Consider the following 262824-nt stretch of genomic DNA (forward strand, 5'->3'; position numbering starts at 1 on the left):
CCTTTTTAGGTGCCATAAATAATAAACATTTTCAGTCTGGGCATATTACCGCATTTGGAACCCTTTCCAAATCTGAGATAGATGTTGTTTTTAAGATTAATAATTATAGTGGACAAAATATGGTATTTTGTTATGTAGTTCCTTCTAAAATAGTTTAGCTGCAAAGCTCCCAAATTATGCACTTTGTGATAAAAGCATGGTAGTTTCCACATCTGAAGTACATGGTCAAAGTTTATTTTAAGATGTGAAGGCATTTTGGATTTGACCCTACAACCAAAATGTGCCATTTTTACCCAAAAAGTGGGTTTTTTGTAGAATAACTCTGTAACGCTAGGTCATAAATAGCACAAACTATACATTTTTGAAATCCTTGTGATCAGACAAATTATTTGGTGTATCAGTCGACACGATTGGGGCATTTTCACATATGGACCCATGTGTTACATTTCATGACCTAGAGGTCATTCGGGGTCAAATCTGAAATGCATCCACATCTTAAAGTAAACTTGAGACCATGTTCTTCATGTGTGGACACTCTCATCCTTTTATCAGAAGTGCACAATGATTCAGCTTAGCAGCTGTACTAAGGTGAATTTCATTCAACAATTCAGGTTACAAATTTTTAATGCTATGTAATCTACATTACCAGTCGTTCTCCACGGACCCGAGGGAGGGTCTAGCATTGATATGCACTGGTCACGTGTCCAGAAAATTTTCCCGTGAAAATTTACCTATTAATCTTGACTGTCAGAAGATAACAACATTACTATCAAGTGAAGGTAGCAATATTTGCTTCTTCTGAGATAGCACCACTTACTATCTACTGAAGATGGCACTCTTTGCTAGCTACTGGATATAGTACATTTACTAGATACTGAAGATAGTAAATGTACTATAAGATAGCACCTTTTATATCCTTCATTCATAGATTCTTGTTCATTGATTGGTTAAAAGTGCCCCTCAGAAAAATAGTACTATTGATCTCACCTCGGGCCCATAGTTTTAACCAGAATCTCTCATGGCAGTATATATTTGTATATTAGTATACTGAAGACTGCACCATTTACTATTTACTAAAGATGTCTCTATTTAGTATCTACGGAAGATAGTGTTATTTACTAAAGATAGCACATTTACTATCTACTGAAGATAACCACATTTATTATCCACTGAAAATAGCAACATTGCTATCCACTGAAGATTGCAACATTTACTGTCTACTGAGATAGCACCATTTAATATCCGCTGAATATGGCACTATTTACTAACTACTGAAGATAGCATCATTTGCTACCTTGAAGACAGCGTCACATACTGAAGATAATGCCATTTATTATCTGCAGAACATTTGTTATCTACCAAAGATAGCACCATTTATTATCTATTGAAGATAGCTAGCAATATCTACTAAGATGGTACCATTTACAATTTATTGAAGATGGCATCATTTACTATCTACTGAAGATGGCACCATTTACTATCTACTAAAGATGGCACCATTTACTATCTACTGAAGATGGCACCATTTACTATCTACTGAAGAAGGCACCATTTACTATTTACTGAAGACAGCACCATTTACTATCTACTGAAGATAGTGCCATTTACTATATAATGAAGATGTCACTTTTAACTATCTACTGAAGATGGCACCATTTACTATCTACTGAAGATTGGACCATTTACTATCTACTGAAGATGGCACCATTTACTATCTAATGAAGATAGCACAATTTACTACCTTTTGAAGATGGCACCATTTACTATCTACTGAAGACCACTATTTACTATTTTCTGAAGATAGCACCATTTACTATTTTCTGAAGATAGCACCATTTACTATCTATTGAAGATGGCACCATTTACTACCTATTGAAGATGGCACCATTTACTATCTACTGAAGATGGCACCATTTACTATCTACTGAAGATGGCACCATTCACTATTTACTGAAGAAGGCACTATTTACTGAAGACAGCAGATAGTTCCATTTACTATATAATGAAGATGTCACTTAACAATCTACTGAAGATGGTACCATTTACTATCTAATGAAGATAGCACAATTTACTACCTTTTGAAGATGACACCATTTACTATCTAATGAAGATAGCACAATTACTATCTACTGAAGATGGCACCATTTACTATCTGTTGCAGATGGCACCATTTACTATCTACTGAAGGTAGCACCATCTACCGTCTACTGAAGATGGCACCATTTACTATCTACTGAAGATAGTGCCATTTACTATATAATGAAGATGTCACTTAACAATCTACTGAAAATGGCACCATTTACTATCTACTGAAGATAGCACCATTTACTATCTAATGAAGATAGCACAATTTACTACCTTTTGAAGATGGCACCATTTACTATCTACTGAAGACAACTATTTACTATTTTCTGAAGATAGCACCATTTACTATATATTGAAGATGGCACCATTTACTATCTATTGAAGATGGCACCATTTACTATCTACTGAAGATGGCACCATTTACTATCTGTTGCAGATGGCACCATTTACTATCTACTGAAGGTAGCACCATCTACCGTCTACTGAAGATGGCACCATTTACTATCTACTGAAGATAGTGCCATTTACTATATAATGAAGATGTCACTTAACAATCTACTGAAAATGGCACCATTTACTATCTACTGAAGATAGCACCATTTACTATCTAATGAAGATAGCACAATTTACTACCTTTTGAAGATGGCACCATTTACTATCTACTGAAGAAAACTATTTACTATTTTCTGAAGATAGCACCATTTACTATATATTGAAGATGGCACCATTTACTATCTATTGAAGATGGCACCATTAACTATCTACTGAAGATGGCACCATTTACTATCTGTTGCAGATGGCACCATTTACTATCTACTGAATGTAGCACCATCTACCGTCTACTGAAGATGGCACCATTTACTATCTACTGAAGATGGCATCATTTACTATCTACTGAAAATGGCACCATTTACTATCTTCTGAAGATGGCACCATTTACTATATAATGAAGATGCCACCATCTACTGTCTACTGAAGATAGCACAATTTACTACCTATTGTAGATAGCACCATTTACTATCTGCTGAAGTTGACACCATTTACTATCTACTGAAGATGGCACAATTTATTATATACTTCATTAATATATTCTTGTTCATTGATTGGTTAAAAGTGGATCACATGACCAAAAATAGTTCTACCATCAGTACTCTTATCCGTAAATAGTACCTCTAAGCCGTAAATAGTATTTTCAATGTCCCGGATGAGCCGTAGATAGTACCCTCCTAGCCGTAAATAGTACTTTTGACCGTGCCTTCACGCGCACGCGAAACTGCCATAGCGTCATTTCGCGCTGCTGTAATTGGTTAGCCCGATTTTCGGGCTATTCGATTTTTTGAAGGGTAGGTTGTGCTTAAATTGGTCGTGCTGTTCACTCAGGATAGAAGCGGGAGAGTCAAAACGTCAAATAATTTTCTTTTAACAAATCAATGAACAAAGAACATATTAATGAAGTATATAAAACAAATATATACTGCCTTTATTCGAAGTTCTGGTTAAAACTATGGTCCCTCGTTGAGATCAATTAATACTATTTTCCTTCGGGGCTGCGCCCCTCAGGAAAATAGTAGGCCTACTATTGATCTCACCTCGGGCCCATAGTTTTGACCAGAACCTCTCATGGCAGTATATATTTGTATACTATCTACTGAAGATGACAACATTTACTATCGATTGAAGATAGCACCATTTACTGTCTACTGAAGATGGCACCATTTAATATCTACTGAAGATTGCACCATTTACTATCTACTGAAGTTGACACCATTTATTATATACTTCATTTATATATTCTTGTTCATTGATTGGTTAAAAGTGGATCACATGACCAAAAATAGTTCTACCATCAGTACTCCTATCCGTAAATAGTACCGCTAAGCCGTAAATAGTATTTTCAATGTCCCGGATGAGCCGTAAATAGTACTTCCAAGCCGTAAATAGTACTTTTGACCATGCCTTCCGCGTGCGCGCATTCGATGCGACGGAACAATTCACGCACGCGAAACTGCCATAGCGTGATTTCTCGCTGCTGTAATTGGTTAGCCCGATTTTGGACTATTCGAATTTTTTTGAAGGGCAAAATATAGGTTGTGTTTAAATTGGTCGTGCTGTTCACTCAGGATAGAAGCTGGAGAGTCAAAACGTCAAATAATTTTCTTTTAACCAATCAATGAACAAAGAACATATTAATGAAGTATATAAAACAAATATATACTGCCTTTATTCAAAGTTCTGGTTAAAACTATGGTCCCTCGTTGAGATCAATTAATACTATTTTCCTTCAGGGCTGCGCCCCTCAGGAAAATAGTACTATTGATCTCACCTCGGGCCCATAGTTTTAACCAGAACCTCTCATGGCAGTATATTTGTATACTATCTACTGAAGATGGCACAATTTACTATCTACTGAAGATGACATTTACTATCTACTGAAGATGGCACCATTTACTTCTACTGAAGATAGCACCATTTACTGTCTACTGAAAATAGCACAATTTACTATCTATTGTAGACCATTTACTATATTCTATAGACATCACCATTTACTATCTACTGAAGATAACACCATTTACTATCTACTGAAGATGGCACCATTTACTGTCTACTGAAGATGGCACCATTTACTGTCTACTGAAGATGGCACCATTTACTATCTACTGAAGATGGCACCATTTACTATCTACTGAAGTTGACACCATTTAATATCTACTGAAGATGGCACCATTTACTATCTACTGAAGATGGCACCATTTATATACTATATAATGAAGAGGCCACCATTTACTGTCTACTGAAGATAGCACAATTTACTACCTATTGTAGATAGCACCATTTACTATCTTCCGAAGACATCACCATTTACTATCTACTGAAGATAACACCATTTACTATCGATTGAAGATAGCACCATTTACTGTCTACTGAAGATGGCACAATTTACTATCTACTGAAGATGGCACCATTTACTATCTACTGAAGTTGACACCATTTACTATCTACTGAAGATGGCACAATTTACTATCTACTGAAGATGACACCATTTACTGTCTACTGAAGACAATATTTACTATTTTCTGAAGATAGCACCATTTACTATATATTGAAGATGGCACCATTTACTATCTATTGAAGATGGCACCATTTACTATCTACTGAAGATGGCACCATTTACTATCTGTTGCAGATGGCACCATTTACTATCTACTGAATGTAGCACCATCTACCGTCTACTGAAGATGGCACCATTTACCATCTACTGAAGATGGCATCATTTACTATCTACTGAAAATGGCACCATTTACTATCTTCTGAAGATGGCACCATTTACTATATAATGAAGATGCCACCATCTACTGTCTACTGAAGATAGCACAATTTACTACCTATTGTAGATAGCACCATTTACTATCTGCTGAAGTTGACACCATTTACTATCTACTGAAGATGGCACAATTTACTATCTACTGAAGATGACAACATTTACTATCGATTGAAGATAGCACCATTTACTGTCTACTGAAGATGGCACCATTTAATATCTACTGAAGATTGCACCATTTACTATCTACTGAAGTTGACACCATTTACTATCTACTGAAGATAGCACCATTTACTGTCTACTGAAAATAGCACAATTTACTATCTATTGTAGACCATTTACTATATTCTATAGACATCACCATTTACTATCTACTGAAGATAACACCATTTACTATCTACTGAAGATGGCACCATTTACTGTCTACTGAAGATGGCACCATTTACTATCTACTGAAGATGGCACCATTTACTATCTACTGAAGTTGACACCATTTACTATCTACTGAAGATGGCACCATTTACTATCTACTGAAGATGGCACCATTTATATACTATATAATGAAGAGGCCACCATTTACTGTCTACTGAAGATAGCACAATTTACTACCTATTGTAGATAGCACCATTTACTATCTTCCGAAGACATCACCATTTACTATCTACTGAAGATAACACCATTTACTATCGATTGAAGATAGCACCATTTACTGTCTACTGAAGATGGCACAATTTACTATCTACTGAAGATGGCACCATTTACTATCTACTGAAGTTGACACCATTTACTATCTACTGAAGATGGCACAATTTACTATCTACTGAAGATGACACCATTTACTGTCTACTGAAGACAACTATTTACTATTTTCTGAAGATAGCACCATTTACTATATATTGAAGATGGCACCATTTACTATCTATTGAAGATGGCACCATTTACTATCTACTGAAGATGGCACCATTTACTATCTGTTGCAGATGGCACCATTTACTATCTACTGAATGTAGCACCATCTACCGTCTACTGAAGATGGCACCATTTACTATCTACTGAAGATGGCATCATTTACTATCTACTGAAAATGGCACCATTTACTATCTTCTGAAGATGGCACCATTTACTATATAATGAAGATGCCACCATCTACTGTCTACTGAAGATAGCACAATTTACTACCTATTGTAGATAGCACCATTTACTATCTGCTGAAGTTGACACCATTTACTATCTACTGAAGATGGCACAATTTACTATCTACTGAAGATGACAACATTTACTATCGATTGAAGATAGCACCATTTACTGTCTACTGAAGATGGCACCATTTAATATCTACTGAAGATTGCACCATTTACTATCTACTGAAGTTGACACCATTTACTATCTACTGAAGATGGCACAATTTACTATCTACTGAAGATGACATTTACTATCTACTGAAGATGGCACCATTTACTTCTACTGAAGATAGCACCATTTACTGTCTACTGAAAATAGCACAATTTACTATCTATTGTAGACCATTTACTATATTCTATAGACATCACCATTTACTATCTACTGAAGATAACACCATTTACTATCGATTGAAGATAGCACCATTTACTGTCTACTGAAGATGGCACCATTTACTGTCTACTGAAGATGGCATCATTTACTATCTACTGAAGATGGCACCATTTATATACTATATAATGAAGAGGCCACCATTTACTATCTACTGAAGATAGCACCATTTACTTTCAATTGAAGATAGCACCATTTACTGTCTACTGAAGATGGCACCATTTACTATCTACTGAAGATGGCACCATTTACTATCTACTGAAGATGGCACCATTTACTATCTACTGAAGTTGACACCATTTACTATCTACTGAAGATGGCACCATTTACTATCTACTGAAGATGGCACCATTTATATACTATTTAATGAAGAGGCCACCATTTACTGTCTACTGAAGATAGCACAATTTACTACCTATTGTAGATAGCACCATTTACTATCTTCCGAAGACATCACCATTTACTATCTACTGAAGATAACACCATTTACTATCGATTGAAGATAGCACCATTTACTGTCTACTGAAGATGGCACAATTTATTATCTACTGAAGTTGACACCATTTACTATCTACTGAAGATGGCACAATTTACTATCTACTGAAGATGACACCATTTACTGTCGATTGCCGATAGCACCATTTACTGTCCACTGAAGATGGCACCATTTACTATGGCCCAAATTTGTCACTTTTGGATTTTTCTGTTCAATCCGTTAAAACTTTGGGAAATAAAGTAGCATCGTACCAAATAATATATCAAAAATACGCAGAACAAAATTATCCATGATCTGGTGATTACTTTATAAATGTTTATATGGTACTTTAAGATATTGCTTTTGTTTTAAAGTGTTTTGCTACTTTTTGTGCACAGTATATTTGCTACCTACTGAAGATAGCACTATTTGCTATCTACTGAGAATAGCACTATTTGCTACCTACTGAAGATATCACCATTAGCTTATCTACTGAAAATATCACCATTTGCTATCTACTGAAGACAACACCATGTGTTGAGTGTCCGTGATAATATACCGGATAATGCTGAACATCAAGCGCACTGACCATGTTAATAATGAAAGGGTCTATACCATCACCAACACTGTGCCTCTTATCAACTCTGTCAGATCACGACAACTACGATTCCTGGGACATATCCTGAGGATGCAGGAAGATGAACCATGCAGAAGATATGCTCTCTACACCCCATTACATGGTCAAAGAAGACCTGGAAGGCAAAGAACATCCTACTTGTCTTATGTGCAAAAACTGTTGGGGGATTCGACAACTTTCTACTGCCAGATGCAACTTTGGCTTCAGATCGTAGTACATGGAGAAACTTTGTAGTCGTCTGCTTCGCAGCCGAATGAAATGAAATGAATGAATGAAATGATAATATAAATCTTATTATAAATAGGAAATGTTGTGCGAGAGCAGGTTAGATTGTTTTTCTTTGTTTATTATTGTTCTAACGGGTAGTACAAAATAATATTCCGAGGGTGTTAAATTGACACCTCTGGGCAATTTGAGATATCCAAGGTTTTCGATTTTTTGTGAAAATTCTACCCCCAGATGTGTCTTTCTTTCGCTCTGTCTTCGATGGATACTAAATGTTTCAATCATGCTGCTATATTTGTACCTCCATAGAACAATAATCAGTGAAGAAAAACATTATTTTTAAATGGCAAAACAATCTAACCTGATAAAACAATACCTTGCGGCCGGACTATATTAAAATATTCAGGTTTTTTTTCAATTATATTCATATTGCAATCGTTAAATTTCTCTGCTCATACTTGATAAAATAAAATCTTACGATACGATAACAAAACGATAAATGTTTATTTTCAACCAATTGAGTACCATTTTACAACAGAATCAATGAAGACAATTTTTTATACTTTAATATTTTAAAAGTAGCCATGAAAATATAAGCTTAGGATTGCAATGCTTGCACGTGCAATCAGATATTACCACAATAAAATTTTATGATTGATAACAAAATGGTTAACTTTCTATTAGGTAATTATATAGACTAGACAAAATTTCAAAAATTATAAAAGAGGGAGTTGTAGCCTACTCTGGTAGTTCGTCATACACCTCCTGTTCTGACCACCACTAAGTACCAAACCGCATCATCAGCCAGAATGGAAAGGCTCGTCGTTATCGCCTTGATTCTTCTACCGTTGTTCCTGTCCGGAGCCGTTTATGGTTCGTTATTCTCACAACTTATATTTGAACTCATTTTAACTAATCTAACTAAATCTAGTTTAAACGGGTTTTTTAAAAGTAATTTTGTTAACCTGCTTTTTAAGTTGTCTTCATTCTCGGAATCCACTTTTGTAATCTACAAAGGAAGTTGATGAATGTGTTTTGTGTATGTAGTTGGTGTGTGTGAAGGAGCAAGGTCGGATTTATCTTTTGCAGGACCCTTGACCGGCTAAAATTAAGGGCCACGTGGCTATCCAGATTCACGTATTTATACACCCACCCCATCCCCTGTAATCAATATTTCTGACTACAAACCAATATTTCAATCAATATTTCCACTTTAATCCCCCTCCCCGTTTTTACCCCCCCAAATGGGCCCCTGTATCTTGGCCCATCTGGACTTCGATATAATAGATATTTAATATTGCTGGTCGTATGTTTGATTAGAGGTGTTTTCTTTTGAATTAAAGCCTTAATGTACGATTTCCGTCAAAATTTGATTTTGTTATTCTTTATTCAAAATGTTGAAATAATATTAGTAATAACTGGCGAGAAGGGTTGCTGTCCATTTTAGTTTGAAATAACAAGGCAAAGTGAAAGAAACCCCGCTGGTTATTTTGGCCATTTTACACGCAGTTCTATGGGAGGACATATTATCATAATTTTTAAATTATGATAATATGTCGAACTTTGCTCTGTTGCCCTACAAAGACAACAAATTTGGCCGATTCCATTTAGGTGCAAAGTGGGACATGTGCAAACATTACAAATATGCAAAAAAAATCAGGTTTGAAAAAATTAGCCATTTTCATATTATAAGATTGTACATTGTGGCTTTTTATTATGGCTTTAAATTATTAAAATAATTTAAAGCACGTGCATCATAGAGCTAAAAATTCTAAGTCACGAAACGCTAATTTCATGCCGAAGATTCACTTTTTAATCGCTTCCGTCATGGACCTATCTTGTTTTGATTTTAAACTTATTTACAAAATCTGAAAGGTATGTAGCAATGTTTGCTTTTGAAGATAGCGCCATCATATATAGGCCTACCTATCTTCTGCAGTTAACACCAGTTACTATCTACTAAAGATAGCACCATTTAATATCTAGACTGAATTGACAATAGCCTCATTTAATAGGCATATCTCTTAAAAATAATACCATTTTTTATTTTTTTTAAAGTAAAAGTTTCATGTTTTCAGTAGATATTAAAATATCTACTGAAAACATGAAACTTTTACTTTCTATCAACAACTGATATCTCTACTGAAGATAGCACCATTTGCTATCTACTGATGATAGCGCCATTTGCTATCTAATGAAGATATCACCATTTACTATCTACTGAAGATAGCAACATTTGCTATCTCTATACTGAATAAAGCACCATCAACTATCTACAGAAGATAGCGCCATTTGCTCCCTACTGAAAATGGCTCCATTTCCTAACTACCGTACTGAGGATATCAACATATACTCAACATTTACTATCTATACTGAAGATAGCAACATATCTATGTTAAAGATAGCAACATTAGTCTTGGCACTTCGTGTAAAATACAAGAACCGCGAAATCTGGGTTTTCATAAAAAGCTATCAAATGCATGTTGATTAATTTCCATCAGGTGTGTTCCGTTTAAATTTTTAGCCGAAATGAAGTAAGATGAAAATATAGCTATTCCGTTCCAGCGCCTAATAATATGTAAACGTTTTGACATAGGATTTGCATGACCGCTCGCATAATTTGTCCCGACCATAAAGGTTTAGAAAAAACACCAAAATTTGTCATGATTGCAAATGATCCTGATGACCAGTGGGATGCATGTCAAGATTGTTTTGTTATCTTGTGGCAAGGTGAGAGTATTGATAAATATTATTCTTACATGCATACGCAGTGTTTCGTATACATGCATTCATAAGGACGCGCAGTTATGATTTAATGATTTTATTACAGGGGAACTTCAACCTTGTGAAAGGAAGACATGTCCAGAGATAAACTGTCCAGAACCTGTCAAGGTTAAAGGTCAATGTTGTGATATTTGCCCTGATGGTAAGATGAAAACCCTTTATATTAAAAACTATTTAATTTCGTCTTTTTTTTCAACCTTTCAGATTTTGCATTAAGTGTAGTAAAATTTTATTTGCAAATCATGTTGCTGCACAACATTTTAAGAAACAACAGTCCTCGTATTCGTATTGGTATATAGTGCAAACATTTTAGCCATAACATGTCCACAATTTAAAGCGATGCAGACTGTCTTTGTTGCTTGTAATATTGAAGTAGAATTTTCAAAAATTATTCAATATTATAATATTATCGTGCCATTTAACAGTGTTTTGAGAATGTAAAAAAAATGTTAAAATAATTATTAAAAAAATGGTCGATGGAGTATAGGCCTATATAAGTAATAGGCCTTGATGTACGATACGTTGTCGGCTCCTTAAAAATACGAAAGATTCACTTTTTAATCGCTTTCGTCATATCTTGCTTTGATTTTAAACGTGTGTTCATAATCTGAAAGGTATAGCAATGTGTTTGCTTTTGAAGATAGCACCATTAACTAACTACTGAAATCTAGCACGAGTTACTAAATACTGACAATAAAATTTACTATTCACTGAATGATAGCAACATTTGCTATCTACTGAAGATAACACCAGTTATTACTTACTGAAGATAGAAACATGTAGTATCTCTACTGAATTGACGATAGCACCATTTACTTTCTACTGAAAATAACACAATTTAATATCTACTGAAGATATCAAAATTAACTATCCACTGAAGATATTTGCTAGGGGGGGGGTCCAGGGCCAGACTTAATGGCCATGGCGAGGTGTTGGGGCAGCGCTCCTCCCAGAAGCTCTGGAAAAGCTATTCAAAACCTGGCTATAATAAAATTGCCAACTTTATAAGTAGATGGCTGGAATGTTTTGTCCCTTTTAAGATCAAGTTATATTTTAGATTTTAGCAACTTTCTCCTGAACTGCTTCTCCCAACTCAAAATTTTTTCCCACTAGTTCCAGCTTTAGGGAGGCTACTTTATGCCTCCCCCACTTTCTTACAACATTTGTTATATAAAGCTATGGTTCTGCTTGTTTATGATGTATTTTCGATCCGTCCTTTGCCTTACAGATTCAGGGCTGCGAAAAAGACTTGCTGGAGCGCCTGGGTTTCCTGCGCCCCGTACATTTTAAGGGGTAAGAATCATTATGGTACTTCCATCTGCATTGCAGTGTTCTATTGGTTACAGGTCGATAGTCGGAAGGGTAATTAGTCCGAAAACCAATAACTTCATTATAAACCCTATGATTACCTAACCCTAATCTAAACACCAGAACGGGAACAGCCCATTAGTCCGAAGGGTCATTAGTCCAAAAAGGATTAAAGTTAGGGTTAAGGGCATTTTAGCTTAGGAGTAAGGACAAGGTTAGGGTTAAGGTCTGAGTTTGAGTTGTAAGTTTTGTAACATCACTCCATTCAACTAAAATTCTACCAGATGTCCCCAAAGGATTTCACTAAAAATTTGTAAACAATTTCACACCCTTAAAGGGTCGTGGTGCGATTTTTGTCATTAAAACAACGCTTCTATACCTTTTGGATACAATTAAATACCTCTTTGATGTCATTTTATCTATTGCTAAAAAATAATTTTCAAGGTGCAGAATTCAACAGGTTTTTTCCCATGATTTTACTAAATTTTTTCTTTGAAATTTGCACATCTGAAAACGTGTTTTGATTTTTAGTAAATACCTGATAGGATTGTGCATACATGTATGTCTAGCATTCCACTGGTCTCTTTTGACTTTATCATGCACCCTAACTCAGACCTTAACCCTAACCTTGTCCTTACTCCTAAGCTAAAATGCCCTTAACCCTAACTTTAATCCTTTTTGGACTAATGGCCCTTCGGACTACTGGGCTGTTCCCGTTCTGGTGTTTCTTACAATTTTAACTCTTTGATGAAATAATTTGACATGTTCTTTGATCATTTCCTATTCTTCCTCATTTCTCATTTTCGTCACGTTATTGAGAACACGTGAAAGTTAAAACACACGAAATAAAAACGACCAGTCATTAAATGTTATTTGATATGAAATCATGATGTGATCACTATTACGATTTGAAACAGGGACACTGAGCAAAAGTAAAACGGGGAGCCCTTTAGAGAGAGTGAGTTGAAGAAGGGGACAAATGTAGCCGCACCCTCCTGTTAAACACATTTACATTGAGTATCTCATCAAAGCGCTGAAATATTATACTGCTATCATCACCATCGTCATCATCATAGGCCTATTATATTATGTATGTGCTATATGCACGGGGTAAGATCCCGGGGGGCACTCAACTTTGGAGGTGACGCGTATGTAGGGCTGTTAAGACCCCTTTTTCAGCATCGCTGTCACCCAAAGACCCCATATTTTTTACGAACACATGCTCTGTCACCCGAAGACCCCTATTTTTCCATTTGATCTGTCACCCAAAGACCCTTACAAGTTCAATTTGAACAGCATCTTTCATTTATCACTGATTTTGTTACTTATTTTGAAAAAACAACGAAATTTGAAGCCATTTAGAACTAGAAATTTGATTTTCGAGGTTTCTGTGTCGCTGTTTCGGTTCTCACCCAAAGATTCCATTTAAAAAAAGGTCATGTTCTCACCCAATGACCCCATGTTTTATACAGTTTGCTCTCACCGAATGCCAAAAATCATGCTCTCACCCAATCACCCCATATTTTTTACATTTTGCTCTCACCGAAAGCCCCTTAGTGCGAAGTGCCAGCCCTACACCTATATCCATTTCAAATTGAAGTGCCCCCCCCCCCGGGGTAAGGTTACCCTGGGTAACCTTACCCTGGGTAGACATCGGATGGGTATTTCCATTCGTGCATATAAATATTCATATCCTTATTGTTATTTAACGATATTATTATTGTTTTTTAGGTGATACGGTCTTTGAGAGATTCTAGACTGATTGATTGTGACAGGCCGGACATAACATGAGCATCATTATAGTTTCTGACCCTGTAGTTAACAGGCTTACTAAATCAAGTCTTGTATTTTTTTAAAGGTAGTACACTAGCCAAAGCATCAAAGGATGGACGAGATTTTACAAATTTACATATACATTTTTTAATTCATGTCCTCAACAATAATTATAAATCACTGGTTTATGTTCACCAGATAATCAGAAAAATGAAGTAAAATTCAATTTCTGGGGAAATAAATCCAGGGAAGGGGCACTTAAGTTTCAGAGTGTTTATACATGTGACCAGAAAAACACGAAAAATATATTGTAAAACTGCGCTAAATTCCTGTTTAGGGGTGTGTTTTTTTTCTCTCAATAGGGCAAATCCTGTTTAGGGTATATTTTGAAAATCTCTGGTCACACGTGTGTACAGGGTGTATCAAAATGATTGGTACCCATCAATAATTGATGTTTATTGAAAAGTCTGGCTCTTCCAAATGCAACATTGGATACTTTTGAAATGTTCAGAATGTATAGTTTATGACTTGCTATACAATATACAAATAATTTGAATCTTATGTTGAATTTTGATGTGTCAGACTCATCCATTATGAATGAAAATTGATGGGTACCAATCATTTTGATACAGCTTGTATATTGTGAAACTTGAGTGGCCCCCAGGAAATAAACCTTGTTTGCTCGTTTTAAGTACATTTGCTTCCTTTAATGAGCACCTAGTTTAAAAAATAAACAGTTAGAACTAAGAAAGAAGGAACATTGTATTTTTGTATATGTACTATTATTTCATTGTGTTCCTTAACCTCATCCCTCATGTATACAACCTTTGACTGACTTGGAAGTCACTACACCTGATTCCAGTAAAATACAGAATTCACCAGATGAAATATAGCTCAATCTTGAATCTTGAGATTGACCGAACTGGGAATAAAATTAAAAATTCCATATTGAATCAACTTTTTGAAGAAAAGAAAAAGGGGCAAAAACCCTTATTTCACATGTTATCTGACCATCTATCACTAAATTCATAGACTTGGTAGTTGGTACAAGTCTACACATTCAAAATCATGTTTATAGGCTAAAATATCACTCTTTTGTTTTATTTTAATAATTGGTTATAAAGGAGAATAAGAAGCACCTTAATCTTGGTGTTGATATCTTAAAATGCATGATGCCATAAAACACATGTTTCTGCCATTTTATATGGATTTGAATTGCAACATTTCTTAACAGTTAGGTCAATCTAAAGGATTTGGATTGAGCTATGTTTTATCTGGCAAAAAAAATAGTTCTGTAATATTCTGGAATCGGGAGTAGCACTTGTCATAAATAAAAAATCTATTTGTCAGGTTTATCACATCACATAGCGATGGATATGAACAATTGGATAAAATCCATAGTGATGGATGATGAGAGTTCACAACAAATTTTCTATTACATTATGTGAGATGTACAATTTTACAACATTTTATTATTTTGGAAAAAACATTCTACTTTTAAAAGACACATGAATTGCTGAACATTAATGGCAACTCTGGTGAGTTTATAATCTATGCCCCCTTGGTACAATTCACCTACTCAATGTTTTCTGGATCTGTATGTCCATTTCTTGATCAATTTGCGATTGCCCTCAGTCACTATGTAATACGCCACAACATTCACACCAGTTGCTATGTGATACATCCAATGATTTGAGGCACAGTATTATGCATCTTATGCATTGTCTTCATGATTCACTGTGCTTTGTACAAAGCACTTCAAAACATGTCACTAAATACATACCGTATTTGGGCAAATAAACGCCCCCCGGGGCGTTACATTTTCCCAAGGGGGGGGGGGCGTTTATTCAAGGTCAATTTTAGAACGATAATTCCCGTTAAAATCATTAGGTAAACTAAAAACACACGCTAAAATGACGAACTATGAACTAGAAACACTGACTTCTGGCTCACTTCCGGGTTTCCAATCCAGATTTTCGCCAATTATTGACACTATTATCGACCATGTGCACAACTTGGTAAGCTTACTGTACACAAGATAGCATGGAAATATCAGCATTTTTGAAACATCTTGGTTGAAAAAAGTGGTGGGGGGCGTTTATTTGAGGGGGGCGACTATTTGACGAAATACAGTATATATTTCCCTGCAACTTAATAGTGATACCCCACTCATGTATTTCAGCATACATGCATTGAAGCCAGTCCTGTCATTTTATCAAAGTGTCAGTCTTGCAGTGGTACATACACATAGAAACATATCACTTTTTGTGTCATTCCTGAGATGGTCCACCTACAAAATTGCAGGTGGTTTGACCATGGTGGTTTTGAGAGCTCAATTCCCCTGGGTATTCACCGGCCTGTCCAGAATCTTTTCCTTGCGGGGGGCTCAGAGGGGCTTTCAGATTTATGCAGGGGGCTTAATGGATAAAATTGCCAAAAAACGGCTGATTTTACATGATTTTTAACAAAGTGCGGGGGCCTCAGCACCCAAAGCCCCCCTGGACACGCCACTGGTATTCTACCTAATCATACCGCTGATTTTTGGCTTTTTGGATAGATCAAAAACCAATAAATCCATAACTCCCATGGTAGCTTGCCATCCACCACACTCCCCAGTCCCCAACAACACTATATTCATTACACTAGTACTGGTGTATCATTTCATTTGATCATAAATGGTAGTCTTCTTGTGGCATATAATATGTCTCATTGTTCAAAGGATTCTTTTTGAGAATTGGTCCATAATAGTCCAGCACATAATCTGATCCATCCGCTGGTCCAACAACCTATAAATGAAAAAATAAAGGCAAGTGAATTATTATCAAGATACTGATCTACTAAAGTAAATTTTTTATTACTTCCGTGGTCCGAGTACGCGCTGGTGAATTGTGATCGTGTAGAAGTGACTAGGTCGCCTACTACACGCCGCGCCGACGTCCAATGGGTCAACCGGCTTGTTGTCAAGTCCGTTGATCAGCCAATCGGCGTGATTGTTTATTTCTTCTGTGTGTACGTTCGTCTACGCTTGGCGCACAGCTCGGACCACGGAAGTAATAAAGAATTAACTTTAGAACGGATAAGGAAAACAACATAATTACACTATGAACCTGATAGCAAAGGGAAATGTTTGTGTCTAAACCAGGGCTTATGGAATATTCTGGAATGCGACCTCAATCATTTGCAAAAGCATGTCAAAATTGTGTTGCTTTTCTCACAATGTTTTGCATCCATGTGATGCTGCATATCACGATGCTCTCCTTCTTGATAAACTTTTAATACAACAAAACATACCTAATGATATTTTATAAACTTATTAGTTTCACTTTACTAGTTGCATAAATTTGGCATGCAAACCGGGAAACCCCAGTGGTAAAACTTCAGGTTGGAACCAGGAAAAAAGCTTATTTTGGCATTTGCAAGGGCAGCCAGGTAATTCTGCTAAGGCCTGCTAAGGCACCAAGGCAATCACATGCCAAAGAATACACATTTTGAAGGGCACCAAGGGAAAGGCATGGGGCAACCAAGGCAATTGCCTTCAATTGGGCTTGGGAAAAATCAGGATGCCATTACTATCCATGGGTTCTGTCAGGGTGCCGGCAGTCGACCTGCAGTTAGTTAAGTTTTGATGCCATACCTTATTATGTTTATATCTACTTTCAGACAAATGTTAATTAATTATTTAAGATATCCTGACTGGAAAGTCTCCTGACTGCAAGTTTTGGGTAATTATAGTAATTTTAGAAATTGCTAATTCCACCTGGGGTCACATCAAATTTGTTGAGAACCCCTGATGTGAACCAAGCATCTGCACTTACTTGTGTGGCTATAAGAATGACGTCCAAAAACTGACCCACAAATAACAGTCCCATGGTACAGAATTTGAGTAGTCCAAGTGCAGGGTAGCCTAGATACATTCTGTCTAAGCCAAACATACCCAGGAAGATAGAGAGTAAGAGTGACGTGGTATAGGAATATCCATTACTGTCAAAGGGAAAACAAATACAGTACTTATATATTTGATAATAATAACATGTAATGAGACGAAGCAAAATTAAGGGGGCTGTCAATTTTAAATTTACTGGTAGAACAATGCAAGAGATCTACTGGTAGAACAATGCAAGATATCTACTGGTAGAACAATGCAAGAAATCTATGGGTAGAATAATGCAAGAGATCTACGGGCAGAACAATGCAAGAGATCTATGGGTAGAACAATGCAAGAGATCTACGGGTATAAGAGATCTACTAATAATAAAACAATGCAAGAGATATACTGGTAGAACAATGCTAGAGATCTACTGGTAGAACAATGCAAGAGATCTACTGGTAAAACAATGCAAGAGATCTACTGGTAGAACAATGCAAGAGATCTACTGGTAGAACAATGCAGGAGGTTTACTGGTAAAACAATGCAAGAGATCTACTGGTAGAACAATGCAAAAGATCTACTGGTAGAATAATGCAACAGATCTACTGGTAATAAAAAAGGTGGCTCTCAATTTTAAATTTACTGGTAGAACAATGCAAGAGATGTACTGGTAGAACAATGCAAGAGATCTATGGGTAGAACAATGCAAGAGATCTAATGGTAATAAAACAATGCAAGAGATCTACTGGTAGAACAATGCTAGAGATCTACTGGTAGAACAATGCAAGAGATCTACTGGTAGAACAATGCAGGAGGTTTACTGGTAAAACAATGCAAGAGATCTACTGGTAGAACAATGCAAAAGATCTACTGGTAGAATAATGCAAGAGATCTACTGGTAATAAAACAATGCAAGAGATATACTGGTAGAACAATGCAAGAGATATACTGGTAGAACAAAGCAAGAGATCTACTGGTAAAACAATGCAAGAGATCTACTGGTAGAACAATGCAAAAGATCTACTGGTAGAATAATGCAACAGATCTACTGGTAATAAAAAAGGTGGCTCTCAATTTTAAATTTACTGGTAGAACAATGCAAGAGATGTACTGGTAGAACAATGCAAGAGATCTATGGGTAGAACAATGCAAGAGATCTAACCGTAATAAAACAATGCAAGAGATCTACTGGTAGAACAATGCTAGAGATCTACTGGTAGAACAATGCAAGAGATCTACTGGTAGAACAATGCAAGAGATCTACTGGTAGAACAATGCAGGAGGTTTACTGGTAAAACAATGCAAGAGATCTACTGGTAGAACAATGCAAAAGATCTACTGGTAGAATAATGCAAGAGTCTAGAGATCTACTGGTAATAAAACAATGCAAGAGATATACTGGTAGAACAATGCTAGAGATCTACTGGTAGAACAATGCAAGAGATCTACTGGTAAAACAATGCAAGAGATCTACTGGTAAAACAATGCAAGAGATCTACTGGTAGAACAATGCAAAAGATCTACTGGTAGAATAATGCAACAGATCTACTGGTAATAAAAAAGGTGGCTCTCAATTTTAAATTTACTGGTAGAACAATGCAAGAGATGTACTGGTAGAACAATGCAAGAGATCTATGGGTAGAACAATGCAAGAGATCTAACGGTAATAAAACAATGCAAGAGATCTACTGGTAGAACAATGCTAGAGATCTACTGGTAGAACAATGCAAGAGATCTACTGGTAGAACAATGCAAGAGATCTACTGGTAGAACAATGCAGGAGGTTTACTGGTAAAACAATGCAAGAGATCTACTGGTAGAACAATGCAAAAGATCTACTGGTAGAATAATGCAAGAGATCTACTGGTAATAAAACAATGCAAGAGATCTACTGGTAGAACAATGCAAGAGATATACTGGTAGAACAATGCAAGAGATCTACTGGTAGAACAATGCAAGAGATCTACTGGTAGAACAATGCAAGAGATCTACTGGTAGAACAACGCAAGAGATCTACTGGTAGAACAATGCAAGAGATCTACTGGTAGAATAATGCAAGAGATCTACTGGTATAACAATGCAAGAGATCTACTAATAATAAAACAATGCAAGAGATATACTGGTAGAACAATGCAAGAGATCTACTGGTAGAACAATGCAAGAGATCTACTGGTAGAACAATGCAAGAGATCTACTGGTAGAACAATGCAAGAGATCTACTGGTAGAACAATGCAAGAGATCTACTGGTAGAACAATGCAAGAGATCTACTGGTAGAACAATGCAAGAGATCTACTGGTAGAACAATGCAAGAGATCTACTGGTAGAATAATGCAAGAGATCTACTGGTATAACAATGCAAGAGATCTACTAATAATAAAACAATGCAAGAGATATACTGGTAGAACAATGCAAGAGATATACTGGTAGAACAATGCAAGAGATCTACTAATAATAAAACAATGCAAGAGATATACTGGTAGAACAATGCTAGAGATCTACTGGTAGAACAATGCAAGAGATCTACGGGTAAAACAATGCAAGAGATCTACTGGTAAAACAATGCAAGAGATCTACTGGTAGAACAATGCAAAAGATCTACTGGTAGAATAATGCAACAGATCTACTGGTAATAAAAAAGGTGGCTCTCAATTTTAAATTTACTGGTAGAACAATGCAAGAGATGTACTGGTAGAACAATGCAAGAGATCTATGGGTAGAACAATGCAAGAGATCTAACGGTAATAAAACAATGCAAGAGATCTACTGGTAGAACAATGCTAGAGATCTACTGGTAGAACAATGCAAGAGATCTACTGGTAGAACAATGCAAGAGATCTACTGGTAGAACAATGCAGGAGGTTTACTGGTAAAACAATGCAAGAGATCTACTGGTAGAACAATGCAAAAGATCTACTGGTAGAATAATGCAAGAGATCTACTGGTAATAAAACAATGCAAGAGATCTACTGGTAGAACAATGCAAGAGATCTACTGGTAGAACAATGCAAGAGATCTACTGGTAGAACAACGCAAGAGATCTACTGGTAGAACAATGCAAGAGATCTACTGGTAGAATAATGCAAGAGATCTACTGGTATAACAATGCAAGAGATCTACTAATAATAAAACAATGCAAGAGATATACTGGTAGAACAATGCAAGAGATATACTGGTAGAACAATGCAAAAGATCTACTAATAATAAAACAATGCAAGAGATATACTGGTAGAACAATGCAAGAGATATACTGGTAGAACAATGCAAGAGATCTACTGGTAGAACAATGCAAGAGATCTACTGGTAGAACAATGCAAGAGATCTACTGGTAGAACAATGCAAGAGATCTACTGGTAGAACAATGCAAGAGATCTACTGGTAGAACAATGCAAGAGATCTACTGGTAGAACAATGCAAGAGATCTACTGGTAGAATAATGCAAGAGATCTACTGGTATAACAATGCAAGAGATCTACTACTAATAAAACAATGCAAGAGATATACTGGTAGAACAATGCAAGAGATATACTGGTAGAACAATGCAAGAGATCTACTAATAATAAAACAATGCAAGAGATATACTGGTAGAACAATGCAAGAGATATACTGGTAGAACAATTCAAGAGATCTACTGGTAGAACAATGCAAGAGATCTACTGGTAGAATAATGCAAGAGATCTACTGGTATAACAATGCAAGAGATCTACTAATAATAAAACAATGCAAGAGATATACTGGTAGAACAATGCAAGAGATATACTGGTAGAACAATGCAAGAGATCTACTGGTAGAACAATGCAAGAGATCTACTGGTAGAACAATGCAAGAGATCTACTGGTAGAACAATGCATTGGACAGAAGACAACTGCAGGATAATATGGAAAAGAAACTAGGAAATTGAGAGAGCTAAAAATATCAAAAGTGACATTTGCATATTAAACCTTAGCATTCTTAATTTGCAGTTCAATCTCTACCAGTTCTCATTTGATTTGAAGTCGAACTTATTCTATTTTTGCAATGAAAACCCAATTCCACATTGGAACTTAGTACCAGTTTGAAACTGACAACACATAGGCCTATACATGCAGAAAATAAATTTCAACTATTTACAAATTTGTAGATAAGCATTTAGACAGTGATAATGTATAAGTAACTTACGTGTATCTACAAGGCACAGTTCTTCTGAGACCTTTTGCAACTGTGGTCCCATTGTATTCTATACCATCACATTTTACTCCTGGAGCTGGTCTACAAGGAACTGCAAAGGGAATCAAATATAGATCTAGCAAATATGTACACTTAATACCAGTTGCTTAAAACAGAGGAATCTATTCGCTAACCATAAATCTGGAATAAGTCAGTAAAGGGCTATTAAATTAATATATTATATAATTAGAGAAATCAAGCTGAAATTTAGTTTTAGTAAATATGGATAAAAACCCAACACAATCTCATTTAAAAAAAACTTGTTAAAGTTATCAAAATATAAGGCTAACTTATTTCAGTTACTTAAATTGAAATTCATTTCAATGACTATACCACCCTTTTCTTTGGCAAATTAGTTCTGTGAATCTGGATTATAACTTACCTGACACAGTCCTATCTTTCTTGACACAACCTACAGCTGCCTGTGTTACAGGATCTATCTCTGGATCATCACATTTATATCTAGGTACATAGGCTAAGGAGGTGTATTTGATCTCTTTGTTAGTTTTAAGTAACTATCCCTGAAATTTACCTTCCAAGGGCACTCATTTCCAAAGCCAGTGAGCAAAGGGATGAAGAATGTTTTGAAATGAAGGACACCAAGGCCAAGTCCCGGGAGGGGGAGGGGGCACTTGTATTTCAAGGTGGACACCATACTCATTTAAAAAAACAAGTAAAAAGGGTTGTTTTTCAGTATTGGGCAAGTACAGCGCTGTACCTGTTTAGGGTGTCAAAAATGCCAAAAATCAGGAAAAAGGGCATACTTTTCCAAGCAAAATACTTGCTTAGGGTACCAAAGTTTAATGGCAAAATAAAAAAGGGTGAAATAGGCTATGTTTGGCTTCTATCAGAACATAATCGTAGGGTAAAACATTAAGAAACATCATACTACTTATATTAAACAAGAACCTGAACATGAATTTTTACTTTCTTTGTGTTAAAAAAATGGCAAAATACTTGTTTAGGGTATGTTTTGCACGCGCTGAGTAATACTTGCTTAGGGTGCGTCTCGAGAGTCCATACATGAGCATGATGTCCATCACGTAATGTAAGTGGCCCCACCGGGAGCCAAGTCTAAGTGCAACAGAAGCCATGGCCTTAGTGGCCACAATTTGGTATCATTTTATGCACTATTTGTTAGTTTAATCAATCAGTCCGGGCAGACACATGCTTGCGTCTCGATTGGATCAGGCTCAAGCAAAATGCCCTACATGTAGTCAAGCTGAAAAGCTTGATATGTAACTAGATGTCCGAATGTATAACTTCATGCATGCTGACATTAGATTCAAATACCAAACAGCTTCAATTGAATTCAGCACAAATTTATCTTGGTCTTTTGACTGTAACCTACAATGTTGTTGTGGAAGCATCCTAAATTTAAGATACAGATATTTGTGCAACTTGGTGTGATAAAATTATTATACTTCATTTTCTGGGTTGATAGGAAAAAAAATATCTGTTCACAGAGCAGCTACATGTACATATAACCCACATAAATGTTGAAAAAAACACACCCAAAAACCAGTGCATCTGTCCAGATTTAAACTGACAACCTCTGTATTACTAGCAAGACGCTCTACCCAAATGCATGAATGAGCCACAGAGGCATGCTGGAGAAAAGTAACTAAATAAATTCAAACTACATTTAAAAGATTTATGATTCCATATTATATTGGAATGTTGGGAAAAGGTACTGGACCATTGCTCAAAATAGGAACAAATTACTTCAGTATTACCTTTCGCTCCACACCATGCAGAACTACAAATGTACATTGTATACTCCATAATGCCAAGTAAATGAGCCCTGGCCTCATTTTCAAATGAATGTGGAATCAGGGGCGAAGGCAAGAGCCTTGGGGCCCATGGACAAGAAACAGTGCGGGCCCAGGACAGGATTTACCATTGGGCCAGAGGGGCCCCCAAAATTGCCATGTGCATGTTCCTTTTAGCCCGACAACACCATGTTTTAGACCAAAAACCCCCTTCACATAGCAAAATTCACCTTCATTGGGGGCTAAAATTGTCTGAAATTTATTTCGCCCGCAAATGTCCTAGTAAGATTGGAACAAAATATCTCCCTCTAATTTGCAATGCTTCTGCCACCACTGTCGATCTTATAGTAGACCCCCTATTTGTAAACCAAACTTGGCCTCTTGAGTGCACATGCCTTCCTCACGATGAGTTTGGGCCTCCAAATTTAGGCCTGGCCAAGGTCAATTCGGCACTGCCTTTTAGCATCTCCTTTAACCAGCGCTTATTTCATTTTTTCTTTTGCTTGGGGACCCTGAACCCTCGGGCCCATGGACTTTGTCCACTCTGTCCCACCGCTTAGTACGCCCCTGTGTGGAATATATTATAATTCATACATTGTATAATAGAAATTATACAACTAGACTTGTTAAAAGGATACTGTCCTTCTTGAAGATCATCACAACTGACATCATCTGATGACAATGAACCGTTGACTGTGAGACAAAGTATCAGCAGGAGGATGAGTATGACGCAGTCTCCAAGACTTGTTTTTCTTATCTGCCAAATCTCCATTATGAATATGCTTACATATTTATTCAGCTTATCAACATGGCTGTTCTTGCATCAAGCAGGTAGGTGACAAATTGTATTGTTCTCTTGATGATAAAGAAACAAAATCAATACAATAGTTAATAGCAGTAGGTTATTTGTTGATCGACAAGTCTATCCTTAATCCAGGCCACTGATAACAGACATTAGATAAAGTAGATAACAGACATTAGATAACAGACATTTAGATAAAGTAGATAAAGTAGATAACATACATTAGTAGATAACAGACATTAGATAACAGACATTAGATAAAGTAGATAACAGCTAGATAACAGACATTAGATAACAGACATTTAGATAAAGTAGATAACATACATTAGTAGATAACAGACATTAGATAACAGACATTAGATAAAGTAGATAACCTCTACTTTATTAACTGATAACAGACAATGAGGATAGAGCTTAGAGCTATCTCAAATTGCATCAGATTCGAATCATAAAGCATGGCGCCATGTAAAGTAATGAAAATTCGGAAGTAAACAATGCCGATCATGACAGGTATAGCCAGGTCCGCGACACTCCGGCACTTGTTGGAAGACATATGGTACAGCAGACAGTAAATGTACAATGTGATTCTCTCATTTATAATTAGGATTACGTCATTGTCAGAATGCCAGAGCTTGTTTCATTTGTTCATTAGAATGATTGACAGCGGTGGGTGGACTTATACTCTTTGCTTTGTGAGCGGTACAAAAATGTGATTCTCCTCATAAATTATAGGTCAAGGTAGGTCAATTCGGACGTCTCTTCCACAGATCTCTATGTAGGACTCTATGGTATCTTCTCATTACACGATCGTAGTAAGACTTGGCCGGCGACGACGCTTGCGAATTGCATGTCTTCAACTGCTGTATAGCATGGTATAGGCAGTTTGTAAAGAGTGTCCTATCTCTATATTAAAGGATCTCTGGTATAGCGCCCAAAAAAGTTGCTCAATTGTTGGCCTACAGCCTACTACAGATCAATCTACTGTGTCTAGGATTGATTATCATGCAGTAAAGTGTTCATGTAAAAAGCTAAGCATAGGGAAAAATGCGCTATTTCTGAGAGTAAAATGCACACGCCAGTTTTTGAAAATGCTTAAAAATGCGCAATTTACCAAAATGCATTATTTTTCTCCCCAAAAAGTTCAAATACATGCAATACCGTATTTAAACAAAATTACTGTTTTTCTTCAAATTTTAACGATGGCCTATTTTCTATACTATTTAAACATGGATTGCGTTGCAGATCATTTCTTTGATTTTAGTGAAAACTTCAGGTTTTGGAAAATGAGTAGGCCTACTTAACATTGTACTTGAAAATGGTTATTTTGGGCAAATCTTAAAATTCATTTTCTCTGTCCTTATAAAAAGCCCATATGACAATATATACTGAGAAATCTGAGGTACTGGTACATAGGGGCTATCATTTTCTTTGGTACATGTAGGTGTGGGAGTCCGCCATATAAAAGTTGGCATCAATAAAATTTCGGCCAACAACAATTTATGACCCCCCCCCTCCCAACCACCACCGATACACCTTCAGGCTAAAATTTCAACTTTTAGGCCAAGTAACAAAAATAACATGTATATCGTCCGGACTTTTTCAAAAATTGGTGAGGGAGGTCCTTATTATTTGTTATTGTGTTATTTTTTTTACCATTCATTTCTGTGTAAAATTGTAATTGCAAAGTGTTTGTCAACACATCATCAAATCGGGGAGGCCCCCTGATATTTTTGTTATTTCCCCAAAGCCCTACCCCTAGCTTAAAGAAAGTGTTTGCAATGTGTTTATAAATGATAACCAGAACTTCTGAACATGTCTTTTCATCACAACAATTTTAGAAATAAAGTAAGGGAGCAAATAGGAAAAATAACAAAAATATTTGAAAATCTCCAAAAATCTCCAAAAATCGGTGAGGGCGGGGACGATATACATGTTATTTTTGTTACTTGGCTTTATTGAAAATGAAATCATGCAGTCTTTTTGAATAGATTAAAATAAAATACTTTATCTGTGGTCATCTTGTTTTATGACCCCCTGTTTTTCTTTCCCCCATATAATTGGGACCCCCTTCCAAAGAAAATGATAGCCCTTAAAGAAGAAGACATGATTGATCCCTAATTTCTCTTTTGAAAATGATAAAAAATTCACAATTTTGTTTTTTTATCATCGGGATGAACATATAGGTATCCTAGGTGAATTCAAATTTGCCATCAAATTGCATCATTTTATATATCAAATTAAAGCCCTTGAGTAAACTAAGCCAAAACTGAAAACCTTTTTTTTCATAGCACTTTCCGTAGCAAAGTTACATCTTGTCAAAGATTGACTTTCATCAAAAAGATTCAGCTAGCAAAATTCCCCAAAACGGCATTTGGGGTGTTTCTAGATCTTAGTCTCATGGCGATGGCAGCTTTTTTTAATGGAACTGCTATCAAAATCCTCTAAAATTCCATGTGCGACTTGATTATCACCATAAAAAATCATATATTTGGGTCAAGTGAAGTATAGAAAACATATTTATGTAGGTTTCCTTCACCCACCTATTCTCGAAAAAAATTCAAATTTCTATGTAAATATGCATTGTGTTGGGGCCCCGGTCTCGGCGAATTCGCTGACTAGTAAATGTGTTAACTAAGGTTTGCCTAGGTTACCTAGAACATACCACATTTAATAATTGACCACAGACCCAGCCAAAGACCATGTCATGATACTGATCATGCTGAGTGACAGAAAATCCATAGACATTTACACTCACAAATACCAGAGAAGTCAAGTGAGATAGAAACAGTCAAACACAGCACTTGACAGTGTCCTGTCTGTCTGACACAGTCCCGGGGACACAGTCCAGCACTTGACTAAAAAATTAGTCTTAGACTCAGTGCAGTCTGGTTCTTTATTAAAATCTTTCTTATTCATTCCACAGATCGTATGAGCTTACCATGACTTTTTACTATAATAGTGAAACTTGGAAGATCTTTCCTGAGTGAAGATAAACATTCATTTCCTGCAATCCAACATTCCTTGTTTGATCAGTATCTCTGTTCTGTTTTGGTTGATTTAGTGACGTTTGACCATAGATGAACCCATAGATGAACTCCTGGATGGGGCAGCTTTAATTAGCATGAGGCCGCATTGATATGTAAATAGCGTATTGTTATTTAAATTTGCGCCCAGACGTATTGAGGGCGACAGTCATGTTATCCAGACGGAGAATGGCTGCATATGCCGGGCATGTCAATTTGCTGAGTGAAGGCTGATAATCACCTTTCTGTATAGGTAATAAGCTAGTATATTTCGTGTACCAGTTGGTTATAAAAAAAAAATTAGTATCATATTAAATATATTAAATGTATAAACTTTGAAATTTACATGAATTTGAAGAGCAGAGCTTCGAAATGTAGCTAAGTCAGGTGATGTGAAATTCTGCTGCGTGACCTCCTCTGCGTGGTAGAATTATATTCATAAAACATTGCATTTAACAGATATCATGGGTAGCCAACCACGATTTATCAGCATTTAAAATATATGTTAATTAACAAAGATAAATAATAAAGAGTACAAATGGCAATTAACTAGTAAAAGCTAGTAAACAAGCCTGAAATCTTAAAATGTTGCCACGTGATTTCCCGAACACATGATATGTCCACATGTGACCACTATTCAGATTTACCGTAAATATTTGGAGTATGCTTGCACATCATGCACATACACTGTGCATTTCTTTACTTCCGTAAAAAATCAATAATTCATGCTGGGAGCCAAGTAACATTGTCTGCTCAGAGCAGATTGGTATTTTATTTTACTTGAGAGCATATAGAAATACATAAAGACGAATAAGGCGCCATGATGGAAGGTCAGGTCGGGTATCAAAGGTTATTATAACTTAAATACTACTTGTATTTCCCACCTTGCCTCTGTCACATATTTCCTTCATATTATTGACAGCAAGTCCTAATTTGACTTTGCTATTGCAAAATGTCATTTCATATCAAATTAGTAGACTTTCTTTGAAAAAACATATCACTGGTGCCTGATGGGAATACCCGTCCGCCATTTCATTAAACTGGATCGTTTTCGCCTGTTTTGTGCCCAGATGTATTGGGGGCGCGCTATACTCTCATTGAACAGGCAAAGTTCGCAAAACTAACAACGTTGTTATTTGCCAAACTCAATTAACATGATCCAAGGGTCGAACATGAATTATTCATAACGAGCTATAACGGATCGATAACTGGCCTCACTTTCTAGCTAGTAAACCAGCTGAATTTTTCATAGATTTTGCGTTGCTAATAGAACAACCGTGAATTTAGTGTCACCCCCTTGGTTTGACCCTTGGTCCCTTAACAGCTTTTAATATAAAAACCAATCCACTTTATAAAAGTTAGAGCATTTCATAATGTACAAAATACCAGCGTTTATGTACCATTTACGCTAGAATAAACTCTTATCTTTCAAGTGATATATAATTACATCATATTTTTTGGCTTATTTCGTGTAATTTAGCATTTGTAGAGAGTGCGAATTAATTTTTGCTTTTAATGCGGTGATCCGGTAATTTAGACAGCGTTTTGAGTGAATGACGACGTTGTCTTGCACTTTTGCTGTGGAAAAGAATAGGCATAGAAATATTTATTTGTGCCATAAGGACGCAGTTTAGCATCGGTTACACCCAGCGGTCAATCAATTATCGTAGTAAAGTGAACAGTCAGTGCCTTTGGAATGTCGAAGTTTAACTGGAAGAATTCATCGCCAGAATGTGTTGAACAATTAAAATAACACATTTGATACCAACTTGTAAGCTTTCTGCACTATACGATGCAGGTGAGTTGTATATTGTTGGTCAAATATATGAAAAATTAATTAATGACAAGTTGATCATTTTGATTGATGTTGATCTGTTTATAATTTATTTATTGTATGTAGAACTCTGGCCATAGTATCCGTTTTTTACTTCTACTAGGGCCAGAGGCACTTACATTGAAAAATTTGTTGGAGATGCTTGAACGATCCAGTACAAAAAACGACAGCATTTCAATGCTGATCGAACCAATACAAATGTGTGTGTGAGGTCACTAATTAAGGAGTATTTCGTGATCCTAGCATCCTCTATTTATGTCATTTTTCATTAGATATCCACGAAAAAAAACTATTCCCAAAATTTCAGTTGATTCCGATTTTGCGTTCGCGAGTTTTTTATGCATGATTATGTGTATTACACTGCTCCATAGACAATGCGTTGTAATTTCGTTCTGGTGCACCAGAACGAAATTCAAATTTCACGATATCTTTGCTAAACGAATTAATCTGCAAGAAATATTTTGTACATAAACATTATGTAGCCAGAGGTTTCCAGTGATTACAATATAAAAAAGTGGGGGGATGAGGCTGTGGATCACGAAATGCCCTTTTAACATGATAAAACCCACTTGAGAACACACAATCGCTGGTCATTTCTAAAGATGCATTTATACTCAATCGCTTTTGCAGAAACCTGAATCGCACGCATGATCAGTGCACTAAATCGCCGTCGTATTTGCCTGCTGAGCATGCGCATGATTCGCTGTTTTTCAAAAGCGACACGTAGGCCTATATTGACACCCTGTCGGTCAACGTTCTCTAAAATTGTACACATAACTTGTGTAGTTAGCGACAATGATTCAGTCTGATGATGAGTAACCCATGGGTATAAACACAGCTTTACACAATGACTAATTTACATAGGCACAAAAGACCGTGTTCATGTAGGCCCTACCGTTACTCAGCCAAACATGGCAGAGTAGGTCCCGGATCTTCGTACATGTTCCTATCTCCTCAACGTTATACCTTTCCAACAAGGAAAGAGATACGAAAGGCGAACGTCTAGTGGATATAGTAAATACATACTGTAAGTTAGCATGCGGGGGGCACTCAACACAAATGACCATACGGGTATGCTCCCCGGAAAGACCCCTTTTGGGTTTCGCAGCTCGAAAAGACCGCTATATTTGACCAAAATAAAGCTCGAAAAAGACCCTTGATTTTGATAATTTCGGCACTAAAAGACCCAAAAATTGCTTATTCCTCATATTTCTTGTTTTTTCAAGCGATTTTCAACCAAAAAGCCAAGAAATACCCTTGATTTGGACTTTTCGCAGCTCCAAAAGACCCCATTTTACTTGTTCACAGCCCGGTTCGCAGCTCCGAAAGACCCCCTTTTACCGGTACACCGTCAGCTCCCAAAGATCCACCACCTCAAAATTCGGGGAGCATACCCACCAAAAATTTTGATGTGCCCCGGTTAGCATGATCATTTAAATAGGTAAAATGAAGTGAACGCGTATTACTTGTTGGGAGAGAAATTAGACAAAATAATGCACGCGCGCTGATGTTGATGCGTCTAATGTAGTCCGAATAATCAGACCCAGAACAAAATATTATTTCTGACATGATCATGTTCTGGGTCTGACTCTGAACTGTTTCCATATGAAATCTTGATGGCAAATTGGACAATAGAAGCACATGGTTCTACGTGACAGTTTTTTTTTCCCTATTCATGTTACATGTATGTGAATCACGCTATTGTGGACCATCCTTCTGATACTTGAGTGTTTGGACAAGCGGAACAGTCTTTTGCCTACCTCTCTGTTTGTAAACAAACCAGGAGGTCGAAATCGTCCTCCTCGCCGAATACGAAAGTCAGCGTAATAGTACGGCACTACGTCTAATGCACTCCCCCCTTCGGGGCTCAACATCAGCGCAAGTGCAATATTTTGTCTAATTTCTCGAGCAACAAGAAATACAAGTTCATTAACTGGAATGAGCATTTTGAGCGTTTCGACAGTATTTTTTGCGGGACATGAGAGCACATCAGACATATCGAATTGCATTCTGAATTGAAGAATGTCTTTCTGATATCAAATAATTTTCATTTTTTTAAATTCACGATACGGTAGGCCTATTACAAATTTGATGACAAATTATTAGAATTGATATTTTTCACATTTTTTCATATAACAGTCATCGAAGTAAATTTTATAAATCTAATGACATATGCTTTTTCTTAAAGTGTATGTAGCTGGGCTGGGAGGAAAAGCCGACAATCAATTGAAAATTTTGATCTTTCATATTGAAGATATGGATTTTTTTCCCAAAAAGACCTAATTTTTTTTTGTGTTTTAAAAAAAAATACATATCTTCAATACGAAAGGTCAAAATTTTCAATTGATCGTCGGCTTTTCATCCCACCTACATACACCATAAGTATAAATCATCAGATTTATAAAATTTACTTCGAGAACCGTTAAGGTAGCTGTGTACTCTCAGGTGAGATGGCCGAGTGGTTAAGGCGTTGCGCTGCCGGCCGGGAGATTACGATCGACGAGGGTTCGAGCCTTGGGCTTGCCTTAGGTGAAAATTCTCTTCCCTCCCAAAAAGTTCCTATATGGTCAGAAATCCTTCAATTCAGTTCAGAAATTTAATTTCAGAATTTAATTGAAGAATTTCTTCTCGCTCCCATACACTGCTTATCACGTGCAGATATAGGTAGTGTAGGCCTATGTGCTTCGTCCGTGATTCGTCCGGAAGTCACGTAAAGCCGTTGGTCCCGTGTACAGGAAGAGTCAAACCCTGTGCACGTTAAGTGTCAGAGCTATTCGAAAAGAGAAGGGGGACCATCCCCGGTTCTGATATCTGCAATCAATCCTAGGTTCCAGGATCGTGCATAGGTAAACTGTGCACGTAAAGTCTGTGCGTTGATACTCAACCATTTGAGGTAAGCACGTATAAGGAAGGAAGGAAGATACGCATGTAGTAAAAGTGCCATAACTTTGTAATTATTCACGCAAGACATGTAAAGTATACATTTTTATAAAGGCAAGACATCAAGAATCTCAATACATGTATAACTACAGTTTTGGTGTAAAAACAACAATTATGAAGAAAATCACAAAAAAGTGAATTTTTGGCAATTTTTGTTCGGTACATCATAACAAAAAAACACTCTTTCCAAAAATGTTTGTTTTGCTTTTTTCTTAATCTTGAGGCACCATTCCAAAAACGTTTTTTTTTAGTTTTTTGATATTGGCCTTATGTTTGGAGATATTGACCATATAAGGCATCAAAATGAACCAAGCATGCAGATAAGTGTCGCGTATGCGTAGCGTATCTGTGCGTGATTATTTTGTAAATTGCGTGATACACAACGCGATGCGTTGTTGCGCGCGTGTACCCTGCTGGTTCAACAAAGATTTTCTTTCCTTTTAAATTTCAAACACAAGTGGAATAGTGAAATAAAATATTGCAGTTGGAGTTTATAAATCTGGATTTTCATTCCTTGTATTTATAAAAAACATAACAAAGTACAAACATATAAAAAAAAACTCAATTTCGCGAAAGAAACAATCAGAGTACACAGCTGCATTAAATATCAAAAATATCAATTTTTAATCATTTGCCATAAAATGTGTATTACATTGCAAATTTCAAAAAATCAAAATTATTTGATATCAGAAGGACATTCTTTGTATTCAGAATGCAATTCGATATATGTCTGATGTGCTCTAATGTCCCACAATAAATACTGTCCAAACGTTCATACCCCACCCCTTAACCTATTTCATACACAAGAAGAATATAAAACATGTGGTTTTTGCTGTCTTTTATAACAAAATTATCACAAAAAATGTTGGAAAATAGAACTAAATATTATGCATCAACCCGCCGAAAAATGAATCAAGCCGACGCGCGCGAAAGCACTGCGCGTACTATGCGGAGTGCAATTAGACACAATCAATGCATGGTTTGGATTTTTCTAACGCTTGCTCTGATTGGTTCTCGCTATCTAAGAGTGTATGAAGGCCCAATAATTAAAGACAAAGATAAAAAGAACTTATCGCGTCTGACGTCATTTGTCAATCAAACTCGAGCACGGTTTGTTTACAAATGTCGTGATGATGACTTGCTGAACCCGGCAGTATAACCCGTCGCCTAACTAAGTTATTGTTAATTTTGCACTTTGTCTTTGAAACATGCAAACCATCTCAAAAAGTTAGGTCTTTATAGTAGGAAACTTTCTTTGACGAAGGCACCATGTCAACAATGCCTAGAAAAGCTGCTTTTTGCCTTGAAAAGTAGGTAATTTTTCGCCATTTGCTGCTGTTCCTTTTCTCCGATCAGCACCAGATAGATCGGTCTTCCTTTTTACGCGCTTAACCAATCAAGGATCGATTGACAGTGACATCAGACGCGATAAATTCTTTTTATCTCGGTCTTTAATTATAGTTGTTCCTTCCTCACCATAGTGCCAAGAACAGGGTTGAATTCAGTCATTGTTTTGCATATAGCTGTTTGTGCGATGCAAAACACATGTTTCTATAGCAGTTTCCAAATTTTGCATCGCAATTATTTTATAAATAATGGAAAATAATGAAATATTTGATCGGCATTTGTTTCTGACCGGAGTCGGGTAACGGGAAACTGGGAATCAACTTTCATTAGCCTAATAGCATAGCATCAAATATGCCTGCATAGGGAAGGATCATATCAATATTTTTGTATTGTCCACTTGATGAGGTGATTAGTGCAATGTCACATTATACAATAGGAACAATAGCCGAATGGTTATCCAGGAAGTTGGAACTCTTTCAATCAGTGGAATAACTATAGGCCTACAGGGGTTCAAATTCGCAATCAATTGCAGTCAATCCTGTTACATCATTACTTCGCTAGCGAGGTCACATCTATTATTATGGGATGTTCGAGTAATATAAACATTATTGAAAGTACATGTATACATGGGCCATGGATTCCCGTTCATGATCGTACAATAAATTGACAGCTAAAATGAAGAAAACTTTGCCTTTTTAATTAAATCATATATTTCCGTTGCAAAAAGGTAAAATATAACACAAGATGCGATCTGAGACTTGGAAGCTTACAAGAACCAATATTGGTTGTAATCCAGCGAGAACCTTCAGGAGAACCGGTTCTCGGGTTCTCCTCGACTTTGAAACCCTGTTATATTGCCAAACCCAGCGATTTGGTCGCCCAATTGGGCGACTTTTGACTTCCGTCCTGTGACAAACAAAGTGCTCCCGCGATTTCGCAACATTTGGGCTATTTTGAAAATCTCACTCACGAAATCCATTGGGCGATTTTTTTACCTTTGGACGAATTTGTAAAAATCTGTGTGTCTGAAAATCCCTGGTACAAATCAAAAATTGCGCATTTTTCAGTCCCGGTAATGGATACTTCTTCCGCATTGCATTGCTGTTTAGCCATTGAATGCCATGAAAAACATGCATTTGCGTCACTTAGGCATCATGTCTCCTCCGCTGCTAGTTTTGTTTCTGCTCAATCTACGTCCTCACAAAAACTTTGTGTTGATAGCGAGTGGCATACATTAAAGCTTGTGGCTGAAAAGACAGAATTTTAGTATTGATCCACCAGTCTTTCAACCAGTGACGGTGCTACGGGGGGAGGGGCACTTGCCCTCTCCAAATATTTTTCTTGCCCCCCAGTTTTGAGGCAAAACCCCCAAAATTACATACATTTCCACTTTTTTGCAACAATTTTGCGCAAAATTTGTTGAATTTGCCCCCCTGAAATTCAATTCTTCCCCCCCCAACGCCCCCCTGAAAAAATCCCTGGTGCCACCACTGCCTTCAACTGCTATGTTATTCTGCCATATAAAAATAGTATTGAGATCAGAGCTGGGCCAGGTGGGACTCAGGCTAGATCATAAGGTGATAACAATTTTAATTGGCATCTTGGTTTATATCAAAACATTGCAGGTAAACTTGCATGTGGAGCTAAAAGAAAAGTAGGCAAGTTATATGGGTATAAGTGTACCGAGTGCTGAATTGGGGATGCAATTGGTCCTACATGAATATTAGAGGAAGAAAACAAGTAAGAAGTCCTAAAGAAAGCAATCCAGTCAATGCTTGCAGAATTAAAGAGAATTTATAATGTCACTCATGGTGTACATACACTACCATTTAAAATTGTTAAGTTCAATGAAGTGGAAAACTAAACATTTTATGTTATGATAATGATCTGTTTCTTTTCTTGTTAGATCTGATGATATTAATACCCAGTGGTTTTGAAGGAGCAGTAGTTGTATTCTCCTAAGTTGTACCAAGACCAAGCAAAGATGACAGCAGTAACAGGTAAGTACATAAGGAAATTAATTCATTTGTAATTCACTTAAAGTGCTCATGCCTCAGTCCCATACTTGGCAGTGGGGTTTGACCCCCACCCTTTTTATTTTACCCCACCCATTTTATTGAGGCACCCTTTATATTGAAAATTCCTGACCCCCATGCTTTTTGCTGAGGCACCCCTTATACAGTGAGTCCAAATTCTTTATGTAAACACAGCCAAAATAAAAAGTCTCCACTAGTTCCAACCCCATTTAATCAGAGTCTGTTGAGTTTATGGCAAAATAATCCATATAATAATTTTCTATACACTTTCCTTCGAAGATTGATACCAACTTTGATATCAAAAGTTTAATCATCGTGACCATAAGGACCGTTGTTTGGAAATTCGTGCCATTTTAAAAATGACATAGGGAATTGTATCACGTAGCGACACTAGCGTGAGTGCCAAGAATTACGTCGCCTGAATAGGCCGGCAGGTTAAAGGTTTACCCATGCATGTCAAAATGCAAATCAAATACCCGCTCTTTTAATTGTGTGCAGGCAAGTGTACAATGATTCCTGTACGGGTTGCTTCAGGCCACATAATAAGCTGATACCATGCATTGATTTTTGCATGGTCAATTCGTAATTTGTCATTTTTAAAATTGCACGAATTTCCAAACAACGGCTCCCATGCTCACGATGATTAAACTTTTGATATCAAATTTGGTATCAACCTTCGAAGGAAAGTGTATAGAAAATTATTATATAAATTATTTTGCCATAAACTCATCAGACTCTGATTAAATGGGGATGGAACTAGTGGAGACTTTTTATTTTGGCTGTGTTTATTAAATGTACACTCAATTATTTTGATAAAGTTTCTATGTTTTTTTGACATTAATTTTATTTTCACTCAGATTCAAAACATGCAGTGCAGGTGCTGCACAACCTGCAAGCACAGGTGGCCCAAACAGGGGACCATGAACTTGAAGAAGAGATGGCTGCAATCATCACCATGCTGGATAGTCCTGTCTTCCAACAACTCCTCAAGCTGCAGATCTCCATCAGACAACTAAAAGAACACATTGAAAGCTGCCCACCTGGCAAGCCTATAGATGAATTTGACTTCTCTCCAGATGGTGATCTTGTATTCTATGAACCTGATGAGCCAGAGGGTGAACAAAAGGAGGCATCCCCATTGCCTAGCCCAACAAGCCATCCATTTGCTTTTGAAAACAAAACCTTCACGCAGGATGAAGATGCCATGGAAATGAAGGAGCCAGAAATTTCCGCAAAGATGGTTCAAGCTGAGGAATCTGCTCCTCCACCGCCTGTTTCCGTGCAAGATGATGTGGAGGGTGGTGTTGACGATTTTGAGCAAGCGTTGAGAGAGTTGGCTTTAGGTCGAGAAGTCCATTCCATAAAGCTGATCAAACCTGAAGGAGGTGGACTTGGTTTTAGTGTGGTGGGATTGAAGAGTGAAAACCATGGTGAGCTGGGGATTTTTGTGCAGCAGATTCAACCTGGTGGAACAGCTGACAGGTAAGGCTAAAAGAGAGCTCAGGGGCTGGATTTGGTTAAATAATGTTTGGTCCTAGAACTGACTGACAGTTGATTTAATACTGTCACGGGTAACAATGACTTGTGGTATCAGCATTATTTTGCCAAAGCCAAAAATAAATGTCATGTATAGTCTGTATTGAGTGAGTATCATCATGCCAATAATGGGAGGTACATGTTACAATTTTGTGAGGCTAGATTGAATCACTGGAGTGTATCTAATAAAGGGCTGCTAAGAATACACAATTTTGGAGGCCAAAAACGCTGCCCGATTTTCCAAAAGCATAAAAATCTGTGATTTCCATAAAAGCGGAAAATCTAAAAAAAATATAAATTTTTTTTTTTTTTTTTTTTTTTTTTTTTTGATTTTTAATTTTTTTTTCACGGATTTGGAGAGTGCCTGGACCTAACATCAAGTGCTACCATCATTAAAAAAAATTGAAAATTTCATTAGGCGCAGCTTCAAACTATAGCGGACCCTCAAAGGGCTGGTGTACGCACGCACACGCTTAAAAACGCTGTACAGTTGTGAGCGCGAAACAGTTGCCTCAACGTATTGACGTCACTGCCACATGAGGGTGAAAAATATTATACATGTACATTTTGTATGTAAATTAGTTTTAAAATAATAAATTGCCGACTTATCTGTCAATTATTATGACTCTTTACAGAGATGGACGTCTTCAAGAGAGTGATCAGATCTTGGCCATCGACAGAGATCTCTTATCCACAACCGTGTCTCATCAACAAGCTATTATGTTATTACAGAAGGTCAAAGGTCAGGTGGAATTGACTATAGCTAGAGGAGGGTTCACAGTACCAACTTCTCCAACTTCACCAAATGCTTCAGGTGCTCCACAACCTCAGGTAAATTTTTATTTTATTTTAAAGCAGATTCAATTATCAACTAATTTGACATGCCGATATAAGGTCACATATGGCTATAGGCCCAATCACTTCTGTTTTCCCATGAGCATCCTATAGTGTAACCCCATATTTTAACCAGTTGCTATATACATTATGTGATAAGCAATCTATTGCAGTTCTAATGTCAAATGGCATTGCATCTCAAGCTCTACAGTAGAGTACAATTTGGAGACACAAATGAAGGAAGTTAAAGGAGACACAAATTAGGGAAGTTATTATGAGGCCTGCTAAGATGTCTGGAGCCTGCTAGGGTGTAGCTGAGGTAAAACCTGGTTTAATTTGTAATGGCTCAATGATTAGCAGTTTTGGAAGTCACATATTAACATGTCTATCAATGCACTAGACAATGACTTTTGAGCAAGGAAAAGATGGCTTCAAAACTCAACCCCCAATCAAACTCCGGACGGCTGGTTTTGATTGAAGCCATCTCTTAATGAAATGTTATATATTGAATTTAATAAGTAGATGGATGATGATAATATATTATATTACAACAAAGTCACCATTTGCTTATGGTCCAATCAAAGCAAATTTCAGAGAATGACAAAAGTGGTTACAAGGTCTGTAAAATCAGGTGAGGAAACACAAGTGCCACATTATCACAGTTGAAATGTAAATTTACTCTGCTATCAATATCACCATTTGATTTTTTCCTTTATTTTAGACGATTCTTGTTTCAATAAAGCATCTTTTCCAGCCAGAGGGCACCGAATTGGTAATTTATTCACATCCTGGCTAACACTGAGAAGCAGAATTATTACTTTGACTGGCTAATTGTAATCCCTTATAATACTTAATCTGCTGTTAAAAAATATAGTTAAGATATATTGACTTGGAGGGGTCAGTTATTGTAATGACTAACCATTGACTATGTATGTGTAGGTATTGTGCTGTGTAGTTACATATGTACTAGGGTGCATCAAACGCCCCTCATGTCAATGTTATTTTTTGCTTGAGTGATTAAAGTGTGCCACTTATCAAGTTAAATAAGTGCTCCAAATTTAAATTCAAATGGAGGTCGGAAATGGGTCCTCCATGAGCTCAAAGTTTGAGCGTTATTTGTATGTATAACGGTAGAACTACAAATGAGGCAGCTATTTAGTTTTACGCACTTTTTGACATGTGAAATAAAGGCTGCCATATTGATTCTGCATTAAACAGTGTGTTTGTAACTAAAGTGTGTCACCTTATACTTAACAAATCATAACAATCATGCTAGGATGATGTCACAGGTTAGACATGCCTTAAAATGAATAGCTGCCCCATGTACCCCATGTATTTAAATACATAATAAATCATACATTTCTCTTATTTGCGTTAATTCACCTGTTACTATCAGAAAGTGGGCAATATAATAATCATGTTGTCATAATCTTTCAAGTCATAACTGTCACTTTCCTTTTAGAAGTTCTTAGTATAGATAAAGTTCAGTTGCAGCTATACAGTTGACGCTTTCGTAGATTGGGTTTGTTTTTTCTATCTTGTTCAACCACCTGCAAAACATTCTGATAATGTTTCTCACTGTGGGCTGTAGCCAAGAAATCTGCACTAAGTTTCACACGCGTTCTGCTGCGTCATTAACCACATTGATGGCTTTGACATTGCTTAGGGAAGACAGATATGCTGGGGACTCTGGCCATGTGTCTACAGCATCTGTTAAGAACTCGTTGTTAATCTGCAAGATGTTCATAGTAAACCACGAATCTCTGCCTGCAAAATCAGCTAAAGCTGTTGTCTGTGTGATGTTCTCATCAGAGAACTTTGGCTGGCCAAAGCCTGAACCTTACCGATTAGTTGGTGTGACCATCACTTCATCAGGTTTAACTGCGAGAAGCCTACTAGCAAGAGCTTGCTTCTCCTGCGGTGGCACCTTATCACTGAAGCTTTGTTCTCCTCCTTCAAACTGTCTGCTTTAACTTCAGCACTCGCCGCTTCGCTCACGTGCTTCTCTCAGCTTTTTATTGAAATCATCCTGAATCTTTCTGGACTGCACGTCCAATTTCTCACTCAACGTTTTCGTAAACCGATTCACACGTCTCTCAAGATCCGCTCTGCTTTCTCGCAACATATCACATTCCTCAGAGGCATCTTTCAGTTGAGCTAGGCTTCTGTTTAGCGCTTCAGTAGCGCCGACACTCTGGCTCACTCGTATAAGTTCCAATTCTTTCTTCAGAATGTTTCTCTCGGAAGTAGCCTTATCTAATTGGCTCTGCAAATCTTCGTTCTTCTGGCAACTATTTTCGAACTTAGTGCAGATTTCTTGGCTACAGCCCACAGTGAGAAACATCAGAATGTTTTGCAGGTGGTTGAACAAGATAGAAAAAACAAACCCAATCTACGAAAGCATCAACTATATAGCTACAACTGAACTTTATCTATACTAATAACTTCTAAAAGGAAAGTGACAGTTATGACTTGAAAGATTATGACAACATGATTATTATATTGCCCACTTTCTGATAGTAACCGGTGAATTAACGCAAATAAGAGAAATGTATGATTTATTATGAATTTAAATACATGGGGCAGCTATTCATTTTAAGGCATGTCTAACCTGTGACATCATCCTAGCATGATTGTTATGATTTGTTAAGTATAAGGTGACACATTTCAGTTACAAACACACTGTTTAATGCAGAATCAATATGGCAGCCTTTATTTTACATGTCAAAAAGTGCGTAAAACTAAATAGCTGCCTCATTTGTAGTTCTACCATTATACATACAAATAACGTTCAAACTTTGAGCTCATGGAGGACCCATTTCCGACCTCCATTTGAATTTAAATTTGGAGCACTTATTTAACTTGATAAGTGGCACACTTTAATCACTCAAGCAAAAAATAACATTGACATGAGGGGCGTTTGATGCACCCTAATATGTACCTGGTGTATACACCATTATGTTGCATAGAATTAAGTATAGATGCTAATGGTAAATCTCAGAAGTTCAGAAAGGTGCTGAAAGATAATATATAGTGGGATTTTTTGCATTAAAAAGGCTTAATCAGTTGGTGCTAGATAGAATAGGGCCTAAAATGTCTTTTTTTTTTCAGTTTGTGTAAACACCACCCCTGCTTAGAATAGCTAGAAGTTATATGTATAGACGGATTACTAGGTTGGAAATTTATATGCACTAGGTCCATTTCACAAAAGTTTTAACCCATGGTGTCATAAGTAGCCAAGTATTTACTTGAACTTCTTCCTAGTTATAAGTTTACAATGGTTTCCCGTTATAATTCCCCATAACTTATTGTATTGATCACAAGTCCTCAGTGTCAAATTACATTTTGTAAACCTATTGTATTTTGAGTTTACTGTCATAACTGATTACAAATCTTCAATGTTTTCCCTCTTGTGAAATTGTTGTTATACTTTGTAATGATTTCTTAACTTCCAAAGCTTCAAAACTTGTGAAATGGACCCTTGTTAGAATTTTGGTATTTGTTGCCAAGTAATAATATGTATTTGTTTTTATAGTTATTTATTGGAATACATGTATTCTATGATGTCAACATAACAATTGATATTCATGGAGCTTAAAATGTTCAAGTAAAAAGTAGATTGAACAATTTGGTGGTGTTCAACGATGTTTATTGACATAAAAATATATACTAACGTTTCGTACAAAAGTACTTTATCAAAGTGAGAAAATAGAGAAAGTATGTGAGGGTGGTGTAGACCTTGAGAAGATGTGCAACCCAGGGTAGGGATTATGACCAGATAAATGCTAACATGCATGAGTCGATCAGTTTGTACAATGTATATCATGTACTAACTTTAAAATCATTTCTGACTCATGTGGTCAACAGATTGTGTTGGGCATATACAATTATATATGTTTTTATTTGTGTCCCTTAACCCTTTGTTGTTATCAAGTAATTCACAAGGAGAGCACACTCAATCAAACTTGTACAGATAAAGTGCAAACATTGAGTGCATACATGTACTATTATGGCTCCAATGTGAACACTCAATCAAACTTGTACAGATAAAGTGCAAACATTGAATGCACACTATTATGGCTCCAATGTGAAGTTTAAGTTAACTGATTTCCATGCAGTTACATTGTTGGGTTATTCTTCCTTTATATGTAGATTCAAACACAGTGCATGAGACATGGTATTATAGAACATAACAAAATGGGTGGCAATGTTCTTTTTGGACGCACTCTCTTAGCAACAAAAATAACAGATCATTCTAAGGCTGTTAATTTCCGTTTAATGGGCTAAATGTTTAAGCGTAAAAATAAACAAAAACATTGGAGGGCGAAACAAGTCAACAATGATTGATAATAAAGGCTGCCGCTGGACCCGTTTAAATCAATTTGAAATTATTTTTAAAAAGTGGACACAAATTTTGAAAAGTACACACTGTATTTTTACTGGACTGTCTGTATTTTAATAGTTGTAAAGTTTTAGTGAATGGAAACATTCTGATTCAACGTCAATTGAATTCACCACAGGTTATTTATGACCATCACCATTAATTAAAATTTTCAAACTATTAAAATATGGACAGTTTGGTGTATTTTTCAAATTTAGTGTCCACTTTTTTTAATAATTCAAAATTGTTTTAAAAGTGTTCCAGTCTTTGGTCATCAAATTGTTGACTTGTTTTGGACCTACAATAGGTTTTTTTATATTATTTTTTGTTACGTTACACGTTTAGCCATTTTTCTAAACGTTTGAACGGTTCCAAGATGTTTAAACATTTAATATTGACAGCTTTAGCTCATTCATAATAATTCTATTTCATTTTATCAATGTTTTAATGTAATTCTTCAATTCTTTCTCTGTAGGAGTATGATCCAGATGATGATGAAATGTACATAGAGACTATAGATCTATTCAACGATGGCTCAGGACTGGGGTTTGGCATTGTTGGTGTCAAAGATATTGGCATTGTAGTTAAAACCATACTAGAGGGTGGCACTGCTGATAAGGTGAGATTTGTTTTTTGATAGAGAGGTTTAGAGAGAGAGAAATTGAGAGGGGGAAATTTAGAGAAAGGGCACTCTATATTAAATGTTGTATGAAAGTTTAACATTTTGCAATTAATAAACAGTAAGGATCGGCTTCCTAATCCTAAGCTACCAGGCTTAAGCCTTATTAGTCCTATATACCAATGCTCACAATTTCACACCATACATCACCTAGAAAGATAAATTAATAAAATGGATCCACATTAGTAGGTGCTAGCCTTCTGGTTTAGGAAGCCTGACCACTAGCCATGGTTCAAGAAATCAGATCTAAGGGCCCAACAGGTACGCTGTCAGAATTTTAAAAAAATTGTCAAGTTTTTGTCAGATGTTGCTTTGACTACATATATGTATCAGGATTGATGAATCTGACAGAGCATATTAAAAAACATTACTGCTTGTTGGTGAAGTAGTAATGTCATTATTTTAGATTATAGCCATTTATTTTCATTTGACAATGGTTAATTACAAAGATAGTAGCAATTTCCCATTGTTTCAAATTGCAAGACATTAATTTTAAAATGAATTTAATAATTTAACAGGATGGAAGATTACAAAGTGGTGATCGCATCTTGAAAATAGGTGACACCAACCTGGAAGGGATGACCAGTGACCAGGTAGCTGTTGTTCTTCGTCAATCTGGTAACCGTGTGAGACTGACCATTGCCCGAGGACCATTAGCTTTTGCCCCAGCTGCAGCTAGTAGGACACCCATTCCTGAGGTGGCATTGAGACCTGAGTCTGTGCAGGAGTTACAGGCTAGTCAGGTGCCACCAGGGTTGGTAGATCTGGACTCTTCGGTAAGTTTCTTATATCTTGTTTTTGGTTTTGTGCCGGGTGTTTTGTTGTTATTGTTTATTTTTACTTTATTATTTACTTTATTACTGTTATTTCTTCATCATTTTACTATTTATACATTGATTGATTTACTTTTTCAAGCTTGATTTCCCAGTTTGGGTTGCAAATAATTGCAAAGTGCATTATGTATTAGATGAAAATATCTAAAGAACTGTCAATCTATATTCTGCTTTCAATTTAAAATTTTCAAATGTTTCAACATAAATATCTTTTGCAGGCATGGGGAGGAGAAGATTCAGAAATATTTGATGTTGAGCTAACTAAAGGTACTCAAGGAATAGGGATTACCATAGCTGGTTATGTCACAGACCAAGGTGGAGGTAAGTTATGTACATTAATGTGGTGTTTGTCTGGTTTTTTCATCCTAAATTGTTTGTTAATCAGTTTAAAATACAAGAGGTGCATATTACATAGCTAGTCATGTCCATAGACCTAGTTGGAAGTAGTTTATAAAGTATGGTACTGTCTGTCAGAATTTCTGTGTATCTTTCTGTACATTCGAAGGTTGCGTTCCAATTTCTAGTGCTATAAGGTGAGTGGGGCATATTCTGTACTATAATCTGTTGCAAGGTTCCTTTTAAGCATTAACCATCCCGTATACGCGCAACATCAAGTTTTGGTTTTACAAGGCTATTTCCCCTTTGTGACGTCAGCCCGACCAAGAGAACAGGAAGTTGTGGAAAATAATATGCGCTGTAGGGTTAACAGTACGCTCTATTAGGAAAAGGAATTCTGAAAAAAAATTATCTGTACATAATGCAGCTGAAATTTCCATGATGCTACCATGTGTATATTGGTTCAAAAGCATACCTGTATTTCCTTGTATTCTGTTCTAATAGCCACTCACTCAGGGATATTTGTCAAGAGCATCGCCGATGGTAGTGCCGCTGATCTCCATGGCAACGTCAGAGTCAACGATCAAATCATTGAGGTTGATGGCCAAAGTCTACAAGGTTTCAGCAATGTGGAAGCAGTAGAAGTCCTACGTAAAACTCAAGCAGTTGTACATCTCAAGCTGGCAAGACACAAAGGTGGTGAGCCGGACCAAGAAGAAGCTCTTGTGCCTGAAGTTGAAGAGATGGAAGAAGCAGAACTACCCCCGGTAGCACCCGCTGATTACCCTCCACCTGGGGTTCAGCTTACGCTAGGAGAACCACTTGGTGAAACCGATGATTACGGTAAGTCTACAAAATAGTAGTAAAAGATCTTATTCCACTGTTCACATCCTATTTTTGAATGTGATTGTATTTTTTGAAAGTGAAACTTGATGTCTTGATTTTTGGTAGAAAAAAGTAGGACCACTTCACTTGTATTTAAGAGTAATGGTGATGTTTGAGGAATTTTACACATTTTCTTGTATACAGAAGGAGACTTAACACAAGATGAAGAAACAGTCATATGCACTGCCTGGCAAAGCATTATGGGATATGATGTGGAAATTGTGGTAAGTTCAACTTCTGTTTATTCTACTCAACAGGGTTATAACTAGGATATTTTTAGTGCTGGGTGGTATTTGATGAAAATCTTGCATATTTGGCACTTTGTTGACAAAATTGACCAAATTCTTGACTAATTCAAGAAATTTGTGCAATTTTGGTCTTGTGAGTGGTGGGCTCCAGTGCTAAAATTGCAGTTGAGTGTTGGGCTCCAAAACTGAGTGGTGGACTCTGCCACCCACCACCGCCCACTGAAGCTACATCCCTGCTACTCATCAAGTTTTATGTATATACTTACATCCAGAAATTAAGCTGTATGTAATATCAATAGTTTTGGTTCTTTAGTTCATGATAGATAAAATCACATTCAAGTTGTGTAAGATGTTGTTATTTTATACTAGAATTTTTTTAAATAATAAATAGTTAGACTGTCATTGATCTTTTGATGTCTCCCTAATGCCCTTATCATTTGACTTGACTTTTGTCCAATAGGTAGCTCAACTTGCCAAGTTCCGTGAAGGTGGTGGTCTTGGAATCAGTCTTGAAGGCACTGTTGACATCGATGAGAATGGTCAGGAAGTTCGTCCGCATCACTATATCAGATCTATTTTACCTGATGGACCTGTGGGTCAAAATGGAAAGCTACACAGTGGGGATGAGTTATTAGAGGTAATTTATAGAGTTGGGCGACTAAGTCGCCAATAGTCGTTAGTCGTGACTATTACTGGTAGTCGCGACTACGAAAATTGAAAACCAAAAGTCGACAAACGTAACTATGAAAAATGTGATAACTATCGCAAAAATCAGTGATTAGTTGTTTGGTTATCAAAAACTTCCTTCACCCAATGGAATTTGGGGAGCTGCACAGATAATTGGTGGATGTTACAATCTAAATGCGGATAGGTGTGCGCCATTCGGCAGCAACTGGCCTAGTTGATGCGATCTGATTGTGATGATTCACCATTGCAGCGAAATTACAGCACTTTGAGTCCTCTAAGATGTGGAGAAAGGCGCTTTATAAATCCAAAATTTATTATTTATAATTTATTATTTAATTACGAACCCCGTAATTCTAGTTATTTAAATGTTACAAAATCATGTTAAAAGCACCAGATATCCGCACCAAAACCAACCAAATACTTACATATAAACTATGAAAATGTGATAAAGACGTTAGTCATTGTCTTACCAATAGTAACACTATACAAACAAGTAATCATAAAGTCCATAAATCATCATTAAATTGTGGCCCATCACATCGAAACAGACCACTTCGCGGCTAGCTTCATTGGCAGATAACAGTGAAAGAAGATGAAAGAAATATAAAAAGAATTCTGAGCTTGTTTTGCCTCATAAAACATTTTGACTGTATCTGATTTCAACAAGTAAGGTGTCATTTTCAAGCTAAAAAGCAGCAGTTTATCCTAGTGTTAAAATCTCCATTTTCATTTCTGCCGCAAGGTGGTCTGTTTCGATGTGATGGGACACAATTGGTCTTGTTGACTTTTTATTGTAAATTTGCACCAAACTTTCACCCTATTTTTAGGTCCAATTCTGACCACAGATAGTCGCGACTATAGTCGTAGTCGTGACTATTTGCTGCAGACTGGGAAAAAAGTGATAGTTGCCCAATTCTAGTAATTTACATTGACAACAAAGTGTATAACTATTTTGATGTGCGTACACGAGCGTAAACACAGAAGTGATTAACAATTAACGCTGATTGGCTGATCAAAGGTCATGCCAACATTACGGTTAACCCATTAGGCATTGGTGCATGGAAGGGTTTGCCTCTTCTACACAATCAATTCAATCATTACCATTGCATACCTGGACCACAGAAATAAATTTACTTCAGTGAACAAAATAGTGTTACATTTCAATGAGCTACCTTGTTAATTTGCAATTTTATGAAGGCCAAATTCAAAATGTGAAAATTGAGCCAACGAAAAGTTGTCAATATTCTATATAGTTAAATGCAGTTGCCAGCCAGCAAATAATCTCCCAATCCAATCCAATTGAATGTCTTCAGCAATCAGCATGTTGTACATTTTAAAGATAAAATGTGTGGTTTTTTAAATTTTGGCCCTCATTGAAATCACTGTTACTTCATGACGTACACCAGTTACATACTTTCTTAGTCGTCAATTCAGTCAAATTGAAAGTGTTCATTGATAAAAACACATGTAATAATATAATTTGTACTTTGACCATGTCAGGTTAATGGCACCCGTCTCCTTGGTCTCAACCATGTTGAAGTCGTCAAGACACTCAAAGAACTGCCCATGCATGTTAGAGTAGTGTGTGCCAGACATCCTCATCCAGTGTTTCCAGAACAGGTGGAAGGAGGAGACGACACTCATGAAGTGAGCCAGGATTCAGTGTTTGATGTATCCCAGGACCAAGTTGCTCAGGTAGCTGTTGAAGGAGGTATAACTGCAAGTGTGCAGGGTCAGTTGGAGAGTTCTCCTCCTCAGGTATGTTGTGAACTTGTTTTTTTTTTTTTTTTTTAACACCTTGCAAAGAGTAATTTAAACCTCCAAATGGACAAATGACCACAAGAAAGTGGTGTGTAGGTTTTATGTTATCATGTTGATGTATTAATTTGGTTGCTTTCCCTGCAAAGAACTTTAAACTTCTGCATGACCAATGAGTAACAAAGATTGACATTGAGTGTTAGTTATTGCTTTGAAAGTGTATTATATGCATCAAAGACAGAGTACTAATATTATGTTTACTAAAAACAGACTCATCAAATTTTTCACTCCCACAACAATGTGTTGTGTAGGGCTAAATGTTATCATTATGATGCATTAATTGGTTGCTCTCATCATAGTATGGATGGAGGAAATCATTCGTTAATAATACCACCTGAATGTAATCTGTCAATGAACATTAAACCTTGTATTGTGAATTACGTGAGATAGAAGATGTAATGTAGTTTGTATCAAGTTATATGCATATTTATAAATACCTCATTTACATATTTTGTTCATCGTAACACAGACTTTTACACCAGGTGCCAACATATCTGTGACAAAGGAATCGTTAGCAGGATTAGCCATGTGGAGTGACCAACCTCTTGTTATAGAACTCTTGAAAGGTGAACGTGGACTTGGTTTCAGCATACTAGATTATCAGGTAGTCTCTTCATTTGCATTGAGAGTATTTGTTGAAAATTCATAACCTCATTAATAAATGCGATGCGTGAGATCCAATCATATTTTATTATTTATGAAAACGTGAATGCAAATCGAGGTCATTAATATCTCACAATTGACCGCAAAATGTGTAATTGTTCCAATGTCGCACACAATTGACCTCCGCGTGCGCCGTATTGTGCGTCCAACAAACTGCACACGCACTGGCTGCTGTATTAGGATTGCACGCTACCATATTTGCACAGATTCTGATACGCACTTTTGTTATTGGGCGTCTTGTTTTAGCCTGATCGATTTTGGGAAAGGGAAGATGTAAAAATTGTTTATTTTTACAAACTTTTGAGCAAAATTTTGTGTTATTTTGTAAAGTTAAAAGATCAAAGTGACGGTTATAAATGAGGTTAATAACTTTACATCGGTAATATGTCGGGCATTGTGAAAAATCTAAACATTTTGCTTTGGACCTCGGAATATCCCTTGGGGCTACGCCCCTCGCAAAATGTTTAGATTTTTCATAATGCCCTCCAAATAACCGATGCGCAGTTATTAACCTCTAAGTAATGCAGCTCAGTATCATGATTAATGATTATCAGTCAAACTTATTTCAAGCACTTGGATCTTATGATAAATATTGTTAAACTGAAAAGCTTTATGCAACAAAAGAGCACAAGGTTATCAGATACTTTGAATGACATGTTGTATAGTAGCTACTAGGAACTATGTGTTTGGAATGTTTTCATTCTTTAACATCTTGGTTCAATCTTTCAAATTCCAAAACCTGACTTCCTCCTCCATCATCATCATCCTTCTCCAAGCACAGCAATCTTTGGCAAGTAGATTATCATTCTATTCTGCTTTAATCATGCCTTCATCATACCCTAAGACACATTGGATGTAGGTTATTTAATGAGGTGCACGGAGGAGTTGGTATACAGAGATTTCCTCCAATGTCTTAATGCACAGTTATAACTTGTTTGAATCTATTTTCCCAGGATCCACTTAAAGCCCCCATTTCAGACTGTCTATAAAATTGTGTAATTTTTTTTCATGCATATTCATAGAATATTCAAACTGAATTTATTATCTACTTATTTTGATGCCAGTTTACGAAACAGACTAAATATTTTGCACTTATTGCCTTTCTCCTTTCTCTAGGATCCTCTTAACCCAACGCAAACAGTAATCGTGATTCGTAGCCTTGTACCAGGCGGAGTCGCTGAACAAGATGGCCGTCTGATACCTGGTGACAGACTCATGTCTGTCAATGATATCAATCTGGAGGATTGTTCTCTTGATATGGCGGTAGGAGCTTTGAAAGGAGCAGCAATAGGAATGGTTAGGATAGGTGTGGCTAAGCCATTACCATCTGAGCGCAGTGAAAATGACGAGGTGAGTGGCACTTGAGTCATTGGCCTGCAATGTGTAAAACAAACAATCCTAGCAATGTGTGGCCAAGAAAAGTTACTATCTTTATAGTAGATCAAAATTATAATAACAAATCGCCAATTATCAAAAAGAACACCGTATCTTGACTTAATTTGAATAGACTTAAATGTCCTTGACCTGATCTACCACCTCATCCCACATTTTTTTTCATCATAACTGTGATTTTGGTATCAGAAGAAAGCTCATATTTTTCTCATTTTAATATCACAGTGAAATTTAACAATCAAGATATTTTTTGTTTAAATGGTTTGAATAAAATAATAATAATGTAGTGGTTTCTGGTATACATGTTATGTATACATGTTTTTGCTTCTTATATCAGAATTTCTCATACTCAAAATTTGGAAATATATTATTTGAATGGTAGGCCTCAATCTAAGATAAAAACAGAGCATGAAAATGAAAACTACTGTAAGAACCAATTTGAAATAACTGATTACTTTTGGATCTTACAGGAAGAACCTGTACCACACATTGAAACCACCACTGACATTGATGGCTCTGCAGCAACTCCCAATGTATCACTTGCTGGTGTGACCCCTAACATATCTCTTGAAGTAGAAAGACTGAGCACTCCACCTATAGCTGTTGAAGGTATGTTATTACTTGTATTGGGTTTTTAAATTGAATTGTACTCTAGTGTCTGGGCAGTGAGGCACTTACTTTTACACACAAAGTGTGTCATTTGATTTTTTGATCAAATTAAATTTTATGGTATGATGGCAAAAAAAATTGCTCAAATTATTTTCAATGTCATTGTTTTTAGAAAACAAGTATATTAGGGTAAGTAAATTAATTGAAATGGGTTTTCAGCACACTGTTACCCTTTTAAATGGACTAAAATATTAAATGGAAACATGAAACTTGATTTCCTTCTTGTTAAGTGATTCATTTTGATTGATAGCATTTTATTTTGGTATTCATGTGTTATACACAATGTAACTTCTTGACTTCAATTTGATATTGCAGGATTAATTGGTGCTTCAGTTGTGGCAACAGTTGAGGCAAGTCCTTCCGTATCTGTGGAGGCACAGGCTAAGGCACCAGATTTAGTGACATCAGCAGCCAGACACGAAGTAAGTTTATATTCATAAGATGCTAGGTACATGCAAATTGGGTCTAATCACATTTTAGAAATATTCTCTCATTTTTTGGGGTTATAATTATTGTGAATATTGAAAAAGAATACATGTTGTGGCTACCCAGCTGCAATCAAATAAGCTTGAAGTCTCTTGTTTCTGGCTGGCAAGAACATATTTATACTTTGTTGTTTTGTCTACCATCTTCTGGAGTTGACATTTATTTATTTAACTTTCTCAATTGCAAAAGATTATTCTTCATCATGTTTGAACCGTCGATATATTGATACTACTATCCAATAATATCAATATTGCCGATATCACTTCCTGAAGAAAATCTATATATCCAAGTTGCCGATAATGAAAAAAAAAGTATCAAACAATCAGGAAAAAGGAACTGAAATTGAGTAATTGCCCTAGGTCATGTGATGATATTGTATCACAGGGATTCCAAGGACTAGGAGGAAGGCTTTCCATGCCAGCAACGAATAAAAAACTAAGGGATGATCTAATAACAGATGCATGGTTATCATGTATGGCTGAATGTAGAAAATGCTAGTAAAATTGGGAGAAAGATATATTTATCAATTTTTATTGATATTGAGTGGCCAATATATCGATTTTAAAATCCTGACATGGATGATCCTTTGTGCAGGCGGACCCAATAGGAATCTTGTAGCGTACATGTACTTCAATGAAAAAGGTGTATTAACACACATAACTTCATATCTATGATACAATATCAAATACCAAAAATAGAACTAAGATGTGATTATTATTCCTTTTTTTTAATCCATATTCCCACAGGTTTCAGCCAGTTCCACACCACCCCAGCCCAAACGGAAACCACCCACAATCCCACCCAAACCTGTGCTTACTCCCAAGAACTCTGGAAGCGGTGCATCTCTGGGCTCACCGGAGCAACCATCTAGTCCTAGTAGCAGCATTGGGTCAACAGACAGAGGGTCAAGGTCAAGTTTTGGTCGCAAAGGAATGATTTTGCCGGAAGTTTTGGAGCAAACTCTTGTTTTGAAGAAGAGCAATGCAGGTTTAGGTAAGCTTAGTGCATCATAAAATGAGCAAAAACAGATCAAATATGCAAACATTTTCACAGGCCATTAAATAATATTGTGTAGTCCCTCAGTCCTAAAGGCCATTTCATAGGCCAGTTGGCCCTACATTGAAATTCTAAGGTCTGGTATCAAATTTCATGCTTCAGAATTCAAATTTGTTGATACATCAATGGTGAAAAACCTCTGATCAACAGTGGGAAGTATCAGACTAGATGACTCAACGGATAGTATTTGCTGATGTGCATCTCAAAATGTCTTGGGCCTTCTGGTCCAACAGGATGTAGTCTCACATTGATTATCACAGGATTTGGCCATAGGGTTTCAGGTAATAGGAAACACTGTGGTGTATAGGTTGGTTTAATGATTCTTATCGATTCTGTCATTTCCACAAAACAGTGCACAGGCTGCCCTTGGCAGTGTAGAGAACACAGAATAAAAGTATCAACATAAATACTTAATTTCCATGTATTGCATTTAAGCTAGAAATCACAGGATGGATCAGTCTGTAAATTACAGCTGGTTAAGGCACCACATCCAATTTGGTCCTATAGAACTATCGGTGCCCGGTTAGGTACCGATGACTACATCGCTCCCTGAATATATAATAAATTGTATCAAGCATAATAAATAACACTTGCATAGTCTTATTGTTTTTTATTTAAATAAAAAACAAATGCACTGTACAAATGTTCAGGGTACGATAAAAAGTGCCATCTGTACCTCTTCGAGCACCGATAACGCTATAGGACCAAAAAAGATGTTGTACCTAAGCTCTCCTTTTGGCATTTTAGTACACATTGTGTTTGTTTGCTTATTGCGACAGGATTAACCGTCCATGCCGAGAGGGGTAATGGTGTAATTGTGAAAAGTATCATCAGAGGTGGTGTAGTACAACTAGATGGCCGTCTGGCTGTAGGCGATTACATCACCGCTGTCAACAACTCAACCATCCGTAACCATAGCAACCAGGAGGCTCGCTCATTAATTAGAAGGTGTTCATTGGACAGGACAGATATAAGGTTAGTGCTCTTGTGTTAGTTGGCTTTGTGAATAGAGATAGACCTAAAATATGTTACGGTCCTCAATTTGTTTGATTTCAGTGCTATGTTTATTGTTATTTTGTTCTTTATTTTGATAGATGTTGTACCATATTATCTACATATACTGTACCCATTCTCTGTCCACGATATGTGTCTTATGACAAATTCCTCCATCTCTGATACTGTTCAGTGTTTATAATTGTCAGTATTCCATTGTTTTTTATTCAATTTATGTTGCGTGTAGAGATATTACATCGGGATTATTACTGTAGTTGTTAGCCAGCAAAAACATACAAAATTTGACTTAAAACTATGTTTACTTTTTTAATTATGTCAACAAATTCTTTCCCTGTCCCATGCTCTATATTTAACTATGATATTCAGATGTCTCAATTTCCTGCTGTGTAACTTCAAAGAGGGGTAATATATAGGAAAGAGCAATGATTGTTATCATTTTTAATTAGACATAAGTGGAAGACATAGACATTGGGGAAGTTTTGGACCGTGGCAGGGGGGGTTGCAAAAAAATTGCTTTAGGGAGGCTAATTAATCCCTAACTCTCACAGTGGATAATATTTTTGATATATAGGAAAGAGGGCAGAGCTAAGCCCATTAACAATAAGCTTTTTAATATACTTGCTTTGTAGTTGAATAATTTAAACTAAACGTAGCTAATATCTCATTAAAAGTAACTGCTGTCCCTAGTTTTTATTAATAAGTTGATTAAATTACCAATGATTTAGAGCTTGATTAATCATTTATATCTTGATTTTTTGTGGGCTCATATATTTGTGTACTGCATGGCCTTAATGTTATTTTATTTTAGTATCTTAGCTTATTATTTTATTGTGTTATTATTGTTGTATTATTTTATGGTGAAGCATCATCAGCGGTTATTGTTCGGAAGTGTCGACATGGACAGCTATACAAGATGGCATAATGTAATTAATTTTAAATGGGTTATAAGTTTGGTGGTGTGTTTTTTTCTATATTTCTTTTAAGTAAATAACAAAAGACAAAATATATTTTATTCCATTTACGAAAATATAATCAACATTTTTGGGATGTGATTAAGCAAAATGAGACATGTGGTATTTAAGTCAATTTTCCACCCATGAAATTAAAACATTTTGGGTTTCATGTGCACTGGTACCCTGCACAATGGGACTCTGATTTAGTGATCAACCAAGAGCGCATGCACAGGCTGAGAAAAAGTAGTCAAAAGTTTGACTAGTAGCCTACACCATGATGTTCCTTGGATCTCATCACTCTTCCTTGTAGTCCACATACTGATATAAAATTGGATGGTTTGAACCCAATACACAAATTTATTGGTCGAGCTATATGAGTTTTAAAATATTGGACGAGACGAAGTCGAGTCCAATACTTTTAAACTCATAGCGAGACTAATAAATTTTGTATTTGGGTGAAAAAACCATCCAATTTTATCATTATTATGTTTTCAGAATCTTTTCTTGGTCAAAACATGACTTTTGGTAAAAAATGTGATTTTTGGTCAAAATGTGATTTTTTGTTTAAAATGTGATTTTTGGTCAAAAGTGTGATTTTGGTCAAAAATGAGTTTTGGTCAAAAAATTGTAGAAAACACAGTCCAAGTTTTGAGTCCAAGTGTTGATTATATTGGACTCTTCAACTCTGTACAAAGTATAGGAAGGAAGATTCTGAGAACATAATAATGCAGGTCATAGCGTAGGTATAAGTTGTGAAAGTAAAAATTGAGGCATTGCTGTAAGATTGCCTACATATATATCACATGCTGAAACTGTGTTATGGACAATAAGCTGTTGATTTGAATCTGACACTACCCGCTTCTTTATTCTTTAGTCAGTTCGAGATCATGAGAGGTCACAGGCATAAGGAATCACTGTAGGTTTCAAAAGGTTTTCCTTCTGACTTGTGTAAAACTGTCAAATATTCATGAGAAATAGATCTCATTTTGTTTAATCACAAGGCTCAGTGGGTTAAAGGGGATGCAGATATAATCACACAGGCTTTGCATGCAGGCCTCAACTTGTTGTAACATTTGTACACTCTAGAATCAAACTTGCAGTGCAACATTTTGAAATTGGTCTTTAATTACAACTGAAATTTGAGGTCTGCCTGCATGACTCATAAGGGCATACCATACCTGTTGCACATATTAATTTATGACTTGATTTTTGCTCTTTCATTTTTGTTCATATTCATATATTATTATATTATTTTGAATATATAATTACTAAAGCTAACCCAATGTTAATAAAAAAATAACTTTTTGGTAAAAGGGTGTTAATAAAAATCTTTTTTTGGTGAAAGGGTGTAGCCTAACCATCTTGAACACCGCAAAATGCTTACAAAATGCTATAATCTGGGTGCCTCCCTTTGCACAGGGTTGAACCGGATACCTCAACCAAAAAACCGCTAGGGCATGAGGGTTTAGGACCACGATATGGCCAAAAGGTGACCATCATCTAGGTTGACCAAAATACTATAGTACGCACATACAACTTTTGACAGTTCTTGAAAAGTGCTGGCAAGGTAAACCAGTCGAAGGTAAATCACTGGGAGAGATGGTGGAGGGAGGTGCTGGTCCCTGAGAATTGCCAGGTATTGTAACCTTTCCCTAGGATTAAGTAATGGTATTTGGTGTCCCACAACACATTTGCAGCCTGGTACCCTTACTTTTTAATGGGGTCACAGCCTGCTTTTCACTAACTCCTGAAGACAATACATTACAACCTGGGTACCTCACCTTTATTGGACCAGGCCGAGGCAACATTGAGGCCATCGACAACCAAACCACCCCTAGGGTTTAACGGCTAATAGTGACATTTCAGACATGTTTGCTCTTCCTTTTCACACCAACCTTTTCCTCACACCAACCTTTTCCTGTTGATTTCCTTACAGCATTTCCTATATCCCAGCATCGGTGGCAGCAAGTTATCGTGAGAATCCGTCAAGTGTTGGGGAAGTTCCTGCAGTGCCTACATCACCTGTGCCATCAATGGAAGAAAGGTTTGAAAAAGATGGATTGATGGTTACTCTCAGGTCCATTTATCTTCATATGAATGTCAATTAAACAATCAATTTTACATCGTCTATGTGCTATGTTATTCTAGATGTCATATTTGTCATTGCTATGAACTGTGTGATTTTACTATAAGGCAAATCACACTAGAAGTTCCAGCATGTCATTCAAAATTGCTAGTTTTCAAATGCTATTTGAACAACAGCACTCAGTCATGGCTAGCGATGTAACATCAAAGTTGCCTTCAACATGTTAATTGATTGCAATTCGATGATAGGTTGTGCTAGCGACTTATCAATCAGATATCGACAATAGCTTTACTAGTAAAGACAGAAGTTACGTCTCTACGTTCCTTGCTATTGCCTAGTATGATATGGGCATGAATTTGGTTAGAATGCCAAGCCACAAAGAAGTACAACAGTTCATAATAGAATCGTATATGCATGTACATAGACAGGATTCTGACAGGATTACAAAGATTTCTGATATTGTGAGATTCAAATGGAAAAGTTACTTTCATTTCAAGTGTTAGTGCTGAGAAAGAAGTTTGTTCGCTGATGAAAGATGGAGTACCATCTGAAAATTCCGAGGTAGGAATTAATTCTTTGAGTTTGGATCAAAAGTTTAAATCAAAATCATGATTTATACCAACACAGATGAACTTTCATGAAATAACCATTCATGTTCTAATTTAACCCTTTGCCGATTATTTTATAAATGAGTTTACAAAGTATGATAAACACCCTTCTGCATTTGAAAATGTTATTGTTTTCTTTTCCTCTTGGCAAGAATTATGAAAAGTATTTACATAAAGTTGATCGATTGATTATCCATTGAATGTTCACCTCAATATCCAGGCCACCTCCAGCAGATAGTCCCGATCATTCCATCCGTCCATCTCAGGCAGACACAGTGCAAGCTGCCCCTGTAGCAACTCAAGAGGTGCCACCAATGGAAGAAATTGCTGAGGATATCAGGACTGTCAAGTTATACAAAGAACCTGGCAAAAGTCTTGGTATCAGCATTGTTGGAGGTAAGGGTCTATTCAGTCATGTACCGTGTCTAATATAATCCTTATAGTCAAGACTGTAATCCTTCAGAGGCTATTTTTTCTGTAAGTTAGTAATGTATTAGCTCAGTGAATAGTCCTCAGGAGTTACTCACTATCTGACTTTGCTATGCACAGCACCCACGTAAAAAAAGTGTCTGCAAGTTTGTCATTTTCATCATAGTGTAGTATTTTCATCATAAGGTGGCATTACCATGTTTTTATCTTTTGAGTGTTTTGAGAAGGCATCACACTTTAGGGCTATACTCTACCATGTACCTGGACAGCCAAAAGCCTAAATGTTTAGGGTTTTTAATTTTAAAAAACAAACATTTTGACTCCTGTAATATAAACAGTTACTTTTTGATTCTCACATAATTTATGTCATTTTTCATTTTCTTTATTATATCAGTGCCGTCTTTGCTTAATTTGTATTCAGGTCGCACACATGATGGTGAGACAATGAGGGGTATCTACATCAAGCATGTATTACCAGAGAGCCCGGCTGGCCAGAGTGGATCACTCAAGACAGGAGATCGTATCTTAGAGGTGAGATAATACCATCAGCACCGTGTAATGAATTCGGTATTTAAAGAGGAAATAACAAGATAACCCGACCTGGCTGGGAAAGCCAAATAGTGACAAAGAGTCACTTTCAAAGTGGCTAACCAAATGGGTCTGGAACTACACACAAACAATGAAAATGCCTGAGAAACCCTCTCCCTCGGAGAGCCCGGCAGTTCAGCAAGACTTCAAAAAATTAAATAAAATATAAAAAAAATGAAGAAAATTGCATGTTTTTGACCAGAAATTCACCCATATCATTTTAATTTTGTGCTATTTCATATGTATACAGTATGTAATACTCTCCCACTGTTTTCTTACGGTTTTCAGGTAAATGGTTGCGATCTCAGAGAGGCCACGCATGATCAGGCAGTCGCCATCATCCGCAACTCAACCAACCCTGTGCTTTTCACCGTTCAGAGCGTCTCACCCGGATCACGTGTAAGTGATGATCAATCTCTATCTACCTCTTCTCACAGCCGATTTAACAGTCGGGTGCGAGAAATTCGAGGGCGCTTTCAAACGTCCTCTTAGTGTATGTGGTGATGGGTTACTATTTTATCATTATGGTTTGATTTGAACATTTTGATTATGCACCTTTTGCAGGAAAGATCACATTTTTATTTTCAGCTCAAATTTTGTACTGTGTGTGTTTGGTGGTGGTGATGGGTTGCTGTAAGTTGTAATCAAGGTTTTTGTCAAAGTGATGACATGCATATAGATATAAAAGATAGGAAGCTTTCTTACTCACTTTCAATTTCAACAAACACTTGCCTGTCCATTTCAGCGCATTTTTAGCATGAAATTGGATTTTAAATATCTAAATGTATGCAACCACATTTTGACAAGAGCCTTAGAATTGTAAGTGGTCTTGGACACCTACTTCTCAAATGGAAATTATAATTCATTCAAGTTTTGCTGTATTGTACATACACATAGGTTTCCACAAAATGTATGTGTGATAATAAAGAAACTAGCAAATCCCACCTAGCTCTAAGACTTCCGAAACTGCCATAAGTATAGACCACCAAACAAATTCTGCAAGTTTGTACAAGAAAAGGTGGCCAAGACCAGGTTATATTCTTCATATTTTTTGTGGATTACTTGAGGAATTTTGTTTAGAACAAACCCACAAGCTGCCAAGGAAGATGAACAAAAAACTTTAAAAAAACTTCTACTGAGATGTGTAAATAGGATTACAAATACATATACAGTCAAATAGAACAACTTATTAGCTAAATGCATCTGTTGATCCAATCATATTTGAGAGCACTACACTACATATATAGAACAACTGCACTTTTTTTGCAAGAATTTTTTACCATTATATATATATAAGATATTTTTATTGCTGGAGACAATTTTGGTAATAACTGGGGCTTGAATGATGAGAAGTAATAATGAGCATTTTGCAAGTTAACCTGGTGGATTAATTAATATAATACGATTTGTGGGTAGGTGCAATGTTGATAAATTAGCTGCAATGTTGGGTAAATTAATGGGTATTGCTCAGATCAGATGAGAGCTAATTCGGACAATTTGGCTAATAGGAGCTAACTCATGCTTTTCAAGAGATGTGAACCACCTCACTTATATCTTATATAGACTCAAGCTTTTCAAAGCCCATTTGCATGTTATTGGCCAAAGGTCACGTCGCTATGATTTATGGTATGTAATTAACTTTAACAGGCAATAAATGAGAAATCTAGCAATACCCTAATCTACATTTGTAGAAATATTTATATGTGTTGTACATTGAAATGTCTTATTTCATGAATTCATGATCTTGTATGCTTATCAGCTGTGTTTTTAACAGCTTAACGCGGGGCAGAAAAGTTGTTCCCTGGAGAAATTTTGTATTCAAAGTGTGAATTGTGTAGTTATGAGGGCTATAGCCATGTTTGTTCATTCATTCACACTGTAAAATGTGCAATATATTTATTTGTTGATAGTCTTATAGTAGATATTAAGGATAACTTATATAAAACTATAAGGCAATGTTTCATTCAGTGGATTTACTATTATTACAGAATCAGGAATGTGGATTTACATGTTCTTTTTTAGACCTTGCCTGTGCAGGCTGACCAAAGACCCACATGAAGGGTGACATAAATCCTAAATCTTGTAAAATTATGACATACATGTTTGGGAGAGGGCTTCTGGTATACTCAATGCGAGGCCTATTGACTTAGCTGGGAAAACACCCATGGAAGCGCAAAGAGGTAGTTTGTACTGCACACAAAGAACACATCAATGCCAAGATAGGGGCCATTTTAGTAGCGGACTAAAGCATTCATGATTTTGTGATGGCAGTGAATCAATGAGCTATTCCAGTTGAAATCCACACTACCCCTGTGGAAGATTTTGGAAATATCTTCCACAGAGGGAGTATGTTTTTCAAATGTAATAAGTCAGGGTTAATCATTTTGAAACCCATACTCCCTCTGATTATGGCTTTACTTATATCTTCCACAACGGGAGTGAGTATTTTAAATGGAAGTTACCCAATTTTCTATTGTATTCAAAACTCATACGCCCTCTGTGGAAGACTTTAGACAAATCTTCCACAGGGGTAGTGTGGATTTTAAATGGAATTGCCCAATTGAAACTGCATCAGTCAGCAAAGTACACTGGTCAGCTTGTAATAGGTGAGAATTATTCTTTTTTGTTACTGTGCGCAGTGCCAGTAAATTCACAAAAGCGTACCTACCTCATTGCTCAAAGCGCAGTTCATATCTGGGTGCTGCGCCCAGCTGTGTATGTGTACACCATGCCATATCAATCCGCAATATTATGAGTCCCGCATATTACAAGCTGATCATATGTGACATGATCTGGTCCATGGGGGCCAAAGGAGGCATTTTTGAAAATTGAGTTACTGTAATTATTACATTTTACATACAATAGGCTATCATTTACTGAAAAACCAAAGGTCCAGCATACTTGGTTCTAAAGTTATGAGGTGTTTTGATGTCTATTTTCTTATGTATTTTATTGTTTTTTACTTTTATCTCAGTTTCAAATTTGACGCCTTTGGCCCCCATGGACCAGATCATGTCACATATAGTCAATATCATCATGCTGAGTCTTTGGTTAGGTTGTGAGCAGGGAACTAGTGTTTCCTTATTGAAGATTTTCAGCAGGCTGCTAATTCAAAAAGGTTCCAAATAGGGTGGTCAGTGCAAATGTCATGGGGTATTCCATTTACATCATCTGTTTTTTACTTGTATCTCTTAAATGAGAGGCTTATTGATAAGGTCAGAAGACTATTTTTGTAAATAATGAAGTGCCATGATTGAATTTTATGATAGATTTTACAATAATGCAAAATAAGGTGTGAAGTAGGAATTGAAAGCTTTATGCCCAGTTTCACAAATACTTGCCATGCATAAGTGTCCTAATTTGTTATATCATGAATAGTGACTTACAACTATCAAGGTTTTTCTTTGTCAAATTTGGTTCAGATATTTTATAATAATGGTTTTCAAAATATAACCTTACATAAAAAGCATGTTAGATTTAGATAACAATTTGGATGTACATGCTACTAAATCTATGCATGCCAAATTAATTTGATGAATATGCAATATTAACTTTTGTATGATTAATACCCATCTACCATCTTTTAGCTTGATTTGTCTGAATTTGATTAATTGTGACCATTTTAGAATTTTTTTATGTTATATAGTGAGTTAAGTTTTTTTTTTAATTTTCATAATTCCCAGTTGCAAAGTTGAGAAACTATATTCAACCTAATTAGTGCCCTCTCCTAATAAGCAACCCGACATAATTTTTCAAGTGGCAGCTGTGTAATTGCTTCCTTCTCAATTCACCTGTACAACTGAATTCGTTCAAATGTCTACATAAAATTGCCATTTATACCATAGGATTGTGATGATTTTGGCTTCATATAGACTGTATTTTTAATATGTGACATGATCAAGGGGAATGAGTCATCATTTTCTGGCAGTTTACAAATGCTACATTTTGATGCGAACCCCATCAAAATCGGACAACTGGTTACCGAGTTATGAGCAATTTATCAATGGCTGAAAAAAATATAAAACAAAAGAATTTGAACACTGGTTTTGCCAATATTTCAGAAACAATATTAGCGACATCCGACACATTCCCCTTGATCATGTCACATATTTGTGTGTGTAAAATACCAATTTTGACCTTCATATGCAACATTTTGATAAGCCTTCCTCCCCGAAACTGGCTGATTTTAAGTGTCTGGGTGCTATTTTAGGTTGAATGTGATGTTTCAACTTATTACATTGATACTTAAACTTTAGGACATAAACTCTAACCAAACCATTTGCCTACCCCTTAATCATTGAGTTGTCAATTTGATTTAAGTCTTTTTTCAACCTACCTATCTTTACTAGGCAATCATAATTAACTCAACATGTTCCTTCAATACCTTCTCACTTGCATCCATTCCTACACCTATTGTTTTGACGTCATTTGATAGAAAATATTTGGAAGAGGGTTAAAATGTGATTCATATAGGAACACAAAACCTTCAATTCAATAATGAATCGCATAATATGGTTTGAATTAAGACAAGACAGACTTTCCTTACTTACAAACTGCAATTGTCTAGATATTTTTTATAGAAGTATTCCCCATCAGAAATATTCTAGATGGAAACCTAGATGTTATAAGAGTACTTTTTATTTTGTTTCTTGACAAAGTGAACAGTGCTAGCTATGTGTTCATTTTGTCAAGATTATTGTATTAGAGAAAGTTCTACCTCAAGTTTATTTATATCAAGAAAGTTGCCATCAGGACTTTTCAGTTTTATGATTTTGTATTTTTAATTTCTTTCTTAGTTTGTTTCATCTCATTTATTTTGCTGCAAGCAAATGCAAGAAATCTTACACTCACTATTCATTCATCAGTCATTGTCTTTCTAACATCACTAATAAACTAACGCAGGTATCTCTTAATTGTGTGCATGTGGAATCCGGTAAACACACTTACACTTTGATATAACTTAGTGGTAGTTTGGATCAGGTGTTCATTGATAAGATCAAGTATTCTTGTAGAATTCTATATTATGTAAATTTGATAAAATTATTAAAAATCAAAAATGTTTACGCATTCAGATTCAGACTCTGGTAATCCTTAAATTTTATTCTCATATATCCAGTGTGTTATTTCTTGCAGTGTTCTTACACATGATTTCACACATATTTCATATGATTGATAACTTGGTCTCCATTTTTCATGATCCATTATAGCTTGTAGAATGGGCCCAATATTAAATTTCTCATTATGAGTAGTATCAACAGGGCCAATCTGATGCTGATGAGTTCCTGCATATGCACAATTAAGAGTGAACCAAATTCAACCTCAGTCAACCCCATCATAAACAAATCTGCACTTGGGGCAAAAAGCTCACCTCAACTCACTCCAAGCACATTGAAGCATAAACATGCAGCTTACTTAACATCTCACTAATCTGCAGTCTTTTGTTTAAGCGTTTGACTCTATTGTTGCATGTTGTCTTGTTTTTAATTATCAAGGAGTGAGAGGTCGTGACCTTGGATGTGACCTGTGACCCTGTGATTGGTTGATTGATCTTTGGCATGCTGTAACTTCTACTGATCTTTGAACTTTGAACTTTTGCTTTATGCTGTTATTGTTATACTTTTTGCATGGATTACTGGATAGCAACTGATAGGACTAGTTGTCTACAGAATAGAGACAAATTCATTGTAAGGAGTCAAATCAAGTCAGAACAGTTTTCAGTAATAGTATAAAATTGTATTCATCAAATTCAAAGACAGATTGTGTTCTGATTTTGAAAATCGCATTGGGTAGAAATGTGACTAAATTTAAATAAGAATGATAATTTCTTGCCTTTTATCATATTAATATCTGAAGTTGTATATAACAGCTTGCTTGAGAGACAGAATAACACAAGAAAAATGCTTAAAGATAATTGACTATAAAATAGCTTTTCTGACTTCATTTGATCCCCCCAAGAATGACTATTTTGGTGATCCATCAATTGGCCATCCATATGCTTCACGACAGTGTACATCAAACATTTATCATTTATCAACAATCATGTTTAAGCTGAAACTTTGAGATCATTTTAATTCACCACATCAAAATATGATCATCGCATTGGACAGCTAGGATGTGTTTTGTTGTGTTATAACAATTGTATTAATCACAGTGAGAGAGACACAGTACGCAGTATGGATCCAAAACTAGCCTAGTGTATAACACCATAACATGAATCAGCTGTTGATTATTACACTGTGGAAAGCAACACATTGTTAAAGAAAAAAATATTTCATATTATGTATAAGTTTGATGCTGCAGAGTAGTTTTTGTAATGCAAAGCATGATGCTTAATTTCTGAGATTATCTTTTAAATTTGTAATTGTGATTTGTGAATATGCTACATGATATTTTGTAGTTGACAGATTAGCAAAACTGTGATATGATTGGTTGAATTTGCTATACCAACTTTTTTAGCCAATCACAACTTGTCTCTTATTTAGTGACTCAGCTATTGCATATTATTGGCTTACAGATATGCATGATAACAATATTGATAGAATAAGATATCGGCATCGTAACCTTTGTGCTTATAGTTAAAAATGATCGGAACAAACCTGCATGCTGATTGATTAAAATGTAACATAATGTGTTCTCTTCTAGCATTCAACCAATCAAATCATAGATTGTTTTAAAATATCAGAAACGTTAATGCATAAATAGATTCTGTGTATATGTTAATAGTTCCATGTACTACATGTACATGTATGTTTTGTTCCTAAAGTTGCTATATTACTAATATATAATCAAGTACATCAGATGTACAGTTTCATTTACTAAATATTATTTTGGTGTATTAATATCTATATTTATTGTAATTTTATGTAAGCACATATTTATGTTTATTTTCACCTGAAGGAGGTGACTTCGATAACACACTATCAACATGATCAAGTATCAGTTTATCTTTACCTTCATGCAAGTTTCATTTTCATGATGACGATAATATTTTATTTTCAAATAGTCTCTTTATGTCTCATAATTGAATCTCTTTTAAATTACCTTGGATTTAAATGTTAATGCTTAGTAATATAATATGTTATTAGATTAAAATAGATCTATATTTAGAGGAATAATAGATAGGAATAGTTGATCAATAGAAGATACAAATTGTTTAAACCATTTTCAATTATGCTAACTTTCAAAACGATTGTTACAAACAGCATACTGATGCTGTAAATACTGACTTCAGACTTAAATTTTTAAAGAACACTTTAATATTTTAATAAGATCCTTGTTCCCTTCTGGTAAGCACAGGGCTGTACTTTCACACTGGACATCTTACCAGTACTAGACCTTTATCTTAACTCTGAGGCAGCTAAAATTTCCAGCAAAGTCTGTACTCATCAGTCAGGTAACACGTTTTTGTAAGTTTGAGGAATTCATCCAAAATACAAATGGTTGATTATTTTTGAACATAATCCACAATAGTCCCACCTATTTTCCAGTCAGCATAAAAAATCAGAAATAGTTTAGGATGTGGGAACAGGGGTATTGTGATCAGATGTAATCGGAATTATAGCAATTAAAAATCAGAAAATCAGTTCACAAATAATTTTCTAGTGTGAAGTACACAGAGTTTTGTTGTTAATCTTATGATGATTTAGACTATGTATTGATATCTAAAGGCCTTTCAATATTATGCTTCAACTTTGCCACATGAACAGTTCCTCATGCCTATGTTTTTAAACAGTTCCTTTATATTTTTAGAAGCTAAGTTTATCATATTTTCTGGTTCATTGTCGAACATTTAAAGGAAATTTACCTACTTCTTTCTCATAGTGATTTTCAACATTTTCATAGTGATCTATAAGGTGAGGCTTCAAAATTTTACCATTGAAATTTTTTTATAGTCAGACATTTCCCAAATTTTGGACTTGATCCAAATTTGGGGGGTGGTATTGTTATCGGGCATGGGACTACAATGGGACAATTACAATATATGTCCAACCTCTTTTATCCGGCTATGATGGGACAAAGTGTAAGTGAAAAATTGGGATAAATGAATTCTGCATTGAGTGTTCCAAGTGTGGAAATTAAGACAGCAATAAATTACTTCATATAGGTGATCAGACTGGAAAGATGGTATAACACATTACTGTACATAACAAAGAGATGTCATTCAAATGCTTCAGAGCATGGAGATAAGGTGTCATGTTTTCCTTTGAAGATGTCTCAGTCAGTTAACAGATCTGTATAAAAGAGGTCCGGATAAGTGAGGTTGGATTGTATTAGAAATAAAGGACCAAAGGTACAGCCATGATTAAGAATTAAGTCAACATAGGATTTTTTACTTTAATGCAATCAAGCAATATTTTTGGGATTTCTGTATAATTGATTTACACATTATAAGTTATATTTTGAAATCTGAGGCCAAAGAAAATAATAGTTTTGCCTCAATGTTCCCTGCACTTATGATTATGCTGCACGTTTGCTCAAGCAAAATTGCAGAAGTAATTTATTTTGTATTATAACGAAATGTGGCCGAAAATCGGCTGTAAAATCGATGTTCAATTTTAATTTTGTTTCTGTTCGCATCGCAACTCCAAAAAATTTGTAATGCTAGATGTAGTTTGTATTCCAGCTAAACATAGCCATTATATAGAATTGTATATACATATATTTTGATATTATAAAATATCCAAAATTGGAGTTGTTCAATTTATAAAAAATAAAATGCATACCGCATTAGACTTTAAACTTCCATGGGACATGAAACAAAACTATTATTTTGTTTGGCCTGATCATAATGGAATCAATAGTTTCCTAGATATCGCCTGTTATTATATATCTCATGATGCCTTTAAATAAGTATCAATTTGTACTTTTTTAATCTATAAGAATGATAGAAAAGTAGATAGTTAAAGTGTAGACCATAATGTATGTAGGAATGGTAGAGGATATTTACATGGAATGCAAATGCTAACAAGTACGATGGTGTGCAAGATATTGTATGTTATGAGTTGGTTTGGAGACTATAAATTACCAACTGTTCTCAAGAAGTGAGGAAAATAAGGTGATTTTTCTGAAATAAATGAAGATTTTTATAAAATAATTATTATCAAATAAGAGAATAATGTCATATAGTGTTTACTTTTTGAGTCATTCTAGCATGTTTGGGATCCGAACATTGATATAAGACATATTTGGCTAAAACAATTAAAGTGTTTTTCTTTATATTGTTTAAATTTACAAGCTCTACTCAAAGATATTTCCGCATTAGTCTGCTTGAATAAATGCTTCATGATGGCATCATATGATTGGGGGGAGGGGAAGACCCTTCAACATTTATTAATTTTGTCATAAACTAGAAGCCATTTTTATTACCATTTTATGTTCACCTTTATTTGGGGAGCTTGCTTAATTCACATATTTCATTTACATCACAGTTTCTTTACTGTGCTTTTTTCAAGCCTTTTCATCTTGCCTCAATGTATCATTTTTTTTTCAAATACACCTTTACCTTTGATATGTATGTCATAGCCAACTGGGCTTAAGAAGTACTTCTCTAATGTTTGCCAATTCAAGACAATTCCCAAATATTTTCAACAATGCACAAGCAAGCTAAACTTTATGTAATAGATATATGTCTCTATCCCCAAGTCAACCTAAGATCTTGTTTCCATGCACATAAGTTCTAGCATATATTGTAAGCCAGGCAATTTGCAGAGCTTTTCAAGAAGCAATGTCAACATCCGCCATTCATCATGTGGAATTGTCATGTGGCTGATCATGTGACTGTGGAACTACTGGTGCACATCATACCTAATCATGTGACTGACAACTAAGCCTGCAATAATCATGGTAGGATAGCACTTCCTAAATAAACCCTACTGTACCCAACAGCATGATGGGATGCCTAACACAAGTCTTTATACCAGAACTAACATTTGCATGGTGCATCGCCAACCAATATATAGACTGTAATTAACTGATATGTGTATTGTAATATTGTTAAAAAGTATTAGCATGTATTATAATCGCCTGTAACACCCTATCTTTTTCTTGATTAGCTGAAGTTAGTTTAAGCCTATATTTTATAGGTTTGGTTTAAGGACAAATCATAACATTTTGTATTAATCTCTTTCACTTTTTACTAACATCACTCATTTCTTTACCAATGAAGTTGTTCCTTAACCATGAAAGTGTTTTCCCTCTGTTAGAAACTGATCCAATTTTGCCGATCTCAGTATTGGAAAAAAGAAGATGCATGTCACATCACAATTTTATCCTTTACCAAACTTATAATTTGTAGCTATACTTTGTTCAACGTCAAATTATTCAGTTTTTGTCATGCCATTTACATAAATCACAAAGCACATTCAGCACCAAACTGCATGCATTTTACAGCTATGTCAATGTCACAAGTCTCGCATTTTAAAAGTTGAACAAAGTATATAAAAACAGTTTTCATGCAGAAAGTTGTAATGTTTGAAAACTGAATCATTCAATTTACCAGACAATTGTTGTTATAACTTGGTCAGAGAATGGCCTTTTAAGTAATTTTGCATAACACTGGGTGTATTATTACAACTAGACCTATTTTAGGCAGTTTAAATGATTTTAGGTATTTAAGAGCTTTGAATAAAGAAATAGAACTTTGTGGTGTTGTAGCCCAAGGACTTAGCAAATTCAAAACAAGGTTTATATCTATGCTCCAGTGGGAATGAAGAAAACCAATTTGTTAATTGTTATTTCTCATTTCTTGCATGTATACCTTTTATACCCTTTGACTGTGCATCCTGCTGTTTATGTGCATCTCGACTTATACCCGAGTTATTATTGAAGCATGTGATATCTCCTATTTGGTATTCTGTTCAGAAATTGTATGGATGAATTCAGCTATGGTCATACATCTAGAACACAATGGGTAGAGCATTTTGATTAATCAAGAAAAATATGTCATATGTTGCCAAATTGATTTTGAGATCATATACTAGTCTTTGCATTCCTGTTGACAGTAAGAAAATAATCATATCTCAGGATTCATAAGTGCAATGTGTATGACATCTTTGTCATTTTGTAACCTATTAAATGACAATATGGTTTTACTCAACAAATGCTTATTTGCTTGATTAAAATAAAAAGCAGGATTCCTTTTAATGCTGATGGGAAGCATGTACTCCTTGTAAAAGGAATCCTGTGCTATACATTGATTGTAACAGAAGCTTTTGGTCTTGCTGTTCCTGTCAATTTCTGAAACAGGGGTTCTCTAATATTCATGTGGTGGTACATGTAGTATTGGTGGTGGTGGTGGTGATTTCATAGTGGTATGGCCTATAGATTTCTTGCTTGCATTCACTTTTAATCATTATATGTCTATAGAGAACATGTTGTCCAGCAGAATCCATTAATCAAGACAAAATGATTATGGTATATAGTAGTGTTACTTATTGTCTCAGGAACTAAAACTAAGCCAAAAATCCAGGTAGACCCTAATTAACAGCACACATAAGAAGTGCCTGTATATGCATACATGCAGTGGTTTCTTTGTATCCTGCTGTAATATGCATCAAAATGGATTTGAAATGTTCATCATCATCATTGTTTATGTCAAACTTCCACTATTAGATGCTCTGAAGGTATAGGGTCATCATATTTTTATAGTACTTGGAGCAAGCTGGAAGAAGATGATTGCCACTGGCTATTTAGCAAATATTCAAAACTTTTATCATCAATATTTGTAAGAAATGCATGCAGTCATACATGCATATTTAAGACTTCACAAGTCCAGTAATTTCTTGGCCAGTATGTGGTGAGATTACTATATGTATGTATAGAGCAAGAACATGCACACATTTTGCATCCTGCATTATTTTACACAGTTTGTTATGTATACTTGTTATGTACATTACAATATTACAGAAATGCAAATGCTCTTATTTTTAAGTTATTTTATAAGTATTATTTGTTTGAGTTAGTTTTGATTCTGCACAATATTATTTGAAGAATGTTTCATTTTGATTTTATTTGTAAGAAAGTCTGATTAAGTTGCAAGTAGTAATACCTACATTATTCATCTAAACTCTGACAATGACAACAAATACTAACATCAAGTTGCAGTGAACTGAAACTGAAGTACTCTTTTGATTTGGAATGATTTAGTTTTGTATAATTGAAGTGAATTCTAGAAATATCTACACTTCGTTTCACCTTGAGTTAGTAATAATATCAGTGCTTTTATGTGGTATCATATCCCCCAAGCATACTGAAAATCAACTATTGTGTTACTTGTGTATATGCTCTGCGGGATTAAGTTAACACACATGACATGATACTACGACCAGTGTGTTTCAACAATTATTATTTAGTAATTGCTTGAATTCTTGATTAATTAATGACCTAACATTTATTTAAATTATTGACGGGGGATATCATTTTAGGGACAGGGTCAAACAAAGAGGAAAAGAGAAAAAAACATTGTTCGGCCAAACCTGCCCTATAGGCTGTAATTCTAGCATCAAACACATTTGATGATCATGAAATAGTGCTTTCGCAATTTCAGAGTGGTTTTGAGGTTTTTAAGGTAAAATTTGCACCAAAACATTTTAAAGAGGACAGATTATAGTCCAAAAGTTTGAAAAGGACAAAGTTTTGGTCCAAACTTAAGCATGAGTGCAAGGTTAGGGGATCAGTCAAATTTTACGAGATGGTGGGTACCCCAGCTACCTATCACACCCACTCTAGATTAAACTATGATATAAAATTGGATCGATTTAGCTCATATTTATTGGTTGAGCTATGAGTTTTAAAATATTGGACGAGACATAGTCGAGTCCAATATTTTAAAACTCAGAGTGAGACCAATAAATATTGGGCGTAAAGCATCCAATTTTATCATTATTATGTGTTGGATCCATTATTTTCACACACTTGGATTCCTTAAAACATAATAATGAACAATATTGGACATTTTAAAGATAATGAAAGTCATTGTCTTCCTGTTTATTAACATTTTATTTTTAAGCAAGTATACTGTATAGGTTTCAGTGCACACTTAAGATTTTTTTTATATATAGAAGTCACAGCCTGAGCCTAAGTGGGTGTCACTTGGTATTTCAGAATGGATTTATGGGTTTTGTAGAAAAAATGAATGTACAACTACACATTTAAATAAACCTGCGATTTTAATCAAATTTAAATGTTAGAGGTAAAGCTTCAGCTGAGAGTCAAGGGTTAGAATTCAAACCATAAGCATTGTGCTAGTGTTTGTCATTTTAATAACAAAGACTGTGGTTTGACTATTCCATAGCATTCCACTGGGTTGGTTGTTCTTGTATATTTATGCATTTGAATGGATACCAAACTATGAGAATGAACCTGATATGAACACTTAATCCTGCATTGGTTGCGGTTAATCTGCTCAATCTGAAGATTGTTTAAACTTGTGATTGCAGTCCGTCATATTAACCTCTGTGTTTATGTAAATGTTCATGTATTAAAGAAAGTTTCATGTGTATTTCTTCTCATCTTTATGCAAATTTATTGTTCTTATATGAGAAAATAACTTTTGAAGCTAATCATTTTAAGTGCATATTCATAAACTTGTATCAAAATAGAAAAAAGAAGTGAGAGAATTTTATGAAATTAATCCAAAATCATATAAAGGAACATCATGACAATGTGGAACATTTTTGCTTGACTCGGCAGTTAAAAGGAAAAGAAAATGGAATAAAACTGTTCTTTTTTTTCTTTAAGTAAAGACAGTCAATCTGTGCTGTTGTGACAACATGAAACTCTCTTTAAAATTAACCCATTGTGTGTCTTGCAACTCCTTCCTATGCTTTCTTCCCCTAAGCTTATCCCTGCTTTTCTTTGCTCTATCCAGTCTCCCTCTGAATTGGAGGATGAATCTGATGGTTTACTACTGCAGGCTGTGGCAGTGACTGTGGTAGACCTTGATGATGATCAGGGGGAGGGTGAATCTTTCATTGAAGTGCAGGTATAACAATGGCTGCTCTCTTGCCATACTAACCTATGTAATGTTAAATATTAGTAACCCATGTCTAATATTTTGTTAATTTTTAGTGTTAGTGTCACTGTATCTCTTGGGAATACTGTTGTCTTACCAGTTGGCGTAAAATGTATGATTTAGTGTCTCTTTAATGTGGATGTTTAGTACATGGATAACAGATTTGCAAACAATTAAATGTTGTCATTAGCACAAACACATGCCATGAAATAACAAATCTATTAAAATCCAGAGCATTTATTTGTATTTACCATTTTATTATCAAATAAGTTGGTATAATTCTGGTTGATAGGACATAATGTGAGTTGTGGTTAAGATTGAAATGTACAAGGGATTGAATTAGCAAATGCAGTGAGCACATTAGCTATTGGGGAAATCCTTTGTGCAAGCACATTTACAAACATATTCCCCACATCCTAACATGATGATGATTTTGTGGAAGTGTTACTTTTGACTGAAAAGATTTCTATTGGTTTGTGGGAGCAAATTGATCAATTGCCCAGCCTTGATAATTATTTTGTGGTACAAGTGTGATAACACTATTGATTATGGTCTCCGACAGGTGACATCAGGAGAAGGCAGCAGTACCGACAGCGAGTCAGAGGACGAGTTTGGTTATACATGGAGTAAGTTATTCTGTTCTGTAATATAAAGTTCAAAGAATATTATGATTGATAATTATTTTGTTAAGATTGCAATCAAATGTTTATGCTTGTGAATAAGTTATCAACTTGTGCTACCTTATGTGTATGGATGTATCACTTGAAACAGCTGCAGTGATTGAGAAAGAAATCACTTAAAAATTAAATCATACAAATCAGTAATAATGCAAAATGGTACAAGTGATTAATTCAAACATGTTTGCTTGACAAATCCATTGAACAAATACTCACAACTTTGGCTTGATCAAAAGTGAATGGTCCACTGCTTTTCCCGCGAAACGGCTTGTTGACATTTCCCGGAAGTGACAATGTTTTTGTTTTGAGCAGTGGATCGTATATGTGATTGAGAGAAATGATACCTTCATCGCCGTTGATTTCTTTGACCCCCTCCCCCTTTTTACGAATGTAGATTGCTTCCACTGCTCAAAACAAAAGCATCATCACTTCTGGGTAATGGCTACAAGTGATTGTGTCTCAGATATCCAAAAAGAAAGCCTGCCAAATAGTTGCTGAATGGATGGCATTATTGCAGGCAACTCAACCAGAAACTTGGCATCTCTGGTACAAGCTTTTTCATGGACCAGATTGCAAGGCAGAGTGATTCATCTGTGTAACTGTGCCTGCCTTTACTCTAATCCTCTCCACACAGGGGTTGACTGCAGACGGAAAGTTCAGAATTGTAAATTTTCATTACTAGGGAATCAGACTCAGACAAACTCAATATGTGTTCAGTGGGTCTTGATATGGCTCCTGATATTTTGAGAAATTATCTCAAAACTTGGACATTTTATGTTGAAGCCTATCACTAGCACACGAAGCACTAAGGCCAGGGATACTTAAGGTTAATGTAGTGTAAGAACTTGGCTGGTCACTATAGAAAATGGAATATGTTGCCTGGTGGGTGCATAATGAACAATAATAAATACCCCCACACTGTAAACTTGAGGCTATTATTGTGAACATAACTGATGTTGATCTTCAATTAATTACAGAGAAATTAAGTAAGAAGTACAAAGATTATGAAGGAGAATTGCATCTGATAGAATTAACCAAAGGAGATAAAGGATTGGGACTGAGGTAAGTACATAAATCAAGGAAAGTAATACAGTGTAGTATCTCAGGCTTGGGATGATGAAGGACAAGCAGGAATGACACGCAGTTAAAGAAATGGCTTAATGATATCTGTAGACATGTTGGTCCTGTGGTTTGCATGGTATTAAATTTTATGTTGATTTGAGCAAATTAAGAGGGGAAAATTTTGGCTTGTCTAGCACTTGTGATATATGAAGCAGTCGCAAATTATTGTTGGCCAACGCAAAGGAAAGAAATTTGTAATCAATGCTGTAGAAAACATAGTAGCAAACTGACTACCCCTTGTAAAAACAATTTGTTTATTTTTGCAGCCTTGCTGGAAATGTTGATCGTTCCAAGATGAGTGTATTTGTTGTTGGTGTTGATGCGCTTGGTGCAGCTGGTCAAGATGGACGTATACAGGTTGCTGATGAAATATTAGAGGTATGCTGCGCTCTTGTTAAACTTTGTTTACCATGTAATATAAGGGTAGTGTCGGTTTCATAATGTGCATGTCAAAAAATTGCAAAATTACTACAAAATTACAAAAACTTGCACCAGTCACACTATACACACTAGACATAATAGGTACTGTGCCCAACTGTGTACACCATTTCAACCAGCGGTCGATCCTTCATGTAATTATTTCGTGTAAGCTAATCCTAACTCTAACCCTAATCCTAACCCTAAGCCTAATCATAACCCTAATCCTAACCCTAACCCTAATCCTAACCCTAATCCTAACCTTAAGGTAGGAGCATCGGATAATAGGCCCATGCAGGAAAATAGCCACTATTTCAAACCAGAATTATGTATCCATTTCAAATATATAACCAATTAAAGATAAGTCTTTACTCCACTGATTTTTAATGTTTCATGAAAATTTTAACAATTCTTATGTTTTTCTTTATTTTTTGAAAATTCCCTAATTTTTTCTACTAATAATTATTGCTAGCCTAGAGGGAATGTGATATGGTTTCCATAGTTTGTGGGGTGGTTAATAAGCCTAATATCTAAATTCTCTCGCCAGATTTTTTGGATAAAGTGTTTATTTTTTGAGAAAAATCATTTTTCTATTTTTAAATTAGGGAAATCTAGAAACACCCATAACTTAAAATAGAAACACTTTATTAAAAAAAGCTGGCGAGAAAAGTTTCTAAATTTAATAACCTTTCATATGAAACCTTGTTTGTTAAAATTGGCCCTATGGTTAGCTCAGACAATAATTATGAAATTGGGTCATTCAGTGTTTCTAGATCAAATCAAGAAAATTTGAGCAAGTACTAACATTACTTTCAAATATCCCCTATATTACTGACCAATATATTGGAAAAAAGTCAATAATATTATTTGGTAACATTTTTGTAATAAAAAGATCCAAAAAGCAGTTCTATAAATGGGATAGAAAGGAGAAAAAATAATATTTAAACATAGTATCCATGTTCAAACTTTTACCAATTTTAGTGAACGAGGCTTAGTGTCAAAACCACTTTATGTACAAAGTCAATAGGGGTTTCTAATGATAAAAAATGGCATAACTCAAAAACGCTTTGTTGGCAAAAATTAAAACTTGGCAGGCAAGTTTTTCTCACCCAACTACACATCCCTTATCATTTTAAACCAAATCTGTGCATGACACCGTAGCCGATGTTTCTACCTTAACCCTAACCCTAACCCTAATTTCGTGTAAAATTACATGAAGGAATAACCCAACCAGCCGAATTGTGAAGAGCTTCCGTGGCCAAGTGGTTAAGGCAGAGCTCTTGTAAACCTGGGGTCCTGGGTTTGATTCCCAGGCAGGATCACTTTTTCTGTTTGCCTCCTTTATTATTTGGGACGGCGAACCTGGTGAAAAATTATGTTTATTTATATAATTCCCGTCGACCATGCCACTGTTTTTCATTCATTCTACACTGGTTTACTTTGTATATGTTGTAAATGTTATTTTTTGAAGTTCACCCAAAGCTAAAAGAAAGCTTAAAAACCTTAAGACTTTTTACTTTGTAAAGAAGGAAAGTTGCTTTGCCAATTTGTTGATATGATCTCGTTAGCGTAGTAAATATTGTTTGAACACAGCAAGGTGAAGTTTGAGTCGATACAGAGTAAGTACAATTTTAATATGAAGAATGATAACAAGTATGTTTTGTTTTCGTACAGATAAATGGTAACTCTGTTCAAGGCAGATCCCATCAGAATGCATCAGCCATCATCAAGAGTATCTCTGGCAGCAAAGTATCTCTTGTCATCCACAGACATGAGGACAATCTCACACGTCTGGCAGTCAAACCTATAACACCACCTCCACCCATTGCACCCAAACCAGTTATACCACCCAAACCAAAGCCAGCGTCATCGGTGGAACCTCATACAAGTATTGGGGATATTCAGGTAATGGATAGTTTGTATAAATTCTGTGAAAAGTACTGACATAACTTGGTTCATTTTGAAGCACGTGTGAGTGGTAATGGAGCTGCGTTTGTTGCCATCTTTCTGTACACAACACTTTGATGCCTTATGTGATTACTTGTAAAGATGGACATTATGACACTGCAAAAGTCAATGTCTGCTTGAACTACACTTCATACTTATTAGCAAGAGTTTTGCAACATGGATCAAACGTGACCAAAAATGGAGAAGTAGTGGGATTACACAGTGATTGTAACTGGTTCACAACATTTCTGAAATTTGGGTCTAATTAATTAATTCTACATCTATTGGAAAAGTACAGAGACGTCTCATTTATGCTTCCATTTATGAAGGAGAATGATCCCAGAGAGAAACTGAAACAAGATTTTCAAAGCATTTCCTCCATAGATTTGTGATAAATTGTACCTGGCTACCCAAAAATTTTAGCCCCCTTCCTGTCCTAACCTGACAATAGATGTTTGTTTAATGTGTTTTAAAAGCATGTGCTGTTGTTATTATTATTATTATTATTATATTTGGGTCAAGTTGGCTTGGGTCACTCCAAGAAATTTTGGGCTTCCAGGATGCCTGCTTGTCTCAAATGCACATCTGAAATTCAGAACATCATAATATGTAATGATACATTTACACCTGTCTGCTGACCTGATGCAGTCAGCATTATCACACTGATGATATTTATGTCTTCAATTCAATTGTTTCCAGGCTCAAGCACAAGCTATCATTGCTGAATTGGAACCAAGCTCAGCTACAACCCCATCCCCAGAGTCTACACGCAACCCCAAACTTGCCAGCATAGGACGTGTCTTGCCTCAGCAGTCTGTAGATGATTTCTCCAAATATCCCAATGTCAGTACTATTACTCTGATTAAGGTAAGTTCACTGTCCTATAAGTTTACTATAAAAAGTATTTCAGCCGAACAATATATATATGTAAATAGATAAAATGAAAACAATGACAGGTTTTCTGTATGGAAGTCTCTCTTCTCACCCAGTGGAAGCTCAGCTCTTGTACTTAATAATTTAGTTTAATTATCATAATCAAAATCACATGATTGCTCTCAAGGCACAAAAATTTGTTTTCTTGGACACCCTGACTGCTCAACCATGAGTACCAGACTTGGCCTTGTATATCAAAGCAGGGGTGTGATTTTTCTGGATTTTTCCAGATTTTCTGGATTTTTTGTGGCCAAAAGTTCAGCAATTTTATTGATTTTCAACCATATTAGGGTATTTTTGCCCAATTTCACACTGTTCTGTATTTTTTACTGTTTCTGGATATTTCACAAGCTTTGAATCACACCCCTGATCAAAGATAGCCTGTGTAGCTCAGTTGGTAGAGCATTGGACTTGTTTGGACCAGGGTTTGGGGTTCAAGTCCCCGCACAGGCAGGTACCTCCTGAGTTTTTTCCCATGTCTGTATCTGTCGATGCAATGTGTACATTGTAAAATGATGTAAACAAATTATGTGCGATCAGTACGTGCTCACTGATGATTCAAGCTTGATATCTATTTATGATTAACGAAGCTTTACATTATTTTGTGCTTCACAGGGTAACAGAGGCTTAGGGTTTGCTATTTTGGAGGATCCTGATATCTTCAACAGAGCTGGTATATTTGTCAAGGATATCACACACGGTGGCCCTGCTGATCAGGTAATCAAAATGAATATTAAAATTAACTGACCCAAAAGGAACTTATTTCAGTCCTGGTCTAAACTTTGGCTCATTTCATCTGAGTATATAAGAAATTAATTTTCCAAAATCAAATGTACAAATACATTTTCAAAAGTGACCAGTAATTCAATATTCTTACATTCTTCATGATACTTAAATATAAAAGTCAGTGTGCTATGGTGTATGGTTTCACTCAAGTATCTCAGAACTATCTCTAACTAAATGGAATCTCAGATATGCAGAACTGGCTCAGTTTGTAACCAATACATAAGCAGAATATCTTTTTTTCATTTTGGAGTATTTTATGCATGTTTGTAGTGGACAACATGCTCAAGTCACTGAATATCTGACATAAATAAATCAGGGGCATGATTTCTCAGGATGTTTCCTTGTTTCAAGATTTGTTTCCTGTTCTTCCCTGTACAAAAATATAGGAAAGTGCAGTTTTTCAGGATTTTTTGACAAGTGCAATCCCACCCCTGATAAATCATCAAATAAACCTGTCTTTTTTTTTTTGTTACAGGAGGGTCATTTAAGGATTGGTGACCAGATCCTTGCTGTGAATGACCACACACTTGTTGATGTATCCAAATCAAATGCCATCCCCATACTGAAGGACACTGATGGTGCTGTCAGACTCACCATCAGTTCAGACCATCCATATATAGAGGAGGATGAAGACCAGCAGCCAGAGGCAGATAGTAGTATGGTTCAAGCTGTCACAGCCGTTATCACAGAGGCAACTCCCATCAGTTATAGGACTACTGATTTAGATGAACTCTCATCATCAGATGAGGAGCTTGCTCCACAAGTTCACAGATTAAGTGAGTGTAAGTGTGATGAGAAAATGAAGATGTGAGTGAGTGAGTTCTGAGTATCCTCAATGGTATGGTTGTACTCTGCCTGTGGTTAAGACTAAGCAAGATGAGAGAGTGAGTTGAGACTATCCTCAATGGTGCGGTTAAGACTGAGGAAGTGTGCATGTCCGGTACTTTCAAATTTAGTCCACATATTGACCAGTAGCATATATACTTCGTACTGTTCCAACAATAAGCCAAATCACATTAAAATTTGCAATGTATTGCAATTTGGGACACTTTGTCCTCTGACCTATCTGGGAATTGTTTTTGTGCATGCAAAATGTTATGTAAAATGTTTTACTAGAATAAAAAAGAATGAAAAAACATGGTTATTTCATAAATTGTTTATTCAAATTATTTTTAATGATAACATTATTACAATAATAAATGGATAAATAATAATTAAAACCATATCCCTGATAAGTCGGAGTTTAAAGTATCCCAAAACTGCTCGGCAAAAAGAGAAAGTTACAATGCTGACAGGGCTTATTGTCAAACCGGTTATAATGTTCATGCAAGTTGTGAAATACCACTTGCTTTTTGACCCATACTTCATCACTCAATCACAAATAATCACTGGAGTCATTTGAAATTTTTATGCATGTGTATTAACAAAAACTTGTGCTCTTACTCATGTTCATGTATTTGTATCTTGTGTACAGATGAACATCAAGACCCATCAACTCAGGCCACCCTTGAACCCTATGGATACACTGATCAGATTGAGCCTGGTGTGGAGACTACCATTGTTATTGATAAAGGCACGACAGGGCTAGGACTAAGCATTGTAGGAGGAACTGATACTCAGTTGGTAAGAGCAATTGAAAAACATTTTGTGGCAGTTGGATACTTTCTTTAATGCAGTTTAATGGTGTGGTGTCCAGCAGAGACTTAAAAATTAAAATGGCATTCACAACAGGAGGTATAGTTATTTGTTTGTAAGCAGAAGTTACTGTGACATGTTTCATGTACGTTTTTTTTCTCAGGGTACTATAGTTGTGCATGAAGTATATGAACAAGGTGCAGCAGCAAGAGATGGGAGACTTAAAACTGGAGACCAAATCATATCAGTAAGTTTCTATGAACCTTGGAAATACTGCAATTTTATGCATGGTAACTTATTCCTGCAATATGTGATGTGATCAAAATAATGAGTTGTTTGTCGGTGATTTAGTGAATAATGTATTTTATTGTTTTGAACAATACTAAAATTACAATCTTTGGCGCTGTGAGTCTAGTGATGAAGTTTACAGCAAAATAAAGCTATGAAAATGGCACATAAAATGAAATAAACAAAATGAATTTTGAACATGTTCTCATACTAGTATTCAAACTATAGTACTCATACTTATGCCAAAGTACTCATACTCATGACAAGAACTTGTAATTATGATTTGCCATTGTGATGTACTTGTACTCATTTCAAAAGTACTCTGAGCTCACAACCAAATACTTGCCCTCATTACAATTCTGCTGTTTCTTTGTATTTTTATATTAGGTGAATGACATTGATTTGACTGTAGCCACCCATGATGATGCCATTGGAGTACTAAGGCAAACCCCAGCACAAGTGAAATTGATTGTGTATAGAGACCCTGATAGCTATGAAGTAATCAATGTAATGCTGACACGTGTACCAGGAAAGGGACTTGGACTGAGTATAGTTGGAAAGAGGTATGATGTATTTATATACTTTTCAGTCTTAAAAGATAAATTTGCCCATAGAAAAGTAGTAATTGTTACCCATCAGAAATTGGACACCTACATATTTCTGACTGCAGGGCCCTCTCTGCCTTTTGGATACAATTATACTACAAAATACCGAGGAATATCAGAATTGCATCAGAGTTAAAAATTGGTCTGTAAAAGTCTAGAAGCGCACTTGTTGGATTCTGTTTCAAAGAAGACAGAACATCTGACATGTATGTGGCCACTGGCCAGTGCCTCTTGATTTTTCTAAAATGAATAACATTTTCATCCAACCAGGTCTTAAATTCCTCCTCTTTTGTATGTTTTTGTGACAGGAATGATGTTGGAGTATTCATATCGGACATTGTGTCCGGTGGTGTTGCTGAGGCAGATGGGAATTTAGCTAGAGGAGATCAGATCTTAGCTGTCAATGGGGAAGATGTCAGAGAGGCAAGACAAGACAAAGTGGCATCCTTATTGAAGGTAGATATTATTGTGTGCTTGGAGTGTATAGTATTTTTCCCAATTCATTTTGAAGATATATAGTAATGTTTGAATTTGTAGCAGCTGGGAGCAGAATTACATTGTATGATACAGATTTGCAGAGTGAAATTGATACCTGAGTGGCCATGAAAAGGTCTTGTCACTTGAACAATGATTTCTCTGGAGATAATTAAAGTAAAGTCTTTAATAAGGCTTCTACAGATTAATGTGATTGGTGCATGATCATTTGCTGTGGCCAATTTAACTTTGCATAGTATGCAAGTAGGATGTATATACTGCTTCAGCCTAGAAGTACAAACCAAATCTGGCACTGGGGCTGATGCTTTTGTGTCGCATACGCACTGCGTGTTAAAAAACATGACGCATAAAGAGTGTGGTGCGCTCGGCCGGCAAGTACAAATCGCGCAGCCGTTGGTGCGCCAAAGAAGCATTTACACATGCATTACACCGAAATAATTATTCTCATACCTCCAGTTTCCGAGGTCTATTTACTTTTTACTTCTGAGTTGACGGACTATATATAGCAGAGTTTGAGAGGCTGAAATTGTTACCAAGGAGCCATATTTCATCATGTTATACACAGGATGAATAATTTGCTGTAATAAGTCATTAATATCCGAATTTTGAAGTTCATATCAAAGAATGGAGGACCATTAATAAGTCAATCAACATGAGAGAGAAGATTTCTCTGACATTATCCAGATCAAATATGTGACTGTTGTTGGTCAGTTTTGGGTTCCTATAAAAGAAATTGTTTTTGGTCATTACAGTCTTCACAAGGAAATATCTATTTTGAAGTTGGGAGGATGAAACCTGGCCTGGCATCAGCAGAAGATGAGGCCAATCAATCTATGATACATGCTACACCAGCCAAAATAACAGCACCTAGCCCTGTACATCAACCACAGCATATAACATTACAACAATTACCACAGGAACAAACCCAAGGTAAGGCCATATTATAACATTTGCTGTGGAAGTTGCAATATTTTTCAAAACTCAAGACTCAAGTGCCGTAGTTTAGTCACATTTCGAGATTTTTGAATAAAACGCAGGAACTGTTGTTTTATTATTACGATGGAAATATTAGTCGAACATGTACTCGATGTTCATACACAGTATGTACATGAACATGGCGACACACATAAAGGATCGTGTCACAGCACAACCTAATGTAGTTACACGCATTGACGACAACGGCGCTGGTAGTAAATTCCAATTTTCTTTGCTTTACCTCAAGTTGTTCAGCTTAAAATTAAAAGGGACATATCTGACAGTAAAAGCTAACATTTTATGGAAAAGAAATACTAATCGAATTTTTATGGAAATTTTATAACATGGCTTTAACTATAAGCCTGACCCTGTATCAGAGATGCCAGTCATAGTATATTTCAGAATATTTTGCCAACAGTGACAGGCATCTCATGAACAAAACTAGAACATTATACTACATTTGCACCATAAGGAAACCATGTCACATGTTCAAAAGAACAGATTCAAAGATTTTGCCTTGAAGTGCATATAGTTACTTTCAATCGTTTTGAATTAAAAATAAAACTGAACTTCTAGTTCTAGATACTAATGGCAGTATGTGGCATGCGCAACCCCACTTTTGTCATTCAATCGAGGGAATTGCGAAACGCACCCTTGTCAGAGGAAATTTAAGGGGCTACCATGTGTTGTATAAATGTTTTATATGGTAAATGTGTGTTGCTGTTTTGATGCAATGTTGTAATGTAATAGCAATTTGGTTAAAGTTAGTCAACAAATAACACTTTTAAAAACATTGGGGTCCGCTACCTCCTCCCCCCACTTTTTAGATTCTTGAGCGCTGTGACAAAAAAAATTGGGGTCAACAATTCCTTTGGACCCGCCCCTTCCACTTCTGAAAACCTGCACACACCACTGATAATAAATGGTGCTTATAAAACACCTTAAGCCAAGAAGTCTCAATTCGCTGATATAACCCACCTGTGGATTTAGTTTGAGCAAAAATGATCTAAGTAGAGGTATGATTGAGTTGTGCAGTTGTATTAAGTTCTATTTTGATTTTTCATTTTCACAGACCAAAGTGACAATGAACCCAAATTATTGGACGGTATCCGCATTGTAAACCTCCAGCGATCACCGGGAGAATCCTTAGGCTTCAGCATAGCAGGAGGCTGCGGCAGCAAACTAGGGGATGCTCCCATCTGTGTCGCATCCATCAGCCCTAATGGCATGGCAGACAAAAGTCGTCAACTTCAAGTAGGCGACTGCATCCTTACAATAAATGGACAAAGTGTAGAGGGCGCCACACATACTGCTGCAGCTGATATGTTGAAAAGAAGTCAAGGGAAGATTGTATTGGAAGTATATCGTGAGGAAGCGATGGATCAACTCATGAGTGGTCAGCAAGGAGGCGTTGGTGGCATGGTGACTGCAACCCCACCAACAAATTCACCTTCTTCAGAGGAACCTCCTGCATCACCGTAAGTTGCTCATTGTTACTCGCTGTTTAATTTCTACCCTTGGAATGTATTTTTAGTTTTCCACGCAAGTTTTATTGGATGTTTAGTGTGCTGAGGGAATTTGTCATGGCTGGAGTTTAATCATGTGCCTCCTATAACAACTATATACTTGCACTTGACTAATCACATTTTGTAAGTCGTGCGGTAGAAAATATAAAACCAATTCCAAGTACTTGAACCTTTTGCTGTGTTATTGATAAACACAAGTTGGTTCATTAAATTAAACTATTTCATGTTTGTGCTCATAAGATGATCTTCCAGTCACTTGATTATTCTTAAATCTGTCTTCACCAACAGACCTGGTCAGCTGAAAACAGTGGAGCTAAACCGTGGCCCAGATGGACTTGGTTTCAGCATTGTTGGTGGTTACGGTAGCCCACATGGAGACCTCCCAATTTATATAAAGACTGTATTCAACAGAGGAGCAGCTGCCGAGAATGGCGAGCTGAAACGAGGGGACCAAATCGTAGCTGTCAACGGGGAGAAGCTTGAGGGCGTCACACATGAGGAGGCAGTAAATATCTTGAAGAGAGCAAGAGGGAGAGTAATTCTTATTGTGGTTGCTTGAGCCACTTCAGTCAAACTTGTCATGGACCATTCTTTTGACTGTCACAATGGAAAACAAAGTGTTGCATTGAAATTTGAATGTTCCGAGCTCTCGCTATAAGTTCTATTCCTGGATTAACAGTGATATTTTGTAGCTCTCAAGACAAGATGCATGTGGGATGCATGTCTAATTGATTGTTATAAACTGTAACTTCAGTAGTTATTTGAGGTTCAATACAAAAGGGAATGAGAGCACTTTTGCTTTTGAGAATTACTAAAGAACTTGGATAGGTTGCTTATATTTAGCATTCAGGTGGCCAGTCACATTTTATAATCGATAGCTTGAACCCCATTGTATGTCATCATTGTGCAAATCAAAAGAATGGTCCATATTAAGAATTGAACAAAATATGTGCACAAGATCAACTCATGTAAATGAATCTGTTATGACTAACAGACGTACACTGTATATTACAAGAGACATGCAGAGATATTCTGTGCAAAATATGCATTGCCAAAGTTTGAAATCAGCATAATGGGCTATTCAATTTAAAATCCACACTACCCCTGTGGAAGATTTAGCCAAAGTCTGCCACAGAAGGAGTATCAATTTTGAATAGAATAGACAATTGGGTAACTTCCATTTGTAATACTCACTCCAGTTGTGGAAGATATAGGTAAAGCTATAATACAGGGGGAGCATTGGTTTCAAAATGATTACCTCTGGCCAATTACATTTGAAAAACATACTCCCCCTATATCTTCCACAGGGGTAGTGTGGATTTAAACTGGAATAGCCCAATATATTAAAACAGTAACTCTTGTAGCTGACAATTGCATTACATAATGTCTTATGCTTGTGTAATCAGTTAGATATGAATGAATAATTGGTAGTGACTTTACTTTGTCAGCAAAAGAAACTCAAAAAAGTCTTGTGGTTTGTTACTAGAACATGAATGCATTTTTCCAGCTTGACCATCACATATAAGAAATATTGTACAGATAACCGTTATAAATATGCAAATACTGGAAAAAGTTGAAAAGTGATGATCCACAGTCACAGTGATAACTCTGCATGTCTCTTAAGGGATGGGGTATGAGCGTTTGGACAGTATTTATTGTGGGACATTAGAGCACATCAGACATATCAATTGCATTCTGAATCTGAAGAATGTCCTTCTGATATCAAATAATTTTGATTTTTTGAAATTGCAATGTAATACACATTTTATGGCAAATCATTAAAAATTGATATTTTTGATATTTAACAGTACTTGAAGTAAACTTTATAAATCTGATGATTTATACTTAAAGTGTATGTAGGTGGGATGAAAAGCCGACGATCAATTGAAAATTTTGACCATTCAGTATTGAAGATATGGATTTTTTTTTCCCAAAACACCAAAAAAAAAAATAGGTCTTTTGGGAAAAAAATCCATATCTTCAATATAAAAGGTCAAAATTTTCAATTGATCGTCGGCTTTTCCTCCCAGCTACATACACTTTAAGAATATATCATTAGATTTATAAAATTTATTACGAGGACTGTTATATATCAAAAATTTGAAAAATATCAAATTTTAATAATTTGTCATAAAATTTGTATTATATCGTGAATTTCAAAAATGAAAATTATTTGATATCAGAAAGACATGCTTCAGTATTCAGAATGCAATTCGACACGTCTGAGGTGCTCTCATGTCCCACAAAAATACTGTCGAAACGCCATAAACGCTCATTCTAGATCCCTTAAGATGACACTAAGTATTTATATGTACATTGTAACCTTGTATTCTTGTATAATTGAACAACTTGTAAAGCCAAACTATGTAAAGCCAACATTACAAGAGCACAAGAATGAAACTGCCTTGAAATGGACATTATATTTCAAAAATTATGTGTGCCTTTAAACATGCCTGTTTTCATCAAATTGCTGTTAGTTTTTCTGTTCCAAGGGGAGCACACCTTGATTTGCAAAAAAAATATTGGTACCAAGATTTGGAAAGTCATAGGAGAGTATCTATCTACCAGTACCACATTTGCTACGCATTTTATATATAAATTCAGTACTAATTTAACTAAATGAGCAGGAACAGAATTTTCATGATAAACAAACAAAATGAGAATCAGTATTCTTATACAAAATGAGAATCAGTATTCTTATACACATCGATGGTGGACAGTAAATTAAAACAACTTGGGATACTGGTAACTTCAAATTTGTGTCATATTTTAATTTCATCTGTAGCACATAATAGATGGAATATTATGTTACATAATCCATATTGTAAATATTTGCAAAATTCTTGTTACCTTTGTGAAATCTGACTAGGACAAGAAAGATGTTTAAACAAAAAGACATTGAAAATAAGCGTAATGCAGGAAACTGAAAAAGCGCATGTGATGTTGGCAATTGTATCTGTTGCCTTGTGCCATTTCTTATGTTTCAGTGCCATTTCTTAAATGTTTCAGTTGTCAATCAATGTGTTAATTTCATGCACTATATATTCAAGTAAGTCTTCAGTACCTCCAACGGTTCTGATGAAGAGTTCAATATAGATAAGCTTTCATAATCTGATAGAGCAAAATGAGCAAGTCTGGAAATGTGTGTACAGTCAGAAAACTGCAGTTTACTATTTTAAAATGTGAACCTACAATGAGTCAAAATTGTGGTAATAATACCACTTGCTTGTTTTGGTTTTGTCAGTATGGCACAATTAGCAGTCAGTTAAGTCAGCAATCTGCCAACAATATAATATGATGGTTCACTCAAGCTTTGCTGGTCACGACAAATGCAGTAGTTTCCATAACGCTGCATGTGACTTAGCAGGGCCTTGAAGATCTCCAGCATTGGTGCAAGTCCAGTGAAAATTGTAAGGATGTGATTCAATTAAAAATGGATTTATCATTGCTCTTATTTTGCATAATTAGGAAACTTGCTGTGTTTGATGAACTGGTTGGATTAACTACAATGCAACGCTTCTCAAATTACTTTGTCATATATTCATATGTGGTCGCATGTCATAAGTTGGGTATGCAAAAAGGGTGGAGGGATTACACTTTTCTGAAAATTGCGATACAAATTTGATTGGCTTTCCGTAACCCCATATCCTACAGCAGTGGTTGATACCTCATTTTAAGCCTAATTTTATACTCTTTCAGTCTACTGAAGCATATAATTATATATTATTCAGTAAAAAATCACATCAGTTGAAATGAAAAATGCCAGGGGTGGAGGAGCAGGCGGATGTGGAGCAGGCGGATGGGGGAGTGTGCAATAGGGCCTATGTGAAAATTCACATGTCAGCATGTCAAAACTACTGGTTACTTTTTCAAATCTAGTGAGGGTATGATGTATTGAAAGCTTTGAATGTTGAATTTGTACACCTAAAACAATTACTAACTATTTAAGGTGGTACTACACCCTGTGATAAATTTTGTGACTAATTTTGCATTTTTCTCAAATAAGTAACTACACACTTTTCATTTTTTGTCATTTTTGACCATGTAATGGAAATTGTACCCAACTTATGACATGCGACCATGTATTTCTAATTGTGACTGTTTGGAGCTTAACTTAATATAAGACAATAAGAAAGATTCTGTAACAATGATAATGGATCAGTGTGTACATTTGAAATAACAGGGTCTACAGTGAAATCTGACATATAATGCAAAACTATCACAACCTTCATTCCAGAAACTTGATCATTCTATATATTGAATTGTTGATAGAAATCTTCCATTTTGTGCCTGAATTGAAAAATATATATTTTGTTGAAATGTTTCACAAACATTCTAAATATTATGATGTTATGTGTGGTCGATTACTTATCTTTCCATATTATATTCACTATGATATTATCCAGGGTATTATGTATTCAAACAAGTCCATCTTCTGGACCAAACTAAATTGATAGATACATTTCTTTTGGGATATGATGATAATTTCAAATGTTCTTTGCCATATATACAAAGTATTACTGCAAAGTAGGTAGTTTTCATGAAATGTCAGCTATTTATTTGCTGGACATAATGTTTAATCATATTGATCAGTTGTGAAAAAATCCATATTATGTTCTCTATTTTCAAATTACTGTGCCATGGTGGCAGTGTATTAGGTCAATATAGTGCCATGCATAGCACTGCCATGGCTCTTGACCATTATCAGGGCTTTTATAAATAAATGTTTAATACAGGCTATATCATATTGTTACCCATCAGTTTGCATTGACTCTCTCGGCTTGGCTTCGCTAACAAAGATTTAAAGACAGTTGTTCATGTTTGCTGCTACAGGCTCGCTGGTGACTAACGAGGCCGATGCGTGATAGGCAGGTCCGACTGCAGTAGTTGCAGGTCATACAGCATAATATACACCAAATGTAGAGATTAATTGTATAAAAGGTCATTCTGGTCATTTTAGGATGATTCGGTGTTGAAGAAAGTCTTCAATAATCATCAAAACTGACAGGTATCAATAATTTTGATACACCCTGTATCACTTCTCCGACATTGCCATTCATCTGTTCAATTTCTAACTAGAAGAAGTACTTTATGACAGACATGTTGATAGACATGTTATCAGTACTTAGTCAGTGATTGAAGTCAAAACTTTTGATTTGAGACCAATTTTGGACACTTGATTCTCCCGTCCAAATTCTCAGTATTCTAATTAAATAGCTTTAAAGTGTTTTTTTCTCCAACAAGGGATGCCTTTTTTCTCAAGTAGGTTAATGATATATACCTAGATGTCTTTTTAATTTGTTTGTGATCAGTTTAATTTTATAAGTATACCTTGTGTATTCAGAATTATATTAGCATATGGATAAACTGTGCATGCATATGCAGGGTGTATCAAAATGATTGGTACCCATCAATATCCAGTGAACATGACCAAGATTTCCACAATAAAATGCACCATAACAGCCACCTTATTTGTAGATTTATGTCATAAAGGTATCAATAAATCGTAGTCATTTCAAGAGGATCTAATGTTGAATGTGGAAGAAGCAGTTGTTTAGTAGACAACAAAGCTGATGGGTACCAATTATCTTGATACACCCTGTACCATTTGAGTGTTATATATATACCTTGAAATAATCACATGTGTGATGTAGGGTCAGGTTATTTTCATATTTGTGTCTATTTGATCTTAAACTAAAATTTTGTCAGATCATGCAGACGTATAGTAGGTATCATGCGTAACTGCCCACTATGCCAAATCATATACATACCATGAGACGATCAAATGCACAATACATGTGTATAAAAATGTCTTCAATTGTGCCTATTGTAATCAAACTTGTATTTGTATCTTACTGAGCCTTGAATAATATAATGCCTTGACTACTTTATCGAATTTGCCATTTGTAGAGCCAGGTATGCGTTTTTGTGATATATATTTGACCGCTTTGGATTGACGTTTTGTACAGGCAACGAGATACCATGATAATACCGTATTGTATACGTACACTGCACTCGGGCCAGGCATTCTTTCTTGAGTGTGTTTCTAAAACCTCATCAGTCTACCACCACCATGTTACTCATTTGCTTTGTCTTGGGTTGTTGTTTGTTTTGTTTTTCGAAACAATTGTGGAATATAGTCACAATATTTTTTACCCTTTCAAAAGCAGTTACATGCATGCACCTGCTGAGTCTGCTCTTTGGATGACTGATTAATTGTGACACAATCTGGGAAATGAGAGTCTAATGTGTCTAATATTGATTTATAAATATAATAGCAACAAATGTGCTGAAATTTGTTTCATATTGACTGTTTTCAACAACTGGTAAATTGTGCATCTTGGTAATAAGGAGTATAATTTCCATGTTGTCAGAATGTAGCTATTAACTGATGTAAAAGTCTGAAATATTTAATATTTTTGACATTTATCTCATTTCCCATAATCATGTCATAATGGTAATCAGGTATAATTAGAAAAAGACAAATATAGCGGTGGTAGTGGCACAAAATATGTTTTGGAAAAGCAGTTGTCACCTGAACTCCATGCACATTCTTGAACAATTATGAAACACATGTTATTAGCTAGATTTGTAATTGGTATGGTTCAGGCTGATTTCACAAAGACTTGTAAGGCTTTTTGATCTTTGCATAATACACCAAAAACACCTTAAACTTGATCAATCCTTCACAGAGGAGAGTATGAATCTAATTGTGTGTGAGGAATTCATTGAGGAAGTATTATATAGTTCTTCATTCTGCAATCTCTCACTGGCTTTACAAAGATTTTACACAAGGCTAACTCACGGCAGTATAATGTGCAGGAAACATGCAACACAATGCAAGTTGTCCCTATAGACCACTTAACATCATTGTTTATCAACAAAGGCGAGGAACTGGTCTATCGATATGCTTGAATGAACTGGACACTGTTCAATGGCTTTCTTGTATTATATGAAATGTGGTGGGTGATTTAAAATGCATGTGCAGGGCAAAAAACAATGGAAATTGCCATAATTTGCGCGCTTACTGCCGGGCAATGACATCACATGTCAAGTGGTCTATATTAAAGCAGTTGCGTGGGATATGAAAACTTACGATGTAATTTGGCTTTTATGATGCTTTGTAATCCTTTGTGGAATTACATAATGATGCATTGTAAAGAAAACACATAACAAAACAAAAGGTTTACAAAATCTAGTGATATCTTTATTTACATAAAATAAACGTTGCCTTTACAACAAAATGACACCATAACGTTTTTAAAACATGTCATTTTTTAAACAAATGCACATCTGTATGTGACCAAAACATTTATGTTTTAGAATAATAAAATTTGTATTTCCATCTTACAAAATATATATAAAAATACAGGTTCAAGGAATTACTATCTTAATTTTGCTATATTTATTCAGCCGTGTTTATGTTTGTAGAATGTAGCTTTTTAGTCAATCTGATATGATGAAATTGGACCAGGTGAACCAAGAAAATTAACCATTTTTGCACATTCCAGCTTTTAATGTTGTGAACTAGTGTACCTTGTTAACTATAACAATTCAATTATGTTAAAATGAGTTGAATTATTGCAAGATAGTTTTATTATACATCAGAAGCTCACAAGCATGACAATATGTTGAATTCTTTTGCTATGCATGTTTGTACACAGGAGGAGGTTAGTATGTAGCTCAATACCTGATGTGAAATGCTTAATCCATAAGGCCATAACATGGCAAATAAGCACTCATCTGCTTACAATGCTCATTAAAAGTGTCGGGACACTCTCCCCCATTCCTCTGATCAATGTGATATCAAAGAAAGTAGCATTTCCACACATTAGAAATAACTGAAATAAGGCATCTTTTCCATAGGTGTTCCAAGAACTTTTGACAAGAATTAAAGGTTAGGTGGATGAGTGTGTAACTGCCCTAATTAGAGATATCTATAGTCCGTATGCCTTTCTGAAAGCAGTAATTTCCATATTGTTTTTTATTGTATCGCTAAATGTAAGGATGATAAGTATAGAAAGGAAATGACGCAAGGAATCCAACTATCATAACAGATTCCTGCAGAAGTTAGCATTTTTTAAGAAAATCACAACATTTTATTTTAATTTAATGCCTCAAGGAAGGCATACAGACTATAGGATTGCATAAAATTTACTTGTAACATATGTTGATTAGATGATCAGTTGACCTGATGCATCCAGATAAGATGTTATTCCATCACTATTGATCACCATTTGGAAAACAATGAAGTACAGTTGACTAGATGTTCAATTTGGTTTATTTTGGAATCAATAATATTCAGAACACACTCTACTGATAAGGTTAATGAATTGGTCTGAAACTGAATGAAATGCATATTGTGAAATGTGTTCTGAAGTAAGGCAGATGTTTCAAAAGTATTTTTTGCCAGTTCACCTTCTTGATGCATAATAACTCAAAAATGGATAACTTATTGTTGATGTGTTTGATAGCAGGAGACATGGTTTTGAAAAAATTGCACTTGCATTATTTGATCTGATTCGCTCTTATTTATTCCAGCTCCAGTGACACCTCATTAATATCCCTGGACCTTGGGATGTATTAAAATAGGTATGCGCATTTCACTTTTCAAACCCCTCCAGTGAACATGAACATAGACCCAATTATACCTAGCTAAATATGCATGAGGTGTCACTCGAGTTGGAACAGATAATAGTTGATATCCTAGGGTATAAATTACAAGTGGTTTAAGATAACAAAAATGTACAGTGTTAACGTATTGATGAGGGGTGGACTTCACTAACATTAACAATAAACTATTCCAGTTGAAATCCATATATCCCCTACAGAAGACATGACCTTAATCGGAGTGTTAACTTTAAAATAGGGTTACCTGAATGGGTAACTCCATTTGAAATCTACACCCCTGTGAGAGAGATCAAGGTCATGTCTTCCATAGGGGGTGTATGGATTGCAACTGAAATAACCCAGTGCAACACAGAATCATATTCATAGGTTACAATGGATTTCATTACACATTACAAACATTGCAGATAAATAACAGAATCTCATAGTAAAATTATGACAGATACTGACTGCTCAGAACTTTACAATAAGTTTCTCAAGATACAGTGGGTTAAAAGTTTATGAAATCCACCCCAGAGATTGTATAGAGTTTGGTATTTGATAATGAAAGTGCCTTGAAGAAAGATAGATATGCCATAAATTGATCAAATGAAATATTTTATATTTGCATAACATTTTTAATTGATGACTGATTGTATTGATGTAATAAAACTATTTATTATCGCAAAATATTTGAGTTGATTTCTGTGTGGATAAATGAGTCATTGTGCTGCTTTTTTATGCTTATGTGGCATTTTAAAATGTGTGATATGGTTAATCAAAATTGAGAAACAATAAGCAAGTAGAGGGAAAACTTTATAAATTAGAATTTATCCACTCGTATATATAAATCAGCTTTTGTAGCAGAATTTCATGAACAGAGCAGTTGCATTTATTGGCCCTGCCCAAAAGTAGTTAGGAGAAGAAAATTAAGCTGTGTGACTTGAATTGTATTTGTATCTATCCATTCAATATACCTGATGGGTCTACCTGAGTGAGAGTTGATGTATAGGCCTATATGTTTATATATTAACATCTCTCCCACTCAAGTGCAGCTGCTGAAAGAGCTTAGGGAGATTAGTGCTAAATTTCACAAATACCCCCTGTGAAAAATGGCATAAATCGTGAATTTGAAAGTCCAGTTTTGGAAGTTGTTTTTGTTTTCCACCTTTTATCCACACAATAGAGCTGTTCAGTTGAAATTTACACAAAAGTAATTGAGATGACTTAATGACAACCGTCTATAGAGGTTGTGCATATGACGTATCATACCGTAAATATGGCGGACTTTTCAAATGCATTCAACAAAAGCATGATTGCAATCTACCGCAACAGTTCATATCACACACATAACAAATGCACTACGATCAAATAGGTTGATGATAACATTTGATTGAATGGACTGCATTGCGCCATGATTATGGTGAAGGACACCGGTTCAAATCCTCTGTTTGGCCAATCGATAAAATCATGTAGGGCTTCTATAAGATGTGGGCGAGTTGCTTGATTGAGGATCTTTTCCCTAACTTTGGCTATAACTAATGTGTTACAGACAAACTCCCACTCTTATATATTGGTGATTGTCTCTTGGAATGCCCCTGGATTGCCTACATCTTCATTGTTATTTCCATTGATATGTGTAGCCAATTTGGTAGTCTTTGAGCCAGTATGCTTGAACTTGCCTGTTTTTCCTCTTGGAATTGACCTCTGTAATTAATAAAAGAAGGTGATGATGGTTTTAAAGGAGAATATTAGTCGAGAAGTTTAAAATGGGGGTGGGGTATGCAGGAGGTGCACCCAAAATAGAGTTCACCTTTTAATGCAAATATGTTCCGAATTAAAAAGAAAAACTAATAAAGGGACCAATTTTTCGTGTCAGAGGGGAAGGTCCACATTTTGGAGATTCTGCAAAAAAAAAAAAAAAAAACGCGTAACGGGTATGCAACCAGTCTAATATCCAAAACTGTGAATTGCAAGTTATTAATTTTTAAATATTTCTTCCATTTTTTTTACACAAATTGAACAAAATTGCACATAAAGTTACTGTGTCGTGTCAATGAAGTAAGGAAAGCTTCGAAATTCCTGTTTATGTTGGTGCTGAGCAAAGTACTGCTGGGGAGGCAGACTGAAAAGGCCTGGGGTAAAAAGAGAAAGGGGAATATTATATGTAGGTGAAGGAGATGGGAATAAGGTGGAAAAGGTAGGCAGAGAGGTGACTGAAAGGGGCCCGAGGATACGAGAGAATAGGAAGGTATTATAGAGACAGTGACAGGAAACTGTGTAATCAATGCAGGTTTACCACTTCCTGGATTACCATTAATGTCAAACTTTCATGTAAAAGATACACTCACATGCACCAACTCTCCCCTCACACCGTCACACCCTAACAGACACGCACCATATACTTACACTTTGTGTCGCAGATATACTTTCTATTCCAATATCTGCTTCCTTTGGGAGTTGTTTTGTATGACAAATTGGTTTATGTCTATGCCAGGCAAAAAATATTGCTAATAAAAACACGTTGGCAATAGCTGCAAATATGACTATAAGCCTGACAATGTCGTTCCATTCCCAACCGTCATCTGTAAATAGAAAAGAATGATCAAAGGTAGGGTTTTTTGTACATTTTGATAAACATTGCGCTGCGTGTTAGTTTTTTTAGTCGAAATAATCTACATTTTGCACCCAAACAGCTGATGCATAAAGCCGTTTCGGCGTTTCCGTCAAATTCAATCCACTTTTGGCTGATTTTACATGCATAGGCCTACAGCAAATATTTTTTTAAATCCCCAAACGGAAATCTCGGTCGGTGGGCTCGTTGAACAGCTTGTTATTTCGTCACTATATCTTCTGGTTGACAATACGACACACTCTGTGTTCGGTATACATCTATATCAAATAGTATGATCATGTTTTTTGAACAGAAAAAATCGAAACCGTGGAATTGCAAATGTTTCAAGAAGGTCTAATAGTTAAAATTGAAAATGTGTTGTTAACTTACATATATGGCAGTTGCGACCACTCCAGCCTTGAGCGCACTGACATAAATAACCTAAATTGTTGTTTCGACGGATACACGTCGCTTCATTCAAACATGGATTATAAGATTTACATGCATCTGAAATGAGAAGAGTGGAAATAGATTGGGTCAAAATAGTAATGAAGTACGTATGTATGTATTTGCGTTGTCATGATGCGGACTTTGAGAAAGCTTTTGATAGCGCGAACTTAGTCGTGAAGCTGTTAGACATTCTTAAGAGGATAAAGATTAACTGAAGAGGCCTGCGATTGATATAGGGACAAGTGGCAGTGCATAGGTGATGGTGATGGATAGTTTCAAACCCAAGTGTTGTTGAAGAGGAGTGCGTCAAGGACGTCTACTATCACCGGTGCTCTTCTCAATATACTTCTAGTGCCCCTCGCCTTGACTTACCAAAAATTACAATTCTCAAATTGACCCCTCCCATGCCATCATACATTGATATTATCACGAATACGTTTTTTTTTAACGTTCTTACCTGGTGGTGGTGGTTCTGGTAGACACAAGTTAAATATTGGAGGTGATCCGCTACAGTTGCATATATTAGTTGTTATTGTGTCTAGATTTGATGCTGGTAAGCATTCAGTTGGTCTTTGTACTGGAAATGGCACCTGGTGGTTTATGTTGTTACAAACTGTAAAAAGAGCCCAATCACAAATGAAGTATTCTTAAATGGGGTAAATATTGGGTTAAGGGTATAGACTAGGTATTGTTGGTCGAGGCAGCCCAAAAATTGATTTTCATTATCTAAATCAATATATTATTGCAAAATAACACTTCGATGTTTTGCAAAAGTTCATTCTACAAATCATATACGTTGAAAACTTGCTTGATTTATTGTTGTTAACGAGTTAATATGTGTGTTTTACAAAAGTGTTGTTGTTTCAGCCCTCTTTACAATAACTCAAGAACCACAGGACCTATACAAAAGTATATCTGTGATATTTTAATTCTTCTACACACTCGCTATCAAGTGATCAATTCAATTTTTGCTAAAGCTCACTACCATTCGCAAGATGCTGTGAACTACCAAATCGCAACAGTTTAAAATAGTTGCTAACCTAAACCTTATTGATTCAAGCGTCCGAGCTCTGAAAAGTAACAATAAGTTGATCTTTCATATTGACCTACATGGAAAATTGTTTGACTCATCAAAATATGTAGCATCGAGTCGAAGGGGTGAGTGATCCTGTTTGCGCCAAAATGTTTTGAGACAAGTAAAGATGACACACAAGAGGAAAGATGTGGGCTCTGAAGGCTTGATACACGGGAGTCATTTCCAGGTCCATGATGGTTTCGCGGGAGGGGGAAAGCACCCCAAAACTGCGGTAATTTTTGTACATTTTTGGCCTGAGGAGTATTTCGTGATTCTAGCATCCTCTCTTTATGGTATATTCAGGAAAAAAAGATTATTTCCAAAATTTCATCTGATTCCGATTTTGCGTTTGCGAGTTATGCATGATTATGTGTATTGTCAAATTTGCTCTGCTGAGCTAATTTACAAACCCGGCAAATTCAGTTGGTTCCATGCATTTAGGATAAGTTGGAACCATTGTAATCATTACAAATATGCAAATATAATTTATATAAAACCAATTTCACATTAAGAGAACGTGAACATAATATACATTACCATGATTACCTGCATCTGCTGTGACTGATACAATTGCTTGCAAACATGTAATTATCACGCACAATGAAAACACGGGCCTATATTCCATTCTGTAACAGCAAGATAATTATGTATTAAAAATCATTAAAATTTCTAATATATAAAAAAAAATTATATAAAAGTCATTTCTACTCGCGATTTGCTTGACATTTATGAATGTTAAAAAAGATATGCTTACATGACGATCCGTTTATTAAAGCCATCACTATATCCATGATAACCTTTTTAATACTCCATTTATCTGGAATCTTTCCGAGACTCACATAATAAATGTATATCTTTCATGTTATTTAATAATGGTATCAAAATAAACATGTCAGTGATTAGTTGAGCGGAAAAAATTCGTCAGTGGTAAATAGGCAAAGACCAATCCAGTAGAAAAGAACCATACTACGTGTATATATGCTAGAAAAAACTCATTATTTCATAATTATTTCTTAATGAGACTCATTTCGTTCAGCATGGAGCTTCATAGCAATAGCTCGATTTGAAATGGCGAACTGTCCATTGATTTTAATAACTAAATAATTAATACATTGGTGCTGTAAATATAGTTTGACATATGACTGATGGGCGTACATACGTCACGGCTGAAGATGAAGGTAAAAAACAATGATAATGCACGATATATAATAAAACATCATGCAGTTTATTTAGTTGTTAACTTAATTATCATCATTATTATTTTTGTTATTTATTTATTATCATTATTATTATTAGTGTTATTATTATTATTATTATTATCATCATCATCATCATCATCGTCATCGTCATCGTCATCATCATCATATTATTAGCATTATTATTAGTTTATATAATTAATTAGGGGTCTAATTATAGTTCAGTAATCATGGTAATATTCAAATTATTACCATTTTACAAACATTTTGACGTTTTGATATCCCCTTAAGGTACTAGGTTTTGGATCTGTTTAAGGCTCACTTCCTCATATAATGCCTATACTGATTGCTGGTCGACATCTCTGCAAAATCAAATTGAGCTATAAAAAAACCCATTTGAATTAGGCCTTGTGCACTCACCTTATTACATGCACTCCGTCGTCGATGTAATGGTAGATATATTCGGTAGAGCCTTGCCAGGAGCATTTCCCATGAAGTACAATTGGCAGGTGTTTAATAAAAGACTTAAGCTTGCTTGGCAACGACACTCAGACTTTACTTAAGTCAATACTGCAAAATATAGAATTATTTATGCAGTATTATTGCATTGCGATAATGAACAAAAATGCTGCTTCAAAATAGACATATTTTCATACATTTCCTTTACCAATAAAGCCTGTATATTTCGCAGCTCGCTGCCGCATTGTACTTCCTTCCACTTTTTCATTAACGAGTAACGACGTCATACATATATAATTGGAAATATATTTACGTCTATATCGTACACTGCAAAAACAGTTTAATAGAAAGTGAATGCAAAAATGTGTTTAGAAACGATATGTTTAGAATATGGATGTCAGATGTTTAGAAATTGAATACCATCACTGACCAATGTTCAGACATTTGACACATGATGTTTAGCTAAAAAATGAAGGCAAAATTGTGTTTAGAAAAGTGTTTAATTTCTAAACACTGTTTTTGCAGTGTAATTATCGTCGCAAGGAAGAGAAAAACAATATTGGTTGACGGAGCAAAGAGGTCGTCTATTTTGGTGTCGTTTGTTGAAAATCGGTGTTGCGTATTATCACATAGAAATGTTCATACATGTGATTAATCAAGGGAATATAATATTATAAATATGACTATACGATAGGTAACAATATCCGGTTTGTTTTGCTAAAACCTTACATGGATAACTTATCAGTATAGCCTACACCAGGAAAGTTGAAATTTTACATCTTCTCTGCCTACACATATCTGCACTGGCATGATAAACAATTAATGCATCAGTTATTATTCTTTATTTCCTACTTTGTTTCTTCGTTTCTTTGTTTTTGATGTTTGCTTGTTTGTTTATTTGTTTGTTTGTGTGTTTGTTTCATTGTTTCGTCTTCTCCTTCTTCTCATTGTTCTGGTTAACAATGGTTAATGTTGTTCCTATTTTCATACTTTCCGCTCTTCTTTTCATATTGATGCATTTTCGTACTTTCCGCTCTTCTTTACATGCATTTTGAACGTACCCATCAAACCTGTTATCCAATTAATGTTATTGCTTATTCTTGGACGATTCAATTTAAGTAAAATTTTGGGTGCACAAAATTAGCATCCAAGTGAATCTAAACACCTTCCTGATGTCTAAGGACAAAAATAGACACAGAGGAGAAAATAGTAATATGCATATATCCAAAATGGGAGGGCACTTTTAAGTTGTAGAATTTCAGGTATGTCGAATTCCACTTATATGTTAAGGGAACCCATAGCGCCATTAGGCGAACCTTTACGGTGTAAGTGTAAATCTTTCTAACACTTCGAAACCTTAGCTCCCGAGTTATCAATGTAAGTTTACCAGTCCGGGAATACCGTTCTCGCTAAACTTTTTGTTCTTCCGTAAAGTTCATTTAGATGCTATTTTATACACAATTTGGCCAAAAATCGAGTAATTTAAATTATTTTTCCTGTCCCCAATTTTACGTATCGAAATCAGCATCTCCTATCACTTACCTTTATGTTTTAGTGTAAACCTATGTATCTTTTTTTTTTTTTGTTGCGATAATGCTATATTACATGATTTGCTGCTGAAAAATTAAGTAATTTGACCCAGAAAGCACTTTGCACCAATTTGGAAATTTTATGGTCTATTATCGAAATCAGTACTCAAACTCCTCAAACCATTCTTTTAGCCCGGGCCTTTTAGTGTAGACCTATATAATATACACTGCAAAAACAGCAGAGCAACACTAAAACACTGACACTTTAATGGCTAAGGTTTGTACAGCGAAGGGGTGTTATTTATTAACATTAAAAATATGAAGATGTTTTTGTTATTATTAACACAAGATAGTGTTAAGGTGGTACTACACCTCTTGATAAATTTGTAACTGTTTTTGCATTTTTCAAAAATAATAACACACTGGTAACAAAAGTTATGTAGGCCTATATTTATATAGGGGCAAGGAGTCCACTTACTATACTGGAATTTCACTGAAATTCAGTCCAGACGCCTTTTCTCATTTCCACTGTACATGCTGTATAGGCATGTATACTCAATAATTTTCAGAGTATTGGGATTCAGCAATTGAAAATTATAAATAAATAAATAAATAAATAAGCCTAGTTTTTTGTGGTTGTTTTTTTTTTTTGGGGGGGGGCAACTTTGATATAAAAATGGATCGATTGAGCTCATATTTATTGCTCGAGCTGTGAGTTTTAAAACGAGACGTAGTCGAGTCCAATATTTTAAAACTCATAGCGAGACCAATATATATTGGGCGTAAACATGGTAAAGCATCCAATTTTATAATTATTATGTTTTGGATCCACTAATATTTTCATACACTTGGGACTCATCAAAACATAATAATGATCAAAGCTCTAACAGCTAAGGTTACAAATAGTGATTACGTAAATTACACAGCATCGAGCAAACATAAACGGCGTATCATCTCTATCTCAATTTATGCATGGTGTAAAGGTTTACATAAGATTCAGTGTCAATTTTACACGATTTATGTACATCAGTCTTTGACACATGTAAATTTTACACGATTTATTATTATTAATTAGCTTTGAAACGTTGAGTTCAATAAAATAAAGATTCCTCTCTCTCAGCTTCTCTCGTACCGTGAGTACCGGCGGTATCGCGGCCGTAGGCCTCTGGCCGTAGGCATACGTGTTTTGCAGCTTTTTACTTTGCGAGAATAGCGGAATCAATCAAATCATCGGATAGTGCAATCAATCAATGTTTTCTTATGTTAATATTCTGTACACAGTCCCTATGCAACATTCAACATGGTAGATGTCAACATGGACGCCTGAGTATGGATATAGAATCGATATATTTTGTATACTGTGAGTTATATCTGGACCTAAAAACATGGATTCTTTAGAGGAATCTAGAACAGGACGAAGTGGTTGGTTCAGCAACCGACTATAAATTGTGATCGCAGGGACTAGACGTACTGAAGGTAAATAAATTATGCACATCCATCCAATAGCTACCACTAGTGAAGTTTCATCATGGAGGTCCAAGCTCAATATTCAAATATATGCCTACGTCAAGTTCGTTCCTGCATGGCCCGAACCTGCAAGGATGACTTTTGGTCCAAGACCTATAGGGGCCTATCTTCTTTGATATATTTTTTAATCGTTAATATCATGACATCAAGTTACAGTTTATTCTGGAACTGTGGATCAATTTGCTGAATCATACATTGTACTACTACTATAGTGACCTTCACTCTTCAGATTTAAATCACTTCGAGAAAGAGGCATCAAGTATGCACAGGTTGTATAACAAATAAAAATATACAATTTAGAAAATAGTATCAAGCAAACATAGCTAACATGTCACTTATTGATTGTATTGAATTTTACTTGGTTGTCAAGGTAATTTCGTAAGCTACTTACTATATAAGCTCTGTTTCAATAAAATCGGTAGTCGAAGATATGGCAAATTGTGTAAAGGAACCCTAACGCTTATATAGCCGAGCCACTTTCGTGTCTAAAATGAACCATACGGTCGGTTGAAACAATGGGGTATTTGATGTGGTTGTTTAATTTATGATTTTGAAATAAATCATATTATTTATTTACTAAAAGTGAAAGAAAACTTTGCTTTTGTTCTGAAATCTTTGACGATGAGAGTTCATGCTATACGCGGTACACACTTGATGTGCGAAATTTGCAAAACGTGGCCTAACTCCGATAGCTTTCGATTAAGTAAAAACGGGCATAGGGTTTGAACCTAAACTAGGAAAGACCGTTTTCTGTTAGCCAAGATATTACTGATTTTACTGCATACCACATTTACGCCATGACCCCTTTCATTACAAACAGAAAAGCAATTGCAAATCCATTTTACGTATGCGCGAAAATATCAAAAGTGGTCGGCCCAACTCGTTTTCTGGACGATTTAGTTAATTGAGCATAGCGTTTATTCTCTGATATAACATTGTTGTCATGATATCTTTTTTTTCAGAGAAGAGAAATTGCAAAATTTTGCAATTGTATGATTGTCATTGTTACAGTCTGTAGTACATTTTTAAGTATATTTCCTTCAGCTGCCTTATCTATGTGGAACAATTTGGTAGCCACATCACATAAAATCCACTGAATCTCTGTCTTCACATACTTAATAAAAACTGGACTTGGACATAATTGTATCTTAAATTATTGTTAAGTTGTAATGCCTATGGAAATGTACATTTTGTTAACCCCCTTAACCACTTTTGTTGTTTGCGATCGGATACAACGTTTGCACAGTCATTTGTGGATCCTATGAGCACACCACACACCAAATTGTATTCTGAATACGAGGATTATCCTTCTAATGCCAAATAACTGTTATGGCAAATTATTCAATATTGATCATATTTTTGATATTTAACAGTCCTCGAAGTAAACCTTATGTAATAATATGTACAAAATGTACTTAAAGTGTATGTAGCTGAGAGGAAAAGCCGTCCATCATTTGAAAAACACCTACAAATTTTAAGTCTTTTTGGGAAAAAATGTATATCTTCAACACGATGATTATTTTAATTATCATTACTATTTATCAATTGGTCTTATTAGATATACCCACATAATGGCAGACCAATTTCGTTTTGGCACAATTGTGTTTGAAGGCGCAGCATGTCAGACAGACCAAGACACAGCCAAGGTGAGTTCTTTTTAAATCTTTTATTCTTTAGGACATGACAAGTGGTTGCAGATTCAATAGCCTTTGTTCGTATCATTACGCTGTAAAAACAGTGTTTAGAAAGTGGTGGCAAGAATGTGTTTAGAAACGTTATGTTTAGAATATGGATGTCAGATGTTTAGAAATTAAACACCATCACTGACCAATGTTGAGAAATTTGACACATGATGTTTAGCTTTTAAACATGTTTACAAAGTGGTGGCAAAATTGTGTTTAGAAAAGTATTTAAATCGCTAAACACTGTTTTTACAGTGTAGCCATCATAGCTCAATTTCGCCCCGCTGAAATTAATTTCACCGCGCTGAAATTCTTGACCAATCAAAATAGTTCCTTGTCGCCTGGACCTAATCAAAAGACAATCTGAAAATTTTGTTAAAATTAATTTCACCGAGGCAAAATTCTAAATTTCAGAGCGGCGAAATTACGAATTTCGGCGTGGTGAAATTCTGAATTTCACCGCGCTGAAATTGACCTGGCCATCCGAATCATAAATCACATAATTTCACTGCGCTGAACTTAATTTCAACATGCGCTGAAATTGACCTGGCCATTCAGAGTAATAACTAGCTCAATTTCACCGCGCTGGAATGAATTTCGGCGCGGTGAAATTCAATCCAATCAGAACTCGTCTTATAGACACTGTTAGCTTGACCGCCGTCTAAGATGAATTGGTCATAAATTCTCCACGCCGAAATTCAAATTAATTTCGACGTGGAAAAGTCGGAATTTCAGCGCGATGTAATTAATTTCGGCGCGGTGAAATTAATGTCAGCGTGGCGATATTGAGCTAGTTATGACTCTAATGGCCAGGTCAATTTCACCGCGGTGAAATGCAGAATTTTCACCCCGGCAAAATTCAGAATTTCAGCTCGGCAAAATTAATTTTCAAACTTTGAGTGGGTCTTTCTATTGGTCACTGTTTTGATTGGTTGAGAATTTCTCCACGCCGTAATTAATGTCGGCGTGGAGAAAATAATTTCGGTGAAGTGAAATTAATTTCAGCGCGGAGAAATTGAGCTATGGCCAATGATATGTTTGATTGTTTCCTGGACTGTCCTGCTTTTCGCACGGGATTTCCGCTGTGTAGCTTACACTTACGGGGGTACTACACCCCTGGCCAATTTTGTGCCTATTTTTGCATTTTTCTCAAAAATTATAGCGCATTGGTGACAATTAAGATATGCATGTTGTAGGGGCAAGGACTACAACTATTGCTCTGAAAATTCAGCAACTCAAGGCAAGTAGTTATTGATTTATTGATCAAATACTGGTTTTCCCTCATTTTTGACTGCAACTCCACAACTGCTGTCTGTGCCGAAATAAAATTTCCAGTGCAGTAGTTGTAGTCCTTGCCCCTATAATATACATATCTGACTTGTCACCAATGCGCTATAATTTTTGAGAAAAATGCAAAAATAGGCACAAAATTGGACAGGGGTGTAGTACCACCTTAAGGCAATCTTTTGTCATAGGATTCGTCTAAGTCTGCCAAAGCAGCTGCAGCAAGCCTTTATTTTTAACATGACTTCCTCAGAGGAAGTTCCTCTTTTGTGTTGTCATGAAAAACTACCAGACAAACAAGTCCACTGAAATAGAAAATGTACAGATAGAATATCCCGCCCCAACTCAACACAAAAGTTGGTAACCATGCGTGATACCAAATATCGCGGGTATTTTTACCTGTATCGAGGACCGCGAAATCGGTAAAATAGGGGTATTTAATTCGCACTGTCTGCCAAATTTGGAAAAAGGGTACTTTGAGAAAATCCGGTGATGTTGAGTGTCATTGAAAATGCTCTTTTTAATCAGTGCTTTTTATTTACGTTTGTTTGTTTGTTTTTGATATGTTTTCCCTGAATTGATCCATGCTGTTGTTTTGCACTGGTATGTTGGCTATAGAGCCTATATCCTACATGTGTGTGCTCTTTTGTTTTAATAAAGTAATAAAATAAATATAGCAAAATTATCATTGATTAATTTGTCTTTCTTTGCTCATCCAGTTTGTAATAGTCGATTCCAAGTGTAACGTTGAGCTCTTAATAGAAACCACCAAGAAACAATGGAACTTGTGTCATCCCAACCTCCTCATCTCCATCATGGGAGGAGCCTGGGATTTCCCCGTCAGTAACTGGGTCAAAGAGGTATTCAGAAGTGGACTTACTAAGGCAACAAAGGGAACAAGTAAGTATTTAATAGGGGTTGGAGAAAGAAGGTTTATACCATATCAGATATATTATCGTACATTCTCCATCGGTAATACTGAAAAAATGCACACTGGAGCAACAAAAGTAGTCATACCACCAACATGACCAATATTTTTGTAGCAAACAAAGGGAGAATGTATGTATTCTTTTTTATTTCTTAATTGTTCAATAGTGTTTGAAATGTAGGCACATTATATTTATATTTTCTGAATTTCAGAGGCATGGATCTTGACAAGTGGAACCGATGTCGGAGCCGCCAAATATTGTGCAGACTCAGTATTTGAGTCCAGGATAGTCAACGAAGGAATGGGCATCGAAAACACAACGTCAACTATAGGTATCGCTGCCTTTAATTGGCTGCTCTCTGATGTCAGGAATAAACTGGATGCTGCAACGAATTCAAGCGAACCAGCAATCATTGTGAGTGTGAGTATAACACGATTTCAGAATAACTGAGCTGAGGAATGGGCTTTCTGAAAACAACTGGAATTCCCGTTGCCAATGTTACTGGAAAAAGATGGGACTTGCAATTAAATGAATGAAAAATCACGGATTTATCCATTATTATGTTTTGATGGATCCAAGTTGTGATAATATTGGATCCAACACATAATAATGATAAAATTGGATGCTTTACGCCCAATATTTATTGGTCTCGCTATGAGTTTTAAAGTATTGGACTCGACTACCTCTCGTCCAATATTTTAAAACTCATAGCTCGACCAATAAATATGAGCTCAATCGATCCAATTTTATATCAAAATGTGCCTATCAAATTGTGGCTATCTGGTTTTGGACTATTTTTTGCTGGATTTTTTTTACTTCGGACACTTTCTGGATTTCCAACAATCAAGACTGGACCAAAAGTCCAGTCCAAAATTCGAACCCCTCTATAGGTGGTGTGCATCTATTTTCTGGAATAGCCCAATGCCCGGGGAGGAATGTAGGAGGTAAACACTCAAGGATAATCGTGAAAGGACCCCGGGAAAAGACAAAAAGGACTAGGGGCGGAAATTGAAAAAGTGGATTTTTTTCCCCCAAAATTTGACCCCAATTTTTTCCCTTGCTACGCTCGCAAATGGGACTTTTTGGGTCAAAAAAGGGACTTTTGGGGCATTTTGGGATGGGGGTCCGCCCAGCCCCCCTGCTTACGGGCTGACGGTGATGATGTGGTCATGAAAATGATAACGACGACGACGACGATGATGATGATTTTCTTTTTTTATCCTTTAATTTGCTGCAGCCTTCGTCATCAGATACAGAAATGCTACAAACAGACCGAATGCTAAACCCACATCATACCCATTTCATACTCGTTGAAGATAACGCCATGACATCAAGTCACATGAATTTCAGTCAAGGCGCTAGCGCAGCCTTACATCTTCGAGTCATGTTGGAAAAAGAAATGAGCACCTGTAAGTTTTATTTGTTTGTGTTAATTATGTTTCATTGAACGTTGTAGCATTTGATCATTGACGTTTTGTAGCCCAATAAGCCCATCATTGATTATTTTGATATATGTGACGATATCAGCAAAGAATAATATTAAAGATAAGTAGTATTGAAATTATACCTGTTAAAAATCACGTGTAGGCTATCAATATTCTCAATTGTCATTTTTATTCAATTGCTAAAGAATCTCGCACATAATTGCTGTTTCTCCACTTTTACATCTCAAGTAAACATGTTTTGTAGCGATGTTCATGTCTTATTATTTTTTATCATGATTGCAAAAGACAAAACTGAAGCCACGGAATCAGATTTCGCTGATATCATGCGAGAAGTCAAACCAGCCAATTTACCTGACCTTTTCAAAGGACTTGGACATCATTTTGACGCCGTCGAGCCATTACCCGATTGGAAGCAATCACACAACAACGATACAACATTTGACGCACTGGACATGCTGCGAAAATGGAAAACAGACGACCACAAAGGCGCTACACGACAAGCACTGATAAGGGCCTTGAAGAAGTGTAATACAGAAGCTAAAAGAAATATCGAATGGCAATGGAGAGGTATGGGCTTCTTTACTATCTCTGGGAACGTGATATAAATCATGCATGCGAACGTTAAGACATACTGGTACTTTGTTGTTGTCTTCAATATAGACTAATTCTCCTCTGTGAAAACATACCTGACTGCATGGGCGTAACAAATGGGTAGGGTGGACGAAGTCCATGGGCCCAAGGGTTCAGGAGCCAGGAAAAAGCGAATTAGGGAAAGGAAAGGGGTATAATAAAGGATATGTTAAAAGGGCCCGTATTGCCCCTTGTCCATGGGCCCCAGAATCTGGACCAGATGCTCTTGCTACGCCTCTGCCAGACTAATGACTAATAGGTCTGTAGTTGTCCTCCTTATTCCGTCTGTTGAATTTAAACTGCATGGAGACGTATCTTTCAAGACCTGTATCTTTAAAACACGCAACATCTTCCAATCTTAGGAACTATTACTGATATTGTGTTATATTTCAGATGGCCAGGTGCCTGTCGTTTGCATCTACATCGAAGGAGGACGTGGTGTTCTCCACCATGCTTGTGAAGCTGTCAAATTTGGAATACCTATCGTTGTGGTAGATAATTCAGGACGAGCTGCCAGTTTATTGGCAATGGCTTTTAGAAGCGATGGGTTGAAACGGTTAGTTGTAAAATAGAGATCAAACATTATATAAGGACACTTTTTATGCCTATAACCGCTGTTGCTAAGTGGGAACATATTCGTAAATATCTTTTTATATCAAGGTAATCCGACGGCTGAAAAACGTACTTAGATACGTTTAATGGCTGTAAAAACCCGATAGTTAGCATATGTGCTTATATCGAGCGCTTTTCAAAACATGACATTGTACCAAAGTCCGGCGCTTTACCAACTGAGCTAATGGGGTTGAGACACAAATGTGCAGGTTTACTCGTTCGTATATAAACTATGTATATCGATAATTTGCTCAAAACCCTTTACACTTTTGTGAATGGGGCACTTCATGTTTGCATGTTTTAAAAGTGTTCTATAGTAAGCACATATATGCTAACTATCGAGTTTTAGGGCCTTACAATCGCGGTTTACTAAGGAAACTTAGAACTACAGCTCAAGTTCTCATTTAGTCCAACATACACCAGAAGAATCGTCTTCTTGTTTTTTTTAATATTGTTCTACTATCTTGTTACCAATCATTATTTGGTTGCATTGCATTTATTATTACTGCAAATTCTGCTATTATTATTCGGTGGAAATTTGTATAATTTAGTGGTGTCATCAGGCGTCTTTTAATGTCTTGCTTTCCTACACAGGGATAATGATGAGTTGAAAGCCAAACTTGCCAAGATCGTGGGAAGCAGTAGTAGTGATGAGATGTTTGAATCTATCATATCATGTCTGAAGGAAAAACGATCTTTTTGGCACGTCTATTCACAAGAGTCTGAAATCGATCAGGTCATACTGGAAGCAGTAATGAGCGGTGAGTTTCATGCATATTCGTCTTCTGTATGAGTATCTCTCAAGAATGGTCTGACCAGGGATATGAGATAAAGTGATCTGACTCTAAGCTGTGGTCCCGGCCCCGGCCTCGGAGTCGGAGCTCCCGGGCAGCGGTTCCGTATGTAACTGTCATCATTCCTCAAAAAATAAACTCGGTATATCAGATCCTTAATTACCTTTCCTCCTCCTTCCCAGAGACACGATCATATTGCTTGTTATTAAAACTAAACTGAAACTCAAACTGAAAACACGATCAAATACAGACCCTTTCAAGGGTATGTGGTTCAGACATGATACGTTTGCTATATATCTTCTACAATGGTATTGAGTTAAATCGATTGAAAAGTTGAGAAAGGGGTGTGCAAAATGGAAAGGGGCGGGGAATGGAAGAGAAGAAGATATCATACCTGTCTATCTCCTATATCATGTGCGTATTTTTTTTGGGGGGGGGCTTTGGTGGCGCGAGCCCCCCGGGGTAAAAGCAGAAGACGGTCAAAACGAAGGGGCGGCGGAAGAAGAAGGGGCGGCAAAAACAGGGGGCAGCAAAAAAGAAGGGGCGGCAAAAAGAATTAAGTAAAGAAAAAGGACGGACAAATTAGAAAAAGTATAAAAAATTGTGAAAAAAATGGTACTACACTTCAAAATGTGTTGCTTTTAGGGCGCTCTTCACTTTTTCAAACCACCGAAAAAAATTGGGTCAACCTTTTCGGGCTGTTGAGTAAGGGGCGGCCAAATTGAATTTTCTTCAGCTCCCCGGGGTAGGAGCGGCCACGGTACGCCACTGTATATAGCCATCTCATCTTCTCTGGTTGCATTATGCCTATCAGGTGTAGAAATCTTGCTCTAGGCCTAGACAAACACGCCTTCATGTTACTATAACATCATAGTCTGGGGTCCAGAGGTGAATTTTTACAAACTCACTAATTTGATATATTATTTTATATTACTACAATTTGCAGCCTACATGGAAAGCTCCAGCCGTCAGCTGGATTTGGCGCAGACGTGGAATCGTTATGACATCATTACTAAAGAGTTCTTCATTAACATGATAGAAGACTTACAGTGGGATGTAAGTTTTGAATATTGTTCTCAAATTTTGTTCTCGGAGAGGAAAGTTGGCTAAATAAAACTTATCGAGAGATATAGAAGAAATGAAAACACCAAATGGGAAAAGTAAAAAAATACCTTTAGATCTAGGGACCGTTGTTGATTGATGAGGATAATGTATATGTATCAAAAAGGGAGAGGCCAAGAATATTTGGTTTCGTCAATTTAAGATCATTTTATTATTCGGATTGGAAACACAAACTATTATACAAATGAGAGTGTAGAGATTTATACGTGTTGGTAGTAGACATCAAAGAAAAGTTTAAAACTAGTCAACAACACTCACGTTTTTGTCCGAATAATGTCAGAGTAACCATACTCCGTCATCAGCGGTGCCGGGCAGCGGTGTGATACTGGTGAATGACTGATGTATGAACTTTACTTCCTGTTGACAATGTTCCTTTTTGACCTTTTGTCAGGTGTTTCTAGAAGTAAAGCGTCATAGAGAAAGAGACCAGTCCCACCCATAATAGGGACGGGGGCCGAGAACTTTCCAAAATCTATGGCACTTTACTTATATAAACACCTGACAAAAGGTCAAAAAATGACATTGTCAACAGGAAGTAAAGTCCATACATCAGTCATTCACCTGTATCACCCCGCTGATGACGGAGTATGGTTACTCTCGGGGCAAAAACGTGAGTGTTGTTGACTAGTTTTAAACTTTTCTTTGATATTATACAAATGGTAAATCAACATAGATATAGATATAGAATATGCAAATCGTGTAACAAGCATATAATTTTCATTTTAGGACTATAATGCTGAAGTCAGATACTTCGAAGAGAGACTTCATAAAGCACTAGTAAATAACCAACCTGGGTTCGTCAAGCTCTTCCTAGAGAATGGCGTCATCAATCTCCAGTCATATCTGACCAAAAAGGAGCTACAGAGTCTCTATGACGAGGTAGGTGCAAGAGGGATGGAGACGGGGAGGATGGAGACGGGGAGGATGGAGACGGGGAGGATGGAGACGGGGAGAATGGAGACGGGGAGGATGGAGACGGAGAGGATACAGAGGGAGGGAGGAGAGAGGGGGAGAGAGACAGACAGAGAGAAGGGTATTCAATACTTGATTTAAAAAAAACTTAATTGTAAAAAAACTACAGAAAACTATCCGCTTGAAACCTGAACCCTGTGTTTTGTGGTTAAAGGTTAGGGTTTGATTACGTGTTACGGTTAATGTTAAACTCATGTGGAGTATTCTAGTTATAGGCATATTTTAAACAAGAGCAACGGGTCACCTTACGAAGTGTATTTATAAAATTCGTAATTTTTTTTATTATAGGTTCAAGATACGCCATTGGACTATTTCAAAGACAGCCTCATGTACAAAAGATCAGAGGTAAGTGGTTTTAAAAATGGTGTTTGATTATAAGACATGGCTTCCCAAACCTTTTTTCCCGTGACGTAAATTTCATAAGAAAAATATGGCGCGACCCATAGCATAATACAAATGCTGTTACTTACCCAAAATTTATCGGCATACCGGGCAAAATTTCCAAGGGGTACAACTTCCAAGTCGTCCCACTGTATCGGTTCCCAGAATGGCTTTACTGAGACAATTGCACGCGAAGCGCCCCAAAATTAGCAATATCATGGAAATGTATTTTTTCCGGCAAATCCTGCGACCCCTTTTTGAAGAGACGGTTACCCCCAAAAGGGTAGCGACCCACAGTTTGGGGACCGCTGTAACGGTGGGACAATCGCAGGGGTATATGGTAGTAATTTTGCTCTCTCTATAATATAAAGTGTTACCTATTCAATTCAGTAAAAATAATTGTAAAAATATTAGTCTGCTATCTAACGTAGAGCTTGTTACATCTATATTCATTATAACCTTTAATGTTTCTTCTGTGATATCAATAGGGACTGGAGACTGTTGGAAGGATAGTACATCTTTTATCGACGCTATTTCACCCATATAAAGGAGATAACAAGACAAATGACGAGAAAGACGGCGACAATATCAACGGTACGTGTAGGCAAGCTTTCACATTGTTATTTTCTACAACTTACAAGTACCAATATGTCATGCATCTAGATTTTCAATACCAGCATGCCCTTATTTCAAGTGTTTTGGATTTTAATTTACAACATAGTTGCCCAGACACTGTTAAAATATATACTTGCTGCAATTTTACCGATATTGTAGGCATCATAGTTGTCCGAACGGATCTTTAAATATCTTCTGCAAAGATATTCAACTTTTCTGAAAATATGAATTTTTCACAAGCATATAGTAATGATGTATGGCACGTTTTACATTTCTAAGAGTTTTACATAACATATACAAGACCCCGCTGTTCCAGTAACTTATTTCCGTATAACTACAGACATTTTTTTGTTATAAGCCACCTACAATCTTAGAAATATTTGTTCGAACACTTTTAAGGCCTTATTGGAAATGGTCCCCCTTCTACCCCCGTACAATGTTGGCATGCCCAATATGCTAATCTTCACCATATCTTCTCCCAACATTGTTTGGTGGGGAAAGGGGAGGGGGCATGCTTAAGATGAACATTGAGACAACACTATTATAATTCTTAGTTTCCAGTGACTCATATAGCGTGCGCACTATGCTAAGAAGAACATAGGAATTACAGTGGGTGTTCGAACACATTTTTCCGGGATTGTCTACAAAATTGCTTAGCAAAATCATCTGATTTTAGTTTTTGGACAATAACTCTGCAGTTACGCCATCGATCTTAATGCAATTTGGCACACATATCAGAAACATGATTTGCTATCATCTCACAGAATATGGTGGAAATCAATGAATATTTGGATAGTGGTCAGTTACCATAGATTTAATATAGCGTTTTGTACACACAAATACATGCCTTAATGGTTTATGTGCTATGCTAATTGCGCATATGTACATAATAAACTAAGAGGAGGGATTAAAATTTTATTTTCAGCTAAAAAATAAAAATAAAAATAAACATTACTCGTAAATTCAATGTTATTTATTTAAATGTCACACAGTACCACTGTATGATAAATGGGGAGGGGGGTCGAGAACGAGGGAGAGAGCGAGTGATAGGAAGGAAGAGATACGCATCGGATACGCACATTATTGTTTTAAAAATAGTTTATAATAAAAACATCACTTGACCAACATTTAAGAAATTTAGCCTAATGTGTGAAATTGTGTTGTATTAAACATTTTAAATACACCATGGTTAGGATGGTCAAGTGGTAATTCGTAATGATTTACACACATAGACAAGCACGCATATCCATCGATTTACCATATAATAGAAAAGTAAATCTTATTATTCTTTATGTTTTGTGGTCAACCGTGCATACTGTGTGTTTTCAATGGGGAGATGAGCAACGATTCACCTTTACCATAAATAGGGTTTCACACTTTCAGTGTACATATTGTTATACCCACAGAAGAGACAACGCAAATCATGTTTTAATGAACTTTGCCCATGTGAGATTGCATATAGGCCTAATAATAAAGGTCATTATCTATCATGCTTATAATGATCGGTGTTTGTTTAATCGGAAGACAGCATTTTTGAAGTGTTTATATTTTCTTTTATTCCAATCAAATATAATGGCAATCATGAAAAAACTCTAAACCTGCATACCAATCATCAAAATATGTCAGTTAAAATTGATTTATGTGTCATATACATTGCGCATGTGTGTCTTTTAATGTGCAATTGGTCTTGAACTTGAAACATATTGACCAGCAAGTGACATTTGCCCTTTTTATTACTTTTTATTCTTCCTTCTTTTTTTAATTCATGGTTTTATTTTTAGTTTGATTGTTTGTTTTATCTTCTTTTATTTCTTTTTAGTGTTTTCTTTGCTATTTTGTTTTGATTTCCTTTCTTTGCTTCTTTCATCTATTTTGGGGGATTTAATGATTTTTTTCTTTGGCTTTGCTTGAATTCTATGAGGTATACTTTCGTGGGGTCGGGAATTACTGGTTTGGAAGGAGAAGTTTGGCAAAGCAATGGACTTAAGTTGGTAGATGCCGTTGCATTATTTTGCTATCTACTGCAGATAACAATGATAAATTTGCATCCCACATCCGTGTGATGTTTGCTTGACAGTGCCCTTAGTGTCATAGCAAATCTAAAAGATGGTGAATGATTTTCCAAAAAGATTTTCAACTTTTTAACTATCCAAATTGCTATGTTTTAAAATGTTTGGGGCTATGTATAAGGTATTCTACGTCTTATTCGACTTAATTTAGTGAAAATTTGATGAAAATATATGTTTAAAGTGACCGATCCCTGAAATATTTATGAATGTAATGTAATATTTTTTATTCCCTATGTTCCTTAATGTATATAAAATAACATGTCTAAGTTTCATTTCAATCACTCTACTGGATCTGAAGTTGTGAACCCAAATGTGAAGAAGCACAAACTGATTTTGGAATTCCTCAGACAATCTTAGAAATATTTGTTCGAACACTTTTAAGGCCTTATTGGAAATGGTCCCCCTTCTACCCCCGTACAATGTTGGCATGCCCAATATGCTAATCTTCACCATATCTTCTCCCAACATTGTTTGGTGGGGAAAGGGGAGGGGGCATGCTTAAGATGAACATTGAGACAACACTATTATAATTCTTAGTTTCCAGTGACTCATATAGCGTGCGCACTATGCTAAGAAGAACATAGGAATTACAGTGGGTGTTCGAACACATTTTTTCCGGGATTGTAGCTACAAGGTTTTGGTATTGATACTTTTGTAAACCATCTTACACGCATAATAACGTTCTTCTCCATGCAGAAGTAGTAAGCTGTAGGACACATTCCTTATGTATCCAGCAAGTTCTGTAAATGAAGGGGGAGGGCTGATGTCAACAAGAAGTTGGCTAAGCTGTAAAAAAGGGGAGGAGACCCTTTAATCGCCTTTTAAAATCATCTCTACGTCTTCAAGTCACCTTTTCTCTCCACGACGTCAATCATGTTTGATAGTAGAAAGAGAACCGCGCAGTTTCTTTGTTCTTCTTCTTGCAATAGATGCCCTTTTCCGTTTTAGAAGAGTATAATGAAGACTTGATATTTTGTATTTTCTGTGTTGTGTTGCTCACAGACGATATGTTAAAATACCTTATTTTCAATAAACGTGTGTTATTTCATTTAGTTTAGTTAAATTCGTTTTTGTTTTCCATACTATAGAGAAATTCAGAAATCCATTCGCGCACCTGTTTCTATTTGCTGTAATCAACAACTTTCATGAAATGGCCGAATACTTCTGGGAAGAAGGCACTGAACACATGGCGGCTGCATTGATAGCTTCGGCTATGTACAAGAGTATGACCCAGAAATTAGTAGGAGACAATGACCATCTCGCAGCAATAGCTCTGTAAGTATATTATTTCATTTTACAATATTAGAAAATGTAGGCATACTTATTATAGGTACAGGGTCTTGAACATGTCCTACAAGATGTGGCTCCCAAAACTTGCTATCGTGTAATAAACTTGCTCACATAAGCTTGTAAGACGAGCCTAATGTTTGTTTGTAGCTGTTTGTTCTTATCGATATGGACACATGGACTGAATGTGTTCCCAGCAAACAAATAATGTTTTAAAAACGTTTTAAACAGGTTTATGTATTGGGTTTGGGTTTTGGTAAAAACGTTTTCATTTAAAATAACATTATAATTGTTTAGTATCGTTGGGATTGTTCATCCGAACTGAGGAAAAATCACATTACAATAATGTTTACAATATCTCTGGTATTGCATCAATGTGTAGAGCTGTTTTGGATATCTGGCACTGATCATTCGGAACAAAATTACACTGAGAGTGTAAAATTGTTTTGTATTATCTGGTATACTGGACATGCAGACTTTGGAAATCTTAAGTTTTTCAGCATTGCTGAGTGTTGGTCTCAAGCATCTTCCGCGGCTCAAATCTTTAAAATACATATTTGCGATGTGGTAAGTGGGACATTCGGTATCAGAATAATAATAGTAAGTGTCCCACTTACCCAACTGTCCCCCAATTTACCATATCTGACTATAGTAGATTTTATTTATAATTACCTGTACATCTCAATTTCACATATGCCACCTTTGGCATGACTAGATCTCGATCGGGTCACATATTGAAAACCGTATTATCATCAGACCCTAGCCAGTGGCGTACCGTGGCCGCCCCAACCCCGGGGGGCTGAAGAAAATTCAATTTTGCCGCCCCTTCCTTAACAGCCCGAAAAGGTTGACCCAATTTTTTCTCGGTCGTTTGAAAAAGTGAAGAGCAAAAAAAAAAAAAAAAGTGTTTCAGGCGCTAGCGCCCTAAAAGCAGCACATTTTGATGTATAGTACCATTTTTTCATAAATTGTTATGCTTAATCAAATTTTCCGCCCTTTTTATTTACTAATTCTTTTTGCCGCCCCTTCGTTTTTGCCGCCCTTGTTTTTTCCGCCCCTTCTTCTCCCGCCGCTCCTTCATTTTGGCCGCCCCCTGCTTTTACCCCGGGGGGGCTGGCGCCCCCAAAGCCCCCCCCAAATACGCGCATGCTAGCAGACAGCATGAGAATACTAATCTTTATCATTTCAGTGTTATGTCTGCTATTACAAGTGTCATTAATGTAAATTGGATTACAGAAAATACGAAAACTTGGCTTGTGACATTCTCAGCGAAAGCACAGACAGTTTCGACAAAGACACAGTCCACAATCTTCTTCTCCGTACATTGACAAACTGGGACAATACAACGTGTTTAGGGATTGCTGAGGCATCGCTTTGCCAACACTTCTTAGCTCATGACTCTGTGCAGTTAATGATTGGGGAGATCTGGCATGCAGGGTTACCGGTAAGAACGTCGATTGTTTGTTTTTTTAAACGATTTTTTTTGCATAATGTGTAGATTGACGCCTTTATTATTGTAAGTGGCGTAGATTTCCTTTTGACATTAGGGGGGATGGGGTTGGAAAAAATTTCTTGAGGTATAGTGAATACATCACCTTTTGGCGACAGAATAAGTGTACGGTACAATGCGGGCGAGGGGCGCAACCAATTTGGCCATATTGAAGCTAGAAATGTAGAATGGTGAAATATTGTGTAAACGTGGAACAAATACGCGAGAAGAGCGAAAATATTGTCATTTTAAAGGCTAATTATTATGATCTAACCCACAAGCAGGCTTGAGCATGGGGGTTGATTGTATGGACCACCCCTTATCATGATTAAGGGTTTACCCCTCTCCCCCGCGTGAGGCCTATTATAGCTTTCTGCTGCTGATATTGGTATTGTGAAGTATAGCTGTCTACGGCTGATTGATAAAGTACAGCTATCTACTGGTGATATTGGTATTAGTGAAGTATAGCCGTCCGCTGCTGATATTAGTATTGATAAAGTACCGGTAGCTATGGGCTATGGGACGTTTAACTTTATATGTGTCTCAAAATTGAATTTCAAAAATCATGTTCTTTTTTAAAGTGAAGTTCAACTTCTTATTTGAGGCAAAGGGTTGTTATCTGAATTATGATATCTATAAGCCGAATCGTATGCCCCACCCTCAACACCACGACTACTCATCACAATGTTCACTTCATCTCTTCACATTTCTTTCCGAGAAATGGTTACGAAAACAAATCAAAAGGTATATGTGGTCGAATCCAACGAAAAGTGTACACGGCATGTTCAGGGCCATAACTTAAAAGTATTAATCAATTGGCATTCGTTTTTGTATTGTGTTTATTCGCCTTGATCATACGCTTTGCGCCATATATAATAAGACCCACTTCTGTGAAAAACTTAGACACAGAGACCCCAAAACATGCTATTTTTACCCATTTTTTCAAAATATTTCTTAAAGTATTTTTAAAAACATATAAATCAGTTATGAAAAGAAGTCATTGGATTGAATCTAAATTGATTTCCTGAAAGGTGTGTATTCAAAGATTGCCTGTTCAATTTTTCACATATTTGTACATAATTATGAATTTTTGTGATACTTTTTTGAGTGGTATTTTTTTACATTACCTACGAATACAATTTTTCATAGCACTAGATATATCTTTAAAAATGGAAATCACTAATAAATGCGCAATTGATACAAGCTTTGATATGTCCAATACTGAAATGCATTGCATTCGGACATCTTTATTATTGTGTTTAGCTGCCAGAAATTCTAAATGGCACAAAGGTAGGTTTGGTAAAAAATATGCATTACCTCCGAATACATGTTAAAAGCTGTGCCATTTCCACAAAGTGAGAGAATAGTAAACAATAGTTAAGCAATAGGTGCAGGGTAATACACTCTTTATTTCTACCAAGTTTCAATAGCCTGCGTTTAAATAAGATGTCAGCAATAAAAGCAAGTATTCGTAGGTAAATTTCGGTAACCGAATGTTACCTACGAATACAATTTGACATCATGACAGTATTGTGAAACACCGCCATTCATGCCAATGCCCATATTGGTACATAACAAAGGCCTGTATGTTTGCTATCAAATCATTTGTCAATGAAAGTTGCGAATTCACATACATGCCCACCATGCAAAACTGAATACGGCTTAATTGGTGAAAAATATGTACTGAAATAGACGACGGTCTGCTCATTTGAAAGAAAAATCAGATTCAAAGAAGATTAGAAGGGGATAAATACTTGGATTTGTCAACTGTCATGTGTGCTTCATTTTAAATGTTTACCGACCTTCTGGTTTCTGAGTAATTTGTGTCCAAATTGATTTATTCGAAGGTAACTTTTGGCGTTTTCGCTAAGGTTACCTACGAATACCATGGAAAAAACGACTGTTCTCATTGTCTCATGATCTAGACAACACATTGATGGACCCTGGTATAAAGCTAATTGTAATTGCCCTCAAACGAAAGGCCACAAGACGTAACTGACTCCAAGATGGACTTCACAAGTCTGCAATAACGGTTTTAAGCGATTTGTGTGCAATTAACAAATTAAAGTCACTTTAGTGCCTTTGTTTCTTACTTCAATCCTCTTTCAACCGCTGTGAACCGACATTATTAATACATGATAGGGTCTAAAGTATCAATAAATGCACATAAAAATAATACATTCAAAGTGCTTTATATAAAATGAAGTTTTGATTGCGATATCCACCAAAAGTCTAATTCTTACCTACAAATACTGAAATGTTACTTACGAATACAGCATAATACATGACATGTGTAATGAAGTGTCTCTACCAATGGAAATTAATTGTCAAAAACTTTAAGCGGTACCCCAGGACACTATTATTACCCATATACGGATTCATTCAACAATTATTTATTATGTAAAATTACTGATTAACTACTTGTATATCAAAATGAAGTGGTCAAAATCTTGCTAAAAGCATCAAAATGTTTTGATCTAAGGTAATAGCATTTATTCATTTGGACGTACCATCTGAAAGAGATCTAAAACTACCATTTTATTAATTCATTACCATAATAGCAAAATTTAAACCTCTAAACTCAATATAGATATTGTTAAATCGCTCATGTTACCTACGAATACCCGGGTTTCTTCACCTTTTCATTTTATAAAGCGTTAGGTGTATGCGTATAATTTCTAATATTCTTGAAAACATATATCCTACTCGTTCTAATACAATGTGTAAATTGATTCATACTCATTTGATAAATAAAATACAGAAACTGACCTAAACTTCATTTTCAAAAATAAACTAGCATAAATTGACTAAGATCATATTGATCGCGTTATAAAAATAAAACAAATATTTTCTGGTTGAGCTAGCATTTTCCTGACACCCTGTGGTCTACATTACACGAAAAAAAGCGTTAATGGGAATATTCCATTTGTTTTAGGTTGATTAGTATTGCGATAGTGAAGGCATCCTAGTGGTATTCGTAGGTAACATTGGGTTTTGATATCACATTTACTATCACACGTCCTGGATTTATTTTTCAAGATTAGTAATGGCACTTTTGGTTCCTATAAGGCCAATATGTCATCAATCAATGGGCAAAAGGAAAAAATTGTGGAGACATTTTTATTTCGGACTTTTATTTTTGGCCCGTGGACACTTTTGGTTGGATTCGACCATGTACGTATACTTAAATTATATTTTCAACCTTACAGGTTCATATGGATGTTATGTCGAAACCCTCGATCACAGATAGGTTGACCAGAGCAGAAAAAGTTGCACCTCATGGCAAACAAAATGGCCATGCTAAAGCTAGACCACAATCGGTAGGTTTAAAGTCGTATCGTGCCGAATGAAATACGCTGAATAAAATTCTCCATCTATCAACTACTTTATTTTGAATTTGATTTTAGGGTCTGTAAGAAATTGTTTTTGTTTAAGTGTTCGGATACTTTTGTGGCAGTAGTCTATTATCGATCGCAATTATAGGGTTAGTCTCCACAGCAGCCAGTTTGGTTCCGCTCCCTCCACACAAACAGTCTGCCAATGATCACGAACTGGTCCTTTTTGATTCGCTAACGGTTTTCTGCCGACGTCATCCAGCTTGACGTCAAACAAAGCTTTCAATTGGTCGATCGGCTAGACGGCTACTTTATTATTCATGAGCAATTTTGACCTGCCATCTCGCCAGCTGAGTGAGGTCAATCAAGTTCCCGTATGTCCAGCTCTACGGCTACAACCGTGCAGCCAATCAGAAACGGCGTTATAAGTGGCAATTGGCAGACTGTTTGTGTGGAGGGAGCGTAACCAAACTGGCTGCGGAGGAGACTATTATAGGGTATACTTTTTTTTATTATTAATGTTTTTCTTGTCAAACCAGGTTCAGCGTGAACTTTTCCATGCTGTCCGAAAATTAGCTAAAAACTGAGAAAACATTCATTGAACTACAGCGTCTGAGTGCGCCAACATCCACTTCTTTCGTCTATGTAATAAATATACATTATAGGGCCCCATATCATCACATATTTAACTGTATTATTTTCATACTATTTCAACAATTTTTTATAGGCGAAAGCTTCAGTAGACAAAGGAAAAGGGTAAGTGACTTATAATGGTTTCATAAATGAATGGTTACCGTAATGGAATTTGAATTCTAATTTCTATACTGGCGTTACATTTTGCGTTTCTTAGTTTTTAAAGTCGTTGTTATATATTCGGGCGTAGGCCTACCATGACATAATATAAAGCCCCACGCACAAAATCCTATACAGGGTGTAACAATCAAATTTGTACAATTTTGAAAATAGAATGACACAAGTATGCCGCCTATTTTTTGGTTTGATATCAATATGTCTATCAAGATAATTTCTTTAGCCACCAGATAAGCTTTGTTTCAATAAAATCGTAGGTATACAAGTGAAGTTATAGCCAATTATGTAACCTAGTCTTAAAACCGCTTGGGCCACTTTTGTCTAAGTGTTACAAAAGTGACTGAATAGAGTTGAACCATGGACCAGTTGGACGGTGCTCTTATGATAGGTCAATTTAAACAATGGGGTTTTCGAAGTGGTAGAAATGATTACCTAATAGAATATCTCCTTGAGTTTTTGAAAGTCACAACTATATAAGCACTGACATAACAACCTCATTATACTAGAAATCGTGGCTGCAGCTCAACACCTTCAACCCCAATTCACGTTGGAAGAGCGTATTTTTATGGTTGTGACATTCGGTAGCACATGGAGTCAAGCAGAAACCATCAGATTGTTTATAGCTCATTTTCCAAACTCACGTCTTCCTTCAAGGCATACAATTACATATAACTATATGAGAAGTATGTAAAATTTGTTGACAGAAATGCTGGCAATAGTGGTCGCCCCAGAACTGAGAAATTACTTTATTTATAAGATAAACGAAAGAGATTTCATGACTTTATTTATAGATTTTAAAGAAATATCATATTATTATAAGTTCATGTTAATTATATGAAGAAACACCACTTATAATTCTTTTGCGTCAGTTCTTTGATGTTCAATGCACGATAAACACAATCTACGCGGTTCAAACTTGATATACGCTAATATGGCAAAAGTGGCCCAACACGTTTTCTGGACGATTTAATTAATCGGACATAACTTTTGAACCCAAGCTAGTAAAGAAACCAACTAAACGTCTTCTTTTAGCCAAGATATCACTAATTCTATTGCATATTACATTTGTGCCGTAACTCTTTTAGTTTTTTCATGAGAAGTCAAAATGCAATTGTACAAATTTTATTGTTACACCCTGTAGGTTCGACAGGATCGAGGAATGTGTCAGCTTCGATTTTGTATTATATTAGTCATTTTAAACCCATGGGTTGTAGTTTGAATGGATATATCTAATTATAACAACAGCGTTATTATAGACACCTAAGCATATTGAAAACCCTATACCATGTTGGTTAATGATATCAATAATATTCAGTTATTACATTTATTCATCAAATTTCAAATGAAACGCAAGCCGAATTTGCTAAGTAAATGTGCGTCACAATAATGTATCACTCCTTATCATTTCTTTCCTACTGCAGCAAACCAACAAGAAGGAGGAGACGTTCTCCATTCTCACCCAGTGCAAAGGTCTTTTACTACACTGTAAGTAAGCTGTAATTGTTTTGTTTTGTTTTTTGCCAGAAGAGAGTGACAATCAATCAATATTATAAGTTAATCAATCCATCAATCAATCAATCAATCAATCAATCAAATAATCAATCAATCAATGTAAAACATAGTTTTTGTTATAGTTGCTGACTGCTCTTATGTTCTCACATTGCTATGAAATTAAAGACACTCTAATAATAACGATGTATACCGTCTTTCGCTTCTTCACAGATGTCTGAAATTCTACATGTGATGCTATACACATACGTGGTCATTTCCAACCAATTATCTGCGTCCATTCCGTCGTGGCCAGAAATACTCTTAATTGTGTGGACATCCACGCTGATTGGAGAAGAAATCAGACAGGTATATTTGGTTTTGTTTGATTGTTAGAGTTTCACCCTATACAGGACGATTAGTTCAGTGGTTAGAATTCTCGCTTCTGGTGCACGAGGTCCCGGTTTCGATTCCAAGCGGTGGGAAACTTACTGGGATATTGACATGGAAAAATAAAGTCTGGATTTAATCCGGGACAAACTTCCGCTATCCTCGTGGTGCATAATTAAAAAGACTAGTTTGCTTATGACGTCCTGATAACCAGACTAAAAATGCTGCAGTGTACTGCGCAGATCAGCAACCAATCACGTCGCGCCTTTGCCCTGACGTCAGACGCAAACTAGTCTTTTTAATTCGGTCTTCAATTATATTAACCATGAGATAATTCCGTCCTTCGGTATGGACGTTAAGCCGTCGGTTTCGTGTATAGAAGAGCCATACCTCTACAGGTATCTAGTAGGCCCCTAGTCAGTTTCAAGAAGAGTAGGGTGTTATCCCCTGACAGCTCCCAACCCATGGACCCCAACGGAAATAAACTTCAGTTGAGGCTTTCTTGGGTTGTGATGGTTGTTAAAACAAACAAAAAATCAAATCCAGTCAAATCAAGAACCCTTTTGGAATTTTTTTTCGCAGAGTGGAAGATCTATCCCTACTTGGTAATGGTATAATACTGAAATATGGTATAAGAGATCTCAGCTATATATAAATAAGAGTTGTCGTTAAATAATAATGAATACTAATTTTATTCATTGTTTCAGTTCGCACAAGAAATAAGGCATGGTAAATGGATAGAATACATATCGAACTATTGGAATATAATCGATATTGCAATGCTGACACTATTCGTGTTAGCAATAGTACTCCGTTTTATTCCGGCTACACAAGAAGCTGGCAGAATACTTCTGTCCGTCGATTTATTCCTTTTCTGCTTCCGGTTTTTGGAGCTTTTGACGTTATCAAGACAGCTAGGACCTAAAGTGCTTATGATCTTCAAAATGGTAATTTATATCTTAAGATATTAACATTATTTTAGTATAGCTGTTGAAATATATCTTTTTACATTTTTTGGCATATATTTATCTTCTTTCGAAGCAGCGATATGTGCTTTCTTCTTTCTGTCTCCTCTCCTCTCCTCTCCTCTCCTCTCCTTCTTTTCTCTTCTTTTCTCTTCTTTTCTCTTCTTTTCTCTTCTTTTCTCTTCTTTTCTCTTCTTTTCTCTTCTTTTCTATTCTTTTCTCTTCTTTTCTCTTCTTTTCTTTTTCTTTCCAGCCATAATGTTCTACTTTAATAATAAGCTTAATATTTCATTTGCATACAGTTAGTTGACTTACTCTTCTTCATGTTTTTTTTTGGCATATATTTATCTTCTTTCGAAGCAGCGATATGTACTTTCTTCTTTCTCTCTCCTTTCCTCTCCTCTCCTCTCCTCTCCTCTCCTCTCCTCTCCTCTCCTCTCCTCTCCTCTCCTCTCCCCTCCTCTCCTCTCCTCTCCTCTCCTCTCCTCTCCTCTCTCTCCCTCCCCCCCTCCTCCCTCCCTCCCTCCCTCCCCTCCCCTCCAGCTCCTTTCTTTCCAGCCATAATGTTCTACTTTAATAATAAGCTTAATATTTCATTTGCATACAGTTAGTTGACTTACTCTTCTTCATGTTCATCCTGCTGGTCATAATTGTCGGCTATGGCTTATCAGTAATGGCGGTCCAATACCCACGAGCTGTGGACTTCTTTGAGCCATGGGATTACTTCAGGAATATATTCTACGTCCCATATTTCCAAATATTTGGTGAACTCTTTCTTGAAGACATCTTGGCCACACCATCAGATGGGACATGTACAAATAATGTTACTGCTATTGGTCTTGGCGCTACAATGTGTCCCCACCATTCACTGATAGGACTGTTGCTTCTTGCTGTCTTTATGTTGCTGAGTAACGTTCTACTTCTTAATCTTCTTATTGCAATATTCAGGTAATTATAATTGTGTGATTGTATACCATAACGTTTAGGCCTACTCATCGTATTGTATATATCTATTATTTCTTTTACTTTGTCTCCATAAAGAAACCAACAAAACATCTTTTCGCTGTAGACTGCAGAGCGGCTCAACAACATCATATGCATGTTAAGTTGCTCAAATTTAAATGTTAGTTAAAGGAGTCTGATTGTATGTTGCATCTTCTCTGGTTTGAGAAGCCCCCCCCACTGTACCAACATGAAATCTTGACTATTTGCTTCATAGAATATTAGAACAAGTATGTAAAATAACGGTTAAAATCAAATATTGTTGAAACGGCAACTGCTGGCGCAGCAATGGTAGGCCTGAATATTGATTCATTTTGAATTGTGACATTGGTATACTTAAGGTATTCCAATATGAATATGACGGAGTGAAACTAATGCCTCCCCTAAACAAGACTTATCTATTCATGTCCATTCTTATGTCTTACTTTGCTTTCTTATTATTAGTGATACATTTGCCAAAGTACAAGAAGAGACAGACGTGAGTTGGAAATATCAATTCTATTCCATTACTAAAGAGTATTTCCAGAGGCCTATCTTAACACCACCGTTCATTGTAATCGTGAATTTATATCGGTCTATTCGATGGCTTCTACGGATACTGGAAATCATGAAATGGCATCCGATCAAAATGCGTGAGTATTAAGACTTATTGCCGGAGACTTATTCATTATGTATAACTTTGATGCGAATAATGTTAACCGAATGATAGGGTAGATTACTCCATGAACTTGATGAGCAGATGATGTGTCCAATGTGTAAAGCAAATGTCGGGATGCCCGGACGGGATGACGTTCGGTTAAATTAATCCGGCTTTCCAGATCGTGTTATTTATTTACTTAACTTACTGGAAATTTTACCTTAAATTACAGAACTTGAATTCTTTCCTGCAAGAATGGAGAAACTAATTAAACTAGAGGAAGCTGCCGCTTACAACTATATAACAAATAAAAGACGACAACAATACAATCAAAATCTCTGCCGATGTTATCATCATACTGAAAGAAGGTATGTATGACGTCTCTGTGCTGTGTTCACTAAAAACTTCAACCGGTTTGTCAATAAATAAGTGGCCCTTAAACACATACTATACGATTTCTATCAAATTTTATTTTTGTTAAATTCTTTACTCAAAACCACAGACTCAAAATGCTGAAATAATTTTAGTAATAACTGCAAAGGTTTCTGTCCATTTATAACAAAATAACAAACGAAATAAGAAGATAAAGTATACCAACGAATCGTACATTATGGTATGACTCTAATCCTGACCCTATCCATATCTGTAACAAATAACTCGAGCCCATACCAACTCTAAATCTATAGGCTCCATACACTCTTAATCCTTTAGATATCGGGGTTGATAAGGGACAATCAGAGAATTAAAATTTGTTTGAAAGTTGTCAAAGTAATACATAAGTCAAACATGCGTTCATCCATTCAAGATTTATATCTTATTCTCCCTATATTTCGAAGTACATGTATAAATATAATGACATTGAACGAAATGTCCGCTATAATTATGGTCAAAATGATAAGAAAGAACTGTCAAAAGCTTCAACTTGCTAGCTAAGATCTTCATACCAGTACTTGTCAGTTTTATATACTATTAATACTAATTAACATGGTTTTGATCAACTATTTTTTCAGCAAAAAACGAATTCTCGATCGATTAAATGAGATTGGAGAAATGGTAAGTTTGTATAATGAGCAACATGTTGAACTTAAAATAACATGTGCTCTATCACTGTGTAGGGAGGGGTGTGTATATTGGGGTATGCAGGGTTGGTGTGTGTTTGGGGTTGTGGGGGTTGGGTAGGGGTAGACTGTATGTGTGTGTGTGTGTGTGTGTGGGGGGGGGTTGTGCATATATCGGGCATGAATGTGTTTGTGATTTCGTTTGTCATCACAGATATTATTTTTATGAGGATATCCAGAGGTAGGAAAGAGTACTTTTCTATCAAATTTGCTTCATACGCAGCACAATAAAAGATATTTAGCGAATTGGTGTGTGGGGTGCGTGGGTGTGTGAATGTGGTGGTGGTGGTGGTGGGGGAGGGGTTGCTGGTGCGTAGGTGTGTTAATGTCGGTGGATCAATTTGTGAGTGTGTTCATTTGTCACCACAAGTATTTTTGTAAGGATATCCTGAGACAGGAGAGAGCACTTTACTATCAAATTTGCCCACAAAATTGCTTTATATAAGCACATCAACTATAGCAGCGATATTGGTGAATTGGTGTGTGGGGTGTGGCGGGGTGTGGATGTGGGAGTGGGGGTGCGCCTCGTATATGTGTTAATGTTAGTAGGTAAATCTGTTTGTGTGTTCACTGTCACTGTCATCACAAGTATTATTTTTGTAAGGATATCCGGAGAGAGGAAAGAGCCCTTTACTATCAAATTTGCTCTATACGCACATCAAAATAGCAACATAATAAAAGATACTTGGTGAATGGGGTAGAGTGGGATGTGATGGCGTGTGGGGTAGGGTGGGATGGGTGTGCGTATAATGTGTTAATGTTACCGGTGGACCTGTTTGTGAGTGTGTTTGTATGTTCGCTGTCATCACAAAGTATTATTTTTTGTAAGGATATCCTGGGACTGGAATGAGCACTTTACTATCAAATTTGCTTTATACGTACATCCATTATATAGCAGCACACTAAGAGGGAATGTTTGGTATATTAATATGTTAATGTTACCGGGTGGATCTGTTTGTGAGTGTGTTTGTATTTTTGCTGTTATCACAAGTATTATTTTTGGTAAGGATATCCCCCGGGGATATCCTGGGACTGGAATGAGCACTTTACTATCAAATTTGCTTTATACGTACATCCATTATATAGCAGCACACTAAGAGGGAATGTTTGGTATATTAATATGTTAATGTTACCGGGTGGATCTGTTTGTGAGTGTGTTTGTATTTTTGCTGTTATTACAAGTATTATGTTTTGTAAGGATATCCTAGGACTGGAATGAGCACTTTACTTTACAATTTGCTTTATACGCACATCAAATATAGCAGCACAGAGTCGGTTTGTGAGTGTATGGATATCCCGAGCCAGGAAAGAACACTTTACTATCAAATTTGCTTTTATTTGCGCACATCAAGCATAGCAGCACGATAAAAGATGCAGTTGTGTAGGGGTATAGGGTGATTACGTTGGGTTTTTTTTTTAGGGGGGGTGTAAGGTGTTAGTTGGTATTAGTATGGGGTTGGTCTGTTTGTGAGTGTTCAAGTATTCACTGTCACCAGAAGTATTATTAATTGTAAGGATATCCTGTGACACGAAAGAGCATTTACTATCAAATTTGCTTTATACGCACATCCATTAAATAGCAGCCAGCACAATAAGAGGGAATGTTTGGTGTGAAGAAATTGGTGTGAGGAGATGCGTGGGGTGTGGTGGCGTGTGGATGTGAGGGGTATGCGACAGGCATGCGAATTGTTAATGTTAGTGGGTGGGTCGGTCGGTTTGTATGTTCACCACAAGTATTATTTGTAAGGATATCTCGAGACTTGAAAGGGCACTTTTACTTTACTTCTTTTTACGCACATCAAATGTGTTATCCAAACAGCTCGATGAAAGTGCACATCTGGTTCACTACAATGTAATGCAAGTTACCGTTTTTTAATGTTAAACAGAATGCACACAGGTGCTTACACTTTCATAAAATTACAATCTCGGTAAAATGTTAATCAGAAAAGAAAATGTTTAAGAGTTATTTTGACGGGTAGGGTTTCATGTGTTTAAAATGTAAATCCCTTTAATTGACTTGTCATTATTTTTACTTAGCTATACAGTTTGGTGAAAGTACATACCTGGCTCACTAAATGTCGAGTTAATGTGTTTTTTTTGTTGAAAACATGTTAATCAGAATGCAACAACGCATAAAAAGTCTGCAAAATGCATAAAATGCACACAGGCGTTTACAATTTCATAAAATTACAATCTCTGTAAAATTTTAATTACAATAGAAAATGTTATTTGAGTTATTTAGAAGGGTAGGTTTTCATTTGAAATATAAACCCCTTTAATTGACTTTTTACAGCTTGATGAAAGTACACAATTGGTTCACTAATGTTGCGAATCCGCATGAGGCTTTCCCCCACAAGTGATCGTAATATTTGGGGAGAAAGGGCGTTGCCAGAAGCTTTGTAAGGTTGCTTGATTTTTTTCAAAATGAATGTGATTACCACATCAAGCTAAACGTTTTTGCACAGAATATTTTGCCTCGACCAGTCTTACTTTGTGGAAGAATTTCCTGCTCATTAGTGTAGCTGAAACTTGAATATAGAAATATTTTAAGCACGGATTTTTAATTCTCACTGCACGGATTTTTATTCTCACTGCACGAACCTGCCAGGAGGCACTATAGCCCCTGAACAGCACAATAAGAGATGTTTCATGTAGGTGCGTATATGGGGTGGTGAGATGGGGTGTGTGGAGGGGTGTATGTGGGGTACGTATAGATCGGGGACTGTTAGATCGGGGTGTGAGTGATGCATTTGTGTGTTTATATGTCACTATTATATTATTTTCGTAAGGATCTCCTGAGATTGGAAAGCACTTTGGAATGTGAAATGTGCATTGCCTTTATAAGGTGTTTGGCGAATTGGTGTGAGTGAATGGGATGGGAGTGTGCAGAATGTGTTTAGGGGGGGGTATGGTATGTGTTAATAAATTGTGTGTGTAGTTAAGTTTTGTAGTTGTGCGGATTCACGTGGTGATGTCTGTCTGCCTGATTATGGGTCTATTCACATTTCAATTTTTATGTGGCTAATTAATTGTTTCATTATTATTCTTTTCTGTTCAATATTTAGCCCAGCTAGAGTGCATCATTCACCACGTATGTTAGCAACACAGGACAGTAGAATGTGACGTCTTTTTGCCGAAATAACGTAAAATGGTACATGAATGAAATGGAAAAGGAACCGTCCAGTTTAAATGAGAAAATATCCGTCCATTTTAAAGATATTTGTAATCAAGACTTTTACTACTTTTAAAGAATATTTTAACACTGAAGTTAAAGTGATTTTATTTTTTTAGTAATATAGATTTATCTCATCTCTCAAATGTTAAGTGTACATGCTTAATATAATGTCATGTTAACTATGGTAAATACATAAAGCAAGGGACTATATTGATGATATTGAGTAATATTTAGAGAAGTCCTTTTCAGAGGGATGAGCTTTCGGAACTCTAGCGAGTGCCATCTTCAGAGCTTTCTTCAATGCCATCTTCAGAGCCTTTCGCTCTGAAGATAGCACTCGCCAGAGTTCCGAAAGCTCATCCTTATGAAAATGACTTCTCTAGAGGGAAAGATTAAATCTTACTTATGTTTACCGACAAAGTAATTTGAAATCGTATCTATTGATGATATTGCTGACTATAATTATTGAGGACCCGATTTTCGCCCAATTATGTAATGTGCCCTTTGTTTCCGCCTATAATTACGGACCGTGGTCTCCAATTGCAATCTTGTGTTTTAATATTGAACACTTTTGACATGATTTATCCTCTTTTTATTGAAAATGGATTAAACTTAAAGAAAGGTGGTCCGATTTTTCTTTTTAAATATGGTACAATGGAATTATCTACCTTACATAATGTATTGAGGCCCATAAATAAAACAATCAGATTCCACATATTTTGAGTCAAATCATGAGTTAAACCCGGTAAATTCAAAAGACTTGACCCACTTCGTTCAGCGCCATCCTATTGTGTCCGCCATATCTCAAAAAGGCTAATACAGGGTTTATGCATAAAGAGCACGAACGTTTGGGAAAGGTTTCAAACAAATAATAAAGACACTGATGTGATGATGAAATTGCGTAAGTCGGGAAATATCTGCGTCGCAATGTTTTGTTTGGGTTTTAGGAATTTGACCTTAAAATTTACGACTTCATGACATTATCATTCGAAATCAACAAAAGATATTTCAACAGTATATGGCCTCATTCTTTCTCTAGAATGGTTTGTACATGTATGTGAAATAGCTTCAACAATGGTTCGTTGCATAATGGTAAAAACAACCTTGACCTAAAAAGGGCGAGAGGTACCATATTTACGGATTCAGGCTAAAATTAAAATTGATATAAAACGTTTATTATTTGATCGATTGATCAACTAATTTTTGTCATATAAAGATATTGTGTCTGGCGTGAATTACACTACGGTTATTTATTCTTAGGGCTCTTTGACTTCTTCAAATATTTTTTTAAATGATAGAGTGAATCCCCTGGCCCTCTATAATTACGCACAAAAGATCGAGTCTGCGTTTACATTATGTTTACGAGGCACATTTATATTAGGCCTACTAGTATATGAAGGCCAGTATCCCAGCAAACAGAAAATGTATTTATATAGGCCTACATCACATCGTTATAAATGTGTTATGAACGCGTTTTGTGTTTGGTCAATTTGTGTTAAAACATTTAAATGTCGGGTTATATAAAGGTCATGAAAAACGTTTTTTAAACGTTTTATCTATAAAAAAAAAACCCAAAACAACAAAAAACAACAACAACAACAACAAAAACAACACAACATTTTAAAAATGTTGTCAAAATGTTATTGCAAGATATTTGTCGGCAAACATTCAACCTTGGTGATGACCGTTGTCTTTACTTTATCTTATTGTTTCAAATTCGTAAATGATTTAATTTAACCCATTTACCTCAAGATTTATTTGTCCAAAAGCCAAGACCAAATCCAACACTTGATCATTATTGTGCCTTCGGCCTCAACCATGTCCAGCCCCAAAACTTCATACTATTCGTCAACGTTTTTATTATTTTGCTTTAAAAAATGGAACAAAATATTCTCATATTATTGGTCCAGTATATAGTATGTACTTGGTAAACATGATATCATTTAATAAACAGCATTATACAATAATGATATTCTTAATGTGTATATTTCCATATTGGGCCTTTGCAATGGGTCATTTAATTGTATTTTTAATGTATTTTGAATAGTTTTTATGTGGTTGAAATGTAAGGGATCTCTATAGTTTTTTTACTTGCGATTCCCTTTCTGCACTACATTGTAAATCCAAGTGTTTTTGGTTTCTGTAACACTCTTTAAACACTGCTATGTGTTAATGTTTTGCACTTATAAACGAAAAACATTAAACACAGTAAAGGTATAGACCCGTTTCACTGGGCCAAACTCCTTAACACCAAAGCAAACACACAAGTTTCTTTTTATGTATTTTATTATTATTTGCTTTTCTTTATAAATTTGATTGTAATGCACCAAGCAATTCAGCCATATTGGCTGCTATTTGAGTGTTCAATAAAATATACCTGAAATAAAATTAAAATAAAACAGTAAATGCATGAGAGTATTAGATTTTAAACATTTAACATGATTACTCTAAAATTGTTTAGAAAGTAAACGCACCAAATGTTTACAAATTAAGCCTAAGCATATAGGCCTATGCATTTACTTTCCGAACAATTGAAAAGTGAACATGTTAACTTTCATGTGTTTAGGCCTATGTGTGTACTTTGATGTTTAGCCCAGTGTTAGGGAAACTGGGATGTTCCTTTACTGTGTAAATGAAAAATAAACGACTAGCAGTGTTTAAAAAAGTGTTACAGAAACCATAACGCCTAAATAATAGAATTTGCAGTGTATTGATTATTGTTCATATTTTATGTATGCATGTGTTTGCCAAGATAAATAAAAAAGTATGGTCTATGGACATAATGGACCTATATAATATGACAGTTTTTACCCCGATTTCTTGCACGGTGTCGTAACATAAACATGATATTTTGGTTCAACTTTCCAGAACTGTATCCAGTTCTAACAATGATTGGGAACACTGTAGGCCTATGCATTTTTTCTAGGGTTTTGTCAAAGCAATTTAGCATTTTAATATTTGTTAATAGTGACATATCTCCCTGTAAAACGTGCAAGAAACCGATTACCCTATAAATCGCCCTGTATTAAAGTTGAACATCGTCACACTTTCGCGCCACCTTTCCACACCTATTCGCCTGCATAATATCTCACCGTCTCAGTTCATTTGAAACGCATCCAGTCACAGACAATCATTTCATTTGATATTAGTATGCGATCATCATTTAGTCCCGTGCAATTATTCATTCATACACAACTCAGTTATACGAGCACTCTACTATGAGTTTGAATGCTGAAATCATCATAAGAGATTATCTTTTTTTAGATTATTCCAAATATCTTCACTATTATTTTATTATAAGTTAATCATTTTTTATATCTTCTTGAGAAAATAACATACATTCATGAAACGTCGGTATTGTGCAGTTTTAAATATTCTGTTTTTTTAATTAAAATAGGCTCATATAATACTTGATGACAAAGTTTTAAACATTTTTTATTAGAAATGTTACAGTTGGTTGCTTTTGAGAAAACAGGTGAATGTCAATGAAGCTGGGTAATCATGAAGCTGCGAAAAATCACCATGGCAACGCAACCTCTCGTAAAGAAAAACTAACCTCATCTCTTACCTCTCTTGGTATACATTATACATTTTGGCTGATGTTTGGTAAAGTTGGGCAAATGCTATCAAAAATATGCAATATTTCCGGACTCATGGATCGTTTTAAGAAGTTAGGCTTGCAATTGTTAGAACAAGAGTGCTTTACTCCTTAATAATTTATATTTGGTGTAAAAATGGTCAGAAAGCAACGTCATTCACGAGCGTAAACCGGGTGATAATAATTTCAATTCAAAGTACGGAGTTGAGCAGTGGATTACGGAAGTGGATTAGGGAAAGGATATGGAACGCAAAATCTTGCTACCTTTTACGGGGATTACTGAGCGTTTGGAAGACAGAGTTGCTACCATAGCTGAAAGAGGTAAGAGATGCTTGGCCTAACTTATTTCTTAGAATTTGTATATCAGCGCTTGTCATCAAATAATTTGATCTATCTTCGGTTTTGGTTTAGACCTTTATCTTCAGTACAGTGCATGGACATAATCCAGCTTGTGATTCGGTTCTCCTCGGTATTGAAGCCCCATCGACTTTATATTCAGGAAAATACCTCATTTTCAATCAATTTAGCAGTAATGAGGCCATCAGTCTCCATAATTCAATGGTTCATACCATCCTTATAAGGTATCATTATAAGAAAGATATCTTCAGATATGTTTACCATAAAGCTATTTCGGTTTTCTTTACAATAAAAAGTCACGATCGAGCTAAATCTTTAGTAGATAACACTGTTTTCTTAATCATAAAGGTATATAATTTTATGTTCGGTAGATAGCGAGGTTTTCATTGCAATAAGGTATCTTCAGTAGTAACAAGTTTTGCGGAACTATCTTCAGTAGATAGCAAGGTTTTCGCTGTACCATAAATTATCTTAGTAGACCCGATATGTTCCATTTAATTACATTTCATTTTCATTTCATTTCATTTCATTTCATTTCATTTCATTTCATTTCATTTCATTTCATTTCATTTCATTTCATTTCATTTCATTTCATTTCATTTCATTTCATTTCATTTCGCAAGAATGTACGATCTTATAATATAATTTTTTTTTCAAACTTATTTTTTGGCAATATTTGTAACATTATTTTACACATGTCCCAACTTACACCTAAATAATGGAATTAGCCAAAATAATAAATTGACATAACTCGTACATAATGGCTTTAAGAGAGGTGTAGGCCTACTTACTGAAGTGTATGACAAGACCTTTTAAGTCCATTTGCTTCATGACTATATATACCGTAAACGTTCGCCTAATGGCGCTATGGAGTTCATGGAAATGAGAGAGCGCCATCCCTGTAAAAGCGGACTATTATCACTGATCATTAAGGGTACGTGTAGTTAAAGGGTGAAACCTATCGACACATACAATTATGAACAAGATCGAACAAACTTGTTCATGATAATGCGGTAATCATTCACCTGATACGTTGTGGCCCAGTGAACAGATCATTAGACTATAGTGCGAGGATAAAGAGAACTTGTGGAGAAGATTGATGGTTCGAATCTCATGCAGTAATTTCTGACAGATTATGATGTCTGTCAATGTTTTTTTTTCTGATTTGAGGAAATTTTATTCTCTATTTTCTTGATTTTATCTTTAACATTGTTTATATAATTTTATTATTTTATCTTGTATGTGTCTTTTTTCATGATTCTTTGTTTTTATCGTTTCATGTTAGAGTAACGTAATCCATTCAATCAAATGTTGTAATGAACCTATTTGATTGTATAGGCATTTGCTATGTGTGTGAGACGAACTGTCGCGTGCGACAAGTCTTTCAATTCGCGCGAGTGTCCTTGCCTATGCATCAGTGGTCATAAGAGGTATATCATTTTATTCGAAAGGGGGGGGGGGGGGGTCCCAAACATACGGGGGTCATAAAGTCTTGGAAAGAATAATAGGAGAGGGTCATAAAATGTTTTATGACCAAAATGTAGGGAGTCACACGATGACTACAGAAAGTGTGTTATTTTATTCAAAAAGACTGATTTCAATACAATTTTGGGGTTTGGGATCATACAATTTTTGTTAAGCCGAAATAGGGGGTGCGCAATTTTATTGACGCAGACTTTTTGTAAATTTGGGACCCCCCTTCCGAAAAAAAAATGATAGCCCTCTAAGAGGATTCAAAAGATAACCTCTGCCCCAATAATCCGTAGCTATATTTGTTTGAAACTGATCCACGGAGGATGTATCATAATAGGCTCAGTCTTCAAATGATATAAATAAAATTTGAATGAGTGAACGAACAAAATCATACAACGACCAACTGAATAGAGGCTGTGCATATGACGTATCATCCGGTAAATATGGCGGACTACTCAAATGCATTCAACAAAAGCATGATTGCATCTACCGCGACAGTTCGTCTCACACACATAACAAAATGCACTACGATCAAATAGGTTGATGACAATATTTGATTGAATGGACTGCACTGCGCCATGATTACGGGGAAGAAATCGGTTCAAATCCTTTGTTTGGAGCCAATCGATAAACGCAAGGCCTCTATAGCTATCATTGAATACTGGCTAGGATTCCACAATACAATGAGAACATGTTATAAGGCGCTTTGGAAGGCACACAATACCCCGGGCACAATACCCCAATGGCTTTCCATATTATGTGCACTCAACAACTATTCAGTATCGAAGCCCGGTATCGAAGTTACGTAATGTTACTATGTCAACGGGATCACGCGCTTAAGTAATGAACCACGATCGAAACAATCAGTACAGATAAAAGGCATACCAAAATAGCGTGATCGTAATGATCGCCATACAAACAGTGCTTGGTTCCGATACCATCACGGAGTTACGTAACTACTTCGTGGTCTGATAGTTATATGATCAATGGTCTGACCTACTTGGGTTCGATCCTTTTAAGAAAAGAAAAAATAGTTGATCATTTATAATGCATAAATGAATAAAGTAATGTAGTTACACAATTTGAAACATTGAGGCCGTTCTATTTTTCAAAGGTCATTTAACTGTTAAATGTAATGGAATATATCACGCATTGATAGGTAGCAGGTGGAGCAAATTTTGTCAGCGGTTTTTGTTGCCGTTTGTTCGCAGTGCCTATTTATCTAAAAAAAATAAGAACATTAAAATTAAATTAACAAAAATTCACAATATTCGTTCGTAAAATGGGGACAAAGTCCAAAAACATTTCTTGACCCTTCTTCACATAAAAGTGGGGGCAGAAATCAAGATTCGAACAAGTACCATTCACCATTCAAGGCGCACCCTTTACCGACTGAGCTAACGGGTCAGACAATAGAAGGGTGTAATTTTGAACTGAAGAATATTAAAAAAATATGAAGAAATTACAATGTTATAAAAAAATTTACCAAAATGAGTTAGGTATAACGTATGAATCGATTTACAAATGAAGTCCAATGGCACTTTGAGAAAGAATACCTGAAGAAAACCCAAAACATTTGCTGCTCTAGCAACTAACCTAGTGACCTAAAGTATTGGGTCATGTCACGATATTATTTTCTGAGGCATTATGTCCAGGTTGCTCAATTTAACATACACGTATCCTTAATGCTGTTGAGATTTTACAAGGATGGCGCTCTCACATTTCTAAGAATCCAAAAGCGCCATTAGGCGAACGTTTACGGTATACTGGAGGTGACATTCACAGGCTCTGCTTGATACCGTTGTTTTTTTTGTACATGTACCACCACCCACATCGCAATGTATTCAAACATTGAATTTTTCCTGTTCATTTTTGATTGAAAATAACTAAATTTGATTGATTGATGCCAGCCATATGCGTAGATCCAATAATTTGCCAGGGGGCTGATCCATACAATCATCCTTCCAAATGTCCATTACTCGTTGACTGCCGATAAAACGCCCAATAAAGACTTAGTCACCGGACCGCGCCGGCCAGTTAAAGTACATGCCCTATCACACCACTCCACACCATACATAAATTCTCCCAGTCACATTTCCCAAATATGAAATTAAAAAAGTCCAATTTTAATTTACTTCTTTTAAAGTTTGGCAGAGGCGGGGTTCGAACTCACGGCGCAACGCTTAGTACTCTATGAGCCTAGCGCCTTAGACCACTCGGCTACTTGTCGTGTTGTTATTCATTTGAAACTTATTTAAAAATATAATCGCTACCACGTGACAAGCAAAGACAGAAAACGTATTATATTTTGGAATTTTATCATTAATGTGTATTATAATAGAGCTACCATTATTTATATTGTTGAATTCTCAAGCGCATCATTTCGAATTGGGTTTTTATTCCTAAAGCCCGATACTGACTCCACCTGTACATTTTAATTTCATCGCGGGATGCTTAGATGTTTGAAAAGCATCGCAGCATCGCATACCGCTGCGAAGTGGAGTCAGGATCGGGCTTAATTCGAACCACCAGCATCCATGGTTCGATGTAGAGAGTCTTTCCTATTCAGAGGAAATATTGCAATTACACACCTTATTGCCTTTTAACAATAACCAATGACACTAGCACGTAATTCCAGTCAAGCACCAATCTTTAATCCTATTGTTGAAGAGGATAATAAGCTTATACTTATGTATAGCATTCGTAAAAAGCTTAAGTCTTTGTTTGCTTTGGTTAAGTCCTGTTCAAGTGGTGGATTAACCAACAATCGTTCAGTTGGCGATGATTTGAAGTGACCGCCAATTATGACCATTTGATATTTAATAGGGGCCTACCAGCAATGTGGAAAAAAAGAAATAATGTAGTGCCAAAATAATGTACCCTTTTACGGAAGTTTAACAAGTTACAACTCCGCTTCTGCAGTACGAATGTCAGCGGCGAATGTCAGGTTATTATTTCCCAGTCTTGAAAAAAAATTGCAGGCAGAGGTGGGAATCGATCTCGGTACCTCCCGGTTAAAAAGCACTGTGCGAAACCACTAAGCCAACTAAAAATCTGTCGTGAGATGCTTGACATTAATCTTTGATATTGCTGAATGGAACAAATCGCGGAATAAAATCAGTAATAAAAGAAGTAGATTCTTATTTAGCGGCCAAATTGGATAAAAGGGGAAATATTTGTCCCTGATCTAAAGAAAATATAGGTTAGAAAATTATCAAATAAATTTAAATTAAAAATTGAGACTTTATATTTATTTATTTCACAAGGCGGCATTTTCACAGACAAACACTGTATACGCTAAAACTCGACCCTCATTACTAGATGATGGCATAGCTCAGTGTTAGAGCATCAGACTGGTAATGTCAATATCGTTGGTTCGAATCCGCCTGCCAGCAATGGTTATTATGATTTTAATGCTACGCTACAATTTGTTCAATTTTTTTTCATTTATTTATTTATTCATTCATTCATTCATTCATTCATTCATTCATTCATTCATTCATTCATTCATTCATTCATTCATTTATTTATTTAAATAATTTGATATATTTGAAAGGGGTATTTGAGCAATTTGAAATTTTTACCCCGTATAATCCTATGGGGTCATTTTGAACCCACCCCTCCCAAATTGCCAAAACCTATGAGTTTAAATCATACATAATGATCAGTACGTCAATCATGAGTGAACACCGGTTGGTCACTGCATTTATTTGGGAATGGGTAGGCACTGCAGCTTGATTCACCATCCACAACATGATAATGTGTGCACATGCTACATTATATACACTTGTAGGCCTATGTTGTTGTTGGTGTATAAGTAATGGGCCTTGCAATTGAAATGCCTCAAGCTTTTAATCCGATATGCAGATTATCTATTTGTTTTCATGAATTGGAAGACATTCTTTGATGTATTACTGAGCTCAATGATCTGAAATTACTGGAGTGTGAGGTCAGCATAGTATTTCATAACAGAAAGTATAGAGGCCCTGCATGAAATTATCGATTGGCTCCAAACAAAGGATTTGAGCCGGTGTCCTTCACCGTAGTTATGGCGGAGTGCAGTCCATTCAATCAAATGTTGTCATCAACCTATTTGATTGCAATCATGCTTTTGTTGAATGCATTTGAGTAGTCCGCCATATTTACGGGATGATATGTCACATGCAAGGCCTCTATTCTCCAAATTCATTTCCTAATGTATGTGAAAATGATACAATAATGACATGATGAACATAGTCATTGATGCATCAGTTTTAAAATAGACTAGGCGGTTACCATATTTGGCGGTTCTCGGCTGGGCGCGATTACCAGGCTGATGGTGACATGTCCATATGACAGTTTTTACTAATTTGACCTCAGATGACCCCTGGCGACCCCAAAATGACCTTCCAAAAATTTGGCTCTAAATGTTGACTGTACCCACCAAGTTTCATGCCCATACGAGTTTTTAGTAATTTGACCTCAGATGACCCCTGGGTGACCTTGGATGACCCCAAAATGATCTAAACTTATAACTCTAAATGTTGACTGTACCCACCAAGTTTCATGCCCATATATGAGTTTTTATTAATTTGACCTCAGATGACCCGTGGTGACCTTGGATGACCCCAAAATGACCTTCAAAAATGTTGTTTTAAATGTTGACTGTACCTACCAAGTTTCATGCCCATACGACACTTTTTAGTAATTTGACCTCAGATGACCCCTGGGAGCGGACCCCGGTGTCAGATGACTTTAAAACGAACATAAACATCTTCTTGACAGGACAGAACTACACCCACCCACCGAGTTTGAGCCCCGTACAACCTAGTTTCATGCCCATATGACAGTTTTAGTCATTTTACCTCAAATGACCCCTGGGAGGGGGCCCCGGGGTCGGATGACTTAACGAACATGAACATCTTCTTGCCAGGACAGAACTACACCCACCCACCGAGTCAGTTGAGTCCCGTAGGACCTAGTTTCATGCCCATATGGCAGTTTTAGTCATTTGACCTCAAATGACCCCTTGAGAGGGGCCCCGGGGTCGGATGACTTAACGAACATAAACTTCTTCTTGCCTGGACAGAACTACACCCACCCACCGAGTTTAAGCCCCGTACGACCTACGACGGCCTCACATTAGCAGTCACAGACCCGGGTCACAGACAAAACCTAAATCTACAGAATATATCCATTACTCGTCTCGAAAGAGCTCAAAATAAATAACTTAGAAAATTTTCTTGATGTCCTTTAACATGTTTCCATAGTTAACCATCGTTAGCCATGGATATCTATGCTGTAGAACTGACCGGTGACTAAGTCCGATTTATTGGGACGTTTATCGACCATCAACGAGTAATGCGACGCCTAAATATGGGTTTCTGACTAAATTAACCTCATAGTTGCCCATTTTAGCCCCCAAAGAGCAAATTTTCGCGCGCTTCGCGCGCATTTAGTCCACTTTTGCACCATAATTCATAATTTTAGCTTCAAAATAGCAAACATTTTCGCGCGCATTTCTACCATGGGCTTTAAACTTATTCTGCCGCCAAAAGGTGCTCAATAATACTTCATCCCCCAATGTCAAAAAGAAATCTACGCCACACACCGACATCGCCTGGCTAATAATTATTTGGTGCAGCAGAGACACTAAAATGAATACACGGGATCGATACACGTGAATTGCTATGCACGATTTTGATATCAGACGAAAATCTTCGGATACCGGGTTAGAAAATGATGAATATCTCCCGTAAATGATTTCGTCTCAAGAAACCAGATCTGGTCTCATGCACTTGAAAATACGTGTTGAACAGATATGATAGTCGTTAGTTGCGCTTTTAGAAACGGCCGTGAGTCTTGAACTCAAAATCTGACCAAAATCGCTAATTTTATATTGCGTTGGTCTTGTATGGACTACAGCGCGCCTGCAGGCACTACTCCAGTGGAGGCAGTATGACAATTGACCGCAATGTCGTATACAAGCTTACTCACACAGCGAGAAATCAATTACCCCGGTTATTGTCAGTAGCCTTACTCAGGTCACTTGGCTAATTATATATGCGTCCCATAAGGTCGGAATAAAATGACCTTTCGTGGCTGTGGATTCACCCTACCATATGGCGATTTCTACCATGGAGATATCGGGGCGATGACACTGTGCGCCACCCAGTGTCATCGCCCCGATAGGCCTATCTTCATAGCAGAAATCGCCATGGTAGGTTGAATCCACCGCCACGCATGGCCATTTTGTATCGACCTGTTTAATAGTTTTGAGTCGCATAATGGGCCGAAGGACATCTGACTAAGGCTACTGACAATAGCCCCGATTAGCTCGGTGACTGTGCCTCGCTGTGTGTCAGTCGAGCATGGTACGCCATAGGTATGCTTTTAGAGTAATTCCACGATTGGCCTATATACACTCCGCTATATAATTCGGCACATATAAATCAGAATTATTGTCAGTTTTTGACTCAAGACGCAAGCTAGTTATCTCAAGACGCAAGCTAACGAATGTCATATCTGTTCAAAATGTATATTCAAGTGCAAGGAACCACATCTGGTTTCTTTATACGAAATCATTTACGGGAGATATTCATCATTTTCTACCCCGGTATCCAAAGATTTTCTTCTATCAAACTCGTCGGTGCATAGCAAATTCACGTGTATCGATCCCGGGTATTTATTTTAGTATCTCTGCTGACAAAGTAATTATTAGCCAGGCGATGTCGGTGTGCGCCACCACCCATTCCCCATAAAATCATAATAGGACAGATGACATATCTGGTTGCAAGTCTTGATAACAATAGTAAAACTATAATGATCATGATAATCATTATATTATTCAGTTTAACTCCATAATGTACGATCTTATATTATAAAATTGGTTAATTTTTTTCAAACCTGATTTTTTGGCATATTTGCAATGTTTACACCCGTCCCAACTTGCACCTAGAATCAGCCAGATCTGTTGCGTTTGTAGGTCAACAGAGCAAAGTTCGACATAAAGTCATAATATGGCTTTATGTCCTCCTATAGAACTGCATGTTCCGGCCAAAATAAGAAACTATTAAGTAAGTAACACGGCATTAATGCGCCTGATGTCAGAGGTTACAAAGCACAGAAACACAGAAAAACAAAACAAACAAAAGCAGTAGTAAAAACAAACAAATAAAACAACAGAGTTATGCATGATTATGTGTATTTCACTGCTCCATAGCCAATGTGTTGTATTCTGGTATACCAGAAAGAAATTCAAATATGACAATATTTTGCTAAAATCTGCAAGAAATTTTTGTACATAAACATCATGCAGCCAGAGGTTTCCAGTGGTATAAAACTCTCACCTTTTTTTGAAAAAAGTGGGGGATGAGGTTGTGGATCACGAAATACCCTTTTACCTTTTGAAGGGAAACGATTTCGTACAAAGCTTGAGTAGACTATGTAGACCTTTGAAGCAAAGGTCTTTTTTAGGCCTATTAGTCATTTCAATTTGAGCTAATTTGTACCCATTTCTTCATATGGGTTGAGTAAAATTATTCACACAATTAGTTAATTATAATAGAAATTCATTAGAAACGATAATTCGATTGCACTACTATCAGCCCAGTTTTGGCTTCCATGATTTCTTTATGGTCTATATTAGTGGTGTGCGCCCTTAACCATTATCAAGAATGTCACGTGACAATCATATGACACGGGTCATGTGCACTTTCATAATCATTCATCTGGAAACGCATACATAAGTTTTCGCTTCTTTTCAACTCTTTGCATTATTTGTTAATAAACTTATAAGTTAGCTGACATAAATATGGCATGCATGCATGCATCGAAAGGTAAGAAAAAGGAGCAAAAACGAGGAAAGTGTCTGGTCGGGGCAATTTATCAAATTAAGCCATGATGATGAAGCTTGCATGTAATTTGTAAAAGTGTGGTTGCTGACCCGGTTGTTGGTTGCTGCACAGCGCAGGGCATAGGTGTCGAATTCTACAGCCGCATGACCCGGGGGTCACTCAAATACCATGGTTATGATGGTAGTATGCATGTTCGATTGCTCGTCCCAGCATCTCAAAAATGTAATATGTGTAGAAAAATTTCACCCCTATTGGTGTAATAAGGCTCTGTAGTAATTAATAGTCTGTTATACAACTTACCGTGGCGTGGCGCACAGCGTAATTTGACCCCGTAACCGTTACAAGGCAGAAAGGTAGCGCTATACGTCGAACAACTGAATACAAGCACAACGTGTGGACCAATATATTTTTGTAAACATTTTAGGCCTATAGCAAAATGTATATTTCGTACAAATTGTACAACTATAGTATAGTTTCGTTTCTACCCTATGACCTATAAAAGTTACCTGTTATCAAAGTGTCCGCAAAAAACTGGTCATCGCAAGTATCTTTGATGCTGAAAACTAAGGATATTCACGCAGGGACAGGCCAAAAACCTTACCTCGATCGTAAAATCCAGCCGATGCATGTCATAAATAATTCATTATTCCATTGTGTTAATGTCAGTGATTGTGTCCATGTATTGTTATTGCACCTGCGATCTTGCGCGAGAGCAGTTGTCAAGCTGAATTTATACTCGATCGCTGGATCACCACGTGAATTCGCCTCTCAAAAACCTCTACGAGGTTGTTGCATCGAGCACGCTGACTGGCTTAGCAATTATCAAAGTAGTTTTGTAAACCAATCAGGTTAGACGTACTTTACTGGCGAGTCACATTAATTAATACCGTAAAAGGCCGTCGCGTTCATTGATTGGCTTATGATTTCAAAGAATGGCTTTTGCAACCTTACCAATCACAATACGGGTTACATGACGCCCGTCGGAAATTTTGCATACGTCCACGATGACGTCATGCCCCATTGCCATGAGGCTGGCTTTTCTGCGAAAGCGAGCGAGTGGTATAAAAGTCAGTTTCACACCTGTGATTTAATGGAGCACATCCACAGCGCATTTGACAGATAAAAATGAAATTGGCAATTCTGAGCAACGGGATTCCATGAAATGGACGATTATGTAAGTTATTCTACAGGATCGGTAATAATTAACAGCTGGTCTGCTGTATTTGAAGTGCATATTGAAGTTTGTAAGTTTGTGACTTCGTATGTTTTATGTGCAATTGATATTATAGGAAGCTTAAATTGGCAGGCTGTCATGCAATTCATCCGTCTCTTCCGAACATGGACGTTCAGGGCAAGTCATACTGAAGTATGACTTGCCCACACAGGGTATAAGGTAGCGCACATAGAGTTCTGCAGTAGCATGTTTTGTTGACATTTTGTGTAATGTTTACATCCATGACAGTTCTAATACCATCAACAGACAACTCAAATACAAAGGATGTCAGTTGGCAATCTTAATGTTATGCAATCAAGTTTACAACACTATCACTCTTACAATGAGCAGAAAGTCACTGAGTCATGCAATTCAAGTACCAATATTGATTACCTGAAGTGGCCTACTGCAAATGACCAGATATAACCTTTCTGATTTTCTTGTTATTTTGCAATTTAACAAAACCATGTTTTCCTTGATTTTGGTATGAAATTGAGCAAATAGAATTAATTGTCATGTCAATTTGGAGTTATTAGGGGAAACTAAAACCGATATGAGGTAAGTTTTATATGTTTGGCATCTGTATTGCCTATTCTGAAGGAATGATTGCCATGTAAACAAACCATCCCTCGGCCCATATAGACATGGTGTACTACTTTTCAATACCCTGTTTTCCATGGGTGACTGTAGGAACCCATGGATTTGATCCATGTACTGGATTCTTTACACTTCAAGAAATTTTTTCCAATCTTATCCCCCCAATTCAAAAAGAAACATATTTTCTAATCTTTATCATAATCAATTATCAAGCTTTGTCCCAAATATGTGAATGGGGATGTTATAAGTTATAAAAATATCAACATTAAAAAAAAGGAAATCACAATTTATAGCACAATGCATCTTTGCTCAAACATAACTTTTAGATGATGCTTTGTCGGCAATTGTCGCAGTTTTATATTAATTTCGAAATATGAATGGTCAGCCCAGGTTGGAACATCCATTGGGTCTGTGGACGGTTAGGGAATGGGAAGCCAGGTATTTTTGATTCTGAATAAAACCCTGTGTACCATACCCAGAACTCTGCACAATTAGGAAACTTACTTTAGGCCACATAAAATTAATTATTTGTTTCGCGTCCACCGCCCGCCTGGGTTTTAGGCCCCGCATGGATTTATTTTTGTTTTTTATTTTTTTACAAAAGTACGATAAAATGCTGAACAATACGAAAACAAACAGAAATCCGTGCAGTCCGCATGCATAAAATTAAACATTTAGCACTAAGTGATGACTGGTTCAGACTAAGAATTTAAAATGTATCAATGATTTGCAGTACTAATATAAATATATTGTGCAGAATAAGAGGAAAGTAAGGCCGCCGGTTGTCTCGGTCCCAGCCGGTTTGTGTTCCTCCGTCACTAAACAAACCGTCTGGCGACAACCCCGAAATGATGATTGCTGATTGGTTCAGGGTCGGTTAATGAATTTCCAAATAAAAAGGTTTTCAATTGGCTATGGCTGATGAATTAGGGCGTGACTTGTGTAAGTGACACAAACATCGTACTTTGTAGATACCATAAACGCAAAATGTACGCTTAGCTTGCAGCCACTGAGGCGCCAATCATCTGATATCGCCTTTCATGTCAGCGACTCACAACGCTGCATCGCATACATTGTGTTGATTAATACGGGATTCATATTACCGCATGGCTGTCCACCAACTTGCCTTATTTGGCAACCCAGTATTTTACTGAGTTAATTCAGCCAATCAGGAAAGACGTACTATGAGGTTGTCGCCAGACGGTTTGTTTAGTGACGAAGGAGCACAAATCGGCTGGGACCGAGACTAGGCCGCCGGCCGTATTCTTTTGGGGACATGATTACTATCTGTGTTGTGTTCGTAGTTCGTTCATAAAAAAAACCCTAAAAGGGGTGTGTAGTGATAGATAGCTTTTTTATAGTCTGTGCAATGCAATGTATAAAAAAAGTTTGATCTACCCATTTCTTTTTTTTGACTAAATGATTGATGTACTCGTATTTTTTCATTTTTTTGTAATTATGCGGGGGGGGGGGGTGCCCAAAATTGGCTATCATCCTAAAAGACATGGTTCAAATTGAAGGGGAAAAAAACCAGGTGGACGCGAAACAAATTTATATTTTTATGTGGCCTTATATAGCTGTTAAGGTTCTACCTGTACTAGCCTTTAGCTAGGCCCACTCAAATTGGGGGAAGAGGTGTGGGCTGTAATTTTCATCAGATATGGATGATAATTTTTTTTCACATTTGAATTATTAACAGTTCAATGTAAAAAGATAAAATAATAAATTATTATCATAATAGACAGCACTTGTACTTCTTTGCTATGAAACATAACTTTCAGATTATTCATCAATATCACTAATTTTTCTCTTTATTTCAGCCTATTATAGGTTTGTGGTACTTTTCTTCAACTGTATGTTAACGTTTGGTACCTACTTCTGTTTTGACATGCCCAGTGTTCTACAGGATGATTTCCAAAAGAAGGTAAGGGTGTCATGCACACTCGAACAGCTTTCAAGAGGAAAAACACTGAGACCATACATACAAGATACATAAGCCATGCCAAAACTTCCAACAAGCAATAATAAACCATTTTACTTCCAACAAGCAATAATAAACCAGTCTAGTGTGGGGATGTGAATGGAAATGAGAGTACCTTTCCCTTTGCTCACTTTGGCAATGGCTGCATTTACCCTAATAAATAAGAGACTTTTAGTGTTTGAGAAATAAATCATAATTACAGAGAGCAAGGGGAGGAGGGGAGAAAGAGAGATTGAGGACAGAGCAGTCCTGTTTTAATCTTTCAGCATTTTGTATTTTTAAATGAAATACAATATTTTATGACACCAGATGTGCTAGAAATGTATGTTATATCTTGTCTATCAAATTGATCACTATTCTTCAAAATGTGACAAGGATTTTATTGGGCAAAGAAAATGTCAAAACTTAATGCGTACTTTGATCTGTCTATCCATGGTAACACTAATTTGAATCTTCATCCAACCTGAAATGAGGCAAGTATATGAGGAGGTGTGAAACAGGTGCGACTATGTGTGGCTTATGAAATACAGAGTGTTACCGTACAGTAGGTCAACAGACACTCTTCCAAGTGTAGAAATGTCAAGAAGAACTTTATGTACATATTTTGCTTAAATGAAAGTATAAAAGTTGTGATTTTAGCATTGTTTTTATATTAATTTGAGTCTACAGTCTGACATAATAAACCTACTTGTTAAAACGTGTCATAAAAGGGTCATTTTGTGATCCACAACCCCCATTTTTCTCCCCAAAAGTTGACAATTTTAAACCACTAGAAACCCGTGGCTACATAATGTTTACAAACATTTTCTTGCAGATTAATTCGTTTAGCAAACATTACAAATATACAAAAAAAATCAGGTTTGACTAAACATTAACCAATTTTTATAAGATCATGCATTATGGCTTTAATAAATTCTTACTCATGAGAGATTTCATGGTCATCAGCATGGCTCTTTTCAATAATTTGTTTACTTTTATTTACAGAATTGCACCAACAACAACAGTACAGCATGTAAGGACAATCTTGGCCTGTCGGTGCCACAGTATAATTTGCTCTACGCCATATATGCGTGGACGTAAGTAAACAACAATTATAGGTACTCTACTAGGGGTAGAGTGTTAACTCATATACACTCCTCAAAAGAATTAAAGGTTCAGATGAATATATCAGCATTTTTGAAACATAGGATATAATGATAATATTATTGATAATTGTGCTTGATCTTTCATTACACAACTTGTTCCCTAAGCTGCAGACAAAATTCACTCATTACAAATGCTCATATATTTATCTGCTCCTTTAATTCTTTTGAGGAGTGTATTAGTCATAGCCCCAAATTATAACTCTAACAAATAGGGCATGCTGTTTGAAATGATCTCTACTCAATTTTATTATTTCTGGACGTCTGCTAATAACTAAGGGAACAAACCAAAAGTGCAGTGACATTCTATGAATTCAAATCTGTTGGTAAGAAAGCTGACTGCCTCCTTCCCTCATGAATGTAAGTGTGAAATGTTGAAAATTTCAACCTGAATTAAGTTCAACTTTGACCGATGTTTTGACTAGTTTTTACAAACATTATTGGACTTTTTGGACAATGTTTTCAAAAGATGTTTTTAAAGTTGGGTACAGATCATTTGAACTCATTCTGTATTTAAGCTGTATGTCATTAAGCCCAGGGGATTTCCCACACCATACTGACAGTGAACTCAGTACAAAGTTATGCTCACATCTTTGAGATTGGGCTTTGGATAATAAGACAAGGGCATAGATTTTCAGATCTAAAAACCTGAATCCCTTCAATGTTTCTATGTATAAGTATTGTTCACATACGTGCTATATAACAGCATGCGTGATTGGTCGATAGGCGGGCATGCCCGGCTTTCCGGTCGTAAACAAGCTGATACATGCTCACGAGTAGGATATACGCATGTATGCTCGTGAGCTATTTACGCAAAGCACAAGTGATTTACGTGATGTTCGCGCACGTCCAAACATGATTATCTAGTACTTTTCTTCAACTGCATGATGGTATTTTTTAGTTGTGGAGGAAAGTAACAGCACACAGAATGTTACATATGTATGAACGGGGTTCATTCATATGTTTTCATGACTATAGATTGTTTATGCCCTCAGGCTTAAACAAACAATCGTTTAGTCATGAAAATATATGAATGAACCCCTAAATCATGTTTTCTGGTGAATGAACTGAAAGTTCACAAATTTATCTTATTTCTAATGCTGCTAGTGTTACTAATCCTCTACCAATCATACCACTGGTTATTGTGTATCCTGGAACTGTTCCATACCACTGCATCTTTAACTCTGACCAATAAATTGCACAATGTTTTAGTAAAATTTGATTCATGAATTCAAAAGAAAATTTTTATAGTTTTTTTTATTTTTACTTTTACTAACTATGATTGCTTTAGTAATGCTGTGGTAGTCATTGGAGCTGGCTTTTTGATTGACAAGCTTGGAAATAGAGGCAAGTACCCCATGATTTAATATTTCACTACGATTATAAGTAGTACATTTTTAGTTAGCAAAAGTTCCAAAGCCTATTAACCCTAATGCTTGAAGTTATTTTTGGCGACTGGAAGGGAAAGAAGGGAGGAATAAAGAGAGAAAACAAATAAAGAAGTTGTATGCTCTGGATGGGATTTGAACCTGAGACCCCTCGCTTGCCAACCACTAGGTTGCCGATAATTAGCCACAGGTCTTACGCTGGCCAGGCTAGTGAAAGCGTGCCGATTGCTTCATCACATCCTTTGGGATGCACGCACGTGCAGTGAAATCATTTGTAGTATTTTGTAGTACTCAGGCTGGTTAGGGTAATAAAAAGAACACAGTTTTTCATTGCAGTAATAAGGTTTCGAATGACAGAATGACCAATGTTGAAATGAGTTTTCCTTGTCAACGCAGGTTGGAAATGTGTATACATGTACAGGGCCTCACTGAAGAAATACTTATGCTCAAAATTACTGAACTACAAAGATTTCCGATGCAAATGATATTGTTCTGCCTTTTTACTGCACCCGTTTTAACAGTGGAAAAATACTGTGGCAAAATTGCTGCACCATTAGTTGCAATGGCAGAACACACTATCACATATTTATAAACCTATGTGTTTGTGATGAGGAAAACTTAAGGGGATGTTAATCAGATTCAGGTTTGACTTATCTTTTTCTTATTACTTTTTATTATTCACTGCAAACGTTTAAAGTAATAAATAGTTTTTAAATATTGTGTAATTACACAAGGATGATAATATGTGATGCAATCAAGCAAAATCAGTCGGAACTCGTAAATATTAAATTTTCAGTTTCTTACAGAATAGTAAATAACATTTGCAAAGCTGCATTTTGCAGAAAACCCCATTGATATTGAACAACCATTTCCAAAGATAGGAGCAATTAAAGAGTTTCCAAAACAAGAGGAAACAAAAGAAAACATTTCCTTTGTTTGGCTATACATTGTATCTCAAAATCAATATTTTCGAGTTCCGACTGATTTTGCTTGATCGCATCACATAATGTCAAAAGCTTTGTGTATAGTGACTTAAACCTGTGGTCTGTTACCTTTGTTGGAACTCTAAATATTTCCTAAATATATTATGTACAAATTATTTTCTGCATTCCTGAATGTTTTGGCTGTATTTCAAACTTGATTCTATGACATCTGACATATATATTGCTAGATCACACATCACCTAAAGATGACATGTGTACTGATTTTGAGTAACTTTCTTTTTTTTCCTGCAGTGGGGCTGTTTTTGTTTTCTGGCCTCTGTTTACTTGGTTCCTCATTGTTTGCTGTTGGGGCCATGTTAAAAGGAACATCTGCTATGTTTCCTGTCATGCTAATTGGAAGGTTGTTGTTTGGATCAGGCAATGGTTCTCTTACAAGTAAGGATTCGAGATATTTTTGAAATGCAATGAATCATTTACATCAGGCACTGAAATGCCAGTTATAGGTTAATGAATGCATCTTACTTGTTGAGATTGAAATTGTGCTAAATAATGGATGCATACTGAGTTGTTGATGCATCTAATGCACAAGCCCCGAAAAGGGGGGGGGGGAGTGCATTAGACGCAGCAACATCTCAGTACAAGTGCATTATTTTGTACAATTTCTGGAGCAACAAGTAATACGCATTTATTAACCTATTTCATACACAAGATAAAAGGGTGTGATTTTTGCTAATTTTATAACAAAATTGTCACTAAAAATGTTGGAAAATACGAGCAAATATAAATGCATCAATCTGTAAGGAAAATGAATCACTCCTACGCTGATGCGAACACGCGTGGAAGCACTAATGCGTAGTACGCGGAGTGCGCACCATGCAACAATATTTATGCACTCGCGTATTTATCTAACAGCTTTTCTGATTGGCTATGTGGTTCTAAGAGTGTATGAATCTATAATAAACTGATTCAACTATCCACTTCAGAGCTCTTATTAAGGGCTCATATTGAAATACCCTACCACGTTTTCACACAGAAAGAAGGCAGGATTCCCGCTAAGCTAAGCAGCGCCTCAGGAAAGCTTCGGTCATAAAACAGATGGATTATATGCATCAGTGATACACCCTGCCCAGGATTTTAACAAAGAAGGCTAGCACAGGAAAGCTGCAGGATGGCGCACACCTTCCTGTGTAAGGGAATTTCAATATGAGCCCTAAATCAACATAATTTACATGTTTAAAGTCTTATTCAGATTTCATTTGACAGCTTAACCATCGCGTATACGCGCGCGACGTCAAGCGTGTGCATTGGACCTTGTGCAAATAATACACGCTGGACGGCTAACAGTACGCTTAATTTGTAAAAGGAAATCTGAATAAAACTTTACATCTCATATTTCAACACAAACAAAACCAACAAAAATCGTATGTCACCAGACACCAGTACATAACATAACAAAACACAGCTGTGTGAACCTCTGCTGCTAATCCAATTGCTAACATCCATGTTCATGCATAATAGTCCTTTGCCAATTTAGCACAAGTACAGCAGGCAATTGATCAGTATTTGTGTCCCGATGCTTCATAAATATGCGAGTTTTGCTCATTTATATTTCCCTAGCGGTCACTTTTACAGAGTACAATAACCCTTTTTCTAGATATTTGAACATGAGTGCTACATGTCTTACGCCAATCTCTCCATCCAGATTGCAAGTCACAATTAATTGACACAGATTGCATCAAAATCATTGCTACCCATTACATAATTTTCTGGTTCATCATTTCATACATAATTATATTAGTGCACAATTTACATCTAGACAATGTCACAAGCATTGCTGACTAAATGTTACAAACATTACCAGAGGTTGTAAGAAAAAAATGATAACCCAGGTTTAACTTTAGGGATATTCACAAGTTCACTGATATATAGGTATCACAATACTAATAAATTCTCCTATACTTTGTGTACAAAATGGGCTCTATTCAAATGGCTCTACCTACCTTACGAAGCGACTCAATTTTTCGAAGTAATATTTTTCTGAAAGACAAACAAATAGGCAAGTAAAAAAACCAAAAAGAAATATATTGGTGACCATTGAATTTTCGAACTACTGGACCGCGAAGACTATCAAGTTTGTTCACCCAATTTTTAGAATAGCGCCACTTGTAATATTACCTAGAAACTGGCGTCTTGAGAAATACATTTAAAATCTGAATAAAAGCACAGAGTCTTTTTAAATCTTGGCAGATGCATGGATTCAAGCCTACATTTAATACCTGGCACAAATTTTTCACAAAATCTGCCAATTTTTTTATGATTTTTGATATTGATTTATGGTTTTTACCGAAATGTAAAAACACTGCATCAGGACGGAAGGTGTTTAGAGACATTATTTGGTGATGTGAAATCTTCATATGTACAAGCAAAACCCGATAAAGCCCAAACACTTCCAGAGAATTTTTAGGTTTGAAGTACCATTCCCTCAAACTACTTATTCTGTGCAATGTCACAAATGTTATGGACCTTTATTTGTCCCTTGTTTCCAAACAAAGATGTTTGAGATTTAGGTAGATGTGACTTGCAGTTATTGGCTATTCCAGATGAAATCCATACACCCCTATGGAAGACATGATGACCTTAATCTTCCACACAGTGGGTGTAAATTTCAAATGGAGTCACTCATTTAGGTAACCCCATTTGAAATTCACACTCCCTTTGTAAGAGATAAAGGTATATCTTCCACAGGGGGTATATGGATTTCAACTAGAAAAGTCCAATTCAATGTTACATCTACCAACAAACAAACAGGTTATCAGAATTAGAGAGAAAATAAGTTCAAGAGTGGTCCTTGAGTTAGGGTTTACATGCAATAATGACATTAGCCTGGGTCTCTCATTTTCACATCTCATAACCATTTTCCACTTGCCCTTTTCATTTCTTTCATCAGTTGTTCAGAATCGCATCACTGCATATTGGTTCCGGGAGAAGGAACTTGCGTTTGCATTTGGTGTCACACTCACTTTCTCCCGATCGGTAAGAAACAACATTACATTTCATGTGTGCTTGTGCTGATGTGCAGTGTAAGATGCAATGTGAATTAGGAGCTTGATTTTATATTTTCAGAATTTGGAGAGTTGGATATACATACTGTAGAATTCCGTCTACTAGTAATAGCATATATGGCAGTCTAAATGAGTGTTTTTTTGACAAAAGAGACAAAAGGCAGACATCCTCTACAAAAATATTCTAAAGGACATCTATGTTGCATACATCTCCATGAGTAATTGTGTCCTGTCCCAATTTTAGCACTTCCTACATTCAATGCAAAATTACACATAATGCACTTACGGTATCCGGATTTTTCACTTATCCGACTAATGCTTGGTCCCATCATGGCCAGATAAAACATGTTGGACTGTATACTAAATCCTTTTTGTGTCTATCAATCGTATGGAATCCTTGTTGAGTTCAGGTTGATTTTACTATATCTCTCTCCACTTGCGTGATGTTGATCCTGAAGGTCAAAAATGGACTGGCAAGAGCAGCCTTTGGCAGCGTATCGTACTGAGAATCCACATCCATCAGATAACAAAATGACTGGAAGAGAGTTTGGATGCATGTGTTAAGAAGAAGGAATTGGAAGGAAAGGACAAGAAATAAAGAATAAAGAAATATAAACAGAAAGAAAGGGTGATGTTTGCATGCTTTGAAATGACAATTGAAGCCTACGCTTTGAACATGTTTTATCATCGATTTTAAAATCAGTTGGACATCACCAATTATTCCAGAAAGGAGCTGTGAAAGCCAGATTAATAATACTATTATTTTGTTTTGCATTGCATTGCAGGGAAGTGTACTGAACTTCTTTTTAACCAAGACTGTAGAAGACAGAATCGGTTTGTCATGGACATTATGGGGTGGTGCCTTTCTGTGTCTTCTAGGCTTTGTTGCTGCTATCTTAACATCAGTATTAGATGTAGTTGGAGTCAAACAATTAGGCCAGGTATGTGTAGGGCATTGTGACACATTATTCTAACTGTACCCAGTTTTTATTCTAACTGTTTTATTAACAAGCTAGCAAAGGTTGCATTTAGGGCTCTGCAGGTCATGAGCAATGAAATTTGCCCCCTGTATTAACATGGGACTAAAAATGTATACTTTTTTTTTATCTCTATAACTCTTAGCGCATGTAATTGGTACAAAATGTTGATTGCAAACAAGCATACCCTAAAAATCGCAAGTTTGCTAGACACATTGGAAAATGGGAGGATGCGTTAGTGTAGTGGTCTTCTCACTTGCTTCTCACCACTGTGGCCTAGGTTCAAGTCCCTGTGTTGCTACATATGAGTTTGGTTGCCGATCCATGCACATCCTCACAGTTTTTTCTGTGGATGCTTTGGTTTTCCTCCTGCATTTAAAATTCCGGGTCTCCCCATATCCCTGTCTATCATATTCAGTTGGCGTCCCTTTCATTTAGTAGCCTCTGAGCATAATTGGGTTTTGCCTGGCTTTGGCCAATGTTATAAAAAAATAATACTAATAATCCATAGGTACACTTTAACACTAACCATGCACAGTATTCATCTCTTCTTTTTTAATCACTTTATGACTTGATCCCCTTTATATTTGCAGGAAAACCGTGTGAAACAAGAATCTAAGCGTCTACGGTTCCAAGACATTGCACGCTTCACGCTTCCCTATTGGTTGGTCACACTGACAATAATGTTCTTTTATAATGGTGTCTTTCCATTTATAGCTGATGCAAGGTAAGCATTTAAATGGTCATCATATTTTGAGAAAAGCTTGGGGAATTCGCGTAAGTGTAGATGAGGTATTGTTTGGTCGAAGCAACCAAAAAAAAAATTGATTTTCATTATCTAAATCAATAAATTACTGAAAAATAACACTTTGATGTTTTACAAAAGTTCATTCTACAAATCATATACTTTGAAAACTTGCTTGATTTATTGTTGTGAATGAGTTATGTATGTTTTACAAAAGTGTTATTGTTTCAGCCCTCTTTACAACATAACTCAAGAACCACAGGACCTACAAAAGCATATCTGTGATATTTGAATTCTTCTACACACTCGCCATGAAATGATCAATGCAATTTTTGCCAAAGCTCACTACCATTCGCAAGATGCTGTGAACTACCAAATCGCAACAATTTAAAATAGTTGCTAACCTTAATACTAGGAAATAGATCAAGTAATGAAAAACAAAAAGATTATCAAGAATTTAGATTACTTATTATACACTTCACTTACAAAAAATGATATCACTACTCACTGTGGAGATATCTGTCTCTGTCTGACCAATTATTTTTTTTGCAATAATATTGTTTTTGCAATAATATTTATGACAAAGAATACTAATTGCTCGGGAACATGGTTAAAAATAGACCAATGTTAGCCAGTTGCTTTCCCATAATATACAATTTTTTTTTTTTTTTAAATTTATTACGGTATAAAAAAAAAAAAATCCAGTCAGAAAACTGAAACATCTGGTTAACAATGCATATATTAAAAAAAAAAAACCACAGAAATATAAAAAACACATTTTGTCAAACAACAAATCAAGAATTTAAACGATACACAACTGCAGGAATTGTTGTTTTTTGGTAGCGAGTTCTCTTGCATCTAGACGGGTCAAGTTGTTGAGCATTCCTGAGGTTTTTACCGTGTCTGTTACTTTTTAGAATGAAAGTTAATCTGTGTTGGTTGTATAAAACATTATCTAGTGGTTTAAACCTTTGATCACAACACAAAAATGTGCGTACCTGGAATTTTCAGTCGACACTTCGACTTTCATCAGCAGTACATTTTTGTGATTTTTTTTTATCTTTCCCTGGTATGACAATGTGGTTCTATAATATTCCAAAGCTCCCCAAGTTCGCCTGGTTTAATTTCTCTGGCTGACATTGCTCTGTGGTGTTTGTGGTTTCATTCAGTAAAATGCATTTATAAGACGATATTTGTCTTCTTTTTTTTCTCTTGTTCTTTGTTTACAGTGAATTCATCAAAGACAAGTATGGCTATGATGATGGTTCCCCAGTACCATCATACATTGCAGGATCTGTATACGATGTATCACTTGTTTTATCTCCATTCCTGGGATTGCTTATTGTAAGTTGAATTCAAACTCATTCACCTGTTCACTGGGGCTCACCTGTGAAGTCTTTTAAAAATCTTACAGGGTGTCCCAGAATGATTTATACCGTGTTTGAACAAAATATCAAAAATATATAGTCAACAGTGTATTTAATTTTAATAAGTGCAATACAATGACACATATGTCTCCTACTTATTCTGTGACTTTCATGAAAATAGCTTGATTCATTTTGGCATGACGTTGCTATTACTGAAAATGGACGAAAACTGCATGTGTGTAATTTACAGCGCAAATATTTCATAACACATGGATCCTTTATCACTATCGTCCAGCTGCACTGTGCAATATGGTGGAGAAATCTTTTATAGGAAATACACCAAATTTTGGCCCAGATGTAGAGCTTACTTCGCTGAATAATTCTTGATATGGGATTAAGTGAAACATTTCAATATGACTTCAGATATTTAGGTTAAAAAACATACTTTTTATGTGATTTTTATCACAATTTTTACCCAAAATGTCATTATTATAGAGGATATAACTTTCTCCAGGATCCTCCGAAGTAAATTTTAATCTTCTTCGTTACATAGCTGTGGGTTTGGCAATATACTGTCGACATAAATACATGCTGTGACACTAAGGACAAACTTTCTCTATACGATCCATCTCTGCCGGTATTTCAAATGATGAACCTCAATAATTGTCTTCAAAACTGCCACCAAAGAAAGAATAGTTTCAGGTCGCTCAAGCGTAACAAAACACAAGGATTGCTTCGTAACATCATAAATAATTGATAGATATCGACTATTTAGTAGAAGTAAGAACAGGAAACAACAAATGTACTGCATAACATTTTCCAAATAACTTTGTGCTGAATGGTTAGTAATTTGACAGGTTTTCAAAGTAGGTAGTTTAGTCAAAACTTGGAATTCACCATTTTTACGCAAAACGTCCAATTTCTAAAATCTAAAATTCCTAAGAAAGTTAAATATATGTAAATTTTAGAATTTAAAACAATAGTAATGTCCTTCATACCTAAATAAGTACAACTTTGCCGGTATAAATCATTCTGGGACACCCTGTATATAAAAGCACCACTTGAACTAAAAACTTAAAAAGGTTTTGACATATGATTATATTTAAACACATACCCTCTTTTGTTTTGCAATAACTAAATTCTGACAGGCAAAACACACTGTTTTACCTGCCATGTGGGCAAAATATTGCCCTATTGGTAAACTTAAATCAAATGATATCCACCAAGACACTTGATATGTGGACATCAGATCCCCAAAAGTTTAGCCACCCTTATGTTATTATACTAAACTTCTTGCCTGCCATGAAACAACAGAGGATATACGAGGGGCAGTCAGTATGTTTTAAGAGTTGACTCGTGACGTCATTTGTGGATCGTTTTAATGGCATTTCTCAATGATTACATAAACACTGTACCTTTGTCTTTCAAACAACACATGTAAAAATTATATCACACACGTGATTACGTAACAACATTAGCATAAAATCAATGGTCTAGAGTCACTTGGTGAAATTGAGTCGTTTTTGTTAAGGGAAATAAGAGGCTGAAATGAGATGTGTTGTATTTTCTATATTTTCTCGGGAATTAAAGAATGGAGAATGCTGCCTTTTGGAACAGTAATAGAACACAAACTACCAGTTCATTAAACCATGTTTGTTGGGTTGTAAAGGTTTTAATTCATTTAAAATGCGTGGTCAAATATGTCTTATTTTTGACAAAAACAAGGCTTTTCTTTCTTTAAAAATGTTGATATTGACAAAAATAGCAAACGTGGAAATTTAAATTTTTTTGCCAGTTCTGTTGACTAGTCTCCAAACATTTAAACGGGAGTCTCCCTAGAAAATATTTGAATCCGTGATTAAAATATAACTGTTATTCTACCATTGTTACATTTATACAAAAAGTAGTGGTACAAAGAGAGAGGCCGTCGGTTGAATGAGAAAATTATTTGTAAAACTTTTCTGTTCATTTCAGGTTGAGATCATCCATAAAAATTCATATGAATATTTAAATTACAATTTTCATAGCATTTTGTAATATTTTAGGCCCTATTTACAAGGAATTTTGCAATTTTCGTGCATTTCCACCATGTTGTATCGGTCAACCCACCTACGCATGCGCAGATTGTTGTTTGATTTGCACCAGTTATCATCGCACTAAGTACCAGCTCTCACACGTGACCAGTCATTATATTTTAGACTGTTTCATTTTGGAGATAATTGATGTCATTTGTAGTAAATGCCTTTTCATTTTCGCCATTTTTGCAGAATAATTTCGCTTCCATTCAAGCCCTAAAGTTGTTGACGTTTCCAGACGTCCCATTTCCACCACAGTTTAATGGCAAGTCGCATATTTTATCAAATGCAAACTGAGGACCTAGTGGTTATTCCTGCCAAAACTAGCCATATGCACCTTGTACTTTTGCTGTTCTCGGACATTGTAAACACGTATTTTTTCTGTAATTTAAAAGGCCCGCCTTTTTGCGTGATTTGGCAGTGTCCCTAGACTATTGATTTTATGCTAATGCTGTTACGTAATTATGTGTATGATATAATTTTTACATGTATTGTTTGAAAGACAAAGGTACAGTGTTTATGTAATCATTGAGAAATGCCATGAAAACAATCCACAAATGACGTCACGAGTCAACTCTTAAAACATACTGACTGCCCCTCGTACCTGATATAAACACATCACACCACTTGTCATCTATGTAAAAATTTGAGTTTTTGATACAAGTTTTTCATTGTTTCTCCATTTTTTCTTTCCTTATCATCTTATTTTGATATCTTTCTTTCTAATATCTTAACCCTAACCGTACTAATTACTACAAAATACTACATGATATATGCACTGTTCGTGCGTGCATCCCACGTGGTGTGATGACGCAATCGCCCTAAGTGATATATAGGCACAGTTTTGCTGGCCAGCGAAGCCCAACACCCAATCTAAGTGTCGCCAAGCCAGTGGTTGGCATGCGAGGGGTCCCGGGTTCGAATCTCACCCAGAACAAACAACTTCTTTCTTTGTTTTCTCTCTTTATTCCTTCTTTCATTCCCTTCCCGTCGCCAAAAAGCCCTTGGGTGGTTAGGGTTAGGTTACCACTATCGAAACTCAATATATGCTTCCTTAACTCTAACAGTACTAATTAATACAAAATACTACTTGATATATGCGCTGTTCGTGCATGCATCCCACGTGGTGTGATGACGCAATCGCCCTAAGTGATATATAGGCACAGTTTAAGCTGGCCAGGAAGCCCAACACCCTTGGCTAAGTGTTGCCGAGCCAGTGGTTGATATGCGAGGGGTCCCGGGTTCGAATCCCACCCAGAGCAAACAACTTCTTTGTTTCTCTCTTTATTCCTTCCTTCCGTCGCCAAAACGCCCTTAGGCGGTTATAGTTAATTTCTTTCTTCCGTTCTCCCATCTATTAATGTCTTATCTTTACATTTATATTAATAATTTATATTGATGACTGAGATAATATTTCTATATATTTTTGTTTCTTGCAGGATATTATTGGCATGAGAGGTTTCCTGGCACTTTTTTGCTCTATATTAACCATCCCTGTGTTTGGCCTTCTAGCCTTTACCACAGTCCATCCACTTGTGTCTACATTATGGCTAGGGTTCACCTACTCATTTGCTGCAGTAAGTTAGTCTTAACCAAAGTCTGTTGAGAACAGAGTTTATTGTAATATGATTAAGCAGATCTTGACCAGAATCAATCTTTCACATTTTAAACAGTTGTTCTATATTGCGTACTCAAAGATTGCCATATACTTGTTAGGGATTTATATTTCCAGATCAATTGTTTGGACATAATAGGTCCCACCATAGGGCTCCTAGTGGGGTCCAGAGGCACAATCCCGGTGGGGTCCAGGGGAAATGCCCCTGGAAGCTCCAAGACTTTAGGGTTTTTAATTTTTAAAGGCTCAGATTGGGTATTTTCACCCCTTCTATGTTCAAGATTTATGTGAAAAAATTACCGTAAGCTACTTTGACTGACTCCAAGTGCCACAAGTGGCCCACACGCCGCCAGTCTGATATAATCAGTTCTTTCACTTGCCTCTGAAAAATGTCATTTGTGGCGACAACTGTCCTCTTTTGACTCGATGGATCACTATTCCAAAAGTATTTGAATATTTACACATGAAGTTATATTATATTTGTATAAATATGTGACTGTCCACCACAAATGGGCTGTAGTGTCGGCATTTTGGACATAAGCTTTACAATTATTAGATTGTATGTCCATATGTGACCCGGCAGCACAAACGAGCCGTAAATTCCCTAAATTGCATTTTGAGTTTTGGTGTAAAATGTGTACGAAGGTCGTATTCATCGGTCACTAAAGCTGGCAACGTCTGTCTTATTTTGATAGTCACAACACCAATCAATAATCCTATTATTGAAGTGGATAATAAGCTTCTACCTTAGATGGCTATAGAACTTTTAAAAACTCTGGTCTTTGTTTGCTTTTGCTAAATCCTTTTCAAGTGGTGGGTTATTTGTATAGGTATGCATAACCAACAATTAACAATGAGAGAACCTTCTTAAACCTCGTTGACTTGGGGATGATTTGAAATGACCGCCAATTATGACTGTTTGATATTTATTGCCAGCAATGTGGAAAAAGAGACACACATAGAAACGAAAAAAGCTATAATTTTGTTGAAGGAGCAAAGTTTAACTAACCATAACTCCGCTTCTGGATATCGTTTGAAGTCAAATGATATACCATTTTTAAGTTTATGATGTTTATTTTTTAAACACGAAATAAAACAAAATTGACCAGGGGAGGAATTTACGGCTCATTCGCCGTGGACGGTCACATATTACATGTTGGGAAGATAACAAATCAATAAATAGGTTCAGAAATCCTTTGTTTTCTACAAGTTCTGCTAACGTGGTGGATGGTCACAATATAAACCTGTTTGTGACCTTCACTTCCTACTAATTACGTGGTCATAAAATACTTGGATAGTTATATAATATTGATTGGCTTTGAGTGTGATACAAGAATATATTGACGAGATAGAAAAATATTGCATGAGTCAAGACGAGTGCAATATTTTTCTATTTTTTTCTATATATTCTTGTATCACACAAAAATAAGCCATTCAATATTATTATTATTATTTATATCTGGCTTTCTCTCTGCGGTAAAATGAAAATTTAAGCTTACCTAGCCACCAGGCCTATCCATGACCAATGCGTATTGTAAATAATGTAAGCTTACCTTTTGACCTTCTTGTTTTCTGCTCTTTCCTTCCCCAAAGACAAATTCGGAAAATATACAGGTTTATTTGTAGATGTGGAATATTATTTCCTATGTTATTCATCATCCCGAATTCAGTGCCGCAAATTAAGTTTGTGGTTTTACTTGTTTATAAAATCTCCTGTGCCCCGGTGACCTGAGCCGGTGACGGTGGCCGTGTCGTTGTGTTGTTGTATTGTGATGCGTGTAGGTGCTGTTAGGAGCTGTGACCATGGTGACACGCGATGGCATATGTGATACGCGTACATTATTAAAAAACAATATTGTATTGCATCTGGGTATTTAGCAAAAATTGTACAATATCTAGTTTTGTTGTATCGCTCAAAGGCCTGATATAAATAATAATACATTATCTTCATGATGTTGGTGGAGAATGCAGACATGTAACATGATTTTCACTTTTTTTTTTTCAACTTTGTTTCTTTCAGGCAAGCTTGTGGCCATCAATACCACTTGTTGTATCACAGGCAACAGTTGGTACAGCAATGGGTATTACTACCTCAGTGCAAATGATTGGTATTGGGATATGTAATCTTGTTATAGGAGAGGTGGTAGAGCATTCAGGGTAAGTATTACAACATAATTACCATTTAAACAACAGCTGCAATAAGAATTATGATATGAACCAGCAACTGATTAATACAAAAAGGTCCAAGATACTGTCAAAATAACAATTTTTGGACGGGTATGCTATGACGTTTCATTTCAAAGACTTCAGAAAGATATGCACAATAATCACGAACCTCTCATCACATTAAAAAATATTTTAGCTTTAATTTTTTTATATTTCAACTTTGCTATTCCCTGCTTAAAAGGGGCATTTCGTGATCCACAGCCTCATCCCCCCACTTTTCCCAAAAAAAGTTGAGATTTTTACACCACTGGATACTTCTGGCTACATAATGTTTATGTACCAAATATTTCTTGCAGATTAATTCGTTTAGCAAAAATATCGCTAAATTTGAATTTCGTTCTGGTGCACCAGAACGAAATTACAACGCATTGTCTATGGAGCAGTGTAATACACATAATCATGCATAACTCGCATAACGCATAAAATCGGAATCAACTGAGATTTTGGAAATGAGCTTTTTTCGTGGATATCTACTGAAAAATGTCATAAAAAGAGGATGCTAGGATCACGAAATCCTCCTTTAATTTCACATTACAACTAATATTCCAGGGTTCCCAAAAACTCTTGAAAAGTTGTAGAATTCTGAAATATGGGAAAGTCACATAATCTTTGAATTTTTGGTCATGGAAATTCCAGAGAGGTCATTTAAGAGAAAAAGGAAAACAAACAAACTAAGAATATTTTTGTTTGTTAAAGTGAGTATTTTATGATCCTAGCATCCTCTTTTTATCACATTTTTCAGTAGATATCCACGAAAATGTTTATTTCTCAAATTTTCAGTTGATTCCGATTTTGCATTTGTGAGTTATGCATGCTTACACTGCTCCATAGGCCACTGTGCTGTAATTTTGTACCGTAATTAAATACAAATTTGATGATATTTTAAACGAGTTAATCTGCTAGAACTTATTTGTTCATAAACATTATGTAGCCAGATGTTTCCCAAGTGGTATAAAAATCCCAACTTTTTTTGTGAAAAATGGCAGAATTAGGCTTTTGATCATGAAATGCTGCTTTAAGTGGGTGTCAAGGTAACTTACCAGGGAGGAGGTTAGATGGTGATTTTTGTATGTTGTTGTATCTGTTAGTCTGGAATTTTGTGATTGGGCTATTATAAACTAATGAAAATATTATGAAAGTTTAAAATTGAAACTCTGAGAGAACTCTTTTTTAAAATTTGATAACTACAACAGAAACAAATCATGCAGAATGACTCGGGTATCTTTTAGAGCATAATAATTGGTGTTGGCAATTGCAACAGCATGTAACATTTTCAATGTGAAACTCAGTTGAGTAGGAAAGTTTGAAATGGTTGCAGTCAACAGCTGACTTGTTAGATTGCATCATACCAAACTAATCAGATGATATGAGAAAGGTTTTTAACACAAGTCAACACATGCCAGTGAAAAAATTTCACTGACCATCCAGGATTTGAACCTAGGACCTTCGGATCACCGGACCGATGCTCTACCAACTGAGCTAATGAGTCAGATGGAGAAGAGCACTGATGTTATTATCTATAGGCCTTCAGTTCAATACCCACCCACTATCATCTTCTCATCCAAGAAGCTTTAAGAAAGAGGTTTGGAAATCATTCCGAATTAATATTCGAGACGGAGAAATAAAGTCAAACTATGTGGTAAATTAAATATGAGCAAGGTTTTTAACACAAGTCAACACATACAAAATGACAGCCAGTGAAAAATTTCACTGACCATCCAGGATTTGAACCTAGGACCTTCGGATCAACAATTCACAGTTCAATTTCTTTTCTTTTTTTTTCAGCTGGAAATATGCAATGATATTTTTGTTTTTTAACACACTATGCTGCGCAGGCACAGCAGTTATACTGAATATTGCTGATCAAAGACGGGTAAGTAATTGAAGATATTTCTCTTCCTTTGTTACATGCAAATTTGTGTTACATCTGCAGGTATTTTGAACATATTTCCTCAGAGTTATTTGCCATGTGGGTGCCCTGATGGCTCTTATTTTATAGGATCTGTGATGATAAGGAGATTACTAAATTTTGCATGTAGTACAGCGTTATGCATATACATCTTTATAATACTGTTTAGGGTGTCATGGTGGCAATGTCAATGATCTCTAAAGGATTCCAGAAATACCCGAATATGGAGTCATATAAGCAGTTTGTAACAAGGCAATATAATTTGAGGGGAAATTAATTAGTTGGTGTCATAATCTTGATGATACTTGATCCAAAACCTTCATGTGATGGGTAACTAGGCATCAGTCCTATGTGGAGTCAATAATACCAATTATGTGCATCACCTAGTTGAGGTAGGTCTACATGAAAATGCAGTAAGGGATGGGAAAGAAAAAAATCAAAGGTATACCAACTTGATGTGGTGTGGGGAAACAAGTACAATACAGTCTAGACGGTATGCAGAGGGGGACAAAAACAAGTGTATGTACAGAAGAAGGTAAAGTCTGAGAGTACTAAATTAAGAGAGGCGCTACATCGATCGCTCAAGTGAGGACAGCGTGAGCTCGATACCTGTATTAGAGTCTGTCCGTCACGCCACAAATCCTGAAAGGTGATTGTGAATATGTAATGATATGAATGAGCTAAATGTGACGTAGCTACGAAAAGGCGATGTTATTGGATGTATGTGGTTCATTGGGCGGAGCCATTATGCCATTTACGCTGTTGTTGTGCAGACGTCACGCTCTGCGAACGGTACAAAAAGGTGACTAACAGATATATATTACGGCTCTTGGCAGCAGACAGATTGCGCTGTCCTCTGACCCTGACTGTTTGTCACATAGACAGACCGTGACCTGGGGAAACACGTACAAAGCAGGGGATGCGACTGTGCCACAGGTTTTGTCTTCGGAATCGGTATAGGAAATTTGTACAGAGTGCCGCTAGCCTGGTAAAGTTTGATGGCTGAAAATGGCAAATTCCTCTCTTCTGTATATTCAGATGCCATATTAAGTAACACCGGTTTCCTTTTTATATTTTTACACAGGGTCGTGTCCTCAACCAAAGTAGGAGACAACGTCGCCAACAGATGGAATCTTTAGAGCATTCAATTCAATCACCAGGAGATGATAGCTATGAATATCAACATACAGCTAGTGATTATGACCCACTCATTAAAGGCTCTGTCAATGCATCTAGAAGTTTATACTCAGATCCTGCAAAACAAGAATAATGGTATTTTGTGTTTTAATCAAAAATGATGTAATTTTCTTGCAGATCCTGGCACAATCTTACTGTACTTGTAGTGTAGGTGTGCAGAACAGAAGTGTGATGTGCTGGTGGGATAAGGTCATGAAATAAGCAATGACAAGTGGACCCTTGTATTTTTAAAATGATAAGGCAAAAAAAAAAAAGGTTTGTCTCAAAGCTCGCGCGCGCATTTGTAAATTCGTGAGATTTGGAAAAAAAGAAATGCAGAATTTTTTTGTTATTTCAAAAAAAAAATTTTTTTATAGTTTTTCCGGAAAAATTCAGAGAAAATCAGATTTTTTTCTCCAAATACCATGAAAAAAGTCGAGAAAAAAAAAAAAAAAAAAAAAATCGATTTCGCATTTGTTTTCAAACCACTCGTGAGCTTTGAGACAAACCATTATTTTTTTTTTGCCTAATGAAGACACACATTGGTAATTGGAAAATGATTGTGTTTGGGTTGGATCCAGGTGGCGGATGACATGATCGAGCCGGCAACTTGTGAAACCGCTCGGCCGTATGGCATTTTCCAATATAGTCGGTTAGTTTTGTGGGGTTCATTATCGAACCCCAACGGTTTTAGCTTGTATTTATATTATTTATCAACATAGGCCTATTTGTTTGTGATATTTCAAGCGTTTTAAAATTTCAAAATAATCCCATTCAATTACACGGTTGACGATGAAAATTTACTGAATTTAGAGAATGCAATGCGGCCACCACCTGGTTGGATCTTTAGAAATCAATGGTGCCAAACCTTTATATCAAACCTCAATATCCCTGTCCACATGACCAGAAACTCAAATTCCAAACCTCTTTGGAATAAAGTGTGAGTATGTAAAAATAGTACTCTTAAATATTCCAGACTCTAAAGCATAACAATAAAATACATGACAAAATACACATCACAAAGCTTCAAAACTTTAGAACCAAGTATGCTAGACCTTTGGTGTTTTCAGTATATGATAGCCTTTTGTTTGTATAAGGTAATAATTATAGTAACTCAATTGTTAAAAATGCCTCCCTTGGCCCCCGTGGAGCAGATCGTGTCACATTATGTTTCAATTTTTTAAATCAAATTTAGCAGATCATGTTGTTGTTTTGTGTGTGTGGAAGGATTTTTAAAATACATAAAAGTATACTGTATATGCTGATATGTTTGCACAGGGTTAGAATTTTGTGACTGGGCATTCAAATGCATCGAAATGCCTTTGATATTATTGCCATGGTTTTTTTTAATTCACTGGTTCCTTGTGGCTCTAAATTTACTGGTTTGTGACTTGGGTCTCTCCTGACCTCCCAATGACCAAACACCCAAAGGTAGTGATAAAGGAAGTCGTCAGCTTATGCAATTTCAGCTTATCAAGAGGGAATGTTTTACTGTGTTACAAGTGATCAATTTGGTCACATATTAAGTGCAGAGAATGCCAGCTCATTGTGTTATAAAGTGTGTGGCATATGTGTAGATAATGTTTTTAGAATGTGCCAATTATCTCTTTGACAATATACTAGCACTGTAGTTTCAATGTGTACATTAATAGGAATAGTAATGAGAGGCAGAGAAAGTCATAGTGTAGGATACTGATCAAAAGATGACTGAAATACAGTCAGCATGTGTCTGATATCTTGGTTGGTGGGAGTCCATAGCAAAGTGCAGGATTACAGTTTTCCCATTTGTGGAAACATGACCCACACAATCCTTGGATTTGGCCATTTCTCAAAAATATAAGTTTGTGTGTGAGTATACATGCCCAGAAAGGTTTAGACTCGCTATTTTAAGTATGCATTGTTCTTGTTATAATTATTATAATTTAAGTTAACTTTGATCAGCTCGTAATCGACGGGAATTGTTAGGCTTTTACCACTACACTGAAAAGTAGTTAAAAGTGATATAGTTGAAATGTATGTCTATATTTTGCATGTTAAAGAATGTATATGACTTCAATTAATAGTTTGTGATGCTTCTGGTGAGATGTCACAAGGCAATTATCAAAATAAATTATATTGATATTGATCTGCGATGTTATAAGGCCCGCCAATTACGTGCTGATCAAACTGTAGTGCTGTGTTATTTATTTTTCTTTATTGCATCTTCTGTGATTAATTGGGCTATTCAATTTGAAATCCAAACAATCACCAGGCTATCTCATTTACCAAATGTTCAATGCGGCTGTAATTTTTGCCCGTTTACTTGTTGAATTTCAGCTGTGTTCCTTGGAAAAGGTGAAAGGCTGTTTGATAGCAGTGCATATGTACCAGCACAGGAAAAGCTTGTTTGGAATTAGAAAATCTACACATATTTGACTGTTTTTGAAAGTCATGTGTTATAAATAAAAAACTTGTTGAATGGATACAATCTTCTTCAGTGGTGGTGTAGAGTTTGAATGGAATAACCCATTTATAATTTATAAATGTGATGTGATCAAGCAAAATCAGTCGGATATATTGATTTTAAGTACTATTGTTTTGGGAACTCTTTAACTGCTCATCTTTTGAACTGGTTAACCTCAATTTCAATAGAGTTTTCTGTAAAAAGTAGCTTTGCAAATTATGCTTGTTACAACTTACAACTTACAATCCATTAAGAAACTGAAAATTGTATATGACTGACTTCAGACTGATTTTGCTTAATCACACCACATATAAGGACTAACTTTAATTTGTATAGGATTTCTCAGGCTTGTGGCAAAATCACATTACATTTGTTTGATGCAATTGATACAAGCAATAATGCTAAAAATAATTGCATAGCAGACCGTTTGTGATATTTCTTTTAATTCTTAAGCAATAATATAGTGTGTAACTCAACAGCTAGTGTTATATATTTCTGCCAATATGTTGAAAGGCTCACATGTTTCCAAAAAGCAATAGGTTTCAACTAGTAAGCTTGCTTGTATTACACACAGTCAACCTGTATAATTTGTTAATACCTTACTATAGTGTATGTTGTATATTTGCCTATCATATTTTGTTATTCAATGCAACACATTAATATGCAAATACTGTGCAATGGTTTGAAATGTACAGAAATACCGTAAACGTTCGCCTGGGCTCCTTTGCCTTGGGGTAAATTTCATGTACAAATAGAAAGCTCCCTCCTCTAAAAATCCCAACAAGAATTAAGGGTATGTGCCCTTATTTGCTGGTTGGATTTTTATGGGAGGGCACTTTTAGTTTGTGTCTAAAATTCCAGTTATGTCAAGGGAGCCTATAGCACCATTAGGCGAATGTTTATGGTATTTGCTTGTCTCTAGGTGATCATGTTTCATCCCAGTGAGTAAATAATACAGAACCAATCATAGTCTCCCATGCTCAGGCTTGGCAGTGTCATTACTACTTGTGTCATGCCACGAGGAAAGTCAAAGACCTTTGAACAGAACTGCATGTTTACATTTGACATTGTTCTTTATTAAACCCTTGCAAACCCCAATTAGAAAAGTAGAGCAAATTTATTATTGTATTTTGAGTTCCTGAGAGTGAATGTGACTTTCACAGTGTGAGTTTCAGTTTAAAAGTGTTGGAAAGACACAAAAAGTTGATGATAGTTTTTGCATTTTGTCAATGTTATGCTTTTGCTATAACTGTAATGGTATTTGATGTACTATTAATTTTGACAGTAACTTGTTGACAATATCCAATTCTACTGTTATCGTACACAAGACCCACAGTATAAGTTTTCTAATATCTTAGTGTGGCTGCCACTTGGATTTGTTGAAGAAGAAAACTTACTAAATATATTTTTCAATCTAGTCTATCGTCAAATATTTTAGAATAGTAGTTATTGCAATCATTTACTTGATGTTTTTATATGTTACAAACGCTAAGAAATCCTAGCATTTCTGGTTTTAAAATCAGGGCCATTTTTGTGCTACTTCGGCAATGTTTCCTATTGTTTTGGGAGAAAATTATACTGGACACTTCACTGCACACTTTCACCACACACACGTTGTTGTAGCTTATAATATATTGGGCTGTATACATCATTTACAAGTAATATTGACATTGAACTTAAGGTGAAGCGATCTTTTGTTGGTCAAAGCAACCAAAAAAAATCCATTTTCATTGTCTAAATCAATATAGTATTGAAAAATAACACTTGCAAATGTTCATTCTACAAATCATATACTTTGAAAACTAGCTTGATGTATTGTTGTTAATGAGTTATGCGTGTTTTACAAAAGTGTTGTTGTTTCAGCTCTCTTTACAACATAACTCAAGAACCACAGGACCTACAAAAGTATATATGTGACATTTAATCTTCTACACACTCGCTATGAAATGATCAATGCAATTTTTAAGCCAAAGCTCACTACCATTCGCAAGATGCTATAAACTACCAAATCGCAACAGTTTAAAATAGTTGCTAACCTTAAGGATCGATGCTCAACGGTAATGAAACTGAGCACGGAAGGTAACAGTGCACTGCCTGTAGTTATTTGTGTATTATCTGTGACTTGCCATTTTTATGTAAATTTGCTTATGTATGTCCTATTTGTAGTTCTAATATGTATGATAGTAAATTGAATAGGGCAAACGACAAAGCATGTAGAAATTGTAATTTTGTAATAAAATCTAAAGAATTGTAAATAAATATTGTCATCATAGTTTGGTCTATTTCATTTAAGGAATACAGTGTTTATATCACTCTCGTATATGCTGGTAGATACCACACTAACAGTCCCATAAAGATATGTACTAAATGGCGGCTAAAATGCACCTTAAGGAACAACAAATTTTTTTGACGATGCGTGAGATTTTACTCATTTTCCAACATTTTGCGTGAGATTTACTACCTAGGGGTGAGATTATACTACCTTGGCATGAGACCGTGAGAAAGTGACCCAATGCGTGAGAGTTGACAGCCCTGGTGCTGACATTACAGCGTCTAGACAGGATGTCTGGAAAAGTGACCTTTGGTCCAGCCTTTGGCACAGAGGGTGGTCTTCCTGTGTATTTCAATTGGAAACACGGGATGCATGTCCAGATTTTCTAGCAAATTTGTCATTTTTTTGCAACTTTGTAGTATTATTTTAAGAGTTTCCGTCGATAACTTTTTTTTCCATCGACCTAAACTTTCAAAATTTAGTTCTTGAAAACATACTAAAAAAACCAGAATCCCTGTATGTATAATTAAGTTGCCTATTAAATTTTCAGCAATTTTGATTCCTATTCCTATCTCTTATCATTGTAGCACATCTACTGATCACTTGGTATGGCGGCCCCCATGGGTCACATGGGCATTAAATTTAGTGTCTTTGATTTAATACCCTATGGTAACTGATCACTAAGTACTCTTTAGTCACTGAAAGTACTCTTTTATCTGCCAAAATATGACAGCTTTAATATGATTTACACGATTGTAGTGCATGTAAACTGAAATCTATAGCACTAGAAAAGTTTGCAGGATTGAACACTATTTCAAGTTGAATTATATAAAGATTATAAAATGTTTTAATAACATTTTCAAAACATGTTACATAATGTGTTTTTTAGATGTTTCGGCACTAACCTGTTTCCAAACGGCTCGCCAAAAAATCGCTTGCCCCCCTCTCGGCCCGCCAAAAATTGCTTGCCCCCCCCCCGCATGCCAAATTTTTGGGATTCCAATTTACAAACCTTAATGGTCTAGAATAGATACATGTTGCGAGCGCAGCGAGCAGGAAAATTTGCATATTTAAGCATTCCCGTACTGTTTTCCTCGCCTTTTAGAGCGTTTTATTAGGCGCCCATGAATGTGTGCCAAAAATCGCTTGCCCCCCCTCTCGGCTTGCCAAAATTGCTTGCCCCCCCCTTTCCGCTCGCCAAAAATTTCTTGCCCCCAATTTTACCCTCCTCCCCCAGGGCTCATAATTATTGCACAACCCCTTATGTGTTATGATGGTAGCATTGCAATGCTGAAACATACCTGAAACATACGGATGCCTTGAAATTTTCAACAGCAAAATCAAGAATATTTGCTATTTTTAACAAAGTACATAGAGTATATGGCACACTGTATTTTAGGCACACTGTAAACAATTTATTTGGAGTTTGAGCTAGTTTGGACTAGACGGTGATAAAGTAGATCATGATACTGATTGTATGTAAGGTCGAATATCGAATGGCTGCCGTATCTTAGCGTCAGTAGAGAGCTTGCGAAATGGAGTTACTTTAACTTTAACTTTTACGTCTAGAGGATTATAGAGGATTATGTATTCAAAACCACTCTGCCATTAAAGCCGCTACGCCAGAATCTATAGTGTGCCGTAAATTATGATGAAAATACGTCATAATTAAAACAATGGTTTGCATATTTCCTCATAGACTATAATTACCACTTATGTATTGTCTAGTTAATAGACCAATTATTGGAAATCTAATTTGGTTTGGGTAAAAAACATGCCACATGATGCTGAAAATTAATGAGTGAATTAAATCATAATAAATTTGGTTCCAAACGTCACACTTGATATATACATTTGTGTGTGCTCATGACGTACACCAAATCAGCTTGCGGAACAAGTTTTGGCTTGACTTCAACGCCAAGGGATTAAGTTGCAGTAAAATGGACTGATTTTACGGGACCCAGCAGTGTAGTGAACTTCTGCGAATTGCAGCTACTGTGAACATTTTTTTACAACGTTGCGTGTCTTATAATTACACCTCTATATAACCAAATATGTTTGTACTGTTCAGGTATTTTATTTAATTATTATTTTATTCATTTAGGCCTACATTATGTACCCCAATTCAGCAGAAAGCTGGTCTAACATGTGCCACTCTATTATACGCATATTATAGGCCTATGGGTATTGTCAACCAAATTATTCATTATTAAAAGAGGAGGCTTATTTGTTACAAAAAATAAGAATGTCAGAAAAGGAGCATCCAGAAATTATGTTGGTTGAAATTCAAAATTCTGGGAGTTTTTAAAGAACAAAATGAGGATCATTCGGGGAGATATATTTAATTCGATCAGAATGCAAAGAGAGTCCTTGCCCTCCTAAAAGAAAACTCCTGGCAACGCCACTGGGGAGTGGGAAAGTGAGGATAGATGAATAGATGGAGGAGGGGATGATATGGAGAGGTGGTGATGGTGGTGGGGTGGTGGTGGGGGGGGCTAGGGAGAGCAAACAGATAAAATGGGCTTGTGTCCTGATGGAAATATAAAATTGACAAAGCTGACGTTTACTGGAATAATAATTGAGCTTTTATTATAATAATCCGGGACAATAATATAGGCATATCACAAGAATATTTAATTGAAACATGTTTAGAAGTATAATATTAGCGTATAGCTCATAACATAGGCCTAATAGAGGTTATCCACTTTACTCATGTGTGACTTCTAACAAAAGGCGCTGATTCCCGTAGTATTCCTTATTCAAAATAATTCAATGCATGACCTCGGAGTTACCTGCATGACTCTTGGCGGGCTATTTTGAAATAGTCATGGTTGCACATGCAGGTACTTTTTTTGAAAGTCCTAAACAAGGTATAGCAGTCGTTGGTAGGATATGCAGCTTATAGAACACGGATAACCTCTATTCCCATTGCATTGGTCATCGCCAAGAGATGTAATCCATGTTTATTCAAACTAAGCGCCTATTGTAATAAGTGTTACCAACAAACCACTTCAGCAAACAAAAGGGAGAAATTTGATGCAGTCGCTTTTACATACCCTTCTTTTGATCACCCATTGATACACTCCCCTAGTTTAAACAACAAGACGCTGTTGGTACAGAAACCAATCTGACGTTCGCGTTGAAGTGAAGTTGAGCAAGAAATCGAATCGATATTTTTGAAGTTGCCGTTAAAGTTCCAGTAACTTCATTCCGCAAGCTCTCTAGTAACTCCCTATCCCCTACGGATAATATCTAATGGTGCGATCCTTAATGTAAAAGTGAGGTAATTCTCATCAAGATCTTTTTTGGAGTGAAAAATTATAAGGAAGAGTGTATTTACGCTAATCAGTGAAATATTACTTTAAAAGAATCACGCATGAACATGGCACGTGAATAAACATAATTTTTCACCAGGTTCGCTGTCGTAAATAACAAAGGAGACAAGCAGATACATTATAGTGATCCCACCCGGGCATCGAACCCAGGACATCAGGTTTAATTACACGAGCTGTGTCTTACCACGGAAGCTTCGTGATTAGGCTGGTTAAAATTCGAACTTAAACCATGTAAACTTATCTCCCCGCAAATAGCCCATAGTAATTTTGATAAATAAAAATAGTTGCTAACCTTAAGGATCGATGCTCAACGGTAATGAAACTGAGCACGGAAGGTAACAGTGCACTGCCTGTAGTTATTTGTGTATTATCTGTGACTTGCCATTTTTATGTAAATTTGCTTATGTATGTCCTATTTGTAGTTCTAATATGTATGATAGTAAATTGAATAGGGCAAACGACAAAGCATGTAGAAATTGTAATTTTGTAATAAAATCTAAAGAATTGTAAATAAATATTGTCATCATAGTTTGGTCTATTTCATTTAAGGAATACAGTAGTATTCCTTATTCAAAATAATTCAATGCATGACCTCGGAGTTACCTGCATGACTCTTGGCGGGCTATTTTGAAATAGTCAGGGTTGCACATGCAGGTACTTTTTTTGAAAGTCCTAAACAAGGTATAGCAGTCGTTGGTAGGATATGCAGCTTATAAAACACGGATAACCTCTATTCCCATTGCATTGGTCATCGCCAAGAGATGTAATCCATGTTTATTCAAACTAAGCGCCTATTGTAATAAGTGTTACCAACAAACCACTTCAGCAAACAAAAGGGAGAAATTTGATGCAGTCGCTTTTACATACCCTTCTTTTGATCACCCATTGATACACTTCCCTAGTTTAAACAACAAGACGCTGTTGGTACAGAAACCAATCTGACGTTCGCGTTGAAGTGAAGTTGAGCAAGAAATCGAATCGATATTTTGAAGTTGCCGTTAAAGTTCCAGTAACTTCATTCCGCAAGCTCTCTAGTAACTCCCTATCCCCTACGGATAATATCTAATGGTGCGATCCTTAATGTAAAAGTGAGGTAATTCTCATCAAGATCTTTTTTGGAGTGAAAAATTATAAGGAAGAGTGTATTTACGCTAATCAGTGAAATATTACTTTAAAAGAATCACGCATGAACATGGCACGTGAATAAACATAATTTTTCACCAGGTTCGCTGTCGTAAATAACAAAGGAGACAAGCAGATACATTATAGTGATCCCACCCGGGCATCGAACCCAGGACATCAGGTTTAATTACACGAGCTGTGTCTTACCACGGAAGCTTCGTGATTAGGCTGGTTAAAATTCGAACTTAAACCATGTAAACTTATCTCCTCCCCGCAAATAGCCCATAGTAATTTTGATAAATAAAAAAAATATTATTATATTATTATTTAATCATGATGAACGCATTCCGTTGAACTCAAAATTATACTGATGTTTATTAAACATGTTAAAATTAAAGTGTTCAATAAATAGTAAAATGGTCATAAAGAGTTAATATAATTAGATGATTAGTGACAATAAAAGTTATTGAATGCAAAATATCTTGCATAATTATAATGGCTCACTTCAATACTAAATTTTGGAATCTACCAGTTTATTGATCGCGAAAGCCCGAGTAAAAAACCAGGAGCTAACAAACAGAGGGAGTATGGTGACTGAAAATATCAGATGTGAAAATCTATCAATTGCACATAAATTAATACAAATCAGTGTTTATGCTTAAATGTAATAGCCAGAGTATGCAAAATGGGCAAGTGGACTACGGAGAAGTCTACCCTGGCCCATGAAGAGTGATTTTTACTCTTTCGCATTAGAGTACCTTAACAGAACTTAATTCTTGGCAACTTTAAAGAATACACATGTACCTTTTAAAAACAGGCCTACTACATTATACGGCGTTAAAGTATGAGTTTCTCCAGACAAATAAATGCTTAGGTTACGATAATTGCTTAGAAAAATGTTGAAACTGATTAAGGAGGGAGGAAATACAAACTGTATCAATATGCTTGGTACCCAACAGTTTGATTTTGTGCAAGTCTGTCTCCTTAAAATGGAACATATGATGCACCGAATTTGACAGTTATGACAGATCATAAAGTAAAGAGTCTTATCATTTCAAGAGGATTCAAGAGGCTTTTGGATTTATATAATAACCAATAAGTCTAATTTTGACACAGCCTGTTGTTTTTTAGTTTTGATCTTCATTTGTTTGATGGCTTAAAATACCGTACTTACTGTAAAACACCGCTTACAAAGTGTATTTTTTTTTCGAATTTCTTCTACATTTCACATTAATTGTAACTCGTTGCTCTAGATCAATAATAACTAGTATCAGGATAAGTTGGGTTGGTTTCCAAATATTTTGTTGAGTATGCCACTATGGCGGAGGCTGATGGGTCCTTGAAGTCATTTCTTTTTCAACATGTTCAAAGACTTCGTACAATTTGTTGGAAAAAATCACCCAAACGCGAGTATTTCCTGCATTGCTTTATAAGGCAGCTATTGGAAATGTTATGTGTATTATTCTCATACTTTTCTCTTCGAACAAGAAGATCACATAATTTCAATACTGTTAAGGTAACGGACGAGAGTAATGTGATGTGGTCCTGGTCAAGTGCTTCAGAATTCTTGAATAATGTGACACATTACCGATCGGTAAGATTGGGAAGAATTGGCTATTATTTTATAATTGTATTTATTTTAAGGTTGTTACAATGTACAAGTTCTTGGTAGTTATTGACTTATTTTTGATATGCTGCTTTTTGTCTTTGTTTTTGTGTGTTGTTGTAGTTGTTTGTGTGTGTCCTTGTTGTTTTGGTTTTGCTTGATAAAAAAATCAGTCATTTTGTATTGTGTGTATTTGAAACTATGAATAAATCACAGGCAGTAACACTATGGCTGTCGAAAAGAAAAGAAAAAAAAAAGATTGGGAAGAATTGTAGGTAATATAATGAGGAAATATTGGAAAATATTATGAGGGTAGAAGAGAATCAGTAAAACAGAATCAGAGTTGCTTGGCTATGTTGATTCCAGATTGTGGAATAAACTACCAGGTCAAATCAAAAATTGTACTTTTGAACAGTTTAAGAAGCTCCTGAAGAGCCACCATTTTCAGGATGCTCATCAGCAGTAGGTTTTGAGCTAATGAGCGGCGTTGAACATTTAGAAATGATTTTGGCGCGAAGACATGTAACCATGGTAACTGATTGATTGATTGATTGATTGATTGATTGATTGTTGATTGATTCACAGGTACACGATTATAGTGTGATCATAAAATAGATTGGGGCTTTCATTGGGAGAAGGAAGTCTCAAGTTCCTTGAAACATTTGTTAAGACAATAATGATTGTACCTGAACTTAAATTGAACGTTTTCATTACAATCTTAGTGTCGGGTCTACTTTTAATATGATTTCTTAACCTTTAGGACTATCATTAATATGCCCTGCAAATGTCTTCGTCAAGTCCCAAATACGTGCAGCATTTAATGACTACGTCTTCCCTGCTCAACTACGTTTGTGTTTGAAAAGATACCGACCACATGTCAGACGTAACGCATGATGCTCAACCTCTTCGTGTTCTTCTCTGGGCACTTCCTCGCACACTCTCCACTGTCTTTGAAAAATGTTTTGGCTCCATGCCTGGCGTACAAATTATCAACGAGCCAAACACTTTTGCATACTACTTCGGTCCCGATGGTAAAGTAGCAGAAAATCCTGACACTGAAATCAATAAAACTTTACAGGCTGTGATGAAGGAAGGAGAGAAAGCCGTTGGGCCAGACGTCAAACCAGGTTGGTTTCACGAGAGCGTTTGTACGTTTCAATGGGTGAAAGATACGCTTGAAGCTCCCTATCCTGAAAAATCATTGGTCTTTTCTAAAGATCAATGCTATAGCATTACTGATAATCTACACATGATTCCGCGCGGATTTCGCCACACCTTCCTAATTCGGCACCCGCATAAAGTATTCCCATCTTGGAAAGGTATTACCAGGAAGTTACTAGAAATGAATGAAGAAGGAATCCGATTTCAAGATATGCCCGAGCCATGGTGTCCAAAGCGATATGGTTATGCTGAAATGTGTGATTTATTGGAGTACACGAAGCAACGAGGTGATCCTAACCCGGTGTTGATTGACGCGGACGACCTGCAAACGTCGCCTGCGTCTATAATGCGTCAATACTGCGACGCAATAGGAATACTTTTCAATGAAAGTATGCTTCAATGGCCAGCTGGGACAGATCTTCTTGATGACTGGATCATCAACTCTACTTTCGTGTCCATAAATAAAATTCCTCAAAATGGCGGTTTTTATGAGGAGGCTTTTAATTCGACTCATTTTAAGGCACCATCTAAGATACCATCACGCAGCGATTTGACGGATGATATATTAGAGTTAGTTGATGCGTCGATGCCGTACTATGAGAAACTATGCGAAATGAGAATCAAACCATAAACGGAAAATGGAGCCAAATGAGGAGGGAAACCCTATGTTGTCAATTCCTTCAGTAACGTTGCATAGGTAAACAGAGAAAGGAATCCCGTGAATATGAAAGTAATCCCGAAAGTATAATACATGTAGCATTTCAACTCTATCTAACGCTGTTACGGCTTCAAATTGGAAGGCAGTGGGACTTGAGATGCTTTCAGGAGCAACTTTTACCACCTGATGAACAATCTCAAATGCTATACTTCTTATATCAACATGACAGTATATAGATTATAAGAAATTAATTACATCAGTTAATGGTTTTGTAGTTTATAATTTTGGGTTACCACAAATGAAGAAATAATATCAGTGATATATAGCTGTAAAAAGGGGTTTATGTCCATTTTAAGCCAAAATAATGGGATAAATAATAAAAATAAAACGCATGCTACATCTTGGAGCTGTACATAGCGATAAGCTAAACCAACAAACCTATACGCTGGCGAAGTTACGTAATAATTCGGATTAACTACCATAGCCATAGGTCAAAACAATTTTGAACATATCGCGCTTCACTACAAGCAGGTTGCATTCATCACCTGTGTATGTCTGCAATCATAGATTGAATACAATACTGGTCTTTTCAAAGATAATAATCTTACAGGTGCAAGTGATCAGCATGATATGGTTCAATGCAGAGGTACCGCGTGAACGTATCAGTGCAGCGCGGTATATTCAAAAATTGTTTTGACCTATTGCTATGGCAGTTAATCCGATTATTACGTAACTTCGCCAGCGTATAGAAAAACAAAAGAAATAGACAGTCATATAGTAAGCGGTCCCAGCACACAACTCACCGATAAGAAACTTTCTTATTCATTTCCATTCATTTATCTAATGTAAATAACAATGATTCGCCTATATTATACGCAAGACTGAGTTCAGCTGCTGGAAAATTGATCAACTCTAAAAAGCATGTCAATATTCCTGACTTTAACATTAGTTTATTTCACAGACAATACAAAGCTCGCACCATAGGTAGATCCAAAACATTTGAATACATGAATACAAAAGCCACCTAAGTCCATGCGAAGTTATTTTGAGAGAAAAACCAGTGTATCGTTTTAATTCCTTCAGTTAGATTTACCTGGTCAATATGGTAAGTTTTACGTGCAAATGAGTGGATTAACCTGTATTAGGTATGACGATTAGCATTTCAGGGACTTCGTGGGGTTCATTTTAAATTTTGGAGTTTTTGAATCATATACAAAGACAACAATGTTAGAATGAGATTACCACTAGTAAGATAATACAAAATAAAGCACACATGTATGTATAATGTTGATAAGCATTCTGCCATGTAATATAAACCACACACTTTCCTTTATTAAACCCATTTTTTGTTCAAAAGTCATTCTCTAGCAATGAATGTGTTACAAGTGGACTTTTATACATACTGGATTTCAATCAATGTGTTACAAGACTCAAATCATGGAATTGGGTGATTCTTTCATACATGCTATTTTTCACATGCCCAATAGACACAGAGAATGAATTTGAGTTGTTCTTTCCTGCATATGACAGGCCTATGTATAGCAACAATTTCCCATGCTTAACTCAATTTGGCCAAAGTATGGACTTAGGTGGCTTTTGTATTCATATATTCATTTGTATACAGTACATTAGGATCGAGGGTGTTGGTTCAAACCCTGAAATCAATAATATATGAGAAAGCATTGATATTCCAATCAAGGGCGGCGGAACGATTTTGAAAGTGGGGGGGGGGGGCAGCCCGGGTGAAGCAAAAAATCAAAATAATGGCCGCGAAGCGGCCATCGCGTCGCGTTTGCGCGACGCAGGGGGGTGTCTGATGGGGGATGTGCCCCCCTCAGAAGTGAAAAACTTTTGCAAACTGAAGGCCCAATTGAAGCCATTTGGTGGACCATTCTGGCACTATCATTGTACAATTTTAGTTTGAAAAATCCGAAAATGGGTTAAATGAAGGCCCAAATTGAACGCCATTCGTGGATAAGTTTTCACTATAATTGTATAAATTATTGCTTTTAGTGTTGGGTGTCCTAATACAGGGGAGTTGGAAAATTTTGCAAAATGAAGGTCCAATTGAAGCCATTTTGTGCATCATTTACACTTTTTTAAGCATGTTAAGGGTCTAGAATATATAGAGATTTGATTTTTATGTTCACCAGGACATGTTACACACAGCACATTATGGGTTAAAAGTGGGGGGGCCAGGCCCCCAGTCAAAAAGTGGAGGGCCACTGGCCCCTGGCCCCGGTTCCGCCGCCCTTGATTCCAATACGGCCAAGATATGTATTCTGTCCGAACTGAAAACGACAGCAACGTGCTTTTAACGTGCGTCTGGGGTGTTGTTGAGTTTTGCAATATTTTCGCCATTTTATAGAGTAGAATTGTGGTCAAATGTTTGCCGAATAACAAAGATCGTGGGTTTTGGAATTATTATAATGGAACCAGAATAGGTATGCAAACTACATAAGACGTTTGAGGTAACTTCTAAATGTTCTTCATAGCAAGAACATAGAAAACATTAGCAAAATGCAACTCCTTAATACAAGAACGCTGTATTCTGCGATAGTCCATATTTACATGACTTCGGGGAACAATTTTGTTTCTCGTTTAAATTCTACTGTTAGCACCAGCCGATCTAACGTTATCTGCGGCTGCAGTACAGTTTAGAGAAAGAATGTGGCTAGTTTTTTGGTTAAAAACCCCGATAATGTTTAAAATATCGGAATTAACGCAGGCGGCCCGTATTGTGTGCAAAAGACGTTGCGAATTGTCGACGAAAGAGCTTATAAATTAAAATCACTTACAGTAAGCTCCACAATAGGCATCTACATTCCAAGCGGAAACGCTTGTCAGAAACATATCACTCTTTTCTCAGCAATCGCTGAAACCAGGCAGTCTGTAAAAAACAGTGTGAACGTAAATTAATTTGAACTTGGGACACCGAAACAAAATAATACATTGGTGCCATACCTATTACAATAATACGATAATTAGCCCCTCAATAATAATTTTAACCATTATTTGTTAAACTGAGATTTTTTACTTTACAGTCTGAGTAACTGATAAACGCCAATGAAATCCAAGCACTCAACTCAACCCCTTGTTGTAATGGTAGCCAGAAAATAGGTAGAATCAGAGATAAGTTGGGTAGTTTTTCATCTTTGTTTTAGAGTTTATTTTGTGCTGGTTCTTTTGTAATCAGTAACACTAGAGCTCACTAGAAATATCTCAGGAAAAAAATGTCGGGTTATTATAAATATCCTAAAATCTTTTAATAACATTGTCAAACATTGTCAAAAATTTACTATTAAAATGTTCACATTTTTTGTCCTTTGATTATATAATTCATTTGAAGTCAATCGTTTTATAACATTTTGACAAATGCCTTAAAAACACAAAAATATTTTGTGTTTGCCGGAATAATTAAAAGAAATGCTGAGCGAGGGAATTGTCTGCCAAAGTTTTTGGGGCGCCCTCTACGGAGGCGTCCCACAATATAGGCATGAGTTTGTGAGTAGCTTCTAATTTCACTCTTACTAGATTTACTCCGCAATTGTTTTGCTAAAATTATGCCCTTACTCAGAAATAAAACCACAATATGCTTGGATTTTATTTTATTATTGTTTTCTGTTATGCACGGGATAAAATGGTGTGCGTATATTCTTTGTTTAAAACACAAAATTAATGGATTTGTAAAAACACCAAATAATCCGTGACCTTTGTACCTTTGTAAGGCTTTTAAACTGGTTTAAAAACCAGTTTACCAAATCATCACCACTACGTATGCATTATTTTTGTGATGACCTTCAAGATAAATTGGCTATCAGAAACAGAGATAAGGTTGTTTATTCAATATTCTACCAGAAGAATTTAGGAAGATATGAAATGTGTTCGAAGTTTTATAATACTAGTCAACAGTCGTTATCAGGTGTTAATTCTAATGATATACATTTTGCAGACATACTGGATCAGGGAATAGATCCATTGTCCATAGGGGAAGTCTTATAGATAATATTATATCCTGAATTTAAATGCTATGAATGATATAATTAAGATCTTAGACATCAATATTGTCTTTTCAACAGAAACAAGAACTACCTTTAAACAAGGATTTGTCTTTAAATAAAAATTCCTTTAAAAAAGGAATGGGCGCCCAACTGTTTGGATACTTTTTTTTTCTCTTTAAAACAATAATGTAATATGAGCATAGAAAGAAGTCCATTAATTTTGTATTTTAAACAAAGAATATACGCACAACATTTTATCCCGAACATATCAGAAAACAATAATAAAATCAAATCCAAGCAAATTGTGGTTTTATTTCTAAGCTGGGCATACTTTTAAGCAAAACAGTTGCGAAGTAAATCTAGCAAGACCGAAATTAGACGCTCTTTGCAAAGTCAAGCCAAACAAGAGAAATGTGTCTGATTGGGGAAGGTGTTCTGACAATCCAAATATAAACTTAGTCCACCTCAAATGACCTGTAACAATTTGTGATTGACATTACTTAATTCACCTCGGATGACTTTGATCTGACATTCAACTTTTTCGTTCTTACACCAATCATATCCATAACAATTTAACTCTTACAACTTCCTGTCAACTCTCTAATTTAAAACTCTAAATTTCTGTCTGTTTGCCTTTTCTGTCTACAGTTTGTTACAATTATTATGATAAGCAAACATTGCTGGGTAGATAACAGGATTTAGTTATTTACTTAATCCAATCATGGAGGTAGTATAGCTACAACCTTGGCGAAAAATGTTGCCACACCTGAGCGTTAATTGGCCAACATCCTTCCCCGCTCCCCTATTGCAATGTTGATTTGGACAAAATCGTCATCATTTCTACATTACAGTCTCCCAACATTGGAAAATGGGGTGGGGGGGGGGAGGGGGGGGGGTGGGGAAGGGGCAAGTGTAATCTGAATGTGCATTTGCAACTATTATACAAAATAGTACGGAACTATCCCATATTTAGCTTCGATTGCGTGCTTTTAACACCAGAACGTGCTGGTGTGGCCCTGGTGTGGCAACGAATTTCCGCCAGAGTTGCAGTAGGCTTACTACCTCCATGATCCAATCATGGCAATAACGTCAATTTTGGTCTTCAGTGTTTTAAAATACAACAATGTAGAACATGTATAATTAATATGCCGTGTTGTTTGCATACAGTTTTCCGCCCAATTGTGCCACCATATTGCAACTTTGGCAATAACCGCTATATAGATTCTATGGTAATTAGCAAACAAAAGCCATCAGTAGAGTCCTCGTTAATTGATCTTATCACTATGGACCACAATAGTCTCATCCCAATGGCATAGTCCAATAACCTCAATTACATAATCATAGTGCAAAATTTGACCTCAAGTTGCAGAGTATGAGTTTGTGTACCCAAATTTTCAAAGGATGAAAGTAGGCCTACAAATGTATTAGGGCTTAAGAACTGTTCCCATGATAGATGAGCATGTTGTGGATCCTAGTGTATGGTCAAATGTCACCGTCTATCGGGTTTCTAAGGCACACGGTAAACTGGTTGAACCCATACAAAGGTCAGGATTTATTTGGTGTTTTTATAAATCCTAATTTTGTATTTTAAACAAAGAATATACGCTCACCATTTTATCCTGTGCATATCAGAAAACAATAATAAAATAAAATCCAAGCAAATTGTGGTTTTATTTCTGAGCTGGGCATAATTTTAGCAAAACAATTGCGAAGTCAATCTAGCAAGAGTGAAATTAGAAGCTTTTCACAAAGAATCACAAAGTCATGCCTATATTTTGGGGGCGCCAAAAGACAAGTTCACGGATCAGGTGTATAGTACATGTGCTTTGAGCTACTTTGGTCTAACATTTAATATTCATATCTAACCTACTCTGCACTTATTCGACAATAAATAAGTGATATGAGGCTTAATAATGATACCTGCGTCTTGACTCTGCAAAACAATATTTTTAAAAACCTCATTTTGCATTTAGTTTTTAAGCCCCATCGGGAGCCACCTACAGGATCTCATTTTGCATTTAAGTTTTTATTGTGTTGCAAAGTAGCAAAACTTTCTTTATATATGGTGCAATTTGTGTCTGGAAAAGGCTATCTCCTCTTACAACCTATCCACAGGACTGATTTCTATAATGAGGTGTCACCGGGTTTGCAAGAGATAATAATACCAAATCTAAACACAATGAAATTCACGACCAAGCTCACATTGGGCGCCCCATTCCTTTTTTAAAGGAATTTTTATTAGTCACGTCACGAGAACCTTTCAGTTTCATAGTACGTGTTGACTTTGAAAGACCTTTTAATATCTGCATTGGTAGTTGGTATTAATTTAGTTGACCTGAACCGATTTCATACTTCAACCGCTAGTCATTAGCGATTGATACCGGATTAGTAAATGTGTATGCACACCCTCCCTATAGAGGAGTAAATTTTCAAAAAAAGAAATGTCTGGATTTCCAGTTGGCAATGTTACTGGAAATGCAATAAAATATATATAAAATCATGGAATTGTCCTAAAATTTAAGATTTTCGATTTTGAACTATTGTTTGCTGGATTTTTTTTCGTAATTAGACACTTTTATAGTCTGGATTTCCAGCAATCATAACTGGTCAAAAAGTCCGGAAATCCGAACTCTTCTATAAGGGGTGTGCATCTATCTTCTGGAATAACCAATCAAGCTCATAGTCTAAAGCTCCCGATCCAGGGACCCGATCACGGTGAAAAGTGGTGGAAATATTTTATAACCAGTTTAACTACACGGAATGACTGACCGTTGCTCTACTGTCTATATGATTAAAGTTAGGTAACCTGATTGCCACCAGGGATGGCAGCCTCATCCCCAACGTTTACCCATCAAGACACCGAGGATTGACAGCCTCATCCCCCACATTTCCCCATCAAGACACCGGGGATTGACAGCCTCATCCATTCCCCCACGTTACCCATCAAAATCCAGATTTTCCTTTTCCTTTAAGGGATCTAAAATGAGCGTTTATTGCGTTTCGACAGTATTTTTGTGGGACATAATTTTCATTTTTGAAAAATCACAATATAATTAATTTTATGACAAATTATAAAAATTTGATATTTTTCAAATTTTTGATATATAACAGTCTTCGAAGTAAATTATATAAATCTAATGATATATTCTTAAAGTGTATGTAGCAGGGAGGAAAAGCCGACGGTCAATTGAAAATTTTGACCTTTCATATTGAAGATATGGATTTTTTCCCAAAAAGACCTAATTTTTTTTTGGTGTTTTGGGAAAAAATCCATATCTTCAATACGAAAGGTCAAAATTTTCAATTGATCGTCGGCTTTTCATCCCACCTACATACACTTAAGTATAAATCATCAGATTTATAAAGTTTACTTCAAGTACTGTTAAATATCAAAAATATCAATTTTTAATGATTTGCCATAAAATGTGTATTAAATTGCGAATTTCAAAAAATCCAAATTATTTGATATCAGAATGACATTCTTCGTATTCAGAATGCAATTCGATATGTCTGATGTGCTCTGATGTCCCAAAATAAATACTGTCCAAACGTTCATACCCCAACCCTTAAGGACGAAGAGAATGTATAGCCATGATGATCTCACTGCTAGCATTGGATGTAAGACCGTGTATTGAAGGTCTTTGATTAGATTATTAAACTTCGAAACGTACGGACCGTTTTAAAATTTCAGTTTTCAAAAACAAAATCGTCAAATAGTCATGAATATTTAATTTACAACGCAAGTGTATTCTAGTCACACGGTAAAGAAGATATAATTGTAAACCGCTTTCGAGTCAAGTTTGAGCTAATTTGGACTTCGACGATGATAAGGAAGACCAATGTCCGAATTAAACAGGTCACACGTGAAAGACATTGAATGGCTGCCGTATCTTGAAAATAATATTTATAGCTTGCTCTCCCTTTCATCCGGTGTGACCATTGATAAATATTTTAATGTTTTTATCATCTTAACCTTTTTTGTATCTGAATTAAGTGACACAAGACATTACTAATATGCCTACGTATCGTACTAAGTATCACCAGCGAAGTCGATGCCCAGCAAACACACACCGTTTTAATGAAAAAGTTTAAATGTCGGGTTATATAAAGGTTATAAAAAGTTTTTATAACATTCATAAACCATTTTTGAAGAGATGATGCAAAATATTCTAACCATGCTAACAGAATGTTATATAACTATATTGCAAAAATGTTTGCCCAAAATATTTTACATTAACGTTTCAACGTTACGATATTCTCTAAATGTAAAAGTGGAGAGTGGAGATTTTCGCTTTTCAAGAAATTGTTCGGAGTGAAAATATCAAAGGACACTTAATGAAGAGTAAAGGCCTCAAAAACACCCGGGGGTACTAAACATAAAATGACCATACGGTTATGTTCCCCCCAAACCCTATTTAAAAAAAAACCAAAATAGAGCTCTGAAAGACCCTTTAAAAGTACTTAGTAGTATCTCTGCAGGTATGCTTGGGATGCGTAGTACGATCATTACTTGTGTTAGAAATTGAATAAGGCCCTACGGTGCGAATTAATACAGGTTGTATCAAAATGCTTATTTAACATGTTCAGCCAACAGTTTCCATTGAGTGTGTACAAGATTGCCTTGCGACTTACGATCCATCATAGGTATGGGAAGAAATCCACCAATACCTATGGACCCACCTAAAATGATTTGGTAGATTTATGCTATGACAGGTCATAAACTATAAATTCTGGTCATTTCGAGATGATCCAATGTTGCATTTGGTAGAAGCAGCAGGCTATTCAATAAATATCATTATGGGTAAAGACAATGTGTTTTGTTCGTATTTTCTGATTTTAGTTAGATCAATTGTTGTACGGCTAAAATATTCCCGAATAACTCAAATAAAACGTAAAAGTTCTAAATTAATAGTTTCCGCGATTATTTCTTGCACCCGGTTCCATACAGAATCTTTGCAATCTGTTGTTAAAAGGCAGCTATTTGCAAATCAGACTTAGTTGACCTTTGATTTTATTTTTATTTTCGCCTTGAAGAAGATCTATAATTTTCAATTGGCGATGGTCGTGATATGGTTCTGGTGCTTCATAGTTCTTGAGTGTTAACTACCGATCGGTAAGTTTCTTTCCCCGGTTTCTTTCACAAATATACACTCCTTCAGTGGGAGAATAATTTGGTTGAATAAATTTAAGTAATACTATAATTCAATGAAGAAATATTGAAAAAGCCAAGGGTAAAATAATAAGAAGCGGAAAATTAGATGGATCAGATTAGCCTTGAGAATTTCTTTACCTTATTTCTGCTCCATCTGAGCATCTCTACTACCTTCGTGATCTGAGGCAAGTGGATGACAAAGCCCTTTGGAATTGGATTGGGTTGCTTTGTGGGCATTTCTTTTTTCTTCAAAAAGTTGTATCTGAAACACTTTAAATGTCCTGCAAAGTTGTGCGAAGAGTTCCAAACAAGTGCAGCATTAAACGACTATTAAATTGTTTGTCAAATCGTTAAATATACATGCATTTGTCGAGATGCCTGGCATTTTTCGTAATCATCTTTTGCATCTTTTACAGATTTCCTAATCAAATAAAAAGCAAGATGTCAAGCGTAACCCGTGATGCTCAACCTCTCCGCGTTCTTCTCTGGGCACTTCCTCGCACACTCTCCACTGCTTTTGAAAAATGTATTGGCTCCATGCCTGGCGTACAAATTATCAACGAGCCATACGCTTTTGCATACTGCTTCGGTCCCGATGGTAAAGTAGCAGAGAATCCTGACACTGAAATCAACAAAACTACAAAGGCTATGCTGAAGCAAGGAGCGGCAGCCGTTGGGCCAGACGTCAAATCTGGTTGGTTTCACGAGAGCGTCTGTACGTTTCAATGGGTGAAAGATACGCTTGAAGCTCCCTATCCTGGAAAATCACTCGTCTTTGCTAAAGATCAATGCTATAGCATTACTGATAAGCTACACATGATTCCGCGTGGATTTCGCCATACTTTCCTAATTCGGCACCCGCATAAAGTATTCCCATCTTGGAAAGGTATTACATGGAAGTTCATCCAAACTGAAGAAGGGGGATTCCGATTACAAGATATGCCCGAGCCATTTATTCCCAAGCGATATGGTTATGCTGAAATGTGTGATTTAGTGGAGTTTGTGAAGCAACGAGGTGATCCTAACCCGGTGTTGATTGACGCGGACGATCTACAAACTTCACCTGCGTCTATAATGCGTCAATACTGTGACGCGATAGGAATACCATTCAATGAAAGTATGCTTCAATGGCCAGCTGGGACAGATCATCTCGATGACTGGATCATCAATTCTACTTTTGTGTCAATAAACAAAATCCCCGAAAATGGCGGTTTTTATGAGGCGGCTTTTAATTCGACTCATTTTAAGGCTCCATCTAAGATACCATCGCGTAGCGATTTGACGGATGACATATTAGAGTTAGTGGATGCGTCGATGCCGTACTATGAGAAACTATACGAAATGAGAATCAAACCATAAACGGAAAATGGGGCTATTATGAGGAGCGAAACCCTGTCAATTTCTTCGGTAACGAAGGGTTTGCGTTGAAGGTTTGACGGTTCCTCAGAACCTTCAGGAAATCTAGTCAAATGGTCTCCGTTGCATTTAACTCATAATATTGTGAACAGATTAAATTACAGACTGATAATTTTACAACTGAAATGGTAGTGGAAGATAAGCATAAAATTGACCTGTTCTTATCGATTTCATACTTCAACCGTAAATCGTGCTAAGTAGGCCTAGGCCTATCACCAGTGAAGTCGATGTCCAGCAAACACACAACGATTTAATGAAAAAGTTTAAATGTCGGATTATATATAGGGTATAAAAAGTTTTTTATAACATTCATAAAACATTTTTGAAAAGGTGATGCAAAATATCCAAACAGAATGTTATTTAACTATTGACAAACTATTTTGAAAAAATGTTTGTCCAAAATATTTTACAATAAAGTTTCATGATCTTTATATAACGAGACATTTAAATGTTATTAAAACGTTTTGAACAAACGTTTTTAGAACATTTGTGAGTTTACTGAATGTGTATTCTTTAAACTGGTCAATAGTTATTTCTGTTACGATATTCTCTAAATGTAAAAGTGGAGATGATCGCTATTCAAGAACTTGTTTGGAGTGAAAATATCAAAGGAAACGTGTATTACAATATGCGTGAATATTGACTGCAATAGGAATGCATTTACACTTAATGAAGAGTGAAGACCCAGAAAACACCCACTAAACACAAAATGACCATACTGGTAAGGTCCCCCCGAAAAACCCTGCTTTTTACCAAAAGAGAGCCCTGAAAGACCCTTAATTTTGACCCCCTTTTACCGGCACGCCGTCAGCTTCTAGACCCACTATCTCCACTTTCTGGGGAAAAAATTGATGAGCACCCATCCCTGAAAAGTACACACCTACTTTTTAAAAGTACTTAGTAGAGAAAGCCGTTGGGCCGGACGTCAAACCTTAGCTCTCCTTTTGCTTGGTTTGACGAGCCTGAACGTTTGTACGTTTCAATGGGTGAAAGATACTCTTGAAGCTCCCTATGATGGAACTCCCCGGGGAAAATCTTGCATCTTTTCTAAATATGTGTTATAGCATTACTGATAAACTGCACATGATTCCGCGCGGATTAGTTACTCCAAATGGATAAAAATAGGAGTCCATGGTGTCCAAAGCGATATGGTTGTGCCATGGGATATGCTGCTCAAGATGTGTTATTTAGCGGAGTTCGAGGAAAATAATGAGAATTTATATTTTCAAACCCTAATAAACATAAGAATAAATTTTAAAATGCTTTTTTTTTCTTCAAATTTTCTTCATAATACAATGTAAAACAAAAGAATTGTTCTTTTTAAAACCCTAACTAAGAATAACTTTTTTCTAGATGCTTATTTTCAATTCTCTTAATTTATTTTCCTCATAATACAAGGAAAAGACATCGATTTTCATTCATTTAAAGTTATATACAATGTATAGGCCTATATTTATATATTTACAAAATCCTAATAAAACAAAGTCAAACATAAGAAGAGCTTTTTTCTAGAAGCTTATTTTCAACTTTCATAATTTACCTCATAGTACTATGAAACCAAAAGAAATAGATTTTAAAACCCTAAAATGTTAAGAAATTCAATAGAGGGCGTAAATGTGAGTGAGGCCTGAAAACCACCTGCTGAAAACCTCATACTTAATTCCCCCTAAATCGTGCCACGGGGGGGATGGGGTTTTTTTGGCACGTCGAAGGGGGCAGGGGAAAGATGTTTTAGCACGACCAAAGAGGTGAGAGGGGAGCGATATTTAGCAGACCATTTTGCGAATTGACCACCCGGGAAGAACAATACATTGGCTCCGGAACCGGGCAGGGGCCCAAGTACCCTAGAGCCCCTCATAATCTCAGGTAAAATTCATGATTTTAGGATCAGATTCATAATTTGTAGGTAAAATTCATAATTTTAGGGTATAATTCAAAATGTAAGGTACAATTCCCCGATATAATTCGTCGGCCGCATCACATACTGACGTATTTGCAAAATACGCATTTCGAGAAAATCGAACTTGAAAATTTAGCGATTTTCATTTGCCTTATAATCTTGATTAAAATATTATTGTCGATTAAAACCAGGTTAACAGTAATGCAAATATACCATATTTTCAATATAATTCACTTATCACTATCAGAGCATGACTCATTCTGCAAAAAAATCAATATTAAATAAAATACGTCACTATGTGAAAAGGACTAATGTCAATTTCGCCGTTCAAATGACAAATACGTCGCGCAAATACGTCAGTATGTGAAACAGTTGCGCAAATACGTCAGTATGTGAAAAGGACAAAACAGCAAATTTGCCGTGAAATGACAGAGTCGCCCAAATACGTTGCGCAAATACGTCAGTATGTGAAACGGCAAATTCTTCAAATTGCAGATACGATATACTGGGCTTGCGCAGTATAAGTGATCGGCAAATACGTCGTTATGTGATGAGGACATTTCAATGTTTTGTAAATACGACATAATTCAATTAATTAATATCTTACTAATTAAGCCACTTTGAGGCATGGGTTTTGGTGAATAAATAGATTAGAACATAACAAACTAATATACCAATTTTCTCAAAAATGTTAAAAATGTCGAATACGTCAGAATTCATGTAAAAATGTATGCATATCAAAAGCTTCCTCGCCCATCCCCTTCCGCACCCACCCTTTTCAGCGTTTCACGCCTCCGAGCAGGCCAAAGATTTGACCCCCCATATTCAAAATCCTCCGGAGCTTCTGCAATATTATACAAACAAATGAATTCCAGCACTATGACGTCCCGCCATTTGTTGAGCTCAACATACACCTGTACCTGTGAACATTATTGATACCAGTCACACAGATCCATGCGCAGTTTGAATTGACCTTGTTCGACTACTTCCAGGGAATAGACCAAGAGATCAAAGTTTACCCAATATATTGGTACCGCAACAGTCCAAAGCGTGAGACTGTCCTGTTCTTCAGAATTTTTGAGTGATCAATACGTACCCACCAATCGGTAAGTTTATGTTCCTAAAGTGGGCTAGTTAATTGGGAAAACGATATAACGAGGAACCTACTTTTGAAAATGGGCAGGTATATTAAAATATCGAATCATATGCACGGATATTTATTTACCGTCATGTAAGCAACCAGGGTATTAAAGCTAATCGAATAATAATACCACACATCAGTGATAATACCAACCTTATACCTACCGTATAATATTCTAAATAATTGCGCAATTCAAAGTAGACATTTCCGTAATTTTGGGTTTTTACTGGGGGAGGGGGCAGGGTGAAAGTTATTTGCCCACCACCCCATGCCCCCCGTGGCGTCGCTACTGTTAATTAGCCCTAAATTAGTTAATTTTGGTGCCAACAGATATGCTATTATCGCTTCTTTTAGGAAAAAAACCCGTTAGCCAACTTAAGCCCAAGAATTCCGAAGTAATTTTTTTACAGGGGTCAAATTTCAAAGTTGCTCAAATATTGGTCACTCGAGGATTCATAAAATACATATTTTGACCTACGGCTTATCGTTCGATTCCGGAGTTATCAGCAAAACAACTATATAGCTTGACCTATCTACGAGTTATGAGCAACACGGTCGAAGGTCAACATCTCAGGTATTGCAAACTATACCTTATTGAAATTGTTATAACAAGTCGAACATTTTGAGACTATTTTGATCAAATCAGAGGAATTTTGTTGCTTTGATCCATGTGAAGCCCAAATGTTGACCTTCGACCATTTTGCTCATGTTATGGTCACTAAAATCACCCAGGCCAAAATCTGCTTCCGAGCGAGTTCACTTAACAACAAACACGCAAATACACTGTTTAATACATAGAACTAATAATTATTTATTTATTAGTGTAGTATGGGTGTCAACCAAATTACAATATATCTAAGCTTGAAGATCTTGATTGCTGATTGACGTTCTGATGTAATTCATTTGATAGGCTCAGCTCTTGATCCAAGATCCGGCAATGTTCAAGATCCTGTCTACCTAAGGGAACCCCTTGGTCTACCATATTTTCACTATTCTAGCTGCTATTCTATAGTTTGCAGCCGGACTAATATCCAAACAAAATAATTCTACTTTAATTTTTTTAAATCATGCTAATCTACGATAACGGGTACAATAAAACTGCTCTTCGTTAACACCTTTTTGCAGATTTTCTGGCCTAACAAAGACAAGATGTCAGGTGTAACTCGTGATGCGGAACCTCGCCGCGTTGTTCTCTGGGCACTTCCTCGCACTCTTTCCACTGTCTTTGAAAAGTGTATGGGTTCCATATCAGGGGTACAAATTATCAACGAGCCATACACTTTTGCACACTACTTCGGTCCCGAAGGCAAAGTAGCAGAAAATCCAGATACTGAAATCAACAAAACTTTACAGGCTGTGATGAAGCAAGGAGAGGCAGTCGTTGGGCCAGACGTCAAAACCGGTTGGTTTCACGAGAGGGTGTGTACGTTTCAATGGGTGAAAGATACGCTTGAAGCTCCCTATCCTGGAAAATCACTGGTCTTTTCTAAAGATCAATGCTATAGCATTACTGATAAACTACACATGATTCCGCGCGGATTTCGCCACACCTTCCTAATTCGGCACCCGCATAAAGTATTCCCATCTTGGAAAGGTATTACCTGGAAGTTACTAGAAATGAATGAAGAAGGAATCCGATTTCAAGATATGCCCGAGCCATGGTGTCCAAAGCGATATGGTTATGCTGAAATGTGTGATTTAGTGGAGTTTGTGAAGCAACGAGGTGATCCTAACCCGGTGTTGATTGACGCGGACGACCTGCAAACGTCGCCTGCGTCTATAATGCGTCAATACTGCGACGCAATAGGAATACCATTCAATGAAAGTATGCTTCAATGGCCAGCTGGGACAGATCTTCTTGATGACTGGATCATCAACTCTACTTTCGTGTCGATAAATAAAATTCCTCAAAATGGCGGTTTTTATGAGGAGGCTTTTAATTCGACTCATTTTAAGGCACCATATAAGATACCATCGCGTAGCGATTTGACGGATGACATACTGGAGTTAGTGGATGCATCGATGCCGCACTATGAGAAGCTATACGAAATGAGAATTAAACCATAAACGGAAAATGGAGCCAAATGAGGAGGGAAACCCTATGTTGTCAATATTCCTTCGGTAACGTTGCATGGGTAAACAGAGAAAGGAATCCCGTGAACATGAAAGTAATCTCGAAAGTATAATACATGTAGCATTTCAACTCTATCTAACGCTGTTACGGCTTCAAATTGGAAGGCAGTGGGACTTGAGATGCTTTCAGGAGCAACTTTAACTACCTGATGAACAATCTCAAATGCTATACTTCTTATATCAACATGACAGTATATAGATTATAAGAAATTAATTACACCAGTTAATGGTTTTGTAGTTTATAATTTTGGTTTACCACAAATGAAGAAATAATAATAATTATAAGTGATATACATGTAGCTGTAAAAAGGGGTTTATGTCCATTTTAAGCCAAAATAATGGGATAAATTAAAAATAAAACGCATACTACATCTTGGAGCTGTACATAGCGATAAGCTAAACCAACAAACCTATAGAAAAACAAAAAGAAATAGACAGTCATATAGTAAACGGTCCCAGCACACAACTCGCCGATAAGAAACTTTCTTATTCATTTCCCATGAATTTATCTAATGTAAATAACAATGATACGCTTATTATACCCAAGACTGAGTTCAGCTGCTGGAAAATTGATCAACTCTAAAAAGCATGTCAATATTCCTGACTTTAACATTAGTTTATTTCACAGACAATACAAAGCTCGCACCATAGGTAGATCCAAAACATTTGTATACAGTACATTAGGATCGAGGGTGTTGGTTCAAACCCTGAAATCAATACACACCAGGCACAAAAAGAAACTCGTCAGTTATATTCATCCTTGCTGTTCAATAACTTGATAATTTTGGATTATTCTGAAATATACATTTTGTTAATTAGACTTTACTTTCTCATTTGACACTCTGTTCGTGACAAACGAACAAGAATTGACCAAGATATGCGCCTCCAAAGCCTCAAACCCCAAAATCAAAAGTTGCATTTTCAACGATTTTCAATGGGAACGCATCGTTGTATTGCACACAAGCACCACGGGCCAATCAATAAAGCACACAGTGTAACAGGCACAATTGAATCGTTAAAATTGCAACTTTTCATTTTGAGGTTTGAGAGTTTGGAGGCGCATATCTTGGTCAATTCTTGCTCAATGTTCACGAACAGGATGTCAAATGAGAAAGAAAAGTCCAATTAACAAGATGTATATTTCAGAATAATCCAAAATTATCAAGTTATTGAACAGCAAGGATGAATATAACTGACGAGTTTCTTTTTGTGCCTGGTGTATATGAGAAAGCATTGATATTCCAATACGGCCAAGATATGTATTCTGTCCGAACTGAAAATGACAACAACGTGCTTTTAACGTGCGTCTGGGGTGTTGTTGAGTTTTGCAATATTTTCGCCATTTTATAGAGTAGAATTGTGGTCAAATGTTTGCCAAATAACAAAGATCGTGGATTTTGGAATTATTATAATGGAACCAGAATAGGTATGCTAACTACATAAGACGTTTGAGGTAACTTCTAAATGTTCTTCATAGCAAAAACATAGAAAACATTGGCAAAATGCAACTCCTTAATACAAGAACGCTGTATTCTGCGATAGTCCATATTTACATGACTTCGGGGAACAATTTTGGTTCTCGTTTAAATTCTACCGATAGCACCAGCCGATCTAACGTTATCTGCGGTTGCAGTACAGTTTAGAGAAAGAACGTGGCTAGTTTTTTGGTTAAAAACCCCGATAATGTTTAAAATATCGGAATTAACGCAGGCGGCCCGTATTGTGTGCAAAAGACGTTGCGAATTGTCGACTAAAGAGCTTATAAATTAAAATCACTTACAGTAAGCTCCACAATAGGCATCTACATTCCAAGCGGAAACGCTTGTCAGAAACATATCACTCGATCTTTTCTCAGCAATCGCTGAAACCAGGCAGTCTGTAAAAAACAGCGTGAACGTAAATGAATTTGAACTTGGGACACCGAAACAAAATAATGTTTACATTGGTGCCAGACCTATTACAATAATACGATAATTAGCCCCTCAATTATAATTTTAACCATTAAACTGAGATTTTTTACTTTTTGAGAAATTAATGAATTTATCGAAAAACGTTTTGGAGAACGCCACCTTATTGGCACAACCCCTTAAACGGCCTGAGTAACTGATAAACGCCAATGAAATCCAAGCACTCAATTCAACCCCTTGTTGTAATGTTTTGGTAGCCAGAAAATAGGTAGAATCAGAGATACGTTGGGTAGTTTTTCTTCTTTGTTTTAGAGTTTATTTTGTGCTGGTTCTTTTTGTAATCAGTAACACTAGAAATATCTCAGGAAAAAAATGTCGGGTTATTATAAATATCCTAAAATGTTTTAATAACATTGTCAAACATTGTCAAAAATTTACTATTAAAATGTTCAAATTGTTTGCCGTTGATTATATAATTCATTTGAAGTCAATCGTTTTATAACATTTTGGGCTGGGGTATGAACGTTTGGACAGTATTTATTTTGGGACATTAGAGCACATCAGACATATCGAATTGCATTCTGAATACGAAGAATGTCATTCTGATATCAAATAATTTAGATTTTTGAAATTCGCAATTTAATACACATTTATGGCAAATCATTAAAATTGATATTTTTGATATTTAACAGTACTTGAAGTAAACTTTATAAATCTGATGATTTATACTTAAAGCGTATGTAGGTGGGATGAAAAGCCGACGATCAATTGAAACATTTGACCTTTCGTATTGAAGATATGGATTTTTTTCCCCAAAACACCCAAAAAAAATTAGGTCTTTTTGGGAAAAAAATCCATATCTCCAATATGAAAGGTCAAAATTTTCAATTGACCGTCGGCTTTTCCTCCCTGCTACATACACTTTAAAAATATATCATTAGATTTATATAATTTACTTCGAGGACTGTTATATATCAAAAATTATAAAAATATCAAATTTTTATAATTTGTCATAAAATTTGTATTATATTGTGATTTAAAAAAAATGAAAATTATTTGATATCAGAAAGACATGCTTCGTATTCAGAATGCAATTCGATAGGTCTGAGGTGCTGTCATGTCCCACAAAAAATACTGTCGAAACGCAATAAACGCTCATTTTGGATCCCTTAAAAACACAAAAATATTTTGTGTTTGCCGGAATAATTAAAAGAAATGCTGAGCGAGGGAATTGTCTGCCAAAGTTTTTAGTCACGTCACGAGAACCTTTCAGTTTCATAGTACGTGTTGACTTTGAAAGACCTTTTAAATGTTTAATATCTGCATTGGTAGTTGGTATTAATTTAGTTGACCTGTTCTTACCGATTTCATACTTCAACCGCTAGTCATTAGCGATTGATACCGGATTAGTAAATGTGTATGCACAGTGTGCATTGCACACCCTCCCTATAGACGAATCCAACGAGCCAAGTCATGGTCAGGATTTGGTCGGACATCTTTGGGTAGCCGCTAGCACCAACCTGGGGTTTTGAGCGTCCAATTGTGCAAATAAAAGCCGCCTAACACCTAGAGAAGATGCAAGGACGAGGAGGGTTAATAGAATAATATATATAATAGAGATAATTCCGCAGGTAATCCCATCGCATCTATTCATACATAGGCCTAGTCATTTTGTTCGCAAGTACATCAATGCATAGATACCGCGTGTAGTTAATCCGATTATTATGTATTAAGGTGTAAAACGGGTGATGGAATGCAGTTTAAAATTTCCGCCAAGGCCGAATCATTTCACATTTTGAGTGCATTGAATCCGACGGCTACCCAACTTAAGGCTGCTAGTCAGGTGTAGGAATGCGTCAATTTAGATTCGTCTATAGAGGAGTAAATTTTCAAGAAAAGAAATGTCTGGATTTCCAGGTTTACTTCCTGAAAATGACTGGAATTCCAGTTGGCAATGTTACTGGAAAAAGCTGGAAATTTAAGATTTTCGATTATGAAGTATTTTTTGCTGGATTTTTTTTTCGTAATTAGACACTTTTATAGTCTGGATTTCCAGCAATCATAACTGGTCAAAAAGTCCGGAAATCCGAACTCTTCTATAAAGGGTGTGCATCTATCTTCTGGAATAACCCAATCAAGCTCATAATCTAAAGCTCCCGATCCAGGGACCCGATCACGGTGAAAAGTGGTGGAAATATTTTATAACCAGTTTAACCATGAGAATGATCGCCAGAATTCTAATCTCCTAAGTGGAGATTATCCCGTTACCTCTATTCAATGAGTCACCAAACTTGAATGAACCAGCCACTTCAGCCAAGCTATTGATCTCCACGATGGTTATGAGACTCTACCATGGTTCATTGATCGTCACTCCCAAAATTTCCTCATAGGAATTGACCCTACATTGACCTGTACCGGAAGGCTTGTAAAAGAGACTGTATAATGACGTCAGCTAGTCAATTAGCTGTTCGAAGTTCAAAGTTTTGATAGCTTATAGTTTCAATGTATGATTGTGCGAAAACCCGATGAAATTCGGATGTTCTGTTCTCAAGTTACGAAACTGTTTTCTACACTAGTTGTGCCGTAACTTGACAAATATACTTAGTTTTCATGTTCATATATTAAGCTTTTAAGGGGTCTGAGGGAGTTCAAATATAGTGCAAATAAAAGCAAAACGTTTTTACCTTCCGATTGAAAAAAATTATGTTGGGCCAATTTGGGCCATTTGAGTTACGAGCGAGCAAAATTTACCGGAAGTACTTCGGAATTCAGGTAAAAGTGACAATGATTAGACAATCTTGTCATCATCATTAAACTTCTCATTTTATAATAAATAATTATCAGTATTTAGGCCTAAATGATTATTAATATTATTAGGGGCCATCATTTTTTTCTTTGGAGGGGGTTCCAAATAGGCCTATACGGGGGGGTCATAACTTTTGGAAAGAAAAATAGGGGTCATAGCCTAATTTCATTTTTCACGAATCATGACCAAAATGTAGGGAGTCACAATATGACCACAGATATAGGCCTACAGATAGGGTGTACTATTTTATTCAAAAAGACTGATTTCAATGCAATTTTTGGACGAAAATTACAATTTGATATCAAATTTTCTGAAACATGAGCACTTTCCATTAAACATTATAAGTAACTGCATTTAGCACCCCATTGAAATAAATGACCAGTGAAACAGACTTAACAATGTAATCAGCTTAGCATAAATCAATATTCCCTGAAATTGCCTATTCAACAATAATTGGTCATAACCAACGTAGTACAAAAGATGCTTGGCTAGATCATTCTCCATTTATTTATATACCTCCATGGTTTAACTACACGGAATGACTGACCGTTGCTCTACTGTACTGTCTATATGATTAAAGTTAGGTAACCTGATTGACACCGGGGATGGACAGCCTCATCCCCCACGGTTCCCCATCAAGACACCGGGGATTGACAGCCTCATCCATTCACCCACGTTACCCCATCAAAATGCAGATTTTGGTATAATTTGATAGCTCATAGCTGTGGTAGACCATGTTTGGATATATCTTCGGAAATACATCGATTTGGAATTCCGCTAATATCAATATGTTAATAAACAAAATAGGATCTCATTTGGTATCAATTTATTACATGAATATCATTAATAGAAACACTGTAGACTATATTTTCATGATTATCACACTGTATGTCAGTAATTCCATAAGGAATTAGTCCCATTTACAAGAAACATTTACGTGTTCTTTTTACATGAATGCTTGAAAGGGACGACACTTTATGTTATACGTCAAGAATTCCATTTTCCAAATAGGTCACCTTCCTTTAAGTACGAAGAGAATGTAGCCATGATGATCTCACTGATATCATTGGATGAAATACCGTGTATTGAAGGTCTTTGATTGGATTATTAAACTTCGAAACGTACGGACCGTTTTAAAATTTCAGTTTTCAAAAACAAAACCGTCAAATAGTATACAAATATTGACTGCTATGAGGGGCATGGTTAAAATTATAGGCCACAAGGTGATCTCAAAACCATGACTATGGCCCGAGGCGTAGCCGAGGTCATAGTCATGGTTTTGAGATCACCGCGGGCCTATAATTTTAACCATGCCCCGAATAAAAAGCAGTCAATATTTGTTTTATATACCAAATCTTAAGATTCTTGTCATCTGTTTGGTTAAAAGCATCGATTTTGGGAAGAGAAATTAATAGTTTCAATGCGAACGGCACATATTACAATCTGCGATTTCTGCGTAATTATAACGCGTGAAAACATTAACACGTGCGTAATATCATTTTACGCTGGGAAAAACGCGCAATTTGATCGTGACGTACGTGACCGGTCCATAGTTCATTTCCATGGACCGGTCCATAGTTCTTTTTGCGGGCATAGTTAATTCAATGACTGCACTTTCAACCAATCAGATGACAGGAATCTATATATGAGGTATATAATCATGAATATTTAATTTATAACACAAGTGTATTCTAGTCACACGGTAAAGAAGATAATTGTATGTATTCGAGTCAAGTTTGAGCTAATTTGGACTTCGACGATGATAAGGAAGACCAATGTCCGAATTAAACAGGTCACACGTGCAACACATTGAATGGCTGCCGCATCTTATAATAATATTTATAATTATAGCTTGCTTCCTCTTTCATCCAGTATGACCATTGATAAATATTTTAATGTTATTATCATGTTAACCCTTTTTTTATCTGAATTAAGTGACATAAGACATTACTAATAAGCCTAAATCCTACTAAGTATCACCAGTTAAGGGATCTAAAATGAGCGTTTATTGCGTTTCGACAGTATTTTTTGTGGGACATGAGAGCACCTCAGACCTATCGAATTGCATTCTGAATACGAAGCATGTCTTTCTGATATCAAATAATTTTCATTTTTGAAAATCACAATATAATACAAATTTTATGACAAATTATAAAAATTTGATATTTTTCAAATTTTGATATATAACAGTCCTCGAAGTAAATTATATAAATCTAATGATATATTCTTAAAGTGTTTGTAGCAGGGAGGAAAAGCCGACGGTCAATTGAAAATTTTGACCTTTCATATTGAAGATATAGATTTTTTCCCAAAAAGACCTATTTTTTAAGGTGTTTTGGGAAAAAAAATCCATATCTTTAATACGAAAGGTCAAAATTTTCAATTGATCGTCGGCATTTCATCCCACCTACATACACGTTAAATATAAATCATCAGATTTATAAAGTTTACTTCAAGTACTGTTAAATATCAAAAATATCAATTTTTAATGATTTGCCATAAAATGTGTATTAAATTGCGAATTTCAAAAACCAAAATTATTTGATATCAGAATGACATTCTTCGTATTCAGAATGCAATTCGATATGTCTGATGTGCTCTAATGTCCCAAAATAAATACTGTCCAAACGTTCATACCCCAGCCCTTAAGTCGATGCCCAGCAAACACACAACGTTTTAATGAAAAGGTTTAAATGTCAGATTATCCCAGCAAACACGCAACGTTTTCGACATCATTCGCAAATGGTTATAAAAAGGTTGTCAGAAAACGTTTAAATGTCGGGTTATATAAAGGGTATATTAAGGGTATAAAACGTTTTCATACCATTAAAAAACATTTTCTGATAATCTTCTGCCCAGCACACACAAAATGTTTTACAGAAAACGTTTAAATGCCGGGTTATATAAAGGGTATAAAAACGTTTTAATAACATTCCAAAAATATTTTTGAAAACTTGATACAAAACATTCTATACAGGATGTTATTTTGGTTGAAAAACATTTTGCGAAAAATGTTTGCCCAAAATATTTGCAATAACGTTTTAAAAACGTTTTCATGACCTTTATATAACCCGACATTTAAATGTTTTTAAAACGTTTTGTAAAAAACATTTTAAGAACATTTCTGTGTTTGCTGGGTGTTATATTTTAACATAATGTTATTTAAGTGTTGACAAAATATTTGGCAAAAATGTTTGCAAAAATAGTTTACAATAACATTTTGAACACATTTAAAAAATATTGTTGTAGTGTGTTTTCATACAAAACGTTTTAAAACGTTTTCATGACCTTTATATAACCCGACATTTAAATGTTATTAAAACGTTTTGGAAAAAACATTTTAAGAACATTTCTGTGTTTGTTGGGTGCAAATATTTTAACATAATGTTATTTAAGTGTTGACAAAATATTTGGCAAAAATGTTTGCAAAAATAGTTTACAATAACATTTTGAAAACATTTTAAAAATATTGTTGTAGTGTGTTTTTTCATACAAAACGTTTTAAAACGTTTTCATGACCTTTATATAACCCGACATTTAAATGTTATTAAAACGTTTTGGAAAAAAACATTTTAAGAACATTTCTGTGTTTGCTGGGTTCAAATATTTTAACATAATGTTATTTAAGTGTTGACAAAATATTTGGCCAAAAATGCTTGCCAAGATAGTTTACAATAACATTTTAAAAACATTTTAAAAATATTGTTGTAGCGTATTTTCATACAAAACGTTTTAAAACGTTTTCATAACCTTTATATAACCCGACATTTTAATGTTATTATAACGTTTTACCTAAACCAAAATCCAAAATATAACTTATTTAAAACGTTTTTAAAACGTTTTTTGTGTTTGCTGGGATATAAAGGGTATAAAAAGTTTGTATAACATTCATAAAACATTTTTGAGAAGGTGATGCAAAATATTCTAACAGAATGTTATTTAACTGTTGACAAACTATTTTGCAAAAATGTTTGCCCAAAATATTTTACAATAACGTTTCATGATCTTTATATAACGAGACATTTAAATGTTGTTAAAACGTTTTGAACAAACGTTTTAAGAACATATTTGAGTTTGCTGGATGTGTATTCTTTAAACTGGCCAATAGTTATTTCTGTTACGATATTCTCTAAATGTAAAAGTGGAGACGGTCGCTATTCAAGAACTTGTTTGGAGTGAAAAGTGTAATTTCCTTCAATATGCGTGGATTAGGAATACATTTACACTTAATGGAGAGTAAAGGCCTCGAAAACACCCGGGGGTACTGAACATAAAATGACCATACGGTTATGTTCCCCGAAAAAAACATGTTTTTCACCAAAAGAGAGCTCTGAAAGACCCTTAATTTTGATAATATCGTCTCCGAAAGACTCCCTTTTACCGGCACACAGTCAGCTTCTAAAGCTCCACTTTCCCCAATTTCTGGGGGAACATATCCACCAAAATTGATGAGCACCCATCCCAGAAAAGTACACACCTACTTTTTAAAAGTACTTGAGTAGTGTCTGTACAGGTATGCTTAGGATGCGTAGTACGATCATTGCTTGTGTTAGAAATTAAATATGGTGCGAATTAATACAGGTTGTATCAAAATGCTTATTTAGCATGTTCAGCCAACAGTTTCCATTGAGTTTGTACAAGATTGCCTTGCGACTTACGATCCATCATAGGTATTGGAAGAAATCCCCCAATACCTATGGATCCACCTAAAATGATTTGGTAGATTTATGCTATGACAGGTCATAAACTATAAATTCTGGTCATTTCGAGATGATCCAATGTTGCATTTGGTAGAAGCAGCAGGCTTTTCAATAAATATCATTATGGGTAAAGACAATGTGTTTTGTTCGTATTTTCTGATTTTAGTTAGATCAATTGTTGTACGGCTAAAATATTCCCGAATAACTCAAATAAAACGTAAAACTTATCATTTCGTTCAACATTTGCAGGTAGGTAACTCATTTTTGGCTCTAAATTAATAGTTTCCGGATAATTTGTAAATAATCTGGAAAATAATCCTAGCTTTTTCAAATGTCACTGATGGAGGAGGTGAGGTAGATGACCCATTGGCTCCATCTATCAAAAGATGTTTCCTTATACAACATGGTGAAAAGTGCCCCAAACGCGATTATTTCTTGCACCCGGTTCCATACAGAATCTTTGCAATCTGTTTAAAAGGCAGCTATTTGCAAATCAGACTTAGTTGACCTTTGATTTTATTTTTATTTTCGCCTTGTCCAAGAAGATCTATAATTTTCAATTAGCGATGGTCGTGATACGGTTCAGGTGCTTCATAGTTCTTGAATGTTAACTACCGATCGGTAAGTTTCTTTCCCCGGTTTCTTTCACAAATATACACTCCTTCAGTGGGAGAATAATTTGCTTGAATAAATGTAAGTAATACTATAATTCAATGAAGAAATATTGAAAAAGCCAAGGGTAAAATAATAAGAAGCGGAAAATTAGATGGATCAGATTAGATTAGGAGGTTATGAATGTTGAATCCATGAATGGACTTCGTTTAATTGCATGATGTATTTTATATCTTGTTAGCCTTGAGAATTTCTTTACCTTATTTCTGCTCCATCTGAGCATCTCTACTACCTCCATGATCTGAGGCAAGTGGATGACAAAGCCCTTTGGAATTGGATTGGGTTGCTTTGTGGGCATTTCTTTTTTTCTTCAAAAAGTTGTATCTGAAACACTTTAAATGTCCTGCAAAGTTGTGCGAAGAGTTCCAAACAAGTGCAGGACTTTTCAATTGTTTGTCAAATATAGATGCTTTTGTCGAGATGCCTGGCATTTTAAGTAATCCCGAGGTCTTTTGCATCTTTTACAGATTTCCTAATCAAATAAAAAGCAAGATGTCAAGCGTAACCCGTGATGCTCAACCTCTCCGTGTTCTTCTCTGGGCACTTCCTCGCACACTCTCCACTGCTTTTGAAAAATGTATTGGCTCCATGCCTGGCGTACAGATTATCAACGAGCCATACGCTTTTGCATACTACTTCGGTCCCGATGGTAAAGTAGCAGAGAATCCTGACACTGAAATCAATAAAACTACAAAGGCTATGCTGAATCAAGGAGCGGCAGCCGTTGGGCCAGACGTCAAACCCGGTTGGTTTCACGAGAGCGTTTGTACGTTTCAATGGGTGAAAGATACGCTTGAAGCTCCCTATCCTGGAAAATCACTCGTCTTTGCTAAAGATCAATGCTATAGCATTACTGATAAGCTACACATGATTCCGCGTGGATTTCGCCATACTTTCCTAATTCGGCACCCGCATAAAGTATTCCCATCTTGGAAAGGTATTACATGGAAGCTTATCCAAACAGAAGAAGGGGGTTCCGATTACAAGATATGCCCGAGCCATTTATTCCCAAGCGATATGGTTATGCTGAAATGTGTGATTTAGTGGAGTTTGTGAAGCAACGAGGCGATCCTAATCCGGTGTTGATTGACGCGGACGATCTACAAACTTCACCTGCGTCTATAATGCGTCAATACTGTGACGCGATAGGAATACCATTCAATGAAAGTATGCTTCAATGGCCAGCTGGGACAGATCTTCTCGATGACTGGATCATCAATTCTACTTTTGTGTCAATAAACAAAATCCCCGAAAATGGCGGTTTTTATGAGGCGGCTTTTAATTCGACTCATTTTAAGGCTCCATCTAAGATACCATCACGTAGCGATTTGACGGATGACATATTAGAGTTAGTGGATGCGTCGATGCCGTACTATGAGAAACTAAACGAAATGAGAATCAAACCATAAACGGAAAATGAGGCCATAGAAGGAAAATCCTACACAATTGTCAATTCCTTTGGCAACGAAGGTTTTGCTTAGGTAAAACGAGATATTAATACATTTCTATCTAAAGTTGAAGTTTCGACGGTTCCTCAGAACCTTCAGTGAATCAAAATAGTTTCCGTTGTATTTGTATTTAACTCATAATATTTTGAACAAATTAAATTCCAAACTGAGAAGTTTACAACTGAAATAGGAAGATGGACATAAAGCTGTAATGTTCATGCTATTACTCAAAGGAGTCAGACAGAGTGTTGCCGGAACCATTTGTTTGTTCTTTTGTTTAAATGGTCGCTCCATGTGGATACACACTTGGGTCTTGATGGAACCAGTTTAAAAATGCCTAAGACACGCTAAAAAGACCAAGGAAAAGAAGGCCACTGCCAACAATCAAGGGAAAATTTTGCTATCACTGCCTTAAATTTGGGTCTAGAGAGAGGAAACATTAATGCTTAATCCAATCTCAACTGCCACTGAAACTTGATATTTCTTTATTTGTGCTGTCTCACTTCAGCCATCTTCCTGATGCTTTAGTGGATGAGCTAGCCTTCAGCCATAATACGTGTGTATATATTTTGGATTTTTTTTGCATATCTATTAGACTGCATTCTCCCATCCTCCACCATAATATAAAAATGTATTATAAAACATATCTTCAAAAAAGACATATTATGACCAAAATTATAGTTGTTATATTACGTCTGAAACACATTTTTAGAAATACCGTTATTTCTTGCAAAGATAGATTTAATTTGAGATATCCGAACAAAATAATGCCACTTCATTTTTGAAAAATGTCTGAAAAATTACCTGGCAGATTTTTGGCTATTTCTAAATTTACGATCCTGTCCAAAAGTGTCTGCTTTCGATATACCACGTCACAAATTATCAACGAGCGGTTACGAGCCATATACGCTTTTGCACACTATTTCTTTCCCAAAGGCAAAGTAGCAGAAAATCCTGACACTGAAATCAATAAATCTTTACAGGCTGTGATGAAGCAAGGAGAGAAAGCCGTTGGGCCGGACGTCAAACCTGTTAGCTCTCCTGTTGGTTGGTTTCACGAGAGCGTTTGTACGTTTCAATGGGTGAAAGATACGCTTGAAGCTCCCTATGATGGAAAATCCCCGGGGAAAATCTTTCATCTTTTCTAAATAATTATATGTGTTATAGCATTACTGATAAACTGCACATGATTCCGCGCGGATTAGTTACTCCAAATGGATGAAAAAGGAGTCCATGGTGTCCAAAGCGATATGGTTGTGCCGCGGGATATGCTGCTCAAGATGTGTTATTTAGCGGAGTTCGAGGAAAATAATGAGAATTTATATTTTCAAACCCTAATAAACATAAGAATAAATTTCTAGATGCTGTTTTTTTCAAATTTCTTAATTTTCTTCATAATACAATATAAAACAAAAGAATTTTTCTTTTAAAACCCTAACAAAACAAAGTCAAACATATTAGAATAACTTTTTTCTAGATGCTTATTTTCAATTCTCATAATTTATTTTCCTTATAATACAAGGAAAAGACATCGATTTTCATTCATATAAAGTTATATACAATGTATAGGCCTATATTTATATATTTACAAAATCCTAATAAAACAAAGTCAAACATAAGAATAGCTTTTTTCTAGATGCTTATTTTCAACTTTCATAATTTACCGCATAGTACAATGAAACCAAAAGAAATAGATTTTAAACCCCTAAAATGTTAAGAAATTCAATAGAGTTCGTAAATGTGAGTGAGGCCTGAAAACCACCTGCTGAAAACCTCATATTTAATTCCCCCTAAATCGTGCCACAGCTGGGGGAGATACCCCAAAAGAGGTGGCAAGAGGTGGTAAAGGTTTTTTGGCACGTCGAAGGGGGCAGGGGAAAGATGTTTTGAGACGACCAAAGAGGTGAGAGGGGAGCGATATTTAGCAGACCATGTTGAGAATTGACCACCCGGGAAGAACAATACAGTGGCTCCGGAACCGGGCAGGGGCCCAAGTACCCTAAAGTCCCCCCCCCATAATCTCAGGTAAAATTTATAATTTTAGGATCAGATTCGTAATTTTTAGGTAAAATTTATAATTTTAGTTTATAATTCAAAATGTAAGGTACAATTCCCCGATACAATTCATATAAAAATGTATGCATATCAAAAGCATCCTCGCCCACCCCCTTCCGCACCCACCCCTTTTCAGCGTTTCGCGCCTCCGAGCAGGCCAAAAATGTGACCCCCCCATATTCAAAAATCCTCCGGAGATTCTGCAATATTCACCAGCGAAGTGTTACGTGTAATCTGATTATCACTATGCCAACTGGATCACGTTTTTGAGTTCTGCACCACGATTGAAATGATCGCAATGCAAAGTTTATGACATGTACTCTCAATTCCAAAAGGTGTGTGATCCAGGTACTAGGGAGTTACGTAACCACTTCGCTGGCGAATTATACAAACAAATGAATTCCAGCACTATGACGTCCCGCCATTTGTTGAGCTCAACATACACCTGTACCTGTGAACATTATTGATACCAGCCACACAGTTCCATACGCAGTTTGACCCACTTTGAATTGACCTTGTTCGACTACTTCCAGGGAATAGACCAAGAGATCAAAGTTTACCCAATATATTGGTACCGCAACAGTCCACAGCGTTTTTGAGTGATCAATACGTACCCACCGATCGGTAAGTTTATGTTCCTAAAGTGGGCTAGTTAATTGGGAAAACGATATAATGAGGAAATGTTGCAAATGACAAGGGTAAAACCCCCAGAAAAGTGAAGCTACTTTTGATAATGGGCAGGTATATTAAAATATCGAATCATATGCACGGATATTTATTTACCGTCATGTAAGCAACCAGGGTATTAAAGCTAATTGAATAATAATACCAAGGGGGTGACACTAAATTCACGGTTGTTCTATTAGCAACGCAAAATCTATGAAAAATTCAGCTGGATTACTAGCTAGAAAGTGAGGCCAGTTATCGATCCGTTATAGCTCGTTATGAATAATTCATGTTCGACCCCTTGGATCATGTTAATTGAGTTTGGCAAATAACAACGTTGTTAGTTTTGCGAACTTTGCCTGTTCAATGAGAGTAAAGCGCGCCCCCAATACATCTGGGCACAAAACAGGCGAAAACGATCCAGTTTAATGAAATGGCGGACGGGTATTCCCATCAGGCACCAGTGATATGTTTTTTCAAAGAAAGTCTACTAATTTGATATGAAATGACATTTTGCAATAGCAAAGTCAAAATTAGGACTTGCTGTCAATAATATGAAGGAAATTATGTGACAGAGGCAAGGTGGGAAATACAAGTAGTATTTAAGTTATAATAACCTTTGATACCCGACCTGACCTTCCATCATGGCGCCTTATTCGTCTTTATGTATTTCTATTATGCTCTCAAGTAAAATAAAATACCAATCTGCTCTGAGCAGACACTGTTACTTGGCGCCCAGCATGAATTATTGATTTTATACGGAAGTAAAGAAATGCACAGTGTATGTGCATGATGTGCAAGCATACTCCAAATATTTACGGTAAATCTGAATAGTGGTCACATGTTAACTATCATGTGTTCGGGAAATCACGTGGCAACATTTTAAGATTTCAGGCTTGTTTACTAGTTAATTGCCATTTGTACTCTTTATTATTTATCTTTGTTAATTAACATATATTTTAAATGCTGATAAATCGTGGTTGGCTACCCATGATATCTGTTAAATTCAATGTTTTATGAATATAATTCAACCACTCAGAGGGGGTCACGCAGCAGAATTTCACATCACCTGACTTAGCTACATTTCGAAGCTCTGCTCTTCAAATTCATGTAAATTTCAAAGTTTATACATTTAATATATTTAATATGATACTAATTTTTTGTTATAACCAACTGGTACACGAAATATACTAGCTTATTACCTATACAGAAAGGTGATTATCAGCCTTCACTCAGCAAATTGACATGCCCGGCATATGCAGCCATTCTCCGTCTGGATAACATGACTGTCGCCCTCAATACGTCTGGGCGCAAATTTAAATAACAATACGCTATTTACATATCAATGCGGCCTCATGCTAAGCTGCCCCATCCAGGAGTTCATCTATGATAATACCACACATCAGTGATAATACCAACCTTATACCAGGCGGCTGACACTGAAAAATTTGCATATCCAAATGACCCGTCTCCTCCGCAGCCAGTTTGGTTCCGCTCCATCGAAATCAAGCTGGTCACGGAGGAGGCTATCCTCCTTTGTGTTTGTTCATTTGTGTATGGAGAGCCCTTTTTGGAGTCCGGAATGACTTAGGCTACGCTCTCAGCTAGAGTCCGACGCTGCATTTCAATAGAAATACCTTTTCTGTGAAATCGTTATAGAGCCAACCGGGAGCACGTATTCGTTTTGAAAATATAGCATTAAAATTAGTATCACCCTTGTGGCCCCGTGCAGTGGAAAACCTTAATTCTTTCATTAAAAGGAAATGAAAATATAAAAAAACACGGATCTACCTGTGCACCAATAATATTGGCACAGCAATTTGTCTCAAATCTGAATGAATTTTAAGAAACATACGGGGTATGATGAACATTGACCTGACGCCATGATAGTAGGATCTATTAGTCGTTTTATATACAATGTATATACCGTATTGTCATAATACCAATATTTGTCATTATAGTAATATTTAGCAACGTAAATGTGCAGTTCATATGCACAAACGAATACTGATCTTTATGATATTCAGGTTTTTGTACATCACATATAACATGTCACATAGGAGGTCATACGTGTTGACCTTCATCTATTGTATTTGTTCATCTGTGTATGGAGAGGATTAGCGCCATTAGACGCCATTAAAACTCCATCAGTATTAGGGCGTAGTTCAGTGAACTCACCCGATTGCTATTCCAAGTACTTTGATAATACAGATAATATGTATTAATGGGTCGAGGCAATTGCATTGAAAAACCTAATAAATTATTCATAACAGTTACGTAATCAATCGATAGTGCGGACACTTTTCATTTGCAAACCACCAAAATTCGTGATCTTTTAGCGTTGGAAAAGAAATGATGTGAATAGAGTGCCCTCTCAAGAATATCAACTCTCTGCTTATACCTACCATATAATATTCTAAATAATTGCGCAACAAATTTTGCGCAAAATTGCCACAAAGTAGACATTTCCGTAATTTTGGGTTTTTACTGGGGGGGGCAGGGGGAAGAGCATTTGCCCCCACCCCACCCCATGCCCCCCGTGGCGCCGCCACTGTTAATTAGCCCTAAATTAGTTAATCTTGGTGCCAAAATTGAGCCCAATGTGATACAAGTAACATGCCAACAGATATGCTATTGTCGCTTCTTTTAGGACAAAAAACCGTTAGCCAACTTAAGCCCAAGAATTCCGAGGTCATATTTTATACAGGGTTCAAATTTCAAAGTTCACTCGAGGATTCATAAAATACATATTTTGAGTTATCAGCAAAACTACTATATAGCTTGACCTATCTACGAGTTATGAGCAAAACGGTCGAAGGTCAACATCTCAGGTATTGCAAACTATACCTTGTTTAAATTGTTAAATAACAAGTCGAAAATTTTGAGACTATTTTGATCAAATCAGAGGAATTTTGTTGTTTTGATCCATGTGAAGCCCAAATGTTGACCTTCGACCATTTTGCTCATGTTATGGTCACTAAAATGACCCAGGCCAAAATCACCTGCTTCCGAGCGAGTTCACTTAACAACAAACACGCAAATACACTGTTTTTAAACATTGTATTTGCGTGTATTAAAATACATAGAACAACCTAGAATACATAGAACAACCTATAAGTATTTATTTATTAGTGTAGTATGGGTGTCAACCAAATTACAAAATAAAATCATACAAGAATTAAAGTTAAAATTACTACAAAGATTTCCTTATCTAAGCTTGAAGATCTTGATTGCTGATTGACGTTCTGATGTAATAAGCCAAATCGGCATTAGAAGTTTGCAATGCATTGTGGGACAGTTTTTGCATTTTTAGGACACTTTGTCCTTTGACCTATCGCGAAAATTCAGAAATATTGGTTTTTGTGCATAAAAAAATAAGTTTTACTAGAATAAAAACAAATCCAAAAAATATATTTGTTATATAAATTAATTATTTAAATATTTTTAATGATAACATTTTTACAATAATAGATAAATAAATAATAATTAGAGCAATTTCCCCGATATGTCAGAGCCCATAGCAAAAAGAAAAGGTATCGGTATAGTTGCGGCTACTATACGGGATAGTATCCGGTAGGTATTCTGGAGCTATCCAAAAGTATCTGCTAGCAGATACTAGTTGGATACTAGTATCGGTATAGTGGTACTATTCCGATACTATCCCGATACTAGTATCTGATACTATATAGTATCGGAATAGTACCCGCTTTCAGCTGGCGCCAATCCATGTCACATGACTAATTAGAATAACTGCCATATCGGCTTGGAGCCTAATTGCTATACAGTCAAGGAATGAGTTCCTCTGATTCAAAGGATAATATATACTGTTGTACAAGGCATTGTACAGTGTGTTCTATTTCTGGGCTTCACAATACAGGTATGGTTGTATTGGGTGACAGTTTTTGAATAGAACTTTATATTTTATCTAAATTTAGTATAAGCTTAAGAACATCGTACAATGTAGGCTATATCAAACCACGGAGTATGTTGAATTCTGCACCCAAGACAAAATGGTGCTCAATGCATGCAATAAATGTGAATGTGTATATTATATGTTTTTAGCATGCAATTGAGCATTCATAAGGTACATTTTCAATTGCTTTTTGCCACAAATTTCAATGCTGCATGTATGTGCAATAATCAATTGCTACACATTTCACATTTAATGTATGTACAACTATAATCATTTGAAATTTTCCAGTGACCTTGTCCGTATACCATGTAAATCTCTGGACATATCTCTATGACCATATTTGGGCAAAACAATTTACATGCGAAACAAATAGTATCAGATACTATCCCGATACTAGTATCAGGTACTATCCCGATACTAGTATCGGGCACTATTCCGATACTATTTGTCAGTGTCTCCCAGTAACAGTATCGGATACTATCCCGATACTATATGTCCATATATGGGCAAAAAATTTGCATGTGAAACATATCCGGATACTATACCGATACTAATATCCCACTAGGTAGCGGGTACTATTCCGGTATTAGTATCAGATACTATCCCGATACCTATTATATTTTGATATGGGAGGTCAAAGTGTCCTAAAAGTGCTCTCAAAAACGGGAAGTCACAATGGCGATTAGGCTTATTCCTTTGATCTTCTTTGGCTCAGCTCTTGATCCAAGATCCGGCAATGTTCAAGATCCTGTCTACCTAAGGGAAACCCTTGGTCTACCACAGTCTCAGTCGAAGTCCTGAAGACTATATTTTCACTATTCTAGCTGCTATTTTATAGTTTGCAGCCGGACTAATATCCAAACAAAATAATGCTACTTTCATTTTTTTTAAATCATGCTAATCTACGATAACGGGTACATTATTAATGCATCACAATAAAACTGCTCTTCGTTAACACCTTTTTGCAGATTTTCTGGCCTAACAAATACAAGATGTCAGGTGTAACTCGTGATGCGCAACCTCGACGCGTCGTTCTCTGGGCACTTCCTCGCACTCTTTCCACTGTCTTTGAAAAGTGTATGGGTTCCATATCAGGGGTACAAATTATCAACGAGCCATACGCTTTTGCATACTACTTCGGTCCCGAAGGCAAAGTAGCAGAAAATCCAGATACTGAAATCAACAAAACTATACTGGCTGTGATGAAGCAAGGAGAGAAAGCCGTTGGGCCAGACGTCAAACCCGGTTGGTTTCACGAGAGCGTGTGTACGTTTCAATGGGTGAAAGATACACTTGAAGCTCCCTATCCTGGAAAATCACTCGTCTTTTCTAAAGATCAATGCTATTCCATTACTGATAAGCTACACATGATTCCGCGCGGATTTCGACATACCTTCCTGATTCGCCACCCGCATAAAGTGTTCCCATCTTGGAAAGGTATTACATGGAAGCTTAACCAAACGGAAGAAGGGGGATTCCGATTACAAGATATGCCCGAGCCATTTATTCCCAAGCGATATGGTTATGCTGAAATGTGTGATTTAGTGGAGTTTGTGAAGCAACGAGGTGATCATAATCCGGTGTTGATTGATGCGGACGACCTGCGTCACCTGCGTCTATAATGCGTCAATACTGTGACGCGATAGGAATACCATTCAGTGAACGTATGCTTCAATGGCCAGCTGGGACAGACCTTCTTGATGACTGGATCATCAATTCTACCTTCGTGTCGGTAAATAAACTTCCTCAAAATGGCGGTTTTTATGAGGAGGCTTTTAATTCGACTCATTTTAAGGCACCATATAAGATACCATCGCGTAGCGATTTGACGGATGACATATTGGAATTAGTGGATGCGTCGATGCCGTACTATGAGAAGCTATACGAAATGAGAATCAAACCATAAACGGAAAATGAGGCCATAGAAGGAAAATCCTACACAATTGTCAAGTTTCGACTGTTCCTCAGAACCTTCATGAATCAAAATGGTGTCCGTTGTATTTAACTCATAATATTTTGAACAAATTAAATTACAAACTGAGAATTTTACAACTGAAATAGGAAGATGGACATAAAGGTGTAATGTTCATGCTATTACTCAAAGGAGTGTTGCCGGAACCATTTGTTTGTTCGTTTGTTTAAATGGTGGTTCCATGTGGATACACACTTGGGTCTTGATGGAACCAGTCTAAAAATGCCTAAGACAGGCTAAAAAGACTGGGAAAAGAACGCCACTGCCAACAATCAAGGGAACAATTTTACTATCACTGCCTTAAATTTGGGTCTAGAGATTTGGCATATTTAGCCATTGTCAACATGGGGTCATCGCCAGGAATATTTTCCTTGTATAAAAAACTAACACCTCCGCTATATGGTATTTCATCAGAGGATGTTTAAAGACATTCCCACAACCCAATGGGGTTTCTGACCTTGTATGTCTGGCTTTTGTACACATGTGGTACAGTTGATCATGCTTTGCATTGGAATTGTGTGCAAATATCTGGTGTTTTCATCCTATTATTTAACATTCATAACATCAAGACTTAGGAATAAAATTAATGCAGTGGGACAATATGAATGTTTCCTGTAAGAAAATCAAATATCAGTCCTAAGTCTCAACTATTAGCTCGTTGGCTGCAGTTTTAAAATTACCATTTTGTGTGTGTGGCAATGGGGACTTTGCCTCTAAAATTAGGTTATATTGATCAAATTTCCCAATCATAGTGCATTGTAGGAATGCCTTTAAGCCTCCTCTGGTATTTCATGATATAACATTAATGGAAAGAAAGTTGCAAATGTTTTTCGTGTTTCGAATCGGACGAGTACGTCATGATGTAAACAACGTTTGGGTCATTAATAATTTTAATTATTAAAATTAGGTAAACCCAAATATGGAAACCTCCAAAAGTATGCTAATTAGAAGTTCAATGAATCAGAATACGATCCGCTACCTCCAAAAGTATGCAAATGAGTTGAAGGAGGTTACGTGAACATGTACAATGGTTCGTCTCTTGTGTATAGTGGACCTCTGGGGCAAGACATGGCTGGTTCATAGTGATTCTTTCTTTAACATGTTTAAAAAAGACCGTTATTTAATTTAATTTTAGATATCCAAACAAAATAATGCCACTTCATTTTTGAAAAATGTCTGAAAAATACAAGATGCCAGTTACAATTCAGGGATATGAAATCCCTGGTTATATTTCGGTCTGAAACTATCAGGCAATATTTTAAACATTATTTGCATCACAAATTTGCAAAAAACCCAAATTGTGAAAAAAATCACCTGGCAGATATTTGGCTATTTCTCCATTTACGATCCTGCCCAAAAGTGTCTGCTTTCGATATACCACGTCACAAATTATCAACGAGCGGTTACGAGCCATATATATCTACCAAAAAACGTTTCAAAACGTAAAAAGGGGCCAAAGTTTAAAAAATCTTTCCTGTGTGGCTTTTCATCCTTTTTTAAACTTGGTCCCATTCAGTATAGTAGTAATTTCTACAATTAGGTTTAAGACTGTTCAAAAGCATAGGCTATGTATTATCAAAATCATTTGAAGGTTTATGTTTTATTATATTGCGTGTTCATAGAGAGTAGTAGAGTATTATATATACTTAGCAAATTGACTGTCTGTCAACTTGCATATAGGCCCTACATCTGTACATGAGGCGCAGAATCGCACAAGACGATGAAGAATTTAACAAAGTGAGTATTTGCTACTTTTGCTTAAATCAAAATACATTATAACGTCTTTACGGAAAAACTTCAATCACGCACGAACATTAATTCATTTACTCTACAAAATGAACAATGAAAACTAAGAAAACAAACAAGTAGCCTAAAAATGACTTCATATGGGTCTTTAGAAACTTTCATAAATGGGACCAAGTTTTAAAAAGGGTGAAAATCCACACAGGAAAGATTTTTTAAACTTTGGCCCCTTTTTACGTTTTGAAACGTTTTTTGGTAGATATTAATTCTTTTTTTGAGGTAAAAAAATATTGCGCAGTAAGTGGGTTCTTTGTAGCCATGCGAGGCGAACTAGTTGGATATCCATATTTCGCGGTTAATGGTTCTTTGTAGCCCTGCGGGGCAAACTAGTTGGATATCCATATTTCGGGATGAGTGGTTTTTGAAGCTTCGAGGGCAAACTAGTTGGATATCCATATTTCGCGGTTTGTGGTTCTTTTTTTAGCCCTGCGGGGCAAACTAGTTCGATATCCTCATTTCGCGGTTAGTGGTTTTGACAACCCGTAACCACCCCAATCAGCTGCATGGGGTAAGAATTATTAAAAAAATTAATAGCTGAACCGAATAGTTCAGCGAGGGACTGGAAACGACATATTGATGACTATATATAGAGTGTATTCAATAAACCCAAGCAGAACGAGAGCTGCTAAGTAACCGTTATCCATAACCATAAACACATGCATGATCAGACAACGAGTGTTCAATTTGTACACACGTCAGTCGAATTTGGCGGTGTTGGTTTGTTAGCCCTCCAAGCTATAACATCGTTCACTTTTTGTTGAACTTTGTATGTGGGCCTCACTGTAATAACATAAAGATCAGTCTGATCAGTGTGATATCATTTCAAGAGGTCACTTCACATGATTAAGCTAAACAGCCTAATTCGGCCCTGATTTGGTAAAATGATCTAACTTGAAATTAAAATCGCTGTTTCGAGAAAAAGAGCTTTAAAGTTTGAACACTTGACGTTTTTCTTTTTGAATAAAATAAATTATTAAACAGATCTAATGTCTTAGAAAATATATAAATCTCATTATTTGGTGCAGAAAAAAGTTAAGAGTCCCACGTAACATCGCATGGTAAAAAGTGAAAAGTAATTGAACAAAATGGTGTTGTTCAACGATGTTTTAATATAAAATTATACACTGACTTTCGTACAAAAGTACTTTATCAAAGTGAGCAAAAACAACCGTGACACTCCCATCACGCGCCACTACAACGAGATTCCCCATATTCCGTCTGATCTTAAAGTCACTGGCCTTCTCCAAACCTCAGGTTCAGATCACTATAGCGTTGGTTGAAGGAACAACATACAATCAATCAATCAATTTATTTCATTCATTCATATACATACTATGCCATTACGGTACCCTTGCTGGCCCTGATAGCATCGGACGTAATGTCCAATTTTCTGCATTCAAACTTTAATTTCCTTTTGGTCACGCCCTGCCCATTTGGTAGATCTTCATTCTCTCCATTATAGCAGTTTTTGTATTAATTTCTTTCTCTCTTTCTTTCTTTTCTCTTTCTTTCTTTCTCCCCTTCTTTCTTTCTCTCTTTCTTTCTTACCTCCTTTCTTTCGTTTTTCTTTCTTTCTATCATAGGCCTACTTTCATTATTCCTTTCCTTTTTAGTTCTTTTTCTTTTCTTTATTTCTTTCTTCTCTTTTCATTTTCCTTCCTTGCTTTTTTCCTTTCTTTCATTCATTCTTTCTTTCTTCCTTCCTTTCTTTCTCTCTTCTTTCTTTCTTTCTTTCTTTCTTTCTTTCTTTCTTTCTTCTTCCTTTTTTCTTTCTTTTTTTTTTCTTTCTTTCTTTCTTTCTTTCTTTCTTTCTTTCTTTCTTTCTTTCATAGGCCTACTTTCATTCTTTCCTTTCCTTTTTCCTTTCTTTATTTCTTTCTTCTCATTTCTTTTTCCTTCCTTTCTTTCTTTCCTCCTTTCTTTTTTTCTTTCTTTCTATTTTCTCTTTCTTGTTCATTCTTTACTTTCTTCCTTTATTTTCATCAGTCTCTCTTCCTCTTTCTTTGCATTTCATTTAATATCTAGAGTTTGTCTGCGACTGCTTTCAACATGGGAACACGTTTTGAGCCAGTGGTAACCAGTATTTCAAAAAAGGGTGTAGCTTTGAATTGATGGGATGGGATTCAATTTTATTCAAAATCTATGCCAACCAACAGATCGTTCTACGGTTTCACGATTTATTACTATAGGCCTATGGCCCTAGATTGCCGAGAAGGATTAAAATGTTCCAAAGGTTAATGAACGAGAATGAAAAGAACAGATTAACTTTATCATGTTTGTCTCCCTATGCATGAGTGCGTATATTTATGGCCTTTACAATATTTCCTTATGTTCTTGTTAGGTATGGGGTATTATTAAAATAAAAAATAGTTATATTAAATGAAATCCTGGCATAAATAAATCGTCTTCATTCAATTGTGCTCTCTCTAAAGCAAGTAGAAATAGCTTGTACACTTTCAACATGGGAACACGTTTTGACGTATCTATAATTAGTAAAAAGATGTAGCTCAGCGGCCAGCCAACAAAAAGAAAATGTCTATAGTAGGCCCTTAGCTGGCCCTATACGTGAAACAAGATTTTTCTCTGAATTGGCCGTATTTTACGTGTAAGAAAATCAATCGCATTATCGTGTTCACTCAAAAATTTAGAAAATAAATGGGCACTTCTGGGTTGGGTATCTATAGATTGATTAGATTCTATAGAATTTAAGTATGATATATTTTCGATGGTAAATATATTTCACTTTCAAAGTTTGTAGTTTTCATAATTGAAATTTCTGAATATGATATAAAAAGCGGTAATAAGTCTATAAATGTAAGAGTATCGGATCATTTTGAATGTTAATAAATGCGAAACGCCGTCGGTAGACACCAGCAATATCAGGGATTGCCGCGATTCTTGCAGTAGCTTTTATGAATAGAATACAATAGTGGATACAATAGCGGATACAATAGGGGAACAATAGAGCTCTAATACGTGCAAATAAACCTCGTCGCGTTTTGCTAAATTTCACTTCTTCTTTTTCATGAACTAACCATTATTTTTTTAAACTTGTGGCAAAACATCGACCGATGTTTTTAATACGCTTTTGCACACTATTTCTTTCCCAAAGGCAAAGTAGCAGAAAATCCTGACACTGAAATCAATAAAACTTTACAGGCTGTGAAGCAAGGAGAGAAAGCCGTTGGGCCGGACGTCAAACCAGGTTGGTTTCACGAGAGCGTTTGTACGTTTCAATGGTTGAAAGATACGCTTGAAGCTCCATATGATGGAAAATCCCCGAGGAAAATCTTTCATCTTTTCTAAATATATGTGTTATAGCATTAAGCGCGCTTCAGACTCCGTATTGTACGTACAATATTGTATGTACAATATTTTCGTGACGTCAGAAAGTATTGCACGTACAATAAAAAGTATGTACCGGGAAAATATATATTTTGCCACAATCATTGGTCGCTTTTGATACGGAGTTGCCAAATTTCTAAGAGTGGTAAATTTAGTGCAGTGTTCGTGCACGGAATGATGAACATCTTTTATGTCTTCTTGTATTCAACTGAACTTGAATTATTATATAATCAATGGGCACCTTTAAAGTTAATGATATTAATACTAATATTAATATAAAAAAATATGTATTTATTCTGGTTTTGATTTTATTGATATTGATATTTTTATTATTTTTTTAAAGTTTTGGCATAGCATTTGTTATATAACACGTTGTGTTATAAATTTGCAACACCTTTTTACATGTTGATATCGGTGAGGCATGTTATGATGGTGTATGTTATAGGCCTACCTATGATCATCACAATACATCCATAAACGTGTTAATGCAGTAACCGTAGCTTTATAGGGGCACGGGAGCCCCCCCCCCCCCATTGATCTGAATTTTAGAAAATCCATAGGAAAACTGCCAAAAACGGCTTGTGCCCCTCCCCCCTCATCAGACCCGGATGCAACGCCTTCTATACTTTTTCATTAATTATAGGCCTATTAATAGTAATGCGTTGAGATTTTAAAAAGTAATATCCGCCTTTATTTCTTTCTTTTTGAAATGAAAAGATATAGGCCCTACTCGTTACAAAAACAAATCAGCATGGAAAACATTTTTTTCGTCAGAGGCAGATATTTGGTCTAATCAGTGTAAGCTACAAAATAGACGATCTTTTAAAATCATTTTTAAATGGCTTTTTTTTTCAACCTTATTGTTTGTATTTGTAATGTTCACACAATCTGACAATGTCTAATGTGAATCGAGCCATTTAACACGTGCTTGTAGGACAACGATTTTGAATTAAACATGTTAATTGTGATATTTTAATTCCCCTAGAACACCACAGTTAAGCGTCCAAAATTGTAAGTGGGCTTTCTTTTATTTTACCTCATTATTTCGTTAAAATTACTCGAAAACCCTCCTAAGAGTTGTTACTAATAAACATTTCATAATTTTGGGCAAAGAATAGCCAAATAGTTGACCGAAATCGTATATTTGCACCAATCTTTGACTGAAATCGCATATTAGCATTACCGTCCCTTCGTGGCTTTATTGCAAGCCAAAGTGCTGCTAAATGTGAAACGAGATTACTTGAAATATATATTTCAGAGTTGAAAGAGTTTAAACTATACGAACATATTTCTGAAATATGTCTCTCTGATTGGTTGATTGTCAAGTGGATTACGGCATTCTCAAAGCCTCCTGCTGTAATTCTCTATTCGATATCTATTATAGGACCGATCTTTTGAAATCCATACAACCGTGTCAAATGAAATAGTCTCGAATCATAATTTGTGCACGATACAACGTTTATATGTCGGATTTAGGCATAAATCACATTGAACAGGTTGAATGCTGGCAAAAGTAGATAAAATAACTATGGGTCGAATTTACATTAATCAGTGTCCTGGGCCAGGATAACATTTAGGACTCCTTCGAATTCTAAAACAATACTTCACCAAATGTCCTTGCTTTCATTTTCTCATTTAATTTTAATTAATTTCTTTATCCACTGGCTCTCTGGTAAATCCGGTATTGACAAATATTTCTTGTCCATTACTCGTGTTAATCTATTTATTTATTAAAATGCACCATCTATTAAATTCCTGTAATACAATGTATAGGCCTAGCGTATTTGATAACAAATTTGTTTTTATTTTTGATTGGAATTTGGGTTCCATTACATAAAATATGTTTGGGCATGGCGGAATTAGTATATGATTAAAAATAGACATACTCTTAGGCCCCTTTTTTAATGTTTGTACATTATTAATATTAATATTTATGTACAAAATGCAAACGAATGTATTTTGTTTTGTAAACATTAAATTTGATGTTAACTCATAATTATGTCTGGAAAGTCAGGGAAAAACTACGGAGTATCGGTATTTAGTTTCCTGGGAAAGTGGATCAGATGAGCAGTGAGTAAAAACATTCGCCCTAAATCTTTATTTTATTTTTATTTTTTATGAATTTATTAGGCCTACTGGTAAAGTGCAGAAAAAACCTCCAAACGCACTCTAGGATTTTTCATCAGCAGCAGTAGAAATTTCTCTTGCATAGATTTTCTGGTGACCTCGCTTGGATTTAGCAACCAATGAACCGTCAGGGTTATAGCGCGTTATTTAATCTGATTCAACTCGTCGTGGCACGTATATTTATTGCACGTGTAATACTTTTTGACGTCACGAAAAGTATTGTACATACAATATTGTACGTACAATACGGAGTCTGAAGCGCGCTTAACTGACAAACTGCACATGATTCCGCGCAGTGGCGGATCCAGAATTTTTGAAAAGGGGGGCACAAACGTAGAATAATCAGCGCGGCAGCGCCGTTCGTCGCGCTTGCGCGACGCAGGGGGGTGTCTGAGGGGGGATGTGCCCCCCTCCGAAGTGAGAAACTTTTACAAAATAAACACCTAATTGAAGCCATTTGGTGGCTCATTTTGTTACTATTATTGTAAAATAAAATAAAATTTTTAATTTGAAAAAGGTGAACATTTGTGAAATTACGGTCCAATTGAAGTCATTTGTCGACAAGTTTTCACTATTGCTTTAACATCTACTATTTCCATGAAGTGAGAAACTTTTGCAAAATGAAAACCTAATTGAAGCCATTTGGTGGCCCATTTTGGCACTTTTATTGTCGAAAATTTTAATTTGAAAAAGCCGAAAATTTGTGAAATGAATTTTCATTTGAAGTCAGTTGTTGACAAGTTTTCACTATTATTGTGTAAATTAACTATTTAAACTGTTGCGATTTGGTAGTTCACAGCATCTTGCGGGTAGTGAGATTTGACCAAAATTGCATTGATCATTTCATAGCAAGCGTGTAGAAGAATTCAAATATCACAGATATACTTTTGTAGGTCTTGTGGTTCTTGAGTTATGTTGTAAAGAGGGCTGAAACAACAACACTTTTGTAAAACGTACATAACTCCACAACAAATCAAGCACGTTTTCAAAGTATATAATTTGTAGAATGAACTTTTGCAAAACATCAAAGTGTTATTTTTCAATAATATAGGGGCCTATTGATTTAAATAATGAAAATCGAAGCAAGCAGAAGCAAAAAGGGTAACTTCTTTATGCATATACGCAGGGGGTGTCTGAGGGGATGTGCCCTCCTCAGAAGTAAGAATTGATTGTGTATTTTGTAAAGTTTCAACTTGAAAAGCCGAATATTTGTGAAATGATGGCCTAATTGAAGTCATTCATCAACACATTTTCACTAATAATGTGTAAATTATTGCTTATAAACATAAAGGGTCTGGTGTCTAAAGCAGAAGTGAAAATGGCAACTTTTTTATGCATACGCAGGGGATGTCTGAGAAGTTAGAAAATGTGTGAAAATGAAGGCCCAATTGAAGCCACTCGTAGACCATTATTCACTACTATTACCATGATTACTGTATGCCTAATTATTAGGTTATATTATTGCTTAAAAATGTTAAAACATAAAGTGCACGGATGTCCAAAACAGAAGCGAAAACGGCTACCAGTTTATTTCCCCTCAGAAGTTGGAAAATTTTGCAAAATGAAGGTCCCATTTAAGTCATTGGTGCATATTTTTTGCAAAATTTTAAATATTACACTTTATTGGACTTAGGCCTACTAAAGCATGCACGGATTGATGTTGAAGTCAGCATAATTTGAGTCGCCTTAATACAGATGTTGGTGACAAAATGTGACGGGCCCTGCGTATCGGCAGGCCCGCAGTAATTTAACAGGCTTTTGGGCAGAGGAACCCGCCTTCAAGCAATGCCTAAAATAATCATAGATAAGAAGGCTTGGGCCTACTCAATTACGTGCAAATATTGTGTGTTTCTCTTCTTCTCCATTTCTCTTCTTTCCTTTCTCTCATTTTCGCAGCTTTTCGCCCCTTCTATTCTCTCCTTTCCTCATTTTTTTAGCCGCGACGGGGGCGGGGCGCACGGGCCAGTGTGCCCTTCCACCTGCCCCGCGACTGGTCCAAAACAGAAGCCTAAAGTGGGCACCTATTTATCCATATGCGGAGGGAGGGTGTCTGAGGGAAGATGCACCCCTCAGTATTTGGACAAATTTTAAATTAAATGCCGAATTGAAGCCATTTCATGGACCATGAAAGGGGACACGGTCCGGGGGTTTGCCCCTGCATGGATCCGCCACGGCATGGGAGGCCGTTTATCATGATCAAATTGCGATTTATATCTTCCATAAAACATGTAAAAATGTAAAGCCAAACAAAGGGTTTTTTTCCCAACAAAATTGTAAAACAAATGCCTGGATCCGCGCCTGATTCCGCGCGGATTAGTTACTCCAAATGGATGAAAAAGGAGTCCATGGTGTCCAAAGCGACTATGGTTGTGCCGCGGGATATGCTGCTCAAGATGTGTTATTTAGCGGAGTTCGAGGAAAATAATGAGAATTGATATTTGCAAACCCTAATAAACATAAGAATACATTTTTAGATACTTTTTTTTCTTCAAATTTCTTAATGTTCTTCATAATACAATGTAAAACAAAAGAATTTTTCTTTTAAAACCCTAACAAAACAAAGTTTTCTAGATGCTTATTTTCAATTCTCATAATTCTCACTACCATGTCCATTTCATATGCTATCCATCATGGCTTCCATGCACACACAGTGTATTGCTCAATGTAGTAAAGATAACCTTTAAGTTGGAGCAAATTTCTCAAAATTGGTAGTGATTAATGTTACCAAACTTATGCCTTGATGAAATATAATAATTTTTGAAGATAAAATGTGCTGACCTTAAAAGATTGAACAATGTTTAAGACTACCGCTTTTCATTTGAAATAATGCACTTATTCTTCATCTCCTCTATGGAGATATTTTCCATGGCGGCCATCTATGATCATGCTTGAGGTTTCACCAAACAAACCATGGGTTTTGAGGTCTTATATTTTTGGTTGTATGACAACAAAATCGATTAAATTTTCAGGATGATCTTATTTTCATGTTGTTATAAGCAAATATAATGTTCCAGATAAGCTAGTTAATAAATACATTAAGAAAAGGTACCTTAAAGTTGCACTTTCTGTTAGTATTCCTTTTTGGACTTTAACTTTTTAACATGTTCTAGCAGCCCTATATAAAACCGTGACACTCGAAAGGCCATATCTCTGGAATGAAACGTCCGATTAAGATTATTTAAACGCCAAAATGTTTCTTTCATCAATTCCCAGCCAATAAGGTAGGTCTGAATCAATTTAAAAGTACTTCAATTTTTAGTGGACATGCCTAATAATAGTACAATGAAACCAAAAGAAATAGATTTTAAAACCCTAAAATGTGGCAAAGCTTTTTTTTTTTATGCATGTCGAAGGGGGCAGGGGAAAGATGTTTAAAGAGGGCACGGTGGCTCAGAGGTTACGGCCTTGGACTCATAATCTGAGAGCTTGCTCGACGTGCGTGGGCTCGATTCCCCGTCCCACTACCGTGTTGCGCCCTTGGGCAAGGCGCTTTGTCTCGCTTGCCTCACCTCACCCAGGTGCAATGGGAAACTGTTAGGGGTAGTCACAGTCGTTGTACTGATGGACCCTGCGCCACTTGTAGGCTGCAAACGTGGTTCCGACATATTCTAATGACGGCGGAATAAATGTAAAGCGCTTTGATGCTGTTTACGGCATAAAGCGCTATATAAATATCTACATTTATTTTATTATTTATTATGTTTTGGCACGACCAAAGAGGTGAGAGGGGAGCGATTTTTAGCAGACCATTTTGAGAATTGACCACCGGGAAGAACAATACAGTGGCTCCGGAACCGGGCACGGGCCCAAGTACCCTAGAGCCCCCCCCCATAATCTCAGGTAAAATTCATAATTTTAGGATCAGATTCGTAATTTTCAGGTAAAATATATAATTTTTGGGTATAATTCAAAATGTAAGGTACAATTTCCCGATACAATTCATGTAAAAATGTATGCATATCAAAAGCTTCCTCGCCCACCGCCTTCCGCACCCACCCCTTCAGCGTTTCACGCCTCCGAGCAGGCCAAAAATTTGATCCTCCCCCATTATTCAAAATCCTCCGGAGCTTCTGCAATATTATACAAATGAATTCCAGCACTATGACGTCCCGCCATTTGTTGAGCTCAACACATGATGCAGTCATGTATACAGTAGAATTCACCACGACCTTTGCGGGACTTAAACCCCATTAAAAGCTATTAAACCAAGATAACACTCATTGAAAACAGCTCAACTGATTAAATCAGATCTTCTCTGGTTGTGCACATGTGTCTGTTTTATATGTGCGGTATCGCAATGAGCTGGTATTATAGCTTCAGTTGGGTAACCGATTATAAAGGAAACGCAAGGAAACAATGGTATGTGGACCTTTGTTCACGAAATGAGACAATGGTCTGCTTTTTGTTAACCAGCATTCTTGAAAATGAGCAACATAATGATTGTTGACTTAAGGGAACTGGAATGAGCGTTTTGAGCGTTTCGACAGCATTTTTTGTGGGACATGAGAGCACCTCACTCCTATCTAATCGCATTCTGAATACGAAGCATGTCTTTCTGTTATCAATTAATTTTCATTTTTGGAAAATATAATAATACAAATTTGATGACAAATTATTAAAATTTGATATTTTTCACATTTTGGAGATATAACAGTCCTCGAAGTAAATTTTATAAATGTAATAATATAGTCTTAAAGTGTATGTAGCTGGGAGGAAAAGCCGACGATCAATTGAAAATTTTGACCTTTCATATTGAAGATATGGATTTTTTTCCCAAAAAGACCTAATTTTTTTTGGTGTTTTGGGAAAAACATCCATATCTTCAATACGAAAGGTCAAAATTTTCAATTGATCGTCGGCTTTTCATCCCACCTACATACACTTTAGGTAGAAATCATCAGATTTATAAAGTTTACTTCGAGTACTGCTAAATATCAAAAATATCAATTTTAATGATTTGCCATAAAATGTGTATTACATTGCGAATTTCAAAAATCAAAATTATTTGATATCAGAAGGCCATTCTTCGTATTCAGAATGCAATTCGATATGTCTGATGTGCTCTAATGTCCCACAATAAATACTGTCCAAACGTTCATACCCCTTCCTTAACACGGTTTGGAAATAATTTCTTCATATTTTTGGTGTTATCTGTACGAATATTTCCAAACATCTAAATTAGCTAAAAATTTAGGACATGTTACAAAACTATATTTTCTAGAATTTTAGAAGAATACTTTTAATATTGGCCGGTTATTTTTTACACAGCGACGTTAACTAGGCAATCCCCATACTTCTAACGTACGCTATTTGTAGAGGTCACGCGTCAATGGTAAGAGCACTGTGTATTGTGTATAGGAAAACGGACAGTAACTGCAGTATGATACACCTGTACCTGTGAACATTATTGATAACAGTCACACAGATTCATGCGCAGTTTGACCCACTTTGAATGGACCTTGTTCGACTACTTCCAGGGGACCAAGTGATCAAAGTTTACCCAATATATTGGTACCGCAACAGCCCAAAGCGTGAAACTGTCCTGTTCTTCAGAATTTTTGAGTGATCAATACGTACCCACCGATAGGTAAGTTTATGTTCCTAAAGTGGGCTAGTTAATTGGGAAAACGATATAACGAGGAAATGTTGGAAATGACGAGGGTAAAACCCCCAGAAAAGTGAAGCTACTTTTGATAATGGGCAGGTATATTAAAATATCGAATCATATGCACGGATATTTATTTACCGTCATGTAAGCAACCAGGGTATTAAAGCTAATTGAATAATAATACCACACATCAGTGATAATACCAACCTTATACCTACCATATAATATTCTAAATAATTGCGCAATTCAAAGTAGACATTTCCGTAATTTTGGGTTTTTACTGGGGGGGGGGGGGCAGGGGGAAAGAGCATTTGCCCACCACCCCATGCCCTCCGTGGCGCTGCCACTGTTAATTAGCCCTAAATTAGTTAATTTTGGTGCCAAAATTGAGCCCAATGTGATACAAGTAACATGCCAACAGATATGCTATTATCGCTTCTTTTAGGAAAAAAAACCCGTTAGCTAACTTAAGCCCAAGAATTCTGAGGTCATGTTTTATACAGGGGTCAAATTTCAAAGTTGCACAAATATTGGTCACTCGAGGATCCAGTAAAACCTCATTATAACGAAATCGGATACAAGAAAAACCCTGTTATAAAGAAGTATTTTTCCAGAACCAAGATATAAAATCTTTTGTTATTTATTGTTTTTACAACCCTGATATAACGAAATTTGGATATAAAGAACTAATTTCTCTGTCCCTGACAACTTCGTTATAATGAGTTTCCACTATTTACATATTTTGACCTACGGCTTACCGTTCGATTCCGGAGTTATCAGCAAAACACCTATATAGCTTGACCTATCTACGAGTTATGAGCAAAAAGGTCGAAGGTCAACATCTCAGGTATTGCAAACTATACCTTATTTAAATTGTTATAACAAGTCGAACACTTTGAGACTATATTGATCAAATCAGAGGAATAACAAACACGCAAATACAATGTTTAATACATAGAACAAATAATTATTTATTTATTAGTGTAGTATGGGTGTCAACCAATATAAGATCATACAAGAATCAAATTAAGTTAAAATTACTACAAAGATTTCCTTATCTAAGCTTGAAGATCTTGATTGCTGATTGACGTTCTGATGTAATTCCTTTAATAGGCTCAGCTCTTGATCCAAGATCCGGCAATGTTCAAGATCCTGTCTACCCAAGGGAAACCCCTGGTCTACTACAGTCTCAGTCCAAGTCGTCCTGAAGACTATGTTTTCACTATCCTAGCTGTTATGCTAGTGTTTTCCAAATGGTCTGCTATGTTGACCGTAAGCTCCTCTGTCGTAGATGACTTAAGCAAGCTATTTGCTCCACTTGACATTCAGATAACACTATGTATAGTCCAGTTTAATTTGTTACCATTTGTTACCATTCTAGAATACTCAATAATATTACAGCATATTACATCATTTTTAAATACAGCACATTACCTCAACACAAGCCAATCAGAATCATTTATCTGTATAGATGGTTACTGTAATAGCACCACCACGTAATTTTCCAGAAATTTCTACATATAAATAAATATGAATTTCTTGTTCACTTTACTGATTAGCATTTTCCATTGAATTTCAAGAATGTTTTTCTGCCTCCGCAGGAGGTAGTTTGCTTTGAAATTGACACCTAAAATGCCGCACATTGCGCGGCATGTAGGCCGATTGTACAAATTTATATTCTGAGAAGTACTCTCATTTCCGCCCAATTTTGAGAGCCCAATATATATCCCCCACCTCTCTGCGCCATACATAAATTCGCCTATCGCCATTTCCGAATGTTCAAAAAGGTAATCACGCTTCCTCAGCATGTGCAATAAATTAGCATTAAAATTAATCTTATTCTATAGGCATTCTAGAAACACCTAGCACGTGGCGCCAATGGCGTGGGTCTATCAAGTTAATGAATTATGCATTAGAATATTTTCAAACTCTTATGTTGTATAATTGAAGACCGAATTAAAAAAGACTAGCTTGCGTATGCCGTCCTGTCAACCAGACAAAAATTGCCATACTGCGCAGGTCAGCAACCAATCACGGCGCGCCTTTGTCATAACGTCAGACGCAAACTAGTCTTTTTTTTAATTCGGTCTTTAATTATAGGTTGTAGCCTCAGCGCTCATTAGCAGCTTTATCGTAGAAGACAAGTTGGAAAACCGTTATGCTGTGGCAATGGGAATACACATCAAACAAGGTTTAAATTCATGATTACATGAAACCTGATTATCAATGCAAAAACTTTGGTCTACCACAGTCTCAGTCTAAGTCCTCAGACTAATATCCAAACAAAATAATTCTCCTACGATAACGGGTACATTATTAATGCATCACAATAAAACTGCTCTTCGTTATTAAACACCTTTTGCAGATTTTCTGGCCTAACAAAGACAAGATGTCTGGTGTAACTCGTGATGCGGAACCTCGCCGCGTCGTTCTCTGGGCACTTCCTCGCACTCTTTCCACTGTCTTTGAAAAGTGTATGGGTTCCATATCAGGGGTACAAATTATCAACGAGCCATACGCTTTTGCACACTACTTCGGTCCCGATGGTAAAGTAGCAGAAAATCCTGACACTGAAATCAATAAAACTTTACAGGCTGTGATGAAGCAAGGAGAGGCAGTCGTTGGACCGGACGTCAAACCAGGTTGGTTTCACGAGAGCGTTTGTACGTTTCAATGGGTGAAAGATACGCTTGAAGCTCCCTATCCTGGAAAATCACTCGTCTTTTCTAAAGATCAATGCTATTGCATTACTGATAAGCTACACATGATTCCGCGCGGATTTCGACATACTTTCCTGATTCGGCACCCGCATAAAGTATTCCCATCTTGGAAAGGCATAACCTGGAAGTTACTAGAAATGAATGAAGAAGGAATCCGATTTCAAGATATGCCCGAGCCATGGTGTCCAAAGCGATATGGTTATGCTGAAATGTGTGATTTAGTGGAGTACACGAAGCAACGAGGTGATCCTAACCCGGTGTTGATTGACGCGGACGACCTGCAAACGTCGCCTGCGTCTATAATGCGTCAATACTGCGACGCAATAGGAATACCATTCAATGAAAGTATGCTTCAATGGCCAGCTGGGACAGATCTTCTTGATGACTGGATCATTAACTCTACTTTCGTGTCGATAAATAAAATTCCTCAAAATGGCGGTTTTTATGAGGCGGCTTTTAATTCGACTCATTTTAAGGCACCATCTAAGATACCATCACGCAGCGATTTGACGGATGACATATTAGAGTTAGTTGACGCGTCGATGCCGTACTATGAGAAACTATACGAAATGAGAATCAAACCATAAACGGAAAATGGAGCCAAATGAGGGAAACCCTATGTTGTCAATTCCTTCAGTAACGTTGCATGGGTAAACAGAGAAAGGAATCCCGTGAACATGAAAGTAATCCCGAAAGTATAATACATGTAGCATTTCAAATCTATCTAACGCTGTTACGGCTTCAAATTGGAAGGCAGTGGGACTTGAGATGCTTTTACCACCTGATGAACAATCTCAAATGCTATACTTCTTATATCAACATGACAGTATCAATTCAATTCAAGTTTATTTGGTTTCTTCTCACATATATACAAATTATTATTAAATACAGATAATCAAATACATTATAAATTATATGAGATGTGGATGCCATCAAGAACGCTGAGCGTGTGGCTGATGGCACCCAAGGTTACATGAAAATATTACAATGAAAAACATAGAATTTAATAATTTATTAAATATGAAAATAACATTTTGCAAAGAAAAGAAAAACAGTAAATGGATGTCATATTAGGTACATATACATATACCACATGAATATATTTGACAAAAATTACTTTGATATGAACTAGAACATCCATGAAAATGCAGAAAAAAAAAAAAAAAAAGCATCAAGGGGGGGGGTAAGGAAATTTACATGATTGATGCGTACTCGTTATTGACGGTTTCAGAGTGGCATTGATCCAGGATATAATTTTTCATTCGTTTTTTAAAGGAGGATAGGGAGCAAGAGTTTTTAATGTCGTCGTTCAGTGAATTCCAAGTGGTAGGTCCCTGGGTTTTAATTGTGTTTTTGGCTAGCAGTGTGTTTGTCGTCGCGATGTTAAGGTCAAGGGCCTGTCTGGTCTCATAATTATGAATTTCAGAATTTGTCATGAAATGATTATTTGGTAAGTCCTGTGGGAGGAGGTCATGGTGGTAACGATACATATGAGTTGCTAGTTGAAACGTGTAAATATCACGAATTTTAGTTTTTTAAGGAAATGAAAAGAGGGGTTGAATGATCCAGCCAAAGTGAATAAGTGCATGTTCTGATGATTTTCTTTTGCATAATGAAAAGGATTCCAAGTTACTATTATTTTTATCACCCCATACCATTGTACAATAGGATAGGTATGGTAGCACCAGAGTGTTGTAAAGTGTTTGGAGGGAATCCTGGTTTAAAAATGGTCTGATTATAAGAAATTAATTACATCAGTTAATGGTTTTGTAGTTTATAATTTTGGGTTACCACAAATGAAGAAATAATATCAGTGATATATAGCTGTAAAAAGGGGTTTATGTCCATTTTAAGCCAAAATAATGGGATAAATAATAAAAATAAAACGCATACTACATCTTGGAGCTGTACATAGCGATAAGCTAAACCAACAAACCTATACGCTGGCGAAGTTACGTAATAATTCGGATTAACTACCATAGTCATAGGTCAAAACAATTCTGAACATATCGCGCTTCACTACAAGCAGGTTGCATTCATCACCTGTGTATGTCTGCAATCATAGATTGCAATACTGGTCTTTTCAAAGATAATAATGTTACAGGTGCAAGTGATCAGCATGATATGGTTCAATGCAGAGGTACCGCGTGAACGTATCAGTGCAGCGCGGTATATTCAAAAATAGTTTTGACCTATTGCTATGGTAGTTAATCCGATTATTACGTAACTTCGCCAGCGTATAGAAAAACAAAAAGAAATAGACAGTCATATAGTAAACGGTCCCAGCACACAACTTGCCTATAAGAAACTTTCTTATTCATTTCCATTCATTTATCTAATGTAAATAACAATGATTCGCTTATATTATACGCAAGACTGAGTTCAGCTGCTGGAAAATGTATTAACTCTAAAAAGCATGTCAATATTCCTGACTTTAACATTAGTTTATTCCACAGACAATACAAAGCTCGCACCATATCTCTATCCAAAACTTTTGAATACAGTACATTAGGATCGAGGGTGTTGGTTCAAACCCTGAAATCAATATATATGAGAAAGCATTGATATTCCAATACGGCCAAGACATGTATTCTGTCCGAACTGAAAACGAGAACAACGTGCTTTTAACGTGCGTCTGGGTGTTGTTGAGTTTTGCAATATTTTCGCCATTTTATAGAGTACAAATGTTGTCAAATGTTTGCCAAATAACGAAGACCGTGGATTTTGGAATTATTATAATGGAACCAGAATAGGTATGCTAACTACATAAGACGTTTGAGGTAACTTCTAAATGTTCTTCATAGCAAAAACATAGAAAACATTGGCAAAATGCAACTCCTTAATACAAGAACGCTGTATTCTGCGATAGTCCATATTTACATGACTTCGGGGAACAATTTTGGTTCTCGTTTAAATTCTACCGATAGCACCAGCCGATCTAACGTTATCTGCGGTTGCAGTACAGTTTAAAGAAAGAATGTGGCTAGTTTTTTTGGTTAAAAAACCCGATAATGTTTAAAATATCGGAATTAACGCAGGCGGCCCGTATTGTGTGCAAAAGACGTTGCGAATTGTCGACGAAAGAGCTTATAAATTAAAATCACTTACAGACTTACAGTAAGCTCCACAATAGGCATCTACATTCCAAGCGGAAACGCTTGTCAGAAACATATCACTCTTTTCTCAGCAATCGCTGAAACCAGGCAGTCTGTAAATAAAAATCCCTTTAAAAAGGGATGCGTCTGGTCCAGAGAAAAGATTGGATGCGTTGTGGTCATGGAAACAGACTTGACGAATCAGGATCCAAGTACTAGTATATTCTCATGACTTTTTATTAATCGACATAAATATAAAAATGAATATAATTGGTGGTATTTAAATAATTTTTTGAGAATTATTACTTTTTATTGTTGATGGTATTGGACATATGTACTCAAGTAGCAGCATGATGATAGCGACACTGTTTCATCTCGTTGACCCCATATAACCTGACCCCGAATGACCTCTGTTGATGACATTGATTAATTAATTATTTATTTAACTGACTACTCTTTCTTCTTTAAAAAGGTTAATATTATAATGCAACCCTGGCACAAAATGGTATAATCCTAGTTGCGGCATGATAGTGGTACTGTTTCACCCTGTTGACCTCCACATGACCTTTGACCCCGGATGACTTCTGCTTGATAACCTTTGACCTTGGATGGAATTAATTAATTAATTAATTAATTAATTAATTAATTAATTAATTAATTAAATCTATTTATTTATTTATTTATTTATTTATCTTAAAACTCTTTCTGTCTCCATTTATTAAGGGTTAATATATTTAACCAATCCCTATCACAAAATTAATTAATTAATTGATTAATTAATTATTAATTAATTAATTTATTAATTAATTAAATCTAGGCTGGTCAAAACCCATCTCTGCTTTCTCTGTCTCAGTATGTCAATGATCACTTTGTGAAATGAAGTGCATTACTTTACCAGCGTGCTTCACAATTTGTGTAATATAATTAGCGTTGGGATTTTAGAGAACAAAAAATAGTTTCAAATTATACTATTTCATATCATTCCCGGGATATCATTAAGTTTGGAGGAACATTATTACAAACATTACAGCAATATAATGTAATACATTAATATTATGGCAACACACGACTATATTTATGTAATTTTGAAGCTGTATGTATATCTTCTGATTTATTATATTGTACTTTCTAGCGTTGACCTATGAACCTATTATGGCCACAATTCTTCCTACTAAATTTATGACACCATAAGCCGCCTTACCCTAAAGAGTCATAAAAGGCTGGTTGGTCAAATCCCATCTCTGTCTCAGTATCAATTATCACTGTATGTATATTTTCAGCTGAGTTATAACAGATAGCTTCTAGAATGTGTCACTGGAACTCCCTGGGGATTTAATCCCGACACTAAATGCATCTGGCCCCTTGGGGCCAGACGCGAAAACAGCGTGAACGTAAATGAATTTGAACTTGGGACACCGAAACAAAATAATGTTTACATTGGTGCCAGACCTATTACAATAATACGATAATTAGCCCCTCAATAATAATTTTAACCATTATTTGTTAAACTGAGATTTTTTACTTTTTAAGAAATTAATGAATTTATCGAAAAACGTTTCGGAGAACGCCACCTTATTGGCACAACCCCTTAAACGGCCTGAGTAACTGATAAACGCCAATGAAATCCAAGCACTCAATTCAACCCCTTGTTGTAATGTTTTGGTAGCCAGAAAATATGTAGAATCAGAGATACGTTGGGTAGTTTTTCTTCTTTGTTTTAGAGTTTATTTTGTGCTGGTTCTTTTGTAATCAGTAACACTAGAAATATCTCAGGAAAAAAAAAATTGGGGTTATTATAAATATCCTAAAATGTTTTAATAACATTGTCAAACTTTACTATTAAAATGTTCACATTTTTTGCCGTTGATTATACAATTCATTTGAAGTCAATCGTTTTATAACATTTTGACAAATGCCTTAAAAACACAAAAATATTTTGTGTTTGCCGGAAATGCTGAGCGAGGGAATTGTCTGCCAAAATGTTTTGGGGCACATAAAAATCGTAACTCCGGAGCGATAAGTCGTAGATAGGTCAAACTATATAATATGTTTGTTTTTCTGGAATTGGTGTTAACAAAATTTGAGCAACTTTGCATTTTGACCCCTTCATAAACTTTGACCTTGGAATTATGGGATTGCAGAAATGACTATCTTTGGCTATAACCCAGCAAACACAAAATACTTTAAACGGGTTATATTTTGGAGGTTTGGTGATGTTTTAATAACATTAAATGTCGGGTTTTATTAAGGGCTCGGATAACGACGTTTTCCCGTATTTTTTTGTGGTACCTGAGAGCATATCAGCGATATCGAGTTGCATTTTAAATACGAGGAATATCCTCTGATATCATATATTCTTGATTTGAAATTCGCGATATACCAAACATTTTATAGCAAATGATCAAAAAGTGATATTTTTGAAATTTAACAGTCCTCGAAGTAAATTGTATTATCTAATGATATGTACTTAAAGTGTGTGTAGCTGAGATGAAAAACCGTTCATCATATGAATATTTTGACCTTTTGTAATGATGATATTTTCCCCAAAACACCAAAAACATGATGTAGGTCTCTAAAGGTCAAAATTTTCAATTGATGGTCGGCTTTTCTCACCAGCTATTCAGTTTAAGTACTTAGATTTTGTAAGTTTAAGTCGATTGCAAATATGAAATTTCAATAATTTGCCATAAAATTTGTATTATATCGCGAATTTCAAATATATATATATATATCAAAAGTATTTGATATCAGAAGGTCATTCCTCGTATTTATGCAATTCGATATGTCTGATGTGCTCTCAGATGTCACAAAAATACTATGCAAACGCTGCTATCCGATTCCTTAAGGAGGTTTTTTTTAAACATTTTCTATGAAAACACATTACAACAACATTTTGAAAATGTTTTTAAACTGTTATTTTAAAATATTTTTGGCTAACATTTTGCTATATATTTCGTCAACACTTTTAACATTATGTTCGAATATTTTGTTGTAGGTTTTCGAAAGATGTTTTTGAATATTATGAAAACGTTTGTACCCTTTATACACTATTTATATAACCCGAATACGACGTTTTAACTTTTTGGACAACCTTTCTAACCTTTTTCGAATAAAGTCAAAAACGTTTTGTTTTTGCTGGGTAACATATTTTTCATAAACTAGAGTACCTGTAGCTGTGAGGGCACTGTAGCTGTACGTGAGAGCACCACCAGCATCAGACAGTGATGCTGTTTGACCCCCAATGACCCCATATGACCTCTGACCCTAGATGACCTTGGCTTGATCCCCTTTGACATTTGATGACCTCAGTTTTATTTGATACATCCGTTTGGAATTTAGAAATCATTTTCAGCTATGAATACTGGGAATACATTGCAGTCCTCACAGGGAGTGGTGAAATCTTCCTGTTCCTGTCATATTGAGAATTCGTTATACCATGTTTAAGCCCTCGTATCAAGGATTCCACCCACCAAGTCTGTGCCCGATCGGACAAAGTTTGAAATTTGACCCCTCCGTAATGACCTTTGACCTCGGTTTACCTCGATTTTATTTCGGGCATATATTCCCCTCGTATCAAGGATTCCACCCACCAAGTTTGAGCCCGATCGGACAAAGTTTGAAATTTGACCCCTCCGTAATGACCTTTGACCTCGGTTGACCTCAATTTTATTTCGGGCATATACTCGCCTCGTATCAATAAACCCACCCTCCAAGTTTGGGCCCGATCGGACAAAGTTGAAATTTATTTAAATTTTAGCTATTATTGAGGTATGTTGGCGCTTATTGGGGTATATAGGCGGTCATTGGTGCATATGCGCTTATTGGGTATGGGTGCTTATTGGGGTATTGGCGCTTATTGGGGTATGGGCGCTTATTGGGGTATGGGCGCTTATTGGGGTATGGGCGCTTATTGGGGTATGGGCACTTATAGAATTTATTTCCAGATTTCCAGCACGTTTGGGCCCGATCGGACAAAGTTTGAAATTTAAGATTCATTTGCAGCAATGCATTCTGGGTAGACATTACAGTGCATTTCAAATTGGGCAGATAGCCAAAAGCTGGATGAAACATGTCCAGAGTTGCCCAGTACACATATTTGTATCCACTTGCTGCTGCTTTTGCTATCCAGTTGGGGTTTTTACCCCCTAGATGACCTTTGACCTCGAGGGGGCCCTTCGCAAAACCACCCGGTCAACATGCTTTTCCCGTTACCTATCCACATCCAAAATTTCGGCTTGATGCGTCGAAGCGCAGCGGAACGCATAGCCGGACAGACAGACAGAGAGACAGACAGAGACCGCTTATTATTTTAGTAGTACTAGTGCACCTGCAGCTGTGAGAGCCCTGATGCTGTGAGAGCACTGGCATGATAGCGATACTGTTTGACCCCAGATGACCTTTGACCTCGGATGACCTTGGTGTAATTTTTTTCATGCTCCCCTCATACGAAGGATTACACCTGTCAAGTTTAAGCCCAATAGGGCAAAGTTTAAATTTAGCCCCTACATGACCTTTGACCTCGGTTGACCTCAATTTTGATTTGCGCATATATTCCCCTCGTATCAAGGATTCCACCCACCTAGTTTGAGCCCGATAGGACAAAGTTTGAAATCCATGACCTTTGACCTTTGACCTTGGATGACCTCCATATGTTTTTCATGCTCCCCTCATACGAAGGTTTCGACCCACCAAGTTTGAGTCCGATCGGACAAAGTTTGACCCCTCCGTAATGACCTTTGACCTCGACTTTATTTTGGGCATATATTCCCCTCGTATCAAGGATCCCACCCGCCAAGTTTGGGCCCGATTGGACAAAGTTTGAAATTTTGACCTTTGACCTTGACCTCCGATGACCTTCAAAAGTACCCGGTAAACAGCGCCCGCCCGGTACCCATCTATGGCTGCAATATCGGAACGATGTGTCGAAGCGCGGCGGAAAGCATAGCCGGACAGACAGACAGACAGACAGACACACAACGGCTATTATTTTAGTAGTATAGATAGATAAGCGACCCACTAGGAGAATATAATTGATGCCAATTCTGTTGCTTTTTTTTTAAAGAGCAGTATGTGGACCGGAGAATAGGTTCTTTATTGAGCACGAAGTGCCTGGTCCATAGTGATTCTTTCTTTAAAAAATACCGTTATTAGTTGCAAAGGTAGGCCGGTTTTGCCAGTTAAAGTGTTTTTTCTTTGTTGATTATTGTTCAATGGATGGTACAAAACAAGATTCTGAAGGATGACAAATTGTCATCCCTGGGCAATTCCAGATATCCATGGTCAAAGTTTATACAGGGATCAAAATTAAAAACTGATATAATTTTGTTCAAACTTATGACAAATTCAAAAAAATATGTAGTTTAATATCGTTGTGGAGCAAAAAGGTCGAAGGTTAAACAGGAAACGCCACAGGGGTTAAAACAGAAAATTATAAAAATGCTCCAATTTTAATTTTAAGAATAGATTGGATCACCGAAACAAAGAATCAGCAAAGAAAAACACTTTTAACTGGCAAAACTATCTAACCTGATCAAACAATAGTTTGCAGCCGGACTAATATCCAAACAAAATAATGCTGCTTTTAATTTTTTTAATCATGCTAATCGACGTTTGCAAAGATAGCGGGTACATTATTTAGTGCATCACAATAAAAAATACTCTTCATTTGCACCTTTTGCAGATTTTCTGGCCAAACAAAGAGCAAAATGTCAGGTGTAACTCATGATGCGCAACCTCGACGCGTCGTTCTCTGGGCACTTCCTCGCACTCTTTCTACCGTCTTTGAAAAGTGTATGGGTTCCATACCAGGGGTACAAATTATCAACGAGCCATACGCTTTTGCATACTACTTCGGTCCCGAAGGCAAAGTAGCAGAAAATCCTGACACTGAAATCAACAAAACTTTACAGGCTGTGATGAAGCAAGGAGAGGCAGTCGTTGGACCGGACGTCAAACCTGGTTGGTTTCACGAGAGCGTTTGTACGTTTCAATGGGTGAAAGATACGCTTGAAGCTCCCTATCCTGGAAAATCACTCGTCTTTTCTAAAGATCAATGCTATTGCATTACTGATAAGCTACACATGATTCCGCGTGGATTTCGCCATACTTTCCTGATTCGCCACCCACATAAAGTATTCCCATCTTGGAAACGCGTTAATTGGAAGTTTCTGCAAAGAGAGGAAGAGGGATTTCCGACATCAAGATTTGCCCGAGCCATTGTGTCCAAAGCGATATGGTTATGCTGAAATGTGTGATTTAGTGGAGCATACGAAACAACGAGGTGATCGTAACCCGGTGTTGATTGACGCGGACGACCTGCAAACGTCACCTGCGTCTATAATGCGTCAATACTGCGACGCGATAGGAATACCATTCCATGAAAGTATGCTTCAATGGCCATCTGGGACAGATTTTCTCGATGACTGGATCATCAATTCTACTTTCGTGTCGGTAAATAAAATTTCTCAAAATGGCGGTTTTTATGAGGAGGCTTTTAATTCGACTCATTTTAAGGCACCATCTAAGATACCATCACGCAGCGAATTGACGGATGACATATTGGAATTAGTGGATGCGTCGATGCCGTATTATGAGAAGCTGTACGAAATGAGAATCAAACCATAAACCATGTAAACGAATGATAGGACTACATGTATAAAGTGGACAACCATAACAGTGAATCAAATCCAGGGTTTAATTAATCGGGGGAGACAAATCTACATCATAAGCTTGGCTGAAAGTTGATTAAATATTTTTGTGAATCACTCAATCATCTGATATTCCTTCCCCAACCAAACTGCTGCATCTATAAACACGAAATTTTTTTAAACCGGAAAACCTAATATTCTAGCCAGTTGGTTTATGTGGAGCAATAGAATATTGAACCCACACCCAGAAACACAAAAAACGTTTTCGACATCATTCGCAAAAGGTTGTCAGGAAACGTTTAAATGTCGGGTTATATAAAGGGTACATTAATGGTATAAAACGTTTTCATAACATTAATAACATTTGCTGGTAATTTACTGCACAGCAAACACAAATGTTTTACAGAAAACATTTAAATGTCGGGTTATATAAAGGGTATAAAAACGTTTTAATAATATTCCAAAAACATTTTTGTTTTTTTGGTACAAATTATTCTAAACAGAATGTTATTTTGGGGTTGAAAAAATATTTTGCCCAAAATATTTACAATAACGTTTTTAAAATGTTTCACGACCTTTATATAACCCGACATTTAAATGTTATCAAAACGTTTTGTAAAAAACATTTTATGATCATTTCTGTGTTTGCTGGGTGCAAATATTTTAACATAATGTTATTTAAGTGTTGACAAAATATTTGGCCAAAAATGTTTGCAAAAATAGTTTACAATGACATTTCGAAAACATTTAAAAAATATTGTTGTAGTGTGTTTTCATACAAAACGTTTCAAAAAGATTTCATATAATATATACCTTTATATAACCCGACATTTTAATGTTATTAAAACGTTTTTAGCTAAACCAAAACCCAAAATATAACTTATTTAAAACGTTTTAAAAACGTTTTTGTGTTTGCTGGGCAGTTAATAAACGAAAATGTGTAATGAATCAAATCTGTCAATCAACAACAAAATTGAAAAAAGAGGTCTGCTGAGCTACCAGGGAGCACCGAAAGCAGGTCGTAGTGCTCCCAACTCCCCAGCAAGCACAATCGAATGTATAGATACTTTTTAGTATTACAGAATACGTTTAATGCCGGGTTATATAAAATAAAGGGTATTGAACGTTTTGATAACAACCCAAAACATTTTTGAAAACTTTCTGACAAACATTCTAAGATAATGTTTTTTAAAGGTGAGTGGTCAGATTTTTTTGTATTGTGTTTTGTACCTCAAATTGAGGTCTGTACCAAAATAAATTATTATCTTGATTCCCAAGTTGTGGGGTAAAGTGCACCAGCCGTTTTGTTGTAGAACGGTATGTATGGTGTTGACAAAATATTTTGCGAAATGTTTAGCAAAAAATATATTTACAATAACATTTTGAAAACATAATAACACAGGATATTCGTGTGTAATTCAATTTCAATGCATGTTATTATTACATCTTGTATTACGGTACATTATTATATCATACTATATATCGAGGGCTTAGAGCCAGAACCACGTATGTCCATTTGTGTTCTCAATTACATGTTACTTATTTCGGTAAGGTTAATTCTGCCCTCCATAAGAAAATGTGAGTGACTTTGGGGTATGCATGGTCACTTGCGTCTAAGGGACGCACCATTAGACTTCAAGGGGGGGGGGGGGGCTGGGAAGTTTTGAAAACTACATGAGCAAAAAAAAAACTTTCCCCACCAACACTAAAAAACAAAAAAACTTGCCCCACCTAACTGTGTATAAATGCATGAAATTTAAAAAAAAAAAATTGCCGCCTTTGGCGGCGAAAAAACCACAACTACGCCGCCTTCGGCGGCGAATTATTTTTTTTCCCCCGACCCCAACTTCCTAACCCCCCCTTGATGTCTAATGGTGCGTCCTTTACTAACTGTTTAGTGACCATGCATATACCCCAAAGTCACTTACATTTATTATGGAGGGCATAATTAACCGTATATTTTGTTGCCGAAATGAGTAAGGTGTAATTGATAAAACAAATGGACATATTATGTGGTTCTGGCTCTAAGCCCTCGATATCATATTACATGTGTATTATATTATCACGATTATTTTAATATTGTATTATATTATAAATTATACCGGTATTATACAAGATACAAGATGAAAGATAATGTTTATGTTATAATAGAACTTGAATGTAGAATTCTAATAAGCACAACTGATAACAATATTGCTTATTATTATTGTTAAATAAGTAGACAGGTTTTCTCGACGGCAGTTAAGTATTTCTACGAGTACGCAGTCGGTCATCACATTACCAGTCCAGTCAGTCCCTTTGTGAGTAGTCGAGCTTTCGTCAGATGTGTATCTGACTTCATCAGGACATCATGAAGTCAGAAACACATGTGACGAAAGTTAGACCACTCACACAGAGACCAGCTGCATCGGTACTGTGATAACCGACGATGTGCTCGTAGAAATACTGTAACATAATTATTAATATAATTATTTATTCCATCTACAATGCTGGCCATAACGGCCCTGATTTGGTAAAACGATCTAACTTGAAATTTGGACATTTTGAGATAAATCCATATCATGGGTAATGTGAGGGCGCTCTTTCCATTTGTGACATCCTCAAATCACCACCATGCCACCAAATAATGAGATTTATATATTTTCTAAGACATTAGATCTGTTTAATAATTTATTTTATTCAAAAAGAAAAACATCAAGTGTTCAAACTTTAAAGCTCTTTTTCTCGAAACAGCGATTTTAATTTCAAGTTAGATCATTTTACCAAATCAGGGCCGATAAGTGTTGGGACGGTTTGATAGGGTAATGTAAATAAGCCCCCCACTTCCCCGATCAATGTTGAATCCTACTTTTTTGGTCACACACGCTTAGTGGCACACAACATTGATTGGTGGGGAAGGGGAGGGTTGGGGTGTTAGGAAAGGGTTTAGGCTTCACACCAGGGTTAGCGGTGACCTGCCGAGGCCAGGGGTCCAAATTGGCAAATAAAGGGGTCCAGGCATCTAATTCTACACAGACGCACAAAATTAAGGGGTCCAAATCACGGGGACCTGCCAAATCAAGGAGTCCTGGACCCCAAGACCCCTTAAAACGCTACCCCTGCTTCACACCTAAGAAACCTCCACTTCATCACGTTAATAATGACGGAAATAAGGCCATAATACAGGGTGTCCCAGAATGATCTATACCGGAAAAGATGGAATTTTTTAGGTATGAAGGGCATGTTTATTGGTTATATTGTTTTGCATTTTAAGTTTTACATATATTTAGCTTTCTCAGATTTTTTAGATTTTAAAGATTGGACGTTTTTAGTAGAAGTTATAGAAGATTGCGTAAAAATGGTGAATTCTAAGTTTTGACAATGCAACCTATTTTGAAAATCTGTAAAATTACTAACCGTTCAGCACAAAGTTATTTGGAAAAAGTTATGCAGGTATTTTAGTTGTGCCCCGTTCATATTTCCACTAAATATCCGATATCCATCTATTATTTATGACGATACGAATCAGTTAAAGTTGTTTGATTGACATTAAATGTACATAAAAAGATCCATGAGTTGATCAAGTGTGTTGTGCCATTTTTCAAGGATATGCGAGTCGTTTGCGCTGAAAATAAAAAGCAGGTTTTCATCGATTTTACATTATTCCATGCCACGCCAAAACAAATAAAGGTAGCGTGCTGAAATTAACAGAATAAGTAGGAGACATGTCCAACATTATAATACAGGTATCAAAAATAGATACACTGCCCGTCTTCTATTTTTAGTTATTTTTGCAAACACGGTACAAATCATTCTGGGACACCCTGTATAGTGTACGTTTTCCATAAGTGTCCCAACACATTTTGGTCATGGTTGTAGATATAGAATATGATACAGACTGTTTATCTAGAGAATAAATCTGGCACAATACATATGCTACACCAAGACGCTAATTAACTTTCAGTTTGTATATTCTGTCGGTCCGTGCCACGTCACTTCCGGTTGATGATGCGACTCACGGTCGAGTGAAAACAAGTCCCTGATTCGATTTTTGTTGATGATTTCTGTCATTGGTGTTATGTAAATTTCGATCGCAAATAGTCAGTGGCATCAAACAACCGTTTCTAAGTCTTCAGAGTGGAAGAAACTTACTTGATTTACCGTTTATATACTGACAAACTTAAAATTAAATTCCATGGTCGAGTGTATCATAACAAACCGTGAGTCACATGCAGTTTGGGCCCGAGACTAGAGATAGCCCGGATGTTGGACCGACAGAATATCGGCCAAAATTAACAAAGTATTGCTATACCATCTTTCACCCTGATGTGGCAGTGACGTCAACGCGTTGACTTTGCCTGCACATCTTAATTAAGCGCGTGCGTGTCAACAACAGCGCCTTGAGCAAAATGCTAGCGACTTGAGCCTGCGCTCAATTACATCACTGCCACTTCAGGGTGAAAAATTGTATTATATAGATAAAGTGACCTATGATGTCACATGTTTACATTCAGACCGCCCTCTGCTGTTTCAAAGCAGGCAAAATAACACAGAAGTGTCTATGACAGACCACATAAATCTCTTTAAAACTCAACTTTCAAAAACCTTTGAAGTTTTGTGTGATATTATGTATATAGCTTGATGCATTTATAAACAAGATTGATACCATTTTTTGTATTATTTGCTTTGAAACCAAAGTTAATGAATAAAAATCAACTTCTTCCATGTAAACTATAGTGTTTTTTGCCTGACAGTTTTGATCACAGACCAACAGAGGGCGTATCAAATGTAAACACATGTCACCTCATCTATACTTGTACAATAACTGTTGAAATATAATAAGGATGCTATTTTGTGACGCGTACTTCACAAGGGTACAATTTTTCATCATTTCATTCATTTGAAAAATGCTTAATTTTGTAACAAAAATAATTTTCACCTAAATTTCGACCTTTTTGGATGAAGTTGGTAAATATTAAAAAAATATTTGCGCTTCCTAGATATTTAGCCTAGGCCTTAAACTAGTTTTTGGAAATTTATAAAAAAATATTGAAGAATTTTTGTTATGTTGTCTAAACGAATTTTGGAAAAATGTTTCTTTTGTAATTTTCTTTTCTCCAAAACATAAAACTGAACCACAATATATATATATTTCTTAAACTACCTCCATCATCACATCTCTGTTATCTTACGTGCCAGGATATTGAAATTACCCATGGATATGCTCTAAAATCTTGGCTACAAAATGAAAGTTTTAGTTTTAGTTAACCTTAAAACAAAGAACAAGAAAAACCATGTTGCTTTATATAATTTTGTGTTGACAAGAATGTTGTTCTAACAAAATTTTTGAGTTTCGAGTTTCTACTGTACTTCCTGCATGATTATAACTAAATAACCCTTACCACATACAAGTTCTAACCAATGACAATTAAAGTACAGAGGTCCCGGGTGCCTGATGAAGTCTCGGTGGTATCGCCCATCGGACGCAACGTAGCAAAAGTGAGTTACAGAATTTTAGTTCATAATCTTTTACGCTTAGCCTAGAATATCCCGCAGAATATTTGATGTATTTTTATATTAAACCCAATACATAGCCATTTTCGTATTCATAATACCCATCCACCATTATGAATATCTAAAGTGAGTGTTCCCCTCCAGTTTTTCTTTCAGAACCCTTAGTTGTGAGTTGACTTCGTCCCATTCAAGTAACTTCCTTCAAGATGGCGGTTACTCGTCTCAGTCACAGTAAATGCTTCGCGACCATGAAGTGTTCGACGGTTGTTGAAGCATAGAATGTCACCTGCATGGTGTGTAGAAAATTAAAAATTGAAACAAAAAGCATTAAAAGTATAAGCCCGTCCATTAGCATGCAGTTGGAGAATGGTATAGTGCATTAAGCAATGTACGTGATGTGTGATATACAGTAAGCCAAAAAATTAAGGGACCAGTTATGTTCACCTCCTGATATCCTAAACAAAGACAGATATGCCATAATTGGAACCAGCAACCAATACCTGCATCTTTTAGCTCAAATTTAAGACCTCATTCGTTGAAATTGTTCAAGAAATAAAAGACACGGCGATCCAAAAACCCAAGGAAGATACCAATTTAAAAGTTGCCCTATTGATTTGTACACAAAGCGTTCGTGAACAAGTGTACTAGCGCTGCGCTTCCATTGATCAGCACGTTAAAACTAGCGTCGTGCTTTCATTGATTAGAACACAAAAGTGCAACTTTTGATCCCGGGCTTTTGATTTCGTTTCTTCATTAGGTTTTTAGATCACCGTCTCTTTAATTCTCATTCAATTTTAACAAATAAGGTCTTAAATCAGAGCTAAAGAGTACAGGTATTGACTGCTTGTTTTAATTTTGACATATTTGACTTTATTTAGGATATACAGGGGTGAACATAACTGGTACCTTAATTCTTTGGCTTACTATATATAGCGCCATACAAATAGGAAATACAAAAGTAAACTGCACATAAATGAAACAGTAAAAACAAATAAATAAAAACAAAGATAAAAAAAGTCATGTATATTTGGATAAGAATACAATCATTTAGGAGAGTTTATTCTTTGGAGCGGTTGGTTGTAGTTTTTGTCGAAGTGATAAGTGCGAACTACTATTATAAACCTCTAGGACCATTGAGGGAGAATTTTGCAGTGGAAAGCAGTTCTTGCTAAATTGGTGCCATACCCACGCTTCACATTCCGTCATGCATTATGATGCATATAGGATGTCCCGGGTAGGATGTGTTTACAATTATCTGCTACTTGGTCCATTTGAGAACAAAATCAAGACGAAAATGAATAAAAGTAGGAAGATTTTAGTCTGGCTTCAATCGTCATACCCATTGAATACCCTCTTTTATTGTGTTGTTAAAAACGAAAAATATTACCCCCCCGTTTATATGTGATATAACAGTATACATTAATAATTCGTATTTTTTGTTATGCAATATGCCTATTGTAGGAAGGAATTTATACAAATCGACATCCGGTAGAGAAACCCTAAAGGTGAGTATGGTATCTAATTGCAATTTAATCCAATGATTTGTGCTACCCTTACCATTGTCCATCTTATATTTGAATAAGTTGTCAGGATGGTATAGTATATCATGATAGGCTTTCATGGCATGGTATAATGGCCTGACGTTTGACTGTGGTATGCGTAACATAGGACTTCTGCCATGATCACTCCAGTATACACCTGCTACTTTATCTCTCTCGTCCAGTCTAGAAATATAATAACACACGAAAGATGATTGTTAGAGCTCAATTGATTAGAGCAATAGACTGATGTAGCCTTGCCAGCAAGCCTAAAATGTGGCGATATTAGAGAGATTGCGATTTCCAAACGTAGGTATCGGACGTACGTTGATCTATTCAAAACCACTCTCCTGTATCGAAGCGATGTCACGTACTTAGCTTCGAAGAATTTCCACGTGCGAAATCAACGTAGATATTATAGTAGCTTATAGTCTTTGTTCCAGGCGCCTTGTTGTCCTTCGTGACGAATGAGTACAATCCAGTTTGGAACCGAGACTATAGCAATATCTAAAATCGTATTAACGTACGTAAAAACGTACGTTAAAACGTACGGTCCACGTGCTGCGTATGGAACATCGCAACCTGTCTAATATCAAACCAACATTACTGACGCACTAAAACCCAGGTTCATTTGATTGGTTGATTCTTATTATAATTTTGAAGAAATCTATACCTGTGAAACATTGCCTACCACTGCCGAACAACTTACCTCAAGCACTGATGGACTAAGTGTTATATACATGTAGTTTGTGAATTTCGGGGGTGGCAAAATCAACTAACTTTGCACAAAATTGCCGCAAAAAGTCGATTTGTTGTAATTGTTTGGGGTTTGCCTTAAACGTGGGCATTGTAACCCCCTCCATCCCCACCCACGTAGTACAGCCACTAAGGGCACGGGTTCGAGTCTCATGTCGGCGCATTCTCCGATTTATTCATCTGGACTTGCGTCGAAACTTCTTTATTTCATTTGTCTTTTAAGACAAATTAAAAGTTTTAATTGTAACGCATTGTAATAAAACTGCCCTTTACTCTTGAAAGCATTTTGTTTGCTCTGGTTTACAATGCGTAACCCTAGTACCTTATTATATTATTTGAGTATACCTTTTTGGTTACAACATAACTTTAATTTAACAATTTTCCCAATGTTGGCAATATACATAATACATGTATCATCCATCATAAGGGCAGCTTGTCGTTTCTAAGTATATTTTACAAGATTGGTCACACGATATAGTTTTGCAAATGATAGACATGTTTACCAAACGGTTCGTTAGACTAGTATTCTTACAATTTTGTGATGTGACTTTTTCCTACCATAACTAAATAGCTACATGTACATAAAATACTCCACTCGGTTTTTGTTGTCCATTTTAAACCTTACTACAGGCCGATCAAATCACGCACCTGGTACTAATAGTCTACGGTATTGCGTTAATAAAAATGCAATTTAATGCATAAAAACTACAATTTCATAAATTACAATCTGTGTAAAATGCTAATCAGAACAGAAAAGGTTTGAATTTATTTAAAAGGGTGGGTTTTCACTTTAAAAAAAAAAAAATAATAAAAGTTAAAAAAAAAAAGAAGAAGAAAAAAAAAGAAGAAAGTTGGAGTGGTTCTATTGTACAATATGTAAACCCCTTGTTTGTATAATATACTTCAGATAGAGTGGCCTTTTGACATTACGATAAGGCATTTATTTGCATTCTGGTCCAGACTAATTATGACATACCGTATGACTGGGTGTCTTGCGTATTGATGATACCTCCCATAATGATCGATGCCAATGTCGTAGTACTCCACTGCAGTTGATGTCAGTATCCTGTAAGCCTCTGAGTCGTGTTGTTTGAGCTCTTCTGCTGCTTTAAAGCCATCAGCCAGATCATTCTCCCCGCCAGTACCTATCACTTGGTCTATGCAATGAAGAAGTTGGATCTAGAAAAGAATATAACATATACCTTCAAATACAAGACCGTAAAAAGCTTTAGCTCATTTTGCGAATTCATCTGAAAGACAGATTCTTCTTGTATCGATGAGTTGATCAAAGCTCAGTATAAAACCGAAAGAGACTTATTTCAAAGCTTATTTCCCTGTTTCTGTAAGGAGCTCCGACGTTCCCAGTCTGCATAATAGAAGTGCTCTTGTCTGGGAATCAGTAGCGTAGCTAGGGGGCAAGGGAGGGTTAGTGCCCCGGGACGCCGAATCGACCAATCCAGCGGCCCTAGATCGATTCTGCGTCTCATCCAAGCGCTAAAAGTCAAACATTTTCTCGAGCGTCCGGCGCATTTCAACCTACATTGTAATTGAAAGACCAATCGGAGAGGGGGGACTTGCACTCAACTTAAATTTTAGTAGGGGTGTGCGTCGCGGAGCTAAGAACTAAGAACTGACGGCGAACCCGCTAAAAACCCACTAATTGATATGTATTCCCGTCGTAAATGCGTATCCCACAAGCACTAGCAGCAACAAATCTTCAGATAACACCCGGTGAAGGCGACCCGGTGAAAGCGCCCCAATGAGTGAAATATGAGTAGCGTAGAAGTATAGGCCTAATTTTGATTTCAATAATAATGTTTATTTACCCCTGGTGCCCAAATGTAGTACGCCAAATCTGTGTGTAACGGTAGGCGGCCACTCGTGTAGGCTGCATTACTGGCATCTATTTTACTCTTCACTTGGAATGTTGGTCTAAAAAGAAAAAAAAATACGTTGAGAATTCAGATGCTGAAATAATAAGTTGAGAATTCAGATGTTGAAAAACCCTTTGCACCCTTATTTGATAATATTAAGCCATGTCCTTAATAAGGACTTCTTATCTGCTTATCTTCGCTAACAATGATAGTTCACAGACAGCATTTGACCTCAGCTGACATCTGTGGTGTCATCCAATATACACTGCTCAAATAAAGTATTGTTACACTTTAAAAAGTCGCCAGGATTTAAAAGCCAAAGAATTATGAGCAATAAACGCATATGCCTAACGAATTTTGACTCCTCATTTGTTGCTCTGCTATCTTGTTGAAAAACGTTACAAGCATTTCAATGGTAAAGAGTTGGATTTCAAGTGTTGCAGATATTACTGGATGAGTATCCAATGCGTTCTTTTTCATTCAAATTTAAACCATTACTAGTATATTTGTCACATAGTTGTTTAATCGATGAAAAGCAGTGACAGCATTGGTCAAGAAATATAAGACACCTATAGTCATAAGCATGCGTCGTCGCATTACAGCAGTTGTGAACAGTGCATGAAAGACACACTAAAGTATTGAACATGTTTTAGCATATCTGTAGACATGGGGTAGTCTTCAGTGAACGGCTCTTTTCAGAGCCACCAAAACCTTTAAAATTAGCAGATTGGCGAGATCTGCTTGTTCTCTGTTGACAAGGGGTAGTCTTCAGTGAACGACTCTTTTCAGAGCCATCAGTAGGCAAGGGGCGGCCTACATGTCTCATTCTTAGGTACTTTGTCAGAGCTACTACTGACGAAAGGTTGACAATTCTAAACTTGTCCGACGGCGAACCCGCTAAAAACCCACTAATTGTTATTATTTTAGCATGTTTAGGATAAACTGAAGTTGCATAACTGCATTTGGCATGACTGCGAATGAATCCACGAAAACAAGATTTACATGAGATTGAAATAAACAGGTTCAATAAGAAAATATTTCTTTTATGAATTTATAGTATGTTTATAGGCTTTGCACTTTTGTGGCGACTGCAACGTTTGAAATCCGACCCTTTACCATTGAAATACTTGTAATTCTTTTCAACGAGATCCCCAAAGCAACAAATTAGGTGTCGAGTTTATTGAATTGCTCAATTCTCTTTTGGTTTTTAATTCATGGGACTTTATCAAGTGTAACGATAATTTTTTTGAGCAGTGTTTATATCATGAACATGATGTATCAATTTGCATTTGTTGCTTGTCCTTATCATTAAATAAACCAATAATATTGACAAGTCAAAACAACAGATAAGACAACGAATTAAAAAAAAAGTTAATATTCTTCTGTGCAACTACAAAAGACCTATAGACAAGCAATGACAAGTTCAAGCTGGATTTTACTGGTTTGAAATTTGCATTAAATTGCCTAATTCGAACATTTTTTATCTACTATTTACGTAGACCAAAGAACCAACTGGGACGATCGCGATAACGCGATTGATAAAAAAACGCACTTCGCCGCAAATTGCTTTAGTATATTTAACGTGTTTAAGGGATCTAAAATGAGCGTTTATTGCGTTTCGACAGTATTTTTTGTGAGACATGAGAGCACCTCAGACCTATCGAATTACATTCTGAATACGAAGCATGTCTTTCTGATATCAAATAATTTTCATTTTTTGAAAATCACAATATAATACAAATTTTATGACAAATTATAAAAATTTGATATTTTTCAAATATTTGATATATAACAGTCCTCGAAGTAAATTATATAAATCTAATGACATATTCTTAAAGTGTATGTAGCAGGGAGGAAAAGCCGACGGTCAATTGAAAATTGTGACCTTTCATATTGAAGATATGGATTTTTTTCCCAAAAGACTTACTTTTTTTGGTGTTTTGGAAAAAAAAAATCCATTTCTTCAATACGAAAGGTCAAAATTTTCAATTGATCGTCGGCTTTTCATCCCACCTACATACACTTTAAATATAAATCATCAGATTTATAAAGTTTACTTCAAGTACTGTTAAATATCAAAAATATCAATTTTTAATGATTTGCCATAAAATGTGTATTAAATTGCGAATTTTAAAAAATCAAAATTATTTGATATCAGAATGACATTCTTCGTATTCAGAATGCAATTCGATATGTCTGATGTGCTCTAATGTCCCACAATAAATACTGTCCAAACGTTCATACCCCAGCCCTTAATTAACTTGAGAAACATTTCTGTAGTTTTCAACGTAGTTAAGGGCTGGGTAACGTTTGGACAGTATGTTCTGTGGGACATGATGAGCATATCAGACATATCGAATTGAATTCTGAATACGATGAATGTCCTTCTGATATCAAATAATTTAGATTTTTTGAAATTCGCAATGTAATACACATTTTATGGCAAATGATTAAAAAATTGTTATTTTTGATATTTAACAGTCCTCGAAGTAAACTTTTATAAATCTAATGATATGTACTTAAAGTGTATGTAGATCAGTAGCTGGGATGAAAAGCCGACGATCAATTGAAAATTTTGACCTTTCGTATGGATTCCTCCCCCCCCCCCAAAAACCAAAAAAAGTTAGGTCTATTTGGGGGAAAATGTTTATCTTCAATATGAGTCAAATTTTTCAATTGATCGTCGGCTTTTCATCTCAGCTACATACACTTTTTAAAGTGTATGTACTTAAAAGTACATATGATAACAAAATATAATGATATGTACTTAAATGATATGTACTTAAAAGTACATAAAAGTATGTACATATTATATGATAATAAAGTATAATGATATGTACTTAAAAGTACATATCATTAGATTTAGAAAGTTAACTTCGATTTTTTTTTGTGGGACATGAGAGCACATCAGAAATATCGGATTGAATTCTGAATACGAGGAATGTCCCGGGGGAATGTCCTTCTGATATCAAAATAATTTGGATTGTTTGAAATTCGCAATATAATACAAATTTTATGACAAATTATTAAAATTTGATTTTTTAAATGTTTGATATTTAAGTGCTCGAAGTCTTCGAATGTTACGCCTATAAATGTTGGTATACAATAGGTCCATTCAGAGTCACGCACGCACATTGTTGTCCGGGCTTTTTGGAAATTGTGGTGTTGTCAATGATTGTGGGTCTGTATACTCAAGTTTATTCGACTTGAAATATTTTATAAGTGGTGAAAATTATTCAGTTTTTGTTACTGTGAGCGTCAAGAAATATTGCACTTACCCACTTCTGGCACTGAGCAGTCATATACGCAACGCGCAACTAGCGTAAGTGCTGCTCCCAACTGTGTGCACGCCATTCTATATCAACACATGATGTTATGAGTCCCATTTTTCGTCAAATAGAAACCGAACAAACTTTTAGATATTCTTACCCATAATTACACGGCCGTAAAAAGGCAACTCTGTTACCAATTCTGTGAAGTTGTCCCGTCTCCCTCGGTGTATTTTTGACAACAGTCAACCCCAGTTCTTGCAACTCGACCAACCAATCATAAAGTGCTCTGTCATCATTCAATAAATCTTCAAACTCAAAAAACTTGAGTTGAGTTTCTCCGACGTTTGCACCCCAGTATCTCAGACTTGGGTCAAAAGTAGTGTCTTCATCCGACTTATCGAATTTGAAATATTTCAACCAATTGACACTGTATTCACTCTCATGTCCATCGCTCCATTCGATGATGATCTCCGCATCACCAACTCTCTCGCTTTCAAGCTCGATACGTCTAACCTCAACATGGATTGGATGAACCCCGGGATCGATCTCTCTGAAGTCCGCAATCCGAGCCTGGACACTATCGTGAAAACACGATTTACATCGACATACGTCGCGTAACCAAACATACGGATAGGTTTGAACCTTGTCGACAGACTTGTCCTCTTCGAGCCATTCGATTTTCAGAGATTTTGTATCATTACAAGGGGTAATTTCAACATGAAGAATACGAGGTTCATGCTGTATGTGTTCGGAGTTGTAACTCGACATATAACGATGTGCTATGTTGATGTTCGCGTATAGCGGACGTGAGAGAAGACGATTTCGCTCTTGGTGCATTCCTGTGCCTCCAATCCGTTTGTAATTGCTACTACTCATGCTACTTGTACTATTACCATGATTACGGCAGCAATTCCCAAGAATAGTACTACATCTCTGAATATGATTCTTCTTGGTACTTTTAGCAGCAATAGGCGAAGTTAAACATTTTTTCAAGAAGTAACTGCCGCCAAGCTTTGTGATGGACGCAGCCATTATTAATGCAACAATCACACAGCTGTCAAGCTTTTACACAATAACCTTGTTATAGCGATTCCACGCAAAGGTTTACTATTGTAATTTGTGTTTTGATATATGTCATGCCAAGAACATGACCTCTAGTTTCCTGAATAAACACCGCTCATTGTATTTCGCTCCCGCATCCCCGGCCAGCACACGATAGAAAGCAGGTGGTGGCCGCATTGCATTCTCTAAATTCAGTAAATTTTCATCGTCAACCGTGTAATTGAATGGGATTATTTTGAAATTTTAAAACGCTTGAAATATCACAAACCTATGTTGATAAATAATATAAATATAAGCTAAAACCGTTGGGGTTCGATAATGAACCCCACAAAACTAACCGACTATATTGGAAATGCCCGTGGAAATGCCATATGGCCGTGCGGTTTCACAAGTTGCCGGCTCGATCATGTCATCCGCCGCCTGCTAGAAAGCGCAGGTTACCAGTTCAGTATTTATCGATTAAATCGACCGAATGGTGGCAATGGACCAGTGGCAATAGGAACGCACCATTTGATTTTCGGGGGAGGGTGGACAAGGGAGTTTGGACAGGGAATCTCTATTATTATTGGGAATTGCCTGTTACACATGATCGCACACAAGGTCGTAGGCAATTGGTCGGACCTCATCTGCTCAGAACATATTGACCCAGGTCAGCATACCGCCATATCCTTCCCGACATGCTTAGTAGCCAAGTCGTAGAAGAGTGGATCCACACACTATGTACACATATACATTTGGCCACATTTTATTATACGATTAATACGAATTTATTAAACATGGTAACAAATATTCTCCAGCAATTCGGTTATAGATGGAACTGGTAGGCATATTATAAATTCGGGATATTAAATATCTTCCTGACCAGCCAGATCTGCGCATGGTCAAAGACGAGTATCAGACCGACGCAAACTGGCTTAGTCTCCACATCAGCCAGTTTGGTTCCGCCCCTCCACTGGGAGCGTAACCTGTGTAGGAGACTGGGTTGGACCTGGTCGGACCTCATCTCTCCCCATCGATTGTGTCCTATAATCCCCGACATTGCCCTTATGAAGTCACATCGCTCTGGTTTGGATTGGGCAAATTGCAATCGTAGAAAGCGGTGTTTGGCGGCGAATACTTTGATATATGGTCCAAAGTTTATTGAGCGAGATGAAAGCATAGAAAGTGGCGAAAGTGATTGTCAACTATGTTTACGTTTACGAATTTTGATTTATTAAGGAACCGTTCACAAACTCTTGTAAGGGGGGTGGGGCTGATGCAAAACAATTTCATCGCGAAAATTTTTCAGGGCCCCCCTTTACAGACCTCAAAAATATGACGTACATATTTTATTAAAATGAAATAAAATAAAATAACCACATACGCCTAAAAGCATAAAAAATTTGTACTAAAAAAGTATTCTGTCGCCAAAAGGTGCTGGATAAAACTATACTTCAACAATTTTTTCAACCCCATCCTCTCCATGTCAGAAAGAAATCTACGCCACTGATAGGTCTATACGTAGGCCTAAATTAAATAAGATATAATAACGCTGAGATAACTTGTGGGATTGCACTAACTAGACTCATTTTTGGATCCTTTTAAAGGCCTAGTGATTTGCTCATCCGGACGATCGTAAAATTCATCAAAATTCAGATTTTGGTACCTTTGTCATTGAATCAGCCGAAAGCTGCCTATTTAGGGACCGTTCACAAACACTTGTTAGGGGGGCTGATTAAAAAAGGGGCCCTTGAATTTTTTTTTTTTTTTAAGGGGGGTGGGGCTGAAAAAAAATGACCATAAATTTTCCTGGAAAATTGAGTTTATATGCTTTTCTATGGTGTTCAAGTGACCCATAATTTTCATGTCAAGAAGGGGGGGGCTGAAATTTTTGAGATCTTAAACATTTTCGCGATGAAATTTTTTTGCATCAGGTCCCCCAACAAGTGTTTGTGAACGGTCCCTTAAGACAAAATAAGGCATTTACATGAATCTGTAATTTATATACTGACAGTAGGCCTATATAAATTAGCTACATGCAACTGAATGGGGCTTCAACTTCGTCAATACGGCTGTTTTCTTCGTGTTTTGCCAAATGTTTCATCTCAAAAATACCAAATGACAATTTGAATGACTTTTAAGCAATATTTATAAATAATTTAAATCTTTTTTACACCTGCGCTGGTATCACTGAATGGTCTTTAAATTTCCAACCGGCAATGCATTTTAACAATAATGTGCTGTATTATGAGGCTCATTCAAAAAGTTCTACTTCCATCTCTGTTGTCTTACGGGCCAGGATATTGAAATTATTGCCCATGCTTATACTCGTAAATCATGGCTATAGAATAATAGTTAGGCCTATTTGATTAAAATGTGATTTTTGGTTGTTAAGATGTGTTGGTTAAAGTGAATACAGATTTGGTACATCGGAAGCGGTCTGAAAGGTAATCCAAATCTTGATTATAAAGGTTGCCAGCGTCTATGTGGAAATCATTACTGACTTATTTCTGAAAATGATGAAGTTCCTTCATTTTGATTCAAATAATTTAATCAATATCTAATATTTGCAGATAGTATAGCTTTACTGGGTATCGTGCCTTTTGCACAACAGAGCCGATACATGTTCAGAAGCCTTCATATTAATCCTTTTCCATAGGTTATTGACTTCGATAGGGTGAGCACCTGTTGGTTCAAGTCATATTAATCCTTTTCCATAGGTTATTGACTTCGATAGGGTGAGCACCTGTTGGTTCAAGTCATATTAATCCTTTTCCATAGGTTATTGACTTCGATAGGGTGAGCACTTGTTGGTTCAAGTCATATTAATTGGTTCATTAATTAAATTCAAATAAATCTTTATATGCAAAGTTTTTGTATTTTGTATAAGTATACACAATGTTATTAACAAACTGTTCATCTTATTTCCACCTCAAGACGCATTCATTGCTTAAAATAGGACGTAATTGCTAATTACCCTTGATCGTGGTCCAGTCGAAATTTGTGTGTCTGCTGAACCCTTTGATGTTTTCTTCTCATATAAAACATGTTTCATTAAGTCCCAAAGCATGCCAGGGAGCTTAAATAGGACCAAAAGATTTATACTGAGTAAGCAGTTTCATAACCACATCTTGCAAACATTTATATGGTCGTTATCCAAAGCTACAATTTGATGCTTTCTAAACTTCTGGCTTCAGCTTTAACCGTTCCCGATGTACTAAATCTGTATTCGTTTTAACCAGCATATCTTAACAACCAAAAACGGAAGAAATAAAATAGTAAACTAGCCTCGTTCTGTTACTTATCAATTTTTGTTTATTCACCACGATATTATCACCGGCACCTGGACCATTTCATTTTGATGGCCTGGAATGAATCGTTTCATTCAACCAGCCATCTTGTTGCTTGAGAAGCTTTGAGAAACGTATGAACAATATTTTCATAGGATTATTGATATAAAATGTGAAACCATTCTTTGGGAGATTCTGTAGATAAATATCATCAAATTTAAGTATTAATTGAATAGCAAAATTATTACACATGGGGGATTCCGAATTTGTAATATGTTATCAAAAACAACATTTTGAAAGTATTTGACGACGGAAAAAATATTCAACGACGGAAACGTTTACAATAAATCACAAAGTTGAACAAAATAGACAATTTTGCTGCACAGCAGTCTCACGTTGTTCCGCCTTTGCAGCTCTTTGCATTCAAATGTATAGAAAGACCACTCGCTATGTAGAAGGTCACTTCGAGACTTACTGTCAATAAGCTAGTTATGGCAGCGCGGAGGTGGTCACGTGCGTATTTATAAAAGCGCATTTATATATATATAACTGAAGTACACTGTATAATGGAAAGATTTAAAAATGAGTCTATTTATACATGGACAAACAGTGGCATGATCGACGGGAAATAACATGTAAATTATAAACATGCATGATTTTTCACCAGGTTCGCCGTCGCAAATAACAAAGGAGACAAGTAGAAAAAACGGTTCGAACCCAGGACCTCAGGTTTACGGGACCCCGTGCCTTTAACCACTCGGCCACGGGAGCTTCATGATTAGGCTGGTTGAAATTCGAACCTATAAGCATTAAACTTATCTCCTCCCCGCAAATAGCCCAATATATGGCAAGGGCCATAAATGCGGGAAACAATTGCCATCGTCCCTGAGAGGAAATATAACATGGACAAAAATGACATGATCGACAGGAAATACATGATTTGCACCAGGTTCGCCGTTTCAAATAATAGGCCTAAAGGAGATAAGTAGAAAAAGTGATCCCGCCTAGGAGTCGAACCCAGGACCTCAGATTTACAAGTCTTGTGCCTTAACCGCTTGGCCATGGGAGTTTCGTGATTAGGCTGGTTGAATTCGTACCTATAAGCGGTCACGTAAACTTATCTCTTCCCCGCAAATAATCCATTATGGCTAGGGCCATAAATTCGAGAAACAATTGCCATCCTCCCCTGTGAGGAAATATAACATGGACCAACAGTTCACCGTTGAAAATAATAATGGAAATAAGTAGAAAAAGTGAACCCGCCTGGGAATCGAACCCAGACTTTTGCCTTAACCACTCGGCCACAGGAGCTTCATGATTAGGCACCACATTGAATTTGATCCTATAGAACTATCGGTGGCGGATTAGGTACCGATGACTCTTAACATCACTCCCTGGAGATGTAAAAAAAAACCGTTTCAAGTATAATAATTAGCAGTTGCATAGTGTTATTGTTTTTCATTTAAATAAAAAACGAATGCACTGTACAAATGTACCTCTTCGATAGCGCTATAGGAACAAAAAGGATGACACTTGATGACGTCACAGAAATCGAAAGTTTTCTGCCCCTTGTGCCGCTGGGTTTGATCACGTTGTCCCACACAGATTCTAATGCCAAATTAATCCTGTGTCTCGGTTCAATGAAGGTCCTTGCTTCTTGATCTGGATAGCTTCCAGGACTGTCCCGACTGTTTCAACATGTCTACCTTGTCTTTCGGAGAGACTAAGGTCTGGCGTAATGTCTGATGGGGTTTAAATCTGTTGGCACGTCTGCTGTATTGAACGCTCTACGCAGTCGTTCAGAGGTGCCTTCAATGTAAGGCACCACGTTCATTTTTGTCCTATAGAACTATTGGTGCCCGGTTAGGTTTTGACTCTTAACATCGCTCCCTGGAGATATAATGAATTGTATCAAGCATAATAATTAAGAGTTGCATAGTGTTATTGTTTTTCATTTAAATAAAAAACAAATGCACTGTACAAATATTCAGGGTACGATAAAAAGTGTCATCGGTACCTCTTCGGGCACCGATGGCGCTATAGGACCAAAAAAATGTTGTGCCTAAGGCAAGGTGATATAGTGAAGGCCCTACTCGCGGACTCGAGCTGATAAAAGATTAAAGAGAAAATCGGGAAGGAAAAGGAAAAGAAAAGGGCAAGGCCGGGCCCGTTTCCTACCAAAATTTCACCCAGATCATAGACAAAAATAGTGTAAAATACAAATACAAGCTCGAAGAATCTTACATCTAAAGTCTCTCTAAAAACCGCTCTAAGTATATATTCCACTGATAATACATGGTCAAAATGAATAATTTGAAGAATTTTCTCCTTTTGCCCCCCCCGACTAAGAAAGCTGGCTACGCCTCCCCTGATCTGGATGTCTGGATGTAAAGCAATTTAGGAAGTGACGTGGTCTTTGAGAAAACTGATACTAGTATTTAATAAATAACACTTCCTTATGTCAATAATTTGCTTTGGAAGTAAACTGAAGTACACACGGTCTCTTGAATTGCATCGTAAGCCTGCTAATTTAAAATATCAAAACTGGTGAATACAGGCATCATGGAGTCGCTGTTATCGAATTTATTTCTGCTTTATACAATTCTTATGATCGTTCAGTCGAGTACAGGCAAATGTAAGTAGAGGTTTAGTGACATGAAGTATACATGGAACAAAAATAATTATCATTATTTTGTGTTGTGATAAATAATACTTGTTTCACATAAAAACACTAAAAGCTCAATATAGTGATAGTTAACATACTGTCGTGGTATGAGTATAATTTTAGCATCTCAAAAGTAGGTTCTTATGGTCATATTTGTTATTTGGTGAGTGTTTCCTTTGGATCACATTATGATCATGAATTGAAGTGAGTGACTGCATGTTTACTGTAATCATGGTAATGATCGTTATTGTTTCAATATTCTCATAGTTTTATGAAATTATTTCAGTACGCAATAGATTAAAATTCCTTGTTGATTTCCTCTGCCACAAACCGATGTGCAGCTTCCTAGAACAGCAAAAACAGTTTCTAGAGATGAAACACTTACTTTTGTAGTTAAAGTAGCATTGTTTTGGTGAAAACGTTTCGAGTATTGTTGATGTGTGTTCGTGAGTGTTCGTGATGGTGTCGCAAGATATATATTTAATATCAGTTTAAAACTTACAATCTTAAATCACTAGTTTTCAATAATTGGGATAAAGTTGTGAATATTGAATTTTCTGCAACTTTCATTTATGACAGATGAAGCAGATTGTCGACTAGATGACCAACATGAAGGTAAAAACTGATATTTAAATATATCAAAGGCTACAGACTCAGTTTGCATTTTCGACTGAATCACAAAAGTGAAATATTCAAATTGAGCGCAACTCTATATATTCTCTTATCTTAAAATTTAGGAAGTTTTGATTAAATGGGGAAATTACATGGCACAACATACGTTTTATTCTGGGTTTGATTTTCTCAGAAGTTCCCCCTGTTTGTTCACGAAATTGTGGATCCAATACGAAAAACAACTGGTTTGGAGTTCTTATAGTTATCTCAAGCTCATGTTTTTTTTATCTAATCATGTTTGCAAACACACCTCCACAGTTCTGACTCCCCAAACCACCCACCACTCATCCCACATATACATGCAATCCCCACCGCCACGTGTTCTGTGGACCCCGATATTATTTTTATCACATTTTATTCCCTATTATAGGCATTGATCTGATCACGGGTATCGATGTTGACCGTAACCAATCCAATCTTCATTTTGAATGGAAACCTTCGTCTAACTCGTCCAACGGAACCATACAGTATCAAGTAGGATACAAGATAAGACGTCCACGTAAATCTTCTGGTCAATATATAAACAATGATTGGTCTGAAAAATCAGAGATCAATATAAATGTGACTCAATTTGATAAGAGCACATTACTGGAAGTTGCACTTACAATAAAAGCAAAGCAATGGGACGAAAGTGACCAAAGATTAAGACGGACTGAGGCTAGATACTCCTTTGCTGTAGGGAAATCTAAGGGTAAGAGCGCCATTTGTCATGCATACCGTGAACAAATTAGTCCAGGATGTGCCGGGGTTTAATGTTCATCCACCAGAACTCTACCAAACAAACTTTTTAGTTTCCTTTTATGGTCCTGTAACACATTCAAGATTTTGGTACAATTTCATGTATATGACTATTTCCCCGAAATGTGATTTATTGATTATGTTGTAGTAGTTGTTGTTATTGTTGTTGTAACTTTTGTTGTATGGCCTAATCAGGGTAATTGCAGCACTGATTTTAGATATCAATGATTAAATTCACCAGATTTTTTAAAGGCTCATGCAGTCAGCAACCTGGACAACCGATTCTTTAGAAATGCTTAGTCGCGCTAAAAGTCGATCGATACATGTTAAAATCAGCACAATTCAGAGATACACCTTTTTTTGCTATGAAATTAATTTTCTCGGTCAAATATAAAGCAATATTTTTTTTCTTCAATAATGTCAGTTAAAAACTTGGTGCTTGGATATACATTTTCAAAAAAAATCCTGGTGTTAAAATTAAGCATCAAATTGTGTCTTTTAGTTCGCCCGCGAGCTTTTTACGGAATTGATTTTTAGCGTCTCAAACTAATATAGTTTGCTAAAGAAAGATATTTCCCACCTCTGTAAGGCACATCGTGTGGGTCTATATATTATAGTTTTGTCAGAATTTCTGTTTTTATTTTACCCTTTTTCCCTTCATGCTCCGAAAATGTCAAACTCAGTACTTTTATCTCGTGAGCAACCAGCAGAAATAGTCGATATTTTCATTGTTGTCATCCAGGGCAATTTTCCATTGAAAAACAAAGATTGCCCGACCAGCGATTTGGTAGCCCAAATCCCCAATTGGGTTTTCTGGTAAATGAGGTGAATTTTAAAAATTTGCTCCCGTGATAGCCTGCAATTTCAATTTATATGGATTCCATGATTATGAAAACCATTTTGTCTGTCTGTTTGTTTGTTTACCTAGGTTAGTCCGTATTAAGAGACTCACGCTTGAGGTCCATGGGAAAATCCACGGTCCAAACCTAGAAAAATTAGCGTGTTATTATAGGGGATTTTAATCTTCTGTCCCTCCTATCTCCAGGTGAATTTTGTATGACCTACCCCTCCCCCGCCCCCCATCGCGGGTTGCCATTTTCATTACACCCTTCAGACTTGTGTTCGAGTTTGTTTTTAATTTGATATGTAGGCCTATAGGCCTAACCATATTTGTCATAATTAAGCGCTATACCTAAATGTATAGCTATGCTATATATTATTATGTAATATCATGTACATGTAGGCCTATGGGGTGGGGTGGGTGCAGAGGTGTGTGAGGTGGGTAGTGGGGGTGTATGTAGGGAAACTTTGGGGTGGTACTCAACACACGTTAACCATGACTTTCAATGCAAGGCTTATTGTTGCCACAAATGTTTTTTTCCTTAAGGTTATTAAATAGGTTTTTATAAACTTCCATGTTTAACCTGGTATTGTTTTGGCTGCTTCATTAGGGCCTATGACTTTCGGTGGGTTTCCAAAAGCAGTTTCAAACAAACACAAAAGGCACCATACCCAGTCACCTTCATGACAATTGAAACACTACGTCAAGTATTAACATCCAAGTTATTCTGTTTTTAGGCAAGCAATTTTAAATAATTGCTTGAACAGGTTTTTGTTTAAAAACAAAAACCTGTTTAAGTTAACAATGATAATGAATGGTTCTTTACAATCTCTGATGAGGAACTCAAAGCGCGTAAAGCACGAAATTTACGAACAAAACTTAAAAACAATCAATTTATAAAGATTGGTTTTAAGCTGGCGTTTAAATAACGAAAGTCTGGGGGCGTTACGAAGGTTATTTGGAAGTGTGTTCCAAACAGTTTGCTTGATCATAAAACATACAGCGTAATATTATGTTTTGTAAAAGAAAGTTTTGTTTAAAATATTGCCCAATTGCATGTAAGATTGTTGGGCAAAGTTGTTTTGAGGAGAAGCAAATTTCAACACATTGGTCCGATGATCACGGTGATGATGAAATCAAATAATTAATCACTCACGTGATGAAAGATCCTCATCGTGCTATAAACATGATCAGTAGGAGCGCTATTAGGCCTGGGAATTTCGTTGCTATATTGAAGTTCTGGCAACACTGTAGCCATACTGGTATTCCTATTAAACCCAGGGATATCGATCCACAATGCTAGTATTAGCCTTAGATTTCACGCGTTGATTTTGAAAAAATTTCAGCCGGCAGTAAAAATGGTGAAATCAAAACGGAAATTCTGACAAAACTATGATATATCGCTCACGGTGATGTGCGTTAGAAAGTTGGGAAAAATCCTTCATTAGCGAACTATATTACTTTTAAAAGCTAAAAGGTTGATCCAAAAAAAGGCTCGCGGGCAGAGTTTAAGCCTATCAAAATCGAAAATCTTACACGAAATGACTAAATTTCACGCCTAAGTTTAACACTAAAAAAAAAAAAAAAAATACAGTATCAAGCACTACAATTTGACCTGACATTTACTGAAAAAATGAAAATGATTGCTTTTCATTTGGCCGAGAAAATTAATTTTACATTGAAAAGGTGTAACTCAAAAATTAGCTCATTTCAACACCAAATTCGATCGTTTGTATTGCCTCATTAAATGACTGAGTGAGCCTTGCATAACAAAAGAATCGGTTGTCCAGGTTGCTAACTGCATGGTCTAGTAGCTTCTAGTGGTTTGTTATACGCTTCGAGATCTAATCAT

The 262824-nt window shown here is 36.2% G+C and overlaps 11 protein-coding genes and 1 pseudogene across 11 annotated transcripts; 9 read left to right on the forward strand and 3 right to left on the reverse strand.

The window, feature by feature from the left end:
- Positions 1-14306: 14306 nt before the first annotated feature.
- On the reverse strand, positions 14307-27889 carry LOC140148783 (TM2 domain-containing protein 1-like). The gene is made up of 6 exons (XM_072170857.1): positions 27761-27889; positions 24659-24875; positions 22631-22710; positions 22201-22300; positions 17991-18156; positions 14307-16961 (listed from the first exon to the last, which is right to left on the reverse strand). Exons 2-6 carry the CDS (start codon positions 24790-24792, stop codon positions 16845-16847), a joined length of 597 nt encoding a protein of 198 aa, XP_072026958.1. The 5' UTR covers positions 24793-24875; positions 27761-27889; the 3' UTR covers positions 14307-16844.
- Positions 27890-29453: 1564 nt separating this feature from the next.
- LOC140161509 (multiple PDZ domain protein-like) lies at positions 29454-85020 on the forward strand. Its single transcript, XM_072184923.1, has 37 exons — positions 29454-29643; positions 35873-35966; positions 36860-37484; positions 38174-38369; positions 43229-43372; positions 43951-44208; positions 44484-44586; positions 45106-45444; positions 45631-45710; positions 46195-46371; positions 47922-48179; positions 48709-48843; positions 50019-50252; positions 50765-50903; positions 51279-51385; positions 52196-52442; positions 53285-53480; positions 54383-54442; positions 56409-56516; positions 57387-57562; positions 58017-58126; positions 58472-58582; positions 72051-72164; positions 72757-72820; positions 73849-73933; positions 74260-74371; positions 76085-76315; positions 77057-77224; positions 77906-78007; positions 78552-78852; positions 79551-79699; positions 79875-79958; positions 80387-80562; positions 80913-81060; positions 81852-82029; positions 83147-83552; positions 83889-85020. The coding sequence occupies exons 2-37, from the start codon at positions 35951-35953 to the stop codon at positions 84157-84159; spliced, it is 6408 nt and encodes a 2135-aa protein (XP_072041024.1). The 5' UTR covers positions 29454-29643; positions 35873-35950; the 3' UTR covers positions 84160-85020.
- Positions 85021-90831: 5811 nt separating this feature from the next.
- LOC140148789 (uncharacterized) lies at positions 90832-98090 on the reverse strand. Its single transcript, XM_072170865.1, has 6 exons — positions 97963-98090; positions 96884-96972; positions 95729-95884; positions 95212-95328; positions 94617-94792; positions 90832-93914 (listed from the first exon to the last, which is right to left on the reverse strand). The coding sequence occupies exons 2-6, from the start codon at positions 96969-96971 to the stop codon at positions 93774-93776; spliced, it is 678 nt and encodes a 225-aa protein (XP_072026966.1). The 5' UTR covers position 96972; positions 97963-98090; the 3' UTR covers positions 90832-93773.
- A 4529-nt stretch (positions 98091-102619) lies between these two features.
- On the forward strand, positions 102620-129586 carry LOC140148800 (transient receptor potential cation channel subfamily M member-like 2). Its single transcript, XM_072170874.1, has 23 exons — positions 102620-102703; positions 104743-104923; positions 105164-105372; positions 106190-106361; positions 106683-106964; positions 107421-107583; positions 108234-108400; positions 109380-109489; positions 110282-110434; positions 110816-110872; positions 111397-111502; positions 114681-114867; positions 116116-116323; positions 119578-119688; positions 120431-120459; positions 121935-121998; positions 122236-122370; positions 123099-123338; positions 123964-124304; positions 124803-124990; positions 125228-125363; positions 126006-126048; positions 129179-129586. The coding sequence occupies exons 1-23, from the start codon at positions 102629-102631 to the stop codon at positions 129185-129187; spliced, it is 3366 nt and encodes a 1121-aa protein (XP_072026975.1). The 5' UTR covers positions 102620-102628; the 3' UTR covers positions 129188-129586.
- A 12851-nt stretch (positions 129587-142437) lies between these two features.
- LOC140148810 (lysosomal dipeptide transporter MFSD1-like) lies at positions 142438-165317 on the forward strand. The gene is made up of 13 exons (XM_072170883.1): positions 142438-142533; positions 146182-146285; positions 147327-147418; positions 148776-148831; positions 150108-150251; positions 152764-152849; positions 153664-153819; positions 154449-154582; positions 155830-155944; positions 159482-159619; positions 161678-161814; positions 163669-163756; positions 164877-165317. Exons 1-13 carry the CDS (start codon positions 142509-142511, stop codon positions 165060-165062), a joined length of 1461 nt encoding a protein of 486 aa, XP_072026984.1. The 5' UTR covers positions 142438-142508; the 3' UTR covers positions 165063-165317.
- Positions 165318-176620: 11303 nt separating this feature from the next.
- Positions 176621-177538, forward strand: LOC140161525 (uncharacterized). The gene has a single exon (XM_072184924.1). The coding sequence runs from the start codon at positions 176621-176623 to the stop codon at positions 177536-177538; it is 918 nt and encodes a 305-aa protein (XP_072041025.1).
- A 9621-nt stretch (positions 177539-187159) lies between these two features.
- On the forward strand, positions 187160-188077 carry LOC140161541 (uncharacterized). Its single transcript, XM_072184925.1, has one exon. The coding sequence runs from the start codon at positions 187160-187162 to the stop codon at positions 188075-188077; it is 918 nt and encodes a 305-aa protein (XP_072041026.1).
- Positions 188078-192324: 4247 nt separating this feature from the next.
- On the forward strand, positions 192325-193242 carry LOC140161557 (uncharacterized). Its single transcript, XM_072184926.1, has one exon. It carries the CDS (start codon positions 192325-192327, stop codon positions 193240-193242), a length of 918 nt encoding a protein of 305 aa, XP_072041027.1.
- An 11095-nt stretch (positions 193243-204337) lies between these two features.
- LOC140161573 (uncharacterized) lies at positions 204338-204802 on the forward strand. The gene has a single exon (XM_072184927.1). The coding sequence runs from the start codon at positions 204338-204340 to the stop codon at positions 204800-204802; it is 465 nt and encodes a 154-aa protein (XP_072041028.1).
- Positions 204803-228719: 23917 nt separating this feature from the next.
- LOC140161589 (uncharacterized) lies at positions 228720-229637 on the forward strand. Its single transcript, XM_072184928.1, has one exon. It carries the CDS (start codon positions 228720-228722, stop codon positions 229635-229637), a length of 918 nt encoding a protein of 305 aa, XP_072041029.1.
- Positions 229638-237830: 8193 nt separating this feature from the next.
- On the forward strand, positions 237831-239108 carry LOC140166497 (uncharacterized). Its single transcript, XM_072189981.1, has 2 exons — positions 237831-238301; positions 238342-239108. The coding sequence occupies exons 1-2, from the start codon at positions 237851-237853 to the stop codon at positions 238767-238769; spliced, it is 879 nt and encodes a 292-aa protein (XP_072046082.1). The 5' UTR covers positions 237831-237850; the 3' UTR covers positions 238770-239108.
- A 3485-nt stretch (positions 239109-242593) lies between these two features.
- LOC140148839 (gamma-butyrobetaine dioxygenase-like) lies at positions 242594-252893 on the reverse strand (annotated as a pseudogene).
- Positions 252894-262824: the final 9931 nt, after the last annotated feature.

This window comes from Amphiura filiformis, chromosome 1 (genome assembly GCF_039555335.1).
Source record: "Amphiura filiformis chromosome 1, Afil_fr2py, whole genome shotgun sequence".
In the NCBI taxonomy this organism is placed as follows: Eukaryota; Metazoa; Echinodermata; class Ophiuroidea; order Amphilepidida; family Amphiuridae; genus Amphiura; species Amphiura filiformis.

Excerpts from the sequence above, each read along its gene's own strand:
- LOC140161541 (XM_072184925.1), top strand. The coding sequence starts at position 187,160 with ATGTCAAGCGTAACCCGTGATGCTCAACCTCTCCGCGTTCTTCTCTGG.
- LOC140148783 (XM_072170857.1), bottom strand. The coding sequence starts at position 24,792 with ATGGAGATTTGGCAGATAAGAAAAACAAGTCTTGGAGACTGCGTCATA. Across the intron at positions 22,711-24,658 it reads GATGATCTTCAAGAAGGACA|ATATAAATGTGATGATCCAG; the intron begins GTATCCTTTTAA and ends CTATGTACCTAG. Across the intron at positions 16,962-17,990 it reads TCATTCTTATAGCCACACAA|GTTGTTGGACCAGCGGATGG; the intron begins GTAAGTGCAGAT and ends TTTCATTTATAG.
- LOC140161589 (XM_072184928.1), top strand. The coding sequence starts at position 228,720 with ATGTCTGGTGTAACTCGTGATGCGGAACCTCGCCGCGTCGTTCTCTGG.
- LOC140161557 (XM_072184926.1), top strand. The coding sequence starts at position 192,325 with ATGTCAGGTGTAACTCGTGATGCGGAACCTCGCCGCGTTGTTCTCTGG.
- LOC140148800 (XM_072170874.1), top strand. The coding sequence starts at position 102,629 with ATGGCAGACCAATTTCGTTTTGGCACAATTGTGTTTGAAGGCGCAGCA. Across the intron at positions 116,324-119,577 it reads TCTGGCATGCAGGGTTACCG|GTTCATATGGATGTTATGTC; the intron begins GTAAGAACGTCG and ends TCAACCTTACAG. Across the intron at positions 121,999-122,235 it reads CAAAGGTCTTTTACTACACT|ATGTCTGAAATTCTACATGT; the intron begins GTAAGTAAGCTG and ends GCTTCTTCACAG.
- LOC140148810 (XM_072170883.1), top strand. The coding sequence starts at position 142,509 with ATGGCATGCATGCATGCATCGAAAG. Across the intron at positions 153,820-154,448 it reads GAGTCAAACAATTAGGCCAG|GAAAACCGTGTGAAACAAGA; the intron begins GTATGTGTAGGG and ends TTATATTTGCAG. Across the intron at positions 159,620-161,677 it reads TCACCTACTCATTTGCTGCA|GCAAGCTTGTGGCCATCAAT; the intron begins GTAAGTTAGTCT and ends TGTTTCTTTCAG.
- LOC140148789 (XM_072170865.1), bottom strand. The coding sequence starts at position 96,971 with ATGGAATATAGGCCCGTGTTTTCATTGTGCGTGATAATTACATGTTTG. Across the intron at positions 95,885-96,883 it reads AGCAGATGCAGGTAATCATG|TTTGTAACAACATAAACCAC; the intron begins GTAATGTATATT and ends CTCTTTTTACAG. Across the intron at positions 95,329-95,728 it reads ACCAGAACCACCACCACCAG|ATGCATGTAAATCTTATAAT; the intron begins GTAAGAACGTTA and ends TTCTCATTTCAG.
- LOC140161573 (XM_072184927.1), top strand. The coding sequence starts at position 204,338 with ATGGAAGCTTATCCAAACAGAAGAAGGGGGTTCCGATTACAAGATATG.
- LOC140161525 (XM_072184924.1), top strand. The coding sequence starts at position 176,621 with ATGTCAGACGTAACGCATGATGCTCAACCTCTTCGTGTTCTTCTCTGG.
- LOC140161509 (XM_072184923.1), top strand. Across the intron at positions 52,443-53,284 it reads GAAGAGCAATGCAGGTTTAG|GATTAACCGTCCATGCCGAG; the intron begins GTAAGCTTAGTG and ends TTATTGCGACAG. Across the intron at positions 78,008-78,551 it reads ACGGTGGCCCTGCTGATCAG|GAGGGTCATTTAAGGATTGG; the intron begins GTAATCAAAATG and ends TTTTTGTTACAG.
- LOC140166497 (XM_072189981.1), top strand. The coding sequence starts at position 237,851 with ATGTCAGGTGTAACTCATGATGCGCAACCTCGACGCGTCGTTCTCTGG. Across the intron at positions 238,302-238,341 it reads CCCATCTTGGAAACGCGTTA|ATCAAGATTTGCCCGAGCCA; the intron begins ATTGGAAGTTTC and ends GGGATTTCCGAC.